The sequence below is a fragment of the Poecile atricapillus genome, chromosome W (assembly GCF_030490865.1).
Source record: "Poecile atricapillus isolate bPoeAtr1 chromosome W, bPoeAtr1.hap1, whole genome shotgun sequence".
Taxonomy (NCBI): Eukaryota; Metazoa; Chordata; class Aves; order Passeriformes; family Paridae; genus Poecile; species Poecile atricapillus.
In genome coordinates, this window is record NC_081288.1 from 40594359 (window position 1) to 40878260 (window position 283902).

The following is a 283902-nucleotide window of genomic DNA, read 5'->3' on the forward strand; positions in this document are numbered from 1 at the left end:
GAAGCCCAGTAGTAGGTAATAATTGTTCCATTTCTATTCTGTCACTTGTCTACCATGTTTCTAACAACGGTTTGAAATATGTGTAGAGGCTGTGCAGCCTAAAGCTGCTTTTTGTTTGGTCAAAGGCAATAATTTATCTTTCTACATAATTTCTAGATTATTGACATTTTACTGTTCTACTTCCATACTTCTCTCTCAATATCTTTCTTCACTAAGTACTCAGCTGTCTGGTGCCCCTTTCCTCTACCAGATTAAAGTTGCATTGTAATCCAGTCCAATGCCTTTATTCATAATCATGAGCATTTCTTTTATGTGTTTTATATTCCTACAATTCATTCTTTCCTATTCTCTTTCTTTCTCTTTCTTTCTCTTTCTTTCTCTTTCTTTCTTTCTTTCTTTCTTTCTTTCTTTCTTTCTTTCTTTCTTTCTTTCTTTCTTTCTTTCTTTCTTTCTTTCTTTCTTTCTTTCTTTCTTTCTTTCTTTCTTTCTTTCTTTCTTTCTTTCTTTCTTTCTTTCTTTCTTTCTCTACAGCTGCCTTGTTCATAACTTACTGCCATTTGGCTGCACTGTAAAGAAACCATTATATTTGCCACTACAAAGTGCTTATATACTACCTACTTCTGTCTTTATGACACAAGATATTACAAACAGAAAAAACCTGTACAATACAAAGGATTTTCCATATCAGACATCTTCCCTATCATGGCATCAAAGACACATGAAAAAATTACATAACTCATGAATTAAGCAAACCAGCGCCTTGCTCAGTGACTGCACCTGCTGTCTGCCCTTGAAGCACCCCTAGAGTTACTAGTTTTAGCCAAAAGCACTACACCATGTCTGTTCTTGAGTAATATCATCAGTAAACAGTCAAATCCTAAATACATACTAATTTAGTGAACAAAAGTGACTATTTCACATAATGGCATGGATAAAAGAATTTGGGTTTAAATCAGATTAAAACAAAGAATCGACTTTTCAACTCTGCAGCAGTTATCCACTCCAGAGGACTGTCATCTGTCAGAACAGACAGCATCTATCTTCAGACACATTTTGATTGGGATATATTGTTTCCTATATAACACAAGTGACAAAGCTCCATGAAAAAAATCCGAAATGCTGAGGCTCCCTTAGCTTGATGATTGCTTTTTTACATTCAGGTTCTGTCCAACTCTCTAAGTTGGGTGTCAATTGTTAATTTAATTTACAGTAAATAGTGTTAGTTTTTCCCACAAGCTCATCTTTCACGTCAGGTTATGTCTTAATATTTCCAACGTACATTATCCTACTACCAAAATTTATTATATTCAGCATTTCTATCTACCTTACTGCATTAGTTGCATATTTTATGATGAGATTGATTGGTTTTTTCACCATGTTGACTAAGGGATCCTCAACAACCAGCTCAGATGCAGGCTGATCTATCTAGCAGACAACTAAACTTAGCAAGTCTGACACACACTGTAGGAACCAGGCTCTTTGGAAGTAGTACATTGCACTGCATTGTCTCAGCTGTTCAAATCTCTCTAGCTCTGCCAAAATAGCACTGGATAGCACATTAATTGAATCATTACTTCGAGGACACATGGAAGTCCCAGCTGTGCTGTGCTTTCAGACCACTGCATATGACTCTTCTGCCACCAACTCTGAGACAAATTAGAAGTTGCTAGCACGATGCAAAGTGCATATACCGACTTATTAGGAAGACAAACTCAATCTTGCCCAACTGAGCCAGTTCTGTTTATTTGAGTTTATCCCCTTGTCTGTACAAACCTGCACTTAGTTTGCTCAAGTCTGTAGAGCAAATTAACATGATGCATTTCCTTTAATCCTTTCATTTTAGCAAATCTCATTGTTTACACCAATTTCTCAAATGTAGCTTCTGTATCAGAAGCTGCAAGTTTAATATATGTAGGGAGGAGGCAGTAGAATTCTGTCCTTTTATAAGCCTAGACAAATTATTTAGACACTTAAAATATTTAGCACCATTTTATACCAAATTACAAAGCACAATTGCTGAACCTAAGTGAAATGCTTTTAAAGTTGCAATTGCATTTGCACACGTAATTTTAAAAATATGAATTTCACTTTCCCGCTTACTATGTGTGTAATTTTGATTATTTAGCCTCCATAGAAATTCCATGCAGCTATATCAACTAAATATTTACTCATGTTAATTTATTGTGCACACAAAAATAGCAAAATGCAAACCCCATCCATGCTTTTGAAGTTTTTGTATTAGGCAAGGTCACAGAAGAATGAATTATGTACAGACAGATGCAGAGAGATCTTTTATGGACCATGATCCTGATATTTTGTCCTTAGTTTTTTATTTATCTGACTATTTTTCCCAGGTGGAACTAGGAGTTACTGAAAAATATGCTCTACAATAAGGAGATTGGAAAAGAACAAAAAAATTCCTGAGTGAACCATTTATCTCCTACTGAATTGTGTGAACTAATCTGAGTTCAAGCAAGAGGTTCCCCTAAGCAGTTCATATATTTTAATATGGTACAAGCAAATACATGGTACAGTTTATGGCTTAACTGAGTTTAAAACTAGAGGAAAACATCTGCAGCTGCACAGTACACTGGGTGAAATCCTAACCAGGCTTCTGGCTCACCAGCCTAAACCAGGCACAATAAGGCACTACGGAAGTCTGGATCTTTTACTGCTTCTCAAACCCTTCACATTTAGCTGTGATTGTCAACCAGCACTTCTCTTCAGCAGAAATAACATCTTACAGCTGACGGTAACTGCAGGAGGAATATTTTAAAGTTAATGTTTCATTAATTTTGTCCAGCGCAAATTTTCAGCTCTCTCCTATCATGGTGGTTCCACTGGAGATAATCATTAACTGGACCTGCTGATGTCAAGCAATCCTCTGCAGATAACTTTTAGTGTTTTCAGAATTTAGTCCTAATTGTTTTCTCTGTAAGCTGTTCCCAGAGTCACAGTTCCAATTCTTGCTTTTTTGTCTTGGCTTTTTTTTTAACTCATTTACTTTTTTTTTTAGTCCCTATTTTTGGTTGGGATCTTCCTCTGCTTGTCCTTTACAGCTGCACAGATGTTCAGAAAACAATCAAGAACCCCTCCTCAAACTGCCTCTGCTCTCCACACTGACCTGTTGATATGTTCTCCTTTGGAGCAACACATCTGTCTTTGGGGTTACTTACCTGCTACGGTTAATCTACTTTTGATATCAACCACCTAAAACCTTATAGACATTTTAAATGGACAGAACTTCTCTGATTTGCACATATATATATATATATATATATATATATATATATGGAAATAGATATGCTAATTTTGTGCTAAGACTTCTATTATTACATCATTACTATAACCTCCATAGAAATGTATTTGAAACATATCAATTAGCCAAGCAGATGAGCGAGATGAGAAAAATATGTGTTATATCCATGACTGTAAAACAGAAACAATCTATTGTTTAACAATATTGTCTAACAATATTTTGGTATTAATATAAAGAGCTAATGGGACTAAAAGTGCATCTCTGAAAATGGTAACATTTCTTAAAATCACTTGTGAGTATTTAATCTTTTTAAGGGCCAGATTCACATTTTTGCTTGTGCCTATTGCAACCTTTTGACAGTTTTATTGTTGAAAAATTCAAGGTGCATCTCATAATTGTACCAGGAACATGCATTTATCACTGGCAACAGCTCTGTGCCACATGAAATGAATTACTGTAATAGACATGTCATGTAATAGCATCATATTATCCTCTCCCTCTTTCTCCTCACCTTCTGCAATGAGCAGGTCAAAAATGATGGTAAGTAGAACAGACAAAATGACTCCTGAAAAAGTTCAGTAAGCAAAATGATGCCTACTAAAAATAATGTTCTAGCAGTACCATGAGTAATTAACTCTAGATTCAATACACCCCATAATGAAAATGCTATACTAGGGCTTCAGCCCTAATGCTGCTGCTCAGCCCTAGCAGTTCAGCAGGGAGTGAGCCACTTTGGTGTATCAGGCATGAAGGTTAGCACCACGGAAGACCAAGGCCCCTTAGATCCTTCTGACCTGGTTTCTACACTGCAGCCCTTTATTACTGCTAAAAGGCAAGGTGATTTAAGGCAAAACCTTACAAAACACACTCAGGCTCTCCCTGCTGTTCTACAGTTGCTGTGGCTTGAGAAGCAGAGAAACAGAACTATGTCAGACAGGGCAGGAGGTGACACATGGAATGTGTGCCATGAGGATCCAGTCTCATCATGACCCTGTTCATGAAGTTCTCACTAAGCCTTGCACCATTAGTCCAGATTCTAACGGGTTAGGTTTGGACAAAGTGACACAGAGAGAGGAGAATATGGGCTAATTTGCTGCTTCAAATCGTAGAGAGAAGTATCTGTAGTTTGACATCAGCCCCTGAAAGCAAACAACCACTGGTAGGGTGCAGCACATCTCCTTTTAACCATTCAGGATTTTTTTTTTTTTAATTTTAATTAGATTTTGGCCACAATATATGTGGCTGCTAACTCAAAGTTAAGTTTCAGCATAAAGAAGCTTTAATTTCCCAAGCACACCCTCATTACTTCACATAATTCCAGCCTTACCTTCATTAAACTTTCCTCACAAATATCTTTGTGCTCATTTTTCCATCCCATCTGTAAGACAGTCATGTTATTCTCAATACTGTTTCCCTAACATGGGGTTTATGTGCTCAACTCTCAGAAAAGCTGGGAATGTTATCAGCTCACTGAATTGTTCCTTCCCACTTTCCTAGCAATGTGCAGCAGAGTGCCTCTGACAGCAGTGCGACTGAATGGTGGCTTCCATGCTGAACGTGCTGCTTAAAGGAACGAGATATATTTTTGCTACAAATAGGAGGAAGCAGCAAATTAGTCAGCAAAAGATGATTTTCTGTTATTAAGATAGCAAATACTCCTAAGTCAATTTACAAGCCAAAGGCTCTAGCTTCTTTTCCTCCTACACCCTGCAGCTCACTGAGGAGCTTTCAAAGGAAATGAACCCTTTAAAGTTCTGCTTTTACTGAAGACACTGAGCTGAGAGCAAATAAACAGCTCTTCATTTGTTTTTGTATGAAAATGTTCAACTTGAAAGCAGCTCAGCCAGACTGAAGTGCTGCTGACTGCAGTGGCCACACTGGGGAAGAAACATGCATGTTCTCTCTGATGTTTGATTAGGAGATGTTCTGCCAGTGGGATTTCAGAGGGAAGTGCCATTTCTCTCTCCTCATGTCCTTCCAGGATGGTCAAGCTCTTTGTGTCAGCTTATTCAACACTCGTGGATAGAGACATGTAGCAGAAAAAGGAAGGGCAAGGACCCTTCTGGGGGCAGTACATCCTAGCCTCTCATATTTCACCTTACATTCTACTATCTCCTCTTAATGTGAAAGCTCTCTGTTGGAACCCAAGACAACTCCTTAGGTCCACTGAACTCCTGATCCAGACCTAAGCACAGGGAAAAAAGGGGTATGAAAGGTACATTTACATACCCTACTGACACATGCATATTGCATGGTCAAAAGTCTGGCCCCAGAATTAAAGGAAGGATACTAAAACATACTAATTTAAGCCTCAGCTCTGCTTACCTTGGTTCCAAGCATCAAAGCTGCCTGTTGTGCTTTGCAAAATAAGAACCTTAAAAATTTCCTTCAACCTTTCAGCAGACTCAGATGTGCAATACAGAAGAAAACATCTTTATTGCTAAAGAAAAAAGGTATTCTGGCATTGAAAGCTGTATTTTAAAAAATACAGGGCAGGCTTTTACTCCCAGTGATGTCAATGTCAAAGCTCCAATGAACTTCAGTGGGAACATGATTGCATCCAATGGGTAAATAATTGCACATATTTCACATCTCATTGTTACCGAAAACTGTTCTTCAAAAAAGGAAAATAATAGCCTGGATTCAAGGACTCTATTAAAAAGTCATTTGAACTGCATTCTAGCTGAAATCACTTTTACCAATGAAAAGATCTTTTTGTTTATTCAAAATTTACAGAATTAGAAAAGCACAAGAGACTTCTCCTTTCTCTATTCTTAGTCCTGTTACTCTTGAAGTACTTGAGAGTATCTTGAAGCCCAGAGTTTGTATTTTTCTTGGTTCTCTGCTTTCTACTAGTCCCAGCATATGTTTTGAAAAATTCATCATGTCAAAAAAAACCTTCTCTTGCATGGTTTTCATTCTAAAACATCAGCATATCTACTCAGTTATTAAACTGTTATCTCAGTAAAATGGGAACACAATCAAAAGGTTGGGCATTATTTATCTTAGCTATGTCTCCACATCAGAAAATTAAGACAGTGATGAATTACACATTACTATACAAAATTTTATTATCAGAGACAAAATTCAAATTTGTTTTGGTTAAAATACAGAAGATCAAGTTTCTCTTAAAAAAAAAATTCCATTTAGTTAGTCCTTAAGAGTGGAATAAAAATTTTAAGTTGAACACACAGTGGTCCCATATTTATGTAATCATTTTTAAAGGCATGTAACAAAAAACACTGTTCTCAGAAATTCAAATATTTTATTTGGCTTATATTTTCAATTTCTGATTATTTCTATATTCGCTAATTATCACTGTAAGAATAATTCTGCCTTTATTCAAAAAGCCTAGAATGCTCCAAACAATAAATGAAAAACTTTGTTCAATGTGGCATTTTAGATATACAGAGAATCAGTAAACATCTCCCTTCTATATGCAAAATATATCCTTTTTTGTGAAAAAAAATAAATTAAAAAAAAACCAGAGAGAGTAGTCGGTTCTATATAAAGCAGTGATTTTAAATTCAGCAAAAGCCTATCACCATATACCACACCTGAAACCTATGCAGAAACATATTTCAACCTAAATCACTTTCCAGAAATACTAGTTCAGTCATATGCAGGAGTTTACAGTGAATATACATTAATTTGAAGTTTATAATTAATCCCACAGACATCAGAGGGACTGCCTACAGATTTATACATATGGTTGAGTCTTGGTCAACACAGCCTCACATCCTGCCTTACATCCAACTGTTTTGCTGAGTTGAAACTGTTTGAGTTAGCTGTATAAATAAAAATAACCAATGAATAATTTTTCAAAGTAAAATATCCAGAACTAGAAGCTATACATGCATGTACACATGGTACATAGAAAGAGAAACGTGGTATTATGCAATCATCTGTATTTTCTCTATATGAAAATGGCATTCTGATCTAGGAAACAGACATTTATATGAAAACATTGGTGAACTGTATAAAAACAGTCAGTTCACTCGACACCTCTTACATGACAAAAACCTGAATTCCCAAGACTAAAGATTTGAGAACTTCTAATTACAGTATTCAGAATTAATCTAAGGTTAAAACAGAATTAACAGAGGGACTCATCCATTATAACCAGCATAAACAGCTGCAGGATGACTTCTTTCTTTTCAAGGTGTCAAACTGACATGTGGAGTATTTTTGAAAAATAATGAAATTTATCATCAATCCTTTATTTTCAACAATATGATCTATTTATGTCATTGACGTGTGTGTAGTTAGTTTTCAGAGAACCAGTTTATATTTACTTCTGCAAAAATACAGCAACTGAACACCTGCCAAAAAAGCATCAGACTGGGAGATACAATCTCTGTTTTTATAAGGCTGTATGTTTCACCCACACCAAAGCCTATTGTCTCTCAAATATTACAACAACATAGCAAAATTACATTTACACATATAATAAAGCTGTCTTTATACAGGGTCGTTATACAGTAATTACAATGATTTTTCCATTGAAAACATCAGAGTTTGTTTCTTCTTCACAGACAGAGTGTCTAAGTCCAGGAAAGTCCGTCTCTGTTGAAATCTATTGTTTGCAGGAAAAAGAGAGGGTAGTAGCCACACTCTTCACAGTACAGTATTCTACAGTTGTCAAAAAAAAATTGTAAAGCTTTATCACATTGGAACCAATCACAAAATATTATCCAAATGAAAAGCCAAAGAAAAACTAAAAACATTTGCCATCCAATATATGCTACTGAAACCTAGATACAAATTCACAAAACATCCTGTACAGCACCCGAGCTGACACCTCCAGGGCTGTTTTGGGAACAGTGGGGTAGATCCTCAGCTGGAATTCACATCAGTCACTTCAACAGAACTACCTCACTGGGCATCCACAGATGCTCTGCGGCCACACAAACTCCACCAGTTTGGCCACAGATTATTTTGAAATTACAGAAACCAACGTATTAAGTGGAGTGAAACATATCACAAAGAACCAAGACTGCATCTTGGCTGCTGGCCTGGTCCATTGTACCATGGCTATCCTGATCAAGCAAATCCAAGTGATGCTGTCCAGAAAATGCTGGGGGACTCTGGCAAAAGCCTCCAGCTCATGACTGCCTGCTGCAGCACAGCCCCTCTGCTCTCACAAAGCTGCTCACCTGTTTTCTCTACCAACATTGCTTCGATATTCCCAGGAAATGGTACACATTAAATAAGCAAAGCATTCTGAAATACTGTTTGGTAAGGTCACACTTACTTTGCTAGTAACAAATCAGTCAAATATAAATGCCTTTTCTTCTGAGAAATTACATTTGGTCTGACTCACAGCACTTCTCATGTGGGTGATTCTCCTTAAACATACCTCAATGAAACTGGCTCCATATGTCTTTTAAATTCCAGCCTCTAACTGTGTTACCATGTTCTAAGGTCAAGTTCAGAATGCCCTCCACTGCCAGCATGGACACGAGAGAGAGCAAAGTTTAATCAAATTCTTCAAAATAATCTTGATTTTAAAATTCTGCCTAATGAGGTGTGTGGCCTTACTTTGGTGAAAAATCCTTCCTCCCACTGAAAACAAAATTACTCATGTCAGCATGAACTACTTGCTCAAGTCAGAGTGGTTTCACTGGGTTTCAGAACTGGTATTAAGACCAGCAGAAGCTTGCACAGTCATATGAGAAACAAAGTGACCAACTTTTTTTAGATCTTTGTACGCAAAAAGAGCTGCACAGTCACTGGCGCCATATGGGTTTACGAAGGCATCTGATTGTTTTCGTTTGGGTTTTTTGTATTTTATGGTATGAGTATAATTACTACTATTACTAGAATTATTACCAGAAATAGTTTGTAGTATATCCTTATAACCTACTTGTTAAAAAAAGCCCAAGAAATTCCTGGTACACTTTCAAATATTAACCAAAACATCATAAAGAAAAAGTATCTGTTCCTATTCACACTTGAAAATCAAATATTTGACTGTTTGAAAATATTTCTGAAGAAGGACACTATAATAATCTAGACCTTTACAAACATTTTGATCAACACTTTTCAGCTGTGATGGCCAGAGTTGAGGTCTTTTTTTTCTGAGCAGTGCAGGTTCTTTAGCTGGACCTTTGCTTTCTGCTAGCACAAGGCAATGACATTCATCTCTGAAGATCACTCACAACCCATAGTCAGCCAAGGGACCTTGTGTCTCTTCCACACAGATGAAAGGAAGTTGGATGGAGCCTTTCTGCATTTCAGTGGTTCCCAGCTGCTTTCCTAACCCAGGTGGTCTGGCAGCAGTGGCAGGTGATACAGCCAGCAGTTTTCTGACTGCTCCATCCATAGCTGAGCAAACAGACTCTCTTTAGGCTGCTCCACAGCTGGATGGTCCTTCTACTCCTTCATGCTCATACTGACACTGTGGCTATATCCTGCTTAGGACAGGTAGCCTGATATGGTGAGTACTCATAGCAAGAGTGCTGCTAAGCTGATTATATACATTAGCAGTTTTCAAACCCTCATCCATTTTCCTCAAAGATAAAGTTGCACATTCGACTCAAAGTCTATTTTCAGTATCATTTATGATCATGTGGAAGACCAAAACCTTATTATGCAAGTATCTAAATAAAGGCACCCTGCCCTGCAAATATTACCTTTGCTTTATTCTATGCAAATAATTAGATTTTTATGGGAAAAGTATGTCTATGGAGGATTTTACACACACACACACACACACACACACACACTTTTCATTTTTTATTATTTATGACTAAGGAATTAATTGTATGATTCAGGATCTTTGCTGTGAAAGCACCCTTCTACATAAGGGCATATTTCTTTTGGCACTCTAAAGATCAGTGAAATATCTACAATAGCCCAAAACCTACACAAAATTCACCTTCAGTTTCCAGCGTAGTATCAGAATTCTTGCTATATTCACTGAAAAGATAATCAAATTTAGATGCACTTGAGAATCATGAATTCACTTGAATTTATCATACATAACAAATGTCCAAGTACTCCCAGTAATAGCAGAAATGACATGTCATTTCAGAAGAATGTTTTCACAGTGTTCTGCCCTCGTCACAATTAGTAGCTACTACCATTTTAACAGCTATTAGCAGTGGATACATGAATAATTCTACCAGCTACAAAGTAATAGGCCAGATACTTGTACTGGACAATTTTATAAAAAATACAATAGCTATTTCATTATGCTGGCATAGAATCATGTCTACTCATAAGTCTTCCTATATGATTTAGGAAGCCATATCAATTAATAACTACAAAGGATCCTGAGTCATACAAAGGCTGATTAGAGATTTTACTCTCATCAAATCTCTATAAAATGACACCCATGTCCATGTCCACACTGCATTCACATTTTGCATGATCTCCTCTCACTAGAAAGGACACTAGAAAGAAGAAAGTCAAATACTAGAAAATGCTGAAAAGTATGGAGTATTTGGCTTCCTAATCACAACCTAAATCATAAAAATGAGGACCATCTTTAGATACGGACAAGGGAAGAAAAGGACTGGTAAAAGAGAAAGAAAATCAATATGATAAATTGACTTTTCTAAGCAGTATTAGAACTTTCCATGAGGAATGAACTATTCTTTAACACACAGCTGTGTGAAATTTCTTAGAAAAAGGTTTCTAAAGACATATAAAAAAATGTAGGGTGTTTGGATATTGCAGAAAACAATTACGGTTTTTTTAAGATTTAATACATTTAAATTTAATCCTGATTCAGTGTGAAACAGCAAAATACAAAACATAAAAAATAAAATAATAGAAAATTATAATGGAAGGGCCAGTTCAACCTTAGAGCAATAATACTAACATTATTAGAATACAACAACTATAAGCAACACATCAATGGGTGTGTATAATATATACATTTGGGTCTTGATATCTGTGGTAGACCAGTTGCTCAAGGCCACTAAAATATCAATTTACATCCAACACCAGCTAAATGTGCAAGAAGTTCAATCCAAATGAGCAAGAGTGGAAATTTCTGTGCACTGTGCAAAACATGCAGGCTGTAATGAAATTTTGACTTTGGAATATACTGTTATCAGTGGGAAGACCAGAAACTTTTATGTGCATCTTGCAAGGTATGTGGTTTAATCTGTGGTTCTCAAAAGTCATCAAAGACAATACTGAATAAAATTGTAAAGGGACAGACCATTTCACACTCTTCTGTTCTCTGAAATCCTCCAAGCAATTCATATTTGAGGGCTTGGCTTTCTGCACACTCTTTGGATATCACAATTTTGGCCTTCATTACAGGGTAGAGGTTACATTAAATAGTATTTGGCTTGCTTTTTTATTATAAAAAAAAAAACTGCATGTGATTTTTCTCAGTAGAAATTAAAAATGTGACGCTACATACTGGCATTGAGGTTGAGTTTGGTCAACCGCATAAAATAATACTTTTCACTTTTAAATGTCTTTCATAAGAAGATATTCAAGTGCTTTGCTAACATTAGTCAAGCCTCACAACACCCCTGTGAGGTAGGTAAAATACAAAGGAGGAGGAGGATTTCACTCAGCTTCGACATGATAATGTCTCTGGGCAGCAGGTTCACTAGCACTGCAACATAGCACAAAGGTTTAGGGCTTACTAAGGCAAAGAGTTAACAGTACAAGAGCACAGGATTCCCTCTTCTTTTGGTTATATGTGAGTCAAGCTAATGTGCTACACAGCACCAAACAGCTGAAAAAATGCCCACGTAAGGATTTCATGCACTCAACCCACAGACACCCTCCAAAAATAAAGGGCACACAACGACAGGCACCAAGATCAGTACAACAGCTTAGTTACAGGATGGGTCTGCTAGTTTTTGAGGAGCAGAATACCTTGGGAATGAGAGCCCAGAAAACAATACTGTCTCCACACAATATTCTGAAAATATCAGAAGATGCTTGGGTTTGGTTCTTTTCACACTAATGTTTCATTTCACAACTTACTCAGGATAAACAGCTGCAAGTGTAAAGTGTGTTGGTAACTTCCATGCCTTGTGAGGGTAACCAGACAGAATGGCTACTCTCTACTTTAGTGGGCTATGTGCTCCCAATGTACATGGCCATGATGTGGTCAGATGGTTGGGACAGGTTGGGATGGGATAATGAAACTGTCCCACATCTATATTCTACTTCTGAAGCCGCTGCAATCTGACTCCTGAAAACTGTATTCTTGTGGCTTTTTCCTCCAGTGTGGACATGAGAGAGTATTTTCCCTCACCAGTTTTATCCTCAGCATTTAGCTCCAGAGTGCAGACAGTCATTGTACAATTCCACTGTGTCACTGATCTTTCAAATTTAGGATTGAGAAGAAATAAACACAATTAAGAAAAATGTCATTCATGAACAATAGTCTATGTGAAGTACAAGGGAACCGAAAGAAAACCACGTTCTCAGTATTAGTCAGTACAGTTAAACACATGTATAACCCCCTCACTCTCTCCATATTTCACTTTTCAATTATGGCATAAATCATACATTCCATATTTGCAGAAGTGTTGCCTATATAGAGAATCTGACCTGTCTATCATAATAAATCACTACAGAGACTGGTCTACCACATGCAAGACAGCATATTCTCCCTTTTTCCTAATTTCCATTTGAATCTTATGTTTATTTATAATACTTGTGCACTGTGAGCTACAAAACTTACCAGTGCACAGGCTGGGTGACCTGCATGATCCATTGTATCAGTGCCTTGTAAAGTAGCTGAGAAGAGGTGATTCATGGATTCTGTGAAATCAATGCAAAGCTCCTGCCCCCACACACGTTCGCTGTTGAAACTACAGTGTTTCATCAATCAGGAGTGAACAAATGTATATGATTATAATGCAGTGATGATGTCCTTCTCATTTTCTCTCTCTAACCCTGCTCCTGGCCTTTTTCTCTTTCTCCTCTCTCACTATTCTGATTATTTAAATATAGGAATACGGAGACTGCAGATATAACTGGTAATTCAGAAAATGAGCTGGCATCTTTGTAATCATTAAGAGACAATCTGAGCGGTAGACAAACTGGCAGCAAGTGGGAAAGTAGATTTTACATCTCATACCACCCCAAGCTGGAAGCCTTCTGCATTTCCTCTTCCTTGCTTTCCTTTTTTTCATTGAAATAGTGATTGTCATAGAGTCTTTGTGCTTTGTATAATGCCCAACTTTGATGTAACTGGAACTCACATACAAAATGTGGCTGTTATACATAAGCATGCTAAAATACAGGCAAAGACAGTACAAGCATGCACAAAATAGCCTTTGAAGGATTTTTTGTTTGTTTTTTTCCCGACATTTACATGCACCACTTAATATCATGTTTGGCTGTGTACACTGAGGACTGGGTTTCACAAGCATTCATGATCTTCTCTTCTGAAAATCTTCTTGACAATTTCACAAGAGTTCAGTGTAGAAAGAAAAATCCACAATGAAAAAAACAATAAAACAAAAAACCTTATCCCTGCAGTCTGATTTCATCTTCATGATTTTCATGTTGAACACTTTTAAAATGTCTTCTCTTCCTCTTGCAGTGAGTCATGTTTAAACGATTGGCTAAAAAGACAGATTACTGTGTCAAGGATTTTCTTAGCCACTGGAACAGTTCTTCCTTATAAAGCCTTTGCCACCGCACATTGGCTTCCACTGTTTCCACAGCACGAGAGAAAGAGACAGCAGCACCCCCTTCATAACTCTTTATAAAGTTCTTTAGCTGGAAATACAAGTTAACAGGTTAAATTTGCTGCAACTAAAGAAAGCAAATATTTCCAGTGCACACAAATAAGTCAGCCATTTAGGACAAACTTCCACAATCAATATAGAAGTAAATGCAGCATCAGGTAGAAAGATTTAATAGGAAATGTATTAAGACAGCAAACTGTCAATTAGATGTGATGCAATTGCTTCACATTGCACTGGAAGATATTGATATGTCAGTGCTGGATCACATTAATATAATTACCTCCTACCCTCCTGCAGCTCAGCTGCTGCACTGCGTAGATGGCTGCTCTAAACTTTTATTTGTATCTAAGAAACAAAACTTCGAGCAATGGAATTGCTTCTAATTAAGGTTTATATGCAAATATCAGCAGAAGGCAGCCTTGATGCCCTTTGGTTTTATCAAGCTTCAAAACACATTAATTTTATTTTGATGTGTAGATCCTTTTTGGTTACATAACACAGGTCAGTTGCTGAAAAAAGGAATGATAGTTACAGTGAGAAGAGAATGGCAAAATAGCAAGCGGCCATGCATTTGACAATCTTTGAATACCTGAAACATACTCCTTCCCTTGTGAGAAAACGCTGATCTTTTTTTCTGCAGACTGAAAAGGTTCTTGCTCTGCTCTTGTGTATTTTCAAAGTATGGCACCAGCACCTGGATTATTATAACCAGTGGTGCTGGCAGGTTTTCAATTGTTCAATTGTTCAATTGGGATTTGTAAGGCTGATCAGCACAATAGATGGAAGATTATGTTGACTAGTACAAAATTTGATGGTTTTAGCAACACTTATGAATAACTAGTTAATTTTTTTATCTTTTTTTTTACCAGTGACACCAAATTTACCTCAGTTTCTAAATTCTGACTTCCAGCAACATCTTTGTGCCTGGGCTCAGAACTGAAAAGGTTGATTCTGCAACTGTCTCATTCCATCACAGTAAGAAGCATCAGAGACCTGGAAACTATCAAAATCAGACTTTACCTGATCTCTGCACTTTTTATACCAAAATGTTTACAATACCAGTTTCTTTTAGGAAAGTATAACCAAGCAGCTTACCAATCCTATCATGAAGGTGGAAACTAAGAGTTCAGAAGGCTTCCTTGTGCAGGGCAGATGGATCTGACCAACAGTGTCATCCCCAGCTGGGGGTAAGAAACCACCTGTGGCTCCTTCTTAAGCTACTGAGGTCACCAGACTTGAGTACAGACAAATGGTTGGATAAAATCAGAGCACAGAGTTCAAGTAATGGTGGTTGTGCTGCATAAGAATCACTGTATCCATTTGGAGCAGCACTGAGTAGATGCTAAACAGAGTGTAGCACAACTGCACAACTACCTCTGTCAGGACAGATGTAAAGTGAAAATGAAAAATCATTCCCATCTGTGATAGATTGGCATTTAAGAAACAAAGAGAAACACCTAAGGAAGTTTAGGCTGCCGGAAGTTGATGGGAGTTTTTCTCCTGGCCAATAACTGGTCATTTCTGAGAACTGACAGTAGTTTTGACCATTGAAAAGTGAGATCAACCTGTGAACTCCACCTTAAGACCTAAGCCTGGGAATTTCTTTGTCTCTGTTTCCTGGCTGTGAAAGGTAACAGAGCTCCAGCTGGCCTCCCACTCCCTGCCCAGGCCATGCAGCCCAGGCAGGGGCTGGGCTGGGCCCAGCGGCTCCCGGCCGGGAGATGGGGCCTGCGGGGCTTGCCCCGGGCTCTGGCCGGGCCAGGCCGGTCCCTGGCTCGGCTGCAGGTTTTGCTGTGACTGAATTCACCAGAGACTGCCGAGTAAGGAGAGAGAAAGCCATTGACCTGTGGCAGGCTGAGACAGTGACCACACTCTCCAGAGCAGCCATGAAGAATCTTCCATCACAGACAGCCCCAGCTGCTGCTCTGGCAGAGATCACAGAACCATCTACAAAACCTGAGCAAGATTTTAACCCTTTCAATAACCAGATGAGACTTGCAGATTAATCCTTTTTTTCCAGAGAAAGAGGGGAAGAGAGAGAGTGTTCAACAGGTAAAGAGACAACAAAAACTATCAAAGATAGTGAAGAAAGGAATTAAGCTTCAGATGGGGGAGAGAAATAAGGAGATGCTTTAATAAGCTGACATATTATTTTGCTAAAACTATGGAGATGGACAATAGTGTTCTGAAAAAACTCCTTTAATTCATGAGAGAGTACTTGGGGAGAATAGAGTATTTCAAAGTGTGTATTGGAGCAAAAGTAATTCATTGATAAAGCTGAGTAAAATGGTGAAGTAGTTGTGATCTGATGTGATGCTGGAACAGAAACGGAGAAATGAGAGTTGTTGAAAATTTGTGGCCCTTAAGTGGCAAAGAGAAAACTTCTGTTTCCAGAGATGGTCACAGAGACAGATGAAGAAAACTTCTGCCTTTGAATAACTCATCCTTAAAATGACATCCCTTGACCCATGACCCATAACACACCTCAGAGTGATGTGAAATAGGAGGAAAGAACTGATGACAGAGTTTTCTGGGCAGCTGGCATCAGAAAAATAGAAAGCCATGAGAAAAATGGTTTTATTATTAAAAACTCCATAGATTAGCAGAAGAGAACTTCTTTTTCTCTACAAAGACTGATGAAAAGACTATAGCAAAGTTAGGACTTTCAACCACCAGGTTTTGTCGTCTCTATGTTATCATGTGAACAAAGAGAATGGTTGGGTAGTGGGGAAAGAGGAGTTCTGGAAGTTTTATTCTGGTTTCTTATTCTTGTAGTTTTGTTAATAAACTTTCTTTATTCCTTTTAAGTTTTATGCCTGTTTTGCTTTTCTTCTAATCCATATCTCACAGCAAGAAATGAGTACATTTTCTAGTGATTTTTTACCCAATGCTAATGCTAAACCACGACACCATCTAAATAAGAAGTACAAATTATTGTGGTGTAATTTAGCCAGCATATTCAGTTAGCAGATTTTCTCACATGGAAAATACTGTGAGAAAGAGAAAACCACAGAGCACATTGGCAGCTTCTACTTTCAACACTGATGTTTTCAAGGACTGCCCTCTGCAGAATAAGCTAATTAAGATAGAAATATCTCATCTTCAGTTTCTCAACCAATAGTCAAGAGAAAAAGACTAATCTTCATATCCAGCCAAGCACAAGGAACTGCCTGCACAATCCCACTCCTGACACCACCTCTACATACATGTGTTTTTGCAATCTGCTCCTCGTCCTTGTGCTGCCCAACAGGTTGGTGTTGCAAAGACAGTTGGGCCTTCAACAGCAGCAGAGAGAACAGAGTTTCTGGACAACCTTATTATTGTTCCTGCCCTGCTCCCTGATTACACTGAACACAATCTCACATGACAAAAGTAACTTTAAAATTACCTCTCTTAGTTCTCCTTCAGTATTGAGGAATTCTGTGACCCCACTGACAAGCTTTGAATTCATAAATAACGCTTCTCCATACCTACAAGGAAAAAGAGAAGATGCACAGAGAGTTACTGCAAGAGCCAGGTAAACTGAAAATTAGAAAGTAATTTTCTGTAAGCAAGGGAGAAGGCACAGGACAGATTTTGGGGGATCAAAGGAACAGCACTGGAACTGGGTACTGGTATTTCAGGCTAAAAAACTAGACTGAGACCTCCTTCTAGGCTGAAATGTTTGTAATTATTAAGTCAGATGCTATTAAGCAGAATGGGTTTAACTACAGACACAGATGAGTGCTCCAGAGGAGGACAGCACCAAACCACCTCCCACTTAATGGAACAGAGCAGACTAGGGGTGACCTCATGGCAGTCTACAGCTCCCACATGAGGGGAAGAGGAGGGGCAGGCTTCTGATCTCTTCTCTGTGGTGATCTGTGGCAGGACCTGAGGGAATGGCCTGAAGTTGTGTCAGGGGAAGTTTAGGTTGGATATCAAGAAAAAGTTCTTCACCCAGAGTGTGGCTGGGCACTGGAACAGACTTCCAAGGGAAATGCTCACAGTACCAAACCTATCTGAGCTGAAGCAGTGTTTGGACAGTGCTCTTGGGCACACAGTGTGACTCTTGGGAATGGTGTTCTGCAGGGTTAGGAATTGGACTCAATGATCCTTGTGGATCCCTTCCAACTCAGTTTATTCTGTGCTTCTGTAAAATACAGCTCAAAATACAGATGCCAATGAAGGAGCAGAGCAGCAACTATGGAGAATTATTCTGAGGAACCCTTCAAGCTGTACCATTAAATCAGACTTTTTGATGTGCTGCAGCCTTCTCTTCATTTTGTATTCATCCACCTCATCTGCATTACAAATGGCCTCTCAAAAACTGAACTGAATCAAATTTTCTTGTTCCAGTACCTGGTAATTAAAATAAATAATGCTGATAGGAATAATACTACTAAAATAATCCCCTGGGCCACAACGTAGCATTTCAAAGAATCAACCTGGAATGAAAATTTGAAAGCTTGGGAAGGAATATTTAAAGGATATGCAGAAGTAATCAGCAATGACCTTTGGCAGGCAGTTACTCTGAAACTGGCCATTCAATTCCTCCTGTTCATTTGTTTTTCAACAAGTTTTTTTCAACCCTCCAAATGAAGCACTACATCACTGCTGACCAGATCGCTCCCTGAATTTTACATTTCATGCTGGAATAGTTTGTGGGATTTGTTCTGGGGCTTGGGATTTTTTCAGTCTCCAGCATGAAGAGTATAATTCCATTAGAAACCAGAAGTAAGTCAATTTAGATGTCATTCAGCATAGTAAAAGGCACTTGATAAATATATATATCTACACGTGTGTCCAAAGCAGTATTTAGCTAATCTGAACATGACTGGTTTTAAAATAGGGAATCCAGATCTCCTGACAGACAATTTTAAGTATTACCAATAGACTTCACTGAAATTATGTTCATCTGGGGGAACAATTCAATTTATTGTCCACTTTTACAGACTGATTTATAGAAGGAGTTCAAAATTCAAAGTGAAACGAGCTGGCACAGTCACAGCTTTCTGTTCTGCCTCTGTTAATCCCAAATTGATTACCCTTAAATGCTGAGGTACTCTCAGCCACAGTTCTTTCAAAGAGGAGAAAGAAAGAGAAGAAGGACAGCCAAAGCAATAGGTATAGAAAGACGGGGAGGAAAGGGAACTAATATCTCTTTGAGAAGGTTCTGTTTTAGGGAAGGTTTATGCTATATTGCATGCTATCTTGAGCTCTTATGAGGAGAAATGCTGTTAGAGGTATCAAAAATCCTACTCCCTGACCACTAATAAATGAATTATTCATGGCTATTTCAGCAAGTACATCTCTTTTCCCAAAATTTCAGTCACACTAGAATATACAGACATCCAGAGGCAAACTATGGGAAGTAGGGATTTCATGGTACCTTAAGCACATTTAGGCTTTCTAACAAAGTCCTTTATTATTACAGTCTCAGACATAATTGACTGTTTGGAAAACTGGAAGCTTCTCTTGACGGGGTATTTTGATAAGGTTACCAATCCACTTTAGACAAGCAACCTCATAAAAACAGCTGCAGGGATTTTATTTTTCTTACAGTCTACTGTAGCCACCAAGTGCAAACAAGAAGTAACAGAATTCTTTGCACTAAAAATGATACCTTCATGCATACCTGTGCTGATTACTGCCCATTATGTATACTTGGTAAAAAGTCAGTCATTTACAGCAATTTCTATAGAAGCTCTGCTGGCAAAAAAGCTAGAAGAGTCACCTTCCAAAGTAGTATTTTGCAGGTGTGAAACATAAGAATAAATAGGAAAAGTGTTTGGTCTTACAAGTCTCAGTCTTCTCACCCTTGACAGGAAAGACAACAGCACACCAGAACCAGAAAAAGCCTGAACTTCCTGGAAACATTCTGGAGACACAGACTCTCCACTGCACCTTTCCTGCTGCGGATGTAAACCTCCCAGTGCCCCACATTTGTACAGGCTTTGCACTTGTGCAATCTCTAGAGGCAGCATAGTCCATTTACTCTGGACAGATATAAATGCCTTCCCAAACACTGTCAAGTTCCCAAATGCTGACAAATGATTCAGCACTTGAGAATGAAGTAATTCTTATAGGCAGCTGATGTATTAAATTTTCACACACAGACATGTGCTTACAGGATGAAAATGCTTTAGGAGACAAGGTAGTGCATGCTCAGGTAACATGAAGTCAAGCATAGTATTTTCAATTCTCTTTTTCAGAGTTGTAGCAGTCTCAGTCCCACAGATTTCTTACTAAAGACTTGTTAGGCACCTCAGTTTTTAAGTCACCTGTGCAAATTATATGAGTGACTTTGAAGACTTTATACATCATCAATATATACTGGACAATGCGAATATAAGCATCCTGTAAAAATATGAAGGATTAACAATATTTTGGGGCAATTCTAACTCCTTGACATGCTATGTTTAAAAGTAAGAGGAAACATAGTTATAATTCAATCCTCCTCAGCTATTTCACTTTACTATCTGAAACATCAACACTTTTTATACTAAAATAAATTGAAAATATCACTGAGATATCACCTTATTAAATTAATGTTTGATACAAAGTATTTTAATTTTGAATAAAATTAAGTAATAAATTATAATTGTAGAAAAAGGATGCCTTGGGACAAAATCAATTTGAATAATAGAATCCTAGAAGGGTTGGGGTTAGAAATATCATCCAGTTCCAATCCCTCTGCTATGAGCAGGGACACCTTTCACTAGACCAGGTTGCCCGAAGTCCTATCCAACAACACCTCACCACCCTCAGAGTAAAGGAATTCTTCCTGTTATCTAATCTAAACCTGCCCTCGTCAGTTTGTAGCCTTTTCCCCTCATCACTACATGGCCTTAGAAGAAGTCCCTCTTCAGCTTTCCTGTAAGGACCCTTTAGGTACTGGAAGGTGTTATAAGGTGTCCCTAGAACCTTCTCTTCTCCAGGCTGCACATTCCCAGCTCTCTCAGCCTGTCTTCATAGGTCAGATACTATGTTATATAGCCATCATATCACCTTTGTGACTGTCCTTGGCTCTTACTCCAAGACGAGCATGCTCTTCTTGAACCATAATTCCAAAATAATGCTTATGTTTTAAAAACGCAGTAGTGGTTTGAGCTCAAATCAGAAGCCACAGAATAGAACATAGAATCATAGAACATTAAGGGATTAGAATAAACCTTAAAGATCATCCCATCCCAACCACCACCCCTCCTTGTGCAGGGATACCTCCTGCTAGACCACGTTGCTCAAGGCCTTATCTAACCTGGCTCTGAATCCTGCCAATGGTTGGGGTATTCACAACCTCCCTGAACAACCAGTTCCAGTGCCTCAGAGTAAAAAAAATCATCCTAATATCTAACTTATATCTTTTATTTGTACCCATTCTTCCTTGTCCTATCACTACAGTTCCTGAGGAAGACTCCCTCTCTGGCTTCATGGTAGGCCCCTTCAGATACTGGAATATTGCTATTAGGTCTCCATGCAACCTTCTCTTCTCTGGAATGAACAGCCCCAAGTTCCTCAGCCTATCCTTGTAGGGGAGGTACTATAAAGTCCTCTTACCAACTTTATGACCTTCCTCTGGACTTGCTGCAACAGTTTCATGTCCTTCATATTCTGGGCACTTGAACTTTACACAGCTCCCAGGTAGGGTCACACAAGAGCAGAGTAGAGGGGAGAATCCCCTCCCCTGACCTGAATGACCACGCTGCTTTGGATTCAGCCCAGGGTTGGCTTTCTGGGCTGTGAGGGCACATTGCCAGGTCACGTTGACGTTTTCATCAACCATCACCCCCAAGTCCTTCTCCGCAGGGCTGCTCTCAAATCACTTCTCTGTCCAACCTGTGGGTGTGGCTGGGATTGCCAAGACCCAGGTGTAGGACCCTGCATGCTATTGTGCCACTGTTTCACTGAACAGGTAAGGGGCAAGGTATTAATTAGACTGATTCTATTCTCTCTCAGTCTCATCTAAAACGTTCTAATTTATGATTATAAACCAATGTTATTTTCAATATGTAACACATATGTACAGCTTGCATTAACTATTTCATTTCACTGCAGTAAATTTTTTTGTGATCAACAGAAACTCAACTGGATGCCACTTTAGAAAAAATCAACTGCTACATTCTTTCTGGTGGCTCTGACTTGTGTTGGGAGATCAAACTGAATGACAGTAAGACAAAGACAGTGTTGAGAAAAACGACAAACTCTCTGTTATTCTCTCATTTAAAAAAAAAGGACAATAACAGGTCATTGATGATTTTTATGAATTTAGATTGCACAGTGATGCACTCCAAGGAAGTGAAATAAATACAATCCAGATTTTATTTAAAATTGTAACACCCAAAAGATTTGGCATGTGGCATAGTTTGTTAAATATTTAATACTTGTCTATACTGCTTAATGTTGTCCACATCTAAAATCACAGGTATTGGCCAGTTTGTCAGATAAACATACTTACTAAGGCAGGACACAACTACAGCATATGTGTTTGTAGCAATACAGATTGTGATGGCTTTATGCCTAAACTCTGGATAAATCCCTGGAGAAACCTGAAAAATCATTTGCTATCTGCACTGGGTTGCATAATAGTAATATATCTGCCATACACTTTCTGTGTAGAAGTCCAGTTCCTGGAATAATCACACCAAAAACAGATAATTTTTGATTTTTAAACTCTTCAGCACTCTTGGAGCTTTTTTTGAAATTACTTTCAAAAAGTATGCTCCTGCAATATAAATTTCCAAAACTAATTCCAGCTCAAACCTATTTTCCCAGATGAACTTTTTCTAAAATCTCACTATACTATAAAGTATTATCCAAAACAGCTTTCTGAATTTTTAGGAAAACTAAAACTCAATGTCTCAGTTTGACTCTTATTTTGATGCTGTGAAACCTATAGGAAGTTTGCACCTGTATTCATTGGGCACTGGGATTTAGTTACTTAAATACAGCATCTTAAATATTCTGTTTCAAATATTCTGTAGTACAACAGTTGACTCCTCACAAGTCCAGAATGGAACAGATTTGCAATGCCTTCCCTGCCAACACCAAAGGTGTGACCTGGCATGGGATGCCTTAAAATCTTGGACACCTGCCTTGAGAATCTGAACCTCATCCAAGTTGTAGTCTTTTTTAATCTGTCAGTATCAGATGAGCTGGTGTGCAATCTTTCAGGCCCTCAGGCTGTCCCTAAAGAACTACAGAAATTTGTCACTCATTGAATTAATATCAAAATCTTCATCAAAACGGATTTTCAAATGTTGACTGGGCTTCAGAGTAGGAACATGTAGCACTTGTTCAAAGAGAAAGAGAAGCAGGTGTAAGGAGCAACCTTGTCTCCTTTCTGTTAATCTATTTTTAATTCAAAATGTTGCTCCTCTATTACTTGAAACTCACCTGAAACACTGAGTGGAAAGAAAGGGGATGACACTATATTAACATCCTTTTGAAAATGGAAATGTTTGAAAAGGTGCATTTCTCCCACAGCTGAAATCATATTTTTGAAAAGATTATTTTTTCTATCAGACTTTAAATCAGAAAAATTCCTTTGGGAACTGCTGTTTTTTATCTATATAAAAACAGAACTGCAGCACTTGACATATAGATAGAATTCATTATCATAAGCATAGACACAATACACTAATATATATACAGATGATTGCTAAGAGACAAATGTCTCTATGCGTGTGTGTGATAATCCATGAATAAATGCATTTATGACTCATATGTACGTATTCCATATTTAGAGACATCTCCATTTATGGATTAAAAGAGAATGGACTAAATTCAGGAACTTATATAAATACATACCTATACAATACTTACACCAATTATATCAAGATAAGAAAATGAAAATAAATTAAGAATTTTTATCTTTACCTAGCATTTAGTATTTTCCACTTCTCTCTGAAAAACTTCCAAGCAAGATCCCTTCCGTGTGGATTTCGAGCTACATGGATTATCACATCAATTGCATCCTGATCCAGGACAACTTCTGAGTTGAGAGACAAATTCAAAAGTCTAGTGGGAGAAACAAGAACATTTAGTTTCACAAACACATTGTCTAACATCAGTCCATCAGAAAATTCTTGGAAAAAAAAGATCACTTCCAAATTGTTTAAGTCTCCAAGTGAGTTCAGTGATTTATTTCTATGATTCCAAGGACTGGACACATTTATGAATCAGAAAAATCTTGATGTAAAATGATTTCAATAAAAGCTGATTGCAACTTTACATGCGCACTTTTAAAAAATCTTTAAGATCAGATTGGTCAAGACATGGTAAATAAAGAACATAGTAACAAAAAAACCCAATAATAATTACAGGATTTTAAACATTTCCAATGAACAAAGAAAAATTAGAATTGAAAAGGTAATATGTGTCAATTTTCATATGCATTAATGCAAAAGCGTAAAATGGTTTATACAGACAGTAAGCCTGTACTTGAAACACAAATTTCTTTCTTAAGATGAAAGTGCAAGTGCTGATCCATAATTGTTGAAGTTATTATTAGTAACAGATTCAAATACAGAATATTTTTTACCTGTTGAGCAAGTTTCTGTCATCACTGCAAGTTAAGGCTTCTAATAGTATTTTCTTCTCAGACACTGCTGTGGTAGAATGAAATTTCATCCAAATGAACTCCCATACATCTTCATCCATCAGTGAAACTCCTGTACAGTAGACAATGTCTCTCACATTGAGAGGTATTCTAAAAAAGAAATCAGTAATAGGATTGTGGTAAATAAGCAGCCTCCTGATATTGGATACAAAGGAGGATAATTTCTGAGACTTCAGAATTACTGTCCAACAGTAATGTGTTGTTTTTTTAAAATAACATTTGCATTTCTTTACTGCCACTAGCATCCCCCAAGGCCATCCTAACGGGCTTTCTAAAGGGTAACACATGCTTGCCATTCTCTTCATAATGCTGTCACATTTTCAGGAGACTATAAATTATGGTCATGTAGTTCATCAAGTCATAATGTGCCACATAACCTACAGGTAACATAGGCTCTCCAAATTAGTAGGGGATCTTATCACTCTGTTGCTGGGCTCCGTTCCAAATCTGCTCTTCTTGTCCTTTGCACTGCTTTACAACATGACCTGAGCAGCCAGAAACTCCTCCTTGCTTGTGCTAGAAAGTGCTTCATCTTCATATAGTAATATATAAGTAAGAAAGGATGTGCTGTGACAATGATACTTATACATGATATTGTTGGGAGTGGAGAAAAACAGAAAGATCTGTTCTTTCTTTTTTCAGCATATAATACCAGTATTACCAGCTGTGCAATGGGATGGTTGAGAGCTGTGATTACTGCTAAATTAATATCAACTCAAACTACAGTTAAATGACCAAGTTCAGACCTAGTATAGTGTGTGCATATGTACAGTTTTCTTCTAAAAATGTCTCAGCTGGGTTTTCAATTTCCTACTTTGCTTATGTTTCCTATAAAAGCATAGAAGTTGAAACATTTGTACCACCGTCCCATTACTTCAGGTAGGAACTGTGGGCTGGAGGGACTGTCACTCTGTGTTTAGCTAGTACAGACACAGCAGCAGATGTGCCTAGAAGTGGATGTCTAACCCCAGAACTGACAGCACTCCTCACTTGAGACGTTTACAGTTTTCAAAATTTACAATAAAACATATCAATTCAATGGACTTTCCCAGATAGTCCATTTATTTACATTCTAAGGGCCAACACCAGCAATTTTAGCAGCAGTGTAGTCAGTAAGCACAGGATCATTTGCATCTCTGGGAAGGAAGGAGACCTTATGACAGGTGACGGAGCTGATCCCATGACCATAGCCTAGACATCACCATTTTCCTTGCTAAGAAAACTCTGCTGCCCCCATATCAGTAGTAGTATACTGGCAGTACTGCAGCAGATCTAATCAATGTCATCCAATCAACTGCTCCAGGGAAGGTTTTAGGTATGTACCTATAAGCTAAGTAATTAGGACAATGTGAAAAAAAATTAGACCCTACAAACCAAGACATTGACCATAAATACTGCTTTTAAAAGGCTCACCTTCAGAAACTACAAAATGTACAGCTATGAAACACTACAAACTATTCCTGTGAGAGGCTTGCAATCAGCACTGTAGACAGGGGGGTTCCTCTTGTGGAAATGAAAATTGTTTATGAAAATGTGAATATCCCCAAAATATCCTCAAAGTATTTCTCTTTAACTATAGACCCTACAGAGAGTCCACTAATTGAATTTTGTCCATTTGTGGGGATTTTTGCTTTCTTACTCATCCAGTCATTTTGGGCACATATTCTATCATTATCTAAATAGCTGAAATCTCTCCAGTCTACAAGTTTTTTACTATTATAGATTCCTGGAAAATTGCAGTTCCAAGGCACTAGATCAGCATGTGGATGCATTTGCCCCTTGTATTAACCAAATCAAGTGAATAAAATTACCATTATTTTGGTACTGCTTGGGTTGTAACACTGCAGAACACATCCAGTTGTCAGTAAAACCTCATCTGTGCCTTCAAGGCCGCACTCATTTTAAAAGAGCTAATATGATTGATGGATACTTCAGAAGAATAAAAATAAACGTTTAAGAGCATCACTTTAAATGGCTTTAATTTGAATACTGATCCAATTTATTTAACTTTATTTTTCTTGCATTAGAGATAAGATGGTGAGAATGAAATATGTGGCTAGCCGAGCTCATTTAAAAATTAAACACTTTGGAAGAAAAAGTTAAAAATTAAACAGTTACAAAAAAATTAATTAAAATCGTGCTGTGCCTTTACAGGGATTTCTTTTTTTCGTGAGTGAATTATAAGGCTCTACAATGAGCTAAAAATAATGTTCTAAGTCATAATTAATTGGTACATATTTGCTCCTATTTAAAGTATGTTCTAACAATTGAAGATACACTTACCAAATTGGACCATAATTATTTATCTTCTGGGGAAATTGTGTTCCAATTCTTTAAAATGTAAATGCACACAGTTTAGACAGTTCTTTGATTAAGTAACAAGTTTCAACACCATTTAGGGTGCCATTTGACAAAGAAAATTAATCACGAACATTATTCTTACTTTTGCAACAATTTAACATTTAACTTAAGCCTATTTTTCTTGATGACTATATTTATAATCTTGTTTAATAGGTTACAAGGCTCAGATAAGAAACAAGAATGAAGCATTAGTATAATTCATTGGCAGATCTGTAATACAGATTCTATTACAAAGAAGAGCATCATACAGCTTATTTTTAAAAACTTCAATCCTAAATGTTCTACTCCCATTCTCTATTACAAACTCCAGGAATCATGCTGCTGGCGCTATTGCACAGAAAGAGGAGAGGATGATCCTCTGCCATAGCACATCCCAGGTCTAAAGAGACAGGGCAGAACTCCCCTTTGAAAACCCAGAGCTGTGATGGGCTTGACATTCAGGTGCCTGTCCCACCTCAGATTCAGGGGACATTAACTGAGGATGTGGCTACTCAAGGCATCTGGGGCAAAGCTATGCACAGTTCCTGTCCTGTGCTCCTCAGTTTCAGGTATTACATACGTCTGACAGAGGCTGGCAGAGAATACATCATCCCTCAAGTGATGGTTACTGCATTGCTCCTTCCCACTCCTACTGCAGACACCCCACAACTGAGCATGCAACCAGCATAGTCAAGCTCTTCAACAGTGATTTTAATGACTGAGTAATGAGTTAAATACTTCTTTGTGGCACTCATCTCTGAGTAGATATGCCTTTGTCCATTTTGGACAGTTTTGCAACAAAAATATGGTTATTTCTGATTAATTGTTTTGCATAGTTGTGGAGAGATCATCCCTGAATGAGAAAATTTGAGACTAATCTATCTAAATTCTAAGGATTTCAAATTAATTACTGGTAATCCATAATCATTGCATATAGAGTCATTTTACTGTGGTGACACACAGAAGTCAGAAGGTAAAAACACTGCCTGAACCATAACCACAGCTGCCCCCTAATACTCAGCTTTATCTTTTACAAGATGAAGTCCTCTCTCTGTTTAGACCCAGATGGTCTTTCAGAGTGCTAAGTCCTTGATTAACTCATACACTCAACAGTGTTTTCTTCCTCCTTAAGTTTTATTGACTTGAGTGCAAGATTCTACTCAAATGTTGTAACAACCTATTAATTAGTAAATCACTTCAGCAACATTGGCTTACATTACCTGGCAAAGCTCCAGAAACATTTCAAAATGCATGAATAGCTATGCCTGATTTTTTTTCAGTAATTAAAACTTCTAGGGGTTTCAAACACAGAAGAAGGGATTCGCTTTAATTTTTTACATTTATCAGACACTCATGTGTGAAAAAAATTAAAATAACTCTCATTTTTCTCATGTTTGCTGCTAACAATTTCCAAAAATAGCTGCTAGGCATCAATCCCTTGAAAGAACCCAGTGCCTCTTCCAAGAAACTAACAAAAGTAATTAACCTGTTGGCCATGTTCACACAAATACTCATGTAGGCGGTAAAACTTAAGCACATTTCTAAGTTGTTGGAAGACAGTAGCACTACTGAGTCCATGTGAAATACAGAAATAAAATTATCTACCACAAGTAACTAGATACAGAAATAAAGGAGGAAGAAAAGGAAAGAAAAAATGCTTGTTTGGAAGAACTTTTGTTTTTCTATCACCTAAACCAGATTTTGTTGAAATAACTTCAATTAATGAATGGTAACTTGTTATTTACTACTACTCCCTCAGTTCTATGGGGAGTTTTGTTTATAGACATGCAACACACTCCTGTACACACAATTATTTTTCTGGTGGCATTTCCACTGAGTTGTTAAAGTGCAGCCAAGTAAGCACACTGACAACTCAGGCAGGTGGATGGACACGAATCCATGATTCCTTGTAGAGAAAACACAAAATCTGCATAAGTAAGTGTGGAGGTTCATGACTCACAAATTTGGCTTGTTGGTTTATCATTGTCCTTGAAATTATGTGATTAAATACATTTACTTCATTATTTACACCTTTCTTAAGATGATAAAGTATTACAATAAACCAATGTTCCTAACCATCACAGCATCATGATAGAAGTGAAATGGCAAACAGAAGTAACTGAAAAAGCCCATATCTATATTGTTATACTTTAAAAAATTATATAAGGTTGTTTAGTATTAGTACACAGAGACGTAAGATCCTGATTTCATTACTTAGCAACCAAAAGTTGTTCATTTGTAATGCAAACAACACACGAAGGTGCTCTGACTTGAAACCCACAGAACAGGAAAGTTCACCTCTTACTCTCTTTTCAGTGATCTCTGGCCTGTAGCAGGACATCTTACCCCTCACAAGAGCTTACCTGTTGCCTGTCAACCAGTAAGATAACTGAAACAGGAATAGCTCTCTACAAGAGAGTTATTTTCGCACCACAGGGTTTTAACACTGGTCTGGCATCTCCCAACTGCCAATAAGCATCTTAATGTCGACGTGAGATCTGGGAGATAAGCTGGATTTCTCACTGACAGACATCTCACTTTACAAAATATCAAAACTACAGCAAACTCTCACAAAGCAGAAATGCTCGACGCATTTCATGGAAATGTGTGGAGTTTTTCTCATGAGTAGGGATGCCTGCTTCCTGGTTACTCCTACAGAGATTGAAGGAATCATAATTTTGGTGGTAAGTTACATTTGACTCCTAATCAATACTATTTCTTCTGCTAGCTTTAATACAGGTACCTTGATATCATGCACTGGCTTATGTCATGCTGTAATCTACTAGTAGTTCCTTTTCGTTCTATACTGTGCAGTAAGTAACTATGATTAAGATATTTTGCCTGTTACCTCCTATCTCTTTAATAAATAATTAATTTTATTAAAATAGACCTGATTTGCCATCCTTAGTACTTGCGGGCCAGAATGATTTCTTAAATTAAAACTGTTGCCAAAATTTGAAGCTCCCACTGGTCCTATAACATGGCCCCACTTCTGCACTCCAAGATTTCTCAGAGCAATCTGGATGATTAGACCAGAACAGCCTTAAAATATCTGTATTTGCATTCAGAATTGTCCATCAGACTCTACTTCTCATTCACAAAGACAGAAAAATGCAAACTTCATTAACCCATGGGTTACAGAATGGATGTTGGCTTAGCCTAATTCAGTGTAGCAGCCTGCACTCCCCACTGCAAACATCATCAAAACTGATCAGAGTGCTTGTGACAGAAGAGTAATAGTAAATACTGCACTAAAGCTAAAATCACCCCAAAGTGATATGACATCAGTCTCAGTGAAATGCATTTACTTTAAGTTTTCTAGGGGTATTAAGACAATTAATTAAGATACTTTGTTTCCATATAAAAGACAGAAATAAATAGCAATGGCTAAGTTTCTAAAGAAGTTTAAAATCAGAGCAAAGAAAAATGGCTATGACTAGCTGGAATCTTCCAACCGGTCCAGTAACATCTCAAAGAACACCTGCACGTAACTGTGTCTGATGCAATACTATCATCTCCCACTGTTCAGTGCTGCATGCCAGCAGAAGAACAGTGTCACCCCAGCTCTAACAGAATCAGAATACAAGTACTCCTTTTTCTGCTGAAGGCAAAATCAGCTGTCTTAAATCAAAGCAGCTCTCTCACATATTCACATTTACATCACCCTGTTTTAACTTTGCCCCAAGCAAGCATACATCCACAGTCACCTTTGCCAGCAGAGATGTATATGTGGCAACCTGCAGCTGATGTATGGTAAGAGTAGCTGAAAGATAACTGTGCCTGCACCCACAGAGATGTCTGCAAAAACATGCTCATGTCTATGGGTAAGTTATTCTTTGAGTCATCATGGTGTCTATTTGAATATTACCCCACCGTTATCACCTGTCAGGAGTTTACATACAGCAGCTCTCCATGCATTCTTTCCTGAACTTCAGAAATACATGTTTACTCAACCTATTCAAGGCAAGAAGTCTGAAAATGCTAATCCTCTTAGAAACATGTTTTTCTTTCAGAATAGATGCAGTGAAGGTTAAAGGGGTTAACAAGGCTGATTATTAAGCTCAGGCAGGCATTGAATGGTAATTTTGTTAATTTTTTAGGCTGAACCACAGTGCTGTTATATCTAAGGAGTGTGAATAATGTATTTCTTCATACATGAAAGCTTCACAGGGATGAGCTCAGTCAAATGAGGGTAGAAGCAAACATCTCTATTTTCAGCCAACAGTGGCTTCTCTTGTACAACATTCTGCTGTTGACTGAATCCCAGTTAACTTTACGTTCTCAAACTACAAGGGAAATTTCCACATGGTTGTATGTTTTCTACTCTGTTCGTATTTCTCTGAACATCAACATGAAAGTTTCAAGGGTTCCCATTGTTCTAATACAGAAGCAGTCTATATCCCAATTTAAAAGTGTGAAAATTATTGTTTTACTATCACCATCAAGTCAGAAATAAATATAGCCCTTCAAGCAACCAACCATTTAAAAAAGAGCAAAAATACTTAAACTCATTGATTAGAACACTGCAAGACCTACTTCGAGGTCTAACCTCAGATCTTCAGTAGAAAGAAATAAGGACCATTTTTTTACTGCAAGAATTAAAATATATCAATTCCTAAACCAGCAAAACAAGACTGTCCTTCTTCACAGTCTCTTCTGTTTCTGGTGCTATGTGTTTGGTTTGCTCCTTGTACAAACAAATTTCTTTCTCAGTTATGATTTTTTTTTCTGTTGCGTTTTGCCCTGAAAAAGTGGCCATGAGCAATACCACCTAAAGCCCCTTGCACGCTAAGTATTTCTGGTATTTCAGGTACTGAAGCCCCTTTTCCCTCACATGAATGCTCTCTCATCTTTAGACTGGAGAGCTGTATCATTTCTCTTGCTAATGAAAAAGATTCCAGTGGCTGAGCTGAAGCTAGAGGAGGAAAGTGTGTTGCAGCATCTTAATGGTGTCCCAAACATCTCACAGACAGGTCATCAGGCTTGCTTTCTGCATTGGCAGATACAGGGCCAAGGGACTCAACTGAAGCACAGCAAACTGCTGGAACCTCAGCACTACTGTTTGAAATGGTGTTGAAAAGCAGCTTCTCTGCCAGCTGGGCTGGGAAAGAAAAGGAGCAGTCCTTTTCCTGCTTTAGTGACAATATGGAAAGGCATCTTTTGCAAGGACCCCCATACTCTACGATTGCCATTTATGTATTCATTTGATAAAGGTATCTTTCCTACTATCTGTAGTGCTGGACCCCAAGAGGGCCCACTCACACTTCAGAATCTCATGTTAAGAGGCTCTTCATAGCACAGTGGCTGCTGCCAGCTGCATTTTAACAGGCCCCCAAATCCCCCAGTAGGAACAGTGACTCTGAGTGTCTGATTCTGCCCTATGGGCCAGTCATCCAAAAATGAAGCAATACCTAAATCACTTTAGAAATTCGACTCTTCACAGCCTCTCAGCCAACTTCCACTTTCATGCACAGAAGCTAGTGAAGTAGATCACATATAAGTTGGTTTTTTTCACTAATTCCAGAAGAAAATTTGCAGCACTATAGTTGGAAATCTAATGGCTTTTTCAAACAGTAAAATACAGAGGACCTCTGGCCTTGTGCTAAGAATGACTATTATTTTACTTAGTGAACAGTGGCAAAGTAGTTGCACAGTAAAGAGTATATAATTACAAAATATAAATAGTATCTGGTATCATGCTTACTTCACTTTCTTATTGTGAAAAGTAGATGGCAATTCATTTCTGGATTTAGCAGATTAAATGCAATTACTAAAAACCACAGCAATTGTAAACATATGCCAGTAAAACAGAGTTAGATATTATTGTACTACCTGACACTTTATCCAAAATTAAATATTACAAGTAAAACAGAAAAAACATTTCAACAGAACATCTAAAAAGTAATAAATTAAAAATGTGGCTAAAAAAATTATGAATGTTAGCATTTCTTCAGCAATTCCTTCTATTAATAGCACATTCTCTGTTATAGGATCTCAACTTCAATGAGTTTAATGCAGTAACTGCCAGGGCATCAAAAACCTCCCTTATATGATTTATCAACTGTGCATTTATGTGGTATTTAATATCACATTTTAATTTAATACTGACTTAGTTTTCAGCAATTTTCAATAAATCTTGAGACACAAACCTAATTCTCCATTGTCTCTACTGCTTTGAAAAATTTGTGCCATCTTCCAGAATAAAGTTTCTGGGAGGGGATGGGTGGATATGTCTCAAATTAGCCTTTATTTTTACTGTCACAGAAAACACTCAAATTACATCTATATAAAAAAATATCTCTCAGCTCTCTGGAACTCTGTTTTTGTGCTCTAGTTATGCAAACCCACGAAAACCAAGCTTTCTGTAATCATCAGTCAATTACATGGTTCTTTTTCAAAAGAGGGAATGGCAAACCCAAGGCCATTTACAGTAATTGCTGATAAGGAATGGAATAGGCAAGGGTACATATAGTTTCTGTATCTGTCACCAGCTTTTCTCACTGTTGTCAGAGAAGTCTAGAGAAAGAGGAGCAGCATGAGTTTTTCCTTCTTTGTGAGGAAACAAGCTCTGAGAGAATCTTACAGGTTCTGAGGAGGCCGTTTGCAGCAAATTTACAAACAGCTGTTAAGGGCATCAAACTGAGCAAAACACTTGATTGATGAGAAAGAATAGAAAATGGCACTTCTTGGATGTGCTCTCTGCATATATCTTGTACTTATCTGCTTGCCCTTTGCACTTGAGCTAGTTACTGTCTCTGAAGTGCTAGAAGAGGCAGAAGCATGACTCAAACACCATGCTAAGTCCTGATTGTGGAATCATAGGTTTCTTGGTAAAAAAGCAGGAAAAAGAGCCCTTGCTTTACTTTCAGGTTTCAGTCCAAGTTAGCTTAAACTGAGTAAAGGTGCTACAGGATAGGCCTGATTCAACAGGATCTGAACATTCCTGAGACAACACTGACATACCCTGCAAATGCTGTTATTGTGAAACACAAGCTGATTTTATGCTTACTGAGGTGCTATTACTGGTAGTCTTTTTAATGTTGTTTCAATGTAAGTAGATAGGAAATGAGTTTTGCTCATGTATTAGTTACATTCAGGATGTGAGACTGCTCTGAGAAAACTGGGAAATTCTGGAGTGAGGGACTGAACAAATCCTACAATCTTAAAAAATAAATAAAACTGTGTCTCTATCTTCTTTGCCAATTGTTCCCCTATTTATCAGCTGTCTGTCAATCTCTATTCTGTAATTACATTATTTGCTGCAGCCATTTTTCAAAACTGTGCAGTTCCTTTGAGAAACATATTGCTTTAACTTAGTAGCTATTCTCCTCTGCCCTGCTGTGGTGCTTTTATCATAATACTCATCATATGCTGGCAACCACAATCTTCTGCTACCAAAATGGCCCCATTGAAAGGCTAAGATGAATCTTTAGACAGCTCCTTAAATTTATTCTTTTTCTCTCTTGCTACTGTTAGCAGAGCAATAAGCTCATGTTTTGTTATGTTTTTTCTTTTCTGATGCCTCCTTTCTTAATCCTATTGGAAAGACAAAGGCAGGTAGCTTTGCAGGGTGACAGCTTTTTTAACACTGAATAATCTACTGCTGTGCATGCTAATAGGTAATGCTAGGTTTGATTAACTAATTTTGCAAATGAATATCTAAGTAAATTACTTTTGCAGACTGTTTTCAGTGATTCTTTCTCTTTAATTGCCTCTTTGAATAGCTTCATACTGATTGTTGCTGCTTATGATAAGAATTCATATAAAACCCTGGGGTATGTATTTCATAGTAAATATATCTGGTATCACCTTACACAAGAAAACCCTCCACCTCACACACATCTTACTTAAAGCTACATAGTCATAGTTTCAAGCTATTTTTTTTCCCAGAAGTTTCAAAGCCATATAGGAAAATAATTTCCCTTCATGGCTGGTTTTAAAACACCCTTGGATACTTATGTAACTGGGTATGCCTGTAAAGGATTTTTAAAGATTACAAAGACAGACAGAGATAAATTAATTGCAAACAAACACCAACAAGTCCAAGAACTCTCTGAAAAATACTGCTTGCTTGTATGGCTACAGAGATCTGATCGTTTTGCTGAGCTAATACAAGACTGGAACTAAAAATGAGAGACTTTTTCTCTTATCTTCTTCTTTTGTATTTGAAAGTAAAATATTCTCTTTTAAACCAAAATATCATGCCATGTACAAATGTGTACAGTACAAATATTTCACATAATCAGAAAATCCACTATTCTTTCTAAAGAAGTTGTGGTCCTAACATATACTCTACACTCATCTCATTGTCCATAGATCACTACATACTTAAATATTTGAAATTTCATATTTCTTAGATGCTTTCCTTTAAAAGATAAACTTCATACACTATCCATGTCCCATGTCCCTTTGCCTCAGCTGAATAAACCTGTGTCTTGACAGCCAAATTTAACATATTTGCTGTCAAACCACTACAGTGCTGCTAATGCTCAAGGCATCAGCTCTAATATTATCTGCTCTCTGAAACCCTACATGAGCTTTTCCATGTATTCCTGAATTACATTAATTTTCAACACATCTCCTTCCTTACTTCTCAGTCCTTCTGTCTCTAACCTCTCTCACTACTTTAAATGTTTAGCACCTTCTGCTCTCTTACCCCAACACAGGTTTCATGAATATCTGACAAGATGGTGTTCACTCATCTTTCTTTCTTTAAATCCATCCTTAAAACCCATCTTCTCATCTTCTAGCATAGAAATATCCAACAGTAATTTATCAGGAGTGGGCAGATCCCCTCCACCAACTCATATGCAAAGTCAAATAATTCATTCTGAAGCCCCACAGACATTTTTAAATGACAGCCAGCAGCCTCTTCTTCCTCCTGTAAAAAAAAAAACCTTTGCAAAACAGGGCACAGCAGACAGGGCAGGCAGGAAAGGAAGAGCTGTACTGCCTCTCAGTAGGAGAAACGTGAGATACACATTTCAGCTCCACTTACCGGTTCCTATTGCTAGAAATCCAGTCAGAGATTAACGTTGCAGCCTGCTGGTGACAGTGTTTGTTCCCGAAGCTGCAGGCCAACATGATGACTTCCCGACGCAACTCTCTGTCCAAATTAAAAAAAGCAATAAAGCTGCATTAATAAATGTCTTTCAATGTTTACAAAAAACTATTCTTATAACAATGACAGCAAACAGTAGTTGGGCAACATATCAAAGAGAATCTGGCTTTACAAATCTCAGTGTCAGTTTAATGCCTGCAACAACTAAAGAAAGGTGATGGATCAAAACCAGACCCCATTTACACTTAGGCACTCTTCCCAACCTCTGTAGTCACATGTGGTGCAAGTTCTTAGAAATCCAGTGGAGTCAGATATTAAGTTAGGGCTTAGTAAACCATGTTCTTCTAACTTAAGGAAGAAAAATTAATCTCACAGCATCTTTCTGCTCTCCCTGCAACCCAGAAAGGAAAAAATGGAAGGGTGACCGAGCTAAGGAATTATGACTGATTTATGCTAAACATGATTAAATCTTAGGAGGGTGCATTTATGTAATTATATTTCACAAATAAATAATTAAAAAGCAAATATAACAGTACTCATGTTGGTATGATGCTTGAACAAGTGATTTGTTTAAATTGTTTGTTGGCCATCCAAGCTTCAGATACATTGATGCCACTTGTCTTAATATATACTCCTGAGGAGAAAAAGAAAAGTATATTTAACGTTAAAAATCATTTATTTTACTTAAAATTGAAATACTGCTGACTAGTAAGGTTCAGTCTTCTCTTTGTACCCTCAAATAAAGTCCAGTTAGAAAGCTTTAGCAAAGCTACTTATCCACTTATTATCCTCCTTCACGGCTATAGTAAGAAGCAATCTTGATTAGATGCCTAGTATAAGATAATATATTGTTATAAAATCCATGAATTTCAAAATTTTATTACATGCTACTTTGAACTCACAATGCACAGCTGAAAAATTACAAGGGTGTCAATAGCTTAATTTCTACTTTGCGGCCAATCTTGACTAAACTGTGCATGTTCACTTTTAAAAGAACACTGTTTTAATATCCATAGCCATGGCAAAGACATTATGCGAGTACAGTCAATTAACTTCAGAATATATAACAATGTGGCTGCAAATAAGCTTTGTACACTTAATGACACTGTGCTTTAAGTTTAGGCTCCTGGTGTGCTTAAGGAACAAAATAAGCACAAGTTATATTTTACTGACTTCTACTTTTTACACAGAGGATACATTTACATATTCTGAGCAGTTTTGAAGAAAACCACTGTCATTGTAATCTTCTTCCAGTGGAATTCACCAATTTGAAAAATAGAACTGAGATATGCAGAACTGCATAGGAGAGCATCTATTTTATTATTACAGATGCATAGGCATGTATATATGTCAACACAAAAGAAGATTCATACTGCAGCTTTCTCTACCAGATACGTTATTCTTCGACTAAAAAGACTTTTTATTTCCTCTGCTATCACCTCAGCTTTCAAAACTCCCATCAGTAGTGATAAAACATCACCCAGTTGTGAATTTTACTGGTTTTATTTATTAAAATTGTGTTTTCCTTACACAACCATGTTTAAAAGTGAAATAGCAATGGCAGACTCCTAAGAATTTTTCTTTGTAGTTAACAGCAGGCTAAATATGCAAATTATTTCAACTGCATTTTACATTATGGTTTGCATGTAGGCCTTGGTATATGTTCTACAAAAATAATTTTCCATGTCATCAGGTAACTGTGTATACGTGTATGTGTGTGTATCTATATATCAATATATGTATTAACTTCTACATATATACATACAGTGACTTCTAACTTTCTCCTCTCTGAGCATGGTGTCTGTGGTCACATACATACAAACAAATATACATTTAAGAAGAAAAAAGCATCCTTAGGCATTTCAGGCTTTAAAAACCTCCTTTATTTGAAGGCTTTACAACATTACATAAAGTTACCATATGCTGGCTGTTGAAAATATGTAGACTACATAAAATTCATAGTGAATAAAAACCCCAAGAGTTTGTAATTGTCACTGGCTCCAGCGAAATCCTGTGTACTTCATAAACCATGCTTCAGTGCAGCTACAGGTAAATGTTAAAATATTTGCCATGTCTATCTTAATTATCTTTTGCAAGCTATTACTGCTATCCCTTTGGACACAATTATGAATGGGCTTTTGACTCAACGGTGATCTAATTCTTGTTAATTAAGGTAACTGCATTGAATTCACCATGGATTTTGGGATGAAATAATGACTACAAATCTTTGCTTTAGTTGCAGGTTCAGTTGTGCCTATATTTGCTGTTCTTGCTGATCTCGGGCACCCACCTAAGTATCACTGTGGGGCTCCTAAGAAGAAAAAATCTGGAAATAGAATACTTTGACTCTTTTAAGTGAAATACTTTATTTGTCATAACATTTTACATGAGGGATAATTACCTTTCCTTCCCCTGGTCATATATGCCTCAAACAACAGTTATCACTGTTCAAATGCAAATGAACCAAAGCTTGATAATTGCTATGTTTAAATGAAGAGTAATTAGGAAGGAAGTTAATATCCCTAGGTCATTTACAGTATCTGACTGGGGAACAGTTCAAACCTTGGCAATAATATGAGAGAGTAAGACACGAAAGGAAGAAAGGCAAGAAGAACAGACAGATGGAGAGAGTGAGGGAAAGAAAGGAAGAACTAGAGGAAGAAAGAGAGAAAGACTATCTCTTACATTGAAGATATTGTAGTTTTCTGTACGGTCCAGCAATTTATCTAGAGGATAAAGAGCTCGGCTGGCAGCATGCCAAGGCAGGAAATCTTTTTCCTCTGAAAGATACTTCATAATCTCCAAAGGAATATTCTGAGGCAAATAACCAGCTCTGCACAATAAAAAAAGTTAGTATTAAATTGGTTTTCAGAAGATATTCACAATGGGGCATAAACAACTTCCTATTTTTCCAAAATGAAATTAAAATGCAGAAAAACATCCCACTTAAATGACATAAAAATCAACCTTATACACAACCAGCAACTTGCAGTCTCTCCCAACACATAGAAGCATACTGACTTGATGAAATGAGGTATGAACATACATGAAAGAAAACCAGACAAGCTATCCCTACTTTGAACAGATTCCTGTGGCTATGAAAGACATGAATGAAAAAGTAACTGCCTTTAAGGAAAAAAAAATAAAAATACCCAAAACAAAAGGAAGGTGTTGCTTTGTTGATTTGTAAGATAGAAAGTTGAATCCATAAAATCAACAACTGAGGGCATTTTGCTTGAGAAAACATTTCTACTGACCATCAGCAATTGAAAGGAACTAGTGCTGAAGAAGAAGCTTTAGTTTTACAGTTATTCTCCACATTCTTTTCTCTCTCCTTTAGAACTGCCTTGTCTTCTATCCACCTTAAGCCACCTTGGAAGGACTTATCCAGTGACATCACTTTGGTTCAGGATGTTCCAGCACTTTGCACATAAATTATGGATTTTTTTTAGGTGTTTATAAATCAACCAGCTAAAATTTTGTCCCAAGACCTCCCCCTGCATGAGAAAAAGCGTAGGGGGGTACAGGACGGGTTCTGAAATAATAGCATTACACGTAAAATGCAATACAGACACAAGCATTTGAAAATTACTTTAAAAAACAAATAGAGAAGATGCCAAGCTTTAGCTTTTGCTTTCACTTTCTTTTTCAGAACAGCACTTTTTCTTAACTATCCAGACTGCAGAAACAAAGTGCAACCCTGTGGGTGTGAACTTTCCAGAAACACATTGTCTACTCTTCTCCCAATGCAGTTGTTTAAATCAAAAGGAGTTAACTATCTACCTAGAGAGGAGATAATGGTTCTCTTTTCATTAAACAGTTCAAATCAGCAATGTAGATTCCACACAGTTCAATTTAATAAGCTACAGTATGATATAAATTTATAGACTAGTTTTTCTCCTTTCATTGCAAATGTTCCTTTAATTTCCATCAATGTGGAAGAAATGCAAATATATAGCAAACAAATAAAATTACACACATTAGTACAGAAATTAACCATTGCATACATGTTAATATAAATTTTTATCTCTGCTGTAATAACATGTAAAAATTGCCTTGCTGCTTGAAATAGTTTGCTTCCTTGCAACGTGCATCACATCTTGCAAGCCTTCATTTTTTACACTCTCTATTGGAAGAATTACACTCTGTTCCCTTCATGTTCTCAGGAAAGAAGTGAGTTCATGTAACAGATTTCAAAAGTATCTATGCCACCCTCCAGTCTGCTTCATGTAATTTTTGTCCACATTTTATCAGCTTTGTATTCAACCTGGTTCTAGCACATACCCCAGTACTAAAAACAAGATCTCTTGGGGAGCCCACTGTGCCAACTGAGGAACAGAGCAGATATGAAATTAAAGTGGTAAAGCTTTTAGAGTAGGCAGTGGACAAAGTCCAATGCATCTGAAGACAGAATGTTACTCCATTTTATAGGTCTTGTTTGAGAGGCAGCAGAATATCATTGAGTTCTACGTCTTAATACTTCGTAAATAATTCTAAACCTAATTAATGGAGCCAGAAGCTTGCTGGACTGACTGCAGTTAAAAATCTTGGAGATAAAGTTAGCAAAGAGGTAAACTGCTTTAAGTTGCATATACGTAATTAGTTTCTAAAAGAATTTGTGATTATTTTTACTGATAATTTGATTGACATGAAAAAGTGTGGAGTTAGGAGCAAGAGGAATAACTCTAAGAAACATGCTGCTTAAGGAATAAACAGATTAATGTTTATTATAGCTGAACTAATGGACATTTAAGTTCATGTTTTGAACTTAAATCTATTTATATTAAGTGCAAAAAGGAAATCAACACTGCAAAACAGATTATTTCTTTTTAAGCTTAATTTCTCCATAAAGACACATAAGAAGCGAACTCAAGAGATCGATCTCTTATTCCTGGGCTCAGAGCTTCCTGGTGAGTTTCAAAATCATGATTCTTAGATGATGATACTCACTCATCCTGTTCACAACAGCTGTTGCTCTCATCACTCACTGCTTTTAACTTCCAAATTTATCAGACTATGCAATTATGCCTGTCTCACCCTGACTCTCACTTTTCCTATTGTTTCCCTAAGAGTATTGTGCAACTTACAAAAACAGGTTGTGGTAAAGTTAGATTTTTTTCCCTGTTTACTCCCGACCCTTATTCTCTTTCTGGGTATGACCCTAGAAGAGCTTATGTCCAGTATCATCAGAATCAGCCCCTCAACCACACATCAACCAATCCATCCGAAGAATTGGGATGGGGATGAAGGGAGATTCTTGGGGATAAAGGCAAATGAAGGATACTTGGGGCTGAAGGGAGATTCTTGTCATTATTATATAAGTGACAACAAATTCATCACTTCAGATCATGGTTTAGAGGAAAAGTGGTTATGGCTGCTACAATTAAACTCTTCTGTCAGCATGTGCTGGGTAGTAAAGATGCTAAGGTGAACCTCTGAGAGAACTTAAGCACAGACATATCTCAAATCCTCTTACACTGGCAGTTAAGACAGCAACTTTCCTGAAGAAAGCATAAATGCTTCAGGAACATTACCTTGGCAGAATTTTCTTAATATTTTACACTATTTTATTTCATGGATGCCCACAGAAAACCATGATACCTCTACCCTTGTACCCTACTTGCTAAGCCACGTTTATGAACTTTTTTACTCCAAATACACTGCCCTCCGAGACTATTTGGAATTAAATAGCTTCTGTAAGTACATTTACTGTATTCATATAATTATTAATTATATTAATTATTATATATTATGTAAGTACAATTTATTGTACTTATAAGTCAGTACATTTAATGTTTCACCTTTTTGCATAAGAAGTGGCATATAACATGCATGTTATAAATTATTAACTGTATACTATAGTTTTAATACCTTGAGTATTTTCATTCATGAAAAAAAAAAAGGAAATATTTTAGTAAGGGTAAGGCCAAACACTAAGGCTACTAATTTTTTACATTCATTGTTGAGAAAGTAGGATATAAGGAGAAACTCTTACCCTAAACCATAAAAGAGATAAACCATAAAATGTGTAAGAAGTCCTAAAATCCAGATCACAGATCTAGGACCTGTGTGAAGTTTCCCAGGAAGTAGCATGACTACCATGAGAAGCAGGTCAGCAGAAGACAGAACCTCAATAAAGCAGCATGATTGTGTGGTGAACTATATAACTATGACATTCTGCATCTTCACAAAACACAACTGGTTTCTTAACTTTTGTATTTTAGTAAAATCACACTCTTAGTTTACACTAAAAGCTTGTCCAGTGCTAAAAGTTACTTCCAAGACTCCTCTTTCCCAGGGAATTCTGCATTCAGCAAGATGCACTGGGCTCACTTGAACAGTGGCAAGCCAGACAAAGGGTACTGGCATGATTCTAGGATTCTCCTTCACTAGCCTGGAAGAACTAGGTTCAAAGATGGTAACATAGGACCTGGTCAGCAAAAGCATTTATGTAGTAGGACAATAACCAAAATGAGGAAAGAAGGCAGAACATAGAAGGAGTTTGTTCTGAGTATCTCTGTGAACTCTTGGGAAAACACGGATCCGTGGAAATGTTGAACAGAAATGTTTCACAATTATTATAACAATAATAAGAAAATTAAAAGCAGCAATCTTCTCATCAAAAGCAAGACTGTAAAATAATTTTCCCTGTCGTGTAATTGCCTAGAAATATTTACTCAAAGGTACTACAAAGTGTAAGTTAATACATACTCTACACGTGCAGCTTGACTTATTACTCTCTCTTTCAAGAAAGTCACTGGAAGGTCAGTGACAGAAATCCTTATTTTTCTTGTGTCTTTTTAGCCATCAATCATATTGTTATCCTTAAGTCCAGCAAAATTACTATCACATATTGCCTGTCAAAGTCCAAATGCATGAGAGTCAGGGCTAAGAGACAAAGTTCTTTTCTAGCCTAGCCATCTTGGAGAGAAATTGAAATATTGTCTGTCACTAGGGGAAGAACTGATTATGAGCTATACTGAAACCAGGTAACAAGCATAAACACCACCGAAATACTGTGATGTCCAATCTTATGCCTAGTCTGAAAGAGACACAGTTTTCTCTAGGTATGTCTCCAGCAGCCACCTGAGAATCTTAGCAAGCATGTATCTCCTCCTTAAAAAACTCTGCAGAGGAACCTGGGATAGTTTTGGCAAGTATTGTAACAGATAAAATAGTTAAATCAAACAGCGTTGATACATCAACAGTGGCTGAAAGCTTACTGATGTTCAGGTATAATATTTCTCAAGGGCAGGGTTAAAAAGTTTACAAATCTCATCTAGAGTATCTGCAATTAAAAGAGCCTTAAGAATCCATCTAGTGGCTCCCTACCCAAAGCAGATTCAAACCAGTGCCGTTCCTGACAGAAATTTGTTTTGTTTATATAGGCCTCTACCAAGGAACACTACTATTCCAGTACTGCTCTGCCAAGAGGAGATGAGAATATCATAGCTCTGATCTTTTGCCCTGTAAATATTCAGAGAAGAGTACCAACAGATCCACTTCATGATATATATCAGATGATCTGCTGTTTACATATCTTCAGTGTAAACTACAAAAAGCAGACATCCCTCTTTATAGTATTTCAGATTAGAGAGTTTTGATTCGACATCACGGGTCATACAGAAAGCAGCTTAGACTTAAAACAGCCCCTACAAGCCCTCTCTAAGCCAACTTTACCCATTATTAAGTTTTGAAACACATGACTACAAAAGCAAAATTTAACCAAAAAGATCACATTTGAGATGCTTCATTGCTTTATCAATTTTTATGTAAATCTCCTGACTGATCAGTTTACCACCACGTCAATCATTCTGTAGCCACCACTACACACGAGAGTATGTGTTAAGAAACACAGCACCCACATGAGTTTTGTCTTATTATCTATGTTCCTGATTTCACAGTTGCCTGCCAACTGAAGGGGAGAATGGGAGAACAGGAACATGGAGGGGCAAAAATATCTGGTTTAGTTATTAGATAAATTACTTCTAGACAAACATCCTGGTTCAGCAGGTTTTTCATGCCGAAGGAGACCGCTGACGAACTGTATTGAAAACGTGATCTATCATTTTTATAAAAGGACAGAGGTGGAAAAAGATTTTCCATTAGTTATATGTAAGTATTATGTGGTTTATGATATCATATAATATAGTATCATAAGCACCAATGCTTAGCAAGGTACTATCCTGCTTACACTGAAGAAGTTGCTAAAGTGGCCATTGCTACAAAGAGGCAATGAAAAGAAAAAGGAAGTACTGAACATGGTAATGAAATATCCCTCACAAAGCATTCCCAAAATAAACCTCATGGCAGTCAAAAAATAATCTTTAAATTACATGAGCTTTTAATGAATCAGATAAAAACAGAAGATCTAGATTATATTATGAAACAACAGTGTGTATTCAACTGCATTCTGACCTTGATTTGTTCTTTTCACTGAGCCACTGAACTTATGGACAGATCCCAGCACATTCATTTTCCCCTTAGGGACAAAGTACCAAATGGTAGTGTAATTGCCAAGGGAAAATTATTACTCTGTTCTGAATTATTTCTATCATAAATCCAGCAGCAGTCAAACAGATTCTGTCACAAAAACGACAGGGTTGCCGTACAGTGATGAGAGTCCCACATACAAGGGCACCATAAATCCTTTAGTCCCACCACCCAACAAAGACATTATAAGTCATGTGTTTAAATCAAAATTAGAAAATCCAAGCTGGCAGCAAACTGGTCTGCATTACAGAAACAATGGAAATGAGGTGATTTACTTGCTGCTGATTTAAAACTCACCCTGTTTCATCTGTTTCTTAGAAATGTGTAAAACATGACTAGCTTTTTGTCTGGGTAATTTTGAAGGGGTAAAACGCAGCTCTTCAGAACACAGATGTGCAACTCAGATTAGCATCAGCTCTGCTTCTGTGCATGTGCAATATATGAATAATTAGACTATACTCATTAACTCTTAGAGACAGTTTAAAGTTAGGATTCTTAATAACGGATTCATTCTTTTACCTTACCAGTCAAGTGTGTGGATTAGAATAAATCACAGAGAAACTTGGCACCAATGGACCTCCACATAAAACTATATCTGCTTTTTCATTTTTTCAGGACCTATCAAGGACTGGTGTCTCTACCGATGTATTCAGGATATTCTTTCCCAGAGTCCTTTAACAGCAATTCCTTGATAGCTGAGTAAAAACATATATGTTGAACCCTGACATGTCAAAAAAGCTTTAGGCAAGGTGTCCCATACAACTAGAAAATTAACTCTTGTAAAGTCACAGATTTCCCGCGCAACTACTGCAAGGCTAGAAGTCAACAATTAAAAACTTAGGATGACTAGCATCCATGTTAAACCACAGAAGCTACAGAAAGAATGCTTTATCATAGAAAACTAATGGACCATCTGTAAAAAAGGCCCTGTGATCTCTTTTATCAAAGAATAATTACCTCATCCTTCCCTCCCAGGATTGAACTGACTTTATATAAGGACCATGTAAGGATTTTATTTTTCTAAGATGCCAAAATGGCTTGATGGAGGCACTATGATCTGTACCAGCTATGGACTTCCATATAAACAGGAGAGGAATGCATATCTGCTCTTTGATGAATACAATAGCAAGTTTTGGCTTACAAGATCATTTTAAAAACTACATTTAGCATTCAATTAGCATTCAATCTCTCCAACATTGAAAGATTCAGATAGTAAGACAGTTTTAAGTGAAGCCCGCTTCTTATTATGTTTTCTCACATGCAGAATATTTAAGGACTCTTCAAGTGACATTCAACTCCACACAAGAGCATTTGAAGCATCCTACAAAGAATGGTTTGAATTCAATGTAATTATGTGGCTTAAATTATCTAGCACAGTTTTAGAGTTGCCACACAGGCAAAGACTAATATTAATTTGAATTACTCACCTCTGCTGAAAGCAGAAGAAAACCCCAAATCTAAACCCCTCTATGCTTGTTAAAAAAACTCCTTCAAACTGTAGTTCACAATCTCTCCCTTCCTCTTCTTCCCCAAATGAAAGAAAAATTATTTAAAAAGGAGTAATACAAGAAGAAAAGGAATAATCTCAATGCTAAAAATTAAGGCTATGCAGTAAGGTATGTCATTTTTTTCATCATCATGAAACCATGATTTTTGAGAAGTATGTAATTCACAGAGTTAAATTAAGTACAGAAATTTGAATGTATTTCAGGAGCTAATAGACATCAATTTCAGAAGATTCAATTACTATAAGTGTTATTTATTTTCTTTCTTGGTGATTTTTGTTGGGAAGGGTAGAATGAAACAGCATTTCTATTCATTAAGTTGTCAACAGGTGATGGTATCTATGAGAGCATGTTTGAGCAGAATTAAAATTGAGTTAGTTTATTATTATGCACAATACTTTTTCATCATTCCCTGTTTGCCTGGTCTAATGTTTATAATTTGCATATCAGTCAGCCAAGTGAAATATGTGTTTAAAAGCTAGAAACTTCATACAGATAGCACAAAGTTCAAAACACACACACACAATCCAAATTATGTTTGCCAGAGTATCTACAGAACTGGATATTCCTTTTCTAAAGACAATTCCCAATAAACATATTTATAATAAAAAGATTCTCTGAAATTCTCTTAAACCCTCACCTATTCTCTTATCTCTATTTTGCAGAAAGGAGGAAGACAGAAACAATTTAAATGATTTTACTAAGATCACCTAGGAAGGCTACAACAGAAACAGCATCCCAGGTTTCTTCAGTCCCTCTGCCTTAGTCATAACACAGTCCTTCCTGTCATTTATTGCTTGATTCCTGGGTAGAGGAAAACACACTTCTAGCCAGACAGGAAGTAGCTAATCTATTACAACATTCCAGCAGACAGAACATACATGGACAAAGACCAGACCTCCTCTAGACAACAATCCTGGTCAACAGCAATCAAATAATCTCAAAAATTACATCATTTCTGAGAAGCAATGGTCAAAACAGCAGGCAAAGCAGTGAGCAGCCTGTGATAGCAGACTTCTTGCTTTATGTTAATGAGGCAGCCTTTTACAACTAGAAAAGTTGGTTTATGCCTTCATTTGTATACCCTCTGCTAATGCTATAGGAAAGTCAAGGTGTTTAGATCAGCGACTTTAGATCAGCTTCTCCGAGTGGCTTGTTTTTTCTACCTTAACCAATGTAGCAGTGTTGAGGTGCCTCAAGGAGGCAAAGATTTAGTTTGAGATAAGCATTGTTAAAGTGGAGGCAGGACTGTAAGGTGTGAATTTTGACCTTTCAGTTTCGGGGATGGGCCATGTGAGGCCTGGATGAAGTTGTCCCACCCCAGACCCCTCGTGGGGGGCGGCCCAGGAGTTCTGATTGGGTTTGAGCCCCTGGGGTTTCTACCTTGTGTTCCTAGTGGTCTCTGACCCTGAACTCAACCCTGGTTCTGTCCCTCAAAACCCATCACCCTGCCTTTGTTCAGCGCTCTCTGCCTCTGAATCTGAGTTTGTTCCCATGCTGGATAAATGTTTTCATGAGCAGAAGCCCATCTTGTTGGTGTCCCATCCTGGTTCCTGGTAACTGTAGCTTCTCTGGACATGATCCTGCAGTTGTGGAACGCGACATAGGAGAAGGATCTTTTGCTCTCCATACTAGTCCTGTCAGACCCACAGAAAGGAAAGTAATCAGGTTCTGGGGTAAGGGGTCAAAAAAAGCTGCTTGTTTTGAGAGGACAGTTGCAGGCAGAGATTAGGGCTGATCAGGCAGCTGTGGGAAAGAAAAAGGGCTATGTAAATGAGATTAGGCCCCAGGGAATGGATGTATGCTTGCTATGACAGGATAGGCCCCCAAAGAATTCCACAGGTTTTAAGGCTGTACAAAGACTCTCCCCTGCTCCCAGTACACATTCCTCAAGCCATATTTGCAGCTCTTAGCTCTGTTTCCAGTACTTGAGGTTGCAAAGAAGCCTTCAGCAAGCACCACTCATGAATTCCTCTTCTTGTTTAACCTCAAACTCAAGTATTTTTTGAAGCATAATTCAGACCTAGTTCAATTAATGCTCCCAAAACAAATTTCAGAGATTGTTCTCTTCCCCTCTCATTACACAGCAGCCCCTGGCAGCTGCACTGCAGCAGATACATCCATACCAAGCTGACTTCAGAGACCAGCTTGAACTCTGAGACAAAGACCATGTGGTAAAAATACAATGAGTTAACAAGTATTAGCTAAAACTAACTCTGTCACTCCCTTGAAACCAGTCAGGTCTTCCTGACAGTTTATTCTTGGTTTGGCTAAGAACAGAGTTAATGGAGTTTACAGGATAAAACAATTACTGCTATAATTAGTCAGAAGTACCAGAAATAATTTAGGAAATTTTTGCTGGGATGTGACTAGACCAAGACCCTCTCTCTGCACTAAACACTTTGCAGTCAGATCTTGTCAATCAAACAGGGTTGGTTTTTAGTACATGCTGAAGAGTCTTCAACTTCTTCCCCGACTCTCAGCAGATATTTCTATCTTTCAAGATGCTGTCACAGCACCAACACTTCCCTGCAATGTGCTGTATGATTTGCTTTACTGCCTTAGGTATGCAACAAGATCAGCTACACAAGTGATACACGCTAGAGAAGCAGAATTTACTTTTAATGTGCTTAGTTGCAGGAATTGCTTTGATTCCGCTTGTTATGAACACATACAAATGTTAGCTGAAATTCATTATCTCCACATAAAGCAGATACCAATGCCGTGATATGTCACAGAACATAGAGACTGACATGCAGCATATGGAATGAATGATGGCTACCTCAAAATAATTGTAACTTTCCATTTTCTCTAAAAAAGGCACAGCTACTTTGGCCCATTGAGAGAGTATTTATGTCAAAAGAAACCAAACAACTTCTCTAGGAAACCATATCTAAATCAATTGCTAGTGAACCATAACCAAAATTTGCCTGACAGTGAATAGAAGCTACTATGGCATCTGCTAAAATAATTCAGATGAGGCCTCATTTATTAAAACAGTAAATCTATACCACTATTAATCAAGCGTGATACAAAGTATTGATCTAATACTCACTCCTTTAGCTGGTACTCAGAGGCACTAATTAAGGGAGCTGCATAACACATCTCGTTTTTCTCTGAGCTGAACTATTAGAAAATGCAATCAGGAGTAAAGATAAAGGCTACAATAAAACTGCAGTATACTAATTTAAATGGACCCTATATGACTCTTTCTGAATAGCCCAACAAAACAAACTCAACAAGCCTGAATGTGGCTGTTGAAATTTTGAAGCATTTTGAAGTACATTAATTGCACTGAGAATTTCTGTCTTTGTCACCTATTTATTATCCAGACCCAGCATTTCACATGGGCCCTCAAATGCCTTGACTTCTCCCAACATTACACTAAACAGGACCTGAAGTAACACAAACAAATGTAACATGGAACCAGCTAGCCCACATATGTTGGAAGTCTTCAAATGTTGCAAGAAATGAAATCAATTTCTGTGAAGGGAGACAGCAATGATCATTCCAGCTCCATAGTTTAGTTTTGGTTTGCATGTATTTCCACCAGAAATTTAAAGAAAGCTTTTTCCCATTTCAGCAGCAATAATTCTGGATTTTATATGGAAGCAGATGAACTATAGGCTTAGTTATGAGACAACTTTCAGTTTCCAGATATAAGAACAGCTAATCATTTTGTGGGATGGTGCTGCCTCAGGTAGCTGAATGGATGAAATGTTTTTTGCCTCAGTGTCAAGACTCCACAGCCAGGAATTAATTTTTTCAGAAACAGTAAAATAGCGGGTTCTAAATACATGATTTTCCAGATCCAAAAAGCAATACTTGATTAAGGAAGACTTACTTTTAAAATTAATTTCTCTCTACAAGTTGGTGAGAAAGTAACCTGGAGTCAGCATTAGCTTACTTCAGTATTTTACTTCTGGAATCAATCTTGGAGTCAAATGTACCAGCTGTTAAAGATAAATTTGTGGCAAGGGAGATAACTTGGATTTATATATTGAAAAGTAGGTTGGTACTGCCTTTTCCCTTGACCTCAGACTTGGTTTTATAGAGTCAGCAGAACTCACAGCTTAGAAAGAAAAAAAACACAAAGAATTGTTTAACAGCAGGAAAACAATCATCATAACTCATCATATATCCATTTGCACCAGGATCCTGGTTTTGGTCTGGTGTAGGAAATTCTGATAGAGAGGAACACTTAGAAGGCCATCTACAACACTTAGTTCACAGAAAATTTTGACAGCACATTTTTTTCTTGTTGCTCATTTCTGATACAGCTCTCCATATTTGTGAAGCCTACAGAAACAAGCTTCATTTGAAGAGATTAGGGGCTCAATCTGCCCCTAATCTGTGCGTGGAAATGGACAGCACTCCAACACAGTCATCCATCCATGGAGCCTAAGAACAATTACCAACGACACTGCTTCATGCTTTTTCATTTGGTGCTTACAGAGCTGGACACAACAATAGCTATTTTAGATGACAGTAAAAGAGATATTCACAGTCACATCTGAGTCAGTACTGATTAACATTAAAGACAAACCAGACCTATTTCTTTCACATAACACTAGACTAGGTCAACCAGTTTAATGAGGGAAATCTTTTATGAAGATTTAGAGCTCATCAAGGAAGAACCAGGGGTGACACAACACTTCTAACATTAAGTGAGCAATTTATCTTATGTGGTTAAGTGGTTTTGAGAGGTCAGGTGCATGTTTCTCTCCATTAACTGTCAGTACACTACAAGGTGAGAATGTCAGATTTACAGGTCTACTTTTGGGATGCCTAAAGAAAATTGGGAAGCATCCCAACTCACATAGTCACTAATTGACCCCTTACCCTAAGGAAAGAGAAAGATGTGAGAAGTTACTTTACAACATTACTGACATTCTTACGAAACAGTTCGACCTTTGTTATTTATTGTGACACTGCTTATTGGAGCTACCTGATTTTCCCTCTGCTACATTTAAGCTTAGAAGAGAACCACAGTTCTGTTTGTCTTCTTGTGGCTTCTGGGCTTTCTCGGTCAATGTTTTCTAGTATCATTTACAAGAATCAATGTATTTTTTAATTCTACTGAAACTTTGTACAAACAAAAAGCTGAAGAATCTTCAAGAAGGGAGAATGGAATGTCAAGGTGCTGTTCTTGCTCAAGAATATGGGACATGAATTGCCATAAGCTATGTTCTGCCAAGGCAACAGCTTTTCAGATCTTAAGGGTATGTGCATGCACTACAACCAACAATTAGGCTTAAAAATCTGAAAAATAAACATGTTGTAACTTTCTTTTGTTGTTATTATTCCACTTAACTCTCCCTGATGAATGTCACATAAACCAAAATACAGCAAGAAGGAAGACGAAGGAATGTATTTCCATATAAAATGGTGAAAAACCCCAAGAAATTAAAAGCTATAGAGCTTAAAATATTCCTTGGTAGTATCAATTAATTTATGTTGTTTATTTTCAAGAAATCACTATGCTGGACAGTAAAAGGATAATGAACATCTCAGAGGAATGAAATCAAAAACACTTTTAAAAATATAAAATGTGCCATTCCAAAACAATTTATATTTAATTTCTTTCATTTTTCTCTAGATGTAAATATTACTAAATTTTACTAAAGAGAAGAGCAGTACTTGTTCCAGAAATAAAATCAATTAGCAGTACAACAACACTAATTCATTATTACAAGTGTAAATTAATCATATCAGGACAGACAATACTATAATAGTGGAAAAAAATTGAGCCAAAACCTTTTGGTATTACCTGTATCAAGTTCAAGTGTGCACTAGGAAGGACTTCAGAAGTTTCTAAGAAGGGGGGGGGGTATTTTGAAGAAATACAGTCTTCACAGTACAGTAAAATGAACTGTTTACATTAGAATTAGCTTTTGAAAGAACCAGCATGAATTTAAGAAATTGTTTTAATTTTTGCATTATTTTAGCACTAAAAATAATAGCTAAGGATTAGAATTAAAGTATGTATTCCACGGTTCTCTTCCCTCTCTCAAAACATGCATGTTTATAGTTGTAGACAAGAAGAAAACACATCATTGCAACTAGGGACCAAAACTGAAGACTGAATTACTGTTAAAAACAGCCAGTCTTCTCAGAAATCAGATTTGAACTACCAATTACTACTTCTATGTCTGGTCAATAAGGTTCCTCGCCCTCTCTCACGTCACAGACAGAGACAAGTGTACGCATTTAATCTCCCCATCACGTAATGTCATATGGGCAGGGAGAAATACTGTGCATCGGACACAAGACTGAACTAGCACAGCACCCATGACATCCAACTATGGTACTGCTCCAAAATAAAGTGGGGCAACTTTCTGCACTGTACCTTGCAGCCAAGGGAGGGAAAGCTAAGCTGCTTTTAGGCTGACAGTGGCCTTTTGAACAGTGACCTTTCCAGAAAACTGAAAGTCTGTGTTATTCTGATAGCCCTCAGAACTTGTTTAAGGAACACTGCTGTGTCGCATCAAAGCACCAGACACAGCAGGAGAAGCTGCACCACACTGCAGCATCAGGGTTCAATTCCCATTACCTGTCCCACCAAAAGCTTCTCCAACTGCTTTCGTATTCCACGAAGTTCTGATGCTTTGACATCAAGACAAGCCCTCAACATACTGCTAAGAATCTCTTAATGCCTTCTTAGTCCTATTTATCACAAAGTAACATAGTAAGTATTATGCCTATTCCTGGTCTCTTTTTCTGTCTGGGAGAAGGGGAATGAAAATAAAAAATACCAAGCTTTTCCTAAAAAGTTACCATATTGTCAGCCAGTCAATCAGAATAACTTCAGCATCACTATAATTGTTTGGGTTGTTTGTTTTTTTTTAATAGGAAGATGATAAACTGATACCGTAACAAAGATTAACAAGAAGTATACCCTGCATGGCAAGTTTAGCCAGGTCCACATATCTTATTGCTACTCTTGAACTACAAACCATGAATCTACTGTTTGCAAACAGATCCTTCTTCCAATCAGACTGGCTTATGAGGCACACACTCAAGGTAACACTACTGACAGGACTCTGGAAACAGGAGTCTAGCTACATATCCCTATTGGAAAAATATTTCCTCTTGAGTTATATCCATGTATGCACATGTGTCTAGACATGTATTTATAGCTCCACTACTTTTTCTTCACAGTGCATGAAGACCAAATGCAGCAGCAGTCTGCAGACCATCATTAACAAAACAAAGTTTTTATAATGTGAAACCTTGTGAGGGCTCTCGTGTAGTTACCCCTGAGAAAGGTGCCGGATCTAGTATCCCCAAGTATCCCCATAAAAGTACTTCAGAAAATTAGTGGGGAATGCATTACTCATCCAATCTTTTGAGTGGTTTTTAGGTAGAGAAAACTTGGCCAGACAATGCAAGTTGGGTCTTTAATCAAGACTTCACCTTAATACGCTACGAACAAGACATCCTAGAGCACTGGCTCAATACTGACTCAGAAGAAAAACACTCGACAAAAACTGGCTTAAGAAGCAGCATTTTTCAGGATCTAGACTTTCAGGGAAGTCTAGCTACATCGGACTGCATTCAGTGCATGGAAAAAGGTGACATACTGGCTCTCTGGAACTGCACACTGAGGTGTCAAAATCAAATAAAATTGGAACAGATTATGACTTTACTCAACATTTGGTGGTTCTTCTAATAGTGTAGTTATTTCAGAATACTCTGCAGTATTCTTCTAGACAGAGAGTAGACAAATCATGATCATCTGAAGTCTGATGTAATGATGTATTTCTAGTTCTTTACTGTTACCAGTGGGAAGAAGTCACAAAGCAAGAATGAAGGGCAGCGCCAAAAGCAAATGGATACACCTCTCCCCATGATACCTCCTTCCCTACTACATCTCTGGACTGTTAAGTAGGGGCTAAACACTACTTTATGTCAGCAGCAGGAACAGAGTGGTAGGGCACACAACTGTGTTTTACTGCAGTGATGCTAGAACATCACTGAGCTGCGACACTGTCACTGAAGCCCAAACACCTCCAGTGACCATTTTTAGTTAAATGTAAAGACAGTAGCATCAAGAATCCTTTTCATGCTACCTTTGACATGACAGTGCAAGTAAAATCACATTATTTGCAATTTTGCAATTAAATCTGTAATTATGCAGTTAAAAACCTATACTAATGCTGTGTTCCCAGGTACCTCAAAATCAAAAAGTTACAAATATTCCACTATTTTCCTCTTATTTTACACTTTCACTATCAACATACTGGATTTCAAAATGGGGACCAATCCATTGCCTCCATTTATAAAGAAGGCTCTACCTAACCAGCACTATATGTGTTAATTATTAACTCTCATTGTAATAAAACAGAAAATGTTGCATAAGTTCCAGAAATGTTCAATGGAACTGCTTTTCCATTATGTTTGAAAAGCACTACAGAGAAAAAAAAAAAAGTCTGTTCTAGCAGATTGTAAGAAAAGATACTGGAAAAATCATCTAACAGTACAAGTTAGGACAAAATAATTACTGAAGCTTGAAGGTGCCTTCCATCTCAAATTAAATACAGCAGAAGGATCAGTGGTAAAAGAAAGGAGAGGTGGGACAACTGGGAGAAATGGAAGAGAAAGCCCTCATTCATTAGAGAAAGAGGAAAGAGATTATTTATCTGCAAAGTGTTAAATTGAACTTGCTGCAAAATTGATCAAATCTCTTCAGACTCGGAAATACCCTACGGCAATTATTGATCAAGAGCAGTGAATGCGCTTCAGACCATGTTTATGTGCGATACAAAAAAAAAATAAATATTTTTTTTTAAAAAAGCAGGGGAGGGGAATTAAAGTGTGTTTAACACACACTTAACTTTGAAACACACTCTACTGCTGAGTTAGTGGTTGCATGAGTTATTGCAACAATGTGCATGAGGATAGATGATCTTCAGGAAAACATACCTGGCTAGATTGAATGCATCATCAATCAAGCCTGCTCGATTACTGACAGAGATAACCTGTGAGGAGGAAGCACAAAAATTGAACCATTTAGATTTAAGGTGATGAAATAGTGAAGGTTCATCTATGAAAGCACATTTTAGGGATGACAAGATTACCTCATGGTTCCTTGTTAGCTGATTAATTAGTAGCCTCCAATTCCTAATATCGTAATTAACTCTAAAGTAGCCAGTCTGGTTTATGTTCCCCAGCAACCAACTTGCGTCTTCCAAAGCAGGAATTCTGTGGTGTTCTGGAAAAAAAGAAGAAGGGAAGGGGTATTGGTTTTAAAACATTCTAAAGATACATCTGTTACATTTTCTCCTTCTTTAAATATACATGAAGACAGTAAAATTAACTGAAAGACTAACAAAAATACTGTGTTTGATTAATAATTTCCTTTATCTGTAGACAAATATATCTGTATCTGATGTAGAGAAATGCCAACTGACATTCCCATAGGGTCCTTTTACCCACAGAGGACTTCAATTGTGCTTTTTCTTTCCTGGCAAATATTTTTTTATGAGCAGTACCCACTTTAAGTCTGGTACTCTTATTCTGGCCATGCTTAAATAGTTTCCTACAATTGTAACTCAAAAAATTCAATGAATGTGCTATAGAGGGAGGAGTAAACCTGTGATTAAAAAAATTGATTCTTAAGTGTTTCTGCATGTATTTGATTAAGTTTTTACACTGGATTTTAAATTAAAGTACTTCCAGTTGTACAGCTTCTAGCTACTAAGCACTGAGAACCTCCTCTTTAGAGCTAGACCAATTAACCTTATACCACCTAACCTGTTCTCTATCTTTCCCCTTGTTTTAAGTAATCAGTTGAGGGCTGAAAGTCTACATTTATTCCTGTTTTTTGTGCAGTTAGGCACTCCACAACTATTTGCAGGAATAGGGATTTCAAAATTTCAACAACACGAATGCCCTGAACTCACAACGTGTACTTCTTTTTCATCATGCCACAAAGCATCAGGCTTCAATACCTCTGGAAGAAGTGTTCGAACTAGTAAATTACTTTGACAAAACTAACCATGAATGAGAACTCACTAGAAATTCAGAAACACTTTTTTCAACCAATAAAACTAGTTTGTACACTGTTGAAGGAATAGTTTACTCGTTCATTTTTAAAAATAAAAAAGAAATACATAAATTTTGTTCTAAATGTAATTCCATTATGGAATTGTTTGGTGTGAGGTAACAAATGGGAAAAAAGTTAGCAGTATGGTTTTTACAGTTCACACATACTCTCTAGTACATAGGCTTACTACAGAAATTGATTTGTTTCAGTCTTTCTTATAAAAAAAGTAATTTCTGAGGAAATAATAGTTAACTAGGGCTACAGATAAAAGTTGTGCTTCTCCCTTGACTAACAACAAACCCACAAAAAACTACTATTTTAAGGTGCAGTACGTACAAAGATCAGCAAGACCTGGATCTTAAAAACACATCATTCCATGTTTGATTTCATGGACCTGCATTATGCACATAGATTCAGATAAAAAACTGCAGGATTAATAGAAAGTCCTCTTTTCTCCTAGGTAGCTCTGAAAAATTAAAATCATAAAAAGTACACTTGTTAAAAATATTAAGCCCAGAATAATTCAGTTGTTGCCTATTCAATTCAACTGTTATTGCTCTTTTATCTGTGGTAAAGCACCAAGCAGACACGCTCTTTAGGATCCAACATATCCTGCAGAAATAGGACTGAGAAAATCTGAATTGAGTCCTACAACTCTGTGGAATTCCCAGGTGTTCGTACTATCCAAGCACCTAAGCTGCTTTTGCCATACAATCTGATTTGGAACAAGGCTCTAACACTTGTGTGTCCTTTCTTCCACAAGGGGCTGTACAGATCAGTCCTAAGCAAACTCTTAGACTTGATCCTCTGTTTAAATCCTTTTTTCATTGGTTCCAAGTCAGAACCAGCCCGTTGCTGCATCCTATTCTATTCAAGAAGACTTGAATCCTGTTCCTTTGTAACATTATACCACCTTAATGCAGTACAGCTTTCTGCCCATGCTCCTTGGTTGCAAACTAACCTTTAAATGCCACCAGTCCTGGAAGCAGCTACTTGTAACTGGTTAACCTTTGCACCTCTACAATGCTACCTAAAATCACACCAAATAGGCTATCAGCACACATTAAACAGTATCTGGGTAAATAAAAGCATTAAATGGAAATTTTCAATATCATATTTAATTTAAAAATACATAAACCTTTTCTTCTTTGAGCATTTGTATTACATTTTCACCTCCAAAGTGAGGAAATTACTTATGCTTCAACAGTGATACAGAATGATACTTGCCAGTCAAATATGACAAATTCAGAATAAGCTATTTCACTTGCAAACAGCTGTGCAACACCCCTCTATACATATCACTATAAAGGAGGAGAGTATCTTTTCAAAGCATGATTGCATTATTACTGTTTCGGCCAGTTTAAATACAACTATAACCTCTTGCTATTGTTTTTCAATAAGACCACTCATGTATTGACATTCTCCTGAAATAAAGGACAGAAATCTTTCACACCTTCCCAACTCCCAACACATAAAGAGGTGGCTATTTTAAGGGACTGCCTGATACATGTGCTTTGTATAGTTCTATATAATTTAGTAGAATTTGATATTCATGTCAGTCAGTTTTCATGCTCTCCTATGAAAGAAATTATTTCTTTTGGCAATTACAGGCACTAAACATTTCTATACACCTGGGTAATGTTTCCACTTACCATGAACACATTTATTAGTTTCCTATTAAAAGTATTATAGTGAGCAAAAAGCTAGCAACTCAGTGTTATACCCTATATTAAACAATTCGTAACTCTCTAAACAACAACAAATATTTCATTTGGAATGAAATCCATCTTTGAAGGTTTTAGTTCACCTCTCAAAAGCTGATTTAAAATATATATCCTGTTGTATTTGAGATTGAAGGAATTTTTTTTTTAAATCTTCTTCCATCAGAAAGGAAGAAGATTGTTTGTTTTTCCAGGGTCACGTTTTGTCTGGATGCCTCAAAAAATAACACTGCTCTAAAATTTCTAGTTTTGCCAAATGCATATAGGAAGCATTTAGGAGGAAATGGTTAAACTTCATGACATTTGTTTTGAAGTAAAAAATCAGTTAGGGTCTGTTTCCCAGTTTGTCTGCTCTCAAAGTGTGAGACAGTCCCTCCAGCTGGTGCATGTGGCTTGAAGTTCTGAGCTCTCCCAGCAACTTCAATTCCAGCAAAACCAGCATGTGAGGCAAGTCTGGGAGAAGGGCACCCTTCTGCAAGAAAATACTGCCAAAAGCATGGACCAAACACAGTACCAGTACCATTTCAAATCTTCGGACTCATAGGTGCTAAAATTTTAACTCTTCACTTTATACAACCCCTAAGAAATTCATACTAAGAAATTGGTTTATGCTAGTAGAATCACTACTGGGGGAATTTACTTCATTTTTCTGCAAAAATAACTGCACAAGTGTAGCACAATTTCTTGACAACAACAGCAAGCAAAATTTTTCTGGCAAAAAAGTGTTCCTTGAGGAATTTCACAATAATTTATACTGGCTTTAACTAAATTCTGAAAATCTTCTTGCAAGAATTTTTCATACAGGGAGAAGGCAAACCAGAGAAAAAAGTTTTATCTCACCATGTTGCCATAGCTCCATGCTGAAAGTAAATATTTTGGCATAGAGATTAGCACAATAAATGGAGCACATCAGGAAATATGATCACATTCCATCTCACATAACTCCTTCTTCAGATTACCCTTCCATCCATTAATAGTCCTATATTATGGAACTGCTAATGTCTAAGGTGATACACAATGTAAGCAGCAGTCTTCTGCTAGGAACTTCACTCAGCTCTTAGAATAAGGGGAATGATTCTGACTCACTCTGTCAAAATGACACAGGATTCCAAGTCCTGTATCCCTGGTCCTCACTATGGCTGGCTGAAGCTCAAAGCAGGACCTGTACATTGATGTTTCTTCACAGTGCTTCCCTTCTTCCTACTTTTGAAAGATTAAAGAGTGGAGTCTGGAAGCAACACAGGTAAAGCTCAGCAGCTGAGTTTCAGAAAAGAAAAGAAAGGGTATTTTTCTAAAGCTGCAACTAATGCCCTGCTCCCCAGCGGGCAGCCAGCAAACCCCAGCTCAGAAGCATCTGTCTTCTACAAAACACTTCCTGGAGGAGAATCTGACCGTTGAGTGGTTTAAAGTAGAGATTATCTAATAGGAGGTGGCAGAGTAAATTGGGATTTGCTATTGGAAGGGAATCGCCCTGTTGAACTTTCTTTCCCCCATCTCATGGGAATCCTGAGGAGATATTAGGAGCAATCTGAACACAGTCACTTTAACTGGGGTAGGGAGATCTATTAAAGGAGTATTTGGAACATAAAAAATCAGTTAATGAACAGGAGGTGGGGATGGAAAGGGCAAGGAGGCAGATTAAAACTGTGTCAGCCAGTTCAGCAGCACTTGCTGAGTTGCAGGGACATGTTTCCTATTTGGAGACTGAGCACCAGAACAGTAATTGCTAAGGAACAGCAAGTATGCCTTTTTCCAAAGCTCTGCTCACCTACTGGAAATGGATGCTACCTAAATCTCCTGACTTGGGGTTAAGGTCAGTTCTGGATTTGCAGGAACATGCACAGTTAAGCCTGTGCTTCCACACCTAGTACACCTTCATCAGCAATCACCAACACATTCCCACAAGCCCTGCTTAGCAGTCATAGGGATGGAATGGCTTCAAAGCTGGTTCTTGGCTCTCCACCCACTACTGATTTTGGGCTGATCCCAAAACGCCGTGGATACATATTCATAGATCATTACAGCAACCACAAAAGAGGCAACTTATCTAGGAGAAACAGAAATAAGCCCTGGAATATGACAGAAGAAGTTTGTAACACCAATTTCCACACTACCAGCAAAATTTATCATTCAGCATGCCTGCAAGACTGAGGCACAAAGCCATCTTAGCATGATGTTTCTGACCTCAGCATGGATAGGAAGGTTTGGCACAAGATATTCTGATAGCCCTCAGAATATTTGCTTTGTGACTGGCTTACAGTCACTTGAAGCTGAACAGCCTCTTTCATGGAGATGGAGAGTGAACAGGGAAAAAAGGTGGTGGTGACCTATTTTGCAGCACTCTGAGAGCAAATGAGAGCTCCATTTCACACACCAGACAAACTGAACCCAGTAAAAGGACCATCTCATGGCTGGTATATGAACTGATGAGTAGAAATGTGGTTACATAAATGCTATGGTTCACTGGAAAAGGAGAAGAGACTGCCAGAAGCACTTACAAAATGAAAGGCTTTTAAAACTATGTTTACATACCTTCAGCAAACAGGTGGGAAGAGCTGTATTAAATTTGAAACATCTTGGATATTATGCACCTTGTCAAATAAGTTGCCAAGGCCTGGCACTATATCCCTACAGGATTTCCTGCAAAGCACAATGAATTACAACTCAAGAAGACACTGTAATTTCCAGTGTTCCTTCACTTCAGTGCTGTGAAGAATGGACAGATCTAGCACTATTGCCAGCAATTGTGGTGACATGCAGTTATCTGAACCGATCCTGCTCAGCATATTGAACAATCAGTGATCTGCATGCTCACTACCTCTGGCATGTAGCCAGAGACAGACAAGATGAGGACAGAGCAGCAACTCAATGACCCCAAATTCCTGTCACTCTCACAAAGCTGGAGAGCAGCCTCATATCCCTTGTTCATGAAAATACCAACTGGTATCCTACAACATCTTGATGAAGTCACAGACATGGTAGCAGAGAGGATGCAAAAACCAACAATTCTCTCTTTTGTCTTTCTGGATGCACATGAAGGAAAAGACTCTTACATCAGCAAATAACCATTCTTGGTGAGCTAGGGCAAGGCACAGGGTTTACTCCTGATGGATATTGTTATCTGAAATACCACCAAAAAAAAAAAAAAAAGAACACTTTTTGATGTATTTCTATATGTAGCTATTTCAAAACTGCTGTGGTTTCATTTTTCTCAGATAACCCACAGACAAGGTTAATTTTATTGGAAGATCTAAGTGACATGCCAGTGATCTCACAGTGGTAGTCATCAACTTGAACCCTTTTCCCTATTGGCAGCTGAAATTACGTGTGTGATCAGTAATAATGACTGTGTTGGTTTTGCATGGCCAGGTTTGGTAGCAGTGGGGAGGATAGAGAAATGGCTTCTGTGACAAGCTGCCAGAAGCTTTTCCCGTGTCCAGCAGAGCCAACACCAGCTGGGTCCAAAATGGACATGCCGCTGGCCAAGGTTGGGCCAACTGAAATTGGCAGTAATGCCTTTGTCATAACATATTTAAGTAGAAGAAGGAAAAAAAGAAGTTATTGCTCAAACATAGTTGTGGCTAGAGAAGAGCAGGGTGAGAACACGTGAGAGGAGCAACCCTGCAGACACCAAGGTCAGTGGAGAAGGAGAGGCAGGAGGTGCTCCAAGCACTGGAGCTGAGATTCCTCTGCAGACTGTGGTGAAGACCACGGTGAGGCAGCTGTGCCCCTGAAGCCCATGGAGATCCACAGGGATGCAGAGATCCACCTGCAGCCCATTGAGAAGACCCACACCAGAGCAGGTGGATGCCTGAGAGGAGGCTGTGACTTTGAGTCTTTCCCTATGTTAGAGCTGGGGAGACTACTCTCCCTGAGCAGTGGGAGAACCAACGTGTGATGAACTGACCATAGTCCCCATTCCCTTCTCCCTGCACCGCTAGGAGAGAGGAGGCAGAGCTGGGAAACAGAGAAGGGTGGGGAGAGGGGCAAGGCATTTTAAGGTCTGTTTTTATTTCTCATTATCCTGCTCCCATTTCAAGTCTGTTTTGCTGAAACAGTACTTGGTGAGGGATCTCTAACTCAGACCTTATCTGAGACCCATGAACACTTTGCTATATTCTCTCTCCTCAGTCCAGTTTCAGAGGGGAGTGACAGAGTGACTTTGGTGGGTGCATGGCATCCAGCCAGGGTCAACACATCACAATAATGAACAACAGAGGTCATTAGCTCCTACCCACTCTTCCAAGCCACATTGGAAGCTCCTTCAGCACAACAGTTTAATCAACAAGAAGGATTTGCCTACTCTTTCCTAAAAAGTGCACAGAAACCATCCTCATGAACAGCATTTAATCCAAAGTTGATTTGAGGATCTGCATTTAATTACACTCACTTGAAGAACAATGTGACCACTTCCAATCTTCCAAATATCCTCGGGAGCAGTTTGTTTCACCTCCAGCTTGCAGACTTTTTCCAAGACTACCCACTGGGACAATACTGAAACTGTCCTCTGTACAACAGAAAGTTTTCCAGATCCTTCCAGTCCACAAGAATCAAAGCTGGAAATTGTCCTTGGAGTCTCAGAATTCCTCCCTCATCCCCATGAAACAAACATACCAGCTGCAGAAAAACTCCCAGGAATATCACAAAATCATGTATACCAGCCTCAATACATAGTAGCATGTACAATCAATCATACATTGTGTATACATTCAGACATGTTCTTACTGACATTTCTGTGTTGAGGAATTCTTCATCTGAGCTAGACCACAGTAAGTAGAAGCAAGAGGGCATTCTTGCTGTAGTCATAAGTTTACAGTCTCATTTTCAATGAGGCACAGCAAGTGAATGAGTGAGTGAAAGTAATGAGGAAGAACAAGGATAATGACAATAGATCACAGTGTCATTGATTTGCTACACAGGAGACTGATGACTCGGAAAGGTTCCTCTTTAATTTCTATACAGTAGCCAGCCCAAAATAATTGCTCACACTGGCCATCATTAATTTGTTGATTTCTTGAAGGCATTCCAATAGAAGCAGTAGATCTTAAAAGAGTGGGTAGCAGTTTTATAGACTTGTTCCTCCACAGAACTCTGCAAGTAAAAGTCAGTGAGGAAGCATCTATGTAGAAAATAGTAATATACTGAACTTTGAATGTGAGAGTGAAGGGAGGGAGGCATGCATGTGCAACCTAATGAGATGGGACGATCAGCTCGCTCTGAAGTCAGTGGGAACCTTGCTAATAACTTCAGTGAGAGTTCAATCAAGCCCTAAAGGACAAAAGCAGAGCAGGTCATTAAGGCAGGCTCTAAATGTGCAAACAGGTCTTGAAGTATTTTGGAAGTGTTAATGTTAAAAAGCATGGCCAAAGCAGTAAGTTTCAGAGAAGTAAGGCGAAACCTGTATGCTTTGCTGAGAGGATGTTTCCCAGGTATGAAAATTGCTCTGGTTGCAGGCACATTTCTAGATCATTCTATCATGGGAGCAGCATAAAATATGTTACTTTCTCATAGGCTACAAATGATTTGGGTAAAGAAAAACATACCTTGTACCACTAGAAAGCTGGAGTACTCAGATTTCTACTGACCATACACCATTCATTTCCAGTCCTTCTGGCTGTTAAGCTTAGTGACTAATTTATTTTAGTAACTTGCAAAAGAGAACAAACATCTCACACAAGTTTGACTCTCCTCTGTCCCATTAATTTTCTATTAGAGGAAAATCTCAACACCTTTCTAATTATACAAGAAAGAGTAAGTTCTCCTTCTAAAGCCCACATGTCAAGGGGATGCATGCATCCTTTTTTTCCCTTCTATATAATAATTCTATTCAAGTCCCCACATGTCTTCCCTCGCTGTCTTCAATTCTAGTCCAAAACTGTCAGACAATGTAGCATGAGGTGCTAAGGAAATTATATAAATATTTCACAAAATTTCTATGGTAGTCTTCCTTTCTTAGGTGATAAAAAACCACTGCTACCTAGCACTCTCCCCCAGACAATAACTATTACTGTTATGATCATGCAGGAACTGAGGAAAAAGAAAATAAGTAGTAAGCAGAACAATGCACTTTTGAGGTCCAGCATATGGTTATCTAACAGAGAGAACAAATATTATTGATAGATCAATAAAGATAAATTTAATGACAGCAACCATTTCTTAGGCCTGGTTCAGACTACAGATCAAGTTAAAAATGTTAGAATTCTAAATGTACTAAACAATACTCATCACATCTGCTTCATTATACAATATTACATTTAATTTTGACCAATCAATAAAGTGAATTGCATTCATCAATGATTTGATATGTGTTGCCAAATATAAAATACTTAGTACTTTACATTGCTTTGTAAAAGCTTACATTATACTGTCTAAATTCTGCAATATTATAAACCTAGATTGTTGCTCATCCTACATTCCTCCTCCCTCCCTTCCCAGCTCTGCTTTTTTTGCAATTCATTTTAAGCAGTTAAAACTGGGTGCAGAGCAACTAAACAATTATCTAGGATCAATTCCAAAGATACATTTGAGGAAAACACAAGTATGCTTTATGAGATTCCACTGGGAGGAAAGTTTATTTTTACCTGATTTGTTAGACACCCATATAATTGCCTCTGATGAGATGTGGCTCGTATTTCCTACTGCAATTGTTAATGGAATCTGCCACAAGTAGCTGCAAGACAAAGGAGGGGGAATCTAAGAACAAAAATACTGAACTGATTCTTCTCACAGCAATCAGGGATCATGTCAAAGAAATTAAAACAATGTCAGTAGCAGTGTAAAGATCTGTGGATTCTAACAAGTTACTTTGATTTTGAAATGCATTTGCATTAGCAATAAAACAAAGAAAAATAATTTATAAAAAGACTCCCAATCTAAATTATATTTTACATTTGTTCACACATTATCATCGTATGAGGACTTTTTAACAAGGCTTTTCCTAGTTTAAGAAAATGCTTCACAAAAGAGGAAATAATGATTTCTCATAAAAAGAAGAGCACTTTACATTTACTTAGAAAAAACTTCCACACAAGACATGCTTTGATTTATAGGGACTTCAAAGTTTAAAAATAACATACTCTTCTAGCAACTTCTTAAAAACCTACAATGGGCTTTCACTGTTGCTGGTTTATAAAAACAAAATGAGTGGGACAGATCTCCACTTCTTGGCACCATTTATGACCAATGCATATGCAAACTGGACAAAACACACCACATGTGGGTTTGGTGATACACTGGTATAAACAGACCCCATCTTCCCTATAGGGTACTACAAATTGTTTCTCATTTGAAGTAAATGTTATAAATAACATCTTCATCTCAATAAACAAATTGACTGTATGAAGTGAATATATTCAGGAACAGATGGAAAGGATTATTTCCTCCATGTCTTCATCATCACCTCTTCTTAATCCTCAAAAGTAGCATTTTTCACCAGTCAGTGAAAAAGTAGACATTTCCCTCACAGGCCTGCCATGTCATTTTGTAAAGCAGTAAAGGGGAAGCACTCAGTAATGGTACAGGTGGTTCCTTTGCCTTAGGTGCCTTACAGGTGATCCTCAGGTAGGTGGTCAATGGGAGTATGTGTGCAGATAAGCAAGGCAGCATGGCAAGAGCCTGGCTCCAGCTCAGATATCACCATAAAGTACCACTTTGATACCAATTAAGGATATAATTTCATACTAATTGCATTTAAATGATTGCAAAGGATGAGTGCGGGCCAGTTCTCTCCTGCTAGTACACAGCATTGCAAAACTAGCCCATGGTACCAAAGACAAAATTAGGATTTCCCCTTTTACCCAGAAGCCTGCTCCATTGAATTGCAAATACCACCCAAATGCTCCACAGCCACATCAACATGGGCTGGCTTCCAAGGGCTGCCTGGCTGGCATGATTTGGGGGCTGGGGGAGGGACAGAGCCCTGCCTTGCAAGCACACTGGGCTCACAGCTCCTCACCCATTTGCAAAGAGCCCCCAGCACAGCACACACAGGAATACACACTGCTTAGAACACCATCATGTGCAGGGAAACACTTGTCCATACAGCAGTGATTCAGCAAAGATGCGGAGATACTTGGACAACCATGTTGTTGAAAGAGCTATGAGTGACACTAGAAATAAAGCATGGCATTTACTGCCATATGAAAGAAGAACAAGTTTCCATGTGATTTTAGGTTCTCTGAACGTTGGTGCCATACTTCTGCACTGAAGATAAGCTCCACATAAGCACATGCTCTGGCAGACACTTTTTGGATAATTAAGCTGTGTCATTTGAAGGTTCTACTGGCTTTATCAGTCTGCCCACTCCTTGTGCTGGACATCATCACACTCCACAACACAGCCAGCAGAAAAGGATGTCCATTGGTGCATTAGCTTCTCCAGTTCCCAATCTGGGGGCCTTCACACAAAGTTACCTCCATTTTTTTTGGCTTAACTATTTTTCTGAACTGTGAACTGGAGTAACGAGATGCAAGTGTGTACTGTATCCTGCTGCTTTAGCTACAGCAGCAGTAACTCCTGCGTTCAGCAGGTGAGGGCAGTCAGGAGATGCTGTGAAGTGATGCACTGAATTGTATTCGCTACTCCACTAAATACCTTATACCTCACAAGACACACACCAGTGTCTTAGAGTCTGTCCATAAAAACCTCTTAGGAAATACATCACCTTTAGAAACATACCCAGTTCTAAATACATGGCTCTTCAGGATGAAAAATATCCTAGAAAACCATGATTGAGAAAAATAAGGCTATATTTAGCATAGAGTTCCTACATTATTTGAAAGAACATGAACATTGGTATGTTGAAAATAAAATTAAGACTGCATTTTCATGGTATTTTTATGACACTTCAACTCCTGCTGAAAAAGCAAAATTGTAAAATAAAAGATACTAGGCGCTGCCTATATACCTGATTTAGGCACATATATACACACCCACAAATATTCATGTATGAACCTATACACGGACACCTGTTATTTTGAGAAGGAACTTCACAGAAAGGTATTCTGTACATTGTAATATCTGTACAGAGAAGAATTTTATGCTACCTTACAATATTTTATATTGTCTCCAATTAAGATAAATCTTACTGAAGTAAAGACAGATCCTTCTCTGAAAGGTGATCTAGCTGCAGAACAAGTGTCACGAAATCTACCCACCAGAAAGTATGTGGGATTTAGCTGGGAATATTAGTACTGGCAAATTTAACTTTTACTTCCCCAATATAAGAGACCTCCTGACATTCTTGGTGCTTTCCAGGATCTCCAAATCTCACCCTGTCAGTTAGTGGTTTCCCAAAGTAACCACAGGCGTCCTTTTAGTAGACATCTAGAAAGACCACATTTTTCCTACTTTACTGCTGCTGTTTTCTCCTTCCATTCCTCTTCATTCTCAGAGGAACTTCTGCTGCTGTTGCAGAGGAAGCTGTAGCTAACTTCTGTGTATGTGAGGGAGACACATTTGGCTCACCTTCCAAAATGGCATTTTCCATTCATTGTCTCTGAATGATCTGTATGGACTGTATTCTCCAGGTGAGACTAGAAAGAAATTTTCTTGCACTTTTTTATCAGGAGTCTTCTACTTTACAGAGCAAAGATGAAAAAGGGGGACCACTCCTGCTTTCCTCCTGCTCTGTCTGAGAGTAGTGCAGATGTTTTATCTATTCCTTGTATGTTGAGAGCACCAGCAGTGTGCTCTCACTACGTATCTATAATTGGGGAAAAAAACATCCTGTTCCACCTGGCCATCTGATGCCTGCTGTGACAAACCAGTTCCAGTGACAGTAAGAATCTAGCCTTGAGGGTGCAGTGACCAGGGCAGCAAGACTTGAAACAACCCATTTAGTCCCCTTACTGTCAAGATTATGTCTGCAGGACTCAGATGCCTGTACAGATAGCACACTCAGCCCCTGGGTGAAATGGTGCTAATGAACTGTGTGTTCAGTCTGCCTGAGATGCTGCTCAGCTGCAGAGGTGTCCCACATAATGTCCCTCCACAATCAAACCTGATCACTTTGACAGAGAGCTAAAGGCAAACCTCTTATTGTGGAAAAACTAAGGGCTATTTCAGGAACTTTAAAAAAACCATCTCTGAAGCTGAGGAGAGACACCTAAAACTAGAACAGACATGTTAACATGAACTGTGCTGAATATAACATTGTTCAATCTTCAAGAAATATAAGGAAAGAGGAATCTTGTTGAAAGGTATTATAAATAAACTTTTTATTGCTGATTTACAAGTGAGAAACTGCTCATGTGAAATAGTTCAACTTAGGTTGACAGGATAATGCACAATTAAAGGGAATGCACTGGTGGATTTTTTTGTAGCATCCTATTAATACATAATACCGGAGCGTGTTCATTCAACTTAAAGATTAATCAGAAGGACTTGTTTCACAAAGCATCAGTATCTTGCATCAGCCAAGCTACATGCAATACTAGAAGCTAGCTAATGCAATACTAGAAGCAAACTAATCATGCTCTGTGTGGAATATGTAGACTTATTTTTTTGTCTTGAGCATTACATAATGACTAGGTAGGCAGAATTAGTATACTTTATCTCACTTGGAAAATTATATTTGTGACAATTACTTGGTTACAACTTGATTTTAAGCAAAAAAAGAACTGAGATCTCTTTGTGGGCAAATCCTGAGACCATAAAACATTAAACAAACATGATGCCTCACACTTTTGCCTCTGATGAATAGTAATATCACAGAAACATTGGGATTTCAGTGGCTTCTTTGCAAAGAGCTATGCAAAGCCAGAAAAAAGCCAGTAGTTTATTCCCTTTGCTTTCAAAATAAAGATCTCAGGTAATTAAAAATCAAAAGGTAAGGTTCCTGGCATTTCAGATTTTACACACCTTTTCAACTACTTTTTCACATTAATGAAATGTGAAATGTTTTTGCTGGGATATAAATCCATACATCTTCAAGATTCATCTTCCCAGTAACCATAATGTACCAAGCTTCCACACAATGCAGGCAGTGAATACAACATTCTTCCAGTGGCATTTCTCCCTTCTCCCCTAGATTCAAAACTAAACAAAGAAGTTGAGCTTCCTAGTTCTGTGTAATTCCTAGTCATTACTCACAGAACAATGAAGGTATCTGCTCAATATTCAGAGGCTTATTATCCTGCATTATAAGGAGTATACAAGCAATGTGACTGCTTCACATGAAGTGACAGAACATCTGTAACTAAAGTACCACTGTAGAATTCAGCTTACCTACATTTGAATGGCAGAGAAAGTGAACAACAACACTCTTCTTTTATCCTGCTTTAACAGACCCCTGGGTTAAAGATTTCTAATCTATCCTGCTGTTCTTTACACAGAAACTGTACTTAATCCTTCTTATTGTCCACCTCTATATTTTTCCTACCTACTATTTCAGGTTAGAAAACCAAGCCTTGCTTCAGTGCTTTGAAGGCATATCTACCAGGGATTAAAAGTGGCATAATTCTTTCCTCTTCTACACTCTTTGTACTTTTTTAAATGCTGCTTTTCTACTAATCCCTACTGTTCTATTTACTTGCTTGACTGTGTCTGGACAGTGAGCTGATGTTTACAGAACATTACCTACCACATGTCCAAGATCTCTCTTCTGAGAGAAAACAGTTTCTTTAGAACTGAGTATCTGAGTTCGAACTGCTTTCCCCACGTATATCACATATATCACCTCATTATCACCATTAAGCTCCACCACTTTTTATTACCATGTCAACTAGCACTAAGGAATACTTCCGTCATCTTGGTAAGTAATACTTGTTTTTATTACACTCACAAAACTCCTATTACCAGAAAACTCTTGACACCTAACTCTTACACACCCTTTATTACATGGCTGAATATGAAAAAATTCAGCAGAGGTTTCTCAAGAATCTAATGGGCTATGACATTCCACTAAGAAATTCAACCATCTAATTTTTCACTTTTTGCTTATATTTCTAAACAGTTCTTCTCTCTTATCCTGGTACAGATGAACTTCTTTAGGAATATTTAAGGAGGAAGCTGGACCTCAAAACCCACATAAAAATCCTGTTAAATTACAAGAAACTACATACATCTAGATTTAGAAGACATCTATTAATAGTCTTTGATTATATACTTAGCCAGGAAATCAAAGGAGGAAAACTATAAGGAAGAATAGAACAATGTAGATTTAAGGAAAAAAAATTACTTTTTTTTAGTACATCTAACAACAGAAGAATGAAAGACAAAATTAAAAGGCTTTGCACAAAAGCAAATTAAGTGATTTGCCTCTTAGCAGGATATAATAAGGATAATTAATTTAAAGTGTAGTGGCAATCATAAACTTGAGTCATAGAATGATTTAGGGTGGGAAGAGACTTAAGGAGATAAAGCCTTCTGCTCTAATGTGATCAGAGCACAGGAAAACAAGTTTCACTGTAGCTAGAACATGATATCAGAGGAGGATATACAGGCTGTATATTCAGTGGCATCACACAAAATCAATCAAGTCAATTGAGGCAAATGATTTGCCATCTGCTTTTTTTCCTAATCTCTCCCACTGCAAAGCTTCTACAGAATTACTTTCAGGAAAGCTTAACACCAAAAGCTGTATGTACTTTCAAACACCTCAGTAGGCTGAGAAATGAAATTGTGAGTTATCTCAGGCTGGAAGAACAGAAATCATGTACCCAACAGCTGGCACTGGTAAAATCCCAACCATCACTCTTCCATGACTCAGTTTCTCTTGGATAAATTCAGTTGTTCAAGGTGATGGCAAATGAGCTGTCATAGGGTATCTGAGACATCTGCTATGGTCTGTAAGACTATAAGGATGCTCTCACCTGTGTAGTGGCAGCACAAGGCAAAGTAAGATACCTGATGGCTCTCTGGATGGCGCCAGTCACACTTGCAAGCAACTAAATGAACCTTTTCATCAGTGTTGACAAAGAGACCTTCCATAATTAAACACTAACTTCCCAATGATTTTTTTTCATTTCTAAGTAAAAAAGGCAAATTTTCAAAACCAAGGTGCTTGTAAGAAAAAGAAGGCTTCAGCACAGATTTTCAAATACATTATTTTAAAAAGGCACTGCCACAACATTTTATAACTACTGTTTTAAATAAGAACTTTCAGTTTGCTGATTCAAAAAATTGCAGGGGGAAGTTAAAATGACTGAAACTGAAATGTAAGGTAGTTGAATTACAGAATTGAAATGAATGTTCTAAACCAATTTTTCCCCAATTTTTGCTTTGATTTTTGTCTTGATTCATTGCAGGGAAATGTTTTGATATGTCAAAAATTTCTGTGGGATGGGAATCCATTTCTTGTTCATTGGTACCACTTACTAATTTTTGTGAAGTATTTTGAGAACATAACAATCTAAGACCTCATATCACTGAGGGTATGATTAAAGTTATTTAACACAGAGATAAAGTGGAGCATAAAAATAGTTTAAGAGTAAAAAGCATAAAAAGGAAAATCCAAGAGTAAAACTGACTGGTTAAGACACCTGTGTCCTTATTTTAACCATGAGAACTTAATATCCAAAATGCCAACTCTGTCTCTCCAGTTAAAGGTAACAACCTGGTACATTCCAGAGTGGCTGAAGATGAGAAACAGGAAGCAAGGACTCCTCAGCATTAGTTTCCCATTCTCAGTTCTCTCCAGATGGAAATGCTGAAGTCTCTCTTGTACATAAACACATATGCTCATCTGAGCAGCACTGAGTCTGAGGAGGGAACACTTTCTCAGTGTGGCCATTGCAAACACGGGTGATTCCCTGAACAGGGTAGGATGCTGACATTAGCATTTTTTACCAAGGGAATATATTGGTATCAGTCATCTGCACAAACTCATGTTCTTGGATTTCAGAAACAAAAAAAAATACAAAAACAAAGTAATGAGAAAATCTGACCTTTTGAATGAAAGTGAATCTTACAAAACAAAAACTAAGATTTAAAATTTGTGGTTTTACTTCAGTTGAATACCTGGCTGATCTCTAGAGACATATAAAAATATGGCAACTAAAAGCATTTAGATGCATGGCTGCAGATGTTTCTGGCTAATGAAAAGGCACAGAAAGTTGATAATGAACTAAATAAAGGATTCTTTGATACATGGATATTAAATCAGTATAGAAAGCAGACAGTAGAGATCTCTCACTTTTCTTGCCAAGACAAGTACAGTTTCTGTTAGTAAGATTAGCAAGGTTTGGACTACTACTTCATGGTAGCTGGTATGGGGCTATTTTGACTGTTGCTGCAAACAGTTTTGATAACAAAGGGATGCTTTACCTATCACTGAGCAGTACTTACACAGCACCAAGGCCTTTCCTGCCTCTCACCCCACCCTACCAGCAAGGAGGCTTGGGGTGCACAAGAAGCTCGGAGGACACACAGCTGGGACAACAGACCCCAAGTGACCCAAGGAGTGCTCCATACCATGTGACCTCATGCTCAGTATATAAAGCTGGGGGAAAAAGGAGAAAGAGGAGATATCACAGCATTTGTCTTCCCAAGTAACTGTTAAGCATGATGCAGCCCGGCTTTCCTGAGGATTGCATAAAACCTCCCTGCCCAAGAAGTGGTGTTTTGCTTTGCTTGTTCAAGCAGCTTTTGCTTTCCCTTTTAAAACTGGTTTTGTTTCAAGCAATGAGTTTTCTTCAATTCTCTCCCCCATGCCAACGAGAGGCGTGAGCAATTGGCTGCATAGGGCTTAGATGCTGGCTGAGGTCAAACCACAACACAAGCCAAAAGAAAGCCTTTGTTTTCACTGAATTTTGAGTGTTAAGATAGTGAAGGTTGAAAGTTAAATTAACAGAAAACCTCAAAGTGTATTCAACCGATCTGGAAAATCACAAGCCTTGTTGCAGTGATACCTGGAAGTATTTAATCCTAGGCTGAGAGCACAAGTACAAGTAAGGTGGTCAGTAGAAAGTGAGTGAAAGTTGTTGAACAGCAAAACAGCTGCAGAGCTTCCTACTACAGAAAAAGATTATACAAGAAGCAGGACTCAGCAGGATACAATTTTGTAAGTCACACTTTCTAGAAAGATTGTGCTGGGAAAGATAATTTAAAAGCATCATAGAGATTTTCCCATGTTATTATATAGTATAGTATCTCATTCAGTAAGGAGTAATTCAGGTTTCAGGGGAAGCTCATGTGAGTATCACACATTTTTATTAAGTGCAATTCTACAAGAGTGTTAGTTCTGTTTAATGGATAAGGAGCTGACAATATATTCATGTTGTGAATATCATTCTCACAAGACTGAGGAACACAGAGATTTCATTAGATTTAATACAAGCCAGTAAAGTGATTGTAGGCTGTGCCCAGAGGCATAGCACAACAGAAGAATATGTTATTCCCTCTTTCACAATTATTACATCTCCTACACTGAGACAAGATGTCAAAGGATTTCTTGTACCCTGTGAGCATGGAAGATGGCAGATAGGAAGGGAAGATTTCACTAACTTTGCAGCAAAGACAAATATAAATGAAAACTGGATAAAAAAGAACAATTTGAAATAACTGAGATCCCCTGATCCATAGCTTGAAGTATTCACTGGTCATCTGTATATGCCCAGTGTGACCTTAAGTCCTGAGTTCAAAGTGAGAACAAGAAGTTTAATAAAAATAACAGTGAGAAACATGTGAGAAACACTGGTAAAGGTATTAAGTTGAATTTCCCTACAAAGGGGATGAAAAAGCAGGCAATATCAGACTTTTTCATCAAGGAACAAGTTGCAGTCAGCTAACTTGAAACACGAAAGGACAGTACTTTAGGTGTATAAACAGAAGGCCTCTGATGTCTGAATCATACAGGACTTACACAAATCCTGCAGATAGACAATTTCTGACTGCAACACTGTATGCAGTGCCGAAATCAAACAGCAGGGCACAGTAAGTGTGACACACACCACATTAATTGTAGGATCCACAGTTTGCTAGGTTTAAGCAAAATGAGGAAAAGAAATGGTGCTAACAAAGGGATTCTGGGGTTACAGGGGTTCTGTCCTTACCCAAGACTAACAGACTGGTCAACAAGAAAAAGGTAAGCTAAGGAAAAAATAATGAAATTAATAACACTGACTACATGAGCAAATGTAAAAAGATCGGGAAAAAAAGGTGTGGAAATGCTTATTCTAAGATTATTCTACGCTATACTGGGCCAAGAAGTTTTGTGCTCCTTTACGAAACTTTGGTGGACTTTGATGGACTCTGTGAATTAAAGACATGTTCCAGCATTGTCTTCAAGGACCTCTATCTGGCTGTAATACAGATGGTGATTTTTTCATTTGAGAGTCCAGGTATAGTGAAGGTAGGGTGCAATAGAATACACACACATATTACGTACTGCGTAAGCAGGTAACAAAATTCCAAGTGAGGCACACATTAGTACTCAGAAATTATTGGTCTTCTTCTTACCATCTAAGCCAAAAACTGTCAAAATCTACCAGAGCTCTTTGAATCAGTTCTTCTCTTCCTTTTTCCTTATGCCCCAACTATGGAGGTGATTAAATTTTTCAGTCAGACCAACGTACCATCCAGATCAACCCAACAGGATCAGGTCATGATAGGTGCTTCCAGGCAGATAATGGCTTTACCACCTCGTGGCTCTGAATGGGCTTTACACCTGAGGTGTCAGATTTTGAAAAGTATTTCAAGTTTTTAATAGAAGTAAGCTTAGAAGATGTCTCATGGATGAACAGAAATCAATTTGTAGAGCAGTCTTCCCTCTTCACTGAGATTTATCTACTTTGTCTGAGGCTTTGATTGGATGGGCACTTGAATACAGCTAATATATATTTCAGGGGGAAATAAAACTCTGGGATTTGGAAGGTATTTGAAATTATGAACCTATTACAATTTTGAACACAAATTATACTTAGCCGCACACACGAAAGAAACTATGAATAATCTTTATAGTTTGGAGAAATATTTAAAATTGCGTGAGAGTGACTAGGAAGACTATATTCTAGTCTTGAGAGAGGCTAGCACATCTAGGATGTCTTGCTTCTGATTTTAAGCTTCTTTATTTGCAGGGCTGCCTCAATACAGCTGCTAATTTTATACATTTGTCTATTATATATATTTTCATTTAGAAACATATTAAAAAAGGCAATACATCGGTAGACTTTAAAGGAAAGGTTGACAGCTGCTTCTAAGAGCAACTATTTATATGACGGATCATGGAATGTTAGGTTTTTAGGTATAAGGACCTAAATACAAAGGTATATACAGAGACAATATCTTCAATGTCAGTACAGGATTTCTAAAATATATTTTAGAGGAATGAGTTTTAGAGGCATGTATTTTAAAACAATAATTGACACTGTAATTTATCTGTAGTCATAGCACTGATTAACATGTTTAACAGCAATGTATTAAAGATGCAAATTTTGTGGTTTTCCTTTACTCTGCCATAGTCTTACTTCCTCCTGGATTTCACAAGAACATTTGGAATAATTGTTGGCATTAAGTAAATCTTAGAGCAGAAAAAGGGAAAAAAATTACATTTTCCAGGAGTCTTATGCAAAATATAATGCCCTTACCAATGTGAAAACAACACAAAGTTCCATACATCAAAAAAAAGATTCACTGCTATAGCAGTAGCCCTAGCATGAAAGAGCTCAAGAGTGGCTCTGCACTGTGGGTCTGCCTTAATATGACAGCCTGCATATTCTGTTAGAAAACAGCTGTATGTCTTTGGCCATCCATTCAGTCTAAACTTCATTATCCTTTTCTTTTTAAGGGTAGACACAAGGTATTTTAAACTAGTAAATTTGAATTAAATTACCAAATTTGAGGGGAAATAAAAAAGCATTGTCTGATAATAACACAACATAGCAGAACTAATATAATTATCTGATTACTAAACCTTCTATAAAATTCTGTGTAATATTAGCTAAATATTTCATCTAAAAATAAATTATAAATGAGGTGGTTATGAATATTGTGAATCTATCTAAAACTGACTCATTTCAGTGCCAGTGCTAGCAGTGTACCTTATCAAATTTAGAAAAATGATGTGGGCAAAGAACAAATACTACAAATTCTTTGTCAGCACATGCTGTCTCCTCCCTGCCTTAAAATACCTTTTACACAAAAACACAAAAGGCTTCATTTTCAAAAGTGACAAGCAACTTTGGGTCCTGAATCACAGATGGATACAAAGAAGCTTTAACAGTGTTAAGTGTCTGTCCTAACAGCTACCTCTTTACCCTGCAATAAAGGCTCTTAATCTCTCCAACATCCTCTGTTCTGCCTTGCACCAGTGCAAAACACCTTTGCAGAATTGCACACAAGGTGCTGATCATGCAAACCCCACGTCTGTGTCGTGATTTACACATAAGCATAACCCCTTGACTAGAGCACAGATCTGAGATTCTCTGAGTGGAGCACAAGGATGTGTTATGGACTGAGGAGCCACAGGAATAAGAGAGTATCCCTTTAGCTATGTTTACAATCCTCCAGTATGTTCCCAGAGTCTTAGTACCAAGTATTTTTCAGCATATTCTAGTGCTCAGTTCTGATTTTTCCTTTAAATACCGTGAATTTAAGCAAGATTAAAATATAATTCCTATGATGGTTTCTCTTTCCTCAGTAAAGTCCCCCACCTAAGAGTCCCCCACCAAAGTATCTCCTCCATAAAACCCAAGATTCTACTGTTGAGTGTAATGGCTCATGCAAAGGGATAAGAAAAGAAAGCCATTATCAGCAACTTTAAAAAACAGGAGGAAGAAGACATTAAAAATGGAGCATGGTAGAAGTTTGATCCTCTGATCTACAATGGGCAATTCATATCTCTGATTTTTCCAAAGTCAACAAAATATAACATTTATTCACACTCATCCCTCCTATAAAACTTGTCTCTGTTAAATGCTGTCTGCACCTTCCCCAGTCTGGTCTTTCCCTCACTTAAGCCCTGATTATAAACCCCTTTTCTGTTTCCCTGGTACTTTATATTTGCCTATTCCAGCTACACAACTTCAATGCTCCTGCACCCTGCCGTGCCACGCTGCCTCTCCTACCCCCTGCATGTTAAGCAGCTCACCACAAGCACTGCTGTCCTTATTCTCCTCCTCATCTCCTGAAGACTTCACTCTATATTAAAACACAGCACTGCCCCCAAGTACATGCTCCTTCCCTCAGCATGAAATTGATTTAATTAATATGAGTCAATTAACTAGACTGGGTATCTAGCAATTCCTGAGAGTTAATGTTAGCAAATAAGATGAGGAAAGTGGCACATTCTGCAGTGACAATAAAATACAGCAGCAGCTTTTCTCTGTCAGCCTAACTTCTATCAGGATACAAGTGCTGCCACCACTCAGGAAGGAATGATACAAGACACTAATTTTGTCTTCTTTAGCATTCTGCAAATTCTAACACTGAAAGTTGTCTATATACTGCACACCAAAGCATCCTGGAAGTCTCCCAGTGAGAAGAGCTTCTTAGAATTAGAAGCTGTGAAATGTTTTTTGAAATTAAGTGTTAAATTATAATTGGCATTTCTGCCATCTTTGCAAGCAGCAAAACCATGCTGGAGACACTTGCACAGACATGTACTGGAAGAGATTTTAAGAATATTTCCTATTCAGATTTTTTTAATATATGCAACAATCAGAAAAGCCTCTAAAAGTGAAAAAGCAAAACAAAAACCCAGGACATTCTAGTGACTTTTACAGAAAAGAAAAAACCGTATTGCAACAGGGAGTGCACAGCACAAGGGCTGGGCTAGTAAACACAGCAAAGGCACTGTTCCATCATGTGCCCAAGGCAGGCAGCCTTGCTCCAGGTCACTCACAGAGGCAGCTCCTCTGCCTGTTCCTAAGGAGAAGCAGCACTCAGCTGCTCCTCAGCTGTGCACTCAGCACAGCACTGTCCTCTCTCAGGCCCCTGGGGTTAAGGACTGTCCTTATGCACATCAAAGGACAAGATCTATTGGTGTCATAGAGCTGGCCTCTACTCCAGTGTGCATTTCAAGAGGAGCACCCCACATTTTCCCACTCTTGTACAAGAACAAGTATTTTCAAGTCCCTGCTTGACCAGCTAAAAAAAATGGTTAAATCAATACCTGGCAGTGTTCGCACACAGTTCTGTGATCCACTAAGGACTCTTGATTTTTTCATCTCATTCCTGTTAATTCCATTTCCTCTGTGCCTAATACACTGGTACCTTCCTTTCCTGGAGCCTGCTCCCTTCATTATTATTACAGCTGATATAGAGACATTTAGGTCACTACAGAAGAACTAGGGGTACCACATCTGCTCCCTAGGTAATAACACAGTAGTTGTTTCTGGTAGAAACACTGATACAGGCTCAATGTTTCAGGTGTAGTAAGGATGAAAGGCGTAACATGAAAATGCTCAAAGGACCTGAGAAAATGGAAGATGCGAGGATATTTCTCAGAGACAGGAAGGTAAATGAGCACTTTGTTTTCTATTTATATTTTGTTAGCCCTCTTTCCTCAGTTTATGGAATAATATTTGTCCATATTATGGTCCTTTTTTATTACATAATTAATACTACATATGCTACATTAATCTGCAATTGCTCTAAGAACATGGCAAAGATACTAATCGGTATTCCCCTTGTGCTCCTAACATTTTGGTTTGTGTTTAACCAGCTCCTTAGCTGGTAAGTGGACAGAGTAAGTTCCCCATCGCTGCTCAAGTAATAATGCTGTACAACTATATAGGAATACACATGGCAATATCCAAACACAGCAATGCTTTTACTATGCAAATCATTATCAGTAAAGGGACAAGCACAGCCCTTTTTCTGCAAAGCCTGAATAAATAAAGGAGCTTTGTCTAGGAAATTCAGAAGAGACTTGAAGGGAAATAAATTCTGCAGTTACTCATTCATCTTGGAGTGACTGCTGAGCAGCTCTGCAGCCCACTGTAAAGCCTTTCAGCTGTCACAATTACTACAGGGTGTTAGACCCACGGGTCTCTACAGCTCTGGTTTTGCTGGTCATGTCCATTGCTTGCACTGTTCAACTGAATTTTCCCCAGTTCAGCTACACAGAGAAAGGCACAGAGGATTACCACACTACAGCATGTATTCATATCCTGTCCATACCCCGATCTGTTCATCTTCCTGTTTTTCTCTTTTCTCACAGCAAGCTGTGTTCAGTGCCTAACAAGACATTCCCCTTTAGGATATTATCATGAACAAGCAAAGATTAGCTATGGAAACTGCATGCGTGATAAGAACACTGTATAAATGAATATTATCCCAGCAACATTAACTTAATTATTTTGATAACATTGGAAAGGTTACTTCTCCACTTTTACAGAGACAAGCTTTGTATATTTTTAAAGGGCAAAACACACGCACAACCAGAAAATTTTCGTCTACTCTTCAATATAGTATATAAAAGGTTTATGGATTTCATCAAAACTGGTTCGGTTATTGTCTAGACCACAGATTATTTTTCATAAGATTTTTTTTGTCATATCTGTGAGCTATTTTGTAATGATGGATGAGGCTAGTGCCTTAAAATCATCATTTTTTGTAAGCATGGAAACCCACTGAACCCTGTCAGATGGAATATCACCTTCTCCCCTAGAGCCTTATAAAGTAAGGGCATAATCTATTCTCACAGGGGTATACAGGAGTCCAGGACCAAACCTACACTTAACTAAAGGGTTGTTATACGGGGATAGAATATGAATTTTACAGTTATAATAGGAGTTTTAAAGTTTTGCTTGCCTAAGCTGAAAATTGCTACTGAAACATTAGACCAGCCACAGGCTTTGGCACTCAAATCAAAGCTGGTGATTTTGGCCCTTCTAAAGAATGATGTTTTTTGAAACTGTCATTGTTAGTTTTATTTTCTCATAAAATAATAACTATGGATCATGTGAAGACGTGTCAAGAAAAATCTATGTTCAGTTTACAAAGAAGTGAAATTGTATACCTTCCATAATTTCAGTCCAAATGTTAGAGCTTAGCAAGCCATACAGTCAATTGTATGCACAGAAATAAATCACAGTTTGTATATGTATGGCTCTTGAAACACATTTTTCTACAGGTATAATGACAAGGAGCGCAAATATACAGAAGATTGGAAAATGTGTAATCATTCTCTTCTGTAGAAGAATTAAAGACACTTATAGTAATGGACTAGGCATCAACCACTGCCAAAGGTATCAACAATTTTCACTTTTACCATCTATCACTTAGAAAAATCTGCTTGCTGCTTCTGTCTTCCTCTACATGGTTTCAGAGTTAAAAATTAAATATGCAGCTTCACATCTCATTTTTAACAGTTAATTGCTGCATAAATACGCAGCATAAAGGAAAGCACAGACATTTTATAAAACCAGAATGGTTCCGAAATATTCAGTTGCGTCTTTATTTACATTTCTTATGCAGTAGATACATTTGAAAGACCTACTCTGAAGTGACTCTTTCCATAGTAAGGCAAAGTTAGATTTGCCTAGACAGCATCTGAACCAAAAATTTAAACTCCTCATCATTTTGGAGGCAATAGAACTGACATTTATTGCTGTGCCATATCAAACTACAGCCCCACCTCTGGATTACAAAAGACTACAGGGTAGATGGATGCTTTAAGAGCCTTCCCTGGAGCCATCCAACGCATACTGTGTCGTCTGTTTAGATGATAAACTCCTGGAAATGCCTGGATCAGAACATTTTTCTGTGTTTTATACAGATCTATTTCTTACGGTGTTTAGAATGATCATCACGATTAATCCATAGATAAACTACCCTAAGGAAGCCAATGTTGCCCGCCCTGCAAGAGCATGGCCTCAGATGTGGCATAAATACCATCTGCTCTCCGTTATTTACAGTGCCTAATACGGCTCCCCAGGGAGACATGAGTCCAACGCCTAAATTCACCGGTCATGCAGGGGAGGTAAGCACTAACTTTATTAGACTGTGAATTAGGCCACTGATCTGTAACACCCCCAAAGCCTGCATGCTGATTATAGATGTATATATATATATATATATATCTCACCAGCAGACATCAGCAAACCCTTGCCCACTTCCTGACCAAAGCCACCCACAGAACAAGCCAGAACACTGCACTGCGCAACAGTGCTACCACCCCCCTTGGTGAACCTGTAGAAAACTGTGTTGTGTCATACAAAGTTCAGTTCTTTCAATATCAGAAACCAACGTAGAGTAACGCATCTCGAATTATCAAATGACCACACACTAATGTGATTTTCCCTGTCTAGTGCTTTCACAATAACTGAAGCAACAGTCACTTCAGCAGTGGAAAAAAAGAAATAGAAAAGCCAAACAACTGAAAAATATCTATGTCACTACCAACTAAAAGATTAAATTTATTTTCAGTATCTCAACCTTGTTTTTTACTTAATTTGATGGTATGAAAGGACATTATTGACACATGGCCACTATGCATACCCAGCCACATGTGCCTGTGCGGAATGCATGAACGAATTGCATGGTCAGTGTTATAACACTCAGACACCAATTTATAACTAAGCCATAAGATTTTAATGTAAGCTGATGGATGATTTTTGAAAGGTAAATGGCATAGGTAAGTTTCTCCTTTTGCTAAATGCATATGATTCCTGCTCTTTGGTATTTATACTTATGTAACATAGCTTTCAAAAAACTTCAACTGGGAAGCAGCAAATCAGCTCTGTCTCCTAACTGGCTGGAATACACAACCCATCTGTAAAGCTTTCCTTGAGCAAGGGGTTTCTTTCCTGTTTGTGCCTAAAAGGAAATCGAAGCATAGTAAAAAACAGTCCAAAGGTGGAAGAGACCTGCCGAAGGAGATACATGTATGTATTGTACTGCCTGTTAGAATTCTAAATCCCTGGCATGGTTTACATGGATATCTTTCACTGCGCTCTCTCTAGCACTAAATCTTACCTCCAATGTTTAGAAACAAGAATTGTAATAAAATCTGTGGATCAAAATCTAAGAAAGCCAGCAGAATCTGCCCTGGTGGTGTTGCCCTGGCCATTCCATATATGACAACATACAGTTTGAACTACAAATTAATGTCATGTATGAAAATAAAACAAAATCTAATTCTCATCTGTATTAGGTTTGCATGGCAAGGTTTTGGTGTGTTACAGAGGTGGCTTCTGTTAGAAGCTTCCCATGTTCAGCAAAGCCAGTGCCAGCCCCAGGACAGACCTGCTGCTGGCCAAGGCCAAGCCCCATCAGTCATTGTGGTAGCACTTCTGTGGTAACCGGGGGGGAAAACTGCTGGGAAAGAGCAGTTGGAGAAAGGAGAATATGTAAGAGAAACAAGCCCTGAGGTCAGTGCAGAAGTAGGAGCAGGACATGTTCCAGGCACTGGAGCAGCCCATGGTAAGGCAGGCTGTGACCCTCCAGTCCGTGGAGGTCCGTGGAGGAACAGAGATCCAACTGCAGCCTGTGGAGGACTCCACACTGGAGCAGGTGGAGGCCTAGAAGAGTCTATGACCCCATAGGAAGCCTAGGTTGGAGCAGGGTCCTGGCAGGACTTCTGACCCCACAAGGTACTCACACTGGAGCAACCTGTTCCTGAAGGACTGCACCCTGAGGGAGTGACCCACACTGGAGCAGTTTGTGAAGAACTGCAGTGGGAAAGACTCAGGTGGAGCATTCTGTGGGAGGGACCCCATGCTGTAGCAAGAGCCCTCCACCTGAGGAGGAATGAGCAGCAGAGATGTGTGATGTACTGACCACTGACTCCATTTTTGTTCCCCTGCACTGCTGGGGGGAACCCACTGAAGAGGGGGGAAGGTAGAGAAAATCAGGAGTGAAGTCAAGTCTGGGAAGAGGGAGAGGTGCAGGGAAAGTGTTTTAAGATTTCTGTTTATTTATTTTACCTTTCTCTGATTTGATTTGTAATAATTTTCCACCCCCTCCAAGTTGAGTCTGTTTTTCCCATGATGGTACCTGGTGAGTGATCTCTCCCTGCCCTTATCTCAACTGCTGAGTCTTTCATCATATTTTGTCTCCCCAGCTCAGCTGAGGTAGGTGGTGATAGAGCATCTTTGATGGGCACCTGGCATCCAGCCAGGGTCAAGCAACCAGATAACCCCGATATCTTTCACACACCCAGCAGTCTTTATTCATAAATTACAGCAGCAGTATCTTCAATCAATACTGAATACCTAGAAAATCTATTTTTAAAAGTTTCTACAATATTAGAAGGCTTAACATACCCGTTTTAGTGAATAAAAAAACTAATAATTGCTGTTCTTCTGAGTAGTAAAACCCACTCACATTACATTACATATATATCTACTTGCACAACAGAAATTTTCAAAATAGGAAGAATCTCTCTCCTGCTGCACTGAGCTGTGAGTCATGAACACTTCCAACAGTCCACATTCAGTTGTTTAATCTCTTTTTCACAAAGGAACTAATTTCAGCCCAGAATTTAGACAGATGCTTAATACCCTGTTAGGTTGTTCCAATACAGCCAATACAGCCAGAAAAACAACTATTTACTCTGTGTCATGTTTGAGTTTGATAGTATTCATATTCTAAAAAAAGATAATGAACTTCTAAACACTTTCCAATAAATGTTACTATAATTTTAGGCCTTCCTCAACAGGAATATTCTGCAAGCTCTGGACATGTCAATCAAAATTTTGCATTAAATTTTACTTTTTAACAATTTAAGTCTACTGGACAAACACAGAGTATTCCAGGTTAATGATGTGCCCTCTTTCGCACTGAGCATGAACAGGTCAACACAGAAATTTCAGAGGCCATCTTGAAATTCTCTAGCATCAGCTATTCTTGGGCTTAAAATATGATGTGAAATCTGCTTGAAACAATGAGGATTCCCCAGGATCAGCCAGGAATGTCAGCTTGTCTCTGGGATGAAGGAAGGATATAGAGTCAGCTGGGAGCAGGAGCAAAACAATCTAATAAATGGAAAAGGGGTAGAGACAGAGATGCTGATTTCAGCCAATGTAACAGCTCTAATAGCTCCTATAGGACCAGTTCAGCTGCCTCCTAAAATGAAAGAGCTGCCTTGTACAGAGGTCCATTTCAGCTTCTGACTGCTTCCCAAGTCAAGTGAGGTCTGTAGCTGACATGTATTTACATCTGGCTACTCAATGTATGAGCATTGAGAGGTCCACTCCAAAGACTTTTTTAAGAACCTTCCAATCACATTCCAGATGACTTCATGGAGTGTGACAAAATCAAAAGAAAAGGGGAGAAAACAGATGAGTGATGTAAGACACTGCCACAGAGAACTGTCAAGATGCCAATAAACTTTTTTTTCCAATTCTTTTAATTAGCCCCAACTTTACTACAGTTCAAATTAAAGCGTCACCATATGCTATTGATCGCAAGCAAAACTCAGATTTCTAAAAAAGCCATTTTCATAAAAATACACACATAAAACACTCATTTAAACAACTACAGCGTCTTGAAAGAAAGTAATTGAGAAATACAAGTACCTGTTGTCCCCACGGGCAGGATCCTTGGGTTTAGTATCACTATCATAAACAAAACGCTCTTGGGAGATGACTATGATGTTCTCTGCAGTTTCATTTCCCAAGATAGTGATAACAGGATAACCCATCTGTAATGTCCACTGATCCATTACCTCTTGGATGTTTACAGATTTTCCAACCCTTTTTAAAGCCTTGGGAAAAAAAGAGAAGTTTCAATACACTGAAGCAGTGTCAACATGTAAAACTTTTTTTTTTTTGGTCCCCATGATCATAACTGGTTTCGAAGGGTAAAATAATTATCACACATGTATGCAGATACACACAGACACACACAATACAGACACACTACATAACTGAACTTAAGGCTCTGTGTATCTTAAAATTAAATGTTGAGTAATCTTAACAGAGAGCAGAGTAACAGTCAGAAAGTCATGTTTTCCACATCATTCAAGTACTTCTGCTGTAACAGAAGAAATAACCTGCTTTACAGGATTTAACAAGAGCCACAAAAATACTGGGTAGCTATTCTTAGCCAGCTAAGGTTAAAAAAGACAGTGTTAGCTGATCTAGGCACCTACAATAAGGCATATTTGAAAGGCCCTAATTTCTAAAAATACAGAGCTTCTCTGTTCTGAAAATCAAAAGTTAGTTATGACTAGTTACTTGAAAATACTGTCCCTTAAGTCCAAAGTGAGGCTATGTATAACAAGATATCCCCTGCTGCTTCATAAACCACACCTGTCACAATACATAGAAGATTAATGTATTCATATTTGATTCCATATGTCAATAAAAATGCTGTTTTACAAGTGGATTTTCATCTGAAACACAAAGAGATACTATAGCATCATGGGAGATGAGACTGCATATGAGGAGAAAGAGGCATCATTTGTTCTTCAGCAGCAGACATGCTCCTAGCTGTCGAACAGTCCAAGATCACAGACTGAGCAACCTCTGATGAATACAAGCAGAAGGTGTCTTCAGAACTGAAGCTGCAGTTGCACTGCATTAGGAACAAAGGGGCTGGCAACAAATGCATTTACAACTGAGGCAAACAGAATTATTAGCTGCAACAGTAGGTATGAGCACACAGCATAGCTATAGTGGTTATGGACCAGAATAGAGTCTCATTTTTGTTCGACTTTATTAGCTATGGATTCTGCAGCTCTTTCATGACAACATTTATTCCCCTGACTTCCCATCACCCAGGACTGTCCCAGAGGATTTAATAAAGGCAGGCAAGAAAGATCCTTGCAGTGACATTCAGCTAGAGATTAAGACATAGATTTAAAAGCCTGACTGTATGTTACTTGTCTCAGCTCTCATTAGCAGTCAGTATAGACACAGAACTTAGTTCAGTTGACCACATGCAGGTGACTAATGTCATTTGACCTTTACCTGCCACTCCAGAAGAGCACAGATTTCCCCATATATCTTATGCTGAATTGGTTAGACACGCCTGAATGTCTCAAACATCCTACTGCACCTAATCTGGCACTAGTTGCCTGTATTTGAGCAACTATCTTAAGTCTCTAGCCAACAGTCAGTGGTTCAGGCTTATTATAAAATAATCATGTAGTGGCTACCCAACTGAATAACTCTCTATGCTCTGCTGACTTTATTGACTAGATTTCTGGGATTCCAGTTGTTCCTATTCACTAGTGTCAAATGACATGTCCTAAAATATTCAACACATTCTTTCAGAACCAGTGTACCTACAACAGATGTGTTTCTCATGTGGCAGCTGGAAGCCAGGTAGGATAAATTAAGGTCAAAGCTGTTAGAAGTCTGTGAATTGGCAACTGAAGGCTCAGTGAGAACAACAGGATCTTGGACACCTAGTTTACATGCATATTCCTGCTTGTCTAGGTGTCTTCACCTCCAGCTGAATCCTAGCTTTGGTGTCAATAGTTACAACTAGATCGTCATGTTTCATATGGCTTGAACTGCTACTTGTGCCAAAACTCTCTGACTGCACTCCACATTGCCCTCCAGTCAGTCTTTATTTCTGGGGAAGACTCAGGCTAGCTCAGACTAGTCCCATTGGGAGAAATTCAGGCACACTTTGCTCATCTTACAAAATTTATAGCCATTGTGGAGCCCTAGACCAGGGTCTAGAACTCAAGCCAAGCCTGGATATGGTAATGTAAGTCTCAGCATGCCAAATGTTACAGTAAATAATTCTCTGTTTACATCATACTTTGAAGCTTTAATAGTTTTGTCTTTCACAAAAATCTTAACTCCATGCAAAATCACAAACACAAGGGATGGAAATACAAAAGCTCAGCACTTTTATGTGTTTTCCAGCTTATGGGTCTCAGAGTGCTGCCACTGAAGTCAGGCAGAGATTCCATGAAGTATCTTTCATTGCACATCAGTGACACAGCACATGCAGGGAAATATAGTCTAACATAACAAAGAATAAAAATGCTGCAGTACTCATCTTTTTAATGTTGTCACTAGGTTAACTCAAATGGAATTACTTTGCATCAGTTTTTATATTTGCTCTGTGGCTTGAAGATCTCAATATGCACTATTCACTCCTGATCTCACCAAGAAAAACACCATAGCAAATTCCTGTTTGTCCCTCTGTGCAATAGATTAAAGCATTTTACCTTTGACAATGTGTTCCAGAGATCATTTCTGGCTGCATTGCCATACTTGTGAATGGTTAAATAGTCCTACAGAAATAAAATAAAAACAAAAATCAGTATTACAATACACAAGCCAAACAACTAGATCTATTAGGAGTTAAATCACATCAATGTTTGCATTTGCTAGAAATCTAGAAATATACAGCATGTTCATCCTAAGGGAATAAATAAACAGTTTCTTAAGCTACTTTGCAATGCAAAAATTGTCACTAAAAATTTAATTTACAACATTCAATGCTCTTCCTTTTCTGTAGAAGTCATTCTATAAGCTAAATATCTTTTATATATATATATATATATATATATATATATATATATATATATATATTTAGAATACATGTCTAATCTTGGGAAATGTTCCTAGGTAATTCTTGGCAATGAAAGGAGAAACAGTTCCAGTTGCTATTTTAGCAGGTCATCCTGCTTTGTCTAGTGTCAAAAATTTGTTCACTCAGATGACAGTTCAATTCATTACAGAAGATTTAACTCAGCAATAGTCCATCTGAACTCCAAACTCTTATCTAGGGAGATCCTGGCCCTTCAGTGTCAAAATACATCATCCTGGCAACTAGGGCTGTAACAGGTTATCACAAAAGCTTCCCACAACAGGGAGCAGTAGAGGATGTGTTACAGGAACCCAAATGTGCGCTTGTGCACAGGGACTTACATGTGTGTTTTCCTACCATCTGTGAGTCAGAGTCTGAGCAGGTTATAAAGTGAATGTTTTCACTTATTCTGCAACAGTTTTGGTACCTGAAGGTCCATTCTTCTCCCATAACAACCAGACAGATAATTCCAAATAAGCCTCCATCACATTAAAATAACTTCCCAAATTAATAGTTTAAGCATATTACCAGCTCGGGTCTAGGTTTTTCAAGCATAAAATACTTTGCTTTTAAAATGACTTCTGGAGAGACAACACTGTTGTTTCCCACCATCCCATGTCCCTTGACAACAGCTCATTCAGTTACAAAAGTGAAATTCAGCATTGATTATTTGAATAACATAAATTTCAAGCATTTGATTTGGAAAATTAAGTGAAAAAAATAGATCAAAGGTTGTACATCAACTGGTTCTCCTAAAATTGAATTTCTACCATCTTCACTTTACACAATGGTAGAAGACAAACCCTAATTTACTGCACAATGATAAAACTGGTACAGTTTGCTGACTATGTTATCTGTGCTTTGTGTGAAGTAAGATACTTTGGGAATAATTAGTATTTGGAAAGCAAATTTTCTGATACACAAATTGTAGCACCTGCGACAGATTTAGCTTTTGTCAGCCAACTTATAGTAAAACAAGTAACAACTCCCATTTAATCACAGACTAGGAAAGCTAAATGAGAACACTGACTCTGTAAATGCAGTGCTGAGTCTTAACAATGTCATGAGACTAACTCAGAAATAAGACAATATGATATAGGCTGCACCTATAGCACACTGTGCTTCCATTTTGTCTAAAAATACAGAATCATTTAAAATGCAGTGAAACATTCAATAGCTTCCAAAGCTAAAGAAGCTGAAATGCAAATTAGAAAGCTAAAATAGGAATAAACAAAAATGGGACAAGGTAAATAAATAACAACAGATATACAATCCACATTTTAAGCAGTACTAGAAAATGCTGCATATATTGGTCCTTCTGAGAGATGCTTTTAGAATCATTACAGAGCAAAATAAAATGGGTGAACACCTGAGAACTTCATCCAGGCAATAATCCTGTTTACCAATCTACAATTAGACATTATATTTCACTTTTACGTTTTGTGTTCAGAAAGACTGCAGATATTAAATGCTTCTGCCCTTTTCTTCTGAGTTTGGTTTTGTTTTGGTTTTTTCCTCCTGATACATAGATTGGGAGGTTTAAATGTAGCCTGTCACTCAGTTAAAAATTTATTATCCTCCAACCTAACATGTTTATCTCACACAGCAAAACAAAAGGAATCCTAACCTTTACCATGAAGTAAGAATATACAGCAAGAAACATGTCTTGGCACAGTCCCTGTACCATACAACCTAATCATCAATTTTGTCATTATTTCATGAAAGTTGCATCAAGAGCATAAACTCAGCATAAAATTAGGAGTGTGATCAAACTCATGCACAAAAAGCAGTCCTAAGTGACAGTGTGTATCAACATAGGTTTTCGGTAGTAAACCTACACTGCAATCTCAAATCTGAGTGCACTTTCCAGAGGCACAAGAGCAAAAGGTTTCTGAACCAGGTCCTATCAAATACCCTCTTATTCCTATCCTCATACATTGTGTTCAACAGTAACCAGTAGCAGACACTTGGAAACAGTATAAAACTAGAAAAGCATATAGTGGTACCTCCCACAACTGCTCTTTAATCAACCAGCACTTCACGGCACAAGAAACACTAAGAAGATTAGCATCCTTGCATTTAATAGTTATCTTCTGTAAATTTGGCTGGTTGCTTTCTGAGCCTACACAAATCAGCACTTGCAACACCTTACGAAAAAGCATTTTGCGCTTCAGTGATCTGTTGTGTGACACCTGTTCCAAATGCCTGCCTGTCCGCTGGTTTCATCTGCTGCTTCCTACTTCTGGCATTAGAAGACACATCTACTGTTCCCCACTTCACTCTCCCCAGGCCACTCATGTTTTTACAGATCTTTATGGAATGAGTCCCCACCCCATGGCTTATACAGGTTTTATACTGAGAACTCTGCCAGACCCAACCACTCCCAGTTCTGCTGCAAAGTTATACTGCCACCCCAGCTACTGACTCCAAAGGTAGTTTGGATAGTTTCTGACCCTGCCTGAACTTTCATTACCAGATGATGAGTCTCACTTCCTCTTCCATTGACAGGCATTCAGCTTAAAAAGGAAAAGACATATCAGCATCAAATACATATCAGTAAATAGTAAAATATGAGCCATACATACCCTGCTTGTCTATTCTAAGGATAGAACAAGCAGGATTATAATCCATTTTTCCTCCTGGGGACTCATATCTAAGTCTTAAGCAGCTTGCAGAGGGGCAGAATTCATGTTCTCATTCACTGTAACTCTCCAGGGCAGGAGTATTAGCCGCCCCTTTGCCTGTACATTCAGTAGAAAAACCAAAGCAAAGGGAACAGAGATGCAAGCCACAGAACAGAAAAGGAGGATAACACTGAAAACACAGCTGTCTGAATCTAAGTTGTGCTCAGCACAGCTCCAAAGGAGGCAAAGTGACTTAAAGCCACTTACTCATAAACACATATGCCCAAAACCATCTGGCTGCAAGGCTGCTTCCCATCATAAACTTGCAAGTCTATCACTGACAAAAGCTGTTCCATTGACTGGAGTATGCTGGAGCATGAAGATATGCATTAGCTACCTTCCTGTCAGCTATAACCCTATGGTGTGTGTGAGCACAAAAAGATGGCATGCAAATCTCTTTAACAACTCAAGACTCTAGTGTGCCCTTCTATAACTCTTCTGTTCTCCACTGTAATGCTGCCTCTTAAGTTTTTCATTGTCATGGAGAAACTAGGAAAAGTTCACAGACCCTAGGGCACTGTCACACAACATGAAAATTAAAGAAAAACACACACCTAGAAGTAATCATTTGGGTTTACATTTTCAGCATGCATCCTCTTGTACTATTCTTCCTAATATTTTCACATTAAAACATGAAGCCACTCTTTGCCAAAAAAGAATAATGGAATGTGATCCATTCACCTCTATCAATAAAAAATTGATCAAAGCAGTTTTCTAACATGCTTTAGCAAGTCTTAACATCAAATAAATAAATGAAATATCCTCTGTGATACCATGAAAACAAAGTCCATTTACTGCTCAATCAAAACATAAGATCCTTCCAAAAATCCCTACAGATTTAGTGTGTTATCAAACAGTAATCTTAATCACTCCCAAAAGAAAGAATTAAAAGGCTCAATGCTTTTGAAATTATTTCTTGAGAACTGGAACAGATAGCTTGAACAGTAGTAAGAACAGTGAAAAATGCTAAGATTTTGAAAGATGGCTTTAGTGATGCTGTATTGGTTAAGCTTTCACAACTTTTACTGTATTAGCTTTTTTAAGAAAATAAAATTATTTAAAAGGGAAAATTCTTTAATTTCTTTGCAATATTACCTAGTAACTAAGCCTCTTGGTTTCAAAATAAATTAACTACCCCACTATCCAAACATGGTAATGCTCACAACTGAAAAAAGGTAATGACTGATAAATACCAAAAGGTTAAACAAATGTAAAGGAGGAATAAGTCTCCACACATGTGTCTTACTTCCAGGGGAGGTTTTACATCTATAAATAGAAACTGAACTATCAAATCTAGGACTAAACTCCTTTCTTAGTTAATCTGTATGAAGTTTATTGCTCAGCTGAAGGAACAGCTCCAGACTAACACGAGTGGTGTTGAGATCTGAAACAGATGATATTGAATAACTTCATTTTTCTCCTAAAGATAACTGGAAAATTTCACCATATGAAGAAGGAAAAAGTAGAAAACTATTCTCATCTCCAATTCTTGTGGCTATGTTACTCCTTTCTCAAGGCTCAGGAAAAGCAGACTTGCCTCTACCTCCCTTTTTTGTATTTCAATCCTACTCCTCAGTGCACATCCTCCTCCCTTTGGCCTACAATATGTTCTTGTTCAGTGGTTTTATACATGACTGCTGTATATCACCCAAGATTTAACGCTACAAATAAAAACATTTAGTTCAGGTAGAAATCACACTCTACAGCTCCAGGTATCAAATCCAGTGTGTTTGTTTTCCTAGAAATTTATATACTTAATCTTAAGCTGCCTGACACCATCTGACAGATGCTGACTCTAACATGCCCCTTTTTCCTCCCTTCCTTCACACTGTTGACATCAAATCTGCTATCATGTATTATCTCAACATCGTCTAATTCAAATAAAAAAGCTTGGGCAAGGGTCAGAGGGTAGTACATATGTTTGCAAAGGTGAGCAACAAACAAGAGGGTGTGAGAACCAGTGGTGAAGGATGACCAGCAAGCTACAAAACCGTGAAGATTCCCATAAGAGAGGAAGACTACTGAATAGAAAATCTAAGATAGCAATTAGATTTGCAGTATTTTTCAGGTGTACGACAGACTAATCCTGAAAAAACAGCCATGAGAGAGAAGTGACCACCCTTCCAGCTGGGCAGTCAGACAAGCAACAAAATAAGGAGTAGGCAAATTCACCTTACTGGTCATGGTCAACACTGTCTAAGGCAAATCAGTTGAAGGTTAACTCTGTTTGTGTCAGGAATTAATTTGCACCAGTGAGTCAAGCTGCAGAGCTACCTCCAAACTGAAAGAACAGCTGTTATCAGGCCAGGCGTCAAAGCACTACTGCAATGCCAGATAAGAAAAAAATTGGAAATAGGTTTTTCCTGAACAAGTAAGCCAAACAAGTATTTCACTTTCTCCATTGTTTTACTAAAAATGCCCTACACTGCTTTCAGGCAGTCCAGTAAGAAACTGTCAACATACAGAATACATCAGTCACAGAATATATTTTCATCACAGTTTCTACCAGAGGATCAAAAATGTTGATTTTCTTCCTACACTATAATCTATTACTGCATTAAAATGTGTTCTTCTTACAAAAAAATAGTTACTCAAAAGTCAAGAATTTAACTAACTAAAAAAGCATTTCGACTTACAATAACAAAAAGCCAGCATCAAAATTATATTGAAACAGAAAGCACATAAGGAGTATAAGGTAATGCCTGCAGATAGTAGGTCTGACCGTGTAGATGGTCCTTACATAGCATTAAAATCATCACATCTGTTACAGTCACAGCATCAAATACATTCCTGTATCTACAGTTTGACAATACTTCAGTGGTACAGCCAGACTAAGCACATCCTACAAGGATCCTACAAGGTGGGTTCCTTGGACCCACCCCTCTGTGATGCTACTTTGCAGACTAGACCTCTGAAATGGCTGGTATTATATAATCTAACCTTCCCCACAAAAGGCACCCTTCCTTCCCTGATCACATTTACCAAGGAGGACTCCAAACTCTTCCACTGGTCTGAATGAAGTGGTGTTGGGTGGCCATGAATGGAGGGGAACAAGCCATTGGAAACAGCATTGAGGAAAACAGAACAGTAGTTTCCTAAGCCAGTGTCCTGTCCAAGTATGTGCCAAGTATTATGAAAGAAACCGGACAGAAAGATACGCGGTGGTGATTTCAGAATACAGCTAAGAGAAAGATTATCAGTGCATCACCTTTAAGGGAAACAAAAATTTTATTTTAAAGTGTATTTCTCTAAAAGCGATGCTCAAATGTTCTTTTCAAATGTTTGAGTAACAGTTGGTAGTGTCATTTCTCATAAATAAGCTAATTATTACAGTGAATTAGTTAACCTTCCTTAGAAATTATGTGTGGACACTGCATTCAGAACTGAAGTAGACTAAACTCAGAAACTTCAAATAATAATAAACACTATCATAAATCAAAGGAAGGGTAATAACATTTAACTTCAGTTTTTAAAGTGTTTACATGGGGCTACCATGAGGTTTAACGAATCCAATTATAATTTCCACCTTCTACTGCGTTGAATGAACTTTTGTGCAACCCTCTTTAAGATGTCTACTAACAGGAGCTTCTTAGCTAGCTTCAAACTCACAGATAGGTAAAAATAAGTTTAAAAAAGCCTGAAAGGTGTGGAACATAATTCAAAGACATCATACAAAAATGGCTTTTAGAATACAAAAATTCACTTCAGCTGTATTTTGCCTTTTCTTGGGGTTACTATCTCAGTCTACACATAAAATCCCAGGGAAGGAACTCCATGGAATCCTATCACAGTACGCCAGCTGAAATTCTAGCCCTTAATTTCCAAAAGGTACATTTAGACTTTTTTCACGTACAACAGTGATATAATGCTGACAAAACCAGCAGCAACTGGAAAATATCCAGTCAACATGTCATATCTGCAATTAAATCATTATGTCTAAACAGCAAGCTATAACTACTAATCAGAAAGAGTAAAACTGGAACCACACATGGAAATAAATCTTAATTTTCTCTAGAGCCAATGATGCTGAATGGGCCACACAATAATAGCATTTTACTTTGTCCTTTTTCCTTTGTAATTCATTATACTCCCATTGATGCTAACAATAATCAGATCAGCAGAACTGACATTTCTGGCATTATATGGGCCAATGGGAGTTTTAGCATTGATTTTGCAGGAGAAAAATTAGGGCAATGTTGAGAGTATCTCAACCATGGTATTAGAAGTATAACATTCATTTAGAGGATCCAGACAGGACCCTGTTATATGAAGGCTGAGATACAGGAGAAACCAGTAAAAGAAAGCAGGCAAGAGACATCTTTAGGTCAACAGGATTGCTTTCTTCACTCTACCCGCTTCTTGTTGATAAGAAACCAGTACTGTAAATTAGAAATAAGACAATTAAAATTGACATGGCCCTTCGTTTTCATTGCAACACAAGAAAAGAAGAAAAACTTCAAATGACTGTAAGGGACTCAGTTTTTCAATTAATAATCTTCTGTAGTGCAACTCTGTGAACCCAATGTAAATGGGGCATTTAAAACTGATTAAAAATATGTATTCAGGCAAATTTCCAGCTCCTTTAAAATATATCCTACTTTGTGGAGAATCCTTGTTAAAATATCAGAAATATTGAATTGAGGGGTTTATTTCCCTTGTAAAATTCAACTTCACCTTTTAGCTTTTAATATGAAGAGAAGGGAGGTTCCATTTTGAAACACAGCAGCAGCAGTTGCAGTGTGGTGGCAAAGCAGTTTGCAAGCAAAGTATAAAGGGAACATTTAGAAGGATTGCAAAGTTAGTGCATGGCAGAGTCTGATAGCATCTGCTGTGCAGTGAGAAACCTGCTAGTACATAAAGCTTGGCTTTAAAGAAAAATGTATTTGATGTATTATTTGGTAGTTGTACTAAAATACTGAGCTAAGGACAAATCCTACAGAAATAAAGCACTCTCTGAAACTGAACTGCATATATTTGACTGAATTTGTATATTCATTTAATTCTGTCTTGTCTGGTTGTATAATACACTTTAACCTAAAACCACACATTACTCAATAAATATATTCTTAGCGCACACAAAAAGAAGATGGAATGTTTTCCAGAGATGGCACCTGCTAATTGTGACAGGTTGGCTGCTCATTCCTCTGCCTTAACTTGAACTATGCCCAAGAATTGCTCACCAGGCAAAAAATCTCTGCTGTACTTTTCTCCAACAATTTTCTCTACATAAACACCAGACTTGGAAAGAAATTATTGCTACTTATTATGAAAAGGTGTCCCTAAACCGATCAAAAAAACTTACTTCAAGCATGTGTTTGTATCTAGAACATAAGGACCTGCAACATTTTTACAGTAACAGTGAATAACAGAGAAGTAGCAACAGCGAAGCTCTGACTTGTAAGTTGTTTGTATCAATGAGCAGTTTCCCATTGTGCAAAAAACCTTCACACAATTCAGTCCCTAGAGCAGCACTGGTTCTTTTTTTTTCATTTTTCAAAATGAAGACACTTTAAAAATCATTAGCCCTTACGCCTCTGGCAATATGTGACAACCTAGCCACAGTAACTTAGCTTTAAATGCATGTAGGGAAAGGGAAAGGAAGAGGAAGAGGAAGGGGAAGAGAAAAGGGAGGAGGAATGGAAGATGGAAAAGGAAAAGGAAAAAGTTTTCACAACAGTGTGTTTCGTGCAGCATGGATTCAGGATATTTTATTCTGAATGTCCTCCATTAGACTGAAATAGATTAATTTATTTATTTAATTTCCAATATATATAATGTGTTAACTAGGTGTTCAATACTGCAGTACTTGTTCTGAAAATATCCCCACTGACTTCTAAAGAGCTAATGGAAATTCTGATTGCATAAGAGCATAAAAATTGCACACAAAATGTTTCACTTCCAGTGCCCTGTAAAATCCACTGAGCTGCCTCGTAGCATCAGAGGTAAAAGTTGGCACTGAGCTGCAATCAGGAAAATAGTGTAATTCTATTCCAAAAGAAAACATTTTTGTAAATAGCTGCGGAGCCTGCTGACATTATCTGGGAATTCATACCTATCACTTTTCCTCTTATTAATTCCTATAATAAAAATGAAGGAGAAAACAGTCATAACTGAATTTCATATGCAACAAAAAGAAGCTCACTGAAGGCATGCCAAGTGAACAGCTCTGCAGTATCTGTAACTTCCCATAAAGGGCAATGGTGTTCCGAGAAAACAAACTTTGTTTATATACAGTGTGTACACTAATTGTTTTTCTTTTCGTAAAAAGCTTTAGCAGCAGAGCAAAGTAACATTTTCTCTTAGCTGAAGAACACCACGACTTCCTCCTAATGAAGGCAATACCATCCACAACCTTGCCCTGAACTCAGGCACTGGGGACACCGCTGGCTATTGAGGTTCAGCAGCACCTACCCTCACCACATTTTATATTTCCTTGCTGTGACCTCCAATGTGGGCAAAGTGTGACTGAACTGAAGTCCTATCTTTAAAGAGCCTACCTTAAATTGAATTCTTCCCCAAAATTTCAGTCAACACCAGAAAGTAGTGAAAAATATCACATTTTACCTTTTTTTATCAGTGTGCCCTTTCCTCTGCTGTCCCCATGGACACATAGCTGGAACACAGCTCTAAAGGTCAGAAGGAAAGTGATCTTGTTTCAGGAAAATGCTTTTTCCTAGTACTTATCACTTTTAGATAACCCAGCAGCTATAGAGACCCTTTCTCTCCCTGCACCAACAGCTCACAGCTGCTTAAGCTCAGAGGGACACTCAGGCCCTGAAGTAGAAAGCAAAGAGCCCACATCTCCCTTATCCTGGCAATCCCCAATAGTTGGGGAAGAAAACTGTCTGATCCAAATGCTCCAGGAACAGAAAGCAGAGCTGAAGGAATGGAAGGGAGTTAATATAACCAAACAGGAATATTCTGCTAATGCACCATTTCAGGAAGAAGCTCTCTTTGCAGAACACCAATGTTTTATGGGGCAAAAACCACCAGCACACGTGTGGCTGCAAAAATTGTGGGCACATTATGTTCAGCCCTGCCAATGTTCTGCTTTCGAAAGGGTAATAGTTAAATTGTAGAACTGTAGATAAACCAAATACCCTCACTCTGTCTATGGATCAGCTTGCTGCACACCAGGACAGCACTGTGGTCTCATGTGTAGTAGAGCTGGACTCTGTGACTGAACCTGATGTGACATATGTTCTGAATATCTCACATGGTTTATAATGCTAAATATTTTAACAGAGTATCTTCTTGGGTTTCAAAAGAGATATCCAAATTTCATGGCTCTTCTTCATTTTACTCATGTTGGTCCAATTTCCGTTCAGATGTACACGTGCTCCATCCTCATTAACTTCTTTAAAGAAACATTAGTTGAACGATCAACATTTCCTGGAGGCCCACCTTGGTGTCTTCACAGGCTGAGTTGCAGCCACACACCTGACAATGATGCTAGTGGAAGCTGTGCTTTGAATACATAAACTCTTCTGATCCCTAAGTGCTAAGACACATGGAAGCTCTGCATACTTCACACCTATGTAAATTTTAATTTCAATTTCTCTGTGCCTAGATCTCCACCCTAGCACCATGCCTTTCTTCCCTATGAGGTTTATGTCTTCTGCGTTAACTGATGATGATGCACTTTGATACCACACTGGATGACATTTAAGGAAACTGAATATAGCAGTTAGGAACTGAGCTACAAAGCAAATTAAAAGTATATGAAACTACTGAACACAAGAACAACCAGTTAAGCATGGTCCACCTTGTGAATTGAATCAGACATTGTCCTGTGTAGGAAACACTGGGTACTTGCATAATTAAAAAAACTGGTAAAGGTGCACACAGAAAAAAAAAAATAAAGAATGGAAAAACAGAATTAACTTTAGCATTTCTCAAAAACTTTACATTTAAATTATGCAACTTCAAACACAATTTTCCTTTAAGCATTAGCATTTTGCTACACACAGTATACTCAGATACTCTTGGAGTCAGAGGAAGAATTTCCATTTTTGGAGTGATACCCAAGTCTGGCCCTTACTATGCTACACATCTTTAACACTTTCAAAGGAAAAAAATATTGTGACGTGACAACTTATAGAAGTTTCTCATGCAAGAAATTGACCTACTGTCTTCTATTGACCTCAGTAAGTCAAGATGGAAAAAGCTACAGGAATTAAGTCCATAACGCTGAATTCCTTTAACAAATGTAAACTAAAATCCAGAGTGATGTAAATTAGAAGCAAAAAAAATGCTGAGGGGGGAAAAAGGTGAAAGATGCTAACAATCTTGTATGATATGCAGTGCAGAAAACAGTGATGTCAGCTCCTATGAGATTTCCTATGATTTCTGAAGTCCTCCCTTTAACATGCTCAAGTTCTCCAGTTGACAATTCTCAGATAAAAGGATTGGTAGCAACTAACTCAGACAGTTAATTACCAGAACAGCCATGGTGATTCTTTGATGTTCACCAAGGTCATACACTCTGCTTTTCTAAACCAGAGGAGGTGGGTGCAGAATCAGCTGAAAAGTACTTCACTCAACATCTAGTGAATGCACCAGCTGCAACTCCAAAGGTACTCTATCTGTAAAGATGCTCCTCCTGGGTGGCAAAAGTTACATCCTTTGACTGAGCAAAGGAAGACTCCAGGTAGTCCCATGTGCATTGTTGATCTGAAGGCAGCATCGCAGTTCACTGCTTCACTGACTTTGATCCTAAGATGACTGATTTTTTTGTCTCTTTGTCTTTGCAGATTTTTTATGTTTTACAGAAACTCTTGAAAAGAAATTTCTAATGATGTCTCATTAAAGATAGCAAACAACTAACTGTTATGAATTGGTAATAAAGATTTAATAAGTAGGTATTGAATGGGTACACTGCTTAATGCGCTATGTAAAAAATAGATAATCATATAATACCATGGAAATAGACGAAAATATTTCATGAATTACTATTTCATGCACATTGTAGGTGTCTAAAAAGCAGGAAAAAGCAGTGCACATGAAAGGAAGTTTAAACAGCCAGCAATATGATCCTAGGAAGTGACTGAAATCTGAACCTTGCTGTATTTAATAGCCTGAACACCACACTTCCCCAGACAGGTCCTATGAAAGGCTGACTAATTTGTTTCAATACAGTGGCCACTCTACAGAACCAAAAGAGACAGTATATATCCACTGCACTGTATGAAAATTCTTCCAAATGTACAATGTGAAGCCTAAAAAGTAGTTAATTTATCACAGAAGCAGAGATTCCTACGGTAACTAATTCAAACTGCTGATGATGCACTAAATCAGAGTGAGTGATGAACACATACACAGCAGCAAGTGAAGTTCAAAAGGATACAGATCTATGTGATCAATGAGCTGTCACAGAGCAAATGAAATGCAGTGTTGACAAATGTACAGTAATAGAGATGAGGCTCCAAAATAATCAAACCAAATATAAGAAAACTTAAATAAACCAGAGCAGAAATATCTCATTACAGCACTGGAGGTGCCTTTTTAAACATATCTACCAAACATTCCAGTCACTGGTACTTCTCTCTCTATTTAATTTGAAAAAAATAAAAACCAAGCACTGATTACTTGAAGAGATTCATTGTCATAAAGCAGTAAAATCTTCCCAAAAATGCAATCCAGGGACACAAGACATGTAAGAAACCATATATTTCAAGGACAGAGTTGGAACAATGGCCTACAGAATAAAATCTCACACAGACCTAGTATCATATTGCACATTACTACCCTGAGTGATGACTGAATGATAAGGCCAACTTATGGCTTCTACCTCTATCAATATGTGCAGTTCAGAAACATAATCAGAGCAAGTGGTGCTGACCAAACCTCTTCATACTCTGACCACCTTATTACCTGATTAATACCTTTTTGATTGAAGAGCAACATCATTTTGTAAGAAGAGTGCTGGCATTCAGTCATGTGCACTTCTTGACTTTTCCTGAAGCATAAGGAACTGCACATCATGAAAGATGCCAGAACTTTTAAAACTACAGAAATCACCTACTGTGAGAAGGAAGGCTTTATTAGACATTTTGTACAAAAACAATAGCTGTAACTTTCCATTAATAATAAAATAATAAATAAATAAATAAATAAACTAAATATACAAGTGTTAGCAGCTGTGGCTACTACTGTCATTATTCATTAGAGCCAACAGAAATACATTCTCTTCTGCTTTTGTCCATGGAGTGCTACAGTGAGAATGTTCTGTCTGTAACTAAATCTCCTCTGTTTGAAATGTCATATGATTCAAGACATCATAACTTTGAAGGGCTTTTCAAAAATCATACCTTTGCTAGTCTCTTGGATGCAGCTTTATTGTGGAACTGCCACACTATAATCAAATGGTCTTTCAAGTATATTTAACATCATAGGAATAGGCCAGTTATTCTTGACAGATATGAATCTCTACAAAGACATCTACACTGTAAAAATGAGCATTTCTACCAGAATTTTACTTCCTTGAAGACTCTATAACAGAACAGCTTGCTAAATTGTTACAGATTACATGCACATTTGTACATTTCCTTCAGGTCATATTTATTGACAAAGACTGTCCACCAAAGAGCCTCATTCTCCTCCATCAACTTTTCTTTTTAATACAATTGATTGTTTTATTTGATAAATAAGGGATTTTTCACCCCCAAGCTGTCTCAACCTGCTCTTCAAAAAGTCCACATGGCAGATGAGTAAGAAAAAACAATTAACAAAAAAGGTAGCAATCCCATTTGTTTCTTGCTCTAAGCGTTGCTTTTTCCTCTCCTTAACCTAAAGGTTACCTTATCTGTTGTAGGGTCTCCTATATAAAAGCTCTAATTCTTTAGCTCATAATAAGATGATGAATCATGCCTTGCTTTTGATGAACCCACAAACAATTCAAACACAAATAAAGAACTACTCATTTTGGTTTATGCTACTTCAATAAGACTTCAGAATTACTCTTGTTTATCACGTGTTAAACACTTAGCAACATAGCTAATACACTAAAAATAATTGAAATAATACTGGAAATATAATAGAGTGGAGAGGTAATAGTATAGAAAGTTCCTGGAGTGTGTTGAAGTTAACTTCTAGACGTGGTGAGCAAGATAACTAAAAAAGGTGCCCTGCTGGACCTCTTGTTTCTAAACAAAGGGTTGTGGGTGATGTGACGATTGGAGGGTGTCTTGGGCTCAGCAATTGTGAAATTATAGAGTTTTGAATTATTGGAGAAATAAGGAGCGGGGTCAGCAGAACTGCCACCTCAGCCTGTTTATGACATTCATTGAGAGAGCCCCATGGGCTTTTGCCTGAAGACTAAAGAAATCCAGGAAGACTGAACATACTTAAGAAATCTTGAAGGTGCTGGAGCTGGCCATCCCCATGAGCTGAAAGACAAGCCAGTGGGGAAGACCACCAGCCTGGCTGCACAGAGAGCTTTGTCTGGAGCTCAGGTAACAAAAACAAGTTTATGACCTTTGGAAGAAGGGGCAAGCAACTCAGGAGAAGTACAAGGGCATTGTGAGGTTATGCGGGCAGAAAACTTGAAAAGTCAAAGCCAAAGTAGAACTTTATCTAGACACGACACTACTGTAAAATATAATAAAAAATGTTTCTAAAAATACATGCACTGCATGTATACATACAAGCAACAGGAGGAGGGCTGAGAATCTCCATCCATTGCTAAATATAGGGAATAACACAGTGACAAAGAATGAGGAAAAGACTGAGGTACTTAACGCCTTCTTAGTCTCACTCCTTCATAGTAAAACTAATTGCTCTTTGTGTACCCAGCTCCCTGAGCTGGATGAGAGAGACAGAGAACAGAACTGAAGCACCAAACATCTAAGGGAAAATGGTCAGCAGTCTTCTACACCACTTGGATACAGAGAAGTCTATCAGAAGGGACAGGATCCATCCAAGGGTACTAAGGGAGCTGGTGGCAGTGCTCACTGAGTCACCTTCCTTCATTTGCCAGTAGTTCTGGCTAACTGGGTAAGTCCCAGACAACCAGAGGTTAGCAGTGTGACACCCATTTAGAAGAAGGGCTGGATGGATGATCCAAGCAATGGCAGGCCTGGAAGCCTGGCCTCAGTGCCAGGGAAGGTCATGGGGCAGATTGTCTTGAGTGCCATCACACGGCAGGTGCAAGACAACCAGGGTGTCAGGCCCAGCAAGAATGCTGTAAGAAAGGTCCTGTTTGACCAGCCTGACCCCCTGCAAAGCCATCCTACTTTGTGGATGACTGAAAGGCTGTGGATTTTGTCTACCTAGACTTTACTAAAGCCTTTGACACCATTTCCCACAGCATTCTCCTGGAAAAACTGGCTGTGGAGGTCTTCTAGAACTCAGTTACTCAGCAAGCCATTAGAATAACACAGGAGGAATGAACCATCAAGTGCATTTTCAGCATATCTGTTATTTGAAGAGATTTATAAATAGTAGTAATATTTAATTTTGCTACTCTGTAGAAAGGAGATTTAGTTGAATATCAGAATTCCACATTAAAACAGGATGCAAGGCAACATAATTCAAAAACCCAAGTGATGGTACCATGCTCAAAAGCTAAAATGCCTAAACCAGTGCATGACAGGGTAAACTAGTCCTCCAGTTTCCCCCATCACTAGCAAAGCTATAGCCTCCCAAATGTACACTGCAGGAACAGCATTTTGTTAGATTTGAAAAACACAAAGAATTAAATGATTGACAGATATTTCCAACTGTATAATTTGTAACTTATGAAAAATTTATTAACTTTATGTTTTATTTTGTTCAGCTTGAAGACATACACATGGAAAATCTCTATCTGGATTTCAAACTGGTTTTAGTTAAAATCATCATCTTCCTACTGAACTGATGCCAAGACTTGCACTAGTCAGATTTTCACAGTTAGATTTTTCATAGACTTTCATTAGCAAACAGAATGGTTTCTATTTAGAGCCAAACCATTGAAAAGCAAAAATAATAGGAAACCATTCAAATCAAAACCCAAAGCTCCATTACAACTTTATGGTAATTATGATTAATCCCTGCATAGCTATTCTTTGATCTGAACTTTTTCCTCAGTCTATTTCAGGACAACTTGCACACTGTTATTTCTCAGGCAAACAGAAGAAAACAGAAAAACAGGGTTTAAGATGTACACACTAAAACTTTGCCTTTCTAAAACCCTGAGTGACACACTCCACTGGGAAAAAGTGCTATTGAATTCCTCTATGAATGGATCTGTCCAGACAAAAGTTTCTGGCTGGAATACGGAGTTTGCTGGACTAAGGACAGAAGTCTTACTGTCTCAAGTGATATGTTTTTACCCTTGACACACACAAGATTTTATGAAGGAAACTTCTGATTTAAAGAGTTCTCATCTGGATGTGAAATTTATCTGATTGATCTGACCTAGTGTTACAACTAGCAAATGATCAAGCGAGGTCCCATGAGTAAGTTATGCTACAAACCCTGAATGTACTGTAAACTCTCCAAAAAGCTGCATTTCCTCAGCAAGTTTCCTTTCATTGCCTTTGCACGGGAAACACCTCTCTGACATGACCAATGCATTCATTTAATTTTTGTTTTATATTTTATCTTCCAATTTATTTTGTTTAGAGGTAGAATTATTCTGTTAAAAAATGACCTGATCCTAGATGTAGTTTATTTAAATTTCAAAATGAAAAGCTTACTAAGAACAGATAAGATTGATTGCTCCTTCCAACTTAGCATAATTGTATTTCAGGTGAACATCAATTTACTTTAAAGGACACTTCTAAGTAGCAAGCTGCATCATACATTATTCATCAATCACAGCTGCCTGTAACATGATTTACTCAAGCAGATTTCAATGGAATAGAGGGAATTGCATTGTTTTTTATGCTTTGGCTTGTTTGTTTTTAAATAGTTTACGAAACACTCATTTGTGCTGAAATATTGCTGAAAGGAGTTCATCCTTGGTAATCAGCATGTTGAATTTCTTTCTCTTTGTATAGCAATGTAACCTCTTTAAATTTCTTCTAAAAGACAGAGTGAGTTTTCAAAACATTGTTACGGCAGAGAGCACTCCATGCTTATTAAAGGTAAAAATACAGCTCAAGGATTTTGCTATGGAGGAAGGGATGGCAAATATATTTATCTGAAAAGCATTTTTTGTTTTAGGGCTGTTTATTTTCCAGCTGGCTTATATCATTATTTGTTAGACCAGCAACCAAATGCAGGTGAAGAGAAGTAGCTACTTCCTAAGCTAGTCCTTCACATAGTTGTCACATGGATAAAGTGGCTTTTATGTGGTACTCTACACGAAACTGTATGCCAGTTAAAGTGCAATCATTTCATACACCAAGAAATATAGGTGAAACTGCATCTTCAATCAAATTCAGCTTCAGGGACATAGTAGTACCTCAGATGGTCCTAAAGTAAAGAAACATTTACACAGATTTATGCAAATATAGCTTCAAAAGAAAAAAGAAAGAGCAAGAGAAACTCCTAGAAAGACACATCTACACAAAGATGGCAATGCCTTTACTTACTTGTAAGCCCATTTGAAACACAGAGTGACCCATAAAGTTAGCCAACATTCGAATCAGAGCTGCACCCTATGGGAAATAATAGAAAAACAAAGTTACCTGTTTTGAATCCCAATATAACACAAAAAAACACTCAGAAGCAGGCATTTACACCCAACGCTAATATCCCTGAAACCTGTAACTAATACAATCTTTATTTGTGCTAAAATGAAAAAGAGAGAGAAGATAATTGAAATGCTTACTAGGAAAAGTGAGGAGGCAAACTGGTATTGCTAATATCCTGTCCCATATATTGAATAAGGCACGGGTCAAACAACACACTCTCCCCACTGCTGGAGCATGCATGTGCCAGTTCCACGGGAGACTGACCCCAACCCTTCTATGCCTTTAACAGAAATGCCCAATTTTAAATGAAAACAAAGAAATAGTGGCAAATTGCAAATTCTACCTCAGTAATTTTTTATGATATTTTTATCTCCATTACACTATTGTACATCAGGATTCAGAAGTGATACTACTTCCTTTTGTAAAAGCCTTCAAGATCTGGTGACTAAAAGTGAATAATTTCCATAGGAATTTTATAAAATGTGGATATATATATAGATATATAGATATATAGATATATAGATATATAGATATATAGATAGATAGATATTTGACTTATTAATAGTCAGGTTATTTTCCAGACTGTCATGCAAAGATCACTCTTTCTCTACTTATAGTAGTTCTTACCCTCTTTCCCTTCAGGCAAAGCATAGCGCTCTAAAAGACAGGTGATTCTAATTCTCAGTACTTGCTGCAAGAAACAGACAGATACTTGCAAGAGTAGCTTTTTTTTTTTCAGCATCTTTGTGTTTTCTCACTCACTCTCAGAAACACAATTGCTGTGTATTTTCCCTTTGCACAAGTGCTCTATTTCAAGCAGAAATAACTTTGCAGATCTGATGTGATCATTTAGCTATAATACCCACTTTACAAAATCATTTCAAGACAACCAGTCTTCCAATCCCAATACTTAAATGCTATAATCAGTACTGAACACCATACAAGAGGGAGGACAATTGTGATTGCAAATCCATGAATTAAAGGCTTTAAGAAAACACGATACTAGAACTCAACCATCTCATCTAGAGATGAAGGTCCAGGAATTAGGTTAACACTCCATTAAACAATAATAAAAAAGGAGCAACATTACATGGGTTCAAAAATTTACAGATTCCAAAGACAAAAGGACTATTACAACATTTATGCTGCATTAATAGAGATCAAAGTCATTTAGACAAAAACCCCTGTGGTTTCTCTTTCAATTTTAGAAAATTCAAGATCATAATAATGTTTCAGACTACTATACAATGTGTCACAACTAATATTTACTCTCACTCTATTTGGAAGGTATCTAGTTTCACTTACTTGAATTTATCTAGCGTCAGCTTTCAAAACAAGACTTTATGTTTTTTCCTGCTAAATTAAAGTTCAGGGTAGTCCAGAAATGTAACTGTTGTCGATTTTTAGATCATTTTACACATGTTCCAGCTATTTTTTTTATATTTTTAAGTACTGGATAGATTATCTGTAATGCACAATGGTTGAAATAATCACATAAATCAAAAATATTTGTAAATTATTAGTAAATTGTAAGAAAACACAAGTCCTTCATATAAACAGTGTCAACAAATATTATATAGGTTGCAAAGTAAGCTGCTTTTAAGAACTGAACAGTGAACAAACCAAAACATAGTGTTTGCATTATTAACACTAGGATATGTTGTTATGGTGGTATATAATCTTACTGGAAGACAAATAAGGTCTGGAACACATAGCAAAATAGGAAATAACACCTTTCAAAACAGATTATTACCTAAGCAGGCAAGATCATAGGTCAGGAAACATTATTACCCTTATATTACTAGATAAACAGAATGAGTGAAGTTCTCAGAGACATTTAAGCAGATAAAGAGCAGATAAATCTGCTTAAGCAGATAAACAGAAGATTTAAAAAAATCTCATAAATCGATAAATCCCACTTATTGTGTAAGTAACTTGGGCAGGGCAATCCAAAACATATGTAGCAGAAACAAAAAACCCATAAAATGTATCAGATAAAATCCTCAACTAGAAGGCATTTTTCCATTCATCACGCATTCCTTTTCCTACACATTATTTAGTATTCCAGGACGCCCTGGTTTCTTTCTCACAGTTTAAATTTCACATAGTAACAAAAGACATAATTATATAAGCACCTAGATTCTACTGATTTCTGTAAAAAGAAAGCAAGTAAATAGTTCTATATAATGTTGTCCAGAGAGTCTATTCTTCTGTCCAGAGACCTAGAACTATCATATACATGTAAAGAAATTACAGAATTCTCCTCACAGGAACATTTAGATACATGTTGGGTGGACTATGGCTGGTCATTATACAGCAAACAAAATAAAACATCAAGCAAAGACCTAATGGAGAGTCAAGGCACAAAGGCAGGACTATTCTCTCAAGACAGATCTCTTTTCACAGCTACTTTAGAAGTACTTTCTACCAATTAATTATCTTCAGGAAACCCAGAAACACTACTTACAGCTTGCAGAACAATAGGCTTGTCACAGTTCTGCCATCTTCCCCACTCAGGGAAAGTAAATGCTTTCTTGATTTGTTTCAGGAAGTGAATGTATTCAAAAAGCAAGAAAACCTCAAGAGGGGAAAAAAGCATCTTGGAGACATGAGAGAAGAAACAGGAGCAAATTAGGCCCTTGGTGTGGTGGGAAAAGAAATGGGAGGAAACCATTCATTTCACCTTTCCTGAACTTCTGAGAGTAGGCAGAACAGAGAACGATGATACATTAGTAAGAAAAGCAGAAGCTCTCAACACTTTCACAGCACTGGGAAGCAGAGCAGGGTAAGGCAGCAAACATTGGCACCCTGAATAGGGAGGAAGCAAAACAGGTTTGCAGGCTGGAGGATAAAAGAGGTATGGAGAGTAACTGGCATAAAGAGTGGTTTACTAAAAGGAGAAGCTTGGAAGATCACCCTAAATGGAGGATCGTGGGAGGTGAAGAAGGTATGTACAGTAAATTCAGTCATGGGAAAAACAGAATACATAGCTCTGGGTTCATCTGAATGGCCCAATGTGCTGACATTCCCACCACCTGGCAAGCAGCAAACTAGATGGAGTCCAGCAGACTTATGCTGCTATACCTTCTGAAAGCTTTTCTCCTAGACCTGAACCTGAAGAAAATTCCCAACAAATCTGTCCTGCTGCAGGAGATGCCCTTTGGAACCTATCAGCATCACTCTCTGAACACCCTGATACGCAAGAAGCCTGTTCCCCACTTTACCCTCAGAGCCACTTCTGCTCTGACAACCTTTCACCAACAGAGGAACAACACAAGATGTCCTGAGAAGCTTGCCTCTCCTACTGGGCAAAATGACTGTTTATTGATGATTTAAGTGCTTTCCTCTAGGCAGTGGATGACTCAGTACCTTGTCAAGAGGTAAAGGACATTAGTTTAAGAGGTCTAGTGGAAAGCAATTCTTTCCTATTCAAAAAACATACCTAGTTCCTGTCAGTGTAAAATCTGACTTGCCTTAAGCCGTTGTACCCTATCTTAATATGTCTACCCAGACAAATACACTAGTTATTCATCCAATGATTAATGGCACTACCTGTGTCTGGTGAAGCACTGCTCATTAGCAGATCTCACAAGTGCTCTCTAAGATTAATGCCAATATTCTGCAAATTAGAAGGAAACTGTGGCACACCCTAGTGAAATCATTTGCCAAAGATTACCCAGAACGCTTATCATATAACCTATGATACAGTTGAAGCTTTGTCAGCCTCAGCACTGTGATTCCACTGCTTTAGGAAAGGAAAGTAGAATATATTGGCTACTTCATGGAAATTAGGTGCATACAGCTCTTTTTTGCAAAGTGTTCTTGGGAAAAGGCTCTCTCATGGACAGTGAGCCAACACTGCTTGAAGGGATGGAAGTTTATGCGCTTTCATCCCCTGATGAAACTTGTACATTCACAACAAGGTAAAGACAACCCATAACCAAAATTAGGAGTAGAATTACTTTGTATACAAAATGAACATGTCTTTGAAATCTACAAAATGCAGAGCTGAGCTAAGGTATTCAGTCTAACTCTCCAGGCAGTTTAATTCTCTCCATGCCAACATAAAATAATGTGATTGCATCCTTGATCCCAGATTAGCTTTAACTAATTTTTAAAGACCCACTCCTACATCTTGATCCTCTTACATCATTACAGAACACAATTATTGTAAGTCAATTTCATTCTATGACTTACTGAATGTCTCAATTTTATTATACTTGAAATCCTTAATCAATTGTTTCACTTGCAACTTGCATTTTGTAAATTTTTTTTAATACAAAAGATAGTACCAAATGGAATTTTATTTAACCGGAAACAAATTACGTCTTATGTATGAACCCACAAAAACATGACTACTACTGCTAGAATAACAGTACTGCTACAGAACCACACAGGAAGTGATACACTTGATTCAATGCAAGTATCTGCAGCACCTGTGACTACAATCACTTTAGCTGTTCAGACTTCCCTTAGAGACAATGGGCTTTACGAGTCACCTCTGGATGCACTTTATCTAAATCTTAAAACAAACCTCAGATTGGGGGAACTGTACTCTAAAAGCACCCATCTCTTGTAATTCACTCCGAAAGCAGGCTTGAGTGACTAGCTCATATGTACACATCTGTGCCACAGACATCTAAAGTGCAGTGAGATGAATTCAACTGCATTGGCCAAAAAGGCCATAGAGAGATTGATTCTCCACTCTGGGGGAACTCCTGAACTGTGGAGGTACAAAACCAGTGTGATCCTTTTGTATATGTAGTCAAATAACAAAAATTATCTTACTCGACATACCATACTTTTACATAAGACTAGCAAGAGTAGGTATTCAACAGAAGGCCCTGGAGAGAGGGCAGAGTGCTTGCTAGCCAAAAGCAGATGCTCTATACTGAACAAACAGCAAAGAAGAGCACTTGAAATAAAGAACTGGTGAAGCAGTTGCAGGGAATGGAACAATATAAAAGTAAGCAAACAATATAAAAGTCAGCACATAAGGTTATGCAGAAGCCAAGAGACAGGGACAAGAGGCCATATGTCAAGATACAAATAAGCTAGAAACTCCTTCAGCATTATTCTTTGAAGAACCTAAAATTATGTCATTATTCTAAAAAGTTCTCATGAGAGAAAAATGTCAGCAACATAAACATAAACCATGAACTACAGCGGACTTTTTGTAAGGGCAAAATAATCGATTGTCCTGTAAATGCATTAGAGTGGGGGAAGGAAAAGAGATCATAATAGGCTGAGCTGGAAAACACACAGCTCTTCTATCCTCCTTCCCCCAAAATTTTTCATTTTTTCCTGCATTAACAACTTCTTTTTCTTTTTAGTTGTGCTTTTGTGTCCTTCAGTGTCTGAGTGCAAATGCCTACACTGTAGTTAAGTGATGCTTACTCAGTTGTACACAGCTAAAGCAGCTGCCTAGACCCCTTTTAAAGGCAAATGAGAGAGAAGCAAACACTTCCACTTCATCCTGATTCATCCAAAGACATGCATCTAAATTAGGGCAGACGAATTTCACCCTAAAGGTGCCTGTTTATCTTGCCTGATGATACAGGGAAATGGAGCTACTCAGTTGCAAGTGTCTACATGGTGAACATCCCAAGTGAGATGACATCAATCTCTGAAGGTATTTTACCCTGTAAATTACAAAATAATATTAAAAATATGAAAAAATAAACAGTGGAAAAACACCTGCTTGAGTTTGCAAAGGCTGATACAGCATCTTGCAGGCTTACCTATCAATTAAGATCATGTAACACCAAGTATCAATCATAGTAATTACACATACCTCAATTTATCTCCATCTTGCCATCCTTGTTTAGGAATTAAGGCTGTTTGATTTAATTCAGAAAAATACTTTTTGACACAAAAACTAAAATCAGGAGGGATCCTGTAAGAAAAACACCCCCATGGTATCCAAGGTATAAGCAGGGAGTAAGAGGCTGAGGAGGGGAACACTGGAATACCAGAAAAAATTACATAACTGAGGTTCTACAACAGAAATGTAACATGCTGATTTTCCACAAAATGTCCACCCATTCATTTTGCTTCTTCTTCTCATTAAAGAAACAAAACCAAAACCAACATTAAATACAGGGGATTTCTTAACTTTCTTTTATTGTACTGTAGTCAGCTCAAAATCAGTCTTGATTAGTATGTAGTAACACCACTTGTTTTTCACATACAGTAGGACACAAATGGAAAGCCTACAGTTATTTTTCCATGTGCTGATAAACCTGCAATTCAATATTAAGGTTACCTTCTTTCTAGCTAAGAGAAAAGTGAATTACTCTATCCTCTGCCTCAATTACACTAAATTTTACTCATACTGTTAGAGCTATTGTTATCAATAGTAAGTTCTTATAATCAGCTTCCTTTTCACCAATTAAAACAAGACTCAGACCACATTCAAGCACACACAAAGGCATCATTCTTTCATAAAGACCTCCTGGTTTAAGACGTGAATCAATATACACAATTTCACGGCTACTAGTATATACCTCATGTATACTAGTATCAGTGGTTGTTAATTAGTCACAATACAAACGCATTAAATAGTTATCTCCTTAAATGACTTACCCTGAGCTATAGGTGACATGCCTTGTCAAAAACTTTTTTAAAATCCATAGTGTACTCAGTCTTCCCTCAAGAACTCCAGCTGGATAGTAAGAATTAATTCCCCTTTGCAGCAGTCATTACCAGGCAAGATCAACATATTAATGCATGTGCTCAGTTATCTTACCCTTTATACCCATCTCACTGGAGAAGCATGACAAACTCAGCAGCCTATTGCCGCCAAGCAATTCTCTGGCACAGCAACTATTTGCTAGGATGGTCTACATCCCACTGCCAGAAGTTCTGCAGCTCCGCATCTCCGTACGCTAAGAAGGTGCAGGTGGATGACACTCAGATCTGCAGACTTTCTAACAACTAACAGTTCTTTCAGCTAGTGTTTCCCAAACACCAACCTCAAATCAATGGTGTCTGCAACCTGTCACAAAGAATAAACTGGGCATGGGAATTAACCTGGTCTTCAGCAGAAATGTACAACACAAAAAATTCATTGCACTCCCCATGTAGATCCTTAAAAATCTCAGTCCCCCTTTTACACTTTGACCATGATATGGCCCTCACTAAGTAAGCCAGATCGACACCTGTTGCATCATACAGTCAAGTCAGACAAACACTACCTCACCAGAATCACCTAAGAGCACAGAAGAACTTCCAATTTTTGGCTAATGTGTTTCAAGCGCTTGTTGAAACTTATCTTTTCTTCATGCAACATTCAAAGAAGGATTTTCTTTCACAACTGCAAATGTAATAGAAGCAGCATACAGGTTATGTTTTTTTTTATTTTAAATGTTGAACATATTTTTACAATTCTCTGTCAAATAGAAGCCTAAGGATATCCACAATCAAATGGGCTTTTAATTAAGTATCATTTCATTTCAGCTTAAATTTCTTGAATTTATACATTATTCTTTATTTATCAAAATCTTGCATAATTATTGAGTATAAGTTGATTTTGAGAAGAGCATGTTACCAAGCACTTATACAAGGAATGCACATTTGCACTTTAATTGTGTAAAATGAACACTAGCCAACAAGTAACATCCAAGTCACGATTTTCAAAACAATCATTCTTTGTTGGTACTAAGCAACCACAGCTGGATACTCCATGAAATTTAGCTTATTGGGAAAAACACAGCATGAATTAAAGCAAAAGAATAATGTACATCAAACATGTAGCAAAAATGTGACATTCAAAAAACAATTGCATAAAATTTAAAAAAAAAACCAAAAAATTAAATATGTTGAATCTTGGAGATACTTAACAGAAAAGAAGTAGTAGCTTTGACTAAGTCACATCTGCAGAATTTGTTCAAACCTAGACAGAAGTATATGTATGTAAATGAATTATTTAAAAACTTGGTTAACTGATCTGCTGTGTTACACTACGTGCAGTGCACTGAATTTACTGAATTCTCCCGTATGAACTGAACACTGGGTAACCACTTTCAAATGCAGGCATTGTGCTTCAGCTGCGTTTCCTTAAGCAAACACACTCACTGTATACTCTCCTTTTTTTCATTTTCCCACAAGGGAGTAGTCCAGTCATTCCTCAGCTCCCACTCAGAAGGTTATGCTAAAATGTATTTTGCTTTCCTACCTTTATCATCTGAAAAGTCTTTTATCTTATATGGCCTTACTCTGACAATTATGGAACAAGAGTGTCCTACTCATGACATCAGTTACAACATGATCCTATTGCAGGCTCCAGAGAGACCTTTGCTAAAGTACTTCTATCAAGTTGTAAGAGCAGAGATAATTGCAAAGGCTTCTCTGGAATTCTTCAGCTGTCGCTATCAAAACTATCTCATCTCTGAGAATTGCATAAGCACCCACTGAGAAATTCTTTTCAGGGAATTAATTAGATTGTATCATGAGTCACCAGCACTAAATTTCTCTTTCATTTTCAGGAACTGAGCATTGTAATACAACAGCATAGCTATTTTCTGTATTCTCCGATGGCACCTCCAAATATTACAAGAAAAAAATGAAGCTTAATGCAAGTGAATTTGATAAGTGCAAATGCTTCCTAGTTTGATTAGGCTAAGAGAACATACTTGTTTAAATGAGTAAACATGTGACTATGATGTCCTCCCTGTGACAGAAATGTTAAATGTTTAAATTAAATCCTAGAGGCTTTGTCTTTGGATAACCCACATAAAAGCCACAGGAAGAAGCACACAAAGAGACAGGTATGCGCAGATCATGCAGCATACTGGTACCAAATGTCACAGTATGAGGCTATCCTGAGGGTCTTCACCCAGGCAATCATTCAGTGATGCACTGAAGTACCTTAAGCATAGAAGCAACCCAAATAAATTCCACAGCCTACACACATAAAGTTGAACATCTATGTACTTGGCTGATTGTGGCTCTGACTGGTTTCCCTGCACTTGGCAACAATTGTTAAAAATTAAGGGACTATATTTGTTAAAAGGAGCCCAAACAAAATCAACCCTACTTGATTTTAATGATACAGACTAGAAAAAAAAACCAAAACAACCCAGTCATTTAATTAACCCTCTTTACCTTTTAAAGCAACAGAATTTCCAAGTGTTATTTTCTTATTAAGCAATGCACACTCACAAATTAACATGCTGTTAATATTCAGCAATAAAACCAGGATGTATTTTAATAAAGAAAACAAACTTACATTGTTTTTAAAATTTTATTAACAGCATGGGTAAATCAGTATTCTTCAAATCAGCAAATATACCTGCAAACCTGTATTTATTAAATCCCAGAAGACGTATAAAGGCACCTTATGTTGGTTTTTTTTTTAAATGAAGGGCCATTTATCTGATGCCAAAACATCACTGAAAAAGCAACATTATATTCAAGGAGAGCTTTTCACTTGGAAATCATAATCATTTTCTATTCTGACAAACACAGCTGTTCTAGGGCTGGATAATACCAAAATGGTCAGATAGTAAGATGGCTTTGGTGAAATGCTTGTCTTAGTCATAAATTCCATTGCAAATTTTAGGAACTTGACACACAGAAAAAAATTTAGGGGTATATGACTATAACTAATCATATTCTTCGGCTGAATATTGTCACATCATTTTCCTTGAATAATAAAATGTTATCCATTGCGCAGATAAAATGCTATTGTGACTCAACTTACAACAGGAGTTTTTACTTGGCCTCACCACCAATACCCCTCTTACATGTTCTGACACCAGTGACAAGGACAAAGGACCATTATACTTTTTTATTAACTGCCTTTATATGAAAATCTTCAAGAAAAATGAATATTCTTTTTTAGTTCACTAAATACCACGTAAGAATCTCAATCAATTTGCTAAGACTGATTTGCCACTATCTATAACTCAACCTGTCATTCTAATTCCTCTTCTTTAACATCTCCTTTAAGCTTCGTAATTCATCCAGTACTTAAACATGCCTTTAAAAAGAACAGCAACAATAACAAAACATTGTGCCAGGTTTTTTCTAGAGAGTCCCCTTTTGAATAGAAATCTTACGGGAACATATTTTGATCAAAATATTGACCATATTCTTATGTCAAGTTTTTTGTGGCTTTTATTCTATTTCATTAACTCAGATTTATTTTCTGTTTCTAATTCTTACAATTTCTTCCAAGTTACTTTAACACTTCTAACTGTTGCTCTTCTGTTATTGATCTAAACCAGGATGTGTATCAGCAAAATCAGCCCTTGCCTGTACACCAGCATTGTTTTTTGGACTCCTTCAGGGAAGAAAAAAAGAAAATACCTGTAACTTTCTACTTTGCCCTTTGCTGAAAATGATCATTACAAAGCAGAAACAGAGAGGCAGAAAAGGCAAGTGCATGTCAAGTGCAAGTACTTCCTGTAATTCCTGCAAGAATCTGTCTTTATGAACACTCTATTTTAAGCCATGAAAATATGTGAGACACAGATGCACTATTTTATTCCTTCTAACGGCTTCCTTTTGGGAAAGGAAGGATGGTAGGACACAATGTCTAGACACACTGCTGTCATTTCTGCTTCGATAATCTCTTCCAGCCCTTGGGAGCTGCCATTTCCCACTGCCTTTCCATGGGAAACAGGCAGAAGGTTTGTACAACAGGTCGTGTCTTCCCAATAACTCTACCTTGATAGAGCAAGGTAGTCTAACAAGCTCTTATTTAAAATAAAATGCTTTTATTAACATCTGTGCTCCATCTTCACTATTTCCAGTCAAACCCATATGCAATTGTCCCCAGCATATGGAATGTAACACTCCTAAAGCACTGCTTATATACCACACACTACAGTTTCCATGTTTCTCTTTCAGAAAATAATACCTGGCATACGCTAACCAGTGTAAAGGGTTAATGGCCATTTGCTTCTGCCTGAACCAGGATGGTACAAAGACAAGTTAAGAGATGTATTTTAAGTATCTTGAAGCACCTGTCTAGGTTTAGGCATTGGTACCCACTGGTTGAACTGGGACAGACTCCATACTTTAGGACAGGAACTCTTGGGGCTGCTCTGAACTTGAACCTATCAGTATCACTGATCACTGCATTTCAATGACTTTCACACTGGGAGCAGTAACAACTTATACCATTTTTACCTAAAAAGAAAGACACTGTTTTCATTACAAGATACTTCCTCTGTTACAATGCATTAGGAATAAGTGGCTCCTGAAAGCACCTTCTGCAATCTGGGAATTGACCTTTTGCACTCACAAGTAGTGGAAGGAAAACCAGCATCAAGCAAATGTGCACCCTTTGGACTTAATGGCACCCACAGACAACAGTATAGCTAAATTAGGGAGAACAAAAGGCTCTCCCTTTATACCATAAGTGGGTTCCAAAGCCATCTCTATGGTATTGTAAGACTTTCAACTAGTCTGGTACCACCTTATGTTATCAATTCAACTAAAAGGAAAATTAAAAATAAAACCTGTTTTACAATTTATAAGGATTTATCTAGTATTGCTTTCATTGTTAATGAGCTACTACTCTCACTCTTCCGACACTTCACGGATGCACAGCATCACAATTTCATTGCACTCATGAACTAGCTTTCTTATAAACTACTATTCCTGAACAGAATATGGGGTGATGGTTTGGGGTTTTTGTCTTGGTTTGGTTTGATTTTGCTATTTCTGAGCGAATGTGCTTCCCAGTGCCTGAAGAACAGAAGTAAAAATAATGAAGTTTTTAGAGACCCTTTCCAGTGACTGCATTAGCCCTCCTGTTCTTCCACATTCTTGCAGAACATGCTACACCATAAATTTTCAAAGAGAATTACACTCAAAAGGGTGAGCAAGCCACTGCTTTCAATTTCTTAAATTCTCCTTTCCCAGAATGCAAGGAAGAAGTGCATTTTCCTTTGAGTAAAATTTTAGTTAAACATGTCTCCTAATGCCGAATGTTGCTTTTGAGGGCAAAATAGGAAGCATGGTTTCCCTTTATAATAATAAAAAAGGAAATTTTAAAGATGTGGCATAGAGTTAAAAAGGAAAAGGAAATTATACATACAAGGGTTTAGGAAATAATTAATTGTTTGCATTACAAAATCAAGGCCAGTAACTGATCTCACTGCTGAGGTTAATTTATCTTACAGGAAGGGAAAAAATGAATACTTTTCCCTATTCCAGTCATCCTCTTCCTTGTTTTGATTAGTGTTTTTCACTTGCCAAGGCATATTCTTTTGGGGGTACTTTTATAGCTACACTCCATCATAATGGTCTTGCCTACACTGATTGCTGCCAGAATCTTCAACCAGCACACTTCAAAGGATGCAGCAAGCTGACAGAAACTACTTCAGATATCTGGCTCTCTACATGTCCTTTCATCCCTTCTCTTATCTGGCTGTGGCTGCTCATCTAGCGCTATGACTCCTTTAGTTCTGTCTGAGATGCTCTCCCTCAGGTTGCTCTGGGTCTGGCTGCTCCCTTTGAGATGCAGCTGCCTTGTTTCTCCATTTTATTAGAGCCGGTTGTTCCATACTGATTGTTGCTCTTCATGTTATTCTTGCTGCACTCTCTCCTCCTCTGATGCTGCAGCTCTCTAGGGCTATGATTCCTGCTGTCAGTTATTTCTGGTGTGGAAAGGCTGTCATGCTTTTTGGTTTGATTTAACAATTCTCAGTTCTACTCTTGTGTTCAACAGGCTATATTTTCTACTGCACTTGGGATATAACCACTTTTCCCGTCATTGTGGGAGGACACTATCTCACTTCCAGCTTCACTAGGAAGACATATGCACTCTCTGATGCAACTTGAGAGCCTTGAATCATCTACCAGTACTGTTTATTAATGAACTATCACGACTTCTCATTTTTCTCTACTTATTTGTGGCCCTAGTGGAGGATGACATGCTTCTATCTGAAGAACGATGCTTTTCAAAGAGGTAAAATTTACCCTCAACCGTTTAAGTGGAAAAACATTGTGTGCTGCCAGGCTGTAGTGTCTTTTTCACTCTGCTTGTGGGATTACCTGAATACTATTCTTCAGGGATTTATGCCATGGATTTCTTCACACATGCAATCACCAAGGATGAGAAAGTGGAAATGAAAAATATATTCAACTCTGAGGCAATCAAATAGCACATTTTCAATGGCCATTTCTGCAATGCGTAGAAAAAGGCGTGTCTTCAGAATGACATCTGAGTGTCTAGCAGAGATGGGTATTTTCATGGTGTCTGATTTATGCCATATTTATGACAGTAAAGACAATGAAATAACAATGACATTCTATGACTGTCATTTCACTGAACAAAAGCTATAGGGGAGAAAGTTTCATCATTTCAATATCATTTAGAAAATTGTGAAGAGATAATAGAGATCACATGAGCAATCCCAGGGCTTAGGGAGCACAAGATGGACATTTTAAAAAAAAGTTAAAAGACAAAAAAAAACCCACCAAAATGTAGGGAACAGATAATCCACAAAATGGTAAACTGTTTAAAATATTTTATTTAAGACAGTAAAAAAGTCCTCACTGATGGTCCTGACCCAAAGTTTAGTGGAGCTGACAGAAAAAAAATTCCTGACAGCTTAATATTTTAAAGCAATTTAAAAAGTCACTGAACCAAAGACAACCAAAAAGTCATACCAGAAACACCAGTAATAATTTCCCTCCAGCAGGGTTCATTGTGTGACAAGGGCTTTGTGGCACCTGAAAATACTAGAGCACACACCTGACCAGGTGAAAGCCTTCAGTGTAATTTTACAATTTGGATTTTATTGACATATTATTCAGCACAGTATTTATATTGGCAGACACTAGAGAGCTAGAGGAATAGGTTCTATTCTGAATATCCAATAAATGAGCTTATTTCCATAACTGATTTTCAGTGTAAACAATGCATGCATGCACGTAAGATTTTGTAGGAAAGAAAATGTAAGATGTAAGATATGTTGCATTTGCTCTAATTTATCCTCAGAAGGAGCAGTGTCAGGTGTTTTGAGGAAGGTACACAAACACTGAAAAGAACACCTACACAGTAAGTCAGGAAAGCTTCTTCCTATTAAACATTCGGCTTGTATGCTGATAATTAAACTTCTATGCTTCCTATTAAACAATTAAGCGTGTATCTTAAACCAAAAGGATGAACAGCTACAGAGAATAGCAGACAGACAAACTACCAGACAGGAATAAAAAGACTTCATAAGTGAAAGAGTGGTTATTTTAATCTCCTCACCCATGAAGGTGTATAAGTAAATTCTTCCATTGCCATTCTCTAAGGTAGTTTGCTAGATCTGGTAACTGGACTCAAAATTTACAGGATCATGCCCTGATATGAACACATCCAATGTAAACTAAGACTCAGGAGAATTGGCCACCAGAGCAGCTAAGTGGAGAGATGCTGCTGTATCCACTGGGCATGGCCACTGTTATACTGAAAAAGGAACATTTACATAGATAAATACAAGACCAAGATTGTACTGTAATCTCCACAAAAAATAGACTGATCCTATTAGCCTACATAAAATAGCTATCAGTATACAGATGTGTCCTATTGTCCTATTTGTCATTTCAATGTAAATGAAAATTACTTGATGGTTGCAGAGTGTTCATAAAATTGTCATGTACTACAGTTAACTATAAGATAGTACTATTACTGTATAAATTAGAAAAAATAATTATATTGAAATATGAAGATAAGATACTCCTGTGAGATAAGCCCCTGAACCTACCAAGGTTTCTATGACCAGAAAGCATAGATTGAAACATTTAAACAATGGGAATATTCAGTATGCTAAAAGCTGCTGGCTGTTACAGCTTAATTGACCTAGAGCAATATTTTCCAGTATAGCTAAGGGATTTTTGAAAATGTTACTTGGACTCTTGAACAACTTCAGCATTTTAAAATCTTTTCTTAAGTATTCTGTGGTTTTTTATTACATCATAGGTACATATTACATGGCCACATATACCCACACACACATACACACTCTCATTTGCCCATCCTTAAAGGCATATGATCCTTTCATGCAAGAGGACCAAGGAGAAGTTAGTATTGTCTAGGAATAACTTATGACTACAGGAGAGGATAACACCTCTTTTTCAGCTCAGAATGAGCCCTGGATAAACTGGAGATTCAGTCACCAAGTCAGTTCTATGCTGCCTTGCTACAGTCTGATGTTAGGCAGAAAATTATGCAGAAGAAAAGATTATTAGACACGAAGGCTATAGTCAAAAGACTGCTGCAACTGCATCATCATCAGAGAGCTTCTGTACAGGAAGGCTGCAGGCAGTACCCACTGTGTCACACAGCAAACACATTTGGCCATGATACCCAGGCAGAGTTTCATATGCCATAGTCTGCAGCAGAGAATAAGCATGTGGTATGATGGGAAACACCAGCTTTCATGCCATGTACTAACAGCAAGCCCAATCATGTTATGAAGGAGGGGAAACCTCTCACTCCTGCACAGAAGCTGCTGCATCCAGAAACTGGTCAAATTTTATTTTCAAATCATTGAAATGAAATTTAAAATGGCTTGAATTTAATACATATTCCATCACCATACCAGAAGGCAGTTTTTCCACTCTCAGTGTTCAGCAATGACTTCAGAGTTTTCACTAGCTGACAGAAAAACTCTCATGCATAGAAAAAACTTTACTGTTAAATTTAGCCCTTGCTAAGTTTTTTAGAGAGTTTCAGCAGGACAAAAACTACATATTCTGCTTTTTAAATCATCTAACACAGTTCAGACCCTGTCACAAAATAAATAGTAATAAAAAGCCCTAAATCTTCTTACTGAATTCTGACAGCCTCCCAAGTTTATTTATAACATTTACTAACACTTGATATGTTGAACATAATTGGCTATAATCACTGTAGAATATTCCAAATGCATTCCACACAGATGAGTTTCCCATATGTAGTTTTACAATGGTATTTCTTTTACAGATGGAACACAATCTTCTTATAGCTACTGACATATCAGTATCATATAGATAAGCTTAGTTAGTCTCACCTTTTTATAGGCAATCCAGTCAAATACCCTGTCGATATCTGAGGCCTGCTGCACTTCCTGGGATACTGGATGTGAACTGGACAATCCATCCAGCAACATCACTTCATGTAAGACATCTGTCAGAAATCTCTGCTTTTCCTGAAATACAGCATATACAGTAGTATCACAGACAAATACATACTTACAGAAATACAGAAATGATGCACAGTTACCAGAGGCAGTTGACTCCTGTAAGTTGACTAAAATCAGACCTTCTGCTTTGAATGTAAACCATAAACAACCATGACCTCCTACAGTCTTGAACAGGTATTTGGAACAGACTCAGATTTGAGATCCTTCACTGCAATGAAACTTGACTGAAATTAAAGAGCATTAAATGAATCAAAATGCATCCATATGTGCAGACTGGAATACTGATCATGACTAGTCATACACACTTACAAAGGGTGGGGAGAGAGGCAAACCAGCAAAATCTTCAATCACAAAAACAGCTGCTACCAAGTCCTCAAGCTCATTGCCTATGCAGGTACAAAATTTTTTTGACAAAAATGGATAAATACAATTAGTACTTTTTTATCTGGTGAAGTTTAAGTTACTTGGCTCTTAGTGACAAGTTCACATAGCAGATCAGTGTGGGACAGGACACTGAAGAGAGCTCACAGCAATGTCACAACACGTGCACTTCTTTCATAACTCTAGTACAGAAATCCTTCCTCCGCAAGAGCTCAAGCCATCTACAAACTTTGTAACTTCCACTGGAGGGAAACCATTATCATGGAAACCATTTTCTCTTTTCACAAGTGGGAAAAAAGTTGCATGTAGTTAAATGACACAGTCAAAGTCACAGCTACATCAGAGGCAGGTACAAGCCCAAACAACATCCAACATATGCATTTGTTTCAATACCTTCTATAAATATGGATAGCAGAGGCATTTCAAAACTGCTCCCTATTTACTCTGGCAGCAACATTAATGAAATGTTCGTGTATACTCTATGCATTGTGCTGCGCTCATTTGTACGCAACTAGATGAGGTTTCCTCAGCTGAGAAATGACATGCCCTTAAAACTCCTCATATTGCATTCATGTAGATGTCTTTTATCCGAAACACTGTGTCAGGAAAGGAGAGCTTTATTTACTTGCTTTTTCAAGTCACAAATAATTGCAAAGAGTGAATTAAAAATTACGTAAGGTTTAAATAAGCTTTTTCACCTGAAATGACATAACTCAAATTTTATCTAAATTATAACAATTCCTGAATCAATGTCAACCTACTGCCATGATATAAAGAAACTCTGGGGGATGCTGCATTTTTTCAAAAGCCACCTTGATGTCCTCAGGTAAAATACGCACACAATTACATAATAAATTCTATGTTTAATTTATTGGGTGGCAAGGCTTTGGTATGAATGTGTTACTCTAAATTATTTTTATAAGACAGCTGAAAAGCTCTTCCAATGCTGATCTACCTAGAAATAAACCTTTATGTTAAAATTCATTAGAGCACAAGAAATGTACCTCGAGCTGACTGCATATCCAGGCAATTAAAAACACAGGGTGCAGGAAAGCCAATTACCTACACAATCTTAGTGCTCTCATCTGGCTGCATGAGGTAAGGTTTGTAAAACAAAAAGTAATGTCTTTTTCATATCATTGTTAATTTCCAAATTTTCTCAGGCATAAGCAGTTAGTAACTGTCCTTTCTTAATGGGAAAAAAAGTGTAGAGAAACAATTACAATGACAGTCCTACTCAGGGGGAAACTGCTGAGGTGTAAAAATTGTAGTTATTTTGGTTACACTTCACTCACATTCTCTATCAGTTTGTAACAAAGCCCCAGTTTCATCAAATGTATGGTATGTAACACATACAGATGCGAACACACAGACCTGTCTCCAAATTTAGGTTTGGATCCCAGAAGACAAACAGTTGTGTGATGGATTTTGTGCTTGGAATTAACTCATTAAAAGGACCCCAGATAATCACAAATTAATTCCTTAAATACAGAATCAGAATCAAGAAAATCAACACATGGCAAACATAAAGTGCAGCTGTAAGAACAAAACTAAGAAACATATGAAAGAACAGGCTACATTTTGGTGTTCCATTTGTTTCTTTGGTTATGTCCTGAAGGGCTGAAAAGGAGAACTTCAAACTCATGATTGGTCATCCAAGTTACCACAGCTGAAAAGCCTTCCTTGAAATTTACGGTGGATTGTCACACTGGGATACAAATGGAATAGTTAGTATGCCTCCAAAAATGCAAACCTACAGTGAGAATTAAGAAGGCTTTTGACTTATAAAGCTAAATGTATTGAACTAAAAGGATTTCCATAACATTCCCAGCCTTTCCCTTTAGTATAAAGCCCCTGAGATCGGACTGGAGAAGGAGACTCAAATATAACTCGAGGGAAGGACATAGACTGCTGTTTGACAAGGGACCTGCAGCTTGAAGAGGCAACAAGAAGCAGAAGTGCAGAAAGAAACTAAAACTGCCTTAATTATGTTGACGAAACACTACCTCAGCTCTTGAAATCCTAATATCAAATTAAGGGGAAAAGGTCAATACGTGTGCCCAAGCTGCTTACTTAGACTGATGGAAGAAGGGCTTTCTATTCCCTAGTTATTTTACCCAATGCATACAGTGGAATTGATCTGTTTTAACTGACACCTACAGGAGTAAAGAAATACCCAGGACAGAAATTGTAAAGGAAATCAATCTTGGAATGTGTTTAATGAGACCAGCAAGCCAGCAACATGATAGGTGTCAGGTTTGCAGCTACACATTGAAACAATGACAAAATGCTGTTCAAGATGACCCTTCCCTGAGGGAGTTCAACTGCAAGAAAAAAACCAAAGACTGTGATCCACCTGTGAGGAAAAGAGGGCTTCAGGTGAGCCTTGCAGCCTTGCTTGGAAAGTGTCAGTAGCCACATGCAAAAGCAATGCTAACACAGGGACAGGGGCTCTGAGCAGGAAGGGTATCGCAGCAGCACAAGGTCAGTCTGAAATAAAGACAGAGCTGCTTCCACACAAATTTGTGCCTCACTTTAAAGAAAAAGAGGAAGCTCCTCAACTCACTATTTTCCTACTGTGCACTTGGAATCCCAGCTCTTCATCTCTTCTCCTCATAGCTTTCCTTGAAAAGTGTATAGATAGTCAAAGTCTGAGACATCAGACCTGTGTTGAAAATACAGCACATGGCAATCATTTCTGGTTGCTCTCACTCCTCAGAATGCTTCCAGGTGCAGGGACTGAAGTGCTGTTATCAGATGAATACTTCTTTAAAAGAACTACATTTTCTGATTATTCCCAAATATCTGTGGTCACTACATTCAAGTATTTGTCTCTTCATATAAATGATTCACCAGTAAGACCTTCTCTGTTTTGCACAAGATTTTCCTGAAAGACTTGTCCGGTTTCTGTGCTGTCTCCTCCTTAGCTAATACTCAAATTCACCTTGTTCTTGGGAAAAAGAGAGATAGTGGTCACTCTTCATGTATAAATCTACACCAGGGTGCCCAACATTTAACTAATCTACCTCCAAATGGAAAGAAAGTAATTGTGAAATAACATCTTTGGCAAAAAAGACTGTACCTTCAGGAAGCATTTACCTTCAAGAAAAATTTATTGTGTATAACAGGATAACAATGATGTAATGGAGAGGGTTTGCTGCTGGTGATTTTAAAATATCATACTGAGGTATAATGTAAAAGTTAGTATAACAATATGTAATATTTACAGACAGTCACATAAAAATAATTTCTAGAAATTAATATGAAATACCAGGGAAAAGAACTAAAATGAAAAAAAAAAAAAAAAAAGGAATTAAAGAAGTACCATAATGAAAGCCCAAACTGATAATTAGTACGTAAAAGAGATCAAAGGCCTCAATATTAAAGGCATTGCCTTTGTTCTGGGACAGCCATTTGAACACTTTATGGACTGAGAAATCTACATGAATAAAGCTTAACATTGGTGTGCAAATCTGCAAATGACTTTCCTGACAAATTTTCTGAAAATATCGTCTCCACAAGAGCTTTACTAGCCATCAAGAATACAAAGAATATAAGTGATCTTTCATACATAAGAGAACAAGCATTTGCAAGACACAACAACTGGGTTTACAGGGAAAGAGAGCCCTAGGGAAAAAAATACAGGGGCAAATTTTGAAAGCAATCAAAGAACACCAGCATATACACTACTAGCAGTAGAGTTCTAACAAAATATATTAGAGCATGAAGTTTAAGAAACCACAATACATGAGGAAATCTAAGATTTGGTAAAATACATTAAGGCCAGGAAAGATCCACTGAGAGCCAAAATCAAGTTCTTTCTGTAAACAGGCTTACAAATCCTAAGTTGTCATAGCACAGGAAGTCTCCTGAGTACTTGCAAATGAGAACACTGTTTCTTTCTCACTTTGCAATAGTAATCTTTTTAAAATACTTTGAGCAATTTACAAACTGCTTTTTTTTTTTAAATTTATATCCCTGATGTGTGCTTCAATTATGTGTATAATTTGCTGAAGCAGGCCTGCAACACGTTCTACATTGATCAGCTGTGAATATGTCACAGTTCCATATCTACCTTCATAACCCTCTTTTCTGCATTTTCTGTCTTGCAAAATTTATTGAGAAATTTTCACACTGTCTGACAACTTTTGTTGTTACAAAACAAGGTAGATGTCCTAGGAGTTCATAGTTAAGGAAGACCAGCAAGTTTAAGTACTGGGAAGGAGAATTGGATATGTATTTTCTTTTCCACTTTTCTATATCTTTCTCTTCTTTTTCCACCTTTTCTATATCTTTCTCTTCTTTTTCCACCTTTTCTATAACCACTTCCTTACATTGCCAAGCAGATGGATAGCTGATTTGGAGTTCCTAAGCAATTCCACCAGCTACTTCAACTTCTGTTTCCTTTCTGCACTCTGTTTACCAGATATAGCTTTGATTTGGTTGTACACCAGAGGCATTATGCCAAATGTATGCCCACAAAATGATGCAGTACAAAAAAGGGAGCATTGACAAAGGAAACAACACATACTGACCACTAGCACTCCACAAAAAAGGCCAATTTTACTCTCCAAGAACATGTTTTTCCACCATGTATGTAGTTGCCTTCACTAAAACAGCATCATTAAGCAAAGAGATGAACAAAAAGGTTTCCTCATGCATTTGTCTTCAAGGCATTTTAAAATATTAGGCAACCAAGTATGAAGCTTATCCTCTAATTCAAACACCACAGAGGAAATCTGTAAAGGAAAATCAATTCAAGAAACAGTAAATAATAGTTAAATGAAAATTGGCCTTATGATGTGGTTGGTATACTGATTCAACTTCCAGCAACAACTGTCAGAGGTTACCATCGATGAAAATATTTTTCAGGTATTGCACACCTATACTGTGCTTCAACCTGAAAGTGATGAGATTCAGCAAGCTAGGTCTTGAAGGAACCAAAAATGTTTTGCAGACACATCAAAAATTACTCACCAGTTTGTGTTCCAAGTAACTGCACACTGCCACAACTTTATTTTAAAGTTGTAGCACATTCAGGATTGCTGAAAGTTTGAGAAGCAGTCTTTCAGTTAAGAAAATACAAAATCAAAAATACAACTAAACTTTTCTACTGAATTTCCCATATCAACTATACTTCCTGATGAAATACATATTTTTATTTCAGCAGGGCAACCATGTAATGAGTCCTTACTTTGAGGCAAAAGTTTCTATCTCATCTTTACTGAAGAGGAAGTGTCTACTGATTCAAAATTATGTGAAATTCAGCCAGCTGACTGAAGTTTTTTTCTGAAACTGAAGCTTCATCTAAACCCTGAACTCAGAAGGTTTGAACTCACATGACTCCAAAGCTCTTAACATAATGTCATTCAAACTGCTGTCTCAAGATGAGCAGAAAATGACATGAAGCTTGAAGACACACTGACATTCTCCAAACCCTTACTTAATCTCTTGAATAAATGTTGATATTCACTTCTGTCTGATCTCTAACCGTTAAGAGTTAACTACTTAAAATAAAGAATTCCCTACATTAATCTACTTTGCCAGAGCATTGAAAAAATGCAAACCTGTCTTTAGGAAGAAACGTGGAAATGGAATTTTTTTTCTTGGTTATAAGCAAAACTCAGTATAAGGATTTCCTACCTGGTACACTTAAAAAGGGCTAGTAATTATGAAACAGAAGATCTTGCACCTTACCTTTACAATCTCTTGTTTTCCTGCTGAAGTCAATTATACATGAGATTCTAGTTAATTTTGCATTGAAAGCTTCCCCCTCAGTTGAGTTAAAACAAAAAATCATACAAGGATTGACTTCACTGAGCAGTTACCAGAGGAAAAACACTCCATGTGGTATTAATTAAAGGTTTACTTTACACCAGCATAGGGAGCCTTTAACCAAAAAAGAAAAGATGAAAGTAGTTGAGGCTGAATCTCCCTCAATGCTGAGCCAGCATGATATTTATGTTGGGTTAGAAGGATCAAGCAGGCTATAGCTCAGGTCTGAAATGCCAAAATAATAATGAAATAAATCAGAAAGGTCCATGTTTTAAGTCTACTTCAAAACTTATAATGATTTTCTGGGTTTTCTATGAGTTAAACAATGTCTTAGAAATCTTTAATGATGGAGGCAAACACATTAGGAGGCATGTGAGGCAAAGCACATTAAAGATAGACGTGTGTCTAGTGGCAGAATTCACCCATTATACCAACTGAGCCAATGAGAAAGGCAACACAGATCATTTATCTATTTCTAAATTATTAGGACACAGACATGTTGATATGCAACCTCATTATTATTCCATAGTAATGGCAGGATTGTCCAGACTGTGGAACCTAATAGTGAAAAGGAAGCACGGCTCACTTACGGAAGGAGGAAAGACAGTCTTCTATACAGGTACAAAGTTTTTAATTTAATACTAAGAAAAATTCTGGCAGATATGACCATCCTTAATTATGAAAAGTAGTAAGCAAATAAATAGTGGCAAATCCTATCCCAAGGCATTAATGGATCAAGAAGACAGGATTCAAAGCTGTTGCTGATGTGCTACACCTTGACTCAGCCAATAAAGTTGTCAGCAAAGCTAACTGTTATATAATAAAGAAAAGGGAGAAGGCAGCTGGGCTCTGTGAAATGCTTTCTCAGCACCAAGCCAGGTACTGACTGCTGAAGTATTTGATGCTCATTTGATGGATGTAAGGGCAAATTACATGCCAGTAATTCCTGTTGTCATAGTCCTCAAAATCTAGACATTCAAGGACAAACATAATGGTTCCTTCTACCAGAAAATAAGGAGGGAAAAGATCACCCAATAAATTCCTGGATCTGCAAGCCTCAGCTGAATTCCTTCCTTTACAAAGCCACATGCAAAGGACTTCAGGATATGAGAGAAACAAGCCAAGAGGAAGATGGAATATACAGCTGCAAACAGGCCTCTGAAAGGAGAAAGGTGAGCACAGCAGATGAGAAAAGACAGAGCTCTGAAGTGGAAATTACCAGCATGGAGTTCCACTGTAATTTTTTTCTTTTCTCTGATCCTAAAACCAGGAAAGGCCCCTTCCACAGAGGTGAGATTACCTTGTATCAAGCATAAGATCTTACAGCCCAAGAACTCACACCCAGCTGTGGCTACTTTTTGATAGCATGGAGAGACAACCATATGGTAAGCCTCTAATACAGAAATCTCACCTTTTTCTAAGTCATGAAATAGCAACAGCCAGGAAATTCACATGCAGATGACTATTCTGAGCACACATGATCAAGTGAAATTCTCTGATCTCAGAGGAACACTTCGTTAAGACAGCTTTCTTTTTAAAATCATCCTGACAACATAGAAACAACTGTTTAAACTTCCCAGACCTTTAAGAATGAGATCTAGCAGTAAGAATGTGAGGCATTTCAGAACAAGAATTTCAAAAAACCTCTTCATTTGGGGGACAGGCAAGGAAAGAGGCTGAAATGGGAAGAATCATAAATTCCTTCCCATGGCAAATGTCTAATCACTGTATATGACAGAGCTTCCCTGCAAAATTAAATGTCGCTTCACCTTCACAAGTAAAAAGTAAGATGCTGGGACTTATTTTCTTAGCTAAAGGAAGGAAATGAGAATTTCTAGCTTTAATCTGAAGCGACTTAGCTTTGAAGAAAGATATTAAGACAGTGGGATAACCATTAAGGATCTCAGCACAGAAAGCTCATCTTTCTGTTTTAAAACCAGAAAAATTTCATTCCCTTCCTTGGGCAAGTTCTGATGTATTTCACATTAACTGCAATGGATAACAGACACCTCCATTAGAATGCCTCTTCATTCAGTTTTTCACCCAGTATTTTAATCACAGAATAAACTGAGTTGGAAGGAATCCACAATGATCACTGAGTCCAATTCCTGGCCCTGGACCAGACTATCATTATGAACCACTCCATGGGCCCAAGAGAATTGTTCAAACACTGCTTCAACTCAGACAGGTTTGGTGCTGTGACCACTTCCCTGGAGAGCCTGGTCCAGTGCCCAGCCACCCTTGGTGAGGAACCTTTTCCTAATATTCAACCTGAACCTCCCCTAACAGAGCCTGAGGCCATTCCCTCGGGTCACTGGGCATCACGAAGACATCAGTGCCTGCCCCTCCTCCTGCCCTCAGGTGGAAGTTGTAGACTGCCATGAGGTCCCCCCTCAGTCTGCTCTCCTCCAGGCTGAACAGACCAAATGACCCCAGCCAGAGGATCCAGGACATAAGGATAGCAAAGCTTTAATAGGACTGGATTTCCTTTTTCATTAAGATTATGCAAGCATGATGAAGTATGACAGTAAACGCCTTCTGGAGAACACAAGAAATTCCAGACATGTTGGAATGCTCAATAAAGTGTTGCAGCTCCTTCAAGGAGTATTGAAGGAAAACTGATAAAATTAAAAATGGCAGGGAGAAGAAATATTTAAGAAAGTTAAATAACCTAGAGAAGAAGGAAAAGCCAAGAAATGGGTTTCAGACAAAAATCATGGATCCCTGTTTTGTGTCAAACTTGGTGCTGTTGGTTTTAGTAATAATGGTGTGAACATGCCTAACAGACAGCTCTTCTCAAGAGTCTCAGATTCAGGCATAGCAAGGCTGTGAATGCCACGTAAGATGGACACTGAAAAATGTCAGCTCTGTTAAAGGAGAAGCATCTTCAGACAAGTTGAATCCAAACTTTAGTGGTTTATAAGCCTTAATGGTGAAAACTTAAGTGCCTGTAGCCTATAAATATCCAACAACTTAAGAGAGGAATCTGTGCATAGATCCCGTTTTTTCAGATGTACTCATATTGCCCAAGTTGCATTTCCAAACAAAAGTCCTTTTTTGGGAATGGACAACCAGTCTTCTACATTTATCCAAAAAAGAATGAGACAAAAAATCTTCAGTAAGCTAAAAATAAGCTGATTTTGATGCTTTAATCCATGGGCTTCTTGAGCAAACCTTCAAGGTTAACATTGCAGACTATGAGGGAAAGAAGTTAGCTACCTAACTTTCCCAATTCTTTAGAAATAAAGAGAATTTTGGTTTATCGCTATTTTCCTGACACAAAGAGCAGTGGTAACATAAACCATACTTTTTTTTTTATTTCTAATTCACAGGTAGGAATTACTACTGACAAAACACCAACCAGAATGCTGGAATATTACACTGTTTGACCATCATGACAGAAAATAAGGCTTGTAGTTCTTGTTTTCACAACTTTTACTTCATCCTTCTCTTCTGAAAAATGGTAAGTTGCTTGGGAAAGTTTCTCTTTTTATTCATGATCACTTTAATTTTTTCAAGTTTACAAATGTCAGTCAGTATGTTCAAACACCAAATGCATTTTATAACAATAACAAAATTACCAGCAAGCCAAATTTCAGTAACTGTAACTTTTGCTTTCTCATCCAACAATCTATGTAATAAACATGCTGAAACATGACAATATTGATTCCTACTCTAGTGTGCAAAAAATTAAGCATGTTTAACCCATTGTGAGTTTCATCTCATTTTCTCATCACTTACATATGTCAATATGGTCATTTTTATATCAAAGGCCAAAGATATCCAAAGCCTTCTGAGCAGTCTATGTCTTTCTTCTTTTTAAGAAGAAACTTGACAGATTAATACTTTTTCAGGCACAGCAATATTACTGTAGTTAATTCTAATTTATGCTGCACATTTCTGATTTTTCAGTTTAACTGCCATCCCTTGTTCAATCCACTCTTCTTGCTTATATTCTGCAAAGATGCCAAGATTTCACATGATGGGCACGTTATTTGCATAACAGTGAACATTATATTCATTCCACAGAAATTTCAAGCAAATATACTATATTCCAAATGACTTCTAAAGCAAAGTTATTCTGAATTTGTTAGACTGATTATGTGAAGAATAAATGACTGATGATTTGAAGATAAAATTCAGTGTATAAATGTTGTCATCTATGACACTTCACTATTCTAAAATCACAAAGGCCTGCCAGATTTCATTGCATTCATAATTAGAATCATTACATTGTAATTCAGGTTGTGCTCTTTATAAAGATGAATAGAATCAGTTTTAATACAGCCAAAGCCAGGCAAACCCAACAAGCCTACCTATGCAAGACATTTGTCAGTTCAAATAAAGATTTGTTTTCCTTTTCATAATGCAATTATAAACAAAAATTGACACCTGAAAGAAGAAATTAAAATACTACAAAGAATTCAAATTTCGCAAGAAGCATAACTAACTCAAGAGTAACCTGTATACAACTAATTTTTAAAAATTAGCTTTAAATCATAATCATAGCATCTTTATTTTATGGCACACAGAAGTTAATGGGATAATTATACCCAGGAAAGCACACAGAAATGGAAAAAAAAATCAGACATTAGTTTTTAAGAGTTTAAGCAAAATATCCAAGCCCCAACAGATCTCTGTCAGACATTCATGATCTGTAAAAAATATTTGACCACATAATTAAACATATAAGCACAAAAGGTTAGCAAATATAAACATTCCTCCAAAGGACAATAAAATCTCAATAGGAACCTTTAACATATAGTTTTATAATGCTTTCCTTCTACTGAGGTCTCATGTCTCTTATTTTTCTTTTAAATATAATATAACTAGACTATGGCAATTCATACAAAATGGGACCTGTCTAGGTACAATATGATATAACAGAAGGACTCCAAAATAATGTCCCAGCATGGAATTCCCAGTTCCCTCAGAGAGCTCCAGTATTTGCTCACTGGTTGAAAAAGCATGTCCAATTATGTACAGCTAGAAACCATACCAAAACTTAAATTTTCAAATTATGCAACCCATGTTAATTTAGCATTTACTCTAGATATCTAAACAATACCAGGAAGATAAAAAGAGTATATTAAGGGAGAGGAGAACAGAATACTGTAAGAAAAAATATGCTCAGTTTTACAGAATGTTTTAGCCAAACATTTCTTTCTAATTTATCTTGTGAATAAAATTCAGTGTTCTCAATGTTTTAAAGAATAGTCCATGTTAAATCACAACTGCTTTAATCCAAAATATTTCTAAGCAGAGAGACAGTAGTTATTTTAATGCTGGGTTATGATAGACATGACATTATTTCTCTTGCAATAAATTGCAGATTACACTTTTGGAATGCTGTCAAATTATTTCACACCTAGTGATTTTGGTTCATTCGACATCTGATACTCGCATGCATCATTTGGTATTTTTCAGCAGTCCCTGTCTATAACAGAAGCAGGAGTCTAACAGCAAAGCAGCTTTTCTGAGGAGTCTCCACATTAACAAAATAGAACTGACTTACCATGTTCCACCCCGGATAGAGGTAGTCTGTCCCAACAAATTCAAAATAGTGCGCAAAACCTTCCTTCAACCACACATCCTCCCACCAAACTGGAGTCACAAGGTCACCAAACCACTGGAAAAACAAGAAGTTCAAGTTATCAACTCTAGCAACCTTTAGGAAACTGTGTTTTCATATATTTCACCTAGACAAACACATTCTCCACATATATTGATAAAACAGTCATATTTACCATGCACTGAAACTCACTAACTGTATTTTTCCTTTTCTAAATAATTCAACATTACAAGATGCACAAGTTAATGAAGTAGAACATTAGAAAAAAAAACAAGCAGAGCAAAAAAGCATTGAGGACAGTATTCACAGTGTCAACTTTAGCTCTCTGAAGTACATGCTCACCTAGGTTTAACAAACTAACATACACACTGGACAGAAAAAGGCTTCTAATTCAAGTAATCTGATCCATTACACTGAAACTTCATGATGCATAGTGTGAATATCGGAAAACATATATGTGGGAATGGGAACACATTCTCCACCCCAGACCCAAATTTTGGCATTTCTTTCTCCCCACTCTCTGCCCACTAAGATTTACATTACTACTGATGCTCCTCTCCTTGGCAGGTTTCTTAAAGAAAGCAGCTTTACACAATAATGCTAGATCTCTGTAGGTAGGACTCAGATGCCTAAAAGCAGGTAGTTGATGCCATTTAGAGTATGTGAGATACCCACAAAGGCCTAGGAAATTTCATACTTGACTTATAGGACATCTGCAGCCTTTGCAAACAACAGCCAGAAGCAGAGGTATCTGAATTGGCACAGCTCATCTGTGTATATGCAAAGGAACTCACTCGAGCTGCCTGCCTTTTCCTATTTCCTCCAGATGATTCTTTAACATCCCCACTGACTTCAATCTAATCTAGCAAGGACAGATATCTTAAGGATAACTAAACTTCATAAACCCTACAAATAAATGAAGATCATCAGCTGAAAAGAGAAGAGTCTGAGCTGAGGGCAAGGCAAGAACACAACCATTACATATTCTGCTCACTAAGAGCTCAACAGACACAAATCTCACAGTACAGGACATGTAGGTGTCAGGCCGATTTTACACAGAGCTGGGATGACCACTGGAAAACAGATGAGGACAAGAATTCACAGCAAGTCAAACATCATATGCTCATCTGCTGATAGATGACCCTGTTTAAGTGATTATTTAAATTATTGTAATGTGTAACCTGAATAATGTTACACCAGTGGTAAGAACAGGAACATCAAAATTATTATGAAAACCTATTTCATACTCTCCGTAGCCTCTCTTCTGCCAAATAAATACCAAAACTTTGTTTAAGTAACATTATCTGACAGATTTTTCTTTATAAAAATCAGTTATAATCAACAGAGATAATTTTGAGCTTTCATGTGTAAACATGCTCTAAAAATACAGAGAGGGAGCAGCAAGTATTCTAGAGGGAAAGGTCAGAGCAAGAGGAACTGAAGCTGAACTTTAATGAGAGTGAGGAATGAATGAAAGCAGAGTTGGCCCATAAGCACTTTGATTTCATGTCAGCTGGCTTGTTGGAAGGCTTTGTCTGGGACCTGAATGAAAGATGTCACTTGTGTGCATGTCTTTGTGGAGTGAGAATGACACCACAGAAGGATCAATGCTGCAATGAGGATCCGTAGTGATGTGTTCAAAGAACAGACTAGCAAGCAAAGACCAGACTAGCTGGAAGATTCCCAGACAGCCACATAAGGTTCAGCAAATGGAATCCGAATGAAAAGACATGAAGAAAAACATGGCAATGAATGTCTCTGACAATCAGCTTAAGAATTTAGAGAGAAAATATGAGGTTGATAGAAGTCATATTCGTTCACTATGTGAAGGTAAACTTAATGCACACTCAGCAACTCCTCAGCAGTTGAAGGCTGTTACAGGGCAACTAAACATAGATCCTAATCTCAAGAACATTTAACTGAAAAGACAAAGAAATGCTGGAAATATATTCAAATAGGTTATGCATTTGCAGAATTTGAAACAATAAAATAAATATAACTTTCATAGACCAAGAAGGATGGAAGTTAAATTCATACTAGAGTAGATTGCTTAAATGATTTCTAATGATTAAACATAACAGCACAGAGTTTATTTCCTGAATTGCAGGAGTACTACTGAACAAATGTGAAACCAGTGGTAAAATTGTCATTTTGGACTATGACTAGCCAGAGAGATTTTAAAAATATGAAGGTTGTAAAGTTCGTAATACCTCATCCTGTATTTTGAATTAATAACATTAATTTATGGTGCTACAAAAGACAATTTCTTCTACTCCTTTGTGAGTTTTCTGGGTTCATTTATTAATGATACAATTAAAACTATTTGTTTAATTATCCACCTAAAGGAAGAAATGTTTTAAAGGCATTAAACCAGTATGTGATATCAACATGAAAATGTTGGAAATTTGCTTAACTACTTTTGAACAGTATCAGACAGAGTTATGTATGTCAGAGACAGAGCAGTACCCAGAGGCTATAAGCAAGAAAGCCAGATTTTCCAGCAGAAAGGTGCTATTATCTTCCTAGGTGTTACATGTATCAAAGGAAAACTGTAAGTAAAGCATTTAATTTCTTTAAGTAGTTATTTATTTATTTGTGTATTTGACTATAGGCTCTATCTGCCTGAAGACCATCAATTCATTCTGAAATGTACTGATCACATAAATTTCTCATCTCCCTCATGTATTATATTCAACCTGATATGCAGAAAGTACTTAATTTACAGATATGCTCTTTCCTATATGGTTTATTTTTTACAGATTATAAAAAAAATGTTGATTTAGAAGTTTTTAATTTTCTTTCTGCTTTCATGCCTCTGTAACTCAATCTGTCACACCAAGTTTTGTGCTCAGGTGGGAAAACTATGACAAAAATGATGCATAAATTCAAATTACTCTTTCTTCAAAGGCTATAGGTGGAACTGATCTGTGATATGCAAATAAAACTGATTACTACCTTAACAGAATTATTTTAATGAATTATGGTAATTATTTCAAGCTATCAAATTAAGCTGGTAGAAATACATCTGTTTTGACTAACTCATGGTTTGGAGCTCAGAGGATAAGCTTTTATGCCAAAACGCTCATATGATTGAGTTGGGTTTTTTTTTAATAAATAAAAGAAAATATTCTGAAAGAACACTCAAGTTGAAATATCAAAAAATAGCCCTCTACAAAATTACTGAACCAAAACTACCACAGTAATTTTCATGCATCTCTCCTAAAACAGGTACCTAAAATAACCAGTCAAACATCAAAAGTCAGCTGTCAAAAAACTGGACAGGAAACCCTTTCTTCTCACACGCTTTTTACTTGTATTTTAGCAACCACTGTATTTGTCCTTTTGCAGTGTTGTCTTGCATTTTCTATCTGTCCTGACCACTGTGGAAGTTTGGTAATCACAATTTTTAACAGTCAAGTCTAAAGACAATAATATGGATTTTTAATATTAATCTGATTTCTCTAATCTTGGAAACAACATTGGCAAAGCAACTGCTGTGTTACTCTCAGTAACAGGGCTCTCATACAGATCAGTTTACTGCATGCTCTGATATGTTCCATAAATCTTTAAGTCATGGGTTTAAAGTCAGGGAAACTGGACAATGACACAACTCTTATTTAAAAAAAAAACAAAAAACAAAAAAACCAAAAAACACATGTTTTAGAAGAGTTCCATTTCCACCTCCCTGAAATCTAAAAAACACCAAATAAATAAAAAGTAAAACTGGAGGTGTAGAAATGTAGATTCTAGTTTTGCTTGCAATTGAGAGATTTTGGTTAATTTTTGTTATTCTATGTGTAAAAATGAGTGAAGGGGAAGAATATTCATGTGTCACCACAGGCTAACAGGTGATATGATGCACAGCAAAAGAACGTGAAAAATGCAGTGAATAAATAACAATTAAACAGCAGAGACAAGAGATCCTGGACCCAACTTGGTCTTGGTTCAGTACATTTTCAGCTAAGATGGTATTGTTTAGAGTTCCTTGAGGGGCTTCTGAGTATGGTAAGATAAAGGTAGAAAAAAGGGCTAAATTAAGACAATGTGATAGAGGTGCGAGACTGTTTTTTAGGTTATATTTTTTGAGTGTTCCTCCCTTTAAACCTTACTTGCAGGTGAATAATCTATATTCTGTGTGATTCAATTCTGCATCCGAGAAGTAGAAACAATGCTTCTTTAACATTAATTTTTTCTATCTTCTCTAGCTATCCAATGAAGCACCTGAGCAAAGACCTAATCTGCATGGCAGTGAAACAGAAACATCATCAGCAGGAATAGAGGAAATTACTTTTAATTAAGCAAACAGCACTGGAAGTGATATCAACATGGACATCAACTTCCTCATCTGCAATTATAGGGTCACTTAAATGCACTTTATGAGCATATTTCTACCCTAAAATAAATTCAGCTATAGTTTTTGCCTACTTCATGATCTTCTAAAATTCCCAGAACAATGTAAAACAGTTTCAGTGTATGTAAGAATAAAATAAGCAAACTTGGTCAGTTACCGATGTGATAATTGCCAAATCTGAAGTACAAACTGCTCTGGAAGCAGAGGAAATTGTCAAAGCAGTGCAAAGAATAACTGGAAGTAATGAAACAACTTCAGAAAAATCAAGACTTAAGCTGAACACTTGGGAAAAGTTACTTACCATCAGATTTAACCAAAAGGCTTTAAGGGAAGCCATATAACCCTGTAATCAGGAGCACTGAACCCAGCACTACAAACACATCACATGGAAAAATCTAATACTCACAGGAGCTGTGACTTGATGACCTAATGTATATTTTCCACATATGATTCCTAAGGCACTGTAATTTTTCTAGCTGAACTGTGTACTATTCTATTGTACTGCACAGTGAAGAGCTTATAGCAAAATCAGATGATAGTATCAAGATCAAACCAACAATAACTTTTAATAAAAATTTCATTTCTTAGTTGAGGATTTCATATTCATCGACCAATTTAATGTGAAATACAAACATGAACCAAACATTATTTTCAGGCTCGTCTGCCAGACTGCCATTACAATGGCTCCCTTTTACATGGTACTTTTTATTTGCAGAAAGTGTTAAGCATTTGCATTGCCTTTAAAGAATACTGTGTAAAGTCACAGATGTAAGCCATGGTGATTACACAGTAGAATTTCATTCATTTTAACCTGAAGGCTATGATTATGCCTCTTATGAGTATAAGAAAGCGTTTCCTGCCCCTGTAGCAAATTTCTTCAATAACATTTGCATTCAACTCAATATTACTAACACTTGTAATGTGTTTAGTTTGAGATAAGAAGATGGGAAAAACGTAAAATAAATTGTAATATGGGTTTATTATTTTAAGTTTTCTTATTGACACAATAGTTTCTGTACACATAAAGACTCACTTATCCACCATTAGTGAACAGAAAGGGTCACTACCAAGCTGGAAAAAAACTGAGAAGAAAATGGAAATGTGTATATATGACAGAATACAAACACTACTACCAATTGACTTCAGACAAAACATTTTTTGACATGAACGTGAAACTTAGCATGAATCTGCTACCATCATGTTTATTCTACATACCAGTAACAAATACACTGACACACAAACACACAGAATATACCACTACAGAAGAAAGAGATTCTGTTCATTGCTACCAATTTTCTCTCCTATCCCCATTTTGAGTCTTCACAGTTTCTGTATTGTAGGGATGTGTCTTACAGACCTCCATGTTACATGGATTCCAGTTACAACAGAAATCACAACCATCCATATGTACGATACAAATCCATCTTCAGTTCTGAAAAGGGGCACATGGTTTCTGACATTAAGATCAAATACATGAACACCTTAAATACCTGATGGCATAGCTCATGTACAATGACCATGGTGACATCCAGTAGGTATAAAATAGAAGAAATGCTTGGATCTAGCAGTATCCTTTGCTCCACGAAAACACTCAGTCCCCAGTTTTCCATAGCAGCATAAGGATGCTTAGGCACAGCCAACAGATCTAGAAATAGAAAAAATACATGTTAACTCCTTGTGGGAGCTACTGTGCTGAAGAGCTGCTGTAAGAAGGACAATAAATCATTACTAAAAACATTTTAAATAACATACATGGGGGGAAAAAAAAAATCACACAAACCACAACCAAAAATTCTCTCTAGTAATATTTCTTAGGAAACATTGATAAAATACTCATTTTCATCCTATGCCACTATCTGTTCACAAATGATTACCATGTTACTGATGTAATACAGTACTTAGTATTTCTAATGAAGCATTCTATAGAGAATCCAGCTTATTTATAGCACCTTGTTGATTTACTTCTGGGTTTGATACTGCTTCTCATGTTTACTACACCATATCAGCACAGTAACACAGACTCTTATTACAAGTATTTTTTGTATTTTCACTAAAACAACTCCTTTATGAACAGCTTGATCTTACACATCAAACTCTATGCAATGACTGACATTTAGGGGTGCAATGAAGAGATACCATTTCATAACATCAAGAAAAATGGCAAACTGTTCAGAATCCCCAGTTCTTACTAAACAAGGCATCTTCTGGTGTGCCCTGTTGCTAGCACACATCATCTGGGAGCAAGACTGCTGACAGCCATCTCTCAGCCCTGCCTGCTGGAACAATGGAACCACATGCAACTTAAGCAAATTCAGTTTTGTACTCAGTAAGTGACAAAATATTAGGACCAAGATGAGATAGTCCTTCATCAAGTCAAAAAAAAAGCACCAAGGAATCTCTCACAGTGGCATGAGGTTGAACAACTCAATACTACAATACGTGTCTTGGAAAAATTTTAACTGCAGAAGATTGAAAAGGAACTAAATTGACTACCAACTACATTGATTATGGTAAATTTCCATAGGAAATAAACCAATACACAATTCTGCTTCACAGCAAAAAACATCTGAAAGACCCCAGAAACAACTTGTTTGTCTGTCAGAAGCCCAGTACAACCTGTTTAAAGATCACACAGAATTTTGGAAGCTATAATGTGACATCAGCATGGTGCTCCCTCCAGTCAAACTAATTACCCTGACTTCTCAATTAATTAGCCTGGCTGCCACGCTCCTCTCTCATTTGCCTCTACTACTTCTGCTTCCAAAGCTAGTTCATTGGCAGTTATCACAAGTCTGTCTAGGTGGTCGTTCACTGGGTGACTTCCTAACATGAACAAGAGAAATTCTGACCTAATTATTCTAAATAATTCTCTAAATTGCATTACAGCACTGACACCTCTCCTAGGTTTGTCTGTTTTGGCTTGCCGATGTGTGTGCTGGAATTGGCTTGGAGAACAAACAGACTGCAGGAGCTCTACTCCAAGATTCATAGGAAGTTGCCACAGAAATACTGGGAAATGAGAATTTGGGTATATTCTAGCATTCCTAAAAGGGGCCTGCTTCAAGAAGCATAAAAATACCAGCCTCCTAGAGAATGCAATACACGTCTAGCAGCTACTTCCAAATACATGCAGAAAATATCCAAATCACAGACACACTTCAAATGCTAAGGAATAAATATTTTATAGAAAAGCAAACACTAGAACATGAGCCTAATTAAAGAAAATAAGGTAAAAATCCAAAACATGGTGCTCAAGATTAGGCATGTGAGTAAATTCAAAACCACATGCTTTCCTTTTCTTCTTCAGTTGAAGCTTGAACTGTACAATTTTTTCAGAATAACAGCAATTTGTTATAAATGACATGCAAAATGAAAAGCTCCTGTCTCCGATACAAAGAAGGAATAAGGATGGGATAAAAAAAAAGACACAAACATTACCAGGTGGAATAACTGAAGTTAATGGCAAGTTTTCAGTAACATTAAACAGAGATCTCTTCCATTCTCAACTCTGTAAAGAAAGCCCTAACTTCTCCTACACCAATTCAACTTTCCTCCAAAAAGTGTCTTCAGAAGATGAATACTGTTCTTATCTACCCCAATTAAGTTTTCAGCATATCCCTTTAAACACAGAACAGAACTAGCACTAAAGTAAAAGCAGGTCCCTATTTTTCACTGATCCTTTAATCTCTTTATTCTCTTTTGGGTTCACTTGTAGGTTTTGGTCTTTCTTTCCCACCAAAACGGATAGATTTTGTTAGTGTCATCCAGTAATAAACTGAAATAACTCTTGTGGAACTGGGAAACAAGGGTGAGGTCTCACACTAAACACGTTTACAGGCTAATTATAGACTGTCTTTTACTATTTGTGTCGTTGGTATTGCTTTGCTGGTTTGGACTGATACTTTATAGCACTGACACACCAATAAAACCTTCCAGTCTGATGGACAGATAACTGCCTTGCAGGTAGGCAACCACAGAGGGATATTTTAAATCACTTTCATCCAACATAGCCCCATTTCTCTGCAAGCCTGAAAAGTCCTTTCACGCACCGGCTACTGCTGAAACGGCTTTTCTGAAGAGAGAAAACAAAACATATTAGATAACCCTGTCAGTTTCCAGAATGCTAATCCCTGCAGGTGACATGAGCATACCAATAATGTTGAGTGAGTATGAGCACACTACCATTTTCTAGTACAGGGTCTGATACACTACACTTTAAGGCAAAAGAAACTTCCTTAATCTCCACTGACTGACAGAATGGTCTGTGAAAATACATCAACAATCAAAATTTTTTGCTACTTACTGTCCATGTCTAAATTCTGAATATCAAAGTTTCAATGTTAATTTTTCAGTGTCTGGTCTTTGTTAGCTTAAAAAAATTCTACTACCTTTAAATAAAATTCCAAACACGTCTAGTTTTGTGGTAAAAGACACAAAAATCCATATCTTTCTCTGGGGAGTAATAAACGTTTGATTTCAGAGGAACAATGTGTGATGTTCAAGTCTCAACATGAGAATTTGTATTTCCCTGTTTATCACACCATTAGAGCCCTGAGCAAGGTATCCTGTGATCCTGGAGGTGACATCTGTTAAGGTTTTAGTGTCATTTTTAAGGTACAAAAGGAGGAGTGATAATGCACATTTTGATGGAAATATCATTCACACATATTACTGCACGAAAGTGTTTTGCACTAACTGCAAAATAGGAACTACTGAATATATAACGGCTTGTGTACATGCTGCATCCAGTCACTCTGCGCACTATTTAATTAAATTCTTTGTAAAGCACTTGTGAATGTTTGATTATGTGGATATTGCTGGGGAAATAGAAATGTGTGTTATTGCTTGCAGAGAATAATATCCTCATGCGTCATAAAACTGTTACTTGAGATTTCCTGATATAGCAGTGCAGAGTCCCGTGTAGTGCTGGAATAATAAAGGGTTTCCGCCTCCTGGCCTTCACAGAGACATTCATGACCAACAACTAAAAATTATACAGCTAAAATAAAATCACAAGACAAAAATATGTTGGATCTTCACACTAACATGCTATACTGGTACAATTATTTGAAAACAAGGACAGCATTTGGAATTTTAAAAAAACTATTTCTGTGTGACTTTCTTGAAAAAGAAATTATGTTACAAAAATTGTACATAGCTCAACAGCTTTCTTTATTTCCAAACATTTAATTAAGGCATCATAACTATGTGAGCTTACATCAAAATATAATCCTTTGACATTATCATCCAGTTATCATCATAGTGCAAAATAGGAATTTGCAATTTCACACTTAAACTGGCCATAAAGCAAACACACATTTGATGGGAGTTTTTTATCTATGAACTTACTATCTGTGCAATGTGCTCAAATTATACTGTTTTTCAATCTTTGCCACTCAGTCATGTATCTTCCAGGTTCTGTTAAAAAACATTATATCAAAGCACAAACTAGGAGCATCACTCCTATTTTAAAATGAGAGCAAGGTTAGAACTGAAAAGGATTAAATGCAAAATGATCCAGCTCTCTCATGCAGAGTACCATGAATTTGTGGGGCCTTTCCCCCTGCTTTACCATCCTACTCTTTGGAAAACACCAAAGCATCTTCTCCATCACTGTGATTCCACTATACTTAACCACCCCCATTAGGAGCTGGACAAGGATATTGGTATAACATGCACACATCCTCACTATACATATAAATATGAGTGCACGAATAAACACCAACAGACATCCACATTTACTAACATTATGAACTGCAGTCTTATTTGTTTTAGCTGCTGGTTGAAATGTAACCAAGAGCATGATACTCCAGAACATGACAGTATTAAATTTCTAATACTCATGGTGAAAGTTAAAAGCACTAAGGGGAAAAAAAAACCCAAAAAACTAGATTCATGCATTATTTCTTCAAATTTTCTGCTAGCATACATGAGAAGTCTCCCAAATAAATATCTGAGACCCCTGAAACACTGAAAATTGTAAATGAGAACATAAAACTGAGAGACAAGAATTTTCTGTCAAGCATATATTTTCCTTAATAAATCCAGGAGGTATTCAGGGATAAACTGTTCACTCCATGAACTCCATGTTTTTCCCTTATAATTCCTACTTTTATTACAAAAATGACACTACAAAAATAATTTGAATTTATCTCTGTGCCTCTCACAATGTTATTTTCATTAATTTCTTCAGAAGCTTTCTTCAAGATATTGGTGCAGGTATCTTGCTCCCACAGGATGTCCACTTTTCTGACAACAAATTCAACAAATTAAGAGGAAGCATGGACTAGTATCAGTTTATTTAAGTCATGCCATAAGTATGTTTTTGCCCTTTCCTTGTACTGCATAATGCAATCAATAGCTTTATTAAATTTCTCTAAAGGCCTTGTGCAATTTCCTAAATGAATGCTACTGTAGCCATAGAAAAAAAAATAGAACTGTTTACCAGAAGGGTACATAATTCTACCACTCAGATTCCTTAATCAAAGTAATTTTTTACTAAGTAGAAGATGCTTTTCTGTAGCCCAGTATCATTTCATGATTTATGCAAGTTTATTAGGAACAAGCCAAATACAAAAAGTGACAGATATCATTAAAAAACAAAGTCAAACAGTAGTTATTGTAAGAAATACCCAAATTTTCTACTGATAATGGTACTTGCGATAAATATCTAAATTAGCTGCTGATTTGTCTTTTTTGCACTGTTTGATTAGTTTATGTCAGAGAAGTTAGTTCTGGAAAACCAAGTGACTATATACTTTCATCCCCTTAAAAAGATACAGGGGGGAGGGAGGAGGCAGGCAGGGGAACAACACAATGGGATGACACACCAAAAAACCCAATATCCCAAGGATAGCAACAAGGTTGGTAAAATCTCTCTCAAACCAATGTTTGCCTTGAGACACTTCGAAACACCCTATTTTCAGAAAATACTAAGTGCATGTTTTCTGAAAACTAAATCAATTCAGTATTTCACTTCTGGCAGTTAGGACTTAAATACCCTAAATTAGCTGTCTTTAAACTTAATAGTATTATTCTGTCTTATCTCAGCACATGTAAAGCATTCAAATGCACAGAAGCCACAAATGACCTGGATGACACCCCCACAGGAAATCTTCGATTAATGCTTCTGCTCAGCCAAATGCTTATTCTGGCACACATCAGTTTTTATCTCCAGAACTGTATCACCACTACCCTTCTGTAAGCTTGACACTTAACAACCCACACGGACGCTAGCCTGCAGAGTTAATGCAAAGGTCTAAAATTGTTTGCCATTATTCTGGTCAAATCAAATGGCTTGTTGCAGACCCTGAGGAGAAATCACTACCACACAGCAGTTTATTGCTGGGGTTTTTATTGCTTCTTATTGCTGTACAAAGTATTACTTAACATTAACTGACATAAACAATGGATGGATTCTCGGAGTGTTTGATACATATAGCAGATATTTAATGCAATGTGAATATTAAAGGATCCAAGAGGGGAAAAAAATGTGCAAGAGAAAGCTGGGGAGGGTAAGGAGAGAGAATATATCTTCACAGAAACAAAGAAAGAAAAACTTTGCTAGGTTTTCAAGCAACTGAGCCTTGACACTGGGTGATAGCTAGTTTACAGTTTAAGAAAATAAAATAGAAATCTGTTGATTTTATTTGACATGCATATTATTAAATTTCTTTCAGTTTTGATACCCCCAGTCCATAGATCATTGCTTTGTTATTTCAAAGTATATCAAATGATTCAATGTTAAAATGAAAAATGAATGCAATCACCCATTGAGGATGAATTGTGTATCATCTAGGTTATATTGATTTGCACAGGAACAATGCCTTTCTTTTAAAATAATACCTGGACAGATCATTATGAATTGCTGCACGGTATTAAACAAGGAAAAAAATCTTTCACAAAGTTTCTTTTTATAAACTTTTTTCCTCCGTTTCAGCCTTATATGGGAATTCGAACAAGGAGCTGTATGGCTCAAACCAGGACAGACTGAAATGAGTTCAGGTTTCTGTTACTCCAAGTAACAGGATAGTACTGTGTATGTATCCTCTACAGTATATAAGCAATAGAACACAAAAAATACATTCCAACTCTCAACACTGAAATATCTGGAGAGAGGAAAAAAGAAGAAATACTTTTGTTGCCTTCATAAATACTGTTTCTAACGTAAATACTAAGAGCACTGACATGATGGAAAATTGCCAACAGCCATTTTCCTACCACCAGAGTTAATAGAGCATGAGGATTCTATGGCTGAAAACAACACGACACTGATTACTGAGCACTATCAGTACGAATGCTGCTGCAAAGAAAATGATCAAGTGCCACTGTCATATGCCTTCTCTTTGCTGCAAAATCAAGGTGTGGGTACACAGAAAACTCCAGAACTCCATTCTACTTAAGAGTAGTAATGAGATAATTTTATTTTTTTTTTTCATCTGGCACACATTAAACTGATTTGCATCACAGTAATAAAGAGATGAATGTCTGCATAAGTACAACACTCTATACATTAAGATTTACCTCTTTTATGTTTGCTTTAAAGTAAGATCACATTCACAGGTGATGGGCACAGTTTAACAGGGAAGGTAGAAATAGGAATTTTGGAAAGATAGGCAGTTATTTTGCATTAGCAGTATATTATATTTCACATGGAAATAAAATTACAATGTACCTAATCATATTAACTGATACATCTGAAGGCAGTATTTTTGTGGGGACTGTATCTATTTATCTTCTGTTCCAGAGTAAGATGAGGAAATGCAAATGAACTGTACTGGATAACTCCTGAGATACTGTTTTTAGATCTTGCTGTGTATCCTAAGTCCTAGAATAGAGTTTATCTTACATTCTTATGCAAATACTTTCGGTATAGTAAATCAGGATATAACTTTAGTATCTCAACACTAAAAACAGTAATCCATTCATCACTTTGTTTATTGAATTATTTTAACAAAAGAATTAGTATCTTTCTATGACATATCACAATAAAAACCCATCATCTCGAATTCTAAAGAAATGAAAGTAAGAGGACTCACTTTGTCCTCATGCAAGTTCAAACTCTCTCCTTCTCACTCATACCTAAGGACACAACCAGGTAAACCAATTCTTGTCACACAATCCATACTCACAAGAGGCTCAAATTACACCTTAATGGATCAGAATACAGAAGTCCCAAGTAAACTCCTTGATGCATTTAGATTTCCTAGAGATATTTAACTAAGTGAATTTACTACTTCACTCTGTTACCAATCAGCACAGGCACAGCCTGCCAACCATGTGCTGTGCGGCAACTCATGACAGGTGAAAAAACTGCAGTCAAAAAGCAGCTACACAAGACTGTGACAGAAAAAACTATGCCTCTGCACAGTTGCCCTGTGTTTCCCACAGTAAAATGCAGCACCAAAATCTGAACCAACAAGAAGCTCCACTTTCCCGCCACGGGAGCACTGAGTGGTGGGCTCCACCCAGTACACACCCTATGCAGAAGAAGGCAGTAACATGTCTCCAAATAAATAGGGTCTTTTTCTAAGCATCTGGACCCAGACTTAACCCCACATGATTATCTGAGGGGGAAGGGGGAAGGGAGAAATAATTAAGAGAAATAAAAGGAATTAGCAAGATGGAAAAGCAGAATAGCTGAAACCTTCACCAGAGCTGAAAATCTCCCTGAGCATGAAAAACAATGGGAAGGGATGAAGACAGTGCTTCATTCTGCACCTGGAAACAACTGATACTAGTGACGAGAAAGACAGTAATTAGAAAGTAACCTTATTTCTGACAGTTGTGGTTCCAGACATATTTCAAGTGTTTAATAGTTTCAATTAACTCAGAGAATAGAACCCAAACATGAAAATCTGTCACAAAAATGGAATACTACAAACTGTAAAAATAAAATACTCTAGAAAGAAGTATTTGTTATCTGAAGTTACAAAAGAAAAGTGACACACTGAAGAGAGGCTGGTGACCGATACCAAATGCACTGTACTACTTAAGTTTGGCAAGGAGCTAACCAGAGCTGACAACACAACAGATTAGGACAGACCTGGGACAAGTTATTTCAGGAACAGACTCCTGACTTCCTCAGAAAAAAAGGAAAAGCAGAGTCTGGCAAACAACAGGAGCCATCTAGTCCAGAACAAAGTTTACCGAGATCAGTCAGATCTCTGACACAGGGAGTAAGATTGATAATCCAATATCCCACCAGAAAATAAACACAAAATAGAAAATCATCCAGAGCTGAGAGAACATGTGGAGCTGCACACACAGTGACAGTCTAGACAAGCAATAGTCCTCATCAGAGTGGGGGAAGAAATTCTGAAAGGGTGATGAATTACAGCTCTCTCTCCATTCCACCAATGGAGTGACTACACTGACAAGGGGGATGTGATGACAGCAACACTTACACCTATTAGTATTTCCTTTGTACTTCTATGATACACAAATGCTATAGGGTATGGTAATGCTATACCTTTATATTAAGTATGCCTTTTTAGTTCCCTTAAATCACATTTAAGCCAAATTCAGGTAAAAAAAAATCAGTCATACATTTTATCAATAACTTTCAAAGCTGACAACACTGCTGAATGCTTAGTAAAGTTACCACCAAAAAGACAAAATCTATGTTTAATGCAGTTACACTGATCCATACCTACATCCATATTGAACTGGCACTAACAAGGAGGTAATCACAGCTCAGGTCCTTGTGCACACCTTATGTTTCACATTTTCCCAATCACTGAAAAATTATTCACAAGTTCTGGTCTGAGAATTCATCCGCAAGAGATTAACTTCTCACTGAGTACTCTCAGGTGCACTCCTCCATTCCCTCTGAGATCTTCATATTCCTTCATCAGGCTTTGAAATGTTTCTGGGATCTAAACAGACTTACATCTTTCATCCTGACTCCTTCTGTTTCCTCCATGTTTGAGACACAGTCTGTCAATTTTTCTTAATAGTGCTTGTTCACTTCCTTAGAAATGCAAATATCTGTTTTTTAGACTAAAAAACATCTTCCCTGCTAAACTGGCTGGTAAGCAGCTTCTTACTTCAGTGGGGGATAACAACATTTTCCTCTCACTTTAGTAATTCATTTGCATTTTTGCAGCGTCTAATGTGACCTCCACCAGAGCTTACAGTCTGTATCAATCTTTACTTGCATTATCCAAAGATCTAAATAAATACAATGTAAGCAGTTCATTGCTGACTGCTGAGACCAACAATCCCAACACACCAGTAATGAACCACAACGGGATAACAGTGGGCTTGAGCAACTGAACCCCACTGCAGACTCACTGTTCTCAAAGTTAGAGCAGAGTAAAACAACTTCAGGATATAACAAATAAGAAAACAAAGTAACTATATATTCCCTTCTTTCTGCACAAGGAAGAACCCATGTAAAATTGGAACTCTTTTTACTGCCTACAAAAGGAAGTATTTTGAGAGGCCACTGATATCAAGTATTCCTGTGTTAGATGAATATGCAAAATTCGGGCAGATGCCATTTGAAAAGGTTATGCATTCATCTTACGATGGCACAGACAGGGTATCAAGTTTTACATAGTAATATTTCCTATGGGAAAAGACAGGAAGAGAGAGCAGCAAGAGGCATTCAACAACTTTGTGAAGATTTTAGGAAAAGGCCAAGCTAAAACCAAACACACAAAAAAACCAAAAAAACAAAAACATAAAGGACATACATTGGAAGTATTGTAGTGGAAATACAGAAAGCTGTTAGTGCATTGAGATGTGCAGGGAGAGTACAAAAACAGCATTATCATCATTTCTAGTCAATAGAAAAGATACTAAGATTCCCTGGAATAATGGATTATGTGACCAAATTTGTGCCAGATGCAGGGGGTTTTTAATCAGCAACTACTGTAAGCACTACTGAGAAACCCTGTTTACAGACATCGTAGAAGTCTGAAAAGGCAACAAGAACTGAGATAAAGAGATCTCCCTGTAATCCCACAGCCAATTCAGAAACAGGATGACAGAAAACATAACACTAAATTCTTGAAGTACCTTTAACACGGCATCAGGGCATTCCTCTAACAGATTCACACAATGGTTGGGACTGGAAGGAATCTCCAGAGTCTATATTGTCCAACTCCCCTGCTCAAAGAGGGCCATCAAGAGCCAGTTGCCTAAGACTATATCCAGATGGCTTTTAAATATCTCTTAGGATTGAGACACCACAATCTCTGTGCTCCCTAGAATTTAGCAGATGATCTTTCCAAGCTTAGTAGTTTGTCATTCTTTAAAACTTCATTGAACAGTTTGAATATTACCTCAAATTTAAATTAGCAAAATAGAACAATCAGGCCTCCACAAATCCACTACAATTTACAATCTTAGTTCAAAACAGGGTATTTTATGCTAAAGTCTAATTAAAAATATGTTTTAAATAACAGCATTTTATACACTTTTACTAACATATTTCCTATAAAAAAATTTCTTTTAGTGTCCATGTTTTACTTATAATACTGCTCTGGAGTAAACAGAGAACTCTTGTCATGGCCAAATGAAATAACTGGTTTTGGTACTCAACAGCCAGAAGAACTGCAGACAAAGAAGTTATCTACTTTTTCTCCACATATTTTGCATTTCACAAATTGCAGGGTGATGACCAAACCTAAGAAGGTAGCTTGGAAAACCAGAAGAACACTATCTTAAGCTAATGAAAGATGGGATTACTTCTGAAAAAAAAAATTAAGATCCTGTCTCAGGGTACCAACAAACACAGTGGAAAAAGCTGAAAAATGTCACCAGAAGGCTTGAGAGATAAAGTTGAAACAGATGAGAAACACAAACTGAGAAACAAGACAAAGACATGAAAAGTTTGCCTGAGACAGACAGTAAATAAGGGCTGAGAAGCAAAGGAAATGTTATCACAGGGACTATGAATAAAAACAGGAAAAACATTTTGAGAGGCTAAAGAGGGAGCAGGTGAACACTCCTTGCTAGGACACATTAGGACACCACCATCTACACTTCCTCAGGCTTATCCCAGTAAGGTTTTGTGTATCTTCAATTCACAGAACTAGAAGAAACAGAAAAGCTGTGGAAAAGCCCATCCACTGCTCAGGTAATAAGGAACTGAATGAGCAGAAGGCTCATGAGGTATTAAAATAATACCTTCAGCAATCACTTCAGCAATTATTCAGTTATTAGAGATGTTAACACCCTAGATGTTCATGTACTCTGCCTTTCAGAACTAAGTAGCCAGAATGGCTGCAGAGACGTTCTCAAGAACTCTGGAAATTAGTAACACCTTGGGAAAATTATAGCTTGAAAATCATTGAAGGGCAGAACTAACCTTGTCTCCTTCAACAAGGTGACCTACATAGTGGATGAGGGAAAGGCTGTGGGTATTTTCTACATGGACATCAGTAAAGCCTTTGACTGCATTCCCCATAGCATTCAGCTGGACCAGATGACTGCTCATAGTTTGGATGGATGTGCTGCTCACTGGGTAAAAAAAATGGCTGGATGGGCAAGCTCAGGGAGTGGTGGTGAATGGAGATATACTCAGCCAATGGTGAGTCACCAGTGGTGTTTCACAGCACCCAGTACTGGAGCCAGTGCTTAAAATCTTCACTGACAACCTAGACAAGGGGATTGAGAGCACCCTCAGTAAGTTCACAGACAATACCAAATTGGGTGGGAGTGTTGATCTGCAGGATCAGGAAGGCTCTGCAGAGGGATCTGGACAGACTGGATCCATGTGCTACGGCCAACTGCATGAGATTCAACAAGGCCAAATGCCATGCCAGACACCTGGGTCACAATAACCCCATGTAATGCTACAGTCTTGGGGTGGAGTGGCTGGAAACTGGACAGAAAAGGATGTGGTGGTGGCAGCAGCTGAACATGAGCCATTGTGTGCCTAGGTGGCCAAGAAGGCTACCGGCATCCTGACCTGTATCAGCAAGAGTGTGGTCAGCAGGACCAGGGCGGTGATTATCCCCTTGTATTCAGCCCCACCAGTGCTGAATGGTGGGGCTGTCCCTTCAGTCCTGTGTTCCAGTTCGGGGCTCCTCACTATTAAAAAGGACATGGAGATGCTGGAGTTTGTCTAGAGAAGGACAACAGAGCTGGGGAAGGGTCAGGAGCACAAGTCTGATGAGAGGCAGCTGAGGGAACTGGGATTGCTTCCTCTGAAGAAAAGGAGACTCAGGAGAAACCTCACTCCTCTCTACGACTACCTGGAAGGAGTTTGTAGCCAGATGGGGATTGGTCTCTTCTCCAAAATAACACGCACCAGGACAAGAGGAAATGGTCTTGAGTTGCAATATGGGAAGTTTAGATTAGGTATTAAGAAAAAATCTTGTCTAAAAGTGCAATCAGGCATTGGATCAGGCCACCCAGGGAAATGATGGCATTATCAACCATAGAAGCATTCAGAAAATGTGTGGATGTGACACCTGGGGACACAGTTTAGTGGTGAACATAGCAGTGCTGGTTTAACAGCTGGACTGATGATCTTAAAGGTCTTTTCCAACCTTAACAATTCTATGAAACAGCTTTACATAGTGCAGTTCCATTTGAGAGCGAACTATGTACACAAAATGCAGTGACACAGAACTGAGAGACCACATGAGTATCAAAAATGTTGAAGGAAAAACAGCAGTTAAACTGAACAAGCAAAAGAAGCCATAAAAAGAAGTTTGAATAAAGTGAACATAAAGCAGACAGAAATTCAGTACAATCAATTGCATCTGTCAGGTAAAGAAGCCGAGAACCTTCCTGATCAGCCCCTGGCAACAAAAAAGATACCAAAACAAATGCAGCACGTTCTTCTCCTGAAATAGCACTATTTGTCCAAGTACAATCTTGTTTATGCCCCACGTTATACCGTGACATTACAAAGTCATGGAGATAGATGTCTGTTCTCAGTACTACTAGCCCACTGAATACATAAACTTTTCCAATTATACAGAAATCAGAATGGTTTCCCTGAGTAGAATTCCACTCTCTGCATCACAGATTTAAACATTAAAGTTATATTAAAGTTATATTAAAGAACCATAACAAAGTTAGGTTCACAAACCTCATGGAAACTTGATAACCAATGAATAATTTACATTAACATAATACAGGTCTCATTTCAAAATGTTTCTATTATGATGACTTTTCTCTGTTAGAATCATAATTTTCCCATACCATCTTGCTTCATTATTATTTACAGAAAAAGCAATTTCTGATCATGCCTCTTAAAAGTAAAAATCCAATTAAAGATTTTGCTGCATCAGTAACGTTTGGTGTAGACCATGACTGAGCATACAGGCTTTTCTTTTCAGAAAATGTAAGAAAAACTTGCATAAAACAAGTATTGTAATGTCTACTAGAAGAAAGAGAATAAATTTCTAGATCTTCAGTACAATGAAAGGCACAAAAGAATGCCTAGTATGGAATCATAATCTAATAGCCCCTGAATTTAGGAAGTCTTTTTGTTCTCACTCCTAACACAGAGCACATAGCTAATTCAATGTGCACCACTGAAGCGTTCTTAAAAATCTTAATAATATTATGCACAGGACCACTGCAGTTCTGTAGTAAACCTGGTAAGCCAGGACACCAAGTCATCAAATCATCTAAACTGAAAGTATGCAAAATTCCATTTTGAAGACTTTAAGACACTGAAGTCTTTGAACCAAGTTCTCCTTTACGCTGAAGATATGATCTTTTCCTCCTAAAAGACAGGCTATAAAACAGCCTGAATGAAGCAGTGTTTACACGTGGCTCCTGGTCCCTTTTCAGAGCTGGAACAATCATATGCTGGTTTCAATGCAAATCAAATTCAAAAGGACTAAGGACTTGCTTAAAGCAAATTATTAAGTATGAAAGATCAAAGTCTAGCGCTCTACTGGCATCTGAGAATGCAAATGAGAGACACAGATGGGGCTGAAGGAAAACAAAGGAGAAGTGAGGGATTCTTTCTTGGTACAAGCATTAAAAATCTACCGGTTTAAATTAAACAGTAAAAATTATATTAGTGGAGGAATCCTCTACTTATCTCATGACTTTACTTGATGGAAGGCACATTACAGGTATTTCAATAAGAGGTCAATCTGGTTTGCTTTTTTGTGCTAATATTTTGATAATTCTCAAGATCTTTTACTCTTTAAGCCAGTTTTGTTCTGTCTCTTTTAGTAAACATTGATTTTTTTTTTTCCCCCCATCTGCACTTCAAATAGAGCTAAAACAAGCAAGGGTGGTTTTGTTTAACACCTTCAAAGGTGCTGAACCTCCTCTGGCTAGCTGGAACAAAAATGCACAGCTGTAACTAGTTCTTTATGGATATTCCAGTCCCAATTTCTTCTTCTTTAAATCTTTAAAATCTGTTCAAAATAAGTACAGTGCATTCTTCTTCAAAGAGGAATGGTACTGTACTTTGCATTACCGTACATAATCTCAGTACATTCCTTGCTGTCTGTGCTGACTGGAAGTTCAGCTTGATGTCAGCTTGAAGGTATGGCAGTGATGACCACAGACAGTCATCTACAGAGACAAATTACTAGGGGTTTCAAGAATACCAGCTATCCTGCCAGCAAGAAAAAATGAAACACATATTCATTAAAAGACACTTTTGTCCCTTGCCATAGCTGCACAAGGAACTGCTATTTCATTTACAAGTAAAGATTCAGTGTTGCAGTGACAATACAAATTTCAGTGAATGGGGTACTAGGCTTGACAAAGTGATGAGTGATTACTACCTGTCCTTTCAAACTTCAGTACTTGAAGTAACCAATGGAAAACTTTAGAAGCCTCAGACAAAAGATGAAAAATCTCAGCCATCAGTTTAGGATCTAGGAAAGCACATCCTTCCATCTGGTATTTAACATTCTAGATACTCAGCTTTTTCCACAGACATTCTCTCATCATTTTATATTAACTATTTTTTGTAATAAAATAATAAAACTTTTATAGTTTATTTTTGTAATAAAAAATAAACTATTTTTGTAATAAAATAGCTTCAATTGAAAACAAATATGCAACCACAATTAATTCATTCTATTCAATTGTATGCAATACTGAGAAAAGCATAATTATAGAAATACATTCTAGCAACTAAAGAAGAAAGACAAGGAGCGCTCATAACAAAAGTTATCACAGAATTCTGCTACTTAGTCTATAGGGTATCAATCCTTCTGGCATTAACATGTCATTCCTAGATATTTCAGCTCTTGAAGTGTTTTTCCATAGTGAGAGAATTCACTTGCATCAGCATGTGATCTAATTCACTAAAGTACTGTTGAAAGCACAGCAAGTCTTCTGGCACATGAATCCCTGTAATGACTTGGCCTCCTGAAAATCCAGGAATTCTGGCCTTCACATAACTCTCACTGTCAATTCAACGAACCTCTTCTGGCTCATTATATTTGTTAACTTGTCTCCTCTCCTAGTATTGTAATGATGTCTCCCTCCCTCTTGATCAAAACTCTATATCTTCTTTCTGACTATATTAGATTACTCCCTTTTACATCCTTAGGTACATTTGCAATTTTGTGTTTGGATGCTGGAAGGGAGTCAAGAAAAACTGAAGAGAGAACTGCATCTCATGTGACCTCCAAGAAAGAAAAGTAGTTGAGTCATCAATCCTTGAAATTCTTTTGAGTGCATGTAATCAAAAACCAGAAGGAATCTCTTTACCAGCCTTTCTTATGCAGAATCAGCAATTCTATCTTTTTGCCACCCCTTTAGTACCTCACACTGACATGCCAGAAATTTTACACTAGTCTCAGTGATGGAGGTCCATACTTACACTGGTCTAGTCTATGCAGTGACACATGATCAGCTTACCAGGCTCATTTAGGAAATTCTGTTTAACATATTCCCAAGAACAATGAAAATTTAGACCTCTTGGTCTCCCCTGTTTTCCTTGCAACATTTTAGGTTTCTACCTCTTGTACTAAAGGTTTTAAGGATACTGCAAGCAGTTGGGATGTATTTTGTGGCTTCTTCTGAACTAAATGACTACTAAGTAAGCATCTGCAATTAAAGGTGACCAGATTTTTTTCTTTTTCAATTGTTTTCTTGCAGGCCTGGTAATTTTCTATCCCTCCCTCTCCCACCAGCACAGTATGTCAGAAAACCATACCTACATATCTCTGTGATCAGATCTGAGGTTGAAGGTAACACACTGATGTCAACATGAAATTGGAATAACCTCCTACTTCCTAGACTTCATACTCTGTTCAGGTCCACATTGTTTTCAGCACATTATTGACTGAATTTGCAGGAGTCTGACTGTTACTTTGGCTGAAGGACCATTGACCTTCTTGCTTGCAACAGAATGTGTCTAGAAGAGCAGATCTGCTGTAACGTGCTTTTTCTTGACTATGTCAAGGCTCTGTGTAGGTATATGAACCAAGGTAGTGCTGGTAAAGCAGTAAAATGCTCAGGAAAAACACCAACTTAGAACATACCTGAAGCAACATTCTTCTGCACAGTTCCAGACTACATCTATCTTCCCTTGCCACTTGATGGAAAGCTGTGTCTGCCAGCCCAAACAGGAAATATGTTTGAGGTGATTGAATGGCTCACCCAAACATGCTGAATTGGCACACACTGCCACCTCATTGTAATTTTGCACCAATAAATCAACAGTTAAAAGGCATATAATACAAGGTGACTTCAAGTGGCTGTCATTAATTACGTTCTATCTTTTGCTTAGTAACCACCACAACACACTCCTCAATAAAACTAATCCTAATTACAGTCTGACAAGTTTCCCAAATTATGCTTATGATTTATTTTAGCATGACAGTTTTGGAAACTGCAAGAGCTGTTCATTTCCTTTTTATTTCACAAGTATATCCAGCAGTTACAGTCAGAGATAAACAAATATGTAAAAAGTGACATTTCAAGGTCCAGGAAGCAGCAAAGTCAGTGACAGAAGATGCTAGTGTATCCGAAAATACTAAAAATTGAACTTTTAGTAACCACAGTATCAGTTTCAGAAAATGATAAAAAGGTGGCAACTTCCATCCAATCCCTTACTGGAGCAAATTAATCAAAAATTCTCTCCTGCACTTCACTACAGACTCTTAAAAAGTATTTTCTTCTATCTATTTCAAACCAATCTCCTAGCACTTTTGATAAGCATCAGAGGTAGTAGTGTCCCTTGCAGGACATGATGAACATTCTGCATGAATTCATTTACAGTTTTATCCTTCTCGCTAATAAACTCTCTGTGAAAAACCCCTTTAAAATTTATTTTGTACTCTCAAAGTCAAACTGTTTTGGATAAAAGCAGGGGAGACAAGAAAGAAAGGAGAAAGAGAGAAATTCTTAATTTTAAATTCCACCTCTCAGAATAATTCTCATCTAAATCATTTCAGTGTTGCGAAATACACTTTTCTTTGTTGTTAACCTCCTTTTCTCCTGAAAACAAGGAAACAGAAAAGCACGTTAGTGTTTCTGCCCACTTAACAAATTCAGGATGAAATGTTAAAACAGGGGAAAAAAAATCAGCCTTCATTACTGAAACATACAGCCAAATTTAGAGAGCTGTATTTATGTAACGTAGCTTTACAAACTTTTAATAGGTAGCATACCAGCTAGCTTTCTATATTCCTATAACCAGGACAGGCACCTTCACTTCTGCAACAGTGGCAGTTAGAATGAAATAAAACCTTTAAATTCACGTGTTACAGGAAGAATTTCATAATCACACTTCAAAACCATGAGTATGCAGCTAACGAAGAAGTGTCATATCTCCCATACTCTCAAGTCACTCATACCTGGCACTGTTCCCAGGAAAGGCAGAATCCTTGAATTGGCCACACCTGTTCTGCCTCAGCTTTGGTGAGAAATGGGTTAGTTAATAAAAAATGAAAGATCAAATATTTTCTCTGCCTTCAGTCTGAAGTGTACATGTACCAGCCATTTCTGTACATTTTTGCCTTTAGCTGACATTAGTCCCAGAGTGGTATATGCTGGAAAAAATTACATAGCACTGGTTGCATAACTTTAACCCTAAAACTGATTTCAGAGAAGTACCAGCCTCAAAGAAGACTAATGCTCTTACTGTCTTGCCTGTAAGACCAGGCTTCTTTTCTCAGAAGCTCACTCATACCAGTGCAAAGGCTCCAAGTGCTGCTCCATTCTCTGCTTGCATTGATCCTCGGCTGATATCTGGGACACTGCAAATGATGCCAATTGTAGGGGTCTCGGACACTGACAGCATTTACAAAAGAGCTTCTGCTTGATCTCACTCCCAGTACAAGGAGGCTGGCACACCTCATGATCCAGAGTGAAGCAACAGATGGAAAGGAGGGAAGAAGAAAGAGAATCAAAGCTGTTTCATGCTTTTTGCTCAGAGGTTGCCAAAACAGGCGCTGACAGCAAGTAGCCATAGGGAACTCAGGCAAGCTTAAATTCTAATTTCTTAGCAGGTGCGAAGCAAGGAGATAGAATTTTAAAACAACCCCCTAGGAAACACTATATTTTTTCCCCTCTTCCTTTCTTCTTTTTTTCTTTCTTCTTAAATAGTTTCATCCTCTAAAAAAACAAAATTGCCAGTGGCTTTCAACTTACAGCAACAACCTGGAGGCAACTCACGAGTACTTTGTCAACAATATTAATCCATAAACCAAAGAAAAAAATACTTCCATTTACTGTTAAAAAAATAGAAAATAGTTGTTTTCTCTGCAAAACAGGCCTAGGAAATGTAAACTGATACAATTGGGTCCCTAGGGCATTCCACAATGGGAGTTCCGCCTCTGTTCCAGCACTGCAGATCTGTCTTTCTCTGTCTCGCTCTCCTACACATCCACATTTCCATTATATCACACTTATTCTTGTGTATCTCACAGAAATCACAGAAAATGACTCTGTATTCTCTGTATGCTCTGGTGTGCAGACGTTCACTTAACACACATTACCAACCACCTGGCAAAGACTTTCCCTCATTATCACTGGAGGACACTTCTCCAAATCAATGAATCAAAAACTATTCAATGCCATTTAAGAGGAGAAGTAGCTTCTTTTCATGCCCTTGAATTAGGAAGCAGGATATTTAGTTAATACAGTACTTCAATACTCCATTTTTAAGGAGCATTACTAGCAACAGGAAGCATATTAAAGTGAAATAGTTATTTTTAAATCAGCTCTAAACTAAGCTAAAGTGAGACAAACATACTCATGTCCTAAACACAAATAGCAGTTTGCAGTTAAAACAAAAAAGTATGGTAATTTGAAGAGAAGGAAGAACTTTGAACTTCAACCAGCTTCAGAAGTTTCCACCACACTGTATTATTTAATTAGTAAACCAGTAGTTTTCCAACTAAGAACTGTTACTTTCCCCCTATCTCCTTCACCCACCCCTGACCAGAAATGCCTCACCCATCCTGCCAGAAAACCTCTTATTTTTATGCATCATTCCAGGCTGGAAGAAATTTAGTATCTTCACCTATCTTCTTGGCATATCTGGCTTTGGAGTGCTAATGTGAGAGGTGACACCCAAACAGTGCCTGGACTGACAGCAAGTGAACTTTCAACAAGTTATTTTCTACAAGGCATAAGACTCATTCCACTGAAGACTAAACAATTCCTTATTCATAGCCTGACACTGACTGAAACACAATAGTCTCTTACTTTATAGAGAGACACACAGAGGACATGTGTGATCCACCCAAAAGGCAACATGGTTTTTTTACTGAGAGCAACTATGGTGGTAACAAGTGTCTTTGGGATGATAATAATTTTGAGATGAGCTGATCATAATCCTGTCTGGAAGGGTACATTGCTACCCTAAAAAACATCTTAAGCTGACTTTGCACCCAGAATTAGGAAATACAATCTCTCATCCCCTCTGATAACCATGTAACTCTTTCATCTTACTTTACCCAAATGCTTCAGTAAGTAGCACCACTGAGAATGAGCAGCTGTAAAAAGCCTACAGCACAACCTGATCCTTCTTCTCATTTGTTAGCCTCTCTCTCCCTTCTGCCCCTCCATCCCTGTCAATCAGCAGGTGTATTATGTGCTAGAGCAAGAGGGTTTACATATCTCAAAAAGTCTCAGATAATCTAATGTAAATGAATGCTTTTATTCATCTGACTCTTCCTTTTCACAAGACCTACAAGGTTCTGGCCTTGACGAGAACTGTTTTACAAATTAATCTGCCTCCCCAGAAACAGTGTGGATTTTCTAAGAACCAGCTCTGGGAAAGAATTGTCCGTAGTAAAGCTAGGCATGGCCCCTATCAATACATGATGTAGAAAGAAACTGGGATTTGGGAAAGATGCATTTCAAGAAGACAGCTTGAAAAAGACAAATAATAGTCATATGATAGTATCCCACAAAATAGAAACAACCTAACTGATCCAGTTACTGTTACTTCTAGACCTCAGCAGTGGCATCTAACATGAATGCCAAACCCAGGGCATCTGGATTTTCCATCCTTCACCTTTTGTGAAGTAGCTAGGGGACATAAGAGGAAACAGGTTACCATGTCATGCCTAAATTGTCAGACTTTTTCTCTGACTTGTTTCTCCTTTCTGCTTCAGGCCTAAGGTACAGCAAAAAGTCAAAATATTTTCTGTCAAAGCAATAAACTACACGAGGTCTAGGTTCAGTCTTTCCTACTTGCACATTTTCCTTATTGACTACTCCTTATAGACCAATGAACTCTATCAAGTCCAAGAAGGACACAGCTATTTGTTAGAAGAAAGCTCATTCCTTTATCAAGTCAGGATACATTTACTGTGGAAGAAACAAAAAACTGTATATTTAATGTTCTATATGGCAGGCTTTAAAATTAGTGTTTTCATTTTGTTCCAAAAAGTAGTGTAAATATAAAATTTGGCCACTACAACCAGAATTCAGACTTCGCAACATGCACTTCTGTCAAGAAATTACGAATTCAAAACATTTTCTGGAAGGAATATTGGAATCAGAAGACTCTAGACATATTTAAACTGGAGTTTGATGACCTGCTGAGATAGCTGGTTGTCAAACACAGAAGGAGGACTGGGTGCAACAACTCAGGAGGTGCCTTTCCAAGCTGTGTCTACATGATGCATTCTCTTAACTTGGCTCTAACAAACCCTGCATTTTGTCCTGTTCAGGGTGGTCCCACTGCAAGACATTTTTACAACTTTGAAAATATTTATAGTACAAGATATCTTTCTGGGGCTGTTGTCTAACAGCATATTAGAAAAAATCTCAGACTGGAGAAAGAAAAAAGCAACTAGTGGCACTCAGAGGTATATAACTATTTCTGTTTACCTGTGCTTGTTTCTTGGTCACTTACTTGAAGGATGCCAATACCACTTCTGTGCCAAGCAAGAGTTAACTGAAGACATTTTTAGCCCTTTCGAAAGCCTGACACCAAAAGAACAGTTCTGTATCTTTCTTTAAAGGCATACTACAACAAGTAACAGCTTTAATTCTGAAGAGTCTGATCCATAAATCTAGCAGATATATACCACATGCATGCTATGGAAGAACACATGGAAAGCAGACAGAAATATGGCTAAAACATGTTTCTAACACTTGACATTTCCCACAATGAAGATGGATAAAAAGTAAGTCCCCTCATCCCTAAGAGACAGCTTGGGATGCTTATGCAAGCACCACAGAAGTGAAATATCAATAGCCAAAGGAAACTCTACTTTTGCCTTCTTTTCAATTCCTTTCTCTGCTGTCTTCCAAAAGGACACCACACTGAAGGAGACATACTCCTTGGTGTTTAGAGTGAAGTGTCAGCTAGGAGGAAGAACTTACTCACTCAGCACTTCCCCAGGTAACACAACATTTGACCAAGAATCTCCTTCTAGAAATGCTGATTCACTAATGACTGGGGGATAACTGAGCAACAGCAGTGAGGTACACGTGTCATTGGCTTTGTCTCCCACAGTTCAAGAAACACAAAAGGCTACCAAGTAATCATGCTGCTGTAATGTCATTCTTGTCCTCATTTCCTCAGAGCAGCCTGTAGCCAGAACATGCAGGTGATGCCATGAATGAAAAGCTACTGATGCCTATCTATCTGAAACCAAAGCCTTCCTGATTTTCTTTCTCCTAGAGAAACCCAGGTGTAAAGTTCAGCCTCCTTGCCTTGAAACAGTGAGGAGAGTCTTGCCTGTTTGCAACACAACAACTGGACAGGGGCACAAGATCAACAAAAGATCTATGCTGCAGATCAATTTCTATGTATTTACTTATACGCCATGCAGAAACACATAAGCTTCTCCAGTCCAGAAGGGAATACAAATTCACAGCTACCTATCTACAAACTTGGATCTGGAGTCAGATTTTAGGTGAACAGGGATTCAGTGAAATCTGAAGAAGCTTTCTGCCATGTGCCATATGGTCTCCCCACATTTCAAAATTGTCTTTAACAACATTTAAAGCAAAATACTAGTGCCTCCCTCAGTAGCCCACCAGGCACCTCATTTTTGCAATGCTGCGAGCCTGTCTAAAACACAAAGGTTCAATAAACCTCCTTCACACGAACATGACTAGTTTAGAAAGTCCATCCACTAGAGCCTCCCACCAGAGTGTGGATCTACTCACAGAAAAAGACATATTCATTCTGCTATTGCACAGAGACTCTGCTGTCTTGAGAATCTTGCCCCATGGTTTTGACACAGGAGGAAACAATCTATATAAAGAGTCAGCCGCTTTCTACGGATTTATGTAGTGTTTCATTGCAATAAAGATTTCTAGCCATAAAAGAAAGCAGCAAAGGTCAGAAAACATTCTTTGGTCCAAAGCCTAGAATTAATAGATGGATTAGGGCTTGTGAAGAAATTCTGAGTTAATAAAATTGCTTGATAAAAGCACAATATAGCTCTTTACATAGGGAAGAGCTGCAAGAAATTGGCTTGCTGTTTCTGCCAGCTCAAAGCTTTGAATCGATATCTGTGGAAACCATTTCAGGTTTCTCCCACTGGCTCCTCTGGGCATGGAATTATGCTTCAAACAACCTGTATAGCTAAAGCTCCAATTATTTTGCTGTATCTGAAGATTATCCCTTGGGCTTTTCTCTGTGATTATTTCCTCCAGATGCTTTTATTCTATTCTAGAAATCATTTAACAAATAATGTAAATTCTCTACAACATGATAGAAAAGACAATTTGCTTTGTCAGCCAGTAAAAAGTCAATGCAAATGGTTCTGTCTCTTTTTACATAATTTACTGGGCTTATAGCATCTTCAGCTGTCAGTGTACAGGACCCCCTATACTAGTTCTTCAAAGGACTGCAGCCCTGCTCTCAACAACCTTTTCCACTGCTGTCTTGTCAACATAAATTTGACAAAAGATCTCAGAGACAGAAACAAAAACAGAGGTAGAGAGATTCTTACCCAATTAACAACTTTTTAGCAAAATAACAATCTTCTCCTTTACCTCTCCAGCTACCTTAATATTATCCCAGAGACACTGAAAACTGATGACTCTATTCAACCTCATTTGCAAAGGCAAACAAAAATTACTACTCGAACTATTTATGCATTTGCATACAAATGACAAGAATGCACAGAAAAAAACTTCAAAGCTAGTAAAGTAACACCTTGTTGGCATAAAGCAAAAGAAAACAAACCAATCACAGGAAAAATCTGACTCTTAGAAAAGGGTCTGAAAAAGAACCACACAATGATTATAAATCTCTTTTAGAGAAATGCTGACTTCTGTCCACTGCTTTTGCATTTTGAATAAGTGATTCTGGGTACTTTTTCATGAGATATTTGCTCATATCAATATACAAGATAATGGGGGACAGGGGGGAGGGTATTAATTATTTATTGTAAAGCGCCTTCTTTCAGGTATCTTTTAAAAACTGAATGTTTATCTTTGAAAAAAAGATCCCAGGGTCCAGAAGAATCTTACCTAGCAGCTTATTTTTTACCTGAGTCATTTCAACAAGCTGTTTCACAGCAATATTTAATAACCATTTTAAGGGCCCATGTGTAGGGAAAGTGGGAACAAGCAGGCAGAGCTTCATAATCCAGACTTTTCTGGCAAGCTGTCAATGTATGGTATAACCACACCTCAAAACAAAGTCTGAGAGGACCCAACAAGGAAGACTTCCCAGTTTTGTGGACTCAAAAAGAGGCCATGGATTAAAATGCATCAGTGAAGAATTCTTCTGGAAAGCAAACTGATTTTTTCTTTAATTTGAATTTACATTTGAGTAACCAAAGATTTGGTCCTTAAGGCAGTTATTTCTAGGAAACCCATGTGACGATGAAAAGGCTCACTGCTCTGTTACTCTTGCTACTGACATTTGTATTACCAGGATGGGAAAATCTTAATGTAGAATGTTGTACATACTACACTGAAGTGCTGTCCAAATGAGCCAGAGATTCCTCAGACAGTTGATATGTGAGAAGGTGACCCCAACCAGCTGTACCATGTGCTAGCACAGATGTTAGTACTCCTGGAAACCTAACAATATGATAAATCAACCAGAAGAACTCCTTTTTATGAACTGTATATCCACTTTAATATAATTTGCAGTTTACTTGTCATGCAAGCAATGCAGGAAATCAGCTACAAATTTGAGAGGAAAGGTTTACTTACAACCTTTGAAACTGAAACCTGACTGAAAATCCGTATCAAAAATTCCATGAAACACAAATGAAAGTAAACTTTGTCTGAAGTACCCTCCATTAAGTGAAATATTTTACAAAATTCTTCTTTCCTATTGAAGAAAATTTGAAAAATGGTTTCCTCTACAACCGGGTATCAGGAAAAAGGTGGTTCAAATTTTGTTCTAAGTACTGGTTATATTTTTGCCATGAAAGCTTACTGTAACCAATTGCAAACCATTACTTACCACCCGAGTTTTTTTTCCATTCTTATGAATTATAAACCTCAGCACAGCCAGTGCTGAAAAGGTCAGTTTACATGTTCGTTTAAAAGTAAAGTGTCTTGCAAGTAAAAATATGTATTGCACCTAGTTCAACTTTTTCTTCATTTATATTTTATTATACGAATTTTAAACATTTCTTCTGTAAGCACATTGATATTTACATCTGTTAGCTAACAAACAATTTGTACATTCAATACCACTATAGATACAAATCAACTGTTAGCATCTCCCAGTTATGTATTTAAAAGTTCAGGGCAATGAGGTACTTAAATATGATAGGTTTGAGTCAGCAAAAAATAATCATGTACTTAAATTCAAAAACAACTTCTTGAAATAGCTCCTGGATTGAAATTTCCATTGGAAAATTATTCATTTGCATCTATAGGGCTGCAAAACTCTTCCTCTTCTATTATGTTCTCACTGAAAAAAAAATGGCTATTTTCTGTGTCCATTGAGGGCACGCCAGTTAACAGGCCTAAAAAAACCCCACTGGATATATTTTAAAACCACCTTTCTTCCAAAAATGTCTACTGCTATTTGAAAAACAAGAATTATTAGCATTATTTTTAAAAACAAAATACAAGAATATTTTTCCAATTATTACTTGGTGGGAATGTTTTTAACATGTTTGGATATCACTCTACACTCTGATGTTGCCCATTCCAGAAATTCCCTTTAACAACACTGTTAATCTTTTTATAAATCTAATTTTCAAGCCCTTATAAAACCTGCAACCTTATAGCCATTGTACTTCATAATGTCAAATATTTCTGGTCACAAAGATATTCTTCCAGACTTACCCATCACCATATGAAAATATATATAGATGCAATTTATTCTGACATTTACAGTACAACACAAGACTTTCATTTCTTATTCTATGCTATATATATTCAAGAGACAACATACAGAAATTCTGGGCATCTGACAGTAATATTTCATTGAACAAAAAGAAAGACTAGAAATTATATTTTATCTGAACTACAGAATTTAGGTTGGATAATGAGTGATGACAGATTTTATAGCACTTCAATGTTGACTTAATCACTCCACTTATTATTCTGAAGTGGTTTTGGCTTAATGGGGTTTCAGGTGTGGAGAATCATTGACACAATTTACACTATGGAAAAATTTCACCAAATGTAACCAATTGGGCAACTATTTTAAGGCATTGACATGGTGAAGGATTTCTTTAGGTTTATTTCATCCTATTGCAAAAGAAGAATTGAGATGGTCAGAAGCAGAAAATCAAGTGAATTAAGATTTTTCCCAACAAGACAGCCTCCATACAAACTCTGGTCATGCCTAGCCATGTTTGATTGGTGATTGCTGACAGGATTACAGCCTAGTTGAGGCAGCCCACAAAACACAAATGTGCTGGTAGTAGCATGGTACATCACTCAATAGTGATGAGTACAAAAAAAATTTAAAGTGCTCTTATCTCAGTATGCTATATTTAGTTTTCATACACAGTAATGGGAAATTTAAGCACAATGTGTACTGATCATACACTATACCTTAATTGTATATTCAAAAACCCCAGTTTTAGAAAGTTTTTTGTCTACATAAATACAGCCTACAAAAGCTCCCCAATCACATCTTCTAAAATTGTACTATATTTTTGCTTTGGACAGTAAACAAGAAAGGAAAAGAAATTAACTTTTGTTAATTACATCAACATCTAAAAGAAACATAAAGGAAGACAATAAAGCCTGATCCAATTGAATAAAATGTCTTGACTAAAAACATTCTGAATCAGATTTATGATAAACTCAAGGCCTAAATGAGGCATCACCTTTTAAGATCAAGCAGACAGAACATTATCTTTATGTATGAAATCATCTTCTTAAAGTACATATTTTGGTGCCATCCTGTTTCAAACATAAATCAAGTATGCATACTGAGTACCAAGGACAACCAGATGATAGCCCACATGTAAAGTAAGGCAGTTCATATTGATTCTCAAATCTGCAACTCATCCCAGCTCCTGGCAGCTCTCCAATCACATACAGCACATGGGATTCCCCATCTCAATGCTCATCACAATGTATAAAAACATGGAAAGAAGATGTCAAGCAAAGATTGCTGTAATAGCATTTAAAGACAGAGAGATGGGTTCAATGTTAGAACAGCTCCAGTGGACATAATAATGTCAAGAACAGAGAAGGTAAACAAAAGGTTATTTATATGCTGTTAAGTACTACAACTACACTGCCTTTACAATCATGTTGGCAGGGATGCAGAAGTTAACACAGTGGTGTAGAGAAGCTAGTATGCACAGATTCAACTGCTCAGTCCACCTCACTAACCAAACTTTTGAGATAAAGTCCAAGTAAATCCATAATCCCAAATGTCAAAGTGTGACTTCAAGTGAGATAAATAAAGGAAGAGAAAAAGTCCTTTTCAATTTTTATTTCACTTCCACTGAAAAAAATCTTTTTAAAGAATACAAATCTTAGTACGCTGCTAAAACCCATTAAAATTTCATTCCATTTTGAGCACATGTAATTTTTAAACCTGGTACAGGACTCAGCTTCAGCTTCCTGCTAACTGAGTCTGGAAAACACAGTACACCACAGAGAAGTGTAACGTACAAATGAAAAAACAGTTTGACACAGAGGCCACTGCCATCCTAAAATGGCACACACAGAAAGACCAGAAAAGGGTAACAAAGACAATTAGCACTATAATAATGATAATCAGCACTCAGTCTACACAGTCAATCCTCCCAAAGACAGGAAAAAAGAGAAAATATTATTATTATTAAATTCTGAAGTTAAAAAACTCAGTGATCAGCATAAAGAAAAGTGTAAGCCAAGGTTCTAGTATTTCTTTATTATAAAATCCAATGTGTGCATCTGCTGTTTCGTTTTGCACTAAATCTGCTAAGACAAGAAAGAAAGAATCTTTACAGGTGCAACTTTTACACCAATATAGATTACACCAAAAATGCAACCGATTCATGCTGAAGGAAATGCAACATGGTCTATGCTTTTGAGAATGAGCCCCCTATAACAGATTTGTGAGAGGATGAAGAGGATGCCTTTCCTTTACTGGGGTACTCCACACACACACACACGAAAAGTGTCAGCCATTGGAAAAGAAGGACGTGTATATGAGAGAAACGCACTCGTGCAATTTCTCCATCAGAGCATGAGACACAGAGCTACTGACTAAAAAATCATAAACATGTACTGAGGGAAGAACACCAACAAATGAAAATTTACTACCTTTCTATGACACATCTTTCATTAGCATGTTTAGTCTAAGGAAGAACAAGGTGCTAGAGTATGAGGATAAAGGAAAGATGTCTTACTGAAGAGACCCCCGCCCACATGTGGGTGTTTATCAAAATCCAGTTCTATACAGATCTGCATCACTGGTGAGGTTTTAGCAATTTGAAGGAAGGCATTATCCCCTGTAGGTAATGATACATGGATAAAGACATTCAAAAAAGCTTCTAAATGTACCTGAGTAGTTCTGCATTTTAATACCATGAACCCATAGCAACATTATCAGGAATCTTCCATCTTCACACAAAGATGGAGGAACACAGTACCATGTGGACTTGTTCATAATCCCTAGGTCAAAATGCCTTGATCCTGGATGTGCAGTGAAGGCAAATTCCCAGCTGGGAGTGTTAAAATGAATTTCAGTGAAGCTCACCAGTCTAAGAGATCAAAGAATATGCTGTCAAAAGACTGGTTCTGCATGGAATTACCTTCCAAAATATAAAATAGCTTGCTTGTCAAGTCAAAAGTTTTGATATGAATAGAGACATTTATATTATCTCTAGTCCTATTACCTCTCTATAAGAGCCCTCCTCCTAAATATGAATATTGAAGGGAAACATTTTACAGCTTCTGTGTCTGTCAACTTTTACTTATAGCCTACTTGAATAATGGAAATGAGCTGTTAGTGGTAGAGTGTAAGACAGATCTTTCTCTCTAAGTGGGTTGACTGCCACCTTTATTTTGCTGAGAGCAATCAGGAGTTTTCTGAGTCTGAGGTCACTGATTTTGATAACGCACACAACATACGCTAGAATGTTACAAGTTACTTTGGAATTACACTTAGCTTTATGCTGCTGTACCATCTGTGACTATAATCTTCCAGGGTTATAGTTTCATGCACACTGGCAGCAAACCTGACTTAAGAAGTTCTGGATAGCCAAGCCAGCTGCAGCTTCTCAGCAGTACAGCTGAACTACAGGACCAGCCTGAAAAACAGTTCTTTGGAAAGAGCTGGTTAAAAGTGACCTCCAAAAAATCAAAGGGAAGAAAACTACTTTACACCACTGAAGTTAATATCTTTCTAAACTGCATATAGGACAATCTTCTTGCCTGATCTTTCTTGAGTCTGACGAAAAAGAACTGCAGTGATGATTTTAAGTGGAGGAGGTAATTCAAAAAATGTCAGACTTCTGAAATGAGGGACAACTAGTTCATAACCAGTGAACTAACAGTAACCATCTTCTCCATGGGACCCACAGATAAGAGCCTGAAAATTGCCATAAGGTCATGGTTTAACCCCAAGCAGCAGCCAAGCACCACAGAGTAGCTCACTCCTGCACCGGTGGTATCAGAGAGAGAATCAGAAAAATAGAAGCTGGAAAACTTGTGTATTGAGACAGTTTACTAGGGAAAGCAGCTGTGCACACAAGTAGAAGCAAAGCAGAACAAGGAATGAACTCCTCACCTCCCACAAGCAGGCAGGTGTTCAGCCATCTCCAGGACAGCCTCACCAGGTATAAATAACAGTGACTTGGGATAACAAACACCATCACTCCAAACATCACCCCCTTCCTCCTTCTTCCCCCCACTTTATACACTGAGTGTGATGTCAGATGGTCTGGAACATCCCTTTGGTCAGTTGGGGTCACCTGTCCTGGCTGTGTCTCCTCCCTAACTCCCAGGCACCCCCAGTCCCCTCCCCAGTGTGGCAGCATGAAAAGCAGCAAAGGCCTTGGCTCTGTGTAAGCCCTGCTCAGCAATGACAGAAACATGCCTGTGTTCTGAACACTGCGTTCAGGATAAATACAAAATCAGTCACCAAAAACCAGCAGCAAAACCAGCACACTCCAATCCTCTCATTATCCACATTTCCAAAGACATCGCATGCTCGAAAGACTCTCTGTTCCCAGATTCCTTATTCCATGGTGCACACTTCTTGGTTCCATGATTAGACTTATGCCTGTTATATATGACAGCAGAAAGGTGGGAACTATAGTTTGGAAGAGCCTCCATTAAAGTTTGGCATCTGCTGACTGGAATTTTATATATAGATATGTGTGCTTACAGTCTTTATAGGCTTTATCATCATAAAGTACAGGCCAGTATATATGGTTGGACAGACATATTATTATTAAAGGAACATTCACAGACAAGTATATGTAAAATTTCAAGAGGTTAGAACTACTTGTAGGAAGATTTGCTTTTAATGTTTAAAATTACATTTTACTCACTTGTAATGTTATTTTTCTGCACTTCACTATTGAAACATTAAATTATCCTTCAGCTGTGTACTTAGATTTGACCATTTTATACTCCACATCAAAGCTGTCACACAGCAATTGTATTTTGATTGCAGAGCAAGCTTTTTTCTTTTCTTTTTTTTTTCCCAAGAAATTGACTGACAAAGATAAAACAGTTAATTTTTCTGGGCTGGACTTGCATCCAGCTGTCCCCAAATAAAATATAAGCATTACAGAAAGCTCTCTGTTCACCATTACCCTAAATGACTGAGAATGATTTCAAATATCCTTCAGTATCACTTGGCAATATTCTTGTCTTTGAAAGGTTTTATTAAGAGCTACATAAGATCATTGTGTTATCAATCTTAACTTGTAAAATTCAGACCTTTTTAATAATTTGGAAACTGTTGTATGGTTTCTACAGAAAATCGTGGAGATATGGCATGAAGCATAAAACTGTATTTCTAATGCACCTATTTTTTATTGATTAACAGCCTGCTCCTTTGTCCTTAAAATTCAATTGTTTGTGATTACCTTAAGAAAGAAGCAAAGCTTAAAACATTTCAAGAATATGAAGAAAAGTTTCCTAGGAATTAACTTTTACATGAAAAGACATATAATGCATTTTACTATGTATCTAAGTTATGGCTGACAGTTTTGTGAAGCTTATTTCCACATCTGAGAATAGCACCCTAGGAAGAATACCTCTCAGATCAACTTTAAAGCAGGAAATATTGCAGTCGCTTGTATGTCCCTCACATGACTCATCAATACTCAACCATGAAAGGATACAAGTTCCAGCTGCCTCCTGTCTCAATGCACATTCAAATTCTATCTGACAACTGAACATTTTATACATGTCTGATCAGCAAAACATCTGCCTGCCCTCACCTCTTAACACTCCTTGGCTTTCAGCTGAGCATCTAGAAAGGACAACAGAACTAAGGTGGTTCTCCATTTACAAATGCATTTCCTGTAAACAGTGATTACAATGTGCTTAGGTACTATAACAACCATGGAAACATCTCACATAATTTCCTATGAGGAATTCAACCACTGACCTCAGTTACTGCTTGGGAATCACATCATAAAGAGCCACATGTAATTAACGTTCTGTTAAATTACCTGTGCTTTTACAACATGACTTCAAAAGTAAACCTAGTGTCACAGAGGTAGTGATAGACCAAAGTCCCTGCTGAATAAAATACATATCAGGAGCTCCTTTGGCATCATCCATTTCACTCAAAGTTCCCTATTGTTGCCAATAACCACAAACTCAGGGACTATTTGGAAACAGTTTCTAAAGATTTATCTAAGCCCCCCAGAGAGACAGCAATAGCTGCAGAAACTTAGGACAGGGGTCTCCAGAATACATTTCTAAGTTCTTTTGTCCCCTTCCCTCCTACTCCCACCCACTTCAGGATTCAACTGTCCACTTACTTACAAAAGCAGAACAACATGCAGCGGTGCCAAACCCTCCAAGAAGAAAAAGCAACTGGATTTTTCTAGACTAAAATGTTGCCCAAGTTTAATTTCAGTGAGCAGTAGCATGTGACAAGGAACATATTTTTTAGTTGAACGGTGGGAGTTGTTTTTGCTTAATACACGTCCTGAAGTGTGCTATCACTGTGACAAATATACATCTTCACAAGGACAGCTTTGTTAGAAGTGTTACTGATAAGAATCAGAGAGAGCGACAGAAATCGCAGTCTTCACAGAACTGATCCTGAATCTGGAAATGTTATGGTTTAAATACACAAGCAGATGGCATTTAAATAAATTAGCGGAAAAGAAAAGGAGAATTCATATACAACAAGAGAGAACAGGGAAAGCAAGTCTAGCAGTACATACCAGAGATCTTCACTGAGTTTTAATTAAGTGATTCTTTCAATGCCCATATACCATTTTAAGCAGCTTGCCAGCACACAGCAAGCAAGGTGGGGCGAGGGGGAAATGCACAATGGTAATTCACTTGCTTAAATTAAAGTTGTTCAGATATCTTAATATTTTCATCGTTACACTGAAAATCATTGGTTTCAATAACGTAAAAATGAAGTTGCTTCAAGCATGGAACTGCAAACGTAGCATAATTCATTGTATTAGGATATTTTTCAGTTACAATATCTTTAGCAAAAGCAATGAAAGGTGAGCACATACATCCCTTTGAATTTCAGTAGCTTACAGAAACTAGCTAGTACAGGTGGAAGGTTTATAACTAAGCCAGCAGAATCTAGCCAGCAGCAATAGGTTTATTCAGCTCAGTAGCTATACACTTTCTCACATCTTTTGTATGAACAAAAATCTCTGGCCTACTTAAGTCCCACTTTAATGTGTTATGATCTTTTCAAGACACTATCATAATCTCTTGAAAGAAACTTCACATGCTCTGTGCTGATATATGAAAATGTATCTTCTTTACACCTGTATCTATAGGGGATTTTTACAGTTCAGAAGCAAGATGTGAAAGCTCATTTTTACACATCTGCATAAAGATTTTTGACTGTTCCTAATATGCAGGATATTTTCAGTAAGTGGTAACTCTTTTTTTAACTCTCACTGCACCAGTAATGCATACCTTTTAGATTTCCTGGGAAGAATATTAATTCAATTATTTTGAGTGTGTCTATGTGTACTTCCCTCAGTTCTTTTCTTTATGGCACAAGGTTCATTGTGAAGAAAAATGTTCTTAGTAGAGACAACTATGGAATTGTCATGATCTTGGCATTACATTATGTGTGAATAGATAACATTTTAAAATACATACATGCATATTTCAGAACAAGCATAAGAAAATAAGCAAAGTCAAATACAAATCAGTTTAAGTAAGGCAGTGGGAAAAGTGCTTTATCATCAGTTTTGCCTAGTGAAACTTCTGTTTCTCAGTGTAATATATTTGCTGCCCTCAAATCAGAATCTAATGGAAAACAAACTTTGTCACAACACCATCTGGAGAGCGTAACAAACTACCCCAGAGGAGCACAATCCTTCTAAAACTGAAAACATGGAGAGTTAACAGGAACACTTCTTCAGTGCTGCAGGGGAAAAAAAAAAGAAACAAAAACCCAATTGTTCTTCTCACTTACTTTTAGCAGTAACTGGTATGAAAAATAAATAAATTCACATACTCAAAAAGGTCCTAATAATCAGCATGAAACTGATGGTAGGACTTTTGAAATTGCTGCAAAAAGAAGGCAAAAGGAACAACACAATGCAAGAACCATTAAAATCCCCTTTCAGTCTTTCTGCAGGGAAGTTGTCATCCCAGCCATTTAGAGACTCTGAATAAGTGGCAGAAGGTACAGATTAGCTCTGAAACTACAGTTAAGCATCCTAAATCAGTTTGCTAACTCTACAAACAGTAGGCTTACCCTAAGAGAATGAAGGCAAGGAGTTACACAAACCCTAACAGCTCTAAGTGCCTGCAGTGAGTGAGAAATGCAGGAAAAATGTCTTTTAAGGCTTTCTTGCCTATCTTGACCAAGGAAATAGGCTATAGTATGACTTTCAGTCTAAATAAAATTGTGCTTCTGAAATATAACTCTGAACAGATTTCTGAAATAAGACTCTGAACATTATCATGACATTACCTCTTCCAGGGCTGGAGATCCAATACAGCAATTACAGGGATCAGAAGGATAACACTAGGCAGGCTAAAACTGGTACAGAACACATTTTTAGACATGAATAGAAAAAAGATTCCAATGTCTTGATTTATAGTTCTTCTTAGACTCATTTGAACTTCTTCCTGAGTCCAGCCTGAAACTGACTTGTCTTCACTTTTCAAATAAAATGTGGGAGGCCAAAAACCACAATGCTGAATGAGAAGAAAATACTAGTGGAAAATATTGTTGCTGATACTGCTACTGAAGTATGAAACTACCTGCCTCAATCAATTCACAGCAAAATTGCTTAAAAAATTATAGAATTTACCTGTACTCAAATTGCACATGTTAAACAAAAAGTCTGAGTGAACTGTGTCAGTGCTTGATGTGGACAGTCCTATAACCTGCCTTTTTTTTTTTTTTTTCACCAGTACAACACTGATTTTGCTGAGTTTCAGTCTTCAGGACATCCACTACTTCACATGTTAAGACAGGAAAAACAGGAGTCACCATAGTATCCTTGTTTACTCTCCTTCCATTTGAAACTACAAGGTTAAATGAAAACTGGAACCTTCATGTATTGAACTTGAAATTACTGAAGTTTGTTATATGGCTATGAACCAAAATTACAGGTAATCAAGCAAGTCATCAGTAAATTTTCATATTTACTCAAATACTGCCCTTATGAACATGTTACTCCATTACATGTTATTCTATTAGTTCTGCTTGTAAATATAGAGTTTTCTAGAAGGTGCTGTTTAAATAATGCCCAGGGTATAAGATTGCATAAGGGGACTATAAGTTTCATTAGGTCAACAACAGCCATTTCCTTCTCCAGCATAAGACAACATAATTGAGCAGATTGCATAACACTTCTGTCCTATTTTAGACATAGATGCTATCAGGTTTCTACCTCAATTCTGAGAGAAAAGCTCATTTCTTTCTCCTTAGTACTCTAATTGATATAGATCAACTGCATTACCTACTTCATTCAAACTAAATGCTATAGGTACAATTTTCAAAATAAAAAAATTCATGGTTTAGCACATTCTACTGCAATCCAATCTTCCTACACACTGCCCAAGGATTCACACACTCCCTTTCTTGAGCATCATCTAAATTTACCACAGTATCCTCACTGGTATAATTTATCTTTTTTCCAGACCATTTTGTATTTGTTTTTCTGCCATGCAGCTCAGAGCTTTGAATTTCAACTTTCATAGTGTCACACCATGCACAGAAAGTAGCTCTCACAGTATCCTAATGACATATAGACCCTACCCTATAATAAAAACTACTGTTCATAATGCCTATACAAACATAAAGCTCATTGTGGACCAAAGGCCTAAGCTTTTCCTACACAGGCTGCTTTAAAATAAAGCTACAGTTGCTGGTATAAGAAGTCTCAACTGCTGGTCAAAGTCTCTGATGAACCCTCTCGACTCTCTAATCTAACGGGTTACTAAAATTGTTCTGTAGCCTCTTTAAAAAATAAAATTAGTTCAAAAGCTGGACATGGTCAATCAGGTATGAGAGCTGTGCTCAGGCAAGTGAAAGGAACTATAATGAAAACTACTTCAGTCACAGCTATGTAAAAAGTATTTTGAATTCATGTGCTTTTAGGCATTTAACCATCTCATACCAGGTAGAGGTTCCCAAAGTTTTCTGGTGATTCCCATAATTTCTATGGGGTTTCTGTGTCTGTCAGAGATCTTACTCCATTTTATAAATCCTACAGAAGTATTCACCTTGTCTTTTATCCATCTAAAAATCAGAGATCAAATTTAAACTATCCAGATTAGTTTCCTCTCTGTGTAGTCAAAAGAGATACTTTTACTCGTACCTTCTCAGCCAAGATTTATTTCTCCTAACTCATGATAAAATGCATCATTTTCTGAAGGCATCTGTGTTTCTCACAAGGTAGAGAACTAAGAATAGACATTGTTGAAATTCAGTGCACCCACTTCTGCACTGGTACTAACTGTTCAAATGACATAGTGAAGAGCAGCTTGGGAAAAATCTATTTACATTCAGATGAAGGATTCTCCTGGCTCAAAAACAGCCCTGACATTTCCAGGGAATCTCCCACAATCCCACACCCTATTACCCTCTCATAACAGCATCACTCTCAGGTGGGGTTTTTTTTTGGGGGTTTTTTTTTGTTTGTTTTTTTCTTTTTTTTTAAATTACTCATTTAAAAGCCAGGCTGATTTACCCAAGTAGCCAGTGGGGACACTGTCAGACTTGGTCACCTTGTTTTTACTATGGACTGACTGAACTGCTACTGGCAATAATACTCCTTCCTGAACACACTTTCCTTATCTGAGAGGTATGGATTCTATTCATGTCACAGTAAAGAGGGAAAGGAAATCACAACATATTCACTCATGAAAAGAAAACATTCCATTCGGAGGGGAATTATTTCCACCAGGGCTCATTCATCTTTATTCTATATAAGGTGACTTTATTCCTATACGTAACTTTTCCCATCTCCTGCCAATATCAGCCTTGTCACACTAATGCAACAGAGAGAGATGAGGTACCCCTTAACAAACTTCCAAAACCTGTTAGAATGTCCACTGTGAGCCATATTAAACTCACTAAAGGAAATAATTGGTTTATCATCTGAGATACTTTAGAGCAATATAGCAAGTCTTAAGTAATGACTATTTTCTCCCTTCTTTGTTAGCATCATACTATGGATTGATTTCCTATGTGGTTTGTTTCAGTTTAGTAATTCACGGTTTCTTTTCTATATCAAAGCATTGTTCTGAGAAAATACATTGCTTTCCCCTATGGCTGGAGCTGGAATTTTTCCCCCTGGTGTCCTGACCAGTTTTTGAAGTACTCACAGTTTAGAATTAAAAAAAAAAATAAAAAAAAAATAAAAAAAAAAAAAAGCCCTCACATGCCAAATCCACACCCCAAAGGGAAGAAGCTACACAGTTTCTCTGTGTAGGAATGATCTGTATCAACAAAACAAATCACACATTCTGTGTGCAGAAGAATTATGTTTGCTTCAAGTAGTTGGTCAAAGAAAATAGCAGGCTTCAACTCTGCTGCCTAAACATGGGTGATAGTCCCAACTGAGATGTTCAAAGCTATTAAAAAACAATAAATCCATGTGAAACTGCCAGGTATGGGCCACCAATGGCCCAACAGAATCTCATCTGAAAGCCAGCAGGATATTAGCTAAGACATCTCACAACATCCCATGGCATTTAACAGTACCAGTTAATTATGTTTAGGCACATGAATCAAGCTCTTCGTGACTGCTCTCCCACCCTTCCCCATTCCAGAAGTACTAATTAATGCTTTAAATTTTATAGACAGAGAAGAAAAAATAAGCTATCTTGCTTGGTGGTGTACAGTAATTTCATTTCAGAGCTGGACAGGTGGCAGGAAGCCTCACTGGCTAGAGAGAAAGCACAAGGGTAGAACTGTGAAACTTTTAGCATAACCTAAGCAGAGAATTCAGGTAACAACATGGAGGTTCACCTACAAGGAGCAGCAGAAACAGGAGAAAGGGCAAATTAAGGGGAAGAAAGCAGTAGCACAAGAGCTGCTGATGGACATGATGGAAAATCAAGCAGGGCAGAAGGCAACATTGCAATGAACAGGTTAGGAGAATATCCAAGAGTCAAGATAATAGTAAAGCACTTAAACCAAAATGAACAGTTAATCACTAGTGCTCACAGCAAGTCATCTGGCTAACGTAACAGCAGCATCTCAACACCTCTTCTCTGGGCCTGCAAGGACCCTCACTGCACCAGGCAGCAGCAGTTCTCTCTCACAAAATATTCACTGTCAAACATCAGTGAATGGAACAGAGGTAAATGAGTTTCTTCTAAAAATCAGAACGGGAATATTCCCCTGCTAAATTTACTCATGCTAATGGCTGAGATATTTCCTTACATCGTAAGAGTTTCAGTTCTTCAGTGACATAGTTTAAAAACTGAATCCTCCAAAACTACTCCACGAGTAAATGTTAATGGTCCAATCTTGTCTTCCATTGTGCAGCATGTTCACTAAAACCCTTGGAAAATAATTTCTTGAAACTTTGCATTCACCACTTCAAAGTGTTTAATGCAGCATAATGAAAACAAAACCGTAAAATTTTTGCATGAAGCAGGTAATTAGTACCCCATCCATACCTATAAAGGAAAAACACCCCACCAAATGATAACCACATAAAATATATCAGATGAAACTCCAAAGTGTACTATAGCAAATCTACAGAAAAGGACTTCAAGAAGTCTGAAAATATACTTCACCTGGAGGTGTTGGTGGAGGAGAGGCTGGACATGAGCCAATCTGGGCTGTATCACAAGCAGTTTGACCAGCAAGGTGAGGGAGGGGATTCTGACACTCTACTCCACTCTCATATGACCCCACATGCCGTGGAGTCTTGGTTGGAAAAGCCAGTCATCCCCTCCACCTCAAACCATTTACAACTAAAGAGTCACAGCAGTCCATATAGCAAGAGGGTTTGATTACCTTTTCATTCCCCATAGTGTGACTTTAACCTTTGAAGACTCTTTTAAGGTGGTTTTCTGTTTGTTTTTTGTCCTTTTTAAATTTTTATGCTCCGCACACTTCAAAACAGCAACTGGCCAGGGCTTCGGGGGAAAAATTCAAGACCTTTCCAGTCTCTAAGACCCTCATAAGAAAAAGCTATATGCATACAAAGCAGTTTTTTGTGCAGTGCAAACAGGATTAAAAATAACTGTGTGATATAAATACAGAAATATTTTGTATTCACTAGCCACAATTAAAAACCTTTCTGTATACCTTTTTAGATTAAATAAAATTCTATAGTTTATCTACCCATCACATTAACTAATGTTTACAATGATAGTATTATAGTCTTGGGAAAACATAGGTTTTTTTAAAAGACGATTTATTTTTCATAAATGAAATTCATATAAAAATTATTGGTTTGAAACCTTACACAAACACCATCCAATTCAGAGTATGATGTAGGAAAAAAAAGCAGAGACCTACATACTAAGTAGAACTTTCAACTGTGGAAATTGTTAATTCCAGTTAGAGAAATTCCCAATTCAAATTCATTACCAGAATTCACATCAATTGGAAAACAAATCTACTTCTCCAGTGCATTCCGAAGGCAGTACAGACCACGTAAGATGTGAAAAAAAACCAGAGCCACCTGACTGCATGTAAGCACAGCAAGAAAGCCTGGTCACCACCAGTCAGGCAGTCAAGAGCAACAGGAGGAATTGGTTCCTGTAGAGAACACTGGATGATGTAGTATAAACACAAATAAGGAGCACTACTTTAAAATGCCTTGGAAATGGACCTGAATGACTCAGAAGTGAACAAATGAACACAGATCTTTCTGATACAGCAACACTTCTAAAGAGCCTAAATGTCCTCAGATACTCCTACCATACAGAGATGGATGACCACATAAATGGCCACATAAATGACAAAGTGCTCTGACAAAGGTGGCAGGTCCCTCATCCAGGGAGAATCATCTGTAGCTCCAACTCACACAGACAGCCCCACAGACACCAGTGACATTAAACTGTCTCACTCAATAGCTGGTACAGCACCTCCATAGTCAACTGGACAATATTTCAACAAAATTATTTTGTAAACATAAATTGTGCTTTCAACCAAAATAATTACATTTGGTTAAGTTTCTTCTTGCTAGAACTGCAAAGTACATGAAACAATTTTTTCAAAAAAAAACTATGTTTGAAAGGGAACATTTTCTATAAAACTGTTGACATTAAAAAGCTTTCCAAAGTACATTCTTCATTTTTCACTCCCACCTTCACACTTAGAAGTGAAATTAAAAACTTCTGAAATGCCCCGCCAAAGAAAACATGCTCATTTTGCTTAAAACCTTAATAAAGTACTCAACCCTTTGCAGTGCTGACAGCAGTAAATCAGGTGAGTCTTAAGCTTTTGGAGAGCCCAGGCGCATTTTCAGGATCCACGCATCTACCTGAGGCACATGCTTTTTTCACTGCTATCACTAGTGCTGTTTTGTATTTTCATTTAGGAAACTCTTCAATACTACTGAGAAATCCCTATCACAGACAGATTATTACCAATTTTAGTCCTTCTATTCACTCATCAGACTACTGTCCCTAACCTTCTAACCTATGAATTCTTTTTCAAGTTTAAAACAAAAATAAAAATTCAGTGTTCTTTCAGGTTAAAGACATATGCTTAAACACAGCAATCAGTGTTTTGACAAACTGAAACAAATATACCTGTACCAATCTGCAAATAAATTTCTTTAAACTATTTACAGCATTGAGTTTAGAATTTTTTTCTCCTATGTTTATGTTAAATGAATACAACCTTACTATATTATGAAAAATTATCCTCTATAGTAATTATTTTCGTAGTATCACTACTGAATGGCTAAAGTATTCATGCAGTATTTCCTATTAACAATTTTACTGCAAATATTTGATGAAAATGTACAGCTTTATTTGCTACTATTCCTCCTGTTCTGTTCCAAAAAGACACAAACTGGAATATATTAACTTACAATGAGTGTTTTTTAAAAGCACAGCACAATGACAATGGATATAGCAGGTTGGGTTTAAAGACCATATGTTACAATTTTGAAAGATACTCTGAAGCAGATACAGTTACTACCACTGCTGCCAGCTGGCATTCTCAATAAATTACCTGAAATAGAAGAGATGTTTAGATGATCTTTAAGATCCCTTTCAACCAAAACTGTTCTATGTCCATCTTTTCTATTCAATAAGTTCTTGATTATTTTTTCACCTCTAAATTTTTGGCCCCTGTAAGCCTAGAACTTCCTTTACAAAACATTATTAACACACTTGAAGACATACATTAAAGTACACACATGTTCATTTCTGTATACTTAAATATGCCATCTGCATATTTCTCTAAGAGCACACTACCTGTAACCTGTTATTAAAAGACACCAAGAAATAAATGCCACAACATACTTATAAAAATACTCATGCAATACCCTCATCTAGAAACATCTATTACATTATCTGTCTCTGACACCATTAGCTCTAAGTCCAACAAACGTACTAAGCAGGCAAGGGATTTAATGAAATAAAACCTGACTTCCTGGGAGGATCACCTGTGGTTCCAACTCTAACACTTCTGATCAAACACATGCTGTCCTCCTGCTGCTGAGCAACAGGTTTTTCTGAATCTTTATCAAACATGCTCCAAAGGAGGAAGGGCATAATAATACTGTGGGAACTATTTAAATGAGTAGGAGACCAAGTGATTGTGGTGAAAGGGAAGATGAGAAGAAACTGTTTTTAAAAAATAATAAAAATTTATGGGATTTATATTTAGGTCACAGTAAAACAAACTCAGAACAATATTTTTCAATAAACAACAAGACAATAAGCTTGTCTACTAATCATCATTAATAAGCCATATGAGCCATAAAAACAAAAAAGAAAAAACAAGCCCACAGTCCTGCACTGCTACAGGTTTCCACAAATATTTTCACTTCTGTTCCCCATTCAAGGTTGAGACAGCAAGGTACAAGTATTACAGAATAAACACCTTCCAGTGGCTATCTCACAGGAGTAAGGACCAAAACAGACATAAAAAAAAAAAAAACACCAAAGGAAAACTCAGCCCTCTTACCAGTGAAAGCTCTCTACCCATTGTCTAACAAATCTAAGTTCTGACTGCTTTCTTGCTTACTGATCCTCCTAAATCAACCCAAACATTTAACTTGAAATCGAATAGATTACATTTCTTTAAAATAGTTGCCTTAATCTCTCATTCCTGGGTTTACTTCAATATTCTTTGGGAAATCTTACCTAATTTTGGCAGGGAATAGGGCACTTTAAAATAATCCTCATAAAACTCAATGAGTCTCCTTGTAATATTTAGAGCATAGTCCCCCGATCCTCTTCGGATTGCATCAGGCCTTGCATATAACCGTACCTGTTAAAAAACAAAGCAAAAGTCCAATTTCAGCATCTGCCTTTTAAATCTGTCCTAGCTGCAGAGGTCAATGAATTACTCTAAGGTTGCTGCGAGGTGGCAGGATTATTCCCTTGAAGCCAAATATCGTTGTCATACATTTGTCAAATCATATCATAATTGAAAACCAGAACTCCCACAATTAATGTTTCAAAGTTCAGAAGTCACAGTCTCCTACTTATTTGTGTTGCCAAATAAAAATTTTGCACTCCTTGTATCAAACTAAATATTCAAAGAAAATACATGTGTTTGCTAGAGATATGATGGAAGAGTGGATTAGTATAATGGTTCTCTGCCTACACTGAATGTAGGCAGGATGCAGTGACTCAGTAAGAGAGAAGTTCACGGTTTGTTAAAGGCACATTATATCAAGCCCTGAAAATATTAGTAGACTGTGAAGAAAAAAAATAATCATTCTCTTCTCTTTTCTCCAGCAGTGACACCGTTATCCTTTATGAGCTATGGGAAGACTGCAAAAACTACTATTTCTAATGTACACAAACAACATTCCCGAAACCTCCATGACTGCTTCAGGCCTCTGTTTTCAGAAAGCAGTAAATTAAAGCTGTTTATATAAGCTACAGACTGCTCTGTTCAGTATAACACAGCTCACACATTTCAATACCTGGAGTGACCCAAGTGAACAGAACTCACCTTCACACTTCAGCAACCAAGTGACCCTGAGGTAGCAGAAAGCACTGCTGGGTTGTTACCTCTTCCCTGTTCTTACAGTCTGGAGCATTTCCTTTGTGCAAAGGTGACATAGAGCCTAGAACTGCTAATTAAGAAGGGGATAGAAAGGGGAAACATTTTTTGTTCTCCCTCCTCATGCCCCGCCTGATGGAAGCAGCGTGTGCTTTGTCTCTAGTGACTGTGGCAGAAGGTCTCTCCCCGCAGTACATAATGACCTGACGTAAATGGGACTCTACTAAATGTCAATCCTAATAATAATATCTGACTCGCCAGTACTTTCTGTGGTAGGATTAAATCCCAGACAGGGTTCTGAGGAAAGCAGTAATGCGGAAATCAGAAAATATCAACGCAAACATGAAGGAGAAATATCAGCTTTGGAATGTTTCTAAATGCTCTATATTCTGGATTAAGAAAAGCCAATGGGATTTTTGGTGTCAGTGAAAGTATTACCAAGTATTGCTTCACTGCTCTTTTCCTGAACAAGTTCAGTTAATAATCCCTATCTGAAAGCACACAGATCATTATCTGAACTCTTCCAAATCACTGTTTTTATTTATTGCTCCCTTTCAAAGTTAACAGTGACATGTACATTAAACATCTCCTTATCTACTGAACTAAATACAGGTTTTTAAAAAATAGGTATTAACCACAGAGTTTATGGAAGGATGTTAAGAATTACAATTAGATTTGTGATGAACACTGTTTTGTATCATTAAACCTTTATACACAATTTTGCATAATTGCTTTACTAGCACAGTTGACTGTATCAGCAAATTAGGGGAAAAAAGTCAGTCAAACAAATATGCAAGAAAATTATTCAATTTGACAGTGGCCACATCTGTCCATAATAAGAAAGAGGACAACAGAAGGGAAGAAAATAATAGGCAGAGAGAAGAAAAACCAAGGTTCAACTTACTGCATTAAAATGAATGTCTCTTGGCAAATACAGAAAAGGCATTTAATGGTGCCTGAGATGGAGCCAAGGTACGAAAGCTGTGATGCTGCAAACTCTAATTTGTCTCCTGCCTAACACTGAATGTAGTTTTATTTTGCCTGTAAAGTTTCCCTGTGTACCTCTCTGCCTGCCCAGAACAGCTCTGGACTGCCAGGCCTCCATGGCTCACACCAAGGTCACCCCTAAGCTGAACAATTCAGAAACTACCCATGCCTCTGCCCAGGTCTCTCAGGGGCTTTGAGGCAAGAGATATTGTCAAAGCAATCAACCATCTTCGAACACTGGGTCTTGCTTCTGCTGTTCACCCAGCAACCACCGAGCATGAAATGCATGGAGAACCTTAGACACACCATTCCAGACCTACCCCAGGCTCAGACATTCCCTCTCGGTTAGCAGAGGGCTACCGCAGGGGACAGTCTGGGACACGCCGCCGACCTGGCTGGCTGCTTTGGATGACACATTCTGAGGTGCCATTCACAACGTGAGGAGCTTGGGCCAGAGTTCAGTCTAAAGGCCGGCACCTCTAAGTTTGAAACTGAAGCCCCAAACTTTCACACACTGATGTTTTTTAATGTGTATGGGTTTATTTTGACCGTATCTTACTTCCAAATCCATCAAATGGAGACTATATTATTTCCTTAGTTTATAAGAAGATTCTCAGTGAAAAGTAATGAAGTTTTTGTATTCTGCTCCAAAGAGGAATTTAAATAAATAAAACAGAATGATGACTAAGACAGGAGACTTCTTTAGAATAATTTGTTTGTTTACTACTTTCATTTCAAAAGTCAGGTAGGTAGTGTTACTTTAAAACTGCATTGGACTGAACAATAATGCCCAATTATTATATATACTTTATTGTTTGACCACTGTACTAAGAATTTGATTTTACAGTAATTTAAGTAAGAGAAAAAACACTAAGAATTTGATTTTACAGTAATTTAAGTAAGAGAAAAAACAGAGTTTTCTGCAAGGTCAGGCCTAAATATATAACTAAAACCAGTACATGTTCTCCCACAAAAGACAACCAGGTTCTAACCTAAGTGCATAATTCATCATTCACTGCACTGGTACCTACTGCCCTGCAAATACTGTTAATGCTTTTCTTCATAATCTTCCCAAGATTAGGTTAGACTATTATTTTCATGTAAGAAAGTGGAGACCAAAGAGAGACTAAGAGTAATTCTGGGTGCCTATCTCAACACCTCTCAATGTCAAGTCTATTTAACAGTTTTATTGCACGTACTTAAAGCACTGTTACCATTGCATCTTACTGCAGTGGTGAACACTTTATGCAAGTTTTGGCCACAGGTGCCTTAGTTTGGGCATTCACAAAATCAGTATGATTAATCATGATTCATAAAATCATGTATGATTAATGACTAAATGAGACTCTGACAGTTTATGTGATTTACTTGGCATCCCACAGCAACTCTGGTATCAGAGGCAGGGAAGGAATTCAAAGCAGGCATTCATCCTTGCAACCAGTTAACAACCAAGTATCTTCCATATCTGGGAATTAATGAGGTAGGTTCTGTTTGGACTACAGGTATATTAACAGCACACTGCTGGTGCTCTGATGCAGCATAGTTTCCTGTTTTCCTCAGTGGAAAAATATCAGAAAAATGGCATGAGGAATCATATTTGTAATGACACTATAATAATACCTACGAATATAACAAAGCCCACACAGTTAACCTAAATCCTGAGGGTTTTTCTTAGCTCCTTTATATCTACATTGCAACCACTACCAATTTAAGTATTAGTAACCTTACTCAAGTTCTTAGGATTATTTTGGCAGCATTTTCAGAACAAATACTAAAATATTCCTGAAACTTGTATGAATTCCATGTATTTGTTATAAGTGATCAACAGCCTACTCCTCTATAGTTGGTCTAAAGTATTTGCTGTATAAAACAGAATACTTTTACTAACAATTTGTAAATACTGCAACATTTTCTCTAGTCTGTCTTAGTATTTCAGCATTTGCTACATAAAATAAGTCAAAGAAATTTTAAAAATATTTGTAATACCAGGTTGCCAGCACAGATAAATGTGGCTGTAAAATAAGAGCTGTTTCACACAGAGTCATGATATATGCTAAGAAATGTGCAACATACTTATAACAAACCTCATCTAACTGAAGGTTATTAACGACAGAACATGAGAAAATTTTCCTATCTACAGCAGGTAAAAATTATCCATCAAAAAGAAAGCTAGCACTTGAAAAGAAAAGAGATTTTCTTGTCTTATTATTTCAGAGTGCTTCAAAAAATGTGAATTAGTAAGTATGTACAAGGTACAATGGGTAAAATTCTGAAAAGTACAACTCTAGACAGCAATACACACCTTAATTTCTAGAGAACAGTATGTTCACAAAATTGTTTCCATTGTACCAAAGACTAGCAATAATTTCACCACATAAAAAACAGAGGAACAGATTCAGAAGAAGTAGAACTGTTCTATTATGAAATTTTAAAATTACTACTTTTCTCTTTTTCTTTTTTTTTTTAATTAAAATATAAGTGAAAAGGAGAGGAGGATTAAACAGATGAAGAATTTTAAGGAAAAACCTGAAGTACTTTTTTCACATTACGTGAAATATTTTGGGTCAAACCAAAGGGTTTGTACAGTTTTGCAGGTAGGTAGAATATGGAATATATTCAACATTTTGATCACAGCAATAGGAAAAAAAGGAAAAATCCATTATTTACATGTCTAATTGCAAAAAGACTCTGGTCCAACATTCTGCCCTACAGGAATTCACTGAAGATAAAGGAAGACCAGAGAGAAATGCACAGTGTTCTTCCTCTGGCAGTAGAAGATACTAAAAACCTTTGCCATAAGCCTGCCAACCTGCTTTCCCAGAGAATTAAGGAACTTGACAACCAAGCAGAATTCAGGATGTTACAGTAAGAAGTTTTCGTGCCTGAAGCATGGCATACACCAGAGCCCACCTCTTACTTCAGAATTAAATATGCACTTCTACATTTGAAGCCTGCTTTTGAAGACATTATCTACATCACCTATTTCACATGTGCAGCCCCTTTGAAACCTTTGTTCTTGCAGTGGTGTTATGTTTTTAGGGGACCATCACCTTGCTTCATATCATGACATTTGTGTACTTACTGTTATAGTAAAGGTTACTGATCACAATAATCCTCTGTAATAATCTGCATTCATTCTGCAAGGCATCTTTTCTTTAAATGTTTAGCCATCTTTTCCATGTCTTAAGACCACTTTAATTGCCATCACTGTCTTCCCCTAAGCCCTGGGGGTGGAATCACAGCTCACTGGATGAAAAATCTTGCTCCAAGGAAATAAAGTGGACCTCTATTTAAGCAAGGGAAGGCTTCTGAAAGCAAATGCATCACCAGGCTCTAAAGGCCTAAAACAACATCCTCTGACTTCAAGTGAATGACTCCTGTTAACTACAGGGGCTTTCAGACATTCTGGAGACATTGTAAATTTTAGTCTAAATCTATCACTTGGATTGTTACAGTGTTCTGTAAAAGATCACTGCTGGTCCAGCCTCTGGGCTAAGGACACTTGTACCAAGGCAACCTTCACTAACAGCACTAACAGCATGTGTACAGTCCATGTTTTTAGATCACCACTCAAGCAGTCTACGTTATTAGTTGCACAGCAAGAAAAGAAAAAAAAAGTCCTTTAAATAAAGGGCTGAGCTTTGGTCATCGCCATTGATAGTTCAGATCATGAGAAGCAGGACTGGATCTCGTGTTTCTATCTCATGTGCTGTAAAGAAAATAAATCTTGAAAGCAGCCTGATGCAGGATTTACACAGTGGTAACCATTGCTGTATTTCTGTCATAGAATGAGGTACAGCAAGGTCAGCTTTGAGTCTGACAAGGGGAGAAGAGGCTTATACAATCCTGACCCTTGGATGACACAATCTGATATCACAGATACTGCCAACCATCTCACCACACAAAACCACTCCCAAAGGTACCCACATGGTTGGAGAGCCTCTTTCCATCCCTGAATGCTGTCACATCACATAGGCATGTGGAACCAAAAGAGACTTGAGCCTTGCTCTCATTTAACTTCCCGCTATTAGAGCATCTCTCCAAGTAAACATGGCTAATGTTCCAAGGCCGGCATGTACCTGTTTTGCTAATGTCTAGGAGTCCCCTTCTCCTTTCTCCTGATTTTGATCCATTTTGCTACATGTACTTAAGTCTGAACTGACAGAGGGCATGGAAATTGAGCCTCAGTCTGGTGACAACCATAAATCTTGTTTTCTCAGGCAAGCATGGATTAGGTAACCTTGTATCAACACAGGAATCCACTTCACAATTAAGGATAGTTATCCCTCCCACCTACTTCACACAGAATTAAAAGTAACTTTGTCAGGTGTTTTAAAGCAGCTTGGAGTGCTTTCCCATTATGAAACAGATGTTTCTGCTCATCAACTGGTATGGCAAAGCCATCCTGGGAATAATATCTGTTCTTTAATTCCTTCCACAAAGCCAGCAGACTCCACATAAAGCATTGTTCTTGGGATGGCCCTCCAGACAAGCTCCAGTTCTCTGTGTGACTATACCCACAGGCTCAGCTCAGCACTGGTACATCTGAGATCTTAAAATGATTTTAAAATCTCAGTTCAGAAAGGGCTTATATGTTAGCTTAATTTTAAACACGTGCTTAACCTCAAACATACCTTTACATGTTATAGTTACAGAAAGCCCTAACATTTGAACAGAGCAGCAGACTTAAAAATTTTATAACAGGGGACTAAATTGTGTTTCGCTCTTTATTTCATCTGCAGAGACTTCAGCAGCAACATTCCTAGATAAAAAACATGCATTGCCTCTATACTTTAATGCTTCAATTTACTTGATAATCTGAAATCTTTTATCATTATTTTGCTCACTGACTATTTTAGGCACAAGTTTTGTTTTTACTATTGTTACAGAGATAAAGATATGGTTACATCACACATTTAGTATAGCAAACATATGTCTGGATCCAACAGCCTCGGCTGTGAATTCCCTCAATCACTTCTACAACCAAGGCATTGCATTTCAAATGGGGTTTTAAATGTGAAAAATTCAAACTAAGTAACAGTCCACACACAAACAAGCTACAGGCCAGGATCCACTAAGAATGTGTATGAAGTGTTTCACATGTGCACGTATCTCCACAAGTTCTGCATGGTGCAAATGCAATAAATTTTACAATATTGATAAGTAAAGGGGAGAGAGATGTAGCTGTACTGAAATATCAATTCTGCTGTAGTGAACATAGTTAGATGTGATAATGGGAAGAAATTACAGAAGAATGCCATGTTTCAATCTCCTATTCATTATTCATCACGGGCAATACTCAAAAAAGACTGCATGATAATGAAATGTGCTTACTGAATACTGAGGGAACTGCTCACCTATAAAAGATGATTTTACTCCAAACTGAGCAGTCACACACAGCACTGTACTGAGCCTTTTTTTGAATATAAATAAAACAAAACATGTTTAAGGATCTGAAGAATTTTCTCAGAGTTAGCTGAAACCAATGAGCATTCAATAACCTGATACTTTCTTAGTAAATACCTTTGCTAGATAGTGGATGGAACTCTTTTTTTATAGGAAGCAAACATCATCTTGGAATCCTCATTCAAGACTCATTTAATAGACCACTTAAGAGAAGCCATCACTAAAAATAAAGTGTATATGAATGAAATGGTCACTGAGTGAATTACAGTGGTAGAGAGATGTCTCAGGAAACTAAATACAAACATTGGGGGGCCTGAACATTGTTGCAGGGCAAGGGAAAGTGGCTTTAAACAGAAATCATTGATATTCCTGGACAAAAACTTGTAGCGTGACCCTGAAGGAGAAAGAAGTGAGAGAAACTTCTGGAGTTTCAGGTGACAGTGGGCAAATGAGGAAAATTAAGCAAAAAGATTGCCATGAATTTTCAGAGTTCTGAAAGAGGGGAAATAGTTTTGTGCAGCCCCTTTCTAAATAAACATGACTGCATGGGACAAGCATCTAGTTGCCTCATCAATTCCTCATCGGAACCAAAACAAATGCAACTGCTCCAGCCAAAGGTGCAACAATATATTCTACTAGGAGGCAAAACTGTCATGCAGACATGCTGCAATTTCTAACTTGAGATCATAAAATACTTTGGAAAGTTAATGAGCTGCACTCACATATAAATCCAACCAGTGCTCAGCAGGCACACAATAAAATACTGGCTATGCCACTGACCACAGTGCCATTAAGATTAATTTAGAGCACTTAGAATCTCTATCATCTTGTTGAAATGGCTCAGGGACAGAAAGTGAACATGTTAACAACTAATGTAGAACAAATGTAATTACAGACACCATTTCAGCCAACTAAGACTGCCACAATCTCACCACCACATACTCAGTCATTTGGGCTCAACTCTTCTGTTACATCAGCACTGGAGTTCATCTCCTCTCACAGCAACAGGCCAGCCAGATGAGTTGCTACTAACTATGCCAGGTGGGTAGTGTGCAGGTAGCCCAGCTTCCTCACCTGGCCACCATGAGTTCAGTGCTAGAAACAGCATGAGAAAACATTTGTGGAGAGAAGAGGGGACCATTAAAGACTGGTAACAGATAAATTTGAGTTACTACAGAACTCTAATCTAGGAGCAAGGTTCAACTTTTTCTAAAGTGCTATTGCAGGGAATTCAGTGTCTAAATTGTGGAGATTCATAGTTAAAGGTTCTTCAGTCCTTTATGGTGGAAAATTAACATAGCTTCAAGAAACAAAGCACAAAGATTTACACTTTTTACCTACTACACATAAAAGTTCTGTATCACAACCCCAGTGGTCAGATGATCCTTTTTCCTCCTGAAAAAGGTATCCACAGTAGATGTATCCCAATGATTAACACCAATTTTGATTTCCTTTGCTTGGCCTGAGATTGGATTGAATTCTCTTCTTTGAAGTACTATTTATTCCCTATTTTATAATCAAAGCATTCATATCACAAATCATTCATAAATAATATTGCACCTACTCTTGGTTAAAAAAAGAAGAGTTTAAGAAGTACACAAGTTTAAAGAAAGTGCTAACAAGTAGCCTACAATGTTCAGCAGCCCTATAGCATACCAAATTTCACCTGGCTAGAGACTGCTTTGTCATAAGCACACAGATGTTACCTTCGAGTAATTCCATTTGAAATTACAACATGAAAACACCGTAACTGCTTATTTATATTTTGGAATTGCCTAGAGACTGTCAATATGACAGCACAATCCCCCTGTGCTTAGTCAACTACATAAATAGAAGTAAGAGATGTTTGTTATTGTCAATCTTTCTGCCTAAAGACTAACAGGCAAAACATGGGGAAAATGAATTGTTATCATCTTCACTTTATAAATGAAAGTGACAGAAAGATGAGTGTAACAACAGGAAGAAAATCTAAAAAGGAGACAGAAATAGAACTTGAATATCACTTCCCCAAACTGATGAATCATTTTTTCATCATAAATCAACAAATTACTATTCCCAAAAAATATTTCCTGAAAAATTAACACCTTTTCCATCACAAATATAAAAAAAAAATTCAATCCTGTTTTTAGGTTCCTCAGTCACAACATGTTTTTTTCAAAAACCAAACCTAAACTTCATTCCAAACTATAGACCTGTATCCCTGAAACTGCTTCACTTACATTAACTCATGTCTAAGAGTAACCATCCCACTCCCTTAACACCTTTTGTAAAGTGGCTACCATACTGAGACTTATTTAGGTTTGTTTAAAGGCAAAGGTTACTTTATTATTCACTTAAAAGTAATTACTTTAAGAGGTGTCAGCGTAGGTGTGCCCTACAAAACAGCTACTGAGTAAAGTGATATACTTGTCCAGAGCATAACATGTCAGTACTCTCCTGCTCCACACAAATTCTGCACAACCATAGTGGAAATCCAGGTCTGGTAGATATACGTTTCATCCTACTCATCACATGTTTGCAGTAATCTTGATCAGTATTAGGAAAAAAAAAAAAATAAGCTGTGATTAATAAAGAGAACCACTAACAAAACTCAATCTCAAGAAAAGTAAAGCAGCAGAAGCACAGCTCCCCTGTGAACTCAAGAGCATTTACTGAATGCATCGCTTTATAACTGCAGCACTAAGCAAGAGGAACACAGCAAAGGATCTTGTGAGCTACATGTAAACTTAATAGAAAAACTGTTTGCAAGGTAAACAGATTAGAGCTGTAAAATGCTAAATTTTCAAGTATCCTTTAGAACTTGTTGGCATTGAGGAAACACAGCACTTTGTAGACAATTCTGCACTGTGCTGGATTGAGCAAAAAGGGATTTTGTGAAAAATTGTACCTAGCACTTAGGAGGGAGAAAAATATGCACATGGGAAATTTTGTGCTCTGACTGGTATAAAAGCCGTAACACAACCAAAAACAGGTCACACCAGTAAGAGTAACAACCATAATAACAGTGAGAGCTCATTCAGGCTAAAAGGAGCAAAGAGACAAGCAATTAGGCCAGTGAAAACAAAAAACTATAAACCATGAAACAGGGAATCAAGAAATCAAATTTTTCGTATGAACACACATTAAAATCCACTAAAAAGCTTAATTAAGAGCTCTGGTTCTCACTCTCAACTAATGTTACAAATCATTTTTTTTAAAATCTCAAAATTGACAGAACAATATAAAAATAAACCAAAAAATACCTAAATGCACTAATAATATTCAAACATTTTTTCTCAAATAGCCTCTGATAAAACCATGGGCAAATCAGGAGAGAGGTAGTTATGTATCATTAACATCTCCAACTGGAAGGATTTCAGCCCTCTTCTGAGAACACCAATCTCAGAAAACCAAAAGAGAAAAACAACTCCAAAGGTAAATTACAATTATAAATAGAGAAAACAAAAAGAGGGCTAAATCAATTAGAACATTATTCCTGTGTCAGGACTCCCATCTGAGAAAGATCAAGGTGACAACCAGGAAGCAAACTGATTCACCACCTGACTACTAGCCAGGAGACACAGGTAAGTACCAAACTGAAGTTTCTGCACCTTAAGCCAGAAGAAGCTGAAAAACTTAAGTACTCTGACATGTACAAACTTAAGCAAGTAAATATGATGACTCTGAAGTATGCTGGTTTTAGTCTAAAAAGTACACATTAATGTAACCTGTGAATTGTTTAAATGAAAATACTGTAAAATGTTTAACTGCAGGGTTATTAATCAAATCCCTTTTAATATACAAAATGGTCAGATGATTATGAAAAAGTATTTTTGCACATTTTATCATTCAAATTACTTTCCTCACCTTAAAACTTACACTACTCAGGACATATTTCCTATCAGGAAGATGTGAGCTAATCAGCAATGTCCTCTGCATGCCTATGGAAAAGGTCAACTTGCTAAGGCTTTCTCATCAGTCACAGCTCAAACACCACATCTGGTTTACATCCAAACAGCCAGCCAGCGAGCTAAGCAGCTGACATTAAACTAGGTCTGGATGACTATCATACAAGTGTCCTAAAACAAAACAATTGGCTGAGAGCTGACCTCCTCATTCACATCAATGTGCTGATTAGCATTAGATTAAAATAAAGTGTTTAAGAGAGAATCAATTATAAAAAGAAACCCATTCTTACAAAAAAGTCAAGGCAATTCCTTGCCCAGGAAGCTAACTGGCACAAAGCAACAACATGGTCCAATGGATTACGGGAAGATGCAATTTTCTGACACCTGGGATCATATCACAGGCAAAACTGAACTTGCACTAAAGGTTAACACCTTAAATAGCATGTCAGTTAGGGAAATAGAAATACAAAAATGTTTTTACCACCATCATTACTTCAGTTCCTAGCATAATAAAAGGGACTGCACAAATGTGTTTCTTGCTGACAGTAGAGCAGATCACTGTTGTTTGAACAGTCCTTCCTTCTCTTTTTTCTAGCTGATGAAAAAGCTATTCCCTTGTTTAGCTTCCAGCTGACATTCTCATCAATATAACAGCTTCATTAGTCTCTCTCTTTTTAACACTTTCTTAGAGTCTAAGATAGCATTCCCTCTCATGAGACATACCCTGACTGCAAAGTGCAAGGCAAACCTTTAAAATGGCAGCCTTTATTTGCTCTTGTCCTATCTCTACCCACAGCATAAACTGTGTCTACAACCGAAGGATCTGCAGATTAACAATAATTAAGAGCAATTACTATGGCAATATCAACAGTGCATGGGCAACAACAGCATTTGTGCACTTTAGCAAGTAGACACCAAAAACGCAAAAATTTTTGGAAGCTTCCAGAGGATAAAAGCAGTGGAAATGATAAAAACAGGACCTTGGAAGGTTCCTCTCAGTTTAACATATCAGAACAGCACATCAAACAGCCCTTTTCCCCAAAGTTTCTGGTGTTTGAGTGTTGTTGGCAGGACAATGAAAGACAAGATCTGTCCCATGTACTCTTAATATATGCAAGAAGTATCAGTGAAGACTGGAATCCCTGAGCTTGAAAATTTCATTTCCATAAGAAACAAACTGTCACTGTGAAGACTATTAAGAACAAAAGCAGACTAAAGGAGCTAGGCTGAGAAAATTAAACTAATAAAAATCTGAGAGTCTTCAGATCAGTCTACGAAGTGAAGGAAACAGCTACCAGAAGCTTCTATGAAAAACATTTGTATAAGTATCATTGACTAATACTCTGCTGCCAGTTTCCCTAAAGCGCTCAAGTAGAGGCTACTGCCTCTAAAATATCTACTATACTTTTCCCATGACAGTGTTCAAAGCTGCCATTTTCTATTAGGTAGAGCAAGGGAGAAAAAAAGATGAGGGAATAAGAAAGAAATCCCAGGGAGAAGTATTGCTGCTGGATTGCATGCTTACAGTGCTGACTGACTCATTCTTAAATGGAAGGACAAAGCTTAAAATGTTCCCTGGTTCAAGGACCCGTCAATCTCATTAACCCAACCCAAGGGATTAAGGCTGTGAGACAGCCAACTTCAGCTGCTGGTACTTCAGGGCCTCCCAAATGCTACCCAGCCCATGCACCTCCATGCATTACACTTACAAATCCCAACAGGTGTCCTGACTTACACTGCATTTTACCATTTTCCAGCTTGCTCATGAATAAAATAAGAAAGGTCAGTAGTCACAGATTATGTTAAACAGTTATTAGAAAACTTCACCTCTTGTTTTTTCCTTAACAAAATGATAGAGTCTCATTCATCCACAAAAAGAAGAAACCTAACCTAACCACAACATCACTGCAGGCCTGTAGGTGGCAAGCTCCTAAAATGGCAAGCTTTTGAAGGAGAAGACACACAGAGATGAGAGCAACTTCTGCAACTTCAACTGACCTTGCTCGTGAGAAGAGCTCCTCTCAACAGCAGTGGAGCACAGTGGAGCTGGCAGGCACAGCAGCACGGATGTGCATTACAATCCAGCACCACTCAGAGACACATGTATGGCAGAGGCAGAGCCTTGTCTGAGCTAATACATCTTGACTTGCAACACAGCAAATGACCTGGGACAGGATGCTCTGCTGACAATGCTATCCCACTTTCCATTCTAGATCCCATTAAGGGATCCTCATGCTTGTACTTGCACTGTACTCCACTGAGAATTACTCATCTCTCACTAAAAAGAGCAGATGAGCTTCATTCATTTTACACCAGCACAGGAATGGGGTCAAGTATGAGCTATGCAATAGCTGTAAGTCAGCTGAACAGCCATCATTCTCCACATTCTTCTCCATTATTTTCTGCATATGGACACTGTAACACAGACCTCTAAACTGCAGCCAAGGCCACTCCAATGATCTTCTCTGACCCAAGTTTCACTGATGCACATTCTGCAAAGCACACTCAAGACTCGGAGAAATGACTCTTGTTTGGATGTTGATTTTTACTGTCATTGGTTCTGAGATGGCTAAGGGCTTTTCACACTCTGGAGCAACAGGCATCCTGAAAGTTCTATGAATGTTAAAAAAAACCCAGTTTAATAAGAGGTGGCCTCTGAGTTCATAAAAACCAAAGCATCTTCATCGCACTCAGGAAAGTGCAGATATTTTGAAAGAACCTCCAAATCCTAGGTCACTGGAGGCTTGGGAATTATGGAAATAGATCAATTTACAAGGTTGCTCACATAATGAAAGCCAGTAAGCACAATAAGGTCAAAATGTGACAGCACTTCCTGCCATTTTGGTCCTGCAGCTTCAGAAGAAAACTGAGATAAGAAAGCAAATACAAATTTAATTTTGTCTACATTGAACACTGCAATGTTTTAAGAGTTGATCTGCAGTGCATTTAGTCGCACATCATACAGCATCATCAAAATTTTACAGTCTCTCCAATTAAATTAGTAGTATTTCTAGACCTGACATTAGTGGATATATTACCTAGCCCTGCTAATTTATCTAACAGCAGCCCTTCCTAGCTGCACATTGCACTGCATTCATATCAACGTATTTAAGGACTTAAAACTTACAACTATCAATATAAACACAAATATTTAGAAAGTAAAGAAATGGCTGAAACAGTAACACCTTGTGAAAATTTCTGACTCATTTAACTCCTGTGATAAGAGTCAGCAACAAATTAAGATCATTCTGCGGACACAAAACCAGAGTTCCCAATAGGTTTGTATATTGTAATCTAATCTGAAAAGGAAAAGGGCTCTGGTTCAGAAGTTTCCCATACACTTGTGGATTCCGAGATTCATTTACTGAAATGAAGAAGCTGGAGAAGAACAACCCAGAAAACAAATGTATTTTCAGCTGTACAAGGTGTTTAGAGGCCATTTGCAGTAATTTTGAATCATCATAAACAGCCAATAGCATATTACACTAGTATGAAATGCTATCCAGAATGTTGAATTTTAACTGGGAGGGAAGGGATTTCATTATTGCTATTATTATGATTATTATATTACTATATTGCAAATAGGTACTGTGGAGACACAGCATCCATGATTACAGAGTCTGTGATTCCACAGTCAGCTGTGGAATTCAAGAAGAAAATTCCAGCTTGCAAACAGTTTGCAGATGTTCAAGACTTCATTAAAAATACATTGTCAGACCCAATCGGGAACAAAATGCAAGTCTGCAGAAGTCTTTCAGAGTTGTCGTGGATTCCTTTTTGTGTTTTAATTCCAATGTAGGCACATTCCAAAATGAATTCTGTTTCCATTGTTAGTTTACCACAAACAGTACAGCACTGTGCTAATGCATAATAACTTCAAACATTTTATTTGGAAATAAAACAGAAAACACACTTTCATTATTTCTTTTGATAAAATGAAATTGGTAAGTTTGTGAAACATATTTTTTTTACATCTACTACTACTTTCAATTGCAGTGAAACTTGGTCATGTAGATGCCACCACTACAATCTATAACCCTGAGTGGTAGATCTGCTTTCACCACCCCGAGGTTCAGCTGCCTGCATGCTCAGGTCCATCTCTGGTATGGCCTAGCAGTATAACTACTAAAAGAGAGTTGAAAGGAAGTCTGGAGAGAGATTAACAACAGTTACACACTGTTTTCGGTACAGAAAGTTACAGACTTTAAGATTATTGAGACATCATCATTAGGTAAAGGATTCAAGAATAAAGTACCTACACATAGGTATAAAATCACAAAGCGTGGTTAGCTAGCCCCACTGGGAATCATCACCTCCAGTCATCACTATCAACAGTGTTGACAGAGCTTGTGGAAGATGGCAGCTCAGCAACACAGAGTCTATAGAAAGGAGCCACACTGGAAAATCCAATCAAGCTAATGCCTGCCAGGCCAGCAAGGACTGTGAGCAGTGGTGAGCACACTAAAACAGAACCTAGCAGCTCATTAACTCCTAGATATCTTTTGTATGTATTATCAAACAAATTCCTTTACACTTTTAAGATGAATGTATCCTATATGCAGAATTCTTTTTATACCCTGCCCAAACAATGTAACAGTGGCTGAAACAGACTTCACCTTAGTAACAACAAAATGCTGTTACTGGCAAAGCCAATAACTAAAGAGGCACTAAACATGTAAGTCACACTCATTCTTAGGATTTTACAGAATCAGGACATCCATTTCCCCTGCAATCAACTAATAAAAAAGTAATTTTTCTCTATATAAATACAAGAATAAAATACAAAAGGCATGTACTTTATTTAAAACACTGTCTGGGGTTAGCCATACCAGGCAATTGTGCATTGCCAAGCACTGATTTGATTTTCATTATACTGCACTGACGGCAAAGTCATTTATCTTTTCTGCTCCCAGTCTCCTTTTATCTTTTCCGTATGCTTCTGTACTTTTCCTCTATCCTGCAGTGTTACTGAATGCTGATGAGCAGAAAATGGTACAAAACCACAGACAACCTCTTTCAGATTAAAGTTCAGGTACAGAATGTCCAACTTTTTCCATTTTGGGGTTTCCAAAGAAGCTGTATATTTGGCATTGTCCAGGTATAGAAAGATCATTTAACTACTTCACTGGCAGTCCTTCTCTAGAACAGACAGACTTTCAAAGAATGAAAGACGTTTCACTCATAGTTCTTATATTTTTCCCATTAAAAACAGAAATTATACTGCTGTCACTGCAGCCTTGTATATTTAAACAAATAATAAAAAATAAAATAAAAAAAGAAAAGCGGTTTTCCACATACCAGAGCCATGACTTTTTAACTTTTTTTTTTTGCATTCAACTTGTTATATTTTTAGATTACTTGCATTCCACAAAAAAAAGAGGATAAATGGCAATATTAAGAAAAAATATCTTCGTAGCTGTATGGTACTTCTTCTTTACATGTTAGCATCTCACCAGTGATGTGCATACAACTGACAACTATCAACTCACCAGCTGAACTTGCCATTATCGGTTTGCTAGTATTGAATCAGGATTGCCATAACCCTGTTTCTCACCAAAATAAAACCTAAGTATTTCATGTCATGAGAGACAATACATCCCTCTTGAAAGAAAGCTGAATGAAAATTTGTTCAAAAAACAAATGTAACAGAATTACTGTCAAAACACTATAGCTGATGCTTCACAAAGCAGACACTTCAGTTGCATTTCAGATCCCAAAGGTCTCTATGCTGTACATGTCTGTACACAAGACAGTATCTGTACCTCTGCTGATTGCAGTCTGTTCAACAGAGTTAAGAGAACCCAAGGAAGGACTCCCGAATAGAACACTGGCTAAAATTCACTCAGAAGAGTGATGTTGGTCAATCTCAGCACATCTGCAACTGCTAATGTTATCACACTTCTCATACAGCACTGACCTGAACCATAACTACCCATGACTTCTAACAAAAACCTTTATATTCTTTATTCCCCTGATTAGGCGTATATATTATCACACTATCAGCATCTTTTTCAGTGAGACATTTTAGCTACCTTCCACAAAAGCTCCCTGCCACAAAACAGAACATGCAACTGCCATCTCCTTGTCAGTCATGAACTCTTCTGAGTGTCATGAACCCTGCCACACCAGCAGAGATAAGCAGTAAGGAATGTGTCCAGAACTAATGTGGAAAAATAAGAAGTGTTCAGTCTATACAGAATTACTCAGAGCAGTCATATGTACAAAATGCTGCAGGTCAATCTCATGACAGCAAGTGGCTGGTTGGTAAAACAGAAGAAGAAATTTAACATCAGTAGGTGCAAATAAATGTAAACAGAAAAACATAACCCTAACTATGCATACACATTACTAGTCTACATTAGCTATAGCCCAGGGAAGAATTCTTGGGAACCATTGTGGCCAGCTCTCTGAAAATGTCAGCTCAGTGCTCAACAAATATTCAACAGGCGAACACAAAGCTACAACTGATTAAGGAAAGAAAAAAAAACCAAAAATTTGTTATGCCACAGAATAAACTCAAGCATATAAACTTTGAACATTGTAGGCAGGTATGGCACCACCTCTCTCTCTTGCTCAGTGTTTCAAACAGGCACTGTAGAACTTAAAATGCACAGAGAAAGGTGATAAGAATAAGAAGAGATGGGAAGTGAATCCCATGCAAAGAGAATTAAGTACTTTTGAGTTCTGAAAAAGCACAGCTAAACTACCTATAGACTCATGACTGGTATACAGCAAATTGAGAACAATCAGTCACTGATCATCACGGGAAAAAAAAAGAGAGAAGACAATGAAAATGTGGAATAAATGCATTTAAGTAAATGAGACATGTAAGTAAAATACAGATCTTGTTGCCAATGATTGTCAGAGTGTGAAGTGCAACAGCTTCCAATCCAGATAATGTGCATTCACAGAAAACAGGTCCTTTGGCAGCTATTAAGCCAGTGGCCCATGTACAACTCCAGGTCAGGGTCAGTGACCAACTGGAGTTTAGGAATAATACTCCACCGATTGTCTTCTCTAAACTGGTCTCCATATAGGACATAGGAATGTATTTTCCTCTGTGTCTGTTCTTACATTAGGTCTGTTGTGTTTTTGAATAAATATTGGGAAAAAAAATATCTAAGTATAAACTAACATGACTCAAAGACCAGCTCTGGCTGTGGGTCCTTTAAGGGCCTCTCCCTTGTGGGTAACAGGAATTTTTCCTTCAACTATTGTGACCAATACAGCTAGAGTCCAGAAAATAAATAATAACAGCTTCTTAATAATCAGGATGGTGAGGTACAGACAGAGAAACAGTAACATCTCACTCTTCTGAAGGGGCTTGCTTGTAATTCATACATACCAAGCACTGGTGTTGACTTCTTCACCTGGGCAAAAATGACAGCATCTTGGATGTGAAAGACACAGTTAGAGGGATGCTTCACAAAGTTAGAGAGTTATGGTTAGTCATATTTCTCAATGACACCTCAACGAGTCATTGAAAGTGGCAAAATATCTTCATTGAGTTTTATATTGTTCTTTCTCCATATTTATGATGGCATAGCACTAAAAAGGACAGTTGTGCATTTCTTTCTCCTCTCAAATTAGACCCACAGACTATCCACCTATTGGACAAGATGGTTCGGTCAAAAGGTCATTAAATTTTTTTTAGTTTTTCATTGGATAATTGCAGAGTCACTGTCTGACCAGAGGTCACTAGATTTGATAGAAATGATATAGCAAAGTGGTCAGGCAAGGGAGGGGGAGGAACAACACAGGTCTGTTCACTAGCAGCTTTCATCTGTGCTGCTTTACTCACAACAGAAAAACACAATCTATGGTTCAGCAGCACTATTTGAACTTAGTCTGCTGAATGAAGAACACACAATTCCTTGAACTTGAAAGACAGTGAGTCTGAAGTGACTAGAAGCCACAAAGCAATCACCAAAAAAGAAAGAAAAGGACATTAAAATCTGTGGTTAGAGGATGTTAGAGCAGAGCTTGTCCAAGTTGAGGTGACAGAACTCAAAAAATATGGAACAACACTTCAACTTGTAATTGTAATTACAACAACAGCTCAATTTAATGAAAACATCCCAGCATCAGTAAAACATGTCTGCATTTGAGAGGAAGCATCTTTCAGAGCAGATAGATTCTGCTGGGAAATCAGTTTTGTTCTTCTCCGGACTTCCTCATGTAGGTACTGCAAGGTGTCATTGTACTGGTGAGATCAGTTACGGAACAGAATGTATAATTAAATGTATTTAAATACTTCAAATGCTGCTAAAGCACAAATGTACATACCAAACAGCACTCAGGATATTTCTTCTTAGCCATCAACCCTGAATAACAGAACTGTGAAGCCAGGCAACTCTACACTACCAGCTGCACTATGATTCACAGATCCTTTTTATCCTCACAATACTTCATGGTAGTATAATCATTCCTAGTCATGCGTGATTCATCAAAGTATTTTGTAGTAAAGACAAACGTTATAATATGCCCTATTGTAACCATGCAAATTACTTATCTTCATTTCCATACCTAAATTATGCTTTCACTGAACTTTTTCTGCTGCTCAAGCAGCTCTCGTGTTCCAAGCTAATTCAGCATTTCAAAGTTGTTTCATAGCAAGGAGTCACAAGTTTCCTGAGAGGTGGCCTTCTTCATCCCCTTTCACTTTCTCAAGCCTCTTTATGCTTTACACATCACTGTTGTGAAAAGGTTTGTACTAGGTTCTTAACTCCAAGCTACCATCCAATCTCCTCTGTATGCCTCACATTTCTTGTGGACAGAAGTTAATGAAAGCTCACTTGACAAACTATACGGTACTTGCCTCAGTAACTGTGACAGGTCGTCTGTGGATCATCACAAGCCAAGCAATACAGAAACACAAGGAAAAGTTTCAAACTTCCTTCTTCTACATCAAGATACATATTCCCAAGGGATTCATCTTTCTGTTCTCTTGGGGCCTAGTAACTTTAAACACTTTTAATACTCATTGCTATGCTGTCTACAAGAGACGTAATATTTTTAAGTAGGGAAGTTAATACAGTCTATTTCCTAATCCTCTGCCTATTAAAACTTTTTTCGAGGTGATTTTCAGGGTCAGTAGGTGACTGCAATGCTATTTTAGAATGGCTCATATTAACTGTTAATTATTAATTTAGATTAACATAATCTAAATTTCTACTTCAAGCCTAATGGTCTTAGCTCAAGAATAAATATCCAACAGCCCCCAAGCAAGTAAAACAGAACACAAATACAAACCACCACTCCGCATTTTACAGTTATAACAAGAGAACACAATAAACACAACAGAGAAAACACAACCTGAGCATGGCATGATAGGAGACTTCCGAAGAGGCACAGAATGCTACTACTACCTCTGCCGGTGCTTATTGCAGAAAGGTTGTATAGTAAAAGTACTGTGGATGGAAATAAATCAGATATTCCCTGTGATCACTCTGTTCTTTTACTTTAGAGCTGCATATTTAACATTTTAAACATACAGAATTACTAAGGAATAAAAAGCAATGATTAATGATCAGAAGAAAAGCAAGTTTGGGCATCACTCCCTTTCCATCCCCCAAATCCAATTAGTAGAATTTCAGTAAGAAATTGAGAGAAGAATGAGAAGAATTATTCCTTTAGTCTTGTGAGATGAAATAACAAAACCCAATGTATGTCGTCTCTGATGCAGCAGAAGCCAAAAATCTAAGTATTTATGAATGCATATGCATTCATATAAATTACTTTGAATTAAGCAGTACATCTTATCACTCACTGACATTCCCACATACAGATTTGGGCTTCTATCTGAAAAACAGAAATCCATCTATCACACAAAAAGACTAAAACAATCAAACTTTCTCATCAGGTATAAATCAGTTTCCCTTTTTCCCAAGGTATTTAAAGTGCAACAATGAACTCACAACAACATTATCAGATTTCAAACATATAGGAATACCTTTCAGTAAAACAAAACACAGCATGATGTTACTATTGTCCAACAATGGTCTGTGATTTGTTATTTACTTAGCCAGGGAACTGAAGAGCTACAAGAAACACATGTGGTATGTAAATGATTCAGTAGGTATACTTTCTTTGAAATTATTCTATAGGAATCCATTTCCCTTTTTCCTCCCCCACCTTTTATTTCCTTTTACCTTCATTAACTGAGGTACTACTTGCCATCCTGAGGATATGAACTCTTAATTGAGGTTCCAAGCTGCTGTGACTACCGAACTATCACCACGCTTGGGAAAAGGAAGGTGAGAGGTAAAATTGTATGGGTACCCCCAGAGGTAAGTGCTAATAACCACCTTTTGCTTCTTATCCTCTCCCCCACGCAGTCATTTCAAATAAATAAAACATCAGTCTTCTTGTTCTGTCCCACATTGCCACACAGCGCCACTGCATGCTGTGAAACAAAACACGTTGCTAAACATTTTTCATGATAATCCACTGTGGGATAACTTTTTTTAATAAACTTTAGGTCATTTACCCTTCAAAGAGAAACATAATCTGCTTTCAAATTATGCTGTTCCAAATACAAAGATAACATGCTCAGTTCTCATTTCTAACTGCTCTTTCTAGGTCTCAACAGCATGCAGCAGCCAGAAAGCTGCCAGGCAGGAGCAGCAGAGGATCTCCTAGGGGTACCATTCAGTGGAATCAAGCCAACAGAGCTGGTTCTCTGGCACCTGTCCCCACCCCAGTGCACGAGAGGCATGCCAGGGGATGGGGCCACGTGCCGAGCTCAAGCAGTTGGACAGTCACAGCAACCACTACAGGCTGAAATAAACTTGAGAATGAGAGCATTGCCCGAAAGGCAGTCGATCAGCCTCACTATTTCCACTGTTTCAGTTTGCCCTGTGCAAACACCACCCTGGAGAGAAGCAGGAAAGGACATGTGAAGCCATGGAGGCTAGACCCTGGAAAAGCACATTTACAGATTCACAGCATATGCTGAGTTGGAAGGGGTCCATCAGGATCATCGAGTCCAACTCCTGGCCCTGCACAGTACCATCCCAAAGACTCACTCCATATGCCTGAAAGCACTGTACAAATGCTTCTTGAACTCTGACAGGTTTGCTGCTGTCATCAGTTCCCTGGGGAGCCTGTTCCAGTGTTCAAGCACACTCTGGGGGAAAAACCATTTTCAGAATCCAACCTAAATCTCTCTGACTCAGCTTCAGGCCATTTCCTTGAGTCCTGTCATTGGTCACAAGAGTAAAGAGATTGGTACCTGCCCCTCTGCTTCCCCTCATGAGGATGTTGAAGACACACTGAGGTTGTGTCTTCAACACAATCTTACAACTTACAATCTCCTCCAGGCTGAACAGACCAAGTGTCCTCAGCCACTCCTCACAAGGCCTCCCCTCAAGGTCCTTCACCATCCCCATGGCTCTTCTTTGGACAGTCTCTAATAGCTTTATATCTTTCTTATAATGTGGCACACAGAACTGCCCCCAGCACTCGAGGAGAGGCTGCCCCACTGCAGAGCAGAGCAGAGCAGGATGATCCCCTTCCTTGCCCTGGTGTTGATGCTGTGCCTGATGCCCCCAGGACAGGGTTGGCCCTCCTGGCTGCCAGGGCACTGCTGACCTATGTTTAATTTGCCATGGACCAGGATCCGCAAGTCTCTTTCCATAGCACTGCTCTTCAGCTTCTCAATCTATTCCTGCAATTAAAAAAACCTTTCAAAAAAGGTATCCAAATTGTGAAAGCACTCCATCAGAAGAGCAAAAGAGTTCTGTCAACCCTACAATACCTTAGAAGAAAATCAAATTGACTAGGTATTCTACTAGTAGAAATGGGAGTAAATTAAACCTCCAGGTTTAATTATCTCCAGGTAAACCATAAACCTCCAGGCAGCAAAAAGTACTGGGACAAAGGCAAAAATAAGGTGGCATTTGTGCAGGTTTACCAACATGAAAACAACAGGTCAAGGCAAGCCTAAAAGGTCAACATTACAGACACCTGACTGTCTATCCCCAAAAAGGAAGGCTTGTACTGGCAACAGGCATGAATCTCTGAAATGAGCGGTTACTTTCCCACCACTGGCTATAAAAACTGGGAATAAACATGCTAAGTTTCTTGTTCCTGTAATAAAAATACGATTAAAATTTACCTAAACCCTAGAGGAGACACTGGTCTATAAATAAATAAAAGCACACATCACTCTCTTCTATCAACCAATACTGTATCTGTCATTCAACTAGATGTCAATTAAGTCTGTAATCCATTTTCACTGAACAGAGCACATACTGCAGTAGGTATGCAGGAAAGCACTGGCTTGACTGACAGATGTTCAGGCTGGTGCAGGAATGTGCTCACCTTTATGTTGTTCTGGTGTGAGACACCTCCTACAGATTATTTGGCACACCATTTTTGCTTTTATGGCAAGAGCATGACTCTTACAGAAACACGCTAATAAACTCTTGCTACTTCTTTGGATGTCAAAAAGCAGAATTGATGTTGATGCCAAGGACAGAAAAATAAGTAAATGAAGTCAAATATGACAGCATAACGTAAGAAGCATAAGGAGACATGAAACAACATTGCATAAAAAGCAGAGTGCAGCTTGAGTGTGCAGTCCTGACTATGAGTTGCATTGTCACAGCACATACCACTAAGCATATGCTCATTAGCACATGAAAGGGAAGGGAAATAGAGTCTCTTCTCTTACAACTTCCTCCTTTCCTCGCTTGTAATGCGGGAAGTAAGAGGAACTGCAGGCACTTCACTCTACCCTCCTCTGGGCAAATGGTAAGAAGGGGTGGGCAATACTAAGTCTCAGACCTTTCTTTGGTTTCATTAGCCAGCAGAGACCTCAGATGAAGCAGCTACAGGCTGAACTTCTCTTGAATGTACAGAATTGCAATTAGGAAGCTGTTCTGACAACCATCAGGCCAGGAATCATGTGCTGCCTCTCTCTCCTCACTGTAATTGCAGGCAAGCCATAAACTTACAAAACAGCCACAAATTAAGAAACTGATTTGTGCTTTTTGACAGTCTTCTTGCTACTACATACAAAGTACACCACTGCCCCCAGATACTTAGAGGTGATCTTCCTAGCCTAAAACAAAACAGAACAATGCTTCCAAACTCAAATCAGTCAATTCAATAGCATTATTTGCAGAGTGCACCTGGGCATTGACATTAGTAAAACAAATATCACATTTAAACACAGCATGTACTACAAGTGCTGACAGAGAGCAATTTTTAAAGGAGTAAGCACAATAAATGTACAGTGTTTTCCTAGTGCATTCAACTTGCAAATTCAACCAGAAATCAATAACAATGGAGTGCAAGTTTGCAATTTATGTTTTTAACAAATTCCCTGGCATATTCAGTTTAGCATGGATGCTGATCACATAGGTTTTTGTTTGTTTGTAGCATGTTTTGTAGCCACAGTATTTAAAAATTAATAAACTAGAAGTCATTTTCAATACACAAACCTGAAACAGAATGGGTAAACAAATATTGATGCAGTGAATCTGAAAAAGCTACCATTTCTTTGGATTCCTATTGTATTATAATACAGCTTCCCACTTAAAATAATTCACAGTAGTAAGCACTGAACTGAGTAAAAGATACTTGCAGAACCAGCCCGTTGTTACTACAGAGAAAATTTCACAAATGCAAAAGAAAGAAAAAACACACCTATCTATATCCATGTGTGCTTTTCCAGCTCAATGTAACTGCATACCTCTCAATACACTCTTTCTAACATGCATTTTATTTTTAACTGGTTGATGAAAGCTGTTCTGAAGCCAAGTCTGAGACATTAGTAATAAAAAGCAAAAGCTAATTTGCATCATTATAAAATTCACAGACATATAAAGATTAAATATTGCAAGTCTGCATTGTACCAGGCTCTAGAAATATGCCTGGTGCTTCCTGTGTTAGCTGTTACCTGTTTATCAGATAAACGTGTGGCCTCCCAGTGGTAAGTGATGGGCTAACAAAAGTTATTTTGCAGGGCTTCAAAAGTAGAGCACAACTCCGGAGCTGGACTTAAATTCAGGTTACAGAGGAAGGAAATTTTAATTGAAGACCAGTTCTACTTTTGATAGCGAAACCATTCTGCTGTAAACAATATGCTCATCCACAAAGAATTATCTCATGTACAATTGCTTCAATACTGATTCATAAATAATAACTGGTGTAGAGACTTTGCTGGCAGTTACTACCATCAGCTGAAGAGAGGGCCTAAGGAAAAGCCTCAGGCCTTTAACCCAGGTATTCATTAGCTGACAGAAATTGCCTGGTCTTGAGGTCATTCTTGCTATTAGATAAAAATATTAACACATTTTTCAAATACAAAATAATTTTATAAAAGCTACTGGCTGAACTGCATACTAAGTGCATAGTTATCTTAAACAAGACATATTTTCAGGTTTTTCTAGCGACTAACAAGTGATAAAACTCACTGGGAAAAAAGTTGTTCTGCTGTTCAACATGGGTTTTTTTTCTTTTTCTTAAACTATTACTGAGTCAGCTCTTTAGTCTCCTCAGACTGATCACCACACTTCAGATAAGGGAATGCCCAACACAGCTGTCCAGCTGGAAGCACTGTACTATATCCAGTCATCTTGTCTTAAGGACATAAATAAAACCATGGTCCCATGCTGGAACTAAACCAACATGAGCTGCTACACATGTACCGATTCTCACCTAAATCTGCTTACATGACTCTGTTCACCAGCTCTTCCTGGACAAAAGTAATTTTTCACTTGTGCAGAATGAAGCAACTGTTACTACATTAATCCCATTTTTGAGACCACTTCATCTTTTCTAGATATATTAAGCCAAACTGAGTGAGCCCCCCCAGACACATGTCTGAGAGAAGTCAATACCAGGACCTTTATGCAGGCTCTCTGCAAGCCAGAAAGCACTACAGAAATAGTAATTATTTTACTGTCCTTTGGCCAGATTATTAGAGCTCCTCCTCATTGGCCAGGGTAAGATTTAAATGCACTGTAAAGCTTGTGAACATTAATTACATCTTAGATAAAGTAATACCAAAACAAAAGCAGTACAATAAATGTTGATTTTATTCCAATATAATTCTTATCGTAAGATCTTTCTTAGCTTCAAGATCTTTGTATCATGACAAACACTCAGCACTGATAGCACTACAGTAACATTTAATACAGCTGAAACCAAGACAAACCTGGTCATAAAGGTCTCTTCAAAATAGAACACGCATGGATTCAGTCACAGTGGAGGTCCTACCCTGAGCAGCTGACCCCGCTGCAGCTGGCACACGCTGCCAGTCCTGCAAAAGGTGCTGCCACCACTTTGCAATAGAAAGGGTAGGAAAAGTGAAACCACGCAAAAATCCTCTTTGGGTACTGCCTTCCTTCAGCATTTTTCCACCCACTCACCATCACCCAGCTAGATAGCCACTTTCTTTCACAGCTGCTCGTTCCCATCTGCTCTGGTACTGTCTGCAATTGTCTCTCTAATCCCTGCACCCACAATTCCTCCTGACTTCACTCCTTTCCATACACTTTCTTTTTCTGTTTTTAGCAGATACTCCCCCTGACCAGAGAAACACTTCAGTGTTGCCAGCTGTCATTTTATTTCCATACCTATCACCACATCCCATCCACAGCAGAAAGGAAGAATAGGAGAAGATGAATCTCCCAGAAACATCTTTTCCAGCATTACATTCATCTCCAGTGATACACTATGTGCTCCCTCCTTCCACTCATTCAAAAAGAGGAAGAATCTACAGGGGAAAAAATGAATTAAAATAACTTACGAGACACTGAAAAGCCATGCAGGAAATAACAAGTTTTCCATGTTCACCTGACAAAGGAATGAGAAACAGAGGGTTTGGAGAATAGAAGCACTAATCCAAGCAGGGGAAAAAATAAAGCAACAATAGTAGGAAAAGGCATGGTGATTGAAAGCACAAATAAAATCAACAATGAAGGAAAGAGACACAGAGATGATGTGACAGACAATACAATCCAACCAGTGATATTTTGCTTTTAAGAATTACTGACAAAGAACATATGATGCATGATTAGGAAATGCAACATAAGACTAGAAGCAAGCAAGGATGTGGAGGCAAGTGGAGTTTTCTGGATTATTGTACTGTGGAAAAATGACAGCATATAGATCCCATGATCTTCCCCAGCTGCAGCTGGTACAACTGCTAGAGCCATATACTGATCAGCTAAACCTGCTTGCAAGGGCACCCCTCTTCCCTCAAAACAGGATTACCTCAGGTACCACCTTAGAACTACACTGCTCCCTAGTCCATAGCAGCATAGATGACTGCAGCACTGTCCTCTCCACAGGAATAAAGTTTGCCTAAAGACAAAGGCAGTTACAGGGATTTCCTGTAATCCCAGTTGAATCTGAGTAACATATTATATACCTGTAATACATATAAAAAGTCAGGTCTGTTTTCAAATCACCTAATCTGGAATGCATTTGGGTCAGACACATGGATTAAAGAGTTATTGATGTGATAATGATTCACATCCACTATAGGATGCACCTAAAAAAGAACTACTTGTCTTAATTCCCTTTTCCCAATTAATTTTAGTGTATGAAACGTAAAACATCTTTAGACAAGAATTATATACACTATAGCCACATTAAATATTTTGATTGGCTACCTAAGCTTTCCAAAAGGCAGTTTCTATTTAAAACTTGACTTGTATTGAATGTCATGCTGAGGTTTAAACTAATTTTGAGTGGCACTCTTTGAGAAAAAACGAACAGTTAACATTTAAGCAATCTTGAGGAAAAAAATCTGCTTTTCATCTCACAGATCAAACTTCTATTCCTCAGAATTTATCTACCTTTGACCACAGCACTTCATTAATACTGGTCAGCTGGAAAAGAAGTGAGATTATAATCATTATCATGCTGTCAAAATTTGAAAGGACAGCCCACTCTCCCCAAAATGTTTTGTGAACCAAAACCATGTTCATAGAAGTGCCAAAAGAAAAGCAAAAGTATATGCAAGCTGGAGTCCTTTAGGTTTCAACTAACAAATCTAATATACCCTGCATTAATTAAAATGAAGATTCACCAATGTAAGAAATAGCCTATCAAGATGCTTCAGCTGAAGGTTTGGGTAATTTTCCTGAAAATCCATTCATTTTTAGAAGCAAACTTACTTTTACTATACAGTTAACTTCCCTGGATATGGGGGTAACTATGTTTTTGTAAAAAGTGGCTTTGAAGGAAACCAAGAAATATGAAATTCCGTGTGCAAGGATTCAGATAATTTCAAATTCAACCAGTAGCGTCCATGAACTCCTGACAATGCAATATAAGAGACTCAAAAAGATGGATTACCTCAGCAATTCAGCTGAAAGAACACAGCTCTGAAGTACTTGCTGTGAGTTCATACCTTAAAAAACACTCAACAAAACTGCACCATGATAAAAGGTGATCAGATCCCAAATGGAACTGAAAAATAGCAAGATATATCTAACCAATAACTCAGTGCAAACTATTTTAGTATTCCTGGGCATTAATACGCCTCTGTGATAAGGGCTTTATAAAAAAAAAAAAGAGTTAAAACTCTAACCAAACAATTTTATGGGATAAGAGACTATCTCAATCTATGCAGGATTTTGGTCTTCAAGTTTTCATGAAGATTAACCTACTAATTCTCATAATTATTGGCAAAGTTCTGTACAGTGGTGATGTCAAGCTGGTGGGATATACATATGTATCTCCCACATGAGCTGAACCAACGGACTCCAGCATAACTATAAGGCTCTAGTAACCACAAATTCCTGACAAAAGAATACTTGGATTTTCTCTTCAGATTCCAGGTAAATCGGAATAGTTTTGGGAAACACAAGAACAGCAGAAACTTATCAACTGTTGTCTACAGTACATAAGTGTGCCTCTGTTTTCAAGGCGTCAAATATATTCAAGCACCAAAAGCCTACAGGATATGAGCTCTAAACAATACTATCAGAAAAGGAGTTAAGGAAGAAGAAGGTTGCATGTTTCAAATTGATGGTTCTGAGGTCCATTCCCCACATTTTAAATATTTGGTTATGCCAATGGCAGTGACAGGACAAGGAGTAACTTGTTTCAAAATAAAAGTGGTCAGGTTTAGATTAGGTGTTGTGGAGAAATTCTTTACTGTGAGGGTGGTGATACACTGGAATAGGTTGCTCAGAAAAGCTGTGGATGACCCATCCCTGGAAGTGCTCAAGGCCAGGGTGGATGTGGTTGTTGAGCAACCTGGTCTAGTGAAAGGTGTGCTTGCCTATGGCAGGAGTACTCAGAACTAGATGGTCTTTATGGTCCCTTCCAACCAAAACTGTTGTATGATCCTATGACTATTACATAAATCTCAGCAGTTCCCATATCATTATAGTTAAAGCACCTCAGGAAAACCACTTCCTACTCATATTTCCTTCTTGTGGTGCCAGAGAGTAGTGTCACAGTCTCCTGGTCATGGTATAAGAGGGCTGAAGAAAGGACCCCAGTGTCCTACCCAGCTGTTCCAGTAACAAAAAGACGTATTTGTTGATCCCCTCAAGATGGCCTAAATGATATGCCAGTACTGTCCTGGGTCTACCTTCTATTCTAGCCTTGAATCCATGCTACAGCTCTGGTAGTAGCACAAAAAGTCAGATCTATGAACTGTCTTGGCTGAAAACTTACCACATTTTTAGTTACTTTTCAGGTCAGTTTTCAGCCAGATCATATGGCTGTACAGAACTGATGGCTGGCACAGGGAAGGCCAAGAATACCTCTGGCTCAGAGAAGGTAGATCAGCTCCCTACACTGCAATTCAATGCTTAGGCTGGTTTAAAGTGTTTAAGGAAATATATCCTGATATGAACAGTCTGCAGTCCTTCCTCGTGTCTCCAGGCTACAGCACAAAAATCATATAGCATTTCCAAAGTATAAGGTTATAACCTTTGCTTAGGTTAACAGCTCAAACTGTTGTCTAGTCCTCTGCTTCCAGAACTATCTCTGTTTTGCTATCCACAGTAACTAAGTAGGAAGGGTTTCTCTGTTTTCACCTGAAAAATCAAGACAACAGCACTGTGAAATATTCTATTAAGTTGATAGTATTTTCTCCTGTATGTTTTGGCTTGTTATACAGTTCTGAGCTTGGTATTTGTACACAAAAGCAAAACTGATATAAATAAAGGATTTTTTCAAGGCGTAACTCCTGGAATCACGCCATATTTGCAAGAAACAGCTCCAGAAACTTAGTGCTTCTATCAAGCTCAGGAAGTACATAGGTCACAAAGTTCTGCTCCTGAGCAAAAGACCTAAGAGAGAAACTATTATATCAGCCTCCTGAGCTAGCATACAGCACACCAAGGGACACGTCAGTACTGAAGGAAGGAGACTGGAAAACTTACCAGAATTACCACTTTAATAATCTCATGAACACTGGTAATGAAAAGGCGACAGGAAAAAGGAAAAAAAAAAAAACCTTCCCAAGAAAACCAAAGTGTAGTTTAACAGCATATTTAAAAGTTTCAAAATTCATCAGATAAGCCCTACTAAGCTAACCATTTAGAAAAGGAACAAGACAAACCAAAAATGTTACACAAATCTCCAGGAAAGGTCCCAAACAATACACACAATCATTAAACAGACCAGCAAATTTTAAAAATACTAATCAAGAAAATATTTTAAGTATTTGCTGGTACAATCCCTTTACAAAAAGTGAGGGTTTTCAAAGCAATGAAATGTATTTGGTACATTAGAAATACTTACAACTACTCCACTCTTGGTGACAGTTTCCCGGTATGTGAAATTGCACACTGCCCAAGCCAGGTAATAGGTGGACATGAGAGGGGTCTGTGAAAAGTGATCTGTAACCCATCCATCTTCTTCAAAAACAGAAGTTTCAACTGGCATGTTGGACAAAGATAAGTAAGTCGCTTGATGTCTGATGCTGATTTTGAATGTGGCCTTGTAGATGGGCTCATCAAAGCAAGGAAAGGCTTTTCTGGCGTGAGTGGGAGAAAACTGCGTAACACCAAGAAACCTAGAAATTCAGAAAACAAAAATAAAAATTGATTACTAACTGTGCCTAGCACTTGATTCATAGACATACCACATAAGACACTGCTTGACCATTGTGATTTATAGGAGGAAAAAATTACAACTGTACAAAAAATACAGTGTTTGAACACTGCTTGATCTTCTTATTACCTCTACTGCAATGCAACAGATACAAATTAATGGTCTACAAATTTCCTACAAATATGTAGACACCAAACTGACACTAAATAAATCAACCCTCGCCTTCATCAAACTTCAGGTTCTAGCAGTATTGTTCATCAATATGTGGGGAAAAAAAGGCGCACTACTGCTGGTTATACAATGTAATATAAGCACACAACACACTTGTAAAACAAGTTCAAACCAGGATTTAACAGTCTTCAGGGAATTCACTCTGCCCTGAGACACTGACAGGGCGCTTTACCTTTCTTTGGGCACAAGAACTTACGGTCACAAAGTGCACTCAGGAGGGTCATTGTTTTCCACTGCTGATTACTCCTCTACCAGCTGCATGCAGGCCTGGGACACAGTATACTACACAGCACTGCTGTGTCTGTGCACATCCTGAAAAAACATTCTGTGAGCTCTGCAGAATCACAAATGCAAGCAAATGATTAAACCAGCACTAAATATTTCACCATTCTTCTACACGTGCTTTTCTTTTCTGATGAATTTTATAGAGAGCAAATCCATACTCTCAGTTAATGAGTCAAACTATGGAAAGATCTCTGAAGGAGGTAAAGGTATTAATTATGCACATATGGGAAGAATGGGAAGGTTCTAGCTTGACAACAAAACCTGTAACTGTTTTCTCTGGAACTAAATAAATTTTGATCCAGATACCAAATAGGAAGCTTTCTGGATGGAGACTTACATTTACACATTTGGAGAAAACACATGATCTTTTCGCAGAAACAAGAAGTTACACTTAAAAGGTTGAATTATGGAGTTTGGTAAGAGTATTTTCTGGAGGCGTGTAGAATGAGAAAATTACCATGGGCCAACCATGTAAATGTGAAGGTAGCATGTATGTAGGCTTTTTGAGTGGTATTGATTCGTGTCTCACCTTCCAAGGCTTCATCTGTGGAAATAATTGTGCAATTTTAGACACCAGGCAAACATTTATCAAAATTTTAGAGGCTGACTAATCATCTGTTAGGGTGTGTGAGGGAAAAAGATGGGTGGATAGCTTTGATGTAATGAAAACGGTGGCACCTATTATTAATCAGTCTATAACCATTAATCTGCAATATGATACTCTAACACTGACAGAGCAAAAAACATAGGTAGCCCGTTTGGAAAATAAAGTATCTAATTAACTTTTTCTAAAACTTTTTGGATTTTACAATCCAATAAGTTTATTGGAACGTTACACCTTTTTCTTGATAGAACTAGATATATGTTTACCAGTGAATTATTGCCTCTTGCAAAAAAGGATGACTTTTTAAAACTTTGAAAAAATTTTCCATCACTGAAGCAGATACCATTGGTCTTTTTTCTAAAATAAAGGGCCTTTTTTGGCTAATAATTGTTGAAGGAATTCATCACATTTTTCTTGCCTCATTACAGAACATGGATTATTAAAACCATCATTTTGGATAAGGTTGCTAAATCTAAGGTAAAAAGTTGGTGCTGGGTATCCCAGTGTTAATCTAAAAAAATCCCGTATTATCAGTGTATTTGCATTACTGCAACAAAGCCAAATCAGCCAATTAAATGAAGCAAAGCAACTTAATTTATATGCAAAGTATTTCAAGTGGACTTGATTCTGCATTCTAGGCACACTCTAAACAGCTACAGACATCAACAGAGGCTTCAAGTGAGCATGGAAAACTGTACTGGCCTGTTATTAATAAAGCAAGAATGATGAACTTTCTTCTGCAAGTAACAATTTTAATGAGCTTCAACACACACGTAAACACACACTTAGGAAATACTGTTTATACTGTGATACTCTCTAAATAAGGAAGCTTTCCCCTCTCCCCTCTCCACATCTTCCCTCCACTTCTCAGAGATATTATCTCTGAGATATAAGAGTCATATTTTAATGCATATTAGGCCACTGAAACAATCCCTTCACCAGGCTAATAAACCCTGGTAAACTTCATCTTCTGTGTTTTCACAGACAGACAAATATATCCATATAGATATAACTGGGCGAACACAGGGCAGTCAATATTTTTTACTAAAAATACATCAGCTACCCATAGTAGGGATATTTATAACATGTGCATTACTATCAAACATCGATTTGCTTGTTGTGCCATAAAGCAAAACAAACAAAATCTTAAAACTGCTTAAAAACCCTAACCATTTCGTTCTAAAGAAAACAAACAAGCTAAACCCCTAACATTGTTTATCTATTTCACTCTGTGTTCAAAGTAAAACAAGCAGACTTCTACAGCATGCCAAAAGCGAAGGGCAGGTTGAGTATTTCATCCTTCCCTTTACATACCTCTCTGGATACCAACACTTTTACCTCCTGTTCCCAAAAATACCAAAAGTTGTACTTGAGGGAAGGACAGGCTCACAGTCTGTCTTCTCAGAATACCCATGGCAGTAACTTGCAGGTGTTTTAATTCCATCTTGTCTATTAAAGAAAGACATGTTTCCTCAACAACCTGTATATTTTGACATCTTAGTTGTTACAAGGCTAAAGAATATGTCTTTGTTTTGCTTGTGTGATATAAGAATTTTTTCCTTTTCACTTATGCCAAAGTTTGATGTTCATTTATATTATGCCTGCATACTCATCCAGTACTCTACACTAGCTCTGTATTATATTTCTGTTGATTACTGTCAGTAAATTCTAGCACATAATGCAAAGTAAATTTGTAGCATATCACCTGAATTTTACATTTCAAGTACAATAGGAAAGATTTCAGTCAGAAAATAAACACTTCTACGCAGCTTTTACATTTCAGGCTGATTTACAAATTCACCTGTGAAGGCCAGAGAAACTAACTTTAGGGGGAAAAAATCATAAAGTGAAAGCATTAGTATGTTCATGATGCCTCACAGCAGAGTTATTTGCTCCTCATGTACAACAAAAGTGAAAAATGATGGTTTGGACCCTTTTACAGCAAGTACTACTCCAATGAGGCTGCTGTATTTTAATTGAATATAAAGGTGTCAAAAAAATCAAAGCCCTGCTGGAACAGCAAGGTCTCCCAGAGCATGCAAGTCTGTCTGTCTATCATAACAGAAGCTGTCCATATTTGAGGACTAAAAATGTTTATATATATATCATACTGAAAAATGGGTTATTAATCAGAATGCAAATTGTTACTGTAAGAATGCTCTCTGATCAAAAAAGTTCCCTAGTTTAGAATGGGTATTATTCACTTTATACTATAGTGAGTCATTAAGCCTGTGCCAGTTGAAAAGGAAAGACACTTCTTCTATTTAACACTTGAAACTACAACCATACAATGACCACAGTTTTAAAAATGTTTTACTGAAAGAAATATAAGTGAGCTGGTGTAAAGGAAAAAACATGCCACTGCTTCAATACAGCAATGCTATCTTACACAAGGTATTTTGCCCATGACTATACTTAAGTGTATTAAAAACAAAGTTATTTATATCTGAAAAGTTACACACAGAGCACTGCGAAAAATATTTTACCATCACCTTCCCCTGTGTCTTAAACTATCCTGATGACTGAAACAGTGAATAGACCCTTTTTTGTTGGTGATGGTTTCTAAATCTTAACTAGGGGATCGGTATTGAAGTGTAGTACAGTAACTCTGGAGAAATGTCACTGCCACACCTATTTGACAGCTCAATTATTCCTACACAAAGTACACGAAAATAATAACTGCTTAAATAACTTCTCAGATTTGTAAAGTGAATTATACCCCCTGCTGTTAACAGTATTTTGTTTTCTGATTTGCCCATTTCAATACAAGTCTGTAAGAACTCCCAATTACCCCAACCATTCAGTCAACCGTGATAAAAGGCATTTTATCCGCATCTTTTCTTACAGCTGTGCTTTTTCAAATTTCTTTATTTCACTGTGATGACAAATTGCAAAAACTTAATTTCGATCCTGCTTGCGGTTCTAATATCAGGCTTTTTAAAATTGTCAGTAATCACAGCAATGAAAATACGTTTTAATAAAAGGGCTTTTGACTTAATTGAGTTGGTGAGAATGCCTTTCATGTCTTATTATTTTTGCCTAGTTCTTCCAACTATAAAGTCTTTGTTTCACTTAGATTGCTTTCACAATCTAAACCAGCAAGATTCAGGAAAAGAAAACCTGTGATGTGGACAGGTATTTAAAGAAAGGACAGCTTAAAAATAATCCAATTCTAAAATTATAAACCATGCCAGAACTATCAAGAAGTCCATCCCGCCTTTCTTTTCCACTACAAAGCCTCAATGAGGTTAGAAAACACCTTTAAAAAGAAAGCCTCTGTAACTGGCTAAATGGGGCCCTCCACAGTAACCCTGCCTATCGCAACAAGGGCCTCGACAGGAACCCAAGGGGCTTTAACTACATGAGTAAACACAGATAAAGACTGAATCTTGCTGTGCCTGCAAACGAATCAGGTTTGCCGGGTCACAGGGTGTAAATCTGCAGCGACCCACCTGCAAAAGCAAACGTATTCATCTCATGTGAAAACGCATCCCACCACGTTTTCGCTTTACCTAATAGAATAAAAACAAAACAGAAGTCTCGCTGCCCGACACGCTGCTGTTTGCAACCTGACAAGGCTTTGTCACACGAGGGCACACGGCAGCCGGACACAGTCTTTGTGTGAAACAGACCCGGAGTCTCTGCTCCGGGCCCGTCCTGACAAGGTCCTAGCGGAAGCTCTGCTTCACTGGTGCCACCCTTGCAAGTTTGCTCCTTTCAGCCGTCCGTCCCCACGCTGCGCTGGGGCATCTCCGGACCCGCCGCCCGCTGCCCGCTGCCCGCTGCCCTCCCCGCGCAGGCGGAGCGCTCGGCTCACCTGCCGGCGGCCCCGGCTAACCCCGGCCCGGCCTCCCGCACGGCCCCGGCTAACCCCGGCCCGGACCGCCCCGCAGCCCGAGGCAGCTCCGCCCGCCCCCGCTCGCTCCGGCGCAGTCCCTCCGCCTCGGCCGCTGTCCAGCCTCTCTCACGGCTGTCTCACGACACCGGCCGGTGGCTTGGAGCGGGCAAGGGCTCGCGGTGCGCGAGAACCTGCATCTCTGCCCTGACAGCCGAGCCCTACAGAGATGTCCAGAGAGAGGTGGCAGGGAGAGGCGAGGCCTGGACTGCGCTCACCAGCCGGCCGGCCGCTCCCCCCCGTAGCCCCCTCCCCGCGCAGCCGGCCGAGCCCCGCACCCTCCGGCGGGACCGCGGGGCCGGGCAGCGCGGAGCCCGCGGCATCACCCGCCTGGCGGCGCCGCGGCCTCCGGGTCCTAGCGCCGCCCTACCCGAAGTTCGGCGCGGGGGCCGCCAACTTCGGACTGAGTTGGGTTTGAGGCGACGCGGCCCCTCCGCTACCTTCGCTCGCCGTGAAGGACGTAGGAGCTACGAAAGAAGCCCAGCAGTTCGTTCTCGATGAGGGCGTTGTAGATGATCTTAAGGTTGTAACTTCTCTGCACCTCCAGGCTGCGGTTGAGGACCACGACGAACACCTGGGTCTGGGGATAGAAGAAGGTGCGGGCCACCCGCACCCCGCCGGCCAGTTTGTCCTCGGCCACGCGGACCGCCTCGATGTGCATGCGGTGGGCGTGGAGCACGATGTAGCGGCTGGCGTTACGCACCTCCAGCTGCACGTTCACCTCCCCGCTGAAGGTGAAGTTCTCCATGAAGGCGCTCAGCATCAGGTTGTAATGCAGCGGCCGCAGGTGCCGCGGCAGCCGCGGCCGGGCCCAGGGCGGCAGCTCCCGCCGCCGCTGCCACTCCTCCTCCTCCTCTTCCTCCTCCTCCTCTTCCTCCGTCGCTTCCCCGCCCCGCGCCTCCTCCTCCGGCCTGCCGGGGGGCTGCCCCGCACCGGGCGGCTGCCGGGCTGCCCCCGAGAGGCTCCCGTTGCCGCCGGCCCGCGGCGGACCGTCGGCGGCGGCGCCGCACTCCTCGAAGCGGACGCTGAGCAGCACGGCGATCATGGTCACCGCCAGCAGCGCTAGGATGGAGACGGCGAAGCCCAGCACCAGGCGCTTGTGCACGGCGATGTGCCGCTCCGTGGTGCGGGGTCTTGGCCCCGGCGCCTCGGCCCACGGTCCCGGCGGCAGCCCCCGGCTGCCGTTCCGCAAGGCGGCATCCTCCTCGATCATCATGGGGGTGACGGGCGGGCGTTTCTCCCGCTTCTCCTCCAGGGCCATCACGGCAGCGCCGCCCCCGCCTCCCGCGGGGCCGCCGCCACCCGAGGGGGCCCCGAAAGCATGGGAAACTCCGGAGCAGGGGGGCCCTCGGCCCGCGTGGGACGCACCGTCTCTCACTTCCCGACGAGCCGCATCACCCTGGCCGCCGGGAGCCCCGCGGGGGAGCAGCCCTCGGGGAGGGGAACGGGACGAGGTCGGGTCGGGTCAGGCAAGAGGCGGCGGGCGCTCTCCGCCGTCCGGCCGCCGGGCCACGCCGCGCAGGCAACTTGTGTGGCTTCTGCGGGGCAGTTCAGTACATGCCGCCGAGCGCACCTCGGCGCCAAGGGGGAGGGCTCTGCCGCCCCGGCCCCCCCGCTAGCGCCGCCGTCCGCAAGGAGCTCTCTTTCCCCCGCGTCCCGAGCCCCCGGGGCCGGGGTCAGGCTCCTCGCCCGGCCCCGGCAGCACCCGAGCCATGCGCGCCCCCGGGGCGCCGGCGCGCAGGTCGGCCCGTCCCCGCGGGGCTCGCCCGGCACCGGCGGCGGTGGCACCGGACAGCGGCGCAGGCCGGGCCCGTCCTCCTCTTCCTGAGAGCGGGTCAGGCTTCGGAGAGTCGCTCCTCTTATTTTCTCTTTCCTGTCTCCTGCAGGTACAGAGCAATCTCCCGGCTGGCTCGAGCAGAGGCGGCTATATATAGGCACCGGGGAGAGGCGAGGGAAGGGAAGCGAAAGGAAGGGAAGGGGGGAGAGGCGGGCAAGCCCCGCCGCCCCTCGGCTTCAGCGGCTGCTCCGGCTGCCGGCGGTGACGGCGGCGCCCCGGGGGAGCGGGCGGGGGCGACGCGGGGACGAGGGAAGCTTTTCTCCGGTGTGTCACACGCGGCGGCTCCGGGGGAGGTCGCTGAGGCGGCGGCGGGAGCCCCGGCCGGGGCGGGCGGAGGGTGAGGGCTGGGCTGCGCCGGGAGTGGGGAGGCTGCAAAGCCTCCGAGCCGCAGGACTGCCCGGGATTACACACAAATGCGTGTGCTCTCCACATAAATATTGAATGTCCTTACTGTGTCGTATTTATAGAGACTTAATAAAGAGCCGCCGACTACGTGTTTGAACGACAATAGTGCTGTCATACTAACGTGAGGATGGAGCTCAGAAAAGGATAAATACTCCTACTTAAATCGATAGGATTAATATGCCCCGAAAAAAAACCCGCGTCGTAAGCGTTGGCTGCTACTTTCAGAAATCCCCCTGCCGTTAGTCCGCGGCCCCAGGACTCACTCTCTTACTCTCCTTCCTGCTAGTGCTGAACCCCCACTCCTCAGCTGGAGGGATTTAAAGATGTGTTAAAGGCTGCCTGCGATAATACAGCAACACTTGGCACCCCTAGGAGTGAACCTCTGAAAAACCGAATCAGCCTGCTTTTTCCACCTGCGCCCAAACTTTTGTACATAGGATCTGCAAACACACAGAATTAATATATACAGCAAGGATCTAGATCAATGTCTGAAAGCATCTCTATTCCCCTTATTTTGCTTGCATACTTCAAAAACTATCTCTGTTCGTTTTCTTTTTTGAAGCTCTTTAGCTCCGATCTTGTAAGCAGTCACAGATGTGTCTATCTTTGGCATTCAGTCCTGTGGAATCCATGGGAATATATGCTGTACATCAAGTTAAATGTATACATAACAATTCGCAGGATAAAGGCCTTACTTTCCATAGTGAAGAAAAAAGAATAAAAAATAAAAATCAAGTCCTACACTTTTTTCATAAGCAAAGCAAATCTGAAGAGTTTCATGAAATGTGATGCATTAACCATTTTACTTCAAGAGGAAATGCCTAATCTTTCTCTGTCCCGAATCTTCAACACCTTCAAGAAGTGTTACATTATTTTGCATGCTGATGCAGAATACAAATGATCACTGAATCCTTTGATACACTCAAACCAGTTTAAGGATTACCAGTTTCAGTATAAGGAGTTTACTAGCTTCCTTATATATTCCTATAGAAGGATTGTATTCAGTCTACTGTCTCTGGAAAGAAATGAGCCTCTATTTTTATCTTGCAGCACAGTCTAAAGGTTTTTAATCTTAAAAAAATTAATTAGAAGTATGTTGATACACTGTGTTTGTATGTCGTAGAAATACTAAGATTTTGCTCAATAACTGTCATTGACTCATATTTCCTTTGGTGATATTTGGCTGCCCGCCTGTTAGAACAGGTCAAATAACAGAAATATTTTATTATCCAAAACCAGCATTCATTATTTGGTGACTGAAGTTTGATGCAGAAAGGTAGAAAACTATTGCTGTGTGATTTGGGGAAAAAAAAACAAAACTGACATGGCAAAATAACATCCAAAGCTACGGGTTTAAAATCTCAGTTTCTATGTTTCATTAAACCCTTTAAAAGTGGGCACAAAAGGAAGTGCCTGAGTGCTTTTAAGATTTTGTGTGCAAGCTGTCTGTATCAGGCATTAGTATAATAGGCAGTGTTTCCCTCTCTCCCTCTCTGAACTGCACTTTCAGTTATGTTTGTTCCTGTCAGCAGTACAGGGAGACATTCAGCCAAATATGTGATTCAAGAGTAGAAGTAACCTGGAATAAAGTGGTGCAGTATGTCCCATTTATAAACATTTCTAATTTGTAATATTTTTTAATTAAATACAGTTGGATAGTTACAGGTTTCACAGGTTAAGGTTTTTGTGAAGCCTTCTCAGAAAAGCAGTGCCACTTGTAAAGAGGGAGGTACAACTGTGTGTGTGACAGCACAGGAGCATCATTCTGGCCTTCTTGATGTACAGATAACAAATACATAACTCCAGGCTGAGATCTTCCAGCCCCTGCCAGGGGAGTCAGTCACACAATTTAGTTTCAACAATATTAGTCTATAAATTGAAGGGTCAGTATGAGAGAGGATATGTAAAAGGTTTAAGGTGTGTGCTAGCAGGGAGCCATGAGGCTGATTCCTTTTAATCCAAGTTTGAATAGCACTCCAAAAACTGGCACAAGGCATGACTGATGGGAATTAAGGCAGTCTAGATTCACCTCCAAATTTCATCATTGCTGAAACAGTATTGAGAGGTTTGTGATCCCTCCTCTTCGGGCTTGTCAGTCTGGAGACTTACAATAAGAAGGTGCAGCTAGGTATTGTGTTAAATAGCTCATGGGCCTTGACTCATCCATCATCCTGAAACTTCATATTACCAGATTAACCTCTTCTTCATATTAGTAATGACAGGTTTCTAAAATATAGCTTGACCAGATACAGGTCAAAGAAGATATTAACTTAGTAATTTATTCTCAAATGTTACTCTCTGCAAGTAGTTTAGTGTACAGACTGTTATATATGGCCATTTTGCTGAAGAAAATATAAAAGCATGCGGATCCCAAAAAAACTGGTGTGTACATTTGGGAAAAATTATTGTTTTTTTCATTTTTCTACGGTTATAAACATAGAAATGGATTTCATGGATGTTGCCTCTGAAGCTCGCAACTCCTTTGGTCTTTCTGCAGACTGTTTGAAAATACATCAGATCATGGATCATTTTTTCAGCAAAATCCTGATAATGACTCCCTGTTGTTCAAAACTTCCCCTAGGCCATCAACATCTTGTATGCAATCTCATTTTATGAGCTTATAGCCTAGGGTTTCAGGTACTCCTACAAAATAAGAGTGTGTCTCACCTTAACTGAATTTCTATGGAGATGGCCCTCCCTAGACAAGTATCAGAAGAAACATGGATAAACTTCAGATAGCACAGGTTCCAATTCTATACCAGCTTATAGGTTGGCTCCTGAAGAGCTGATGAGGGACCCTCATAAAGCTGTAGTTTATGTTACGTCAAGATTGCACACAACACCTCTCAGTATTCACACTGGTGCTTTACAGTCTTGGAAGAAAAGCACTATAAATGACCAACTTCATTGTATATCATGCAGCTGGGTACAGTTCATCCAACCCAGGGATTGACACATTACATTTTTCTGAGTCTGCCTAACTATTGCTGCTTTTTAATCCAAGTGATCCATCCTTCATTCATCTGAATATAGCAGAGGTTTACAGACAGACTTTATCATACTGACACTACTCACCAAAAAAAAAAAAAAAAAAACTCAGAAAACATCCTTCTATGCAGAGCCCAAAATCAAAATCAACTGGAATTTAATTTATATTGGGAAAAATTACAGGGGAAAAAAGACTCCACCAGCCCATATCAGTCAGTGCTCCACTGACCCTTTCTGCTTCAGTCAGGTATTTCTCTGGTCATAGATGGATTTTTCTTGCTTACTTTTAAGTCGAGGATACCCATAGGTTTTAATCCCTCCTGTTTAAGCCCTAAAATGGACTACACTTCATAGCCTACTAATATATTGGTCAAAAAACATCAACAAGGTGACCTCTCAGAGTATTATGAACTACTCACTCCCCAAAGACAGCTTCCATCCAGCTGTTACTTATAAGACCAAGTGGGGGATGACTATTTCCACCCATGCAGGTTGCCAGTGAAGCAAAGAGGAAATTGTCAGTCTTTCATCCATTGGCTTTTCAGTTATGACTAATTCCTCAAAAGAATTGACACTGCTTAACAGGAGTGTGTGCTCTTGAGGCTTACAAGGCTTTACATGGCTGAAGAGAGTGGAGTGGGATGTTGGTCCATCCTATCTTTAGTGGTTTTTCAGTTGGTTTTGTTTTGTTTTGTTTTGTTTTTTCCAAAAGACATTTTCAGTAACATGTCAGGTTTAACATATGGCACTGGGGAATACACCTTCTGTTTAGTTTAAAAATTGCTGCTAAGAAAAATGCTAAGGGAAAGACTTTCTAATTAAAAGTGAAAACACTGGATTGTAAAACAAGCTGACACACAGTGATTTGTGCTGGCTTAAACATTCCAAGAAAAGGAACATTCCTCCCATTGTTTTCTGCTCCTTCACCTTCATATCACCTGTATAAATGACCTTTCTTACTTGAGTGCGTTGGCAGTAAGCGCTATTTATGTTTAGTTTATAACTACAGATGTCCACATGTCTAGGTCTAGCTTTATCTTGGACAAATTTTGTGTTTCCTTTTTTAAAGGAACAGATAAATGAGGAAGGGGCTTGGTGCTGTGGGTAAAGTCCTATGGAATGAGAAGACGGAAGTTTGCCACAGGACAAAGAGGCTTTCTAGTAACCTTGATCCTTCTCTTCCTTTTTCTCTTACTATCACCTCTTGCTTTCCTGTCACCTCTCAAGTTGCATCAGAGGAGGCATCAATAGAGCATTTTCTGTGCACCACCAGCCCCAGTGACCACCTGCTGCTTTCCATTCACCTTGTGCCTTGAAATCATGCCATTGCCACCCTTTGTTGGGGGATTTATTTCCTTTATATTCCAGTCCTTTTAAACTACTCAGTACTACTCTACAAAGTCATAATATCAACAAATAATCAAAAGTCAACATTTTCTTTCTCAAGTTTTAGGATAAGAGTACCTACTTTCATATGAGACCTAAATATTTTAAATTTTCAGTTTGGTTGTCTGAGATGCATTCTTTTCCCCAGATGTTCTATTTTCATATTTATCCACATCTACTCAGCAACTGATTTTTCTTTTTCTCCCTTACATTTCTTTTTCTTCATTACAGCAGTAATTTAAGAAGGAAAACAAGTGTCCGCATTCTCTACTAGCAAGTTTTAGTTAAAGTATATTCCAACTTATTTACAAGGGGTTTTCCCTCAGTGTTTTAAAACATAGCTTCTTGAAGATAACTTCTTTTCCAAGAATGAACCATTTCAACTCCACAAGTTCAATAATGCCATGTTTTTAGTAGTGGAATGTACAGCATAGATATAATAGTGTTTGTTTCTTTCACTGAATAATTGCACTTAAAACTGGTTAATTGGAATCAATTAGTAGTAAGAAATTAGTCTCAGGGGGAAAAGAAGAATTATTTGTGGAAACTCTAGATTGTGTTAAGAACCAACATTTACATGTCTAGATTGTGTCTTATCTACTGAACCTTTTTCACTAAAAATACGTGGAGCATTGTAGTGGGCAAGGCAAGGGTATACTTCCATTAAAATTTAGATTAAACCTCATTTTTAAAAACATCTGTGGATAATCTCTTCATCCTTTAAACTCTACAAAAAATATTCAGACTTCTGGAACTGGATTTCAGTACAGAGTTTCATGTACTTTGTAACATTATAGTCATTACAAACATGATTTGCTCTTTTGCTTCTTTCAATATCCCATTTCCATTTTACAAGGCAAAAATATGGATGTTTCCTTGTGGGTCTCCTGATTTATCTTATCTAGAGAGTCCCACCTCATGCAAGAATACTTGTGCTTTACCGTCACCTGCCTCAGGCCCATATTTGTGTTCAGTAGACATTATACAAGAATATGAACGCATTTTGTCAGCACCACCATAACCTTTTCTATCCTGACATGGACTCCCTAAGAAAGGATATGTGCACTGATACTCACCTCAGCCTTTAATGATTGCCTCCACTGATCTTCACTACCAAAGTACCTTAGAAATCTTTGATTTGCCAAATGTCCAGCATAAGCATAAAATAGATAATTTTTTCAGAAATGTGTCCAAAATCTAACAGCTGAGGGAAGTACAGCCCACAACAATCCTTCAAGAAGAATGATCTATTAAAACAATCACAAGCATCCACAAACAGAATCACTGTGAGATTCCTCAATATAAATGTTGATTGATCCCTAACTTTCTTTGAATAAGGACTGCAAGGAAAAAAGTCAGTGTGTTTAGGGTTGCTGTGATTTTATAATTCATTCCAAGAAAGCACTTTGGTACCTGCCAGAACGTGACTTTCTTTGGGTTGGCCTTTAAAATGGAGCAAGTGCCGAAGGGGAGTCATAAATGGGGGGCACAAATTATGAAAGGGAAGAGGAGTTCAGCTGACTGGGCAAGACTGTGTGTCTCAGTGCTCTTTTTAGCCAAAATTTGTCTGGGTTTGATTTTACTGGGATCCTGAGAATTAAATGCTTCAATTTCCTCACAAAATGAATAATGTGAACAAATCGAACAAGGTTTTTGAATGTAGAATACCAGTTATTGATTTTTTAAAAAATGAAACCAAAAATAAAATAACTGTTTGTAGTGATAAAACTATTCCAAATGCAGCAGCAGCACTTATAATTTAATCAACATTTAAAATACATGAAAGTACCCTACTTACTAATATTCTAGATCCAAATCTTTCAAGCTACCCACGGGTGACTTGATTTTCAGGGTGGTTATAAAGTTGCAATTTCATTAAGGATCAAAATACATTACCGATATATCTGATCATTTGATGGGTCCCAGAGCCTGCTACCAGGTATTCTGTAATACTGCTCAATTCAGAGACAAATATTTCATAATAGTTTCAAGGATTTTCTTCTTAATGCATTAGTACTGTTTTGAGTTTGTTTCTGCAAGTAAACTCCTGCCCCCTATCGCCCATAATAGTACTGATATCATAGGCACGCATCTCAGGAAAATTAAAAAGATTATAATTAGTCTGGTTTTAAAGGTCTAAAAGTGGCTCAGATATGTTTTCATTATGTTGTAAGCTTCACATCAGCAGTCTACAGAACAGTCTACAGCAGTCATGGCTGCTGCTTTCTTGTTAGAAAAATGTTAATCTAGCTACTCCCGTAAAATTTGGATCTCAAAAAGAGTTTCACTCTGATCATCATCAGATGTTTTTGGTGAGGATTCATAATAATCATCAGAGTGGCAAGATTTAACCCCTGTTGGTATACAATTCATGATCACTGAACCCAATGTTTTAAATAATTTGCTTATGAAATAAGACCAGAGCACTTAAGAACAAAGCGACAAAAATTAAACAATCAAAACATTCCAGCAGAAAATACATTCACACTGCAGGCAATAAATAATTCCTGGTGTCGTATCTCTTACCAACATGACTAATGACTGAAAAGAAGTTTTCAGGTTTTAGTTCATTTGAATTCCTTATTCCTTAGAGAAGAAAATTAATTAAACTACATTTTGATCACAATCACCTTTCTTAAGATTCTGGAGCTGTGATAAGCAGACAACCTATGTCTTGGTCTTTTTTTTAAAACTTAACTTTTGATGTGGGATGGGGGCAGTGAACCATCTTTGCTGCTATATAGCTTTAAGGCTTTTCACAAAATAAAATTTAACTGACAATAAAGGAACTTTGCTCCTAATTAAAATAATATTGATTCAGCATATGGTATTTTGCCTTTGGTTTTCACTTTTTATTAGCCAAGTTGTCACTTTTCTCTTTAGTGCCACCTTGTGGGTCAGCCAGTTATAAAAGCACAGAAATATCTCCTGCACTAAGAATAGTCTGGAGCTGGCATTCAGAACATCATAGGGAAGGGGGGAGGCTTGGTTTAAGGGTTTAGGCCATCTCATTTTTAAGAAAAAAAACCAATAATATATGGTGAAAATGTTTGCTATTCATTTATAATAGGTATGCAAGAAGACAGAACAATCTCTCTGGGTTGAAAATAATGGGATCTACAGAAAAAAAAAATCAATGTTCATTTAAAGGATAATCATCAAACTTACCCTGGAAAATGTAAGTGGCAAGCTCTGACTTGTGTGATTTTTGCCACAAGAAAAATGGTTTTGCTTCTTAGTGATATTAATTTTGCAACACCTTTTCAAGAGAAGTAAAGCTAGATAATTGTAAACTCCTACTAATCTCACTTTTGGAAAAGATGAATGATCAGATACAACAGCACAGCATACTTGCTTAAATCCAGGGTAGATTTGCGCATACCAGTTTTTCATTCTTCTGAAAAAGCTTATGTAGAAATTGTAAGTATCAAGGGACGTGTGTACTGCAAAGGACATTCAGACCAAAACTTGGCTGGAGTGTGGTCACAATAAGCATTGTTTAATACAATGCTAATGACTCAGCTGTCCCCTCGCCTTACAGAACAGCTGAAACACTCCTCATTCATTATTTGGACAACTGTGGACAGTGGAATTATGGTCAGTTTGTCTTCTTGAAAGGAGAAGAGAGAATGTTTCTGATGTTTCTAATTTTTAAAGAGCCCTTTTTGTTACTTTCATTAATCCTTTTTGTTGCTTGTCTTGATGCTGACAGTTTTGGAAGCTACAAGAAAAATAATTTTCTGTGCATTATAAGCCCCCATTTCTGCATACACATTAAAATCACTTTAAGCTTACAGATTCTGGTTTTTATCTAGCCAGCTCCTTTACACTCTCTTTTACTAAATACAGGTTTATAAAGCAAAATAAGTAATTCCTGAAAATCTCTTCAATTTAATCAAGCAGTCACATATCAGGTAATCTTTCTGGTAAGCAGGGGGGCTATTTTAAATGGTAGCCTTGGGTTTTACTGAAATTAGGTATCAACTTTAAGACATATGATCAGAACAAGTGACAAAAAATATAAGACAGAAGAAAATGCCATTTCTCATGATGAGATATAGCTATTTCTTAGATGGAAATAGACTAAGGAGCTTCAGAGAAGCATATGCCACAGCAGGCATTGAAGTTCAAGGAAATTTTCCAGGCATAAAAAGCACAGTAAACTCCCCTACCAACAAGTAGGTAGGTGTCCAGCAGTTTCTCTGAACCTTAGATAAATTAAAATGCAGTAACTTCAGGTCAAGCAATAGAAAGGATGGTCCAGCAGTTGGATAACTAGCCCAGACTGGAGAATACTCAGCAGCTGACTTTTGAGTACAGCCACAGCCTTCTTCCATTCCCTCTTTGCTATTTTCACCCCTCCAAACACTGGAAAAGCCTTTGGGGAAAAGAGCTATTGATGACTATATGGTGTCTGGATGCTACACCCCATGGAAACACTGAGATAGCCATGTCTGGGATAGCTGATCATGTTCCAAAATTCACTGTGAGCTGAAGAGCCACCCACTGCAAAACACTGATGGGCAAATGCTTCTCCACTGAGAAGACAGAAGGAGGGAAAGGAGTTACAATAAGGTTGAGTGAAGAATGACACACAGCAAGGGAGAAAGCTTTCACCCTGTGCTCATATTTCAGCAGTTGCAGAAGATACAGCTACAGAGACAGCCATCTCTGCATGACTCCACCATGCATCAGTTATTCTTATCACTCTTTCCCCACTTTTCCTTCCCAAACCTTCACAGACACCAGACTATGATCAGTTACCAGGTGCTTCTACATAATTACCAGCACTAGAAGACATAGACTGGCAATCTGCCTCTTGGAATGCTGCACTTACTGTACTGAGAAATGGCCACACACTTTAAAAATGAGATATGAATATATGTTTGTGGGGTTTTTACATGCTTGAAATCCTGACATTCTGAAATTCTGAAAAATCAATGATGTTTAAATGGTGAGAGTGAGTGTAATGGCACAAAACAAATACTCTAAAGAAAAGTGTAATGGGACACCCAGGACTGCAACCATTGTTCATACAGAAGGTCCTTGTACTATTTTCAGGAAGTGCTTAATAGAACTGAGTTCCATATTCTGTGAGAGGCTTTTAGCTTCTGCTTTATCAGAAATAACAGGCACAGACCACAAACTATGCTTCTGCCAGGTCAGTCTTCTACCAAACACACCAAGCACGATACCCTTCAGCCCTAGCTGGGTGCAGTGTGACCTTCTCACTGGCAGCTGTGTTCACATATAGCCAGGTTCAAGTCAGACAGTGACAGAATACAGACCCCAGTTTTGCAGGAATGTCACCTTCTTGCCTGCTCCACTCCTGGTACAATTTTCATGTAGCTCCCTTCCTAAAAAAGCATCTCAATTGGCTTTTGAAAAGTTACGTACATAAGTAATTTCCCATGGTTTTATTTGAAATACAAGTTCTCCAGACCCCAGGAAATTCCAATTCTAAGACCATATGAGTATGCAGATGGCAAAGTTAATTTTCCAAGTCTGCAGGATAGAGAACTAATAGTGTCACCCTATTTCAGCAAACCCCAGTTTTCAGTAAGTGCCTTGCTTTTGCAGTATTTTTAGTAGGTCTGTATAGCACAGCATCACCTGGAAGAGCTGTGATCCAGCTGGGGTGAAGAGGTTTATCTGCTTTAAACACTGTGCTGTTGAGACTGCTCAAACATGTTTTTCAGGAAGATCACCTGTGCAAGAGCAAGCACGACAAAGTTGTCACACAGTGCTGCTGTCAGAGGTAGCCTCAGGGTCTCTGCACAGCACTGAGCTGTATTGTAAGCTGAATCTCACCAAGGCAGCAGAAGCCTGCTGTACAAGCTTGCCGTGAAGACAAGCATCCCCCTTCCATGCCACCCTACCCAATCATAAGAGCACCACCCTATGACCCTGTACAAGGGCTTGCAAACTCAGTTATACCCTTACTCTTAACTTTGAACACTCTGGTCCATTCAGGTGCATTGTCCAGAGATGTTCTTTCCTGACACCTTTAGAGCAAGCAGTAGCTGATTGCCCTGATTCCTCTCCTTCTTCTGTTGCAACTTCATATCTCCCTGCCTGGCAGTTTTTCTCTCCACATAGCTTTTTCTACCACTTCTGTCAGCCTGTATCTCTGAAGCCTCCAGGGCAGCCTGCAGCTTCACCATTTGCTAGTCCATAATGCCCAGGCAGCTGTCTCTTACAGCAGCTGGTTTAGATCCACAGCTTTATCTCAGCTAGGAGAGGTAATTAAGCCATTAACCCTTCCTTGGGCTGTGGGCAGGCATGGTGTACCTGTTCCCTCTCAGTAACTGTGGGGTGCATCTCTGGGTTATCGTCCTGCGTATGAGCCAGCACTAAGGAGCCCAGGTGGCAATCAGCTTTACAGACACAATTTTATCAACAGCAAAAAGGTTAAATCCGTGTGAGAGTTTGGAAAGAATGTGTTCTTCTTATGAATATCCTTCTGTCCTCCCCTCCTCCTCAAAGCTGATGCTTTTTGCTTCAAACACTTCATTCTACTTTAACTCCCCTGTCAATCCCCAGACATCTCGCCTCAGTTTTAGTCTCCATTCCTCAGGCTCCTCATCACAGCATCAATCTCTTGGAACAACTTGGTGCTGAAAATCATGACATGACATTTACAAATACGGTTTTTATATGAGATTTCCAATACGGTCTGAGATTTCACCATGAGGGCCTAACAGTCTTTGTATGACTGAAATATAGCAAATTTTTGTTCAGTAGTTTTGATTCTGAAATGCATCATATCAGAGTATGGTTTAAATATAAACAGAAAACAGTGCTCAGTTGTAAAGTCTCTCTGAATTAACTTTCTCAAGAAATATTTTTAAGGCTGACAAATCATATGCAAGGTCTTTTCCCAGAAGAGAATTTTTCTTGGATTCATTTAGTAGTTGAAGGTTGTGTCATATGTCACTGGAAAGGTAATTTTTCCTAGTTTATGAAAAATGCCTTGAATTTGACTTTGCTGTCACAGGGGAATAATGATATCTATACAGGTAATAAACTGGCACACAGAGATTGCTATTGGTAGCTTTGCAGGAAGTGTACTATTTTATGGAGGATGATAGGAAGTAACAGGGTGAATTAATATCAAATATGCAATTTATTTCTATAATGTAGACATGACTCAGGTTACCAGCATTTGTAATATTATTTTTAATATTAATATTTAAAGCATAACAAACGCAAGATCATTTTAGAGGAGCTAATGCACAGCTCTGTAAATTCAGTAAGCGATGGCTATTAATGTTCTCTTTTGTCTTCCAGACAGAAAATCAAAGCTATTTAAATTAAAGGATGTGTATAAAATCAATGTATGTTGATAAGGTGTGCACATTAATGATAATGTTTGCTAACATTCTTTGTAACTTGTATATATAATCTTCTTTTTCTGGATAGGTGTGCACATTATTTGGCATCATTGGGAACTCTTTAAATTAATTTCTTCCTTTGTTTTTTTTTTACATTATTAATTTTAAGCCTGTATGGTAGCAGTCTAAGGGTGGCTATAGTGGTGCAGGTGTTATGGTGACACAACTGCATGTGCTCTTGGATGAGTGAGATATTCCCAGACAGCCTTTTTACCCAGGCTGAGGCTGGAAGCCAAGGAAGCTGGCTCATGGTGCTGAGCTCAGATTTGGACCCAGGCAAGCCCCACGGCTGAGGTCAGCCAACCTTGGCCCCACTGCGAGCTCCTGCCTCCCAGCTGAGATCCTCACCAGCCCAGGGAATGATTCCCAGCACAGCACCATTGAGCAGCTGTGACCCACTGGTCAGACCTTCACAGCTTTGCTGGAGGCAGCTGGTCACTGTTCATATGACATGCAATTCCAACAGCAAAAGCACAGGAGATCTCATTTCCTAAACTGGATTGAGTCCAGGGTGGGGGGAGAAAAGTGTAGGTGCTGACTGGATGGAAAAACAGGCAACTAAGAGCATAAATATAGGCTGAGACTAAGATCAAATGTGCAAAATAGGCTTAGCTTTAGTTTAGGAAGTGATTATTGAAATCCCAAACACACAGCTTTGGCACATGACAGCTACAGTAGAGATTTAACAAACTAGAAAGAAGCAAGAAAAAAATGGTGATTCTTTTTCAAATTGGTATTATCTGTGCATTCAGCACATCCACACTTGCATCCACATTTTGTAATTAAAACTAATTAGGGAGGGTTCCATGTAATCACTAATGGTCCAGCTAAATGTGTAGCTGGTTGCATAAACCTCAGTCTTAACCTTCGTCATTTAACTGTGATCTATATAGGTGTAAAATTTGCCCCATACCAACTTGCAGCCAGGTTGGAGGCCAGACTTCCAATGCAGAACATTTGTGCCTAGGCCTTCTGCTAGCAAAAATATCTTGGAAAGGATGAAAATAGAGTGAAATGGCCTTTTGTTCACCAGTAAGTCATTGAATCAGAAGGGATCTTAAATTACTTGGCAAGGCAGCTTGACAGACTCAAAACAAAGGCCATACAAGGCATTGTTCCTCAAGAACAGGACCTCCACTGGCTGTGGGCAATGGAACTGCAGGATGTCATTACTGGGGTGTACACAGAAAGGCACAGGCACTGAGAGAGCTCCTCAGAGCAAGGAACATCCTAGCAGGTTTTGAGGAGGGCTGCAGCCCAAATACGTAGAAGACAAACTCACCAGATACAACCATATTAACATGAAGAATCTATTTCTTTCAGCTTCTGCATGGGCTGAAGCCCTTTTACTCCAAAGCAAATGTTCCCCAAACAAAAACCATCAGAACTGATCTTCTGAAAAGCTTTTTTCATATGAATAATTGCACCTTAAGAAAACCATGACAGATCTATTTATCTGTGGTCAAATTTACTGGAAATATTTGAAACACCATATATATTTTTCAGTGAGAAATGCAGGAACAAAACCCCATGTTCCAATGTCAGCCTTAAAGCTTAAGAATTTTATTTCTAGGCTAACCAGGAATGCTCTGTTGCCTTCCAGACTTGAGCCCAGACACATGAGCAGAATATCAGATCTCACTTTCAAAGGTGCCACTTTAAAAGAAATGGTTTGACAGGAAAGTTGAATCAGCCTTTCTCTCCTTGGCAAAGTGCCTAATGAGGACAGAAAAAAGGGTTACACCTGTTTAGAAGCCAAAAGCATTTTACAGAAATAGAAAGGGATGCTCAATAAGAATGAGAACCTGAATCATTACTGTCAGGAGCCTGACTGGATGGCAGGAATGGGGGCACAATGGAAAAGTCACAGCCGCATAATCAATGCCGCATCTAAGGCATACCACAGAGTGTGGTTTATTTTATTGCCATCTTCTTGTACAACCTTCCCAAAGTGAAGATAAATCTAATAATCATCATCAAAAGAGTATTTTGCCCAGTGCCAAATTTTGAAAATTGTTTCTTGCAAATGGCTTTTTGCTCAATAAAAGTTAATTAAGGAAATTATGTAAAAAATATAACCTTGCGTAGAAGATGCTCAATACAATGAAAACAAAGCATCCTTTAGAACAGAATCTGTTGACAATATTCTGGAACACCACTATTCCCAGTAGATTTAAGACCCAGTACTTACACAGTAACCACTATATGAAATTGCAGATTTGTCCATCATATGCTAATATGCATTCCTATGGTAGATGTAAAGTTCAAAATCAATTTGAGCTTTTGCAGTAGCATGAACAGGCATGCACAGAACTTCATATAATGTCATTTAAAGGGTGCACAGATACATACATCTTACATCCACTTTAAATCCTGTATTTAAAAAGAGTTGAGGAAAAGCATGAAGTGTTTCACACATTTTTTCCAAGATTGCTGCAAGAAATATGGGACAGTTCTAAGTGAAGACAAAATTATTATATTACTTTATTCACAAACCCAGAAGTTATTCACATTATGTGGATATGTCTATGGACAAAGCAATATTATTGTGATGATAATTGTATTTAACATTCAGTTAAAAATTGTGCTTTTTACTCTGAGTACAATGTATGAATGGATATTTTTGGGAAGGAGGGAGAAAAAGGGGGAATTAGACTGTGTGGGATTTAGTATATATAAAGGATTTGACCAAAAATGTTTCCATGTTTTTTTAGTATTTATTGGAGCTACTGTATGCATGCATGTATGTAAGTTAATAATGCTAAGGAATAGAAAAGAAAACCTATGGTACCATTCACTTTTCTCTTCATGTATTGAAGTATTTCCTCTCTTGTGCCTTTGAATTTGGTGCTTCATACACCTGTTCTGAATATCTGAGTGGATTATCTGTGTCCATTAATTTTCTCATTTTATCTGTCAAATATGCTCTCCAATTTCCTTTACTTTTTAATAAGACGGTGCACAAAAATACGGCTTACTGGAAATTGCTTCTGGAGAATGCTATAATAGATGCTTGTCAGGTATATTATATGGAAAAGGCTTTGTTTATTTCTCCATGTAATCTGACACAATTAGGATATAACCAATTACAGCATAATTTGTGTCCTGTGTTTCATGAGGTCCCTTGAAGGAGCTGAATACTGTGTAACTCTTTACATTCCTCTAAAGACAGAATTTGCCTTTTTTTTTCTGAAGGAAGTCATTAAATCTTGATTATTGAAAAATATTTTACAGGACAAGTATTTTCTCCTCAACAGGGTTAAACCTTATTAGCCTTTGGTAATGGTCTTTTCTAAAGGGTAATTAATGTGTGACCAGCAGCTGCTCCAAGGAAAACTGGACAGTGTTTTTTATGTATAATTGCAAAAAACCCCTTTATCTTTCTGAGCAGGTTTCTCATCAGTGTACGTTTCACTAGCTCTCAGCACCCCAGACATGTCAGCTGGCCATCAATCATCCTCTGGCACAGGTTATCTGAGGCCCTTAAGAAGGAAAACCTCAATAGAGCTGTTTTAGAAATCCAAAATTGTGATTATTAAATTCTTACAGATTTCACTGTAATGATTCAGGAAGTGACAGGATCTAGGATGAACCAGCCTTGAGCGATAGAAGGGATAAGTGACAAAAATTAAGAAGCCTTTCTGCATAGCCACTTGGTCCAAAATTTCCTGTGTTGGAGGAGACTTACTGGAAACTGATCGTTGTTTCTGTACCCTGGGAATTGGTTTTGTAGGCGTGGCCGGATGTAGGAGGCCAAGCATGAGTCATGTGCTTGAGCTCACCAAACTACTGGGGTCAGTGCTTAGTCTGGTCAATGAGGAGTGAAGATCAAAACTGTGCTCATCATGACTGACTCCCAGGTCAGGTGTTTGGGAAAAGGATAATATCTTATGGAGGGCGACCCTGCTTTATTCATCTGGTCTACCAAAGCTTCATTTGCCCCTGAACACACTGACAAAGAGCCATGGGGGCTTACTCTTTGCTTTACTTTTGTGACTTCAACCCACTGAGCTGGAAGAAAATTGATAGTAGGTTTCTTTTACTTTCCAGATGAAAAGACTATGTAATTATGTCGGCATCCTTGAAAAGTAATGCTTCAGTGTTATGTACTATTTCAGAAATCTGAGTGTTTGAGTCAATTGGACCTTTACAACACCCACACTCACCTACCCTGTTATCTGCCTGATAGAGTAGCTGCAAAGCAGTGTAGGAAGACAGAAACAATTGCTATTTATTTTGCTTACTCTTAATTGATTTTTTTGTTCTTTATTCTCTGTGTCTTTCAAATGAGTCTTTTATGATTCTGGGATATGATAATCTACTTTTACAACTTTATGTCACCTTCATTGTGTTCCCCCCTCCTTTGTAATATATGTATTACACAAGTAAAGTGCATTGCAGAATATTAGACAATTCTCTCTTTCCTTGCTAGGTTAAAGAATGATATACTTTTTCAATTTCTTTTCAACAAAAGTTAGAAAATGACAGCCTTATTTGGTTTTTACTATGTAAAGTGAATGATAATGGCTCACCAATGGATTTATTTATTTCCGTTCTTTCCACACTGTGCTACAGTTGTTGTAAAATATTAGTCTGGTTTATCTTGGAAGAACTGTACTTGACTATAATGAGTCCTTTGCTTTTGAAATATAAAAATCTATAAATAAATGATGGTAATTTTGGGCAGAATAAATTCTTGCAAGGGGCTTAAATCTACACAGAATTATGTTTAGATCCCTAAGAGTAAGGATGCAGTGAAAGGGATGTTTTACAGGGGTTCCAAGATTACAGAGAGGTCGCTCATCTTTCTTCAGATATGTAGGCACTATTAAAAGGAACTAAACTATTTCTTTATGTTTAAGAAATGGTTTAGAATTTTCTCTGTAATTGCCTTAATGTCAATCAAAAGGATGTAAAAGTCTTGAAAGGAAAAATGGATAAGATCTATTGAAACAATTCTATTTATAATGTATGGGTTGACAGAAGAGGATGTGAGGAGGCTGACGGGGGGACATTACAGTTTCTCATCAAAAACTCTTCCTGCACACAGTTATCTTTTTCTTCTCATATGCCAAAAGTTCCTTCCCTTCAACAGCTCTCCTCGAAGAGGTGTCAAAAGAGATAAGACAAGTATGCTACAGTCAAACCCATAGAATTGCTGCAGTAGTGCTATATCAGCTTAGCAATGTTGTCATCTCTGTATTCATGGGACTCTGGCCTGGGTACCCACAAGGTAGTTCAAGTGCAGCCTACATGCTTATGCTGAAAATTGCTGTGACGTGCCTCGTGGGAGGCAGAGTTACATTGTCCCACCCCAAACCCTTGTGAAGGGCAGCCCAGGGGTTCTGATTGGGTTTGAGTCCCTGGGGAGTTTCTCCCTTGGTGTGTTTCTAGTGGTCCCTGATCCTGAACTCCACCCTCAAGGGTGGAGACCCTCAAGAGTTCTGTCCCTCAAAAACCCCTGCTGTGCCTCTGTTCTGGGCTCTCTGTTCTGGATCTGAGTTTGTTCCCATGCTGAATAAATGGTTTCATGAACAATAACCTGTCTCGTTGGTGTTCCATGCTCATCCCCAGAACCCTGCGGCTTCTCTGGACAAGATCCTGAGGTTGCAGACTGCAATAGAAAATTTCGATGCTTAATGCTGCTCTGAAGCAGGTGTTTTCCCAAAAACTGTTAAGATTCATATCTCCCAAAATAAATCATAACAATATTCTCTCTTTGCTTATGAAGATGTGGCTTTCAATACCTCCAAACAGAGGAGTGTTAGCCCTCTGTTCCACACACCTTGGCTGGACAGTCTATCCACTGAACTTTAAAATGCTCTTTTTTTTTTTTAAGAAAAATAATTATTGAAAGAGCCATGTGATGTAAGACGTTCCATTTGGACTTCCCTCTCCTGCCCAATTCCTAACTAGCTAACTCGACATTCTGACCTGTTTTTCATGAGGTCTTCTCTAGTTTCAGAGAGTTAATCCTTTTTTATATTAGCCTGAGCATCTATACAGATCATTTGTGTAAACAGATATTTGCAAAGAGGGAATAATACTCTGTATTAGCTTCACGTCAATTTCAAGATACGATACACAGATCACAGAATATTCTGAATTGCAAGGGACCCACAACAATCATCAAGTCCAGCCCTTAGGTGAATGTCTTGTACAGGGATCAAACCCACTGCCATAGTGCTATTAGCACTATGTAGGAGATGCTTTCTGGGGTGGACGGTCAGAGACACGGCAAAGACCCCTATAATCGAGTTAGGTGTTAGAAGGTTATTTCAGGGCGTGGGAGAGAGAGAGAGAGAGAGAGAGAGAGAGAGAGAGAGAGAGAGAGAGAGAGAGAGAGCCTGCTATGAGCCAGCAAATAGAGCCCAAAGCGGGCTCGGAGGGAACAATACAAAAAGGGGGTAAAATATGAATACATGAGTTTAAGACTTAAGATTGCTAAGAAAGAGAGTAACAGAACAGAAGTGAGAGAGCCGGGGAAAAAGAGAGAGAGAGCGTAGCAAGAGAGTCAAGAGGGCTAAGAGAGCATAGTAAGAGAGCTAAGAGAGACCAAGAGAGAGTCCAAGCGCGTAGCAAGAAAGTAGTAAGAGAGACCAAGAGAGCGAACTCTCTTTTACAATTACTTATATAACTTATAAATTGAATATTCTATTACTTTACTAACCAATCTTTCTAAGTATACTAATACAGCAACATTTGTTTATGACCTATAGAAATCACTGCTTTTGCATATTTATAGTTATCTCAGGGTCCTTCAGACCTTTCCTTATAAAGCTGGGAAGAGGGGTCTCAGCTTAGTTTTATTGCAGGAAAGAATGTGTTCTGGCATACCAGCCTGGTTTCTTTGAATTATTCAAACCATGCTTTCATTTGTATTTCTTCCTTAGCCTTTCTGGCTAAATAGTCATATTTATAATTTCTTTCTAATTCTACCTTCCCAACACACTATGCTCTAAACAGCTGAGGTAATCAGCTAATTTTGTCCCAAACTGTTCTCTACTCATCACTGAGTGGTTGCACATACATTATTTATTGCCAATTCCTTAACGCTTATGTGAATTAGAAGTTGGTGAGCAGTGCTGATCCCGGTTTACCAGGAAAGTTTTCATTAGTCTTCGCCTCACCCAGCTGACAGTGTGGTTCAGTTTAAAAATGTAAAAGGGGCTCCATGCTCAATATTGAATGTAAAGAATAGTCAGAAAAACAAACTCATGCTCAGGTGTCTCAAACATTTATTTTTAGACTTACCTGGAAATCATAGCTAAACACAATTATTCTCAGATGAGTAAATAAAGCAGAGAGTTTAATCATGTAAGTATAACAATACTCTTTTAGTGATGATGTAAACATTATCACATATCATATATCATATCATATATCATATAGCATATAGCATATAGCATATAGCATATAGCATATAGCATATATCACATATATGATGTGATAACATACAAAGAATACCTTGCAAGAAGCAAGGTATGATCTGAAAAACATACCTTTCACTGAAGCATCATGTGTTTCTGCCTAAAGTATGGTTTCAAGTCCAAAAACAAACTTTTTATAACTTCGACCATAAAAGCTCCATATTTGCATCTCACATGTTGACAACTGTCAGGTCAAATCTGATGAAGTTCCAAAGAAAAGTTACATTCTGCTGTTGAGTGATGCTACAAAGTGGGTCTTGGAGCAGAAAACTGGTTCCATGCATCTGATATCATGCATCATCAAGCATGCTGCAGCCTGAACTCAGGCAGCTTCCCTGCTGACCAAGGACAGAGATTACCTGGTTCATGATTCCATGAAAATAGTGGCTCTTCAGTGCTAACAGAAAGAAAAAGCAGCAAGCATGATATTGCCATTAGGAGTCACTGTTTATGCACTGAATATACAAGGGGAGGCCAAACAAGGAGGCCCTTTATTCAAAGTAGCCTTTCACAGTTTAGGAAAAGCATTTCAAGATTTGTTGGAGTGTTCAAATTCCTCTAAGCCTGCTTATTCAGGTAAGGGTTTCTGCTAGAAAACCTTAAGCTATTTCATGGGAGTCAGGACTGTGTTACACAGGGATGGAGGAAAGGAGCAGGTTACAGCTCCCTGCCAGCAGCTGACAGCCATGGCTGGATGCCTCCAGGTCCTTTGTCCCCAGTGTGATGTACAGAGGCTTTCCATAATGGAGATGATTGCTCCTCTCCTGAAGTCACAGCAAGGCTCTTAGGAAGGCTGAGGTTTTGAATTCAGAGCTGACTGAGGATCTGTTCTGGGCAGGGCCTGGCAGGACTGAGTGGCACAGCTAGTGCCCTGAAAGACACATACTGGACGTTGCTGAAAAAATTTTAGGATGCCATCCTCTCATTTATTGTCGGGCAAAAAGACATGCCTGTGACAGGAGAGCAAACTCCTTAAGTTTTGGTTTCCTCTGCTGTCATTTTTTCTGTCAACAAACTGATTTAAACAAAGCATGGATCTGAGTTAAACAAAAGCCCCAACAGTCTGATTCTCATAAATGTTTAAGGATGCTTTGTACCATTCCATCAGTTTAAATGGGCCGTGTAGACTTAGACTATTTTAGCATTCCCTGTAATGCTTCTGATATTATGTATAAGGAATAAAGCAGCATTCATATAAATATGAGTCAAGACCTAAAATGCAGTCTTTCAAGTCTAGAGAGAGAAAACAAAAGCACTGAAAAATTATCTCATCCTACATGATAATCTCATAGCCATGCAATCAATCTTACCTCTTACTATAAAAAACACTACCACAGTTGCGGCTGTAATTAGTAAGTCAAAGAGAAACTAAAATATATTAGAATGAAAAGTCAGTCATATATTTTTCTGGTGCAAAGGTTGGCTTGAGTTTGGCTCAATCTTTAGTTAATTTAAATATTAGCGGATTTTTGCCTAGATATGTCTTCAAATAAGAAGCAGTAAACAACGGTGAAAGCGGTAAAGTTACCCAATCTGTTTTAATAAAGGTACTCCACATGATGGGAGAAGAAAATCCCTAGTTAAAAAACTAAAGCTGCTCTATCCTGTCCCTCCTCAGCTGGGCAGGGGAGAGAAAATACAACCAAAGGCTTGTGGGTCTAGATAAGGACAGGGAGAGATCGTTCACCAGTTATGGGCAGAACAGACTTAACTTGGGGAAATTAGTTAAATTTATAAACTATCAGAGTGGGACAATTAAATTTTTTTTAAAAAATATAAAAACACCTTCCTCCAACTTCTTTCTTCTTCTAGGGCTTAAATTACTTCCGATTTTCTCTACCTACTCCCCTCCAGTGGCGAGGAGAAACAGGGAGCTGGGGCTGTGGTCAGTCCATCACACATTGTCTCTACCACTCCTTCCTCCTCAGGGGAAGGATCCCTCACACTCTTCCCCTACTCTAGCATGGGGTCCCTCCCAGGGGAGACAATCCTTCACATACATCAACCTGAATCCTCCCCATGGGCGACAGTTCTTCAAGAAGTGCTCCAGCATGAATCCCTCTCACGCACTTAAACACTTCAGGAACAGACTGCTCCAGCCTGAGTCCCTTACAGTTTCACAAGTCCTGCCAGCAAACCTGCTCCATTGTGGTCTCCTCTTTCCACAGGGCCATAGATCCTGCCAGGACCCTCCTCCAGCATGGGCGTCCCGCTGGGTCACCCCCATCAGGCCTCCACCAGCTCCACTGTGGAGTTTTCCGTGGGCTGCAGGTGGATCTCTGCTCCCCTTTGGACCTTCAGTAGGAGAGTGAGACAGTCTGTCTCACCATGGGCTGCATCACAGGCTGCAGAGGAATCTCTGCTTCACTGCCTGGAGCACCTCCTTCCCTCCTTCTTCTCCGACCCTGGTATCTGCAGGTTTCTTGCTCTCACATTTTCTCACTCTGCTCTCTGGATGATGATGCACAGTCTTTGTTTCCCCCCTTCCTAAATCTGTTACCCCAAAGGTGCTACCATGTCACTGATGTGTTTGGCCTTGGTCCGCCCTGGAACTGGCTGGCATTGGCTCTGCTGGACATGGGGGAAGCTTCTGGCAGCTTCTCACAGAAGCCAACCCTGCAGACACCCACTACCAAAAAACTTGCCATGCAAACCAAATGCATTGTTGATCAAGAATTACGTGATAAAAACTGTGCTGTCAAGAACACCTTTGCACTGCCACAGATTTCATCCATGTTCCTTCGGAGACATTGTATGACATGCAGTATACAAGGAAAGGGATACAGAAGGAGTGAAAATTTGGCACATATTCCTTTCAGGTCTCCAAAACACAGTAAAAAGACTTCAGGGAGTATTTACAAGAGCTGCCAGCGTTGTTCTGCATCCATGGTCTTTGAAGACCTTGCAGAGAGAGACACAACCCCCATTCTGCCCCGCAGACTGGTGCCTGCTCTGACCTGTCCCATACACCTTAAGCAGGAGCTGGGTACCAGCTTTGTCAGGCTGCTGAGGACTGACACAAATACCCTGTAAGGTGAACAAATCCCAGAGAAGAGAATGAAGAGACCAGAGATTCCAACTGGATATCCAAATTCCAGTCATGTTCCCAGCCCAAATTAACCACAGTGGCCACTGCACAGATGTAATAATTGAAGAATAGGCTTTATAAATATAAAGGTGTGTGATTTTTATATTTGCCACTTTAAAAACCAGTGATAGTCACACAGCGAGGAAAATGCTGCATTTTATGAGTCATTAGCCCCCTTTATGAGATACATTTTGGAATGTATATCACTGTATTGCAGGAGAAAGTATTTCAATAAGATTAATTAGCTGATGTTTGTGGAACATTTTGAATCTGGGAAGCATCGTATAAATGTGAGCTATTATTATTGTTATTTATTATAAGGGAGATGCAAATCCTCTCTAACTGTTGACTAAAGCCTTGCAATTTTTATGGTCACAACTTTGTCAAAAAGATTTTTATCTTCCTAGCAGTAATGCGCTCCCAAAGATGTTAAGTCTTTAATCAACAGCTGTGATACCTCAAGCAAGTTATGAATTTTACTTGATTTACAGCAGTTGGGTTTTTTTAAATTTCTTTTAGGGATGGAGCAGGGAGAAGTGTGTCCTTTTCAAAACATGTAACATAAGGCCAAAAGCTCCTTGGAGGAAAACCACGTCCACCACAGTGAGGCTATTAAATCCATGTTCAGGCACTCCGTGAATGACCTGATTTTCATCACACAAAGGAGGTAATAATTCCCACTGAACCTGCCAGGAGCTGCTCTGGGAACATGCATCCTTAACAACATCACTTATTTTCTTGTCTAGGTCTGGCTGCAAGATCCTCTGTTTAGACATGGATAGACTGGCTTTTGATTGTTTCTTCTGTTCATAGCTACCTGCTTGTTTGCTTTAAATCCTGGTCCTACATACAGAGAGAGCTGTGAAAATACCCAGGGAGCTTGAGTTATTGAACAGAGTCCTTGAAGGGAAAGGAAGCTCCCCCACAACTTCCCCAGAGCCCTGGTAATTATTCCACATGGTTAGAATTCCTAAGGGAATCCCTAAGGGCAGTTGTCAGCATCATTTTTATACTCTCTTAACCTGATACACACAGCAACACATGTGCAAGCCAAGGACAGATTCTTCTTTCAGATTCCCCTTCAGGGTGTCATCATGGGCAGTGTTTACTGGAAACTGAGGCCTCTAGTGTGAAGAAAAGCTATTCTCTCCATCAGTATTATGGAAAAAACACCTGGAAGAAGCAGAGGATGGAATTTGTGGTATTCAGCCAACAGGATCACTTACAGAAGAGTTCTGAGAAGCCCTGACTGTCCTATAGCCAATGGCAGTGTTTCACATTTTTCACATGCATGCATAGAGCCTACTCTTGCAGTTATGCAGTTTGATCAGAAAGGTTTGAAAACACTGTCTTTTTGCACACCTGCAGCATGGCATTTGCAATACTACAGGCCTGATGCAGAGTGTCTGAGAAGTTGCCTGGTGGAAAAGGACCTTGCGCTGGTTCACAGCAGCTGAACATGAACCAGGGTGTGCCCATGTGACCAAGAAGGCCAACAGCATCCTGGCCTGGATCAGCAATGGTGTGGCCAGCAGGACCAGGGCAGTGACTGTCCCCCTGTACTGGGCACTGGTGAGGCCACACCTGGAATATTGTTTTGGACCCCTCACTACAAGAAAGACATCAAGGTGCTGAAGCAAGTCCAGAGATGGGTAACAAAGTTGGTGAAAGGTCTGGAGAAAAAGTCTGATAGAGGCAGCTGAGAGAACTGGAGTTGTTTAGTCTGGAGGAAAGGAGGTTCAAGAGAGACCCTATCACTCTCTACAACCACCTGAAAGGAGGTTGTAGCCAGTGAGGGTTAGTTCCTCCTCCCAGACAACAAGTGAGAGGACGTGAGGAAATGGCCTCAAACTGCACCTAGGGAGATTTAGATTGGATATTAGGAAAAATTTAAGAACAGAAAGGATTGTAGATAACTGGAACAGGCTTTCTCAGGGGAGTGGTTGAATCACCAAACCTGGATGTATTTACAAAATGTGTAGATGTGGCACTTGAAGACATGGTTTGTTGGTGGGCTTGGCAGTGCTGGTTGGACACCAGGATTCTAAAGGCCTTTTCCAAACTAAATGATGCTGTGATTATTTTCTGGGGAAGATGAACATCACACATGATACATGAAATCAATTTGACGTTGTGAGTCACACATATACTTTCCTACTATATCTGAGGTTTCTACATAACAAACATTTCTGTCCAGCAATTCACTTTAAAGACATCTGTGGAGAACTTCACCGGATTATTGCTGGAACAGATTATCTCTCTGAGGGGGCCACATCTCTTACAAATGCCAGCCAATTCCACCATCTTATCTTATGAAATATTGTATTTTAAAAATAATATTTAGTCAGTATTAATCACTATTGTATTTAATTTTATTAATAATAATAATGTATTTTATCATTTGGGTCATTCAATGTCAGGAATATGTGTGCAGCCTTCCCTTTGGCTTTACAACACGAGTCCACCAGGAGGTCCATCTCCTACTAACAGAATCTTTTGTGGACCCGTGGTAACCTCAATCCTGACCCAAAGCTCTGTGAACCCTAATTAGACATCTGTCCCCAGCTGAGTGCAAGTTACAGGCACCTAGTTACACACAGACAGGTTATTGTACCAACTGTTTTGGGCCAAACCCTGCCAATCTCTCATATGCATGATTCTAACTCAGTGGCAGTGAATGTATAAGGTAAGGCAGAAAAGGTTTTACTGCTGATTTTATATTGAAAGAAGACAAAAACGTGCAAGTTTTTAAATTAAATTCTGTGACTATGTGGATCAACTAGCCATTCCCCACGGGAGAAAATAAGGTGGCATTAAGAGATAGAGGAGTCACATGTGGATGTTACTTATTTCTCCTATCCCACAGCACAAACTCCTCATCTACAGAGATCTTCTCTAGTGCTTCTTGAATTTGACCCATAAATAGTACTTCAAAGCATACACAAAATAAAGTGAACTTCAAAATTGTGTTGACTTCTTTATTTTCCCTGCATAGTGTAGCACTAGCATTTCAGGACAGATGTAATTTTTTTTTTCCCAAAAATAAGCATATTTTAATTAAATCCTGCAGTAAATAATTACAATTTTACTTCAGGGCTTTCAAATATTTCATTAAAAAATCAACCTAAAATAAATACTTCTATTAAAAATGTTGTTTTTCCTTGACTCCAGTTTGCCTCTATAGCCATACTGAAAGACATGAATATTTCTCTCTGACATGTATTTAGCTGAGAGGGTTATATTTTGCTCTAAGTGTTTCCCACTAAACATTGTGACAAAGTTATGTGGATGTTGCATGGCAATTTGATGTTTCAACTGAAATTTAAAAGCTGCTGTATATGCATATCTTTATACTTCACTAGATTGTGACACAAAAGCCCCTGTATCTCAGTATTCTGTTGAATCCACAGCTACCTTAAATTTGTCGACATTGCTATCCTTGCATAAGAAACACTCATTAAATTGGGATGATTGGAGAACTATTTTGGGGCTTTTCAGAGATTAACCAGACTTTACTTCCCACCATTGAAAGTGCTTCTGCGACATGATGTGCATTGGCAAAGGAATAAGATTTTGACAAGTGTAAAAAATTGCTATGTCCCCTCAGCTGTTCATTGGGTTTTTACAAGATGAGCTCTCAGAAAGCTGCTGGGTACTGCTGTATGGGAGCAGTTACTGTGAGTACTAGAGAAACATGTTAACTAAGCAATCTGCATATACTCAGCAGTAGGAACTCCAAGGGAATGGAGCTTCTCCAACAAATCTCAAGGAACAGAGTGTGCAGTTCCCATCCCACAAACCCGGGTGTGCAGGATAGGGGAAGAGTCAGGGAAGAACTGAGCCACTGTTTCATTTCTTCTTCACCCCCCTTACCCCATTCAAGTTAACAGTGGAGTTTGGTAGAAGCAAACGTTCCTTCTGAAGATAAACTCATCTTACACAGTCAGATATTGTGTATTTAACAACACAGTCATGAAGTGACTGGAAGAAAGGTTTTCTGCACAGGATGGGCATGCACTACAAATTTATCTGTGAAGATAGCCAGCCTCACTGAATGCAGCCTTGCCAGAGGTATACTGAATCAGTCCATGTGCATATTTTCTACCTCTCAGTATTGACATTCAAGTAGAAGAACACAAGCATGTATTCTTCCAAAATAACATCTTTTGAATTTCTCTTTAAATTATAAAAATACCTTTGCTGAACATAAACAATGTCTTCACATGATGTGTCATGTACTCAAAATTTTTATTGCTATCTGCTGTGCTGCAGAAAAGTCTTGCACGGAAGGAACCAGCTGTTTTCTCAAAAACCTTGTATGACTCTGTGCTGAGACTCTGACCTAGGTCAGGATAACCCTGGCATGTTTTCCCATAAGGCCTGGGCTTTTGTCGCGGCAGGGTGGAGGTCAGGAGTGCTGCGACCTTCCTGAAAAAGTGTCCTGAGAAGGACGGTTCTCAGCGGCACAGGCCCGTCCCTCTCCTGGCCCGGCGAGCGATGACCGGCTCGACAGCAGCTCTTTCCCAGGTGACTCAGGGAATAAAAGGACTAGAGCTCTGGCCAGCAATTCCACAGAGAATTAAGCCTTTATTAGTGCACAGCCCTCTGTGAAGGGGGCTAGCACAGAAGCTCCCTCAACTGGGGAAAAAACAGGGTGTATATATAGGGAAGGAGAGGGGCAGGGGAAACTTGGATACAAGTAGCAGAGTGGAATGGCAGGGGAGAACGCCAATGGGGTGCAACATAAATCTGGGAGATAACATTTCTCTCACTGTGAGGGAAAGTGCCTGGCTTAGGATGAAGCTCTCCAGGGGCATGCCAGCACTCATCTGTTTGCCGATTCCTGGGCCCCCCACAAGCTTGCATTTCAATTTCTTGCGTTCACAGTTGTGAGTCCCAAGCAGCCCGCTTAGATCACACCTGCCTGAGTAACCCCTCTTTTCCTGATTCCCCCTGACCTCCAGCATCAGCACCAATGTCTGCTTTGAGTAGCTGGGAACAGAAGAGGGAAAGAGCAGGGAAGAAATAGCCCTTCTACTTTCGCTCTTTCTCCTGGACCTCAAAAAGGGTCAGGAACACATCTTCATCAACAGAGATACTCAAAAGTTGACTGGACAAGATCCTGAGTAGTGTGATTTCAATGGATCTGCATCATTTCAGGGCTTGGACCAGATAATCAAGAAGTGATTCACCACAGGTGGACCTAACTACCCTATTGCACTCTGACCTCCAAGGGCACTGAAACAAGGGGAGATACTACATATGCTGGGTAGCTTTAATGATGTATACTAATTTCAAGCCCCAGTCTTGAGTTATCACTTGGGTTTTATGTCTGATGAGGATGTGCCTCAGTAAGCATCCCAAACTCATGCTGATAAAAGTTTGCATGCATTTGTTCTATAGCTATCTATCTATCAGAAGACTTATGCGGTAATTTAATGCTTTATGGCAAGTGTCTGATAGTAAATGAAGCAATCAAAACCCACCAAATATTCTGCTAGGCAGTAACAGGGAAGAGTTACCAGGGTCTTGTGTGTCATTATCTCCCCCACTGATCCTTTGGGAGTTCTTTTTACCACTTCTGTCTCCATAGCAAAAACATTGTCCTCTTCCTACTATTCACTCCATTAGATACCACTGCACCGTCACAGCACTTGACTATAACAAAATTAGAGAAACAACCTTGTCCCCCTGAATGTCATTGTGCTAGTACTACCTCCTTCTGCAAGCAGGATGGCCTTACTTCCTATGCTTGTGATCCTAAAGCCATCAAAGTATGCAGAGACGAGTCATTGTTTCCTTTCAATGACATACCACTGGAACAAGACACCACGCATTTGTTTGTCATAGGGAATGTCATAGGAAATGCACCTATCCGTGATGAAATAAATAGCAGTTTACTCAATAAATTGCAGGGATTAATGGAAACCTCAAAACAAATGTAAGTGGTCCTGGTAGGAAAACAAAAATCTGGCTATCACATTGCCTTTAGTTAATTCAAATCTATCAGCATTGACTGAAAAACATGTGTAAATATGTATCACTTGAGTAAATTCATCCTTCACTAAAATCTATCGATCACAGGAACAATGAATATCACTGGATGACGACATTTTGAATGTTGAGTGCATTTTGTACTAATTGTAGTATTTTATTATGTCATCAAGTGAAGGAAAACTGCCAGTATTCTCAATAGCTGTGTACACAATAAATGCCTGAGAGACTGTTGCCATGAGTATTATCTGTCAAGCAAATATCTGTGCCTCAATTACTGTTTCCATTCAGCAAATACAGAATCAACCCACAAAGAGTGACAGTGGAAGAGCACTGCCACATTTATAGCTCTGTAACTCTGCCAGGGAATGATTTAGCCAAATACCCATATGGTGTGAATCAACACAGCTCCAGAATTCTTCAGAATTAAACTACTTTAGACTATCCAAAAACATGGCCCATGGAAATCACCAGTAGGTCTTCCTGTCACACAAGAGTGCGGGAGTGTCCACTGCACTCTCAGCATTCTAGACTCTGTCAGCCTAAATCCCTGCATCTGATGCTTCCCAGGAAGTACCACCACTGATAGGTAATCTCAGCATCCATGAGGAAAAAATAAAATGCTATTGATAGCCGAAATGTTTGAAGAAGCTTGGTATAAGTTTTTTTTTTTTTTTAAATCATAAATAGCAATTAAAAAATAACAGAAATCAAAATATTAATAAAATGGGATTTTTTAGCTACAGATACTATCTCCTGATTTGTAAACCACATCTCATTTTTTGGATGTGACACAGTCCTGCTACTATGTTTTGATTGGTTGAGATAGTATGACAAAAAATGCTGCTTTCGCATTTTCTGCAAGAAAACAATGTACAATCGAACATCTTCATTCATTCAGGATGTTTTTCCTGACAGTGCCATAATTTTCTTCTTCACAGTTTCTCTTCTCTAAGCAGTTGGGAGCATTTCAGATTTCAGGCACTTGATATAACCTATTGTTTAAGATTCTCTTTTGGAAATTGATTGCCATTCATTTATTGGAAAAATGGACCAAGATAGGAACTGCATTCACAAAAAAGCCTCCATGTCCAGAGTTTTGCAGAGGTACAAATGCATCATCCACACAGACATATAACTTAATCCTCAGTTGCAATGATTCCAGGAGCTGGTAGTACTGATCCACTTTAAACTCTATCCATTTTCAAAATCTTTTTGACTTCCTTCTATGTGCAATATCTCCTTCTACAAAGTCTTCAATTTTGGTCAAGTTGTGTTTATGAAAAGAGATGGCTCCTAAAATCAGGAACCACTTTTTGAAGTAAATTCCTCTGTCTTTTATGTACATAGGCTACAATAAGCCAGCCTTTGTAGGGTTGGTTCCTACTGAAATATATAGGAGAAAATGTAAAGCAGTGAGAGGGCATTATGAACTTCTGGTAAATCTTTTGCCTCACATGGATAAGTTTGCAAGATGGCTTTGCAATAGTCTGTCTCAGTAAAATGTTCTTTAACACATTAAAGAGCTATTGTTGTCTATTTCAGTGGTTTTCTGCCATGTTATAATTAATGACTTTTTGTGCTGATTCATTTTTTTTCTGTATTCATTAAAATGATACAATCGAGTCATTTGGGCAAAATATTTAATAAAGTTTTTTGAAAGGGAATATAGTCTTTAATTTTCATGCTATTGAATAATTACAGAGAAAAATCAAATAAGAGCTTGTTTACATGAAAAATTAGAACAGCTATTTCACTTTAAATTCATGTCCTTCCTTAAGCCTAAATCACTCTCAAAAAGGCCTAATTTAGGGATTGAATAGAACAATGAACTTTTGCCTGTAACTGGGTTTATACACAGGATCTAAACTGCCTCCATTTGTTTTGTAAATTTTAGTGAAATGCTATTACAAGCAGGGGGTTTTGTAGGCATTTGCTCCCAACCATGTGCAGGCCCACCCCATCACCATTTTGTCAGTCCTATTGTAACACACTGTGCCTATGTATGTACATGTGAGTACACACACAGCACCTCCTATTGCCTCAGATGCCTGATGTGCACTTTATGTATCTCACTGTTGCTAGATAAGGGGCACCATGCTATGGCAACTAATGAATTTTTCCTTGTTGAGGGATTGTGGGGTTTTCTCCTGCAGCAGGTTTTGTGCTAACTTAGGTTATGCTAACACCATACAAAACTAGATGAAAGACTCAGTCACTGTATTTCAAGTATCTCAAAAATACCCTGGAATACCTTTGCACATTCTTCCTCCCTTTAATGTATTTAAATTTCTGTCCTGAATGATTCAAGAGCAACCTCTGAATTCAATTGTATCCTTTCAAATGGTTCCCAGTGTATTTCCAACCCTGCTTGAGGTCAAGTTCAAATGATGGGCCAACCAAAGCCTTATGAAATTCAACAAGGACAAATGCAACGTGGTTCTCCTGGGAGGAAGAAATCCTTGCAACAAGGCAGTCTGAGGAGCAGCTCTGCACAGGAGGTCCTGGGCACACCAGTGGGTCAGCCCGGGCCAGCAGTGAGACTTGGCAGCAGGGAAGGACAGCAGTGCCCTGGGCTCCATTGGCAGGAGCACAGCCAGCAGATCAAGGAAAGGGATTCTTCCCTGTCCTCAGCAGCCATCAGACCACATCTGGAGTCCTGCATCCAGTTTGGGGCTCCACAGTGCAGGAAAGGCGTCAATAAACTGGAGCAAGCCCAGGGCAGGGGCACTGTGGCAGGCAGGGGTGGAGCACGTGCCCTGTGAGGAGAAGCTGTGAGAGGCCAGGGCTTGCTCCCCCAGAGAGGAAACATCTCTGAGGGCACCACAGAAAAGCCCCCAGCACCAATGTGGAGTTTGTCAAGGACACAGAGCCAGGCTTCTCCCAGTGGCATGTGACTGGAGGATAAGAGGCAAGAGACATTAAGTGAAACCACAGAAGTTCAGAACAGGCAGAAGAAATATTTCCTGTGAGGACAGCCAAGCAGAGGTGCCAGGCTGCCCAAAGGAGATCTACAGTCTCTCTCCCTGGAGGTTTTGAAGTGCACGCTCTGGGTACAGTCCAGAGCAATCTCTTCTGAACTTTTGAGCATGGGTTTGGACTAGAGGCCTTCTGAGGCCCCTTCCAGTCCAAATTACCCTGTAATCTAACATGGGCCAGAGAGGAATTAAGCTATGCAATATATTCCTTTTGCGATTAGGGCAATATGAAATGTCACTGATGTTCTTCTCCCCCTCAAGACATGTATTGTTTCAAATTGTGCAGGCATGTCATAAAGCTTACCTAAGCAAGTCTTGGAAATAAGCTGAAAAAATTCTTCTTTTTTTTTTTTTATTCTGAAAGTTATGAAACTTGAGAACAAGATGAAATAATGCATTGCTAAAACCAGAATAATATGCAGCAGCATTCAATCAGATAGTTTGAGGAAATAAAGCCCTAGTATTAGGTTATGCTAAATATAAAGAGGCAAACTAAGTCTGGATGTAACTCTTAGGGTTTTGATTAAATAACTTGATACCTGAATGGAATATGAAAATACTTTTGAGTTTTTCACATAGCTAATGCCCTGATGGCCTGGAAAAGGGATTAGAAATTCAAAGACACAAGGAGAATTGTGTCAGAGCAAGAGTTTGGCTGTAGGGAAACCTCAGAGCACCTTATAGATGCTTTCACTTAGTGATTTGCCTATAATTGAATGCCTCCCCCAAACAAAAAAAGCAGAGAGGACATTGAATTAAGTATAAATTATTATAAGTATTATCTGACTGACTTAGATTTTTAGATTGAAAATTTCAGACCAGACAAGAAGTTACTTATTAACTATAAGTTATTCACTATTATTAATTATTATGCATTATTAGCACCCTAAAATGCAACTATTAATTCTTATCTTCTGAACTTTAACCATCCTTTACCAGAATCTAGGAAGAGTTCTGAATCTCCACATCATTGAGAAAGCATGGAAACAGAGCTGTGTAAGTGTACTATAAAATCATCTCTATACTTTATAACATAAACCAGGTGATTTGGGATACCAGTATCATAAAGTCACCCCAGGACATTTAGCAAAGTAATCATTCAGTGTAAGCTATTGGAAGCAGAGATCCTTTCCTGCTAGTACCATTAAGCATTCCTACTACTTAGCAAAAATATTAAAACAAATATAAAAGTACTTTGGCCTGAAGTGAGAAAAAACTGATACATAACAAAAAGCAATCTTCTCAGGTTCTTGACATGTCAAAAATAGTTAACTGCTCAGCAGTCCCAGCCCTAACTTCTAATGGGATAAATCTAAAACCTTTGTCAATTAATTAACTTCTCCCCGCATCTCAAATTAAGAAATCAAATAAAGATAAACATGTAATTTTCTTTCCTTTCATGCTTCAGTTCCCAAAAGTAATGCAAGTACATTTTCTATGAGCAGCCTCAAATGATGCAAATGATGCAAAAGGTACAGTAGATAAATACAGACAGAAATAAACCTCTGAAATGCTGCTCTCTATTTGTCTAAAAGAAGAAAAGAGGAGGTGTTTAAATACAGAGGTGTTGAAAAGTAGGTGAATAAGACTGCCTTTGAAAACTGACTGCAAAATTCCCAGTGAAGTTACTTCTGCACAGAAAAGGAACCAAATACAGAGGACACCCTCCAGTGCCTGCTTAATAAAATGTCAAATGGGGCTCTTCCTTCTGTTCATTTCTAACAAAAAGATAAAGAGACACGTATTATTGTCTTCTTCAAAATCCTTATTGACTTAGGACCTCCTCACTCAGAAGTGACTTGTGTCCACATCTGCTGCTGGTGTCCAAACCAACAGTTTTTCAAGGAGTTTGACAAAATGTAGTGAAACTGGGACATTTTCACTTAAAAAGGAGGAAAATAAGTGTTGCTGTTGGAGGATGTTCTGCTGTTCTTCTCATGTATGTGTCACAGAGCCAATGGGAAGAACAGCAGGGCATGGCAGTCACAGGGATCTTTATGGTGGTGCAGCTCCATCCAGCCTGTAGCTCTGTGCTTGGGACCTTCAGTAAGGAGATGCCATTGTTTGGATTCTTGATCCTGGGACTTTCTCTTTTACACAAATATCTCTTGTTAATTCCAAATCTCAAGGAAGGAGAGAGTTCTCATTCCCATTCTTTGACCAAATGGGTGTCAGAGAGATAAATTCAGGCTAGGAATGGTGGTGCCTTTCAATCACCTTGAGTTCAGCGCTAGAGCTCCTGACTGACATTGAAAAAGTTTTGGACGGGTTCCTCTTGAGTAATTCTGAACTGGCTCCTGTGAGTAACTCCACTGGGTTTTCCACTTCAGTGGAGGGGTCTTCATTTACCACTATGCAGCACAGTGCATAGGAGAGTTAAGGACTTCACTTCAGGAGCTGGTAATCAGATACCCAAAAAGTTGCACCTCGGCAAGTGCAATGACAAGGGGCTGGACTATTTCCCTAGGAAACCTTATTGAACCTCCTCCAGATGAAAGATTCCTGCCAATGATGCACATCCTGATGCATTTTTTATTCTTTTGTCAGCTGCTTCCAAGCCACTGCTTATCACATATTTGCTGTGTCTTTGGGGACTTGATCCTGCACTCAAAAACCCATCTTTATGCTAAAATCCTTGTTTAGCCACATGAGAATCAAGCACATGCTCAGGTCACTGTGTGAATGAGATCAGGTTGTTAAGAGAGCAGAATGACCAAGCCCTACAGAAATATAGGCTGAAGCCACCCTTTCCAGGCTTCTTTCTCCACCCCCTTCTCCACAGAAAGGAGGATGCATATTTGCACTGTAAGTCAAAGGACACCTCTTTTTATCAGTGGATCCAGCTTTTAGACAGAATTCAGCACAGACCACAAGCTTCACACCATTCCCTTAACAAGTGCAGCCACTTAATCGAAGAGTTTAAAGGATCAAGTAAATGAAGCAAATTTATTAGAGCGGAGGCACAGAAATTTCAATTAATGATGGTTGGCATCACACAAATTGCTCCTTGTATGAAATACACACTAAAAAGTGTCTTCAAAGGAATTATTTGACAGTTTCATTAATACATTTCCATGATAATAGCTTCCAGACATATCTCTCAACCTTCTTTATTTCACAACAAAAAAAATTTAAAAAAGGTTGTAGGGCTCTTATTTTCTGCAGAGGAGTAGAGTTTATATCTCAGAATTTATTTTGACAGAATACGAATCAGGGTGGCCTAGTAAACAGTACAAAAAAGCCTTGGTTTTTGTTCATAGAAGGAGAGGAGGTTCCACTTGCTAAAATGTGACAATTATATACCACATGAATAAACTGAATCTGGATACACCATGTCATATACTTCTCCTTGTCAGATACAAGTAAATGCTGACTCCTTCATGCACATGAAAATCTTAAAACATTCACTTTTAGTGAAAGAAAATAATCTTGCTTCCAAAGCAGGTGGGCTGTGGTAGCCTAAAGTAATCTACAAAGCAGAAAATGAAAAGCAGAATTAAGTCTTTTGTTATTCAATGCATGCACATTTTGCAATATAGAATCATAGAATATCTCATATGAACTAAACACGTAAATATTTACTGTAGTTCTATAATTGCGCTTTTACTGCATGGTTCACTGACACAGGGCTTGGAAACTTTCTGTTTCCCATTTTGCATTTAATAAAATGTATGCCAAAGTCCAATTCTCAGATTGAATAGTGCTGAGCGAACTGAGATGTACAGACACTTATGTCTGGCTCTCCGTGCACTACATAAAATTGCCATAGTGTATTTACAAGACAGAAAGAGCATCTCAGAGGAGCTGCTCTCACACCTTCTTACAACACTGCAGATTTGTTTCAAGTTGAAACCTTCCTTGCTGGCTACTTCTTCTCAAACTGTAAATATAAACAAACATGTTTAGTAATGACAAATGTTGCCTTCCACATTCCAGTCATATCTGCTGTTAGTTACAGCAATTTCTACAAAAAAAAATAAAAAATAAGCCCACAAACCACTGCAGCTATATAGACACTTAGCAATTTTAAGATTTGGAGTAAAGCCAGTCACTTGAATTGTAGAGATGTCCTTTCCTAGCATATTTTCTGTAGTGATCATTGCTGAGTTGTCATCAAAATCTAATGGCCTTCTCCAGTTTCTTTACTGCTGAAAAATAATTTTATTTTTCAGTATTTAAGTTCTTCCTTTTATAAGCTTTTTTCTTTTGTTCACAATATTATTTAACTTGTTCTCCTAAATAAATCTGGAGGAACCTTTGCCTCAAAATCACAATGCCAATTTTATCTCCTTTAGCATCCTTGCAGCTGCAGTACATGCTTTCAAACTGAATGAGTCAAATTCCCAAGTTTTCATGACACATTGAACCATAAGTTCTTAATTAATCCCTTCAACAGCAAGTGAAAAAGTAATTTTAATGCAATCCACTTTGACACATATTCAGAGAGTAGTGTGCACTCACTCAGGTCAGAACCGGTCTGAAAAGGGAACCTGAAGCACACTAAGCAGTTTCCAATCCTTATACCTGTGACAGTTCATGATTAATGATAAGTTGCAGAAAGGCCTCTGCTTTGCATCTGCAAAATGACAGCAAGTAGGGAGGTGTCCAGGCATCTGGCTATCGCTGCAGCATCAGGAATACCTGCCTTTACAAGCAAGTTATAAATCACTGAGCACTGAAATCCTCAAAATACTCAGTGAACAACAAAAAGGATGAGAAAATAAAAGCAATCACTGTGGCACTGACACCTGGGGTCCATTTGAATGTTTAAAAATGAGAGGCTTACATTTGCTGTAAGGCAAATTTGTGCATGGAAATTGCTATCTGCCAAATACAAAAAAACAGATCTTCAGCATCTGCTTTAGTTTTCTTTTAAATTAATGGAATGTACTAAGAGAAGAAATAAAGTCTTAGGGGCAGAATGTATACACTGAATTCAGAATGCTCTTAAAAACAGATATACAAAATCCAAAATCACAGCAAAGGAGAGCAACAAAAATTCTCAATTCATTTTGAAAACTTTATTGGCCACAGTATATATTTCCAAGAAATGCATCCTCTTGAGAGGGAATTGGTGTCAGCGAAGGAACCATCTTCCCTTGACCAGACAGCTATATTCTTGATAAGAGTGTATCAAAGAACTTAACTTTCTCAACCTCCTTTGAACATTTTTTTATACACAGATTAATATTTAGTCACTGGGAAAGCAAAAGCCACACATGCAAGCAAAGCACAAGAAGGAATGGGTTCATCATTTCCCATGGGCAGGCAGGTGTTCAGCCAATTCCAGGAGAGCGGGGCTCCATCACCTATGACAGTTACTTAGGAAGACAAAAGCCACCACTCCAAATATCATCCTCTTTCTACTTCTTTCACAGGTCTTCTTTATACAAGTGATGTCAGATGGTCTGGAACATCCCTTTGGTCAGCTGGGGTCACCTGTCCTGGCTGTGTCTCCTCCCATGCTCCCAGGCAACCCCATTCCTCTCACCAGCATGGCAATAGGAGAAGCTGGAAGGCCTTGGCTCTGCAAAAGCTTTTCTGTATTATGATCACTGTGTTCAGCATAAATCCAAAACATAGCCCCATACGATTCACTGTGAAGAAAATTAACTCTACCCCAGCCAAAACCAGCACAGCATGATATACAAACTGCTACCCCCTCTTCTCTGCACATGTGTGGAGAATGGCAAGTGGACCAAACAACACATCAGAAAACCACCAAAAAGGCGGTGCAGGTTTTTCTCTTCCTCCAGAAATTTGTAAACCCAGACAATGGCTGTGAATCTCCAGGAAATTATTCATTAAATCAGACTACAGCCATTAGCACACCTTAAATAGACTCCAAGCAAGTTCAGTGTAAACAAAGAATAAAGGGTTGCATACAAACACGGGAATTCAGCTGCCATCCAATATGAAGAAAGGGAGCTCAGCTACGATGCTCCAAAGGGAGCGCAGCTCCTGCAGTGACTCAGCTCTGAGTGGGGAGTGAGACACAGCAGCTGGATCTCCTTTTCTCTGACAATATTTATAACAGTTTGCTATGTTAATTTCCCACAGGTCCACCTGGATTTTATCAGCTTATATATTTGCCGAAAAACAGTTTTTACTGTATCTGCTTTACTAACATTGTGATTTACAGCAAGTGGCTTTGTTTCAGTCTAGGGATTTCTTAAGTCTTAACTTTCCATGCTTCCTCAAATAAAGATTCAGTTTTTCAACTGAATAAACATACAAACAGTACAGCTTGTGGTCTGGTGATTGTGTTGTCACAAAACTATTTTTAAAGAAAACAAGAAATCATTGAAAATCATCTTTTCCCTTTAGAAGCCGTTATTGTTTCAGCTCTGCTCATCCCAGCAAAGCCCTTTTATTTAAGACAAATAAATCACATGCAAACAGCATGATCTGCCCATGCTGTTTTTCACTGACAAGTGTTTACAGAGGGTATTTTCATCCCTCCCTTTTTTACTTAGTGTTCTTTAGCAGTCTTGTCCAAGACTAACACCAACTTTAGTAATACTCACTTTACTGAGATGTAAATGAGTCCCACTCAGTAGTAGAAAATTGATGTGCAATACCATCTGACATGTTTATAGCAGCATTTAATTATTTAATCAATTTAATAACAGAATATTTGAACCACCATTAAAAAAAAAAAAATCACTGGGCATAACCAATTCAGACTATAAATCAGACATTTTGCTCTCTATTTTCATTCTTCAATTACATTCTGTGAACTAATCGGCAACAGTTGATGGGAATATAGGATGTAGACAGACTATAACAGGTGGAGCAATCAGCTCTTCACAAGAAATTAATTTGTACAGCCGCTATTACTCTCTCATACACACAGATTCTGGTTTGCACACATAGCCAAGCAAATAGCCCTGAGTATTGCTAATTGTGATTATAGCCAAAAGTCATAAAACACATTTCATTATATTCACAGCAATGATAGCTGTGCTCATTCATTTATCTTTCTATTATCTTTGAAATTATTTTTGAAATCTTCAGATATACTTTTGCTTGATTTTCTTCCTGATTTTTGAACAAAATAATTGTTTTGTGTCCCAGGATTCATATTGGATTTATTTGAACTCCATTAAAACCACACTGTTAATTTCCGAATTGAATAAAAAGTATGTCAAAATGTCTAATGATGGTTCTCTTGAGACACAATGAGCCACTCAAGTGCAAAAGGTAATAATAAAATATTTATAACAATATTCAATCAAGACTACATTTTTCCCATAATGTACCCTCATTTCAACCAGCTAAAATTCTTACTTTCATTAAAGCAAGAAATTCTGGCCCAGGGAAACACTCTTAGACATTAAGATTATCTCGCTGGGTGGGCTGCAGTCTTTCTGAAGCCCCCAGGTGCTTCTTCACACTCATGGCACGTCTGCTGCTTGGCCCCTGCAGCAGGAGCCGGAGCTGGTGCTTTGCCCATGGGCTGGACCTCCTCCAGCAAACATCAAAACCTGGCAGACACTGGCCTGTAAACAGTGCTGAGAGGGTTCAGCAGCTCAGAAAAAAGCCCCTTCCAAGGCAAACTGTAATTGAACCTCTTTTTCAGAAAGCTGTTAAAATCAGCATACAAAAGATAGCACTGCATGCAAGGTATCCTGTGCTGTGTTCCCAGGGACTCGAACTTCCTAACGAGCTGAACTGGGAGTTGAAGGATTAATTTAAATTTTTGGGATGACTTGAGGAGCAAAGTGGTTAGTAAGAGAACCTTGTATGGACTGGCTCCTCAGAACTTCAGCACAAGAATCTGACAGCCAGCCATTCAGCATGGAATTATATGGGAATGCTGAAATCTCTGTCCTGAATAAAAACTAGATATCTCCTTCATGTAGCATCACTGCGCTGGAACAGGTTTGCAGCAGAACCCTTGAGAACCTCATAGAAAAGAACAGATACAAGATGTACATTCATAGCCCAGACAAAAGGACTGGAAACCACTTGTGGTTTTTAACTCCCACCATCTCTTAGGCCCCTGGCATCCCTTCTCAGTTCACCCACACTGCACATCTCCAGTCATGGAGGGGCTCTCTAACAGAAGGGCTCCATGGGACTTCCAGACATCTGAAGGGACAAAATCTTTTGCACCCTATATTTGAATAGTGTCTGGTCCCCTGCATCACCCAAACACATCTTGTCCTCAAATTATCATCACTGTACAAGAAAGAAGGAAGCATTAACCTTATATTCAGTTGACTGGAGAATAAAAGGCCACATCAGTGATCAGGTTTGTATCTTTTATTTCAGCATATTTCAAATTCTAAGATAGCCAGTTGCCCAGAGACCCTTTATTGGGGTTTATCTTTCATTCTTTCTACCTACCATTAAGAAGGAGAAAATGGGAGATTATTCTAATATTCTGTGGGTAGAAGGAAAAAAGGAATCAACCAGAAGGTGATCAAGACTCTTCTTCTGACACAACAGGAAGAACAGGAAATAATACTCAACAGAACTGAAGAATAAAAAAGCTCCTTGCCCTAGGTATGTGTCTGTCTGAATTCCCAGCAGAGCAGGAACGTGTTACCAGGAAACTTGTGTCGAGGGGTGCATTCTTGAAACCTGTCCATGTAGGTAGTAGTAGCTCACATTCAGCCTAAGGTTTTTTATTTCCATAGCTCAGCAAGATGCTCTGTCTTCCTCTCTCACAAACCTCCCATTTTGGCTGACATTACTGACATTTCCAAAGCAGTCAGAACTACAGATAGAGCCTGGCTGGCAGTCAGCTCCAGTTCCAAGGAATACCTTTGTGCTGAGCACAGTCTCCCAGAGGGCACTTCCAGCAGGTCCTTCTCAACATCGAACGTCACTCTCCCATCATTTGATAGTCAATAGTTCATTGTTCTCCAAAGCATAAAGAGAAGCCCATATGTCTTCTGTCGGGGGGAAAAAAATGACAGAATTCTCTCATAATACCACCCAGATCCCATCCGTCCTTGTGGCTATGTTATAGTACATGCAGCTTATTTGTTAAGAAGCAATCAGTTTTTATAACCAGGTCTATACACAAGTGTTGGAACACCTACGGCAAAGAACTGAGGCTGCCTGTTTTCATTTTAGGAGTGTGCAAATATAAAGAAACACATTTGAGACCCAAATTTACAGCAGCTGCAATAAAGCCTTTTGTTTTCACTTTCAACTAAGCTCAACAGGGGACAGAGCACAGTCAAGCTAACTTACTAAAATAACTATTGCACTTAATTAAAGGCAAACAGAATGGCTGCAAGTGATAAATCATCCAGACCTAGGGATGCAGAGTGAAGTCTGACATGGTGTCTGCTTCACACAATTAAGTTTCTGTCACAGATTTGGGGGTTAGAAACAGAGATTCAGTCTTAGCTCTAAACCAGGAAATATATCTAATTCTTCACATTGTTTCAGTTTAGCCTTTATATTTAACTGTAGATTACCCTTCTCATGCAGAGAGTTCATTACAGTTTTCATTTTCTCTTGTTTTCATATCAATTTTTTCTCTCAATTCTGCAGTTTAGAGGGTGTTCAATGACAATAATGTTAATGGCATATATTACACTTCTGTTCCACAACAGTGCATGTTTTTTAAAAACATGAAGTGCCCATTTCACAGATGCTCTAACAGTTTCCTACTTTAATCCCTGCCTCCACTCTGCAGTTATAAAGAACCTTAACTTAACCAAAGGGGATGTCAAAAGATCAGAAATATATAAATTAATTCCATCCAAGATCTCTCACAATCTCACTGCTCAGATGGAGGATGGTTATCCACAGCCTCATTGTTACAAGCAAACAGCATTCAGAGAGCTAAACAAATGCGGAAGAGCAGATGTCAACAGGAGGAATTGCCTCCCAGTTTATCAGTGAGGAACTCTCCAGTGTCAGGATGTCGTTAGAGATCACAGCAGGGCCACAAAGGGAATAAGATGCAGGCAGAAATCTGCCTTCATACCTTAACACTCAAGCAAGTCCAGGTGGGAAGGACTATAATGTTTTCAATAAGGAGATTAAAATCTTCACCAATCAACCTGAGTTGAGTATTTTCTCTAAACAAGCCTGTGAAAACAAAGAGATTAAAATCCCACGGAGCTTTATACTCCAGAGTGAGAGCTTTTCTCAAGCACTCACAAAGCTTTCTGAGAATTTGTAGAAGTCATTTCAGGAAAGATCCTCATTTCACAGGATTTTTTTGAACTGCTATATGAGGCCAATACAAAGACTCTACCCAGTGTACTAACAGGAGAGCTGTAGCTATTCTTGCTGCTGAGCAGCAAGATTAAGTCTGGTCACACTGAGAAACTATACAGAATCTATTCCAAGAAAAAGTGATGTTCACTTTTATTCCTCTTTTACATAGTACCCGTCACATCTGATGGCTGAGGTTTTTGTTCCTTTACAGAAACTTGAGTTGCCACATAGGTGTGTGCAAAAGAGAGTGGAAGGGAAATGTTAGGGACTCTTGTGGGAAGAAATGTGTCATAAAACTGTTTTTTACAGTTTAATGTTTAGGATTTTACAACGTCAAAATCCTAAACATTGAAATATTTTGTATCAAAAACTAAGAAATAAAAGGTCTGTTCTTCTCATGCCTTTCATAATGTCCCCTTTTAGCTTTATCTTTTCAATGTAGACTACATATATCCTTCCCTTCCCTTCCCATCAGAATAAGTGGGTTCACAAGAGACAGATTCATTCCTTAACAGAGGAGATGGGTTGCAGTTTTCCCACTGCTGCAACTAAGAAACCGTTTGCAAATGTCTTTTGTACATGTCACTACTAACATGGGGTACTTTGGCTAATAGATTCTACTTGCTCTCTCAGGAATATAATTTTTTTCCACATCTGTGAGGAAAATTAGTGGACTACATCAGTGGTTCAGACCATAATGTGGGGAAAAGGATGCAGTGTGCATGGATGGACCAAATGTTCTCCAGAGGCTTGATCTTACCTCTCATGAATGAAAATACAAGATCCCAGCTGTGCTAGCACTGACCAGGTCAAACTGGAGAAATGCTGTTTGCTGGGTTACTGGTTCAGTGGCAGATTTTCAAGGTATTGCTTAAAGTATGAACAGCCGTCTACACACATTCGCAGCAGGCTTGTCCCTGTTTCTCACTTTTCCTACCTGCATGCAGCTGTGGAGACACAAACCACAGATTTTTCTGTAACTTTGCACTAACCTTCCCCATTTTATCCAGGCAGTTTCTCCCTTTTATTTATTTTCTTAATTAGTTTTGAGTTGGTAAGGCCCACTAGAGGCAATAATTAAGACAGTTGTATTTTAAAGTTACGCCAGATACAGGTAACTGGCAGGATTTTAGTTCTTTTGAAATGAAGTTCAATTCCTCATACTAGTACCATTGAAAAAACATTTGCTATCCCAAATTATTCCAACTTTCCATTTTTTTTTTCTTGTAAAACATCCAAAGGCAAAGAAAGGAAAGTGATATACTGTGGTCCACTGCTGCAAGATATAAACACTTGATTGTGTCCTACCAACAGGGCTATTTTAGGCTTTAATTATATGAGTTGTCCTTGCTCATTAGCCATATACTACTGAAGTGCAACAAAAATAAGTGATTCATTGCTGACACATGAGCAGTCATTAATTAGCAAAGTAGCACTTGGATATAAATTGGTGAAGAGCATCAGCAAATGGAACTTTAATCAGAGATCACCCTTAACCTTCCTCTTCTTGTGCACCTCTGTGGCATCCAGAGGCTGATCTCCAGTGGAAGCACAGCACAGTTCCCAGCAGCAGAGCACTCCTTGCAAATCATCACGAGTGCTGTGAACCACCCATGCTCCAACTGCAGCTGTGTTCACATGCACCAGCCAGCGCCAACACCTGTTGGAATGGGGCAAGCCCACCAAGCAGGAAATGGAGTGTTTTCTTCCTGAAATCAAGAAAAAAGGAAATTTGCTCCTAGTCAAACACCTTCAAATGACCTTTTCATTGCTGAAGTTTTCAGACTGGGTGGGGGTAGAAATGTAGTGGGCTTGCCTGCTGCACACAATCCTTTGCTCCTTCCAATCTTTCTGAAGACTGGCAAACATGTTCATTCAGCATTGATGTATTTGCAGTTTTGACATAAAGGGCATTGAGTGCAATAGACAAGAACAAGCAGGAGGCTTCACAGTAAACCACTCTAGGTTCTTTCCAAGATACACAAAGCAGGCTACTGTGCCTAAGTGGGGGTAAAACAGCTCAAATTTTACCCTATTTGCATCAGTGGACATAGAAGGAAGGTCATGCTGCTTTTGCTCTTGAAGAATGCTGAGACCAGACTGATAACAATCCCAAAGTTAAACACTTTGAGAATGTGAAAAACAATGTATCCTGACAGGAACTTTCACTGGTGAGGATGTGGCAGAAGTTCCTGATAAAGGAGCCAACAAGTGATAGTACTGATAACTTATCTAAAGCTGCTGAGCTAAAGACTGCTGAGCTGATAGAGGTGGCCCAGAAACACATGACTGACAGTCAATCACAGCATATTATAAAGGCACAGTCCCACTTTTTAACAGCAGGGATTTCCAGCATACTATTGCTAAGAGTGTGTGTGGAGTTCCCTTCCTTGAGAGGGTATGCCGCTCAAGCCTACACCTCGAGGCTGAGTGAAAGCTATTTGGCCACAGTCATTGGTAGTGGTAACAGCAAAAAAAATCTCTCTTAATAATTGTTTTGCTAGCTTGAAAATTATTTATTTAATATATGATTTAACTTCTAGCTGTTACTATCTGTACTGTGTAGTAACAGTTAGACTAAAGTCTTTAAGTCAAATCATTATTATCATCAATTTAAATAAACAATTCATTGGTTTGCCATCCTTAATCCTGCAGGACGAAGTTGTATAAAGGCTCAATTACAGCTATATATTCCTTTAGACATAAAACATTGACTAAGTCTGGGACCAGGATTGGATCCAGCCCCACCTAGACTCCTCTCTGAGGAGTTCAGAAAGCCAGAGGGTCCTATCTGCACCTTGTGACTCAGCAGGAGATTCTCACCGATAATCTCTGCCTGAAGCTTCTACGCACATGACCATATGTAACAGTGCTTTAAAAAGAGCAAATAAATAAAGGTGAAATATAAAAGCAAGAGCACGAGAAGAGACCTTCCAATGCCATGGCATGTAGCCTTTTTTGCTAATACAAATGGACTTCTGTTTGATAAATTTCACTACCGTGGAAATCAATGGAATTAATGATTTGTCAATTCTGCCAGAAGGCTAGGACAAGTCTCTGTTCTATTTTCCAGTCCCAAGAATTGGAAAATCAAACTTTTACAACAACAGAGCTTTGTAGTCCCCTCACAGTTAGTGAAAGAGGCATTTATCCACATGACATTACAAAACTGGAGAATGTCATTTACTTGAAAGAACTACACTTTAAAGGGTTTCAGAGCACTTTGTAAGTTCGTGCAGTGATTTGGTGTGTTGCAGTAGGGCGACCAGCCTTTGTAGGAATTGTATTTACAAGAGAGATATGAAACCTGTGCTGGTTTCAGCATAGGCTGATTATGTATTCAGGATATATTTGCAGACACCTAAGGCTACAGGGTATTGAACCAGAAGAGTATAAAAATCAAATCCTCTTTCAAAAGTTACTGTTATTTTTCTCAGCTGGAACATCAATTTAAAATTTTAGGGGAACTGCTTTCTTTTTAAAGTGATGCTGTGAAGAGAAATTTCCAGTGGTAGGTGACTGAAAACAAATTATTCATCCTGTTGTAGCTATGCTAAGTTCTATCATAGATGTAGAGTTACTAGACAGCAGATCCAGGCAACCCCCTTCCTGCAATGGTCCTACTCTCTCTGCAGGAACATATCGGAAATACTGTACCAGCTTTACTCATGAAATTATTTTAAAGGCAACTTATCACGTACAAAACCTCAAGCAGATTTTTAGAGGAGTTGTGAGGAGCAGGCATTCCTTTAGAAGAAGCTACAGGTTCCACTAAAACAACAACAAAACCAGGAGAGATCTCATACTGTAAGTTGGGAATTCTGGTGATTCCTGCCCTGATCTGACCTTTACAGTGTTATTCTGGACTAACAGGGGAGAGCAGATGTTTACAGATACAACAGCATACTGAGTCTACAGGAAAATGGTTTGTTATTTGACAATTCATACTTGTAACATCACAGCTATAAATGTAAGCAGTGGGATCTAAAGCAGAGACATCTAAAAAGGATCTATGCAGTAAGCACTGGCTTATGGGTTTCAGAAAAGGCAGCCCCAGGTGCAGTTTGGAGAGTAGCCAGTCCAGTCTGAGAGGGAGGACCAGGAAAGGTCAGAGGCATGAGGTCCAGCTCCATTAGCTACATCAATTCAGATCCATAGCAAAGTTTAGCCATCACAATGAGATGTGCCTCTGCCTGAGGGGATGAGGGGATCAATAAGCAAGTGCAAACCCTTTTACCCTCAAGCAACCAGTTAAATTCTTTTTCTAAACATTGTCATCAGTTGACCCAAACCTTTCATTTGCTTTCTGAGCCAGAGTGAGGGTGTTTTGAATTCAGCTTCACAGACAGATGCAATGTCATGGCTGCAAACCCTGAATGGCAGCAGTAAGACTGAGACCAATGATTTAACAAACACAAAAATGCGTCACTTTCTGTGGTGGATAATGAAGAATAAAGGTGATGTTTATAGTCAGGCACAGGTTCAAATTTGGCTTCCTTGCACTGCTACCCTTCTTTTCCAAACTGCCTCACAGTAAAATTCCTCTTTTACAAATCTGGAGAATAAACAGGCCTGCATTTCCAACTCTACAATATTCCCTATAAAAGCCAAAGCTATATAGGCAACACTGGTACAGAACTCTGCAATATTTTTATTCAAAACAAACTGCCTGAGGAGTGAAATTTAATTGCTACACTTGCAGCAATGATTCATCAAATGGTTGCTATTTACTTCTGTGCAAGGAAAAAATCTTTTTCTTGTGTGTTATTATCTCTTAAAACTAAATAGCATGCAAGAAAAAGATACTTTCTTTCCTCTAAAATGATGATCAATCCTGTAAAAACCCATGGAGGGTTACTTTTGAAGTTTCACATTAAATGAAAAGTATACTGTCATTTGATACAGCCTGAGGCACATTTACTTCACCATTAAGATGGACCAGGAGTAAAATCAGGTCAGTAATTATTTAGACAAAATAATAAACAGTGCAGAATTTAGTAGACATTAGAATAGGTCAGTTCTAAATTTTGCACTAAAATTTTAGCAAACAGCTAAGTTCAAACCTCTGTTTCCTGAAGACATAGAGCAGCCTCTTCAAATCAGTAAGAAATGCACTACATACTCAGTACATTTTTGTGCCTATATGTTACAGAGTTTGTTAGTTTATCAAAGTCTCATTTAAAATCATCCTTAGAACACCTCTAAGAATATTTATACCATTCTGACAAAAAAATCAATTCCACGCCTTTTAAAGGTATCAACTGACCTACCTAGTTTGTACGGGCTCTGATGCAGGCTGCTAAATTATATTAATGGCTTGGTTTATGTTTTAGGTATTTCTGTGTCACAAGAAATGGAAGACATTCTATAAAATAAGGACCAAGGAAATTCAGCACCTCAACCTGTAATTGAGGCTAAGCATATATCACAATTCAAAACATTTCTCCACGAGTTTGTAAGGGTATTGCTTTAAGATCATGCAAATCTCTATTTGGGACTCAGATGAGATATCACATGGAAGCTAAGCCCTACACCTGTTTGCTGCAGAATTGTTTCGCCTTCTTTTAAGGCACAAAAGACAGGACACAGGACTGTAAATCTATATTTAAATATATTCTTATACGTCTATATTCTCCTATTTTATTATGATCCTTGGAAACTCATTAATGGTTTCCATAGATGCATTGGATTATCATGTTGTAAACATGATAAATGCTCAAACACACACATGCTAAAACACAAATACCCTCATATTCTGTTCTTGTTGGTTGTTGGCAATCACAGTCATATATCTAAAGACCCACCTATGAAATTCACTGCAGCTCCTGCTCCTACTGAAACACCACATGTGACTTTAGGGAACTCATTTACTCCATCTCATCTATTGTGGCCTTTTGTGAGACTGGACAGAAAACATCCCACCCACATGTCTGGAGACAACACTCACTCACGTGCTGTGTTTCCTATGAGTATAGTCAAGAAACAGGGAATGGGTAGATCTCAGCATGACAACTTGCCCAAATCTAAGCATGACATTTAGATAACTATGTAAGCTATTGCAGCCACACTCCTGAGGTTTGCTGATCATAAATAGGCAGGTAGACAACAGGCAGATAGAACAAGTGCACCAGAACAGGCAGATAAACAAATGCACTTCTAAGAGCCACAAACAGCTTAAAACAACAACCCTTTCAAAAAACTTTGAAAACTATCACACACATCTTTGTTGAAAAATGTGAACTCCTTGTGCTACCGTGTCCCCCACCACCACCTCATGGAGGATGAAATTATATATTAGCTTAGCACTTGATGTGTCTCAAACATGGTGAACTCTGCAGTTGCTCAGCCAGAAGTCACAGCAGGCAGAGAAGACTGAAAATGTGAAGCAGGATGAAAATACAACATGAGCAAAAATTGTGCCAAGAGCTCTGCCTCTGAAGTGTTCCTTGTCCCTGCGTCTGAGTTAGCAATGGTGAGTTTCAAAGGGAAAAGCATGGCTACTATGAAATGACACCAGAGTAAACCCCAGAGAAAGGAAATATGAGATCAATGCTGATACATCCTAGATATATCTGTTTCATTTCTCTAATGGAAAGCTGTATTCCCTGAATGTATGAAGTATACATGAGAGTTTCTAACTCACTTGCAGACAACTGATTTGAATTATACAGAGCTCTCAGGGGTATATGTATTGTTTCTCTTCTTTATTTTTGAGGCATATATCCTTATTTTCTGCTGTGATATAGGAACTACGGTTCCAAGAAGGCAGATTTGCCACTAAGCCTCTACATATTTACTAGCCATATCCTAAGAAACTAGCATATATTTCCCCAGCTGCATATTTAAGAGAGATTGAGTATATATTGTTATTCATTGGTCCATTTTATTTTTTTTCTTTTGCCTATTTTTATGACATTTCAATGTTTAAAGAAAAAAGAAAACAAAAAATATACAAAAAAATAAACAAAAGATACTACCAGTAAATCATCTGTTACCATTTACATATACATAGCATAGCTAGCTGCAGATAAGTCTTTGTTTCCCTTCTGAATTTCAGATTTTATCTTTTTATAACATCTGTACATCCTGAATTTAAAATATAACATGACCTTTATTTTCTCAGTCTGCTGTAACCTCTGGGATAGAACCAATAGCTTTTTTTTTGCTTTTTTTTTCCATAAAAGCCAATTCAGATGTTAATTGAGCTGGATATGTCAATTGGCTGATTCACATAAGTGAAGTGAGCATACAAAGCTCTCAGTCAGACTCATTCTATGAGTTTACAAAAGAAAAAAAATACTGAAAGCTAATACACATCTATTACTGAAACCAGAACTGCACTCATGAAAATGAGTACAATTAACAGATTGGATCTTAGGTTTAAGCATAGTCCAGATCTAGATCCACCAGACATGACAATCTATCTGGGAGCTCTCACCACTGCTCCACAAAAAAAACTGACAGATGCCTATCAGAATCATTACAAAATTTTCTGGCTAGTCCCTAACAATTTCAAAACAGATGCTTAAGTCCCTACTTTAACTCAAGCTGTATTCAACGACTGTGAACATAATAAAACTGGATCAGGTGGGTATTTAAAAATATAAATCATAAAATGGTGTGTCAAAGTGCTGTTTTCCCAGTGATAAGAGAGCAGGAAAATATAATAGTGGATAAATGGTCTGTGTGGGAAGAAGATACAATACATTGTAGCCAGCTTCCCATTGATGTTAAAAATGAAAAGCATTGAATTTAAAGGAGAGGCAGGAGCAAATACATCTTTCAGGATTTAAATGGCACAGTCCAGAGACCATTTCATTAGCGGTTTTGAATAATATGACACTCATTTTGCCAAAGTTTATGACTAAAAAAGAAATCAAAATAATTTATGAAACCATTATTAAAACATTTCAGCTTTCAAAAACTTCTTTTACAGGATATCTTTTTTTCTTTTATTAGACCATAAATATGTCAGTGCAATTTCATTAAAGCCATAATGAAAGACATTACTAGCAACGGTGGGAAATGGGTTCATTTGGCAGTTTGCAAAACAAGAACTGTCAGTATTCCTCTTGCTTTTCCTGATGACACTTCAGGCATTTGGACTACTTTCCCAGGGGAAAAAGCAGATAAAATTAATAAATAGCTTCCCCCTAGTAATGTGAGAGTATGTTGAGCGGCTTTGTGACCGTCTGCTTTCTAGGAACAGGCATTTGGCACAGTGGAAGGCAACAACCTCTTCTGAAATAAACCAGGTAATATTCAGACCAAAAAAGGGGCTTAATACCTCCCTCCTCCCCATGTGGCTGCTCTTCAAGGGGGAAGCACAGCAGCTCATTTCCAAAGGCACGAGGAGCTCCTGGGTGAATCCACATGGGCAGAGGAAAGAGGAGTTGGTGAGTGACAGAGGACCCAAAAGGCCAACGTGTACCACCAGAGCAGCTCCTCAGGGAGGAGAGGTGTTCCCCACCACCGAGGCAGAGCACCAGGAGCTGGGCCTCCAGCACAGGGTGCTAGCAAGGGTCACCAAGGATTTGCCCAGTTTCTCTTGCTCTCTCCCTGAGGTCCCGCTGACAGCCATCAGCAGGGACAGGCTATTTGACGCTTTCATTTCTCACAAGACCATGGCTTGATAAGGCAAACTGTAATGTTTCCATCCCTGAATCCAGAAACCATAGGACACGAGAAAAGCAGCATAGAATTGCTAGGAAACATTTTTAAAATAGTTTCTATTGAATCCTGTGCATTTTAGGGGTCTTGTTTTGACCAAAATGCTCTTAAAATCTTGACAACCTCCTTTTCTAAATATACTTCTTCTTCCCACTTCCCTTACATCCCAAGGGGGAATCAGTCTAGAATATTAAATGACATGGACTGAGGCTATATTATGGATATAATTTTTCCTACTAGCAGAAAGAAATTAGAGGAAAAGAGAGGAGCACATGTTAATTCACAATTCCCTTAGGAGAAATAGCTCCAGCCTCAGCCTCCACCATATATACTATTACTCCAAGGGTTGCCTTCATTAAAGAATATTCCAAGAGTAAACAAGTAAGTCTGTCTTTCCTCAATATTGAAAAAACACATTTTAGCTCTGACTTATCTGAATTCTTCTGGCCTCTTCTAACCTAAGGAAAATCAAGCAAGAAAGCAGCAAACAAACACATCATATTTCTGCCACCTTTACACTATGCATTTTAATCTTACAATCACTAAATACCTGAAACCTGTCACATCATGAAACACCACCAAAAGCCAAGCAGAATGAAAATACTGTGTCACTAGAGAGACACAGCTCAGGCTTATGCTCATGAAGGAAAATATTTTTACAGCTTTTCCTGAAAAATTACACATAATTGAATAGCCTCTATGGTGGTGCTGCCTCTTTCTCTGCTGGGACTGAACAAACCACTTGCTGCAAGGAATGACTTAGTGTCTGGCAGTGGGATTAGCAATACTCTCTCTCTGTGTCATGAGTGAGATTGGACACAGCCTTCATGTTAACACATCTGGTGTTTGAGCTCCCACAACCCACATGCAGGCAGTTTTTGTGATGGAATTCATTCACGGAAAAGCACAGTTCTGGATGGGTTAGGGTTTGCTCTATTAAAGTTCTCAATAACCACTTTCTAAAAAGTATATAGAAATTGCCTCTTGCTGGTCAGACCATTTAAGAATTGACTGTTCTTTTTCCATGAATTTAAAAGTGGAACCATTTTTGGGAGCTTTCCTGGTCACACACAGGCAAGATATTAAATGAAATTGGAGAATACTCAAAAGTGCCAGCAAGGAGGTAACACGAGCACTTAGATTGTGATAAATCTTCAGAATTGTCTGAACACATTGTCAAAACACATATTAGTCAAAAAATACCACCCTCTGCAGCCCAAAATGTGCCAGACAATGCACTTCAAGCTTTTGTTTAATCCAAGACAATCCTCTGAGAGCAGTCAGCCTGACTACTGGCACACCTGCCCCAGAATGGAAATGCTGGAAGCTATGTGGTCCCTCAGCTGGAGTCAATCTGCTGGTGGATTCCCCCAGAGTCCTTTTTGGTGGCAGACGCCAGAAGCTGCTCAGGGAAATTGGCTTCGCTGCCCATTGGTGCTGGAGGTGGCAGTAAAAGTGACAAGAACATCAGTCTCGGTGAGCTGAAATGCCCTGTCCTGGGAGCTTGTCATTTGGCACAAGTTTCAAAATCAGAAAATTGCTTCTACCCCAAATAATACTCAGATTAAACCCAGGGAGGGAGGGAAGGAGAGGTTATTTCATATTATGGAAGCTTCTCTTTTTAGGTTAGCACTTCTCAGAGCTCACAAATATCTCCACAGTACCAGTGGTTTGCAAACATGTCCTTTGCTTGGCTCCAAAACTGCCATGCCATCTTTCAGTTCCACCCTGCTTCCTTCCTCCAAGAAACTAATAGCTTTCCAGCTCATCCAAATTAATTTGGACATGATGACTTTCAATCAAACAAAGCTTCCTAAAATGAATTTTTAATACTTCTGATTGAACAATGAAATGAGTAGAAATGGTCAGGAAGACTGACAGAGACCTACTTGGGGAATTTCTCCTGCAAAGGAAATAAATAGAAGGTTGTTAGGTACTTTTGCACTTCATAATCAGTTTGCACTGTTAGCATCCCCAGACAGTGATATGTGTTCAGAGGGTGCTGCAGTTGGGATCATTACTCCTCACTGGCAAAAGCTGCAGCAGCATCTTTCTGACACCAGTTTCCTGCAAGAGACTCAGAGGACAGAACAGTAGTAGATTATAAAATTGCTGTGAGCATAAAGTTATTGTCCTCTCTCCAGAGTCTGACCTCCACAAGCAAAAGGTCCTGAAGCTGTAGTCAATAAACTTCAGATCTCTATCCTGCTAGTGAGAATGTTCTCCTGGAAATGAAGACTTGGATCCTACTCCACCTCCAAGGACCAGCCATAGATTTTACATGAAACAGCCATTGGGTAAAACATGGAAATAGCCAACAGGCAGAATGACAAGGTGCTGCCAGCCAGGAAGCCCCAGAAGTCCTCTCTCTTCCCAGCACATCTCCCTCCTGCCCTGCAGAGTCCCCACTGCTCTCTCCTTATTTTAGTACCAGGCTGTAGCCTCCCCCACTCTGGAAAGGTGTCTCCTGCTATTGCACCCCACTGTGCTGGGCTCCTCCAGGAGCAGAATGAGGCACTCACTGTGAATATCCTGAGCCCATAGGAAAAGAATTCCTTTGGTGTAGCACAGCCTGAGATTTAAAAACAGAACCTCTTTCTGCAGCAGAGTTAAAGCAAAGTTTTGGAGGCTTTTTGTGGTGCAAGTTCCTCTGCTAAGTGGAAAGTGCAGAATGGGTAGGAGCTGGGTCCAAGTCTTTCACCAATATGCAGGAAAAAAAAAAACCTCCACAAAAATATTCCAGATCTATGATGTTGTTTTCCTACATTTGCAAACTGTTCCCACTTCATGGCATTTGAACCATGTCTGTCTTCATAACAGAGACTTCCAATCTTCCACATCAATACATTTAATTGTATAATGTTCTGGTGTCAGCAAGGACATTGTTTAGAACTGTTATGAAACATGTCAGTAAAACATATGCCCATTACATAAATTTCTATGAATGCAGTGGAACTAAAACTGTGCCATTATGCTAATACTATTGAAAACATCTATCTGTATGTATATGAATAGATATATGTGTGTGTGAGTAGCTATATTGATACAGTAAGTGTACGTGTGAAATCCAGCCTACTGCTTCCAGCAGCAAAACTCCCTGTGGATCCAAATTACACAAACTTCATCTTACTTCTAATAAATACATTTACAAGTTTCCTAGCTGAGTTTTTGAAGACCACTAGGAGGAACTGGCATCCAAATTCCATATGGAACTTCAAAAGTCTTTGCTTTGCTTTAAAAATTTGTGTCTGTGTAGTCAACTGCATAAATCAGTTGTCATATTCAACTCTAGGTTGCTGTCAAATTATTGTTCAGTAGCTGTAAAGAGTTTCATGTGCACATTTGTATGAACTTTACTTATGAACATGTTCTCCCAAGAAGCACGGCTGTGAGTGCAAATGTGTGCATCCTGTCCTGATAATTCAGTCCTTATCTTGGACCTGAAATTGAGTTCCTCAAAAAAATACCATAGCAAACAAACAAAAAAGAATTAAAAATCCTTTCCTCAGAGTCCCCCTGGAGTAATATACAAAATATACTGCTGGGTTTATCCCTGATGAAATCTCACAACAAAACAAGAAAATCCCTTAGATGAACTCCCTGGGCCTGAGCAGATTTAGTTTAATTTGCCACAGTCCTTTGTGGAGCTGCTGTTCCCGGGAAAGCAGCAGGTCTTGATCTTGGCCTCTAACAGATGGCCCCAGCAGTATGACAGTAATAGCATCTGACATGTGTTGTTCCAATGATCTCCCTAACTCTCTGAGAAGTATGCAAGCGTTACATACCGTGTGCTGCCTCAGACTGCTATTTTTGGCATGCTTCTGCTGGCATATGTTATGATGAACCATTCGCAACATCTTACATTTCCATCATAAAATAAAGGGGAAATAAGAGAGTAGGTCCATGAGACTACCATTTAACCTTGTTCCCAAGGTAACCTTTCCTTCTCATACAGAGCAGCTCCACAGAAAGCAAAACCCAAACTGCATTTTGAGGCATTAGCTGTATTGCAGGAAGTGAAGTCCTGGGGGTGGAAGAGACACAGGTTGATGGAAATATTTATGGCCCAGCTCTTTAAGAATTTCACAGTGAAATATAATCAGGGTTTTCTACAACACATATTAAATAGTGGCAATCTACAATCTGAATGGCACCTAGTGATTAAGGAGCTGTGAGGAGGGTAACTAGAGGGACTGAGTACCCTGTCAAGATGAAGTTTTCCTGCTAATTACAAGGGTAATGAACACGTCCCTTTTCAAGTCCAGAAGATTTTCTTAAGGAACTTGTGATTTTACTCATTGCCAGGTTTAACAAAACAGGATTTAAGACAGGAAAATTATTTCAACTCTAAGCAGCAAAACCTAGCTAAAGGAGAAACATCAAGGATTTTCACTGAGTGTAAGTCACTGAAATGTCTTAGCATCATAAACTACTCTTGACTGCTTTTTTCACAAATGAGCTGCTGCCAAATAGAGGACAGACAGCAACAGGGAAACCTATCTCAGCTGCTTTCCTCCTCAATTTGCAGTTACACCCCCTACCATTTTTCCCCTTAAAAGCTTATCTAGCTCCTCATAAAATTATTTACTCTTATTGCCATGTGGGTTACTTATTGAGTCAATGAAGGACAGGCTCCAACAGCCCTCCATCCCCCATTCCTCCAGGCCCTTACCTCTCCTTGACTTCAGCTGATGCTGCCTTTCCCTTTGCCTTGACTCAGCCTTGCTCGGCTCCATAGCCCCATCTCCCCCTCACAGTTCTGTGCCTTTTTAGCCATCTCTTATCTGGTGAAGTAGGAACTCCTTTTAGTGCCTCTGAAGGAGTTCTTCAGTGGAGAGGTGTGAAAAAGCTACAGCACATAGAGAGAGGAGGAAAAAATCATGGGGTTTGGTTGTCAGCCTTAAAAGAAGAAAGACAAATAATTTGCAGCATAGCCTTGATTTTTTCTCTCTCATGCATCCAGAACAAAGGTACCAAAGCTGGAGCACACAAGTTACAATAATCAGACCTGAAGCATTAGAGCAATGTTGAAGGAGTCCTAGCCCCTGTAAGTGGCCACTTTTATAATTCTGGGTATAGACCAAGTCAACAGCTGAGAAAAAAGTGGAAACTAAAAACAGAGTCCCACTCAAGTGACATAGAGAAGACTGATTGCAGTGTATTGTAAACCCTCAGGGAAAAGGTGAGCGAAAACCCAGAGAAGAGCAGGGAAGAGGAGGTTTTCTGTAGAACAACCTGGGCAGGGCAGGAGCCACTGCACTGGAGACATGGGCAAACACAGACTGCTCTTTGGATACAGGGAAGCCTCCAGGGAACTGCTGGGGTGTCGCTACAGCACCAACATCTCTGGTTAATAGCACTCAGGGTATTCACAATACTCACTCACACTGGTCTCTGTGATTACAGAGAGTGATTACTCTCGAATTACAGCAGCAGAAAGAGTGGGAAAAGGCAGAAGGACAAAACGCAGCCAGCCCAGATTGCAGGAAGGACAATCTCAGCTGGTGTTGAAGAAAGATTTCTACCTTTAACAGCAGTGGAATATGTGAAGGGACTGCTCTCAGGCGGAGGTTGTGATGGATGAGCTGGTCAGAGCTCCAGCCCCCGTTTGTTCTGCTGTCACCAGAGGGGCTTAATCCATCAACCACATGCAGAGGATGGCTGCATGGATGGTCCTCTTCCTTTCTGTGGCATTGCTCTTCTTTCCTGTGCTTTCCTACACTGCATGCCCCTCCAAACCTTCAGATAAAACTGAAGTACAAGTGGCACTGACATTGAGTGAAACCAGCTGAGTGAGAAGTTGGCACTTCACTGAGATGAATGGTCTGGAAAGGTTCACCCTTTTCTGATAAGGCTGTCTGCAGACTCAAACAGACAACATTATGTTAGTTAGAGTGTGGGAAGATTATGTTGGCAAACAACATGGTTATAAATTCACTTGTTTCAACAGAAGCCTAGGTTTTGTGCTCTGTGATGCAGTCACGTCAGCCTTGTTAACTCATCAAATTGCTGAAGAACACATTGCAGTTAGAACAACATCCAGAAATTGTCTGTATTTTTTTAATCAGGCCAAGATAGTGTCCACGCTAATTCAAATTCCCATTGTAGCACTGGGAGGAATATTCACTCTAAACAGTGATAGTTAAGGTAAAGGAGAAGTAAAACTCAAGTAACTGTCCTAACATCAGACTTCACCTTGCTCCCTCCAGTTCTTCGTTTACAGAGCCCAAGTTCAGGACAAAGATGGACTATGCATTGGTGGCTGGGGTCTCCAGCCCAGATAAGCAGAGCTGAGTTCTCTTCCTTCAGGCAGAAAAACCTCTTCTGCTTTTGGTCTATTCTGCTTCCAGACTGCTACTGTATTTGGAAGAGGAGGGAGATTTTCCCTGCCTGAGTTTTAAAAAGGAAGAATCACACATTCCTAATTTTATAAAATTAGTACTCCTGGTTCCAATCAGGTTGATCATGACTTTCAGGAGACTTGCTAAAGGAGAAGCCTGACTGGAAACCCCATTTAAACCTAAGCAATTTCCTAGTCCTAATAACAACACTTCTGGGTTTTTTCCAGAGATACAGACATTGAAAAAAGCCAGAGTCAAGCCTTCAAACACCTTCAGTGTGTAAATAGGAAATGAGGTGGCATTTTCCATGCATTTTGACTTAGGTGTCTACACTTTACCTAAACTACACTTTTACAACCTACACTTGTACAACTCTGACATTGATGCCTAAGTTCAGAAGAAGTCCTGTTCAAGAAACAGCTGTTTTCCTACCAATGGGCTGCCACTTTAACTCCTACATGAACAGAAAATTGAGTGCCTGATGTCAATGCTGTTGATACTAAGGTTGACAGTATGTGCTTCCCTGTTCCATAATGAGATTGGAACTTCACTGCCTCATGAAAGCTGGTGGAAGATGAAAATTTATTGGTAGAAGCAATCAAGAAACACTATACATGATCTTTAAGTAGAAGGAACATTACTTTGGTTTGCAACTGAAAGGCCTGGTTAGCTGCTCAGCCAACACCTGACAATCATGTAGCTGCATTAGCATGCATTAGCAGGAGCTTGCAAAACTACTGTCCATTACAGATATTATCTCCTGACTATTCTATTTACAAGATGCTCTTTCCAGGGGCCCCCTGGACAAGCTGCTGCAGAACCATTGAATGCAGCAGTTGTACTGGGAAGGCTTCTACTGTAAGCACACGCCTTGGGCACTCGAGTCTGCACTGGCAAGCTGTTAGTTTTCACCTATAATTACTAGAATGACTTGGGATCTGCCTGTCTGTAAGACACTACTCTCCCCAGGTGATCAGACTGTCACAGTGGCACTCAGAGGATGAGCTCAAGCTGTCGCCTTACCCGTTTAAGAAAGGGCAGGACCTGCTTGCAACAATTTTGCTGAAAAAGGCTGCAAGCTCTGATATATTTTACCTTAGCTTGAATAGAAAGGTAAAATTCTCTGGAATCTCTTGACTTTTACAAATACCTCATAAAATCTAACAAAGCTTTTGTAGTGAAGTGGTAAAGAGGAGGCATGCAAACAGTATCTGTAAATTGGGCAGATTATTGTTTATCTACATTTATCTAGTCAATACCTAGTCTGTAAATAGAAAGAACACCACTGGATTATGCAACCAATTATGCAAATTGGTAAAATTGAAGGCCTGAATATTTTTGTAGAATTTGAGAGAGAGTAGGTAATGAAGGAAAAAGAAAGCATTGACAGAAGTAAATCAAATTAATGGTAAGACTGGCTCTGGCAAAGAGATTTTACATTTAAGAGTGGAACACAAAAGCCCTCCACATTTTCATTAACAAAAGAACTCATCACCTACTATTTCCAAACAATCTGCCCACAGCATAGAGATCAAACATTCAAACTATCAACACAATGAGAAAAAAATTCAGTTTGAGCTTAATTTGGTTCAATTTTTTCCTTTGTAAATCGCCACACATCTTAGCCTGATATTTTGCCTACAGCTCTCTACCTAATTTACATTCACATGCCAACATACCTGCTATCAAATTTGCTCACACCATTTCCTTGTAGACCCCAAGAGCTGAGCACAGAAAGTTAATGTTGGTAGTTTAATGCCTTGAGAAGGGGAATTAAAAGCTGTTCTCCTGGCATCAAATTAACCCCAGGTTGTTTGAATATAAAGTATATAGCAAGGGGTGTGTCCCTTGATCTTTATCAGATGGGTTAAATATGCCTACATGTATAGAGATTGAGATTCTCATGAATTCACATAAACCAATACGGCCCTGTGTGGAAGCGTGGGCTGTATGAGGGAATATAAGCACACACACACACGGCCCACGGGCAATTGCTATTCAGTAGAAACAGTCACATTCCTGCCATGTGATCCATGAACAGCAGAGGAACTGGCTGTGTTTTGGAACAGACTTTTGAAATCAGCTGAAGTCCAGATAATGGGGGTCAAAGAGATTGGGGATATGAACTTACTGACTTTGGACAATAATTTTTTCATCAATAAAGCCATATCCTTGCTGAATGTCCTGCTTCACCACCTCCAGAAATTCAGGAGAATGAGGTTTCATCTGTGGCTTTCTGGAAAATCTGCTAATCCAAGAGATTTGAACACTCTCAGAGCAGGACAAAGTGACCTGGCCTTTGGGCTTTGACACACAAAGTACTAAGAAAATTCTTCTGATCTTTTCCACAGTGGGAAAATCTTCACAGGATTCCCTTGCTGAGCTGAAGGAGCTGTTAGACTCTTAACTCAAATCTGCAGCTCACTCTCAGGAATAAACCAGTACCAGCCCTATAAACTTAATGAGCTCTAAGTTGCTGTTTTCTTCTGCAAAATTTTATTGCTCCACACAAAACTTTGTTTCAAAGAAATTTAAGTTTTCCTGCATCCACATGAGAAGGAGGAGAGAAGATGAATGTCCTGGTGCCACCTTGTGCTGTGGCCTCTCCTTCCCACTCCTGCCCTAGCAGACCAGACAGGGAGCAGGAACTAAAAGGCCACCCACCCTTTGTGCAGGTATGGCTGTATTTGATGGTTTCACAGTAACAAAATACAGCCTCCTTCACACCTCCACACATGCATCAGATAAATATTTGCCTCTGAGGATTCCCAGGGGGAGAGGTCCCTGCACACTCCCTGTCATCAGTGGTTCTCTCATGTTAATTACCTCCTTTAACACAGCAGCTCTAAGATTTTCAGGATTATATAAACAATGCCTCTCTCCTTATCTACTGAAGCTCCAATCTAGCCTCTCATCACCGTACTTTCTGGTCTGTAATTGTAACACTATAAATGGTTATTGCTCCTCTGTGAAGTAAAGTAATCTTGACTGCACCAGTTAATCAATACTTGGACCAATGAAGTGAGCCTTTTCTCTGGGCTAGGAGAGTAATTGTAATTATGACATGATCAGCTGGCAAAGTGTGGTTATCAACACTTACATCTGACAGAGAAGTGTAGTTTTAAATGTCTGTCTGAAGATTCTAGTTTCACAGAGACAGTATTTCTTTAAGTCTAGTTAACCACTTGTCAGAAACCATTAGCATTAGCTGAACAGTTACCATCCTTCTGAGGAATGACAAGTGAGAGTCTAGTGGGCTGGCTCTTGAGATTCCTTGTTGGCACCACCGTCCATCTGTCCAAGAGCACTGAGCAGAAGGCATTGCATTTGCAGTGAGGTCACAGGGCATGAAAGGGAAAAGCATCAGAAGGCAGAATAGAGACAGACCAAAGAAAACAGTGTTTTACTACAAGTCCTGAGCACTTTGAGGCAGCTGGTAGTCAATATTGGTTAGTTACATTATGTTTGCTCTGTTTTCTGCATGAGAACTACATGAGCAGCTTCTTAAAACCCTGTGCAGCAACTGGGACACAGGAGACCATGTAAAAATCTGCCTGGAAAATAATCTGGCCTCTTTTTATTTTATATGTACATACGTACACACACTGAAAAAATATATTGCCTAGCTAAGGAGCCACACACAAGATTAACTAGGGCAAATGAAGGGAAAGAGGGCAGTGAAATATCAGCTTACTTGTTTGCTTTAATCTTCTAAAAAGACCAAAATAGATTAGTTTTTGTTTAGGGTCTTACAAGTCTCAGAGCTGCAAAATGTCCAACTATTAAGCACTTAGGCAAAGGTGTGAAAGTAGATGTACTTTACATCTTTATGTAAGTAAATATTTTTTTATCATCTTTAGTAAGATGACATCTTACCAAACAACATTTTTGCAAATCTGTAAGAAAGAGAGGCCCTTTCTGCAGTACCAAAGATGAAGCCATCTTTTGAAAAGGAAACACAAGTCACCTTGCACCATGCTCCAGGCAACTGAAAATAAGGTTGCTACAGGGAATCGCAGGAAACAGGAGCTGTCTACACCAGCTTCTGAGGTGAGAGTGCCAGGGAGGCTGGAAGTGGAGCAGTCACTCTCTGGAACTTGCTGATTCTGAAAAGGGAATTTTTCTGTTTGCACCAGCTGCTTACCAAGAGAGGGGAAGCATTTTTTCCCCAGTTTGTGATTTCTGGTCTTTATGCCATGCCCAGTAAAAAGCCAAAACTCAAGAATTTAAGGAAATCCAGAGAAATTTGCTGTAGCTGTTAAGTCACAGCATTGGTTTTGTGCAAATTCTGCCCAAGCAGCCTCAGAGCCACCATAATATATGCTTCTTAGCTCAAAGAGTTACTGCCAAGGACTACCACAGATTTCTTCAGGCAGATTTCTCCTGCTCCTCCAGATACATGATTTATTCCAGAGCTAACAAAATAGCTGATTTCACTTAAATTCAGACAACTGCCAAGGTTTGCTGGATCTTGATAAAGTCAGAAAGTAAGAGCCAACCAACTGAATGGAGGCACAAAGTAATGTTACATTTGCAGGAACTGTACCCAGGACTAACTTTACAGAGAAATTCACAAGTTACGTTCCTTTTCACCCCGTAGTAAACTCCTAATTTAAATTTGTCCCTGCTGCCTCATATTCACTCCTATAATTCAAGAAGAGTGTTGCATTTCTCTGTTTTACAGGACGCAGATTAATTGTACCAGTGCAAATTTCATGAAGCCAACACTGGTGGCTTGCCCAGCAAACCCAGGCCCAGAGCAGTGCTTCCAGGAAGGGCAGCAAAAAACTCACACAGAGACTCGGCAGATATTTAACCCAGCACCTCTCTCCCCTCTCCCCAAGTGTCATTGAGGGAACCCTGGAACTGAGGACACTCCTCTTCTGCACGGACACTGGTACTTATAGTTAGGACTTGCAAGGAATTTTTAAGGATTTATAAGGATTTTTTTAATAAGTGGTTTTTTTCCTTAATAGGCTAGGATTAGGGAACTCTTCGGCTACCAATAATCTTAATTTCCTCTCCCTTACCAAAGTCATTCAGGACTGTCTGTCTCTTTTCTGTTATACCCAAAATGCAGATATTTTCTCCCTGCTATGCAGAATTCCCTCCTGAGTCTCCAGGAACAATGTGCAAAATGGCAGTATGAAATTCCTGCTCATTAGGGGCTCTGAAGCCACTAGTGGATGCCATTCCCAAAAAAGGCAGCTTCCCACTGCTACCCACCCTACCTCCTCAGCCAGATCCCAGACTTCAGCACCCGCATTGATTGCTGCTGCTGTCATCAATTTAAGTGGCTCTCAGACTAATACCACTTTTAGCATCAACTTTCCACTCGTATTTTATGCTAAGCAAAAGCTGTAGACTCAGGATCTTCCATGAAGTGACAGTCTCGTCACCATCTGGCAGAAGGGGCTGCAACAGGTAATTGCTGCTACTGACTTCTAATTTTTTTCTATTTTATCTATGCAATTTGAAATAAGACTCCTAAATCCTCAAAAGTTCATCTTGTAATCCTTAATAATAGCTTTCATATCCATTTTTATAGCCATTATCTTTTTTCACCAACCCATTGACCTTCACTGGATTTTAAATGCTCTACTGAATTTGTAATCTGGGACTTCTAAAATATATTTGTCCAGAAGCTCCTTCCAAATAGCCTTGATAAACACCAATATATTAGAAATAATCAAACTTAACCAGTAACTAATTATGCTCTTCTGGGAGGCTGTTCCATTCAAACACACTGATCCCATGAGCAAGAGATATGTGCAGTCAGGGCTGGCTCACAGACATTTCAAGATTAAAAACTGAAACTCCTCATAGTCCAAGTGATTTCTGTTCTCAATAAAACTGGGGTTAAAGGCAGAAAAATGTCATCCTGTCTTGTAAAGCAGCTTAGCACATTTACTAAATGCCTCTGGGAGAAGCATCCCTTTTTCACCAGAGTTTTATGTGACCAATTCAGCTGTAACAGTTCTGGCTACTTTACTATCGACAATTTGACAAGTGGACTCAAACGAGAAATGTTTTGTGATTTCCTTTCACAAACCTAGATGGGGGAAACATTAAATAGAAATTGAAAACTGAGTTCCATTGGCATTTTTCTTTTGGACTTATTTTCCCTGGGAATTTAACTTTATTTTTAGAGGAATGTTCCAATAGACCGAGGGAAAGATAACACTTGCTTCATTTCCCTTCCCTCCAGCCTTAAACATTCAGGATTTATACAGTTATTTTTATTCTTTTCAGATCCTGCAGCCTTGCCTGCTTATAAAGTGTAAGAGGTAGACAGATAATTGTACTATTTCACTAGTAAACAGGGAGCTGAACATGAAACTGAGCTCAGAATTGGAAACCCTGTCAAAGTGTTGGTGAATCATTGTATGAAATAAATTGTTCACTTTCTGTTCAGTCCATTAGGTACAAGGATGGAAAGAATTGCTCTCACAACGCATAATGCTGCAATTTCCTATATTCACTTAGCACTTCCCCTTTTCCTTCTGCAAATCAGAGGCATTACATTTGAGGTTTAATTTGCTGCCTCTAACCATGTTTTCATTTCTAACTTTGACAGACCAAGCTATTGCTCAGTGAAAATGCACCAGCTTTTACACACCTCATGAGTACAGTGCTCTTCCTCACCACTGGAAATAAGGTAATGGCAAGAAAACAGAGAATTAAATAGAGGTCCCTATGCCTGTCTGACTGCAAACAGACCGTCTTTTGTTTCTTCTGAGCTTTTTGAGAGATGCTGTAACAAAACTGAATCCACTTGAACCTCACGTCATCTGAATGCTAGATTTTGTCCTGACGTTTTGTGCTGGGCCTCTATTTTGCTTTTTTTTTTTTTAAAGCATCAGCCAGGTATCAGATTATTTGAAAAGGAGAGCTATGGAATAAAATACTTGGCACTTCCCAACCTCTCTTTACTACCTTCCCAGTATGTAGGACACCATGTGTTAAGTGACTTCACTACAGAGACACCCAGAGATAAAGCCTGAGGAGTTACTCTGTACAACCAAGTCACAGAAGACAAACAGTGGCCTTCTGAGGCCTCAGGAGCAGCTCGGAGCAGGAGCTCTTCTCTGGGATTCAGAAAGCTTTGTAACTTCTGCCCTTGTCAATTAACACTGGCCAAGTCTTCCCTTGGATGCGTGAACTGTGCTGACCAGCACTGGGAAGGAGCAGTGAATGAGATCCCACAAAACAGCAGAGCATGTTGCCTCTTCACCTTCTGCACACTGCATTTCTGTTCTGGAGATAACGTTTTCTCTTTTAAAATGTCTGCAAATGACAGGCTTTGCATGCTTGACTTACAGCTCTAGCTCCTGTTCCAGCAGACATGGGTCTGTCTCAGAAAACAGTGGCTGGATTGAGACCTGCAGGTAAAATGTAGCCTTCCTGTCCAGCAACTAAGAAATCTATTTTGAGCTAATTCCAACTGAACTGACTGATATTGGCAGTAAAATGTCTCTTGGAACGTGTGCTGGCTTTGCAGCAGTTGAGACTTTGACTCTCTGGTTCCCATCTGATGAGAGACACTTGCTTTTTCATAATTCCACCTTCAAGTGATCTAGCAGGGGTAATCATTAAAAAGGAACTCAACCAAATAGATCCTCCTGAGAAATTCTGCTAGAGTGGCAAATCCACTGTGTGTATAACCTTAAACTCATTTACCATTAAGTGACCTTATTCACATCTCTGAGGTTTGCAATTCACTGCGAGGAGGGTGCTGAGGGAGGGTAACACTAGGCATACCTATCAATTGCAAAGCCCTGGGAAATGGCAGCAGCACATCTTCAGCATTGCTTTACTTTCATGTAAAGTAGCAAGACTAGGTAGGGAGTTCAGTGACAACTAGAAAAGCTCAAGGCAGAAAATACTAAGAGCATCAACCATTCCACAATTAACATATATCTTTGTAATTCTTATAAAAAATAAAATAGCACCATATTCTAAAAGGTTTTATAGGAAATAAAAGTGACTTTATTTGCATCATGCTGGTCTCAAATCACCCACATTTTCTGCTGTGGGAAAACAGGGCTGTTTGGCTCTAGAGTGCTTTATTGCTGCTCTGTTATCAGGATTGTATTCACACAGGAGCTCACACAGAAGCCAGTGATGTAGGTGTATTTGGGCTGTGCTGCAGGTCATGTGCCAGTTTAACATGGACTGAAATCTACCTCCTGCTGCTTCACAAACTCAACTCTTTACCTCTAAAGATAGAGTGTGGCAACAGCAGCTTCTTCTCCATTATTTTTTCTGGACATTTGAGATTTCTGAGAACATTAAAAAAAATGTCCGCCAGAATATCCATCACCCACTTGCATCTTAAAGTATTGGACTGTATTACCCATTTCACACTTATCCCACCTGAACAGTCCTCTCTGGGCCAAATTCCAAGTAGATGCCAGCACTTAATTTCAATCTTACCTTAACATCTCAGCTGTTGGCAAAGAAATATGAATTCTTACTCTAAGGTGTTGGAGGGCCTTTTCAAACTAAATATAGGTGTTTTGAATAGACATTACTAAATTCTGATTATATTGTGCCTACTTACCTTCTCTCAAGGACCACATACAAAATATAACAGCAGAGGTTTCATAGAGGGTTTCAATTGAGGAGAACATTGTTTAGCCTTCAAGCTCATTTAAGTTACAGGAAATTACCAATAAGAATGCCCAGGATGTC

At 38.5% G+C, this 283902-nt stretch overlaps 1 protein-coding gene across 1 annotated transcript; it reads right to left on the reverse strand.

Annotated features, from left to right (window-relative positions):
- Positions 1 to 13825: 13825 nt before the first annotated feature.
- On the reverse strand, positions 13826 to 217895 carry LOC131592088 (thyrotropin-releasing hormone-degrading ectoenzyme-like). Its single transcript, XM_058863365.1, has 20 exons — positions 216950 to 217895; positions 211183 to 211456; positions 180310 to 180436; positions 138087 to 138241; positions 132189 to 132302; positions 120386 to 120523; positions 104286 to 104351; positions 86721 to 86786; positions 84109 to 84296; positions 64288 to 64376; positions 55018 to 55151; positions 54863 to 54918; positions 38625 to 38772; positions 36476 to 36573; positions 35877 to 35984; positions 24461 to 24628; positions 23797 to 23937; positions 17327 to 17408; positions 17145 to 17213; positions 13826 to 13969 (listed from the first exon to the last, which is right to left on the reverse strand). Exons 1-20 carry the CDS (start codon positions 217768 to 217770, stop codon positions 13826 to 13828), a joined length of 3186 nt encoding a protein of 1061 aa, XP_058719348.1. The 5' UTR covers positions 217771 to 217895.
- Between the last annotated feature and the right edge of the window lie 66007 nt (positions 217896 to 283902).

What these genes read in the sequence shown, in the direction of transcription:
- LOC131592088 (XM_058863365.1), bottom strand. Translation starts at nt 217,770, where the DNA reads ATGGCCCTGGAGGAGAAGCGGGAGAAACGCCCGCCCGTCACCCCCATG. An exon ending in TCTATCCGGGGTGGAACATG is followed by an intron (nt 120,524 to 132,188) that starts GTAAGTCAGTTC and finishes GCTGTATTTCAG; the next exon opens with GAAAAGCAGAGATTTCTGAC. An exon ending in ATTTCTAGCAATAGGAACCG is followed by an intron (nt 24,629 to 35,876) that starts GTAAGTGGAGCT and finishes TTTCTTTTTTAG; the next exon opens with AATACCTCTCAATGTGAGAG.